This window comes from Cibotium barometz, chromosome 51 (assembly GCF_041138505.1).
Source record: "Cibotium barometz isolate CiBa-2024 chromosome 51, ASM4113850v1, whole genome shotgun sequence".
NCBI lineage: Eukaryota > Viridiplantae > Streptophyta > Polypodiopsida > Cyatheales > Cibotiaceae > Cibotium > Cibotium barometz.
The window spans coordinates 19,702,574-19,990,931 of NC_141096.1; the positions used below are offsets into that span (position 1 = coordinate 19,702,574).

Here is a 288,358-nt window from a genome sequence, read left to right on the forward strand (position 1 = left end):
CCCCGGCCTTAAGGCTCGAACTTCAGATTGAGCCTTCGTTCTCCATGCTAGTAAACCCCGGCCTTAAGGCTCGAACTTGAGTTTGAGCCTTAGCTCTCCATGCTAGTGCACCCCGGCCTTAAGGCTCGAACTTGAGTTTGAGCCTCTGCTCCTTTGCTCTCCATGCTAGTGCACCCCGGACTTAAGGCTCGAACTTCAGATTGAGCTTTCGTTCTCCATGCTAGTGCACCCCGGCCTTAAGGCTCGAACTTGAGTTTGAGCCTTTGCTCTCCATGCTAGTGCACCCCGGCCTTAAGGCTCGAACTTGAGTTTGAGCCTTTGCTCCTTTGCTCTTCATGCTAGTGCACCTCGGCCTTAAGGATCGAACTTCAGATTGAGCCTTCGTGCTCCATGCTAGTGCACCCCGGCCTTAAGGCTCGAACTTGAGTTTGAGTCTTTTGCTCTCCATGCTAGTGCACCCCGGCCTTAAGGCTTGAACTTGAGTTTGAGCCTTTGCTCCTTTGCTCTCCATGCTAGTGCACCCCGGCCTTAAGGATCGAACTTTAGATTGAGCCTTCATTCTCCAGTTTGAGCCTTTTCTCCTTTGCTCTCCATGCTAGTGCACCCCGGCCTTAAGGATCGAACTTCAGATTGAGCCTTCGTGCTCCATGCTAGTGCACCCCGGCCTTAAGGCTCGAACTTGAGTTTGAGTCTTTGCTCTCCATGCTAGTGCACCCCGGCCTTAAGGCTCGAACTTGAGTTTGAGCCTTTGCTCCTTTGCTCTCCATGCTGGTGCACCCCGGCCTTAAGGTTCAAACTTCAGATTGAGCCTTCGTTCTCCATGCTAGTGCACCCCGGCCTTAAGGCTCGAACTTGAGTTTGAGCCTTTGCTCTCCATGCTAGTGCACACCGGCGGCCTTAAGGCTCGAACTTGAGTCTGAGCCTTTGCTCCTTTGCTCTCCATGCTAGTGCACCCCGGCCTTAAGGCTCGAACTTCAGATTGAGCCTTCGTTCTCCATGCTAGTGCACCCCGGCCTTAAGGCTCGAACTTGAGTTTGAGCCTTTGCTCTCCATGCTAGTGCACCCCAGCCTTAAGGCTCCAACTTGAGTTTGAGCCTTTGCTCCTTTGCTTTCCATGCTAGTGCACCCCGGCCTTAAGGTTCGAACTTGAGTTTGAGCCTTTGCTCTCCATGCTAGTGCACCCCGGCCTTAAGGCTGGAACTTCAGATTGAGCCTTCGTTCTCCATGCTAGTGCACCCCGGCCTTATGGCTCAAACTTGAGTTTGAGTCTTTGCTCTCCATGCTAGTGCACCCCGGCCTTAAGGCTCGAACTTGAGATTGAGCCTTTGCTCTCCATGCTAGTGCACCCCGGCGTTAAGGCTCAAAGTTGAGTTTGAGCCTTTGCTCCTTTGCTCTCCATGCTAGTGCACCTTGGCCTTAAGGCTCGATCTTAAGTTTGAGCCTTTGCTCCTTTGCTCTCCATGCTAGTGCACCCCGACCTTAAGGCTCGAACTTGAGTTTGAGCCTTTGCTCCTTTGCTCTCCATGCTAGTGCACCCCAGCCTTAAGGCTCGAACTTCAGATTGAGCCTTTGTTCTCCATGCTAGTGCACCCCGGCCTTAAGGCTCGAACTTGAGTTTGAGCCTTTGCTCTCCATGCTAGTGCACCTCGGCCTTAAGGCTCGAAATTGAGTTTGAGCCTTTGCTCTCCATGCTAGTGCATAAGGCTCGAACTTGAGATTGAGCCTTCGTTCTCCATGCTAGTGTAGCCCGGCCTTAAGGCTCGACCTAGATTGAGTCTTTGTTCTCCATGTAAGTGCACCCCAGCCTTAAGGCTCGAACTTGAGTTTGAGCCTTTGCTCTCCATGCTAGTGCACCACCCCAGCATTAAGGCTCAAACTTGAGTTTGAGCCTTTGCTCCTTTGCTCTCCATGCTAGTGCACCCCGGCATTAAGGCTCAAACTTGAGTTTGAGCCTTTGCTCCTTTGCTCCTTTGCTCCTTTGCTAGTGCACCTCGGTCTTAAGGCTCGAACTTGAGTTTGAGCCTTTGCTCCTTTGCTCTCCATGCTAGTGCACCTCGGTCTTAAGGCTCGAATTTCAGATTGAGCCTTCGTTCTCCATGCTAGTGGACCCCGGCCTTAAGGCTCGAACTTGAGTTTGAGCCTTTGCTCTCCATGCTAGTGCACCCCGGCCTTAAAGTCTTGAACTTGAGTTTGAGCCTTTGCTCTCCATGCTAGTGCACCCCCGTCTTAAGGCTCGAAATTGAGTTTGAGCCTTTGCTCTCCATGCTAGTGCACCCCCGTCTTAAGGCTCGAAATTGAGTTTGAGCCTTTGCTCTCCATGCTAGTGCATAAGGCTCGAACTTGAGATTGAGCCTTCGTTCTCCATGCTAGTGTACCCCGGCCTTAAGGCTCGACCTAGATTGAGTCTTTGTTCTCCATGTTAGTGCACCTCGGCCTTAAGGCTCGAACTTGAGTTTGAGCTTTTGCTCTCCACGCTAGTGCACCTCGGCCTTAAGGCTCGAACTTGAGTTTGAGCCTTTGCTCCTTTGCTCTCCATGCTAGTGCACCCCGGTCTTTACGCTCGAACTTTAGATTGAGCCTTCGTTCTTCATGCTAGTGCACCCCGACCTTAAGGCTCGAACTTGAGTTTGAGCCTTTGCTCTCCATGCTAGTGTACCCCGGCCTTAAGGCTCGAACTTCAGATTGAGCCTTCGTTCTCCATGCTAGTGTACTCCGGCCTTAAGGCTTGACCTAGATTGAGTCTTTGTTCTCCATGTTAGTGCACCCCGGCCTTAAGGCTCGAGCTTGAGTTTGAGCCTTTGCTCTCCATGCTAGTCCACCCCGGTCTTAAGGCTCAAAATTGAGTTTAAGCCTTTGCTCTCCATGCTAGTGCATAAGGCTCGAACTTGAGATTGAGCCTTCGTTCTCCATGCTAGTGTACCCCGGCCTTAAGGCTCGACCTAGATTGAGTCTTTGTTCTCCATGTTAGTGCACCCCGGCCTTAAGGATCGAACTTGAGTTTGAGCCTTTGCTCTCCATGCTAGTGCACCCCGGCCTTAAGGCTCGAACTTGAGTTTGAGCCTTTTCTCCTTTGCTCTCCATGCTAGTGCACCCCGGTCTTAACGCTCGAACTTCAGATTGAGCCTTCGTTCTCCATGCTACTGCACCCCGGCGGCCTTAAGGCTCGAACTTGAGTTTGAGCCTTTGCTCTCCATGCTAGTGCACCCCGGCCTTAAGGCTCAAACTTCAGATTGAGCCTTCGTTCTCCATGCTAGTGTACCCCGGCCTTCAGGCTCGACCTAGATTGAGTCTTTGTTCTCCATGCTAGTGTACCCCGGCCTTAAGGCTCGAGCTTGAGTTTGAGCCTTTGCTCTCCATGCTAGTGCACCCCGACCTTAAGGCTCGAACTTGAGTTTGAGCCTTTGCTCCTTTGTTCTCCATGCTAGTACACCCCGGCCTTAATGCTCGAACTTCAGATTGAGCCTTCGTTCTCCATGCTAGTGCACCCCAGCCTTAAGGCTCGATCTTGAGTTTGAGCCTTAGCTCTTCATGCTAGTGCACCCCGGCCGCCTTAAGGCTCGAACTTGAGTTTGAGCCTTTGCTCACCATGCTAATGCACCCCGGTCTTAAGGCTCGAAATTGAGTTTGAGCCTTTGTTGTCCATGCTAGTGCACCCCGGCCTTAAGGCTCGAACTTCAGATTGAGCCTTCGTTCTCCATGCTAGTGTACCCCGACCTTAAGGCTCGAACTTGAGTTGGATCCTTTGCTCTCGATGCTAGTGTACACAAGCCTTAAGGCTCGAACTTCAGATTGAATCTCCCCTACATGGAACTTATGTGTTAAGGCTCATTCTCCATGCTTAACTTTACATGGAACTTGGCCTTAAGGCTCCAACTTGAGTTGGAGCCTTGCCTATCTATGCTAGCGTATCCCTAGCATATGAGTGCACAACTTGGATCTAGGCTCCAGCTTAAGTTCGAGCCTCTCCTACATAAAACTTGGCCTAAAGGCTCGAACTTGAGCTTGAGCCTTGTCTCTATATGCTGGTGTACCCCTGTCATATGAGTGCACAACTTGGATCTAGGCTCTAGCTTAAGTTCGGATTTCCTCTATATGGAACTTGGCCTTAAGGCTCCAATATACTAGTGTACCCCTGGCATATGAGTGCACAACTTGTATCTAGACTCCAGCTTAAGTTCAAGCCTCCCATACATGGAACTTCGCCTTAAGGCTCAAACTTGAGTTTGAGCTTTGCCTCTCTATGCTAGCGTACCCCTAGCATAGGAGTGCACAACTTAGATCTAGGCTCCAGCTTAAGTCGAGCTTCTATATGGATTAAGTAAATGCAAGTGCGGCCCCCGCTATTCAAGAAAACTAAGTGAAGCATCAATCATTGTAGCATGCATTAAGTTTCTTAAGTTTGATAGGTTTTGATTTGATATGTAGCATTTAAATCCATTTTTTTCTAAGGTTTTAAAACTTTTTTTGTGCTTCACAGGAATGGAAGCTAGCAGAGCGCCCGCTACCTCGCAACCACATGGTGCACCAATCTTTACTCTGGATGCTCTCAAAACAACAACTCAGGGGTGGATCATGTGGAGGACCTGGTGAAAGCGGTGAGGCATACAAAGAAGGCTTTGGATTCACAAAAAAAGTCCATACCTGAAAAGGAGACAACAACCATTCAAGTTAGGAAAATTGTGGAGAAAAAAGGCAGGGCCATAGTGAATAGTGCACTTGAAGCATCTAGAAATGCTGGTGCAACTTCTTCAAAACATAAAAAGGATGGTGACAAAACAAAAGTCCTTGATGCATGCACAATAGCAGCTGAAGACATGGCAGGCTCTCAGGTGCAAGAGGAGGAGCAAGCACTTACAAGAAGAGAAAGGCAAAGCACTCTACCATGCTCATAGCCCATCAAGCTCTCAACCAAAGAAAGGTAGAAAAGTGCATTGATAGTGCTTATGAATGTACAACGAATGGTGATCATTGAAAGGAGCTTATCAACTACTAATATTAACATAGGTCTTGTTCAAAGTGTGGATTTGTTGAAATAATTATTAGTCTTTTGATTAATACATTGGCTTTTTTGGATTCACTTTTAACATTTTTCTATTAAAGTGAATATTGCTATTCTACTTATCCTTTATTTCATGCCAACGTCTGACTGGTACAAATGATGATGCACACTCACTACTATTAAGAAATTACTCCATATCCTAGTGTAGCAGCGAGGCTCAAAATTAAGTTTGAGCCTAATACAAATGATGATGCACACTTACTATTAAGAAATTACACTTACTCCATATCCTAGTGTAGCGGTGAGGCTCAAAATTAAGTTTGAGCCGTACCTCCACTTATGTCCAACCTTGGGGATGTCTTCTAACACAAGGCACAATCTCAAGTTGAGCGATCTTTACTTTGCCCTTGTAAGTGAGGCTCAAACTCAAGTTGGACCCTTATGTGAAAGTCTTGGCATGTAATATGGTTCCTAATTCATTATGGTACATCACTCAATGTTGATTCCAATATTGTTGCATTGACGTATGTATCTATACAACTACAAAAAAATACGCCAAATAGTTGTGTCAAGATATAATCTATTGGCACAAAGAGTGCACCAACAAATAGATGTTAGCTCAAACTACACAAAAATACCGACTTTCCAACCAATCCTATAAGAAATGGGACTCGAATAATTCCCAAAATTCCTAAATTTATCTTCTTAAAGGAAACATGTTTCTTTTTATTGTATTTATTGGCGATGAGAGTATGATCCACAAAACAATAAGATGCATGATGAGAACCTCCACATGTTCTACTAGGTAAAGGAGTAGCTCATTTGCTGTTCCACAATGTCTACACCACTAGCCATTTTGGCAAATTTTTGGATTCCTTTATGGCTACCCTTTTCTCATCCACTACATCATCCACAATTGCCTCATCAATAGGTTAATCTCTCGTCTAAAATTTGAGCTAATTTTCAGTCAGTATGGGATGATTTGGAACACCTTTTTGAGCATTCATTTGCTCTATATATGGCTGCTTGTGGTGCTATGCAAAGATAAGAGTGTATTAAAGATGTCTTATGTAAGCATACATTTTAATGTTTTTAGCATAAACGCATGAGCTTAACTGAGTGCTTAACAAAGACAGCATCTCTACACCAAAATTTGCTCTGTGGCCAGATGGTAGAGTCTATATCCTTTGCTTTTTGAGCATTCTCAAGAATAAGATAACCTTTGTGGCTAGATGGCAGAGTCTATGTCCTTTTCTTTTTAAGATTTCTCAAGCGTAAGATCATAAGCAAGATAACCAAAAATAAGACCTGAGGGATTCTTACCTTCCAATCGATGGTCTCCTCATGGGACCACATACATCACTATGTATAAGCTATAATTTTTGGATACTGATTCATCTTTCGGACTGATGCTCATTACATCTTGCCTTAAACGCACCCCTCCCTCACATACATGTTTAATAGGAGCCTCAATATTTGGCAACTCTAACACCATCTCTTGTCTTTTAAGGTGTAACAAATTGCCAAAATTCAAATGTCTAAAGTGGACATGCCATAGGTCCATGTCACTCATATCACATGTGGTAGAAATTGAACAAGCATTATGTGTCAATCTCTCAGACTTGTCCAACCTATAAAGCCCATGGCTTAGAGTATCTAATACAATAATGATATCTCCAGCCACATCCATGCATGAGTCTTTCTTGTTCTCCTTCTCCAACCTTTTTCTACATTCATTGATATAATAGCATATATTTTCCTTTCTTCTTAGGCTTATCATCCCCCATCTTAGCATGCTTTCCAAAAGACTGGGTTGATTATGACTTTGGCTTATAGCTGCCTTGAGAAAAGGCTTTCCCTTTACCTTTTTGACTCAAAGAAAATGCCTGCTCTCCCACGCACATACTAGTTTGGTTTTTCCAAGATTTCTCTTCTTGCAAGAGTATTGTGACTAAGTCATCAAAAGTAAGAGCATTAGGTTTACCTTCATCATGAGCCAAAGTTTAGATACAAAACATTGGTATGAATTCGATACAGCTATAAGAATAGTAGGATGTTTGTGTCAGAGATAAGTTATTTGCTAGCTAAATGGTAGAGGCATTAGATGTAAAACCTTGGTATGCATTCAATAGCCTGAACTTAATATTATACCTATCAATTAAAACTGCCTTGAGGATAAACCTACTCATGTCCTTGGAACTTACCTTAGCTTTACAGTGTTCACCTTAAAACCACAACAAATAGAACGTTTTTGATGTGTGTGCTTTTGCCTGTCTATGGAATCATCACTCCATTATCACAACAGAATCATCCCATATGGTAATGGGGTATGGAGGTAGAGCTTCAATCACCTTGATAGAGGTGAAAGAGGGTCTCCTACACTATGGATCAATCACACAAGATGTGGATAGAGAGGAAAAGCTCATGTAAAATAGATCCTATAATCAGACCTATCCAAGCAAGCATCCATCATGCAATAAAGATTTAAAAGAAAATAAGAAAGATTCAATAGAACATAAGCAAGAGGGTAGAGAGAAGAGGGAGAGATCAAAAGAATTCTATTTTATAAGGGGATGCATGTCTATTGCTTAATGTTAAAATTGACTTGTATATAAATGACTAGTTTTCAAACTAGGCTAGATAAAACTTAAAAAAGATATATGGCCAATTAAGCAAGTATATACATGAACTTGTTACTTTGTGTATATAGAATTAAGCTCAGGATAAGACCTCTTCCTAGATTCTAGTGCCATCTTACGAGGAATGGACTTTCTAGATTCTAGCACCATCTTACTAGGAATAGAACATGATAGCAAAGTTCCTTCTTACTACAGTAGAATGGGCAGGCATAACCATGTTAATTGGCAAAGTGCTTAACATTGTTGATCCTAATAGCTACCATATGGTCTCTCAAATTATTGATCCTTATAATAAACTACTCTCTATATTAGAGAGTTTCTTCGATGCTATCTATTTCGTAAGGTTAGGTATCCTTGTTTGATTTACGATCTCATACGATGACATGTTGATCCCAATTGCTACCATATGGTATCTCAGATTCTTGATCCTTATAATAAACTACTTCATTGCCTCTCCATTAGAGAACTTATTTGATGCTAGTTGATTCTTAAGGTTATGTATCCTTGCCCAACACTTTATAGGATCGTGTAAACTTACACTTTGTAGGACCATTCAAACTTGCACCCAAAGAAAAGTACATCCTCATGGCAACAAATTATTACACAAAGTGGGTCAAAGCAAAGGTAATAAGAGATTGCAAAGCATCATCACTAGCTAAATTTATGTATGAGGTGATAATGAGAAGCATTAGGTGGCCAATTAAATTAGTGAGTGACCAAGGGACACACTTCCTATATGAATGAAGTAATAAAAAAACTAATAAAGCAGCATATGGTGATACATAAGAAATCAACTGTGTATAATCCACAAGACAATGGTCAAGTAGAATAATCCATAAACTAGGTCTTGAGAAGGGAGTACTAATTAAGATAAGAAATGAAATTGGACAAACTTGGGCACAAAGCTACATTCGGTACTACGACGTTCAAAACAACTTAAAAACACCATAGGTCTTATACCCTTTTTCCATAATCCATAAACTAGATCTTGAGAAGGGAGTACAAATCAAGATCATAAATGAAAATCTGATGAACTTAGACATGAAGCTATAGTCAATATTGTGGCATTCAAAAAAACTTAAGGACACCGTAGGCCTTCCTTCCACAGGTCTTACACCCTTTTTCATGGTGTATGGGTTAGAGGCTATAATGCCCATGGAGTTCCTAGTGCCAAGCCTTAGACTAGCTATAGCAGAAAGGCTACGTTTAGAGGAATTGAAGATGCATAGAATAGAGAACCTCCTAAAACTAGAAGAGAAAAGGATATTTAGTACCTAGACAGCTGAAGTGGTTCAAAAGAAAAGAAATATCTAGGTGGACAAGAACTCAAAATTTATAATCTTCGAGAAAGGTGAGGCAATCTTGTTGTTCAATTCTAGGATAGGACTGGACAATACAAAATCTACAAGAAAATGATGGCACAAGAACGTGGATAGTTGAAGTAGTTAAAAAGAGAAATAAGATCCAGGTGGACAAGAACTCAAAACAGAAGAAAGATCTAGGTGGACTCAGCATTTCAAATCTTTGAGGAAGATAATGTAGTCCTAGTATTTAACTCAAGGATGGGACCAAAACTAAAAATGAGATGGGCTAGACCATGCAAAATCTGCACAAAAATGGACATAGGAACAATTGAATTGAAAAGTTTGGATGGCACAACCTACCAAAGCCAATAAATGGTTATAGGCTGAACCTATATCATGGAGTGGTTATCAAAAAAACACTCAACAATTCAAATTCAAAAAGAGAAGATGAGGACCAAGAAGCATCCCATACCCTAAATCATATGATCATGATTGATATAACCATGTGAGAAAAAGAGCCAGTTATGGGATTGACAATGCTAATAATGCCGAAGGAAATGGCCATAAATAGTGAGCATAGGAAAAAGGATAGAGAGGTGACATCAATAAATTCTCACCCTTATTACCCCCTCATCATTTCTATTTTTTGTGTGCCTTTTTCACATAAATGAAAATGAAATTTAGGATCGTACTCAGTCATGAAGATCTCGATGGTACACACAATAGGGTCATAAAAGTTCACCTAGAGTCAACACATGTTCATTAATAATCATAGCCTCTTCTTGAGTTGGGTGAACCATGTGATGCCCTTCACTGTCACTTTGAGCCTATTGTGTGTGTTTCTATCCTCTCTACAACCATGTTATCTATATACCTTGCTCTCTATCATATGTCAATAAGATGGTGAATTTTGAATACTTAAGCTTTGCTATCCCCAAAGAAGCCGAAAGGCATGAAGAATGGCTATGGAGAGTGGGTCTCAAAGAATTCATAGGACTGCCATGGAAGGAACTTCAATTTAATTTGTATACAGACAACTAGTCAAGTTGCAAAAATAAAACATATTAAAATTTCCATCTAACAAGAAAGTGAAGTTCTCATCGGCATATGTAGTAAAATTGCTAAAGCTCCTCAATCATGGAGGGTGAGATTAAAGTCAAGAAAGCAGAGGATGATCTCATCTAGCACTTCGGGCCATTGGAAGGAAGGGCGAAGGAGGAAACCCAGATGAGAATAGACAAAAGAATATGAACTTCATGGTGGAGGTGATAAACCTTATCGATAAATTATATTGTATGTCTAGGAAAAACAGTGGATTTGTGAAATTAGTAGAGGGAGGATCCAAAATGGCATGGGTAGGAATTTTGTATAACAAACTAAGGGATGAGATGTAGAAGCTAACAAAAACAAATAACAAAACTAATATTGGAGGATATCTCAAGGCTCTATTCTAAGGAGCAGCAATTCCAAAAAAATAGGAAGAGGTAGAGGAACAAGAATTAGCCAAGAAAAGTCCACAAATTATTAGAGCAAGTGCTTCCTGCTTTAGAAGGTGATAACATAAGGGTGCTGTGTTTTTTTTCCACCATCTATTTTTTGCATTGTCATTAAGGTGCATCTATTGGTGTAGGAAAAAGTGACAATACATGAGAAAATTTACCATATACTTCTCCTGAGGTAAGAATTGATCCAATAAGACTACACTCAGCTTATCCTATAGTCACTCACACTTCTTCCTCTTGTTCTTCTACCTACTTAAGTTCCCTTTCCTCTAAAAATAAAAGGTAATAATTATGCCCATTCTAGACTTCCTGTAATGAAGTAGGTTTGGGTGCACATGCACATGGGGAATGGGACATAGGCACTTGGGCTTAGGGACATTTACATGTGTACTTTTGGAGGCCTTGGGCTATATTAGGCATAGGGATCACGGACATTGTACCCTTTTTTATCATATTCACTTTATAGACATTCATGTCTTCTTAGTGCTCTTGCCCAAGCTTTCATGGCCTTTCTTGGCTATTGTCCTAGGCTAGTGACCCACACCCATGTTGTCACTCTATGCTTTGAGTGGCTAACCCTAGTCTCTTGCATTGGTATCAGAGCTCTTGGCTTAGATCCCTAAGATCAGAGTTCTTGGCTTGATCCTTGTTTAAGAAGTGATTAATGATAATCATTTTTAAATTATACTTAATCTAGTTTTTAGAATGCTTTTTCTTGATCTTGATTAATGATAATCATTTTTGAATTACTGTTAATCTAATTTTTTGATATGTATTTTTTTAATATTAATAAATGTTAATCATTTTCAAAATTGATTTTTACATAGATTTTAGATTTATTAAATTTTTATTTACCACGATTAGCAATGAAATCTCTATTAATCATTTTTAAATTTGTATTAAACACTATTTTTAAAACCCTAATCCACTTTACTGTTTGATTTCTTGATCTTCTTAATCTTGATTTTCTTGAAAATTTCCTTGATTTTTGAATTAGAGTTTGTAGAGATTTTAGCACAATCAATATTGAAAAAAAAATTTGCATTATCTTGCTTAGAGAGCTTACAGTTCCAATTATTAATCCATTAAACCTCTATTTCTATCCTATTTTCCAAAACATTGAAGTTCTTGGAGAAGATTTACAAGAAGTTTGGTTGCTAAGCAGTTTTGAAAAAATTTCATTACAATTTTTAAAGACTGGTGCGCAGAGTATTCAAATTACAGAATTTATGCAAAGTACAGTTTGTTATGCAAAAAATCAAGGTTGTTATGTAGAGTTTTTGAGAATATTATGCCGAATATTCATATTGCTACGCAGAGTTTTTCAAATTATTATGCAAAATATTCATATTGTTTGGCAAAGTATTCAGATTATTGTGCAGAGAATTCAGATTGCTATATAGAGTTCTTAGATTTCTGTTGTAGAATTTCAAAATGATGTGCTGAGTGCACATTCATTGCAATTTTGAAGAGATTTCCAAAATCTTGGTGGAAATTTCAAGATTTAAGACACAAGGCTCAACAATGCAGATAAATATACAACAACAAAGTTCAACATCAAAACCAAGAAAGCCATTAAGTTTTAGCTGTATTACTATTTTGCAAGCATTTTCAAGGCTATTGATCAATAAGATTCATCTATCATACTGAAAATGCAACGTGCATGTTGACATGGTGAAAGATTTAATGTTTTCACACATGTTAAAGTTGTAATACATAAAAAAATGCTGTAAAATTGGTACAATCCCTCTACAATAACAAGAAGGGTGGGCAAAAATACTTGCAACCAAGTTGTTGTGTTGATCAGCTGCACAACATTCAGTTTTCAGCCACAAGCAACATCACGACATAGCAGTACAAAAGAAAAGGCTCAACGTAGGCTTACAACACCATTGCTTGTTTAAGGCTCAGCGTGGAGCCATTCACATGCAAGCCTTTCAGACATTGGAGAGCACCATGATCAGTAAGTGGCTGTCTACTACACTCAAGGCTTAAAAGGGTTGTGAGTCCTTGGACCTAGAGGATGCCCCAGGCGGCTATGTTCTAAGTTCGACTTCCCGACGACTTTGTTCTGGCTGGTGGCCATGGCACACGGCTGTAAGACGATGATGTCTACAAGGATGATATAGATGACAATGGCTCAGGCAGTTAATGGCTTAGGCAGTGTATCACAAGCAGCCAGTTAATGGCTCAGGTGCAGTGTATCACAAACAGTAGCAACATCTCAACTGCAGTGATGGTTCGCTCAAATAACGAAGTGAGTGGCTTTTACTCTAGGTGGTGATGATCAGTTACATTGACATACTACTTGCAAAGATGCATTGCTGCCAGCAACCAGAAATCGATCTTAGCGCTAGGCTTTCAAGCTTCATAGTCAGGGAGGAAAGCGCAGTCAAGACTCAGCTTATAGACACTTTATAGACATTCATGTCTTCTTGGTGCTCTTGCCCAAGCTTTCATGACCTTTCTTGGCTATTGCCCTAGGCTGGTGACCCACACCCATGTTGTCACTCCATGCTTTGAGTGGCTAACCCTAGTCTCTTGCATTGGCATCAAAGCTCTTGGCTTAGATCCCTAGGATCAGAGTTCTTGGCTTGATCCTTGTTTAAGAAGTGATTAATGATAATCATTTTTAAATTATACTTAATCTAATAGACACTTTATAGACATTCATGTCTTCTTGGTGCTCTTGCCCAAGCTTTCATGACCTTTCTTGGCTATTGCCCTAGGCTGGTGACCCACACCCATGTTGTCACTCCATGCTTTGAGTGGCTAACCCTAGTCTCTTGCATTGGTATCAAAGCTCTTGGCTTAGATCCCTAGGATCAGAGTTCTTGGCTTGATCCTTGTTTAAGAAGTGATTAATGATAATCATTTTTAAATTATACTTAATCTAATTTTTAGAATGCTTTTTTTATCTTGATTAATGATAATCATTTTTGGATTACTGTTAATCTAATTTTTTGAAATGTATTTTTTTAATATTAATTAATGTTATCATTTTCAAAATTGATTTTTACATAGATTTTAGATTTATTAATTTTTTATTTACCACGATTAGCAATGAAATCTCTATTAATCATTTTCAAATTTGTATTAAACACTATTTTCAAAACTCTAATCCACTTTATTGTTTGATTTCCTGATCTTCTTAATCTTGATTTTCTTGAAAATTTTCTTGATTTTCAAATTAGAGTTTGTAGAGATTTTAGCACAACCAATATTGAGAAATTTTTTTGTATTATCTTGCTTAGAGAGCTTACACTTCTAATTATTAATCCATTAAACCTCTATTTCTATTCTATTTTCCAAAACATTGAAGTTCTTGGAGAAGATTTAGAAGAAGTTTGGTGGCTAAGCAATTTTGAAAAAATTTCATTGCAGTATATTCAAATTACAGAATTTATGCAGATTACAGTTTGTTGTGCAAAAAATCAAGGTTGTTATGTAGAGTTTTTGAGAATATTATGCCGAATACTCATATTGCTATGCAGAGTTTTTCAAATTATTGTGCAAAATATTCATATTGTTTGGCAGAGTATTCAGATTATTGTGCAGAGAATTCAGATTGCTATATAGAGTTCTTAGATTTCTGTTTGCAGAATTTCAAAATGATGTGCTGAGTGCACATTCATTGCAATTTTGAAGAGATTTCCAAAATCTTGGTGCAAATTTCAAGATTTAAGACACAAGGCTCAACAATGCAGATAAACATACAACAACAAAGTTCAACATCAAAACCAAGAAAGCCATTAAGTTTTAGCTGTATTACTATTTTGCAAGCATTTTCAAGGCTATTGATCAATAAGATTCATCTATCATACTGAAAATGCAACGTGCATGTTGACATGGTGAAAGATTTAATGTTTTCACACATGTTAAAGTTATAATACATTGAAAAAAATGCTGTAAAATTGGTACAATCCCTCTACAATAACAAGAAGGGTGAGCAAAAATACTTGCAACCAAGTTGTTGTGTTGATCAGCTGCACAACATTCAATTTTCAGCCACAAGCAACATCACGACATAGCAGTACAAAAGAAAAGGCTCAACGTAGGCTTACAACACCATTGCTTGTTTAAGGCTCAGCGTGGAGCCATTCACATGCAAGCCTTTCAGACATTGGAGAGCACCTCCTTCTTTGGATTTGGAAATTTTTTGAGCTTGTTGATCGTTCTCAAGTGCATTTTGGCTCTTGTTCACATACACACTTTTGGCCATTTGGTTTTTTTTGGTATTCACATGCACATTTTTGGCCATTTAGTGTATTTGGGGCATTCACATGCACATCTTTCTCCACTTGCACCAAATTATCATGGGACCATTGCCTTGGAATTTACATGCCTTGGATTTCCTTTTGATCTAGGAGGTTGCATAGATAGCCTCAGCCCTCTATCCTTTCCATTTGACCCAAGGGGTCATATGATTCATGTATGGGTCTTCCGCTACATCAGCATTCAATCATGGATGTGATTTTAGGCTTTTGTACATAGCCATTTGTATATGTCTTTTCTTTGGGCACGACCACCCTTCGATTTCAAGGATGAAATCATTGTAGAAGGGGATGGTTTGTAATGAAGTAGGTTTGGGTGCACATGCACATGGGAAATGAGGCCTAGGCACTTAGGCTTAGGGACATTTACATGTGTACTTTTGGGGGCTTTGGGCTATATTAGGCATAGGGATCATGGACATTGTACCCTTTTTGATCATATTCACTTTATAGGCATTCATGTCTTCATGGTGCTCTTGCCCAAGCTTTTATGGCCTTTCTTGGCTATTGTCCTAGGATGGTGACCCACACCCATGTTGTCACCCCATGCTTTGAGTAGTCTCTTACACTTCCTATCTCCATTAGCAATGCAAGCCGTTTTAAACTCATGAAGGATAAGCCTACGGATCCTTCCCATGACTTCTATGAAATACGAGTACTTTTTCTATTATGCCTTAGATAGTATAGAAAAATCATACAAAAAAGAGAAACAACAAGATCCCTAATTTTAAAATTAATTATCTCCTATATATGGCAAAATAAGATAACACAATCCTCACTCACAAGTCTATTGGCATAATGTGCATGTATTATGTTGTATATCCCTAAGTCTATTAGAATAATGTGAATGTATTATGCTGCATATCCATGAGGCACACACTGAAAGAAGAATCCTCTCTCCTCTTAAGCAAACGATTGCAGTAAAAATTGGGCATAAGAGGTAATTAATGTCTCATTGATGTATAGACATATCTTTCTCTCTTATGGAATTTTTCATTGCTGCCCTCGCTGATTCAAAGCACCTTCATTGGGGGCTGTAGCACCACATCATCATCTGTTTGTACAACTGTATGGATCCGTATAGCCGTACGGAACTGTACGGTCCTGTACAGACCGAGAATTTAAAAACCCTAAAAATTTCAAAAACCCTAAAATTGCTCTCCAAAAACCCTTAAAACTACTTCTTGGAGGTATTTATCACCCAAAAACCATTAAAACAAGTTTTATATCAATTTTCTTGCCAGAGAAAGAGATTTTCCATGGTTTTCTTCATCAATAAGGCTATATGAGTTGTGGAGATTACTCATGGGATGAGGGAGTGATTCTTGGACTCAGATTTGGATTGGGACTAGAACATGGATTGGAACTTGGGCTCGGATTTGGATTGGGAGTAGAACTTGGATTGGAACTTGGAATTGGATTTGGATTGGAACTTGAATTTGGATCTAGACTTAGATATAGACTTGGATATTGGATTGAACATGGAGCTTGAACATGTAACTTGGACATGGAGCTTGGACGTTTGGACATAGATCTTGGACATGGAACATAGAGATTAGACATGGAGCTTGGATTTTGGACTTGGATCTAGATTTAGATCTAGAACTAGAACTTGGATATGAACTTGGACTTGGATGTGAACTTGGATTTGGATTCATTGGACTTGGATATGAACTTGGATTTGGATTCATTGGACTTGGATATGAACTTGGATTTGGATTCATTGGACTTGGATATGAACTTAGATTTGGATTCATTGGACTTGGATATGAACTTGGATTTGGATTCATTGGACTTGGATATGAACTTGGATTTGGATTCATTGGACTTGGATATGAACTTAGATTTGGATTCATTGGACTTGGATATGAACTTGGATTTGGATTCATTGGACTTCGATTCATTGGATTTGGATATTGGATTTGGTACTAGCTCGATGAGAGATACTTGTGGGTCATCCCCGTGGTGTGCTCATCGGCATTAGAGATATTGTGCCTCGACATCGACATCGACTTGGATATCCTACATTGGCATATCTATTTGTTTTGTATTCATTGATTGTATTGTTCCTGGCTAGGGTGCCCATGGATTGTTCTTGAATAAATTCCTAAACGGGGGCGGGGTCTGTTCCCCTCTCAATGTGGTGTAGTGTGCAAGATTCCTATTACCTTCTCTTTGTCCCCTCTCTCTCTATATCTCTATCTCTTGGACACGTGGTTGAGTCTATCATGACATGCCCCGCTAGGCTTACAGCAGTATCAGAGCAAGATTTCTCTTGAAGAAAATTTCCTGGGGTGACATAGCCATGTTGAGAGAAGAGGGAAACCAAGGGTCTAATGAAGGGAACAACTATCATGGAGTTGTTGCAAGATCAGGGTGTCTAGTTTTATCCAGTTTATGCTGCACTGGGACAATGCTTGGAGAGAAAATTTTGGGGGGCAAGGTACTTAAAATGAGATCAAGCAAATAATAGAAAATACGCTTGCCCTTAAATTAACCCAATATAACTTAAATTAATATAAATTAGTCTAATTAATCAAAATTAATCAAAAATATGATGAAATGATAAACAAATGATCTTTCCATACTTAGAGTGATCCAATTTATTTTTCCATAGATGCACCGTTACAAGTACACTAGTCCCTATACATTTTAGATGATTCACATCAAAAATGTAATTTTACTAATTAGATTATTAATATTTGCAGGCCTTTTGATAGTCTGGAAGAATTTTGAAAAAGAGATCATTAAAAATCCAACCATTGGATTTGCAATTTTTACTAACCACCACATTCTACTAATGTCTCAGTATCTACCCACTCTTTTGATCTACAAGATTGAGGATTTTAAGTGGTAGCTATTGTGGGTACAAAAAGTGGCGCATATTATAACACTTTAAAGACCTTGAAATATTTAAAGAAAATAGACAAATATCTTAAAATTTTCTCAAAAAATCAAGTTAAGCTCCATATTATGTGAAGATCTAAGGTACAAAGTGGGAATATCATATGAGTTTATATGTAAAAGATATTAGCATTTTATGGAATCAGTTCAAATTTGGGACAGGGTGTATACATTGACTTTGTACCTAAGAAAATGAGGACTTTTGACTATCTAATACTTAATCAAATTATGCAACTATATTTTCAACTTTGAATATGATGTTCTAGCAAAAGAACTTGAAACGAAATTCCTTCATTTACTAGGAGAGATTAGCCACTAAAGGTAAACAAATGCCTGTTTTTTTACTGTTTATAGGGTGCCTGAGTGGACAAAACTGGGCACCCTGATCTTGCAACCACCCCATGCTGATCCAAGATACGAAACAAGGTCGTTGATCCATTACTCATCATGAGACTGCAGCCATGTCATCAGAAGAGTACCATGACTTTTAGCAGCTAAGATAATTTCTTAGAGATGAAGAATTCCTTGCTTGGAGAACCAAGAGGGAACGGGGCCAAAGAAGGGCTCGAATGTTTGACGATTTCACCAAGGATCCGGCCATCAAAGCCGAAGGAGTTGAAGCTGCTAAAGCTTATCTTCATGCTAAAGGAGTCACCATCGTAGAAGGATCTACAGCTACTTGGTCTATTTCTTGAGGAAAAAACAGGGAGGATATTCCCGGGCCAAGTTTTTTTTTAGATGCCACTTCTTCAGGACAAGTAAGGGAAAGAAGGGACACTTGGCTGCAAATTGTCCCGATAAGCCAAAGCAAGAAACTAGAGAGATCGGAAGATGATCAGATTGACATCATGCCAAGAAGCTCAACAAGAGGAGACTATGAAGCAAATGATCGATCTATTGGAAAAGGGTTTGATTAGACCTAGCTCATCATCTTTTTGCTCCCCAGTCTTATTGGTTGAGAAATAGGATGGTTCTTGGCATATGTGTATTGATTACAAGGCTCTTAACAAGATCACTCTTGAAGAATAGGTTTGCTATTCCTTGGGTTGATGATATCTTGGATAGATTGGACGGAGCCACTATCTTTAGCAGGATTGACTTGAAGAGTGATTACGATCAAGTCAGGATTATTCTAGAGGGAATTCACAAGACCGTATTCAGGACTACCTTTTGGAATCTATGAGTATTTGGTGATGCCTTTTGGTCTTACTAATGCCCTAGCTACTTTCAACTGAATGATGGAAATAATATTTTGAGAACATGGAAAGTTTGCATACTTTCTTAGATAACATTATTGTGCATTCAAAGAATGAGAAAAGAGCATCGAAAGCATTTGGATATGGTATTTCATGAACTTTGCAAGAACAAATTATATGTGAATGGCAAGATGAGTGAGTTATTTTTTTTGGCAGAAGTTCACTATTTGGATCACATAGTGTGTCCAAGGAAGGGGTCAAGATGGATCTAGACAAGGTCAAGGCTATTATGGAATGGCCAGAGTTAACTAGCATGCATTTTGACATTTCCTTGGCTTATGCTCTTACTACAGGAAGTTTATCAAGTGTTTTTCCGTGGTAACAAGTCCACTGCATGATTTGACAAAGAAAGCTTTGGGATTTTGGTGGGCCAAAGCTTGAAAAAGAATCTTTTCAAGCATTAAAGATTTATACTAGAAAAGGACCAGTGTTGATTATTCTAGATTTACCAAAGCTGAAAAAGAATCTTTTCAAGCATTAAAGATTTATACTAGAAAAGGACCAGTGTTGATTATTCTAGATTTATCAAAGCCTTTTATGGTAGAGTGTGATGTCTCGCGAGATTGCATTGGAGCAGTCTTGAACCAAGCAAGCCATATTGTGGCCTATGAATGTCAAAGAAAACAAGCAAGAAGATGCATTATCTTGGAGACCCTTGAGCCATGCAGTTTCTATGGGTTACCATATGGATTTCACTTTGATGAAGGATCCTTATGCTACCAAAGAGGATTTCAAAGATGTTTTGGAGGACACATAATTCCTTCCATGACAGTTTATTAAAACCATGTACAAGTTGTGCCCAGAGGAGCCTGTTGTGAAGGATCCACCATGAGTGGAAGAGCCATAAGAGATTGAGTTTCATTCTGTGAGAAAAAGAGGAAAGATAGTGCTCAGAAAATTCCTCTTGGAATTCAAAAATTATTCGCTATCGGTTGGATGCTAGAGGAGTACTTCTAGGACTATCGAGAAATACTTCGAGCTTATGAGGAAGTGGTTGGTACATATATATTTGAAGTACAGACATAGATGTCTTGCGATGAAGACAGATTCAAGAGGGAGGGATCATACCTCTAGCCCTCTTCATTGTATATATATTGGATTGGATTTGATCATTATTCTACTTATAATGGTTATTTGGACATGCTCTAGTTTGGGTGGAAATGATGCCTAATAGCCTAAGGAGCAAGATTTTTATATGGGAGACAACAATGCCAGATGACCCGTTGGACGTAAATGATGCCAAATATATTGGACTTTGTAATCGGGCGATCATTGTGACCAGATAGCCCAGATGACTATATTAGACTTTGCAATCGGGCGGTCATTGTTACCAAATGGCCCAGATGACTGTATTGGATTTTGCAAATTGGGCGTTGTGACCAGATGGCCTAGATAACTGTATTGGATTTTGTAGTTGGGCGGTCATTGCGACCAAATGGCCAAGATGATTGTATTGGATTTTGTAGTTGGGCAGTCATTGCGACCAGATGGCCAAGATGACTGTATTGGATTTTGGAGCCAGGCGATCATTGCGGCCCAAATGACACTATTGGATTTTGCAAGTAACCAAATGGCTTAGCTAACTGTATTAAATTTCATAGTCGGGCGGTCAATGTGACTAGATGGCCTAGATGACTATTGATGAAACTCTCGGGTGGTCCTAGTGATCTGATGGCCTTGATGATAGTCTGAGTGGTCCTAGTGGCTAGATGGCTCAGCACGGTTTCGATAAAATAGACATGATAGTCCATGAACAGGAGGATCATTACTTGTGCATTGCATACTGATGTATGTTTGAATTTCTTTGACTTTGTGTGCTATTTTTGATGTGTGGACAATGCTTGGATTTATGGCATGTGATAGTCCACTGGGCTCCAGACTACTTGGCAAGTACCTGGAATACCCACCAGTAGACGCGAATGATGCATACTTGTTTGTTGACTAGATTGTATCTAGTTTTTGTAGAAGGTAAGTATGCATTCATTTTATCTAACATGTGTGATAGCCCATGAAGAAGCACCATCAAGAAAAAAGCTATTGGTTAAAGAAAAGGAATTGAGGTGTTGTCAGATGAGTAGATAACATCACATATATGGGGAAATACCGAATGCACAAGCTCACCACATGGGGCTAGTACCTTGAAACATATGGATGTACTTGATGGACCTTGAAACATATGCATGTACCAGGAACATATGGATATACCAAGGACATATGGAACTTGGAAAACTTGGGTCCGCAGTTGAGGATAACTACGGACCCAAGTTTGCAGTTGAGGACAAACTGCAAATGTAAGAGGGAGGGAATGTAACTATGTGGCCCTCCTAGCTCTATTTCATATGATGATGAAACCCATGCCCGGACGCCAAGCAGGTGGAAGAAGACATGGGGACAGGGCCCATAAGCTTTGATTAAGAAAAAGCACCATTCTTGATCAAAAAAGTAAGAAAAAGTAAAAAGTCAAATAGGGTTGAACGCAAGCCAAGGGAACCATTGGAAAGAGGAGACTAAGCTAGACCAAAAAGCTAAAAGGCGCTTTCTCAAAAAGAAACTCTAAGGCTAAAAAAGAAAGGCCTTAAAGCTAGAAAAGCAAAGCACCAAAAGTTGAGTTATATTTTATTAATAAAAGTAAACAGAGCAAAAGCAAAGGTAAAGAGAATGTGGGGGAGAGGGAGAGCTTCAAACCCTAGCAAGTAAACACACACACACAAGAGAGATCAAGACATAACAGAGAGATGGATAGCTGAATTTTCTTCTATCTTCTTCTTCTCTACTCAACCAACATACCATAAAGATAAGAGTACACAATGTATGGGTTAGTACTCAACTACTACTACATACAAGGGTCGGTCCATAATGTGAACCCGACTAAATGAGCTGGCACTATAACTATGCCAGTCTCTAGTAATCCAAAATGGCTGTCTGTCATCCCACTGGCCACATAATACCCATAATCTCACCAACAATGCCAGTGGTGTAGATACGAAAGCTATCACCCAGGTGGGTCATCAATGTCCACCGTAGCACTAGTTGAGCTCGATATCTCAACACTCCCCCTCGAGCTCAACTCCACACATTGCACTCCAAGTAAGCTCCTAAACTTGTGGAGCTTCTCTGTACCCAATGCCTTCGTGAATATGTCAGCCACATGATCCTTTGTGCTAACTTATACCAGATCTACATCTCCTACTAGAACCTTCTCCCTCACAAAGTGATAATGCCCCTTAATGTGCTTTGTTCTAGCATGATATACTGGGTTACTGGCCAATTGTATGCTGCTCATGTTGTCACAATATATAACAACTGCCCTATCCACGGGCTCTCCCATGTCACCAAGTAGCTTCTAAAACCAAGCTACCTCACAAACTGCCATAGTAGAACCCTATACTTTGCCTCTATACTCGATAAGGCAACTGTTGGCTGTTTCTTACTGCTCCAACTCACAATAGCACTCCCAAATGAGAGCATAAAACCACTCGGTAGATCTCTTGTCTCTGCAATACTACCAGCCCAATCAGCATCTGTGTACCCATGCAACTGTATCTATGTACCAGCCTCATAGAAAAGTCCATAATCAACTATGGACTTTATGTACTTGAGGATCCATCTAGCCGCATCCAAGTGTGGCTTCCTAGGGGCATGCATAAATTGACTCACAAGCCAACAACATAGCTCAAGTCTAGCCTTGTAATGGTCATGGAGATCAAACTACCCACTATGCACTTGTATGTAGTGGGGTCCTCCAAAAGCTCACCTGTATCTGCAGAAAGCTTTGTGTTCTACTCCAATGGCACTGAAATAGGCTTACAGCCTGTCATACCATACTTAGACAACATGTCCAAGCCATATTGCCTCTGCAATAGCAAAATGCCATGAGGTGATCTCACCACCTCTATGCCAAAGAAATACACCAGCTCACCCTTCATCTCAAACTTTTGCTTCAAAAGCATCCTGACATCATGTATGCTGCATCACTATCACCAGTCAATCAAGTCATCCACATATATGACTAATATCTAAAATCCAATGGTAACAAGATACTCCCCGATCTTGTTTGACCATGCTCTGGGTGCCTGCTTTAAGCCATACAAGGCTTTACGTAACCTGCACACAAAATCTGGATGTGCATCACTCTCATAACCTTGTGGCTGCATCATGTACACTTCTTCTTGCAAATAACCATGCAAGAAAGCATTCTTTACATCCATTTGATGTAAAGACCAACCCTTCGCTGCAGCCATAGTAGCAATGACAGCTCTCATGGTTGCCGTTCTTGCAACCGGGCTAAATGTCTCCTCATAGTCTATGCCATAAGTCTGCGCATAGCCCTTGGTAACCAATCTTGCCTTGTACCTACTCACTAAACTGAACCATCAGCATTATGCTTGACTTTATACACCCACTTACATCCAATTGCCTTCTTTTCCTTAGGCAAAGGCATTAACCCCCATGTTGCATTTTCATCCAATGCTGCCATCTCCTCATCCATGGCATCTTTCCATTTCTTATTTTCAGTTGCGGCTCAACCTCTTGTATTGCTTTTACCCATGTAAGCATAATGATGGGCTCTATATCCATAATATCTCATCTTGTCAATAGGGTATCTAACCCTCGTAGACCTACGTACTGCCATGTGTCCTCAAAACAGCCATGGTTCTTCTTACACTAGGAGTAACCACAGACGGAATGCCAAGCTTCTCATTAAGGCTCTGCTCAGAGCGACTAGAGTCACCATGCACATATGAGTGACCTGCTGTGACAGATTAGGCACAAAAGGTTGATCTACCTTTTCCTTCCCTTTCCATGATACATGTGTACCTGCATCATTCCTCAACTTGCTTGACCATGGGCTAACATTGGATCCACTGCTTAAGGACTCCCCAGGTCCACTCAGCACCTGTGTGATTGCTGCTTTACATGTGGTGCAGCATCAACAATTCTTACATTTGCATCTTCTATTGCCTTTACTACTGGTGCATACCAACTACTCATCTCATCGAAGACATATTTGCTTACTCACATCTCATGAGTGGTAGGGTTATAGCATTTATAACCTTTTTGCTCCATAGCATAACCAATGAACATGAATTTCTCTTCCTTTGGATCCAACTTTGTTCTCACTTCATCAAGAACATGCACATATGCAATACACCCAAACACTTTCAAGTGAGACTGTAAGGTTCCTCCTCAACCCTAAAAGATGTACAAGCCCTGTTAATCCAATTCTAGGATTAACAAGAGCTACCACCATTATCTTACATCAAGGAGTCACGGTAGATACACCAAAGGGTCATACATTCAAGATATTAAGCAATAGTGTCCAAAGCTATAACTTGGACGTAAGGTGTGACGGAGTATTTATGGCAATTCTCGCTTTAAGAACGTGTGGTAGCAAGATAGGATGAAGTCTTAAGTGATGTACTTCATGGATATATTATGAGAGTAGTCATTGTAATAGCATTAGGCCTCTTATGAGCCTAAAGTGCCCGGCTGGCCCCACAGTTTAAGTGAGTGTGAACACTTATGGTCATGTATATAAGTGAATTTCTCTCATAATAAAACAGACTTTCCCATTATGCAATTGACTCTTACTCTTACTAATCCTCTTGCTAATCTCTCTCCCTAATGCATGCTAGTGAGTGTGTGTGAGTGAAGTGAGGTGAGAGGAGGGACGAGGACCCATAGTGCAACGTGACGGTGTGACAACACTCGTCAGGAGATGCGGTGGAATTACTTCTCATGGAGTTGTAGAGCTTGGAGACCTCAAGGGTTACGAGCTCGGCCATTGGAAAGATCCTCATGACAATTACGGTTCACCAAGTAATCTCTTTTTGGATGTGTTTCAAGGAGGGTTAGGGTGAGCCTTAACATTTTTGGTGCCGCTTCGTCGAGGAGCCATCCCTTGGCTTTTTCCATCGTTTTATTTCTAATCTACGCATAACCCATTGCCCATTATCTTGATTAGTGGTTTTCCATGAAAAAGATGTGGATTTGTGTGAGATTTGGTGTAGAATAGCTCTCTTTTTTGTTTTTGAAAAGAATGTTTTTTACTTAATTTTTAGATTAATGTGTTGTTTTTGTTGTTATTTTTCTTAGTGAATGTTAGCTCTCTTTAGTATAAACATGGATCTAAGATCATTAATTTTAGTTTAATTGTGTGTTTTTTGTTGAAACTGTTTGGATTAGAGTGTTAGCAAGCATTAGGAGTAGCTTAATCTTTTAAAAATTTCTTAAAACCATAAAAAAACCCTTGAATTTGACTAATTTCTCTTAATGGACTGGTTTTTGTTATTAAGAGATTAATCTTGTTTAAAGAGGCTAAAAATTTAGAAAATGTGTTAATTGGGATCTAAATTGATCATTTGAGTAGTCGAAAGTGTTTTGAGAGCATCTAGATGCATCAAAACACCTAATCACATCAATTGTTTGATCAATATTGGAGAAATTTAACTCTCTTTGTTTAATTTTATCTTAAAAAGGAGACTATAACTTAGATTAATTTATACAATTGTTGATGCACATAGATTAGTTTTTTCTTGCTCTATCCAATGATGTGCACAATTGTATGAATTAATTAGGGATTAGTAGTTAATTAGAGTCCTTGATTAGTGTAAAAGAGAAAAAGATTAGTGAAAGGATTAATCTTGGATTAACTCTTAATTACCTTTTTACATAACTCATTAAGGCTAATGAGCATTCAATGAGAAGATGCTCATGAGTTGTCAATTTGTCCATTTTGGGGATCATTTATGAAGGGTGTAAGGTGTGTTGACTTTTTTGATTCCACTTATCTTTTTTGGGAAAATGCTCATATCCCTTTCATTCTAAATTCAAAAAATATCCCCCCCAAAAAAGGAAAATTTCGTATTTCCCACTAGACTTAAAAAAATCAAATTTAATTCCCATCACGTGAAGTACGGTTCACGCGTGAAGAGTGTTTCACGGCGTGAAACAGAAGTTCACGCGGCCAAAAAAAAAAAAAAGAAATTTAATTTCACATGAAGTCCGGTTCATGCTTGAAGAGTTCTTCACGGCATGAAAAAAAGTTCACATGGTCGCAAAACATAAAAATAAAAATCAAAATTTGATCACGTGAAGTCTGGTGCACTCATGAAGAGTTCTTCACGGCGTGAAATAGAAGTTCACGTAGCGGCAAAAGAAAAAAATCAAAATTTAATTTCACGTGAAGTCTGGTTCACGCGTGTTCACGGCGTGAAACAATTCATGCGGCGACTCTAGAAACCACCCTTGTTTGGAGGCCCATATCTCCTAAACCGTGTATCCGATGAAGGCACTCTAGGACTCATCAAAAAGCTGACATCGAGACCTTCGATTTTGGACTTGTTCATTCGAAGTAAAAATTGATCATTTTGGCCTTTGACCAGTAGCCTCAAAATTCGACTCGAAAATCGAGGCAAAAAACAATCCAAAAACCACAAAAATCGTAAAAAAACAGCGCGAAAATGACGAGCCATATTCGGGCGACTTTTTGAGGGTCTAAACGACAAAATCACGGACGGCTCCTCAGGGGATTGAAGTTGTAGTACTCTAAAAATACTACAACTCCCTCATACAGAGTTTTTCAAAATTCCTTTTGGAACACCCTCAAAAAACGTGCTGCGAAATAGGAAAAAAATTCTTGGAAATTTTTTTTCGTCTTGAGACAGTGATGGAAAATAGGTTTTAGGACCTCCTCTTCCATCTGGGAAGTTCCTAGCATACACCTTTTTTCGAAAAATTTTCTCTAAGGTCGTTTGTGCGCATAGGGCCTAACTTAATTAGGACAAACGGACACCCGTTTGATCCAACGAAGACTACGCCAAGCCTCTTGAGACTGCAATGGGCTATGGGAAAGTATAAAAAGAAAAAAAAACAAACTGTAATTACTCATTAAGGAGCATTTAGGCACTCTTACATGGCCACAATAGAGGGATTGCCTGCAATTACACAAGGATTGAACCCAATGGCTGACATCCTCGAGCCATTGAGATCCATGCTGCCAATTCTCCTCCCCATGCTATTGATCATGCCTATAACAAGCGTGTCATCAGGTTTTACACCCCCTATGACTTTGATCCCACCAGGCTTTGGTCCTTTGCTTCCTGACATTCCCCTAAATCCTATAAGTACCAATTCTTTCCTGGATGCCCACACCTTGGACATACTGACTAGTCTAGGAAGGGGGGTGGCCCAAGGAATCAGTGAGTCTCAACAAGATCACTCAACATATGGCCTTGGTGACTCATACAAAAATACGGCCGTACAAATTTCTCAAATTATGGGCAAATATGATGGAACAAGAGACCTTGTTCAATTCATTCAAAGGTTTGAACAGAGATGTGAAGCCTTTGGAAATCCCAACTACCCCACTGAGGTACATGCATTGAACTTATGCTTAGAAGGAAAAGCTAGTTGATGGTTCATCGCATTGATGCCACCGATCAAGACCAACTTCAAAACTTTGAAATCAGCCTTTATACATGGCTTTTTCAGACAAGGTGATCGGTGGAGTGCAGTAATAGAACTCTATTCAATTGAGCATCAACCACATGAATCCATTAGAGATTTTATCCTTCGGATAAAAACTCTTGGACTCACGTTGTGAGTCATGGGAAAAATTAAACGATGTTCAATTGAAGAGATGTTTCATGATGGGCTTAAAGAATAACAACTTACACAACTTGTTCATTGTATCCAATCCGGAAACATTCGATCAATGTTGTAAAGAAGTAATACGTTTAGATAACAACATCTAGAAGATGGTCATGCTACGAGATGTTACTCATCTAAACCAAATGAAGCAATGGCAAAAGAAAGATCAATCTCGGAATTGACATTTCTAGAATTTTATGCAGCCTTGCTTAAAACCTCATTAAGAATTGTCAGAGGGTCAAGTGTGCCATTGGACGCATTGGGTACTTTTGAAAAAGCTGAAACCCAAAATGAGGATGAAAGTGAATGGAAATATGAAACAGACACAAGATCTGAAGCTGAAATAATAACTGAAACACCCATGGTTCCTTTGGAAGACTCTATCATGGTATGGTTGGATTTCCCTACAGGCAATGATGTTCAGCGCAAACGTGCATTGATTAGCCCTCGAGCAAGTCATAACATCATGACAATAGACACTTGGGTGTGATTGGGACAACCTGAACTCACCTTGACAAGCAATAGTCTCGCCAAAGAAACAATTGAACAAAACATTGAAGTTCCAAGTTACTTTAGATACACTACTCAAACAATCGATTGGCGATATGGAATTTACATTTCATGTCACCCTAGATTCCTTTGAGTATGATGGCATCCTTGGCAGACCTTGGATAAGTGAATCATTGTATTCACTAGATGAATCCATGCAAACAATCACCTTGAACACTCCTGCATGCAATGTACAATTGTTTATAGGAGGAAGAAGCCTTGCAGGAGCCGGAACTTCAAACATATCTTACTGAAATAATCCCTAGGATTTAAGTTGGATTGGAAATTTCAAATGAAATCACCACAGCTCAAGCACAGCTTTATCCAAAACAAGAACACAATCTCATGACTCTCGAGCTATGGGATTTGTTAGGTCAACCAACACTAACGGCACATCGTGAAAGGATTACCTTTACACAAGACTTGAACATGCCATGTTTGGGGTACTTTGAACATACAATGTATATTGAAACTAACCCCCTCACTTGCAAGTTTTTTGTGGTTGAGTATGTGTTGGAAGCAGATTTGATCTTGGGGTATAATTGGACTGTTGTTGTCCAAGTACCACTGTGCTTTGCTAGCGATAGAGTCATCATGATGGTGGTCAACAACAAGAAGTTGACAATACCATACTGCGAGGAAGAGGATCCAAATTTAATGGATATCTATGATGCTGAATGCAAAAGGATACAAGCCTCTTCCACAAAAGCCCCTCTCCAAATTGACCTACCACCTGCGTCAACAACCAACTCCGATAAAGCCTCTACTCCATCAACCCCATCTTCACCTACGACGTTCGATGCCAAAACCTCGCAATCAGCAGTTATTCCTGAAGAATTTCCCAGAGCCCAACCATCTATCTCTAACAGGAATCTCAAAGGAAAGATCTCGAAGCCTATGCATCTTTATCAAGAAACTTCACCAAAGGAGACAACCACATGCTCAAAGGCCTCGTCATCGACAACCACTCTGTAAGATTCCTCCTCAGCCTAAATAATGAATAAGCTTTACTTCAATCCCCTGTAATCATTCCCTGTTTCTGAATATACAAGGAAAATATTATTTTTCCTTGTTTTTGCCTAGTGAGATGAAAAATTCTAGAGAGTGGAGATATTTTTGGATAAACAAATTCTCCTAATATCAAAAATATGTTTTCCTAAAACAGAAAATCAAAATAAAATTTCCAAGGTGCATTAGGAATCAATTAAAAATTATTTAAAAGACCGTAGCCTAAGGGTCAAGATTTTCTAAAATTTCTGGATTATGGTCCAATTAAGGTTCCTATGGGCCAATAAGATTAATCCAAGTGTTGGGATGAGATAAATCTAATGAATAAAAGAAAATACCCAAAAATGAGTAAATGCCCAAAGTGTTATTCTCATTAAAATTGATTTTATGCATAGAAAGATGCATAAAGGATTTAGTTTTATTCCAAAAGTGTTACTCTCATTAAAATTGATTTTATGCATAGAAAGATGCATAAAGGATTTTTTTTTATTTCAAAAGTGTTACTCTCATTAAAATTGATTTTATGCATAGAAAGATGCATAAAGGATTTATTTTTATTTCAAAAGTGTTACTCTCATTAAAATTGATTTTATGCATAAAAAGATGCATAAAGTTTTTAAGAGAAATTTTAGGTAAAATTATCTTATACATGAATAAATTGAAATGATGAAAGAGAAATTCCCATCATATTTGAAATTCAATCATTTAAATAGGAAAAGAGGTATTCTTGATATATTTGGAATATTGAATATTTTTATTTAATTTAAAGAGGAATTCTAGATAGATTTATTTTATGATAAAAGAGGAATTCCCATGACATTTGGATGGCACTCATTAAATGAGAAAAAGAGCAATTTTAAGCTTATTTAAAAAAAAGATAATTGTATTTAGTTAAAAGAAGAATTTTTATGATACTTAAGTAGAGAAAGATTTGAATTAATTTTTAATGACAAAAGAGGAATTTTCACCATAATTCCACCTAGGGAATTAAGGTTGAGAAATTAAGTGGTAGAAAGAATATCTTTAGATATTTTATTTAGTTAAATCACTCAATTGGTATTTACCCAAAAATAGATATTTATATGAAGAAAATACTTGTTTGAACTAAACCGAATGATTTTGGTTAGACTACGAGAGGGACGGACAGTAAATCTACTGTCCATCTCTCGATTTGAGTCAAGCAAAAACTTCGTGACTGATTCCAGTTCCTAAATACAAAGAATAGACTACCGTTGAATTAAACTAGTTTTTCTTTGACCGAAATCACCAAGAATCTAGTTGGACAATTAATCAAATGATGGGTAGATTACCCTGATGAGAGATCAAGGATTCTCATTAAAAAATTGGGAATTAAGGAAAAAGGGGTTTTGTGTGGAACCAATCTCAAACTGAAAATTTTACTTGCATAGAACCTCTGTTTTTCATTGAAAGGATTGTTTTATGCCAGAATGTTGGAGGAAGCATTTGGCATGTGTTTTACTAAGAGGAGGTTCGTTTTGCAATAGCTGTTTTGCAATAGATGGCGGGGAGTCGTCGAGGGACGTCGCTCGCGGCGGCGGCAAAGCCTGCCGAGGTCTTGACCAATCTCGGTACGGTTAAAATGGTGCGCTTTCCATACGATGGGCGAGGATCGACGAAGCGGTCCCTGAGTGAAGGTAAAATATAGAAGACATAAATGTGTCTGGAGTAAGTATATGAAGCGAATCTAATGTCCCATAGCACCAGATTAATTCCATATATCACTCCTTCACAATAGAAGTTTGAGACGGAGTGGCCAGTTCCCTTTAAAACTTAAATTCCGACATAATTTTTTGTTACCTTAAAAATTTTATTTAAGTTTACTGAAATTGAACTAATCTTAATGTTAAATCTATGGTTTACTAATTAGGTTCTTAGGCTGTGAAAATGTTATAAAAAGTTTTACAAAAGGAAGTGAATATGTACATACCTCCATCTTTGTGGTGTTATTGAAATTATCTGTCAATAATTTTAACACTCCAAAGAGATGTCAATCATTATGATTCCCATTGATAGGAAATAAAAAGTTGTTAAACATAATTCATGAGAAACTTAACATCATAGGAATAAAAGATAAATTGATTATGGATATAAAGATAGGAAATGCTAACCTTGAGTTGAAAAGCTATTTGAGAGGGTGTGAGTTTGTAAATAATCAATAGATATAATTGATTGTAAATAAACAAGTCTAAATCTATGTACTTACTTTAATGTCAAACAAGATGATAATGAAAAGATTAATTTTTATTTGTTCTTGAAACAACTTGAATAATAAATATAAAGCTTAGCAATCATAAGGTTGAGTTAAGCATAAGAGGGTCGTACTTTACATATATTTGATTGCAATGATGTTCTACATTGAGAATACCTTGTTAAAAATTAGAGAGAAAAATGAGAAAGCTAAACCTAACTAAGGTTATATTAAATTATGACCGTATAAGAAGTAAAACATAGAGTAATACAGTTTGAAATTCTACGCATAAATATTTAAGCATGATCATTGTTGTAAGGATAGTAAGGAGAAGCTTACTTGGAAAGTGCTCGAATCTCTATCTAAAAGATAAAACTTACATAGAAATATTGAATGAATTATTTACTAAGTTATATAGGGTAGTGTTGGATAGATTTACTATAAAATACATCATTAAAAGGACACAAATATCACAAACATGTGTGACGTTTTAATTTGATGTGATGATTAAAATTATTGAAAATGGAGAAACTTACTTAGGTTGGATAGTAAATCATCGGAGATTTTGCGTATAATAATTTAGCTTTAACCCACCATTTGTAAGAAGTTAGAAGCTCGTGTGTTAAAGAGAAGGAAGAATACTATTTGTTGATGTCAAAAAATCAGCTAATAATCATGGATCAAAAAACCTTCAAAAGCTCAAGAATATTTCTCAAGAAATGCATCCGACATAGAAGATAACTCCTTAACGCCGAAATAAATCCAAGTAATAACTCGTTGAAATGGTCATTAAAAGAGTTAAAAATTTATCAAGAAGAAGATAACCTGGATAATAATTTCTTGATGCTAAAATAATGCTAAATTTGAAGCCAATTGTGATGGAGTTGACAAAATAAAATTGCTCTTCAATAAATTCTTGGCTATTTGAACTTGGCATATGCACAAACTCTTCTTCTGGGATTAATGATGTAAGAAATCTTCAACTTTGTTGAATGTGATTTGTGTCCACTGAGATTTTCAAGACTTATGGCCTATAAAAGCTTTATTTTAAAGTTTTTGTAGGCTTGTAAGGTTGTAAGACTTATGGCCTATAAAAGCTTTATTTTAAAGTTTTTGTAGGCTTGTAAGGTTGTAATATAAAGCTTTTTAGGCTTTAGAGTTGTATTTATATGCATCATCTTTTTTTTAAGCTTTCGTATTAAAAGCTTTAAGGTTTTATATATATATATATATATATATAATCTTCATAAAGTAAAGCTTAAGGCCTTAAAAGAAAAGAAGCAGTAGAGGTTTAATAGAAAGCTTTTGCTAGAAGCTTTTAAAGGTCTAAAGCTTTTAATATAAAAGCTTTATTATAACTTAAATCGTTAAGCTTTTTTACCAAAATCTTGTAATTAATCTTATAAGCAGTAGTAGTGCGCAGATTTGAATGATGCTGTGAAGAAGAGAATATATATATATATATATATATATTAAAGCTTTGAAAAAAAATGTAAAATTTTAAACTAAAGTTACCTGAAAGTTAGAAGCTATACAAAAATAAATCTTATAATATTATTATGAGGCTTTAAAGCTTCAAAGCAATAATAAAAGAAAACGGCTGGGAACCAGCAGCTCGCGCTGCCCTATAGTAAATAATAAGGAAAAAAAATTGAAACTGTCGGCCATTGATTTTCTCTCTCTCTTTATCGTTTGTTTGTTTTTTTTAGCTTTAAGAAAAATCTTTATTACAAAGCTTATTAAAAGAAAGCCTCTGCAGGCTAAATATTTCATGCAGCACGTAAAGGAGAAGATTAGAAAAAAAAGAAACAAAAATCTGCCATCGCCATCGATTACATTCACCGATTGGAGAGAATAGAGAGAGGGGAAATTCTCACTTCCCACTGGCCACCGAATTGGGGGGAAGGGAAGAGGATTTAGCCAATTTAATTCTTCAAATACCAGTTACTGTGAGAGAAGAAAAGCTACTTGATTTTTAAACTAGAAATTGACTTGAGAGGCTCTCAAATCAGTCCATTATCGAAATCGGGGAAATCCGACACTTCCACTGGCTTAGAAATCTTGCTATGGCTCTCTATGCTCATTCCCTTGCTGATTTGATAAGTACAGAACGGATTATGAAGAGGATGAGTGAGATTAAAGATGGTTTTATAGTTTTCACAAACTCACTAATGGTTTTCCACCTTGTTTTACCCTTTGAGCAAAAGATTGATGGAGATTTGTTGTCCAATGGTAAAAAAGAAACCTTCTTTCAACCACACATAACCATAATCATATTCTTCTTCAAATTATATTTAAAAATCACCTTTGCCTTTGTCTCTTTCACCTCTTTGTCCACAAGCTTTTGATCTGCTTAAGAAGATTGAATCAATCCAAAGCTCTGATACCACTATCATAGGATCTTTTTGTACTTCTTGAAGAAATAATTAAAAACTCATAAATACATCAAAAATTAAAACAAAGACTCGAATCAAATTGATATCAAAGAGCATAGCATAGCATAAGACAAGATTTTTCTGCAGTAAATCAATGATTTCTACTTCATCAAATCAAATGGGTCTAATTCCTCTTAGCCCCGGGGGTTCTCAAGCATGCTCTTCAAGTTGGTGAAGACAGAATGCAGTTTCATCAAGTCTACAGTGAGATCCAAGATCTTCATCAAATCTGCAGGTGACTTTGGTAAAACAGAGATTAAGCTTTCAATATTTGGTCAAATCTTGTGTTTCTTGGCTTAATCCTCTACTAGACTCATTGCTATTGATGCCTTTGAAATCATTTGAGCTCATTTGAAGTGGAAGGCACTAGATCTGGACTCCCCGCATACTCTGTTTTCTGCACACATAACAGAGCATTAATTTTCTAATCAATGATTAATCAGTGTTAATCACTGTATTTTGGTGCAATTGAGGGTTCAAATTAACCATTAGGTATCCGATACAGATCCCTATAGCTTCAGATTGCAAATCGAAGTTGGTTTGATACTCCAACCATTCCGTACAAATTGGTTACCCTTGATTTAATGTAATTTCTGAGAAAATTGTGCTGATAAATTTGTGATAATCATCATTTTGCATTTAACCCTTGGTTAATGCCTGTAAATCTCACTCAAATTCAAGATTATTCACAGTCAGAGTTGCATTTGGAATGTGCATGAGAATGAATGCTATACGCATTATGTATTGGGCACATTGCATCAGTGTAAAAATGGGATCAGACACTGCCCTTGTCCAGAATAAGGCAAGAGGTAAGACCTCCCGCATAAATTTGGGTTTGCATTGCATAATGATACAAAATAAACATAAAAATCCCAAAGGAACTGTCAGCAAAACATTGAAACATGTTGCTCACATGGAGCAAAATGACCTGACGGACGAGCTCATGGCCCCAGCCATGAAAGAAGAAGAATATCTCTTCCCAAGAAGAGGATCCACACCGAGAAGAAGATCTGAAGGAAGACATGGACACGAGAAGAGAAGCTGCCACAAGAAGAGAAGTTGCCCCAAGAAGACTGAAAGAAGAGACGGACGCGTGGAGAGATGCTGCCACGACAAGAAGACTGAAGACAAGAGAAGGTGTGAGGCTCCAAAGAGTGAGAAGCCATGTGAAAATCTCTGAGAGAGAGAGAGAGAGAGAGACCCCACAACCCAATGTAACCTGCCCCAATAAAGTAAAACCACCTCTGAGCCACCGATGATGTAGGCCACGTGGTAGAGAGATGTATGTGTGAGCACTTTAGTCAAGGTCGCGGGCACTTATAGTAGCCTTGGACACATAGAGAGAGAGAGTGTCAAGGACTATGGAGTTTAGGGACTTGAGGCACTGGTCGTGGACTGTTAAGTAAGAGAGAAAACTTGATACAGGGTCCACGTGTGCTGAGATAACTTGAGGGGAGGGAGTAGACACTGGTCGCGGACTATCAAGTATGGGGAGGCAAACTTGGTATAGGGTCTAGGTGTACTAGGATTATTCACTTGAGGGGAGGTGTTGAAATATACAAGTGAATAGGGCGTGTGCGGGAACAAGCTCTTGGTTAGAGGCTGTAAAAAAGATGTAATTGTGAAAGAACCTGTGAAAAGGTGAGAAGAATCTACTGGGAGAGAATAAAGGGTAGCATGAGAGAATTTAGGAGTGTGGAGATATTCTGGGAGATATTCAGGGAAAAGAGAAGAGGTGGAGAGAATCGGGCAAGAGGTGGAGATATTCTGGGAGTGAATCATGGAGAAATGAATGGGATTTGATGCTTGATGTAAACTCTATAAATTGAGGCATAGCCCTAATGAGAATTTGCTGGTTTTTGAGTATCCATGCCTACATTAATCTATTTGTTAATTATCCACCAATTATGTCTTAATTATTTGCTAATCACTTTGTTAATGATGTTGATTCTAGTGTTTGATCCACCATAGCTCATCACAATGCTCAAATTTCAACATAAGCTTAGTCACTATCAACGACAACCCAATCAAAATCGTCATCTCTAATTGTTGGTCGACGTGCACGTCGATCGAGGCTGTTGTGCACGTTAAGGAGGCTATGCCGCGGCTGCGAGGGTCATCGAATATCTGCGGGGAGGTCTGCCTCAAAGGCATGATCATGAGCTGGTGGTGGCGGTGTACTCGGGAGCTCACGAGTCCCATAAGTTGCTATAGCCCTCTCCCTCTCTCTACGTCGTGCTACTGCAAGACATCTGTGTTTGTAAACCCAAAATCTATAATCAGCAATGGTACGTGTCTGCCACTCTGCTCGTTGCTCCTCTGCTGCTATAAGGACACACTACATGAGAAGCAGCAGTGCTGCTCTAGCACCATCACCCGAGGTGCCACTAGGACCAGCACCACCCACACGCTCGTATGCTGTGATCTAGCTCTCGTGAAGAAGAACTCTCTGGTATGCATCAAACTCATGTGCACTCCACTCAATCTCTGGAGGCACCTCAGGCTCCTGATCTCTGTCATTGACGGCGGCGTCGAGTCCCAAGTCAGTAGCTGAGGTAAAATCAAGAGGCCCAGTCCTAGCATCTACTCGAGCAAAGCCTGGGTGAAGATCGTCAATGCCCAAAACTCTGTATGTCGCTAGGTCAACACGTGCACGGCAAGAGGGACATGCTCAGAACCGTACTAGCTCCTGGGTGATACAAGATAAATGGAAAAAATGTCCACATCCCAGAGCATATCCACCAGTACTGTCAATGTCCTCAATGTCCTCGATACTACAGAGAGCGTAGCAGGTATCACAGAGGAATGGTGGTGCATCATGAGGGAGATGTCATTGAAAAACCTCTGTATAAGTAATAGGCCGTGGATATAAAGGCAAGTAAGGCACTGTCAGGTCTGAGGATCTACGGAACTCTCGAACATGCAGCATCAACTGCTCTGTCCTATGCTGTGCAATCTCCTCCATAATCATGTGATGCTGCGCCTCAGCTCTAGAACTCTCTACCTCAATCCGAGCCTACGCAAAAAAGTAAAGCATAAAAATAATTGATTAGTCTCTCTCATTAGGTATTACTTAAAGAAATTTATAACTTAGGACCTTAATTATAACTCTTTTACATGCAAGAGAAACCTACCTGGTGCTGGATGTCAAACTCTCTCACATGACGTGCCTGTGCAGTAGCTGCCTCTGTCGTCTCTGTAAAATGCAGCTCTAAGGCAGTCAATCTCCGCTCTCGCCTCTACCAACTCCTGAGTGAATCTCTCAGTGGTAGGTGTGGGACCCTACGTGACACAATCAACCATGTCGCTCATGTAAAAATATAGAAAAGTACATATAAACATGTAAATAAATGACTAAAAAAACTTAAGAAGTAATAAATATGTAAATACCTTGACATCTGTCGTCGTCGGTATCAATTGTGAGAACAAGTGCACCACGTGTTGGATGCTCTCCATGGTACTCCGTACGTCGATGCCAACCTGGGTGCCAAGAGCCTCGACTGTCGACATAGGCACAAATGAAGGACCTGTGTAGGAGCTCCACGAAGGGCTGGTGGAGGCTGCCTACCCTGGTCCTGGAGACGGCCTCGGCCAGCACCACCACCTAGCCGATGGCTAGTGTAATCCACCTCCTCCCCTAAGACAAACTCTGTATATAATTGCTTTGCAAAGTATATGAGAATCTGGCGGTTGTTCGGCATCCTCCCATATGCGGCAACATATCAACTATAGATATGTCTCCTATCATCGCTGTGATTTGCTTGAAATTGCCAATGTGAGGCCGCCATACTTCTTACGTGGGCTGCTAATTTCTCATGTGGAGCTCCTCTGATCCGTGGCCATCTGTGCAACCATCTACAGCTGCCACCTCTCCCTGGTGCTTTCAACACCATCGTGAGCTCTTTGCAAAGTTGCCTTCGACAACCACTTTGTCACCTTTGGGCCTGGTACCCTAGCCTCCTTGCCTTCCACAACCACTTTGTCACCTTTGGGCCTTGTTTCGTAGCCTCCTCTACAAGGTGCTTGATGTGCTGGTCATCTCCTTCCCCAGCACGCTACTGTCTCTCTAGTTTAACAGAGCTCCATAGATTTGAATCTCTGCACTTACATCTATGCACTTTTCATCTCTATGCTTGTTGATGGGCTGCTATAGTCATCAGCCACTTGTCTACTATGACTGTGAGCTTGTTAATGAAGCTTTCTGTACTCCATGTCTTTTTCCTCTACTGGCTCATGTGCTTGAGTACATGCTCTCTTCATATGTAAGCTTTTCAATAAGCTCTTCCCTCTCTTTAACGTAATCTTTCTATGCTCATGTGCTTGAGTATATGCTCTCATCATATGTGAGCTTTTCAGTAAGCTCTTGCCTCTCTTTGACATATTCTTTCTGCTACCTACCACAAGGCATAACATTTAGTAACCATTCTATCCTTTCATTTTGGGCATCTCTTTGTCTTTTGTCAACTTGACTCTTCTTGCATCACCAACCAAACTCTATCATGAGGTTTACATCGCCATTAATATGGTCATTGTGGCTCATCATTGAGCTCATGCTCCCTCTCTTTGCATGTCAAATCTTCACAAGGGTCTTGATCAAAAGTTTATTTTTTATGGAACCATAGGTGTATACTGTAATAAAAGCCATCAATATAGCTTCCACTCTAGTTTGCTCATCTTCCATGAGCAGCACTACCCCTTTCTTTTGGTGTGCTCAAGATGGACACCATTCTCAGTCATAACCACTTATCCCTTGCTTGGACAAAAGCTTGCACCTCTTCATGTTTCTTGCCAAATACAAAGAACCATGGGATTCTCATATCCGATCACATAGCATCCCTTGTTTAAAGTATGCTTAAACTAACACTTTATGATGTAAGTAGTTTAGAAAACCAACTTTTCTTGAGATACAAATGTCTTCTTGGCATCCTTTGAGAATGTAGACTCCAAAAATCTTCATGTTGGTGAAATCTTCACTTGGTTACTGTATGGACAGTTTCAAGAAATCTATAATCCTTCCATTGAACCATTGAATAAGATAATCTCTCTCTAATATAGTGAGTGTGCTGAGTTTCTAAAATCAAATAATAAAATGCATAAAAACCTTAACCAAATAAACCAATGTGCAAATATACTCTAAACTCTCTACCAAATTCTAATAACTTAGTCAATGATCTTTTTATAGGTTTTGTTTTAAAAAAATTTGACGAAGATTAAATAAATGTATCAAAAATTCAAACCTAGCGTGGCTTTAATATCATGGTGAGAGTTTAAGGCATTAGAAATAGGCTTGGTAGAGTGTTCATAATGAGAGATTAGGTTAGGGATTCTCAAAGAATCTAGATAGATTAGGTTAGGGATTCTCAAAGAATCTAGATAGTCCATGATTACCAGATGTAGACACTAATGAACACCCTCAACCAAATGTATTACAATATGCTACTTGCAACCATGCAATGAGAGGCTTCTAATATCGATAGCCTCTAGTTAAGACTCTTGGACACGTGGCATTCTTATCCCTGTATAAGTTGCCATGTGTCGATACAAGTTCTCTTCTCCCTCTCTTCTTCTCCTACATACTCTCACTCAACATGGCATTGAAGTAGAGGTTAAGCTTTCCTCCGTAGCTATCACTCTCTTTGTACCCATTTGCTAAGCTCCCTTGTAGTGACAAGGGAGGCAAGGTTGAGAACCCTAGCTCTCCACAAGAGAGGGTTGCTCTAGTAAGAGTGGCTAGAGATACAAGCCAGTAAAATCCCTACATTCTTCCTCTTCTTCTCTCTATCTTGCAAGGCTCAAGTGTTCTCAAACCAATAAACATCTTTGGCATTGTTGTTCAGGAAGTGCCTTGGCTTAGAACTCCCTTGGTATACTTTGCATTTAGAGTATTGACATAGCCCAGTTGGAGTGTAAATCCATTGGTCACTATGTTTAACCCTTTTTAAGTTGTCTATTTTTTTGTTATTTGACTACCTTGGTGTAATGGAGAATAGAGTAACCCTTCAAGCTCAAGAGTAGAGGCAAAGGCTACAGTTAAAAATGATGCCAGAACCACAGCCAAGTTCTTGTATGAGTACGTGTTTACACGCTATGGCTTAGCTATTAAAATCGTTAGTGATCAAGGTGTGCACTTTGTGAATGAGGTCATAGAGTTTTTGCTTCAAGAATTTATGGTAATTCACAAGCATTCTACATCCTATCATCCCCAGACCAATGGACAAGCTGAGAGTACTAACAAGATTCTCTGCACAGCACTCACAAAGATTGTTGAGGGACATAGGACTAATTGGGAGCAAAAGTTGCACTCAGTTCTTTGGGCATATAGGACAGCCTATAAAACATCTGTGGGCACAACCCCATTTGAGCTTGCTTTTGGGCTAGATGCAATTCTTCCCATTGAATTTCTTGTACCTACTCTACGAGTTGCTAAACAATTGGATTGGACTGGTCATGAGCTTTCACAATGCGTTGATGAATTGGAAAAGCTTGATGAAACCTGCTTATTAGCGGTAATGGGGATGTATGCCGAAAAGAGGAGACAAAAGCAATGGTATGATAGAAATGTAACAACTGGCCGATTAAAAAAAGGAGACCTTGTGCTCTTGTACACACTTAAGAAGCATAAGAGAAAGCTCAAGAAACGTGGCCTAGGACCGTTTGTGATTAATGAGCTTACTCCAAGTGGTGCAGTGCGTTTAGAGACACTAGATGGTGAGCAAATGCCTAATTTCATTAATGGAAGTCGTCTCAAGAAATACAATGAACCATTAACTGAAGCCATGCTTCAACAAATGCATGCTGCACAAACACGGAAAGAAGCACTTGACCTACTTAAACGTCAGGCTCAAGAAGAGGCTAAAGCTAGAGTTGCAAAAGCCAAGGAGCGTCGCAAAGCTTCTATGTTGGCCTTACAGTTGGCTACTGATGAACCATACGTCGATCCTTTCAATATTCAAGTGTGCCTTCATCTTCATGAGACTACCTACTTTGTCTCTGCCTTAATTGACTCTGGTGCAGATTATAATGTTCTCTCGTTTGACACATGGATAGCCTTCACTTCAATGCCTAAATCCTCTTTATATCTTGCTCAAATTCCTCGACAATTGCTAACCTACGCACCTCTTAAGAAGGACATACCCAAAACCAAAGATAAGGCATTAACACTACAATTGAAGCTCTTTGGTAGATCAATGTTTGAATAGTGTGGTTCCTTATGCCTTTAGAGGATTGTGTTCTTTTTGAGATGATCTTATCTAAAATGTTTTTGATTGGGATTGTAATGATGGATATGAGTGTTTCTAAATTTCATTATTCTACGTCCAGATAACTCCTGATGGATACTTGGCAAGATACATGTCCACCATGCATTGACCCCGATAGTACTCGACCTGAACATCGCGGGGGTTATAGTGATCCTCCTTTTCAAACTCATTCTAGGTACTTCTATGCTCCCTTAGGTGAAAATTGCTGTGGGCATCACTTTGTCACGTTATTCTATCAACAGCATCACCCATTTCCACATTGTCAAGAGTGTGCACGACTCGTATTAGGAGAAGCTTCACACATCTGTTGGATATGCTGCTCTTACTTTAGACGATATGGCACGGGCTTAATGAAACAAATTGTGGGAATTACACCCCAACGCCATAATCTTCTTAATGTGAGAATACCAGAGAGAGGACCAAATCAACGTAGATTACCAAGTTCATGCACAACAATGGAGGGATACATGCTTAAATGACTTGCAACCACCTATCTTGCAAGCCCTCCTTCCCCAAGCCTCATCATGTCAATTTTGGATCAATATGAGTACCTATATTGCGCAGTTCCAAAATCAAAATTGTCTGCTTAACCTTCCCATAGAACCAATGCCATATTTTAGCGAGGAAGCACTCCTTCCTCTACCACCTTCTCAAGAGGCCGGCTTTTGTGAAGGGTTGTCCCTGCATCCTGAAGTAATTGATACCATCTTTCCAGCAGAAGTGGACACGGATCCACCACCAGCGCAAGGGTAAGCTCAGCGACTCCACAATAAGATCGACAAGCCAGGGCACTTTTCTCCCACTGGGCTTTTCCCCTCGGCTATATTCGGTGATTGGCACCAATAACAAATTTTATTCCTTTCTTTTCTTTTCTTGTTTGTTAATAAACATTTTGCAGAAATCTCAGCTAAACAAGAGCATCAAACACGCCCCAATAGTCCACCTACCGTGCACACAAATTAGGAAGGGGGGAGACATGCAATGCCTACAAAGAGCAAAGAGAAGCAATCTGTACAACATCAGCAATGCATCAACGCAAACGCACAACATCAACGAGCACTACAACAGGTGTATTCAAATCATAATCTTTTGTTCTTTATGTGCTTTTAACTTTTGGATCTATTGTTTGCATGTTCACACACAGTTGGCTGGTTTAAGTTTTAGATTAGTTGTTAAAATGTGGTGAGTAATTTCTAGATTCTTAGAGGACTTAGTAGAAGATATTTCTATTTAAAGACAGTGTAGGATATATACCAACGGAGTATGCCAAGTTCTTATGCTCTCAAGGTATATTAGTTATCCCTAGTGGTAGCTATCTCTTAGGTATGGGCTAGGTGCTAGGACTAATAAAGAAATTTACGAAAAAATATACCCTAAAAAAATATATACAAGTGAATCGAGACATGACGTGTCTACAGCCATGTGGAATGCTTGGTAGGACCTGGGATTGTCTTAGCACCTCGATGCCTTGGTTTCCATGGGGTGAACACTGACGTCTAAAACATTAAGAAAAATCTTGAAGGACTCTATCACCTTGATAGATGTTGGTAGGACTCTGGGGTACATTATGGGCTCTCGACACCGATGCCCTCATCTTCATGGGGTACTCCTTATGACAAAAAGAAAGAAAAGGGTCTGTCACCCTTGAGATACTTAGCGGCCTTTAGATTCTCTTAGCGGAGGTCTCTTGGCCATTGCTTGGGTCTCATTGGGATGGAACCTTAATCTTTATCATCCTCTACACACACATAAAAAAGAGATCCCATCACCATTGCTCATATTTAGGAGTAGGTTTGCCACTTAGAAATAACTTAAATACTTGTAGGACATTGAGACTGCAGTCATAACCTGTGGTGTGCAAGCACACTTGCCTTTGCATAGCACTATCTACCACTTAGTCTCACTTTGACTAGTCTTTACTCACCTATTTTAGTACTCTTTAAAACTCTAATCAGCCTTTCACTTGTATGCTCACGTGTGAAATTGTCATTGTTGGTTTTTTTCTTTCCTTTTCTTTTCTTTTTTTCAATAAAAGGCTTTACTTGTATTCATTGTTTTTTGCAGCTCTTGCTTCTACCGCGCTCGAGGACGTACGCAAAATAGGAAGGGGGGAGTGTTGCGTGACAAGTGAAGATCAATGCAAGGATGCAACAAAAAGATACTTAGGGCTCTTGTAAAGAGTTCCAAGTTGTAGATGAGTGTGGGAGTGGGCTTGACAATAATCCCACATGGGAACTTTTGGGAGTTTTAGAGTTTTTGTATAAAAAGTGGCTCATTTAAGAGCTTATGGACACATTGGGTAAACTCATGTTTGAGCTCTCTTGAGACTAGCTCTCTCTCTTTTCCCATAGAGGTGCAAGCTCTTCTCTCTCCCCATCTACATTATTGTAAGTTCTTTTTTTTAATTCAATGCAATGCAATGAGTGATGTTTGTCTCTCTTCTCATGTCTATTCTCTAGTGTGCATGTTTCATGGTTGATAGTTTCAAGGTTTTTGTGCATGCTAGGGAAATGAGTATTTGAGAATGAAGAATGCTTTGATCTTGTGTATGCAATAGCTAAGCTTTCTTCTTGTTTGGATGCATGGATGAGTGGGATGTGGAGTTGAGTGAGCTATAGCAAGATTGAGCTTGTGTGTGTGTTAAGTCTATGTCAATAGCAGTAGTATTCTTAGCATTCTCTCCATCAAATGGATAAGCTTTTATGCACCGGTACGGGTTGAATCCCTAGCTCCGAAAGGGATGCAAATCCCATTGGATTGAGCTACATGTGGATCATACTACTCTTGCTACAAGTGAGAGAATTTTCCATCTCTCCAGGTGTTGCCATCGAGTTTGTTTCTGGAAATTCTACAAAGAAATCGGTGGAAGTTGTTTCGTGATCCACTTCTTGGGTTAAGGAGAGTCTACAGAGGAGGGAGCCACTAGGGTGTGTTGCGAAAGATTATTGCTTGGGGTGCCACATCCTGGTAACTATATGATTTGGGGAGCTCTTCCCACCCAGTAGTAGCATAGTAGAGAACCTTGGTGAGAGGACCATGACTACTCTAAAATTATTGGTTGGGTTTATGCAAATGCCATAGTTCATGGTGGAAGTGGTTGGCCCAACTCATTAGTAAACCCTACTTGAGACGGGCAAGGAGGGAGAGGTTGCACCTACCCTATCTATTGGTCCACATGACGTTGGTATCGTGGTGAGGACTATGGCCAGGGTAATTACGTTAGCCCACGAAATATATTTCCACTTCACACATACTTGTCAAATTAGGTCTATGATAATATCTCTCACCATTCCCTATGTGCCACTAAGTTTATGATAAGGTTCGATGGCTCTACATAGGTGTAATGCTTCACAAATAATTTCCATTGCCAAGGTTAATGTCAAGTCAACCTTTGATTGTTCTAGTACTGAGATATATGTCATAAGAAGAAATAAATCTAAAGCATGTGCTAAGGTCTGGCCCCCAAGTTGGAAGAGTGGCTAGCTTGTTGAGTCCAAGTCTATCCATGTGGTCCATGACCTCTGTAGAGCCTTTTGGCAAGACCTAGTAGCATTCTTGTGTGTGATAGGAGAGTTTGTGCTCCATATTTAACTTGGGTTTGATCTTGATGTGTATCATCTGCCCTCCGACTTCTCGAAGGTGGCTGATGATACAGAGTTTGTGGACCTTTCTGACCTTCCTCTTCTTGGTGGTGAGTAGCACCATGACTGATGAGGTCTCTGATGCCCCTACTACAAACTATCGTGATGATAGAGGGGGGTATGGGTAGAGCTCTATAGAGGGCTATGAGGATATGATAGCACCATGACTGATGAGGTCTCTAATGCCCCTGCTACAAACTGACTGTGATGATAGAGGGGGGTATGGGTAGAGCTCTATAGAGGGCTGTGAGGATATGATGATTTTTGGATGAAATTTTCAAGATTCTGGCTAGCTAGAGAGTGAATAGTGGAAAGTGAGAGGAGGGGCCTATTTATATAGCTTTTACCTAGGAACATATGTATGTTGATTGGTATGTATATTCTCAGACCATTGTTAGGAACGTGCATATGATGCAGAGTAAAGTACGTGTGTTCACAACATCACAACACTAGACATACGTGTGGAGCATAGAACATGTTTGCACAAATAAAATGTGGAGACGTGCATGCAAAGATATGAACGTGCATGTGTAGATATGAACATTCATGCACAAATGAAATGTGGAAACATGCATGTGCAAAGATGTGAACATGTGTGCGTAGATATGTGAACATGTGTGTGTCGATATGAATGTGCATACACAAATTGGAACATACATAAGCATCTTCTACATATAAATGTTTTTAAAGTTTTTGCATGAAAATAGGCCCCTCATAGTGTTGGGTTGTACCTATGTGGGTGCCTTCATTAGTGGTATTTTGATCATTAGCTATCTTGAAGATGGCGGGCCATGGACTAGGTTTTTACCCACCATGGCCCCCCATCCAAAGGTGTACCCTAGAAAGCTAGTGATTAGAGAACCATTTACGTAATTAGTATTGTCTTCCTTGGGGACTCTCCTCCATCACCTTTCCTTCCTTCTATCTTTTCTTTCTTATTTTCTCAAGTACTTTCGTCGACTATTTTTACTATTTTTTTAAATTGATTTTTATGATGGATACATTTTCATTTGGTAAGGGATAGTTTTGGCCCATCTAGTTAGGCTTAAGAAAGATGCTGGCTATGGTACGGAAACTGGTGCTCTTGGCTTTCAGCTGCATCATATACTTTTGAGGTAGAAGTGGAAGGAATAACTTGTTCACTGTGTGATTGGAAATGGTCATGGGGATATGTGATTTGTTTAATCTTTTCCTTACTCTTTACTAGGGTTGCACATATGGTTCTAGTAGTGTTGGTAGCTTTGAGTTACACATATGGTTATAGTAATGTTGGTAGCTTTGAGTTGCCATTGCCATCTTAACTTGGTGCTCTTCGTTTGTGATGACTGAAAAGGTTAGGGGTAATGAAGGTGCAACCATAGGTACCCAAATTCTCTTGCTTCCTTCGTAATATTTTTGCATCACTAGAAGAGTGCCATATACCCACTATCTTTGGGTAATGAAGGTGCAACCACTATCTTTGGGTAATGAAGGTGCGACCATAGGTACCCGAATTCTCTTGCTTCCTTCGTAATATTTTTGCATCACTAGAAGAGTGCCATATACCCACAATCTTTGGGTAATTTTCATCCCTCCTCATCCAAGAAGCATTTGTTCATGCATGGTACTTGTAGGCATGACATAGATCTTCCCTTCCAATGGGCTATTTCCAATGTAAAATACAACAATGATGAATGAACTATGCACGTGGTTTTTAATACATTGTGTGGTGGTTGGGTGATGGCCTCTACTACACAACCTACAAGCACACAAGAAGAAGACACAATGGAATCAGAACTGGGGGACATTGAAATCCCATCTCCAAGGGCACCAATCAACTTGGCTCTTGTCCCCAGCCCTCTAGCTGACTCAAGGGGACACCTCAACACCCTCCCAACCTCCCTATCTGGTCCATCTGCCTCCTCCAGCTTTACTCCTAGGTGTCACACTAACTCCAACACCTCTGATCTTCCAACTAAAAGCCTCTCCTGACCTCAGCTGACACCCAGATGACCAAATCCACTCCCAACTCACACAGAACTAGATGATTCTACCTCTCCGAATGATGGTTGATGCTATCTTGAGTCAGAAACTTGTCCTCTATCAATAGAGCAGCAAACAAATGACTTCACATCCACATCCCGAGGGCCTCCCTCGACACTCTATCAACCCTCTTCTGACCAGTCGCTGAGACTGAATTGGCTGAAATAGACCTAGCTAACAAAAAATAGACTAAACTGATGCAGTAGACTCAACTGAAGCTGGGTGATGGCCTCTATACACCACCAGCAGGCACACAAAGGAGAAAATAAATGGGATCACAATTGGGGGATGCTAGAATCCCAGCTCCAAGTTCTTCAACCAGACCTACAAATGTCCCCATCCCTCCAACTGACTCACTTGGACACTTCTACACCCTCGCAACCTCCCTATATGATCTAGTCAGAAACTCCAATGGCCCTCCTAGGTCAGCACAGACATCCAAAAGCTCTGAACATACATATATTAGCCTCTCCTGGACCTCCAACTGACCACAATAACTCTCGACTGATGCAAAAATACGTGTTTCTACCTCCGAATGTCTTCCTCTTCTTTCTAGTAAAAAACTTGTCCTCCTGGATCCTCTACTGTCCTCTAAGGTTAGTTGACTTTATATCCACAACCCCAAGAGCTGTTTGGATCTCCTGCTAACCTTCTTCTGCTCCCTCTTTGACTAAACCTGCTGCTGCTAAAAATTTCTTCCGAATTTTGATTGAATTATCCTAGTTCAAAACAGGTCGTCCTAATGCACATATTGTCCTCCACTATCAGCTCACTTTGAATCCTAGCTTCAGAAGCACTCTGATCCAGCCCGTTACCCTCTGACACTTTTCTGTGTCCCTTCTATCTGCTCTATCCGAGACAAACCCTGCTGTCCGAAATAGAGTATACTGACCTTTACATCAAAATTTCTCTCCTTTCTGTCCGCTGACCCTTCTAGAACCTCATACCACTCTAAGTCGATCAAGATATCACACCATAAGCATCGTGCTATTTGAAATAGATTATACTGACCTCTGCGTCAAAATGTCTCTCCTTTTTGTCTGCTGACCCTTCTGGAGCCTCATACCCCTCTAAGCCATCAAGGTATCACACCATAAGTACCCTGTTGACTGTAGCCAGCTTCCTCACAACGGGCTATCCTCTTAAAGATGACTAACACTAACTCAACTGAGGCAGATTCTCTGTCCTCTGCATCAGCTGAGATCTCTAAACCCTCAGAACAATCTATCCTTGTAATAAGGCCCAACCCTATGGACACTTAGCTGACTCAAATCTAGCTATAACTTTCATAGAAGACTTACAGCTAAGACCCAAAAATAGTTCATCAGTAAGATTCACACACAGAGACTCTTAAACTCCAAAAACTCAATGAAAGCTACTCATACACCACAACTAAATATCAAAACAAAGATCTTCCAAACCATCCACAATTTTCACCAATCAAACTTTGAGTTTTATTTTAGACAAGAACTCCTCAAAGTCTCAATGGCCCTTAGACTTGGGGCTTCAAAAGAAAAGAAGAAAACACAGGAGACTTTGGGGTTCTTCACTGATTGATCTCAGTGACAGCTCTCCACTACATCATCTTTATTTGCAGCTTGAAATTTCACATAAACCAACACCAACAAACTTCCAGCTAGCTAGTACCGTTAAGCACATTTGACCTAGGCCATGTCTCTAACAGAGTTTCTGTACAGAGAGTCTAAGAGACCCTCCTCCTAGCCAATCCTATGATATTATAGCTCCCTCTAGTCTAGACCAGTCAAGTCTTCTCATCCTTGTCCAGATTTTGGCGGCCTTTACCTCCCAATCTTCCTCTTTTAGGTCAACTTGGGCCATGTTAATGGATATGTGGTGGTTGCGTAACTTGTCTTGCCTAGCTTCACACTCGGCCTCTTATTTTATTATAGCCTCTTTTATTTTTTCCTCTTTCTTTTAGTAAATGGCCTCCAAGGAATTTGCACTTAAAGGGACATAGTAACATCTAGGTTTTCTACCATTGAAGAATCCTTTCATCTCCACAGCATCACGTTTGTACTTAAAGGGACATAGTAGTATCTAAGTTTACTACCATTGAAGAATCCTTTCATCTCCACACCATCAAGTATTTTGTGTAGATACTAGAGGTGTGAGTTCACACAGTAAGAATTGTCCCATTGGTTTATGCTTTAGCTTGTGCTTTTGGTTCTTTGTGTTGTACATAATAGGCATGTCCCCAACTCGATCTCTTTATTCTTGAGCTTTTCATCGAATCGTTACTCGCATCTCAAATTTTTGATGATCATTCCGTAGACCCCACAAAGTCTAACTTCTACTAAGAATTCAAGCATTCAAGCTCGAACAATCAGTTAATCATAATAATTCATCTCCTTGATCTCGAATGATTGATCGGTTCATCACATGATATTTCCTGTCAACCTCTTCTTGCCGCCCATTGTTAAGCTTGGTACTAAGAATTACATAGGAAATTCTTAAGATTAGTATTAAGAATTCCATGGGCATGATGGGATTTGTTTTGTATGTCAAGTTGAAAGGTGTACTAGTGTGGATGGCCACCTTGTAGGCAATTTTATAAGCCCAAAGAGAAGCTGATAACTTCTATTCCTAGTCATTATGTAAGGCTTCAATTATCTTGGTCACGATAGCACACATAATCTTGTTGGTGCTTTCAGCCTAGCCATTAGCTTGGGGGTAATAGGATGAGGAATTATAGTGTACTACCATAAATTCACTCAGTATAAAGGACTTGATTATACCTAGTTTGAGTGTACACCCAAATCTAGTATCTCATAAAGGAATTTTGTTGTTTCTCTAGCATCGGCTTTTGTGGTAGCATAGACCTCAACCAATTTGGTATAGTAGTCCATAAGCACAAATAATCTTACTGGTGCTTTCAGCCTAGTCATTAATTATCTTGGGGGGGTAATAGGGTGAGGAATTGTAGTGTACTACCATGAATTCGCTCAACAGTAAGAACCTGATTATATCATTGATAAAATGGGTCCTTCTATCCCTTACTGTTTGAGTGGATACCCAAATCTAGTAATTATATTCTCATAAAGGAATTTGGTCATTGCTCTAGTATCATCTTTTATGGTAGCATGGGCCTCAACCAATTTGATATAGTAGTCTATAGGCGGCAATGATAAATCATGCTTGATTACCTCGAGAAGCTAGACTAATTGGTCTGACAAAGTCAATACCTCAGTTCTCAAACGGTTTGCAGAGACACTACAGGGTGTAGTAGCATTTTATCATAGTTGTGAACCCCAACTTAACATTTATCATAGTCTTTTACAAATTCAACTGCATCTCCAAACCAAGTAGGCCACCACAAGCTTCCTAATATAACTTTCTTTGTAGTGGATCTACCGACAAATGTCCTCCAGCCACACTAGGGTGGGATTGCTCAAAGACATCAACATACTCAAATTCTTAAAGATATTACCTTATGATTCTATCTTGGCCAAGCTTATATAATTTCCCCGCAGAAATCAATTGGTAGGAAGATGCCTTTTTAAGAGGGAATTGTGCTCTATCTCTATTAATGGATCTCTCCTGAAGAATACTGTTAGCCAAATGATGGATGATCTCTTCAGCCCATTCTAGAATAATGTAAAGTTTAAATAGTAGGGCATCCACTAGTTCACCCTCCACCCCAATTGATGGTTCCATTAGGGATGCATGACAAGTGGTCAACATGCACATGTTGTGAACCCTTTAGCACAAACATAACAAAATCAAATTCTAGCAAGATGAAAAGCCATTATGTTATCTTTATCGTAGTGTAAGGCATGTTGGCCAAATAGAGAAGTGCATAATGTTCTATTAAAAATATGAATTTTTTTTTTTGCCAAAAGATGATGGTGGTACTTCTTTAAAGCGTATGGTAGTGTAGTTTTGTTCCACATCATTTGTTGGTGTGGCTAGCAAAGCTAATAGGGAGTGAAATCAAATTCTAACAAGATTAAAAGCCATCGGGTTATTTTTCCCATAGCACAAGGCTTGTTGACCAAATAGAGAAGTGCTTGATAATCTACGAAAAACATGAATTTGTTTGCCAAAAGATAATGGTGGTACTTCTTTAAAGTGTAGACTAGTGAGAGTCCTGCTCTTTCTGTGATAGTGTAGTTTTGTTCTGCATCATTTGGTAGCTAGCAAAGCTAATAGGGAAATGCCATTGTGCCTGAGAAAAATGGAAAGATCCAAGTTCGTGTTAACCTCAAAAAGGTTAATGTAGTTACAACGAAAGATTATTACCGATTGCCACTCACCATTGATGAGCATGTGCTGGACGAGTAGCAGTAGGCAAGGAGGCCTACACCTTCCTTGATGGGTTCTTGGGTTATAATGAAGTGGAGATAGACCCAAACGATCAATATACAAGTGCATTTCCTATAGATTGGGGCACTTATGCACACAGAGTTATGCAATTTGGCCTATCCAATGCCCTAGACACTTTCCAAGGAATACCTTGGGAAATTCCTTGAGGTTTTCATGGATGATCTTCACATCCATTTCAAATAGAAAGCACATATCTAGTGCCTAAGGAAGAAATTTGAAAAATATAAAGTGTATAGGATATGCCTTAACCTACTTAAATGCCAATTTTGTGTGAGACATGGGTTAATACTGGGCCACATAGTTTTTGCGAATGTTATTTCTATGGATGAAAGTAAGGTGAAGCTGATTCTTGAGATTTCACCACTCGCAAACTTCAAGGATGTCCAACTATTCATCGGACACGTCAGATACTATAGAAGATTTATAATATTATATGTCCACATAGCAAGACCCTTATATAAACTACTTGTCATCTTTGAGTGGACATATGAGCATCAAAAATCCTATGACACTCTTAATAAAGCCTTAGCAAGTGTAACAATCCTAAGATCTCCCAACTGGGATATTTGTGCACATTGATGTCTTCCCTTTTATAATTGGCTCTGTAACCAAGAGAGTATATATGCTCTATTTCATAAATGAATATAGCTTTTAATGAGTTTGTCAATTTTATCCTTGACCGTTCTAGAGTCTTTTAGATTCATTTGATAGGCCCTATAACTTGATGGCTTTGCTCCTTTAACCATGGGATTAGTGTGTTTGATCACCTCTGGAGGTACATCCTCTACTTCTGCAGGTATACCCTTCATGTGAGTGTATTTCCACATGAAGTAGCCTTGGAACTCTGTGAGTAGGTAAATCAGGTCTTTTTTTTCTTCTCGCGAGATAGGTCTTTCCCAATGTATACTATTTTTGGATCGTCATCATCAGGTCCCGCTAGGTGGGCCTCCTTAACTTCAGTTGGTCAACCGTAAGACATTCTAAGCTTCAGCTGGTCAACCGTAAGACATTCAAAGCTTCCTGTTAGGGGTTCTCTTTACCTTCTCAAAAAATACAAAAGTGGTCACCAACATTATACATTTTGAAGTGTTAAAGAACCTTCCTAAGTCTTCCATGCCGGTGCTCTCTTGTAGAATTTTCTTAGCCCCCTTTTTTAGCCCTTGTTGTTTCTTCTTGCTCTCTCCTTGTGGAGCTTGAGAGTTTTATAGATCCTCTTCCATGCCGGTGCTCTCTTGTAGAATTTTCTTAGCCCCCTTTTTTAGCCCTTGTTGTTTCTTCTTGCTCTCTCCTTGTGGAGCTTGAGAGTTTTATAGATCCTCTTGAACTTGATGGTTTATTTCTCTCTATGGCCATGAACTTGATCGAAACTTTGGAAATCTTGAGCTTCTTCTTCCATTAATAGTAAAAGTCTAAATGGGAGTCGATGGCCTCGACGTATCAAAGCTAATGATCTTCATTTTCCCCCTTGGAAGATATATAAGTCTTTTCTTTTTTATCATTTTGGGCCCCAAGCTACCACCTCCTATTTGTGGATATTAACTTTAAATTTTGGTGTATGTTACATTGCTATAGAGTGCTCAACATATGGATTTAAGCTATTTCCTTGCTACTTTCCACTTACTCTGGCATATCTCATGTCTATTCTAGTTGGAACGATTTCCATGGTTGCAAGGATGTGCATCCAACTCTCATAGGCGGTAAAACAACAACTCCATGCAATTAAGAAGAAAATTGATGAAGATGAAGCTATTGTTGTATTGCTTAATAGTGTGGATAAAAAGCCATATGACACCATTGTTTCAACACTTCAAAATGTGGATAAAACTCTATCAGAAGTAGAGTCTTCATTGTTAGAGTATGAAGAAAAACACAAGCCACCCACTTCACACTCAGGAGAGACTGCACTCTTCACCAAAGGAGGAAGATTCAAGAACAACAAAACAACTTCCTCAGGCACAAAGTTACCAAGGTGTTTTCATTGTGGAAAAATTGGTCATGTTATCAATGAGTGTCGTAACAGGGAGAAGCTTAACCTTGTATTATGTGATCATTGTGGTAAAATTGGCCACCTAGAAGAAAACTGCTATGGGAAAAAGAATCAAGCCAACTTCACCGAAGCCATAGATGCTTCAGAAACACTCTTTTAAAGAAAAAGGAAAACATGTATGCTTCACCCCTTCTCTCTACAAAAAGTGCTGAAGATTTTGTAAACCATCCTCTGAGACCAATGATGTACTTATGCTGAGAAATGGCCAAAGTAGCCGGTCACCCTTGCTTGTGATTTGCCATGTCGACATCAAGGGGGGGTTAGTGCCAAAGTAGCACATCTATATCTTGGGTCAAAGCAACCCTAGCACATAGAGGGAGTTAGGAAGAGTGAAAGCTTTTTTGTATGACTCACATCCAACCACCTTAAAGTAGCCCAAAGCTTTGGCACACCAAGGGGGGGTGTTGAGAATTGTGGTGCCAAAGTGCACTAGACAAAGTGCACTAGACATGAGGTATGGAGTGGCACACCAAGGGGAGGTGTTGAGAATTGTGGTGCCAAAGTGCACTAGACAAGAGGTATGGAGTGAGAAATGCCATATGGCAAGTGGACATTTATCCCATATGCAAGGGAATTCCCATGAGATTTGTACCTCCACCCTATAAAAGGGGTCATTTTTCAAGCAATGAATCATCTCATGCACTTTGCACATATCAAGTCTCTCTATGAGTCCAAGCTAATCTATCTTGGAACCTAATTGATTTGAGTCTATTGCACATACACATCATCATGTGTATAACTAGACACCATTCACCTTAGGTCGTTTTAATCACATGTAATTAGTAGGTGATTAGTGTGGGATTAGCATCATTGCCATGGAAAGATTGGGTCTCCCAAAATCTCAACATTTGTGCTCTTTGAGTTTGGGAAGCTAACGTTTGGCTAACTGCGTGGGTGATGGCTCTCCTCCTATTTTTCATTATTTGTTACAACATTGAGATGAACTGTTTGTAATAGCCCATCCCTAATGCTTAGCAAGTCAATGCTTATACTCGGCCTATTCTCTTGGGCTGGACTAGGATGGATACTCTTAATGGGTTAAAGCCTTATACATGTGCTCAATACAACAACTAGTGCAGAGTGGTACTGGTGGGGTTGTGGGTTGGTTGGTGTGGTTACTACCATAGCCTTCTTGATGGGACACTCTACCACTTGGTGAGGTCCCTTGTGATAGCACTATAGTAGCATGCTATCCGTTTCCCTGTTGGATTGCACTGTGGCTATATAGATAGGATAGGCACTATCACCATCTTAAACGTAGGATTTGACTTAGGAGACTTTGAGCCTCTAAGGGTTCTAGGTAGTTAGTGTCTTCTCCTGATCCCTCTTCCTTTCCTTCATTAGGTTCAATTGGTTCATGGGAGTTACCCTGGGGAATGGGTGGTTGTTGTGGGGCAACACTAAATGCAATAGAGGTAAAGGTAATTTAGTAACTCTTAGCACTCCACTTTGAGGCATATGTACTACTCCAAGTGAGGTGAGTTTACAAGAATGGGCATTGCTAATGATGCAAGAAATGCTATGTGATGATGGGTGGAGCTATGCAACTAATGGCTAGTGCCTCTAAGGTTGTAGCAATGGGTAGTATCATGATTTCCTACCCTCTCATGTAGTATGAAAACCAAATCCCTCCTTGTATGGGTCTTAGGTGGGGGAATTCCATGCTTGTGTGGTTAGCATAGTGCATCTTGTGATTTACATAGGTTTGATCATATTTTGATGTCTAGAGTTGGCCCTACTGCCATAACTAGCGGTGGAGTTACTACAAGTCACGTTTTCTACCCCCTCCCTATTTGGGCTACTATCCTCAAGATATCTTCAGTGGTTAGAGAAACATGTAGTGGTGTAAGTGAAGGTTGAGGTAGTGGGGCTATGAGGGATAGTACAAATACAGGTAGATTAGTGGCGGCATGGCATATGCTAGATATTTCCCTTTGAGGCAAGTTAGGATACTACGGAGGGTAGTTATGTAAGGTTGGGTCATATTGTGGTGTGTATGTTCCCCCCAATGTTGAGTCTATTCTGAAGCTTCCTTCTTCTTACTGTAAGATTCCCATTATGGTGTACCCAAGAGTCTTGAATTGACTATTTCATCCTAGTTACCTACTGATAGTAGCCATATTAAACCTGAATCACCCTGCACCGTTTATTTTGAGGTCTAATGCTACAAAGCCTCAAGATGCAGTAGACCTCTAAGTTGTTCTGAACATTCCAAGGCTTGTGTTTAGAGAGATCTCTAAGCCAAAAGTTGTTAGCGTAACCACTGCCATCAGTTATGTTTCTAGGGAGGATTACTCCTACATTTGAATCTTGGAAACATCAACACGTATGACATCAGATCATCGATGCTTCTTGTTCATGAACTAGGCTGGTTTGGGTCCATATTAAGAACAGATGCCTCCATGTTTGGTCTTTCTAGTCTCGATGGTCTCATAGTTGCTGGGTGATTTGATGATTCTTTGACTCCCACTCATCAGTTGAACCTCCTATGATAATGTCTCTAATGACATCCACATAACTCCTTTGAGTGGTTGTAGGGGAGTCAGGCATACCAACCTCTTGGTCCATACAAGGCTCTAAAGAGATAGGGTCATAAGCCTCTCTCAAGCTAGCATCTTTGCTATTGCTTGAATACTTTGTGACTAGGGTTGCTTGGCTCCTATGAGATCCTAGGGACTATGAAGCATGTTGTGACTCCCATTGAGAAGGTGATATTGACTCTACATCATTGAGGTACTCTCTTCTACTATCCAAAAATCCTTCATAATCTTATGTACATGAAAGGGTGATCAACTTAGAGAACTATGCTCATCTCACTGACACAAGTCTAGTGGTGGTCTTGGAAATTTTGGATTAAATTCAGGATTCATTTAGATTTTTTTCCCCTATTATTTAGTCTCTATTAGACTTGTAAATGTGCAATCACAAGGTGAGAATCTGTGTGGCTAGGTGAGCCAGGAACGTATGTGTCTAGGTCCCAATTAGACTTATGAATGTGTGTTCACAAGTTTGGGATGATATGCATGGGGAGCAGTGAACTTGTGTGGCTAGTAAAGTTAGGAACATGCATGTGGCGAGTAGCGACCATGCGTGGGGAGTAGCGAACATGTGTGGTGGGCCAGTAAAGTTAGGAGTAGCTTGGGGAGAAACGAACATGCATGGCTAGTAAAGTTAGGAACGTGTGGAGCAGAGAATATGCGTGGCTAGGCTTGATCTGTGTATACGTGCTGCTGGCATAGCAATGTGTGAATGTGCATGGTTAAGTGCCTGTTGGACTTATGAGCATGCATTGAGAAGTGAAAATGTGTGTTCCCACTTTGGCTTGTGCATACGTAATTCTAATGTGTCTGCCACGTGTAGTGGTGAAAGTTTGGGCCACGTGATGTTCAGTTTTCAACTGCTCTTTTATCATTATGGTCATTTATGGGAAGAATATTTTCTAACCCTTTCTTATTGACAATATTCACTAAGAATATTATGTAGATTTTCCCTATTAAACTTAGGAACATACATTCCTACTTGTAAACGTGCATTCGTCTTCTTGAGGGCCCAGTCGAGCACGTATGTAGGCAAACCAGAGAACAATTTTCTCCATTTTGCATAAAAAATCTAAGTTTTTTCCTCTAATTCCTACTCAATCGTGCATATTTTTATTTTTTTTATTTAATAGAATGCTTTAGCTTTTCCTCACCTATCTAATGATATGCTCAATGAAATCTAATGGTACTTTTATAAGGATTAATGGTGAGATTAATACTTAAAATGAACAAAAACTCAAAAGTTTATGAATGCAAGAAGAGAAGAGCAAGAATAAAAGGAAATAGAATAGAACATTTACTTGTAATCAACTTGTGTAGAAGGCCTGTTGCTCTGAATTGTTTTTGTTTTGTGAAGGTTGTTGGTCTTCACCTTAGCTCTTCTCTTTTATAATCAACATAGACACCAAATCTGTGAAATTGGGAATGTTTTCCCGAGTCTGAATAGACGTCTTGAATTGTGGCCCAAGATCACGTAGACAGACTTTCACCTTATCATCATCATCTATTGAAATTCCAATAGATGCAAGGGATTCCACAATACCCTTGATCTTCAATGCATAGTCATTCACAGACATACTCTTTTTCTCCACAGTTTGAAGTTCATTCTTCAACTGTATCTTTCGTGCCTTGGTATTCGTTTCATAGAGTTTTACCAAGGTGTCCCACGCCTCCTTGGGGGACTTGGCATCCTGTATGTGCCCAATCATGGTGTCCTGTATACTAATAGAGAGCCAATACATAACTTTTCTGGCTCCTTGGGTTCCAATCCTTGAAGTCTTTCACATCTGCAGCAGTCGGATTGATCTCCGATATCCCCGGTGCCTCTTCATGCTCACATTCTATGTAGTCCCAGTAACCCTTTTCCATCAAAAAATTTGTCAACTTGAACCTCCAAGCATGGAAGTTGTTCTTATCAAGCTTCTCAGCAACAATCTGGTTATGCCATCATTTGACATCTTGCCAGATACACAAATTTACCAAAAACAACACTCTGGTTTGTCCTGCACAAACTGCTGTATTTTCTGCAACGGTACTGTACTACACTCAAATGTCACAACCAGTGACCTCAATGTGCATACATACACCTAATGGCAAATGTTGACCTCCTTGCAGCACACCCAATGTTTGCACAACCAATCTGTCTTCCTACAGTTCTTAAAACAGAGTTCTGCATGGAAATGATGACTTACTCGCAATGCTCGAAATCGCCTGCTTTCTGAGAAACAGAGGTCCTAACGCGCCCGAAACGCGTTTTCGGTATGAATAATATTGTCCGATATAGGAAAATATTTTTTGATAGGACATTATAGTTGCCCTATAACTTTACTACCGCAAAGAGAGCTCCTCAATCAGAGATCGTTTGTTGCCGGTGCCTCTCATAGACTTACCCGCAGTGCTCAAAATCGCCTGCTTTCTGAGAAATAGAGGTCCTAATGCGCCCGAAACGCATTTTCGGCATGAATAATATTATCCGGTAGGACATTATTTTTCGATAGGACATTTATAGTTGCCCTATAACTTTACTCCCACGAAGAAAGCTCCTCAATCAAAGATCGTTTGTTGCCGGTGCCTCCCATAAAGCTCCCGACAAGGGTGTAGTCGCCAACACAAATAGGAAAGAGTAGATGAAGCTCTTACCCTCGTACCGCTTCCTGTGTTTCTCTTACTTTGCAGCTCAACCCTTAGCATGAACCTGGCTCTGATACCATGAAAAGATGCAGGGGAGAAGAGAGCTTGAGCTCTTGCAAGCACACACACACTCACAAGGTGAAAGGCTGAAAATCTTCTTCTTCTTCACACAACACTCAACACACCATATACAAAGATAAGAGTACACACCATATGAAAAGGTACTCAACCAAATACATACTAGGGTTCTCTATAGTGTGAACCCAACTAAATGAGCTGGCGCTATAACTATGCCAGTCTCTAGAATAATTGTCACATAGCCTGTCATTCCACTGGCCACATATCACCCATGATCTCACCAACCATGCCAGTGGTATAAGTGTGGGGCCTATCCCCCAGGTAGGTCATCCAGTGTCCACCGCCTCACTAGATGAGCTCGATATCTCATCAGGAGGTTCACATGCAACATTAAAAATAGCCTTCTATGTAAGATTTTATATCTAGCTACAAGTCACGATGATTAGATTGGAGGGGTGTTAAGATAGAGGTTACATAATAAGATGAGGTTGTTTCCTAGTGTAGATCTAAAATGAGGTGTAATAATCTCCCTTATCATAGACTCTCTAGATTTTTAAATCTCATTTTGAGTTGAATCCTAACTTGTAATATCACATAAGCTTACTGTGTGTTCATTCCTGAGGATCTTTGCCCAACATCATCCTTCTCTACCTTGAAAAAGTTGTCAATTGCCTCCATCACATGTCATCTTCTTCTCCATTCAACAATAGACCATCACCTTCTACTCGATCAGTGCCAAATCTCTCTCTCCCACCTTTACTCTATTGCCATGGGCTCTCTCCTTCCTATAAGAAACTTGGATACCTCCTACCTACACGAGAGAGAGAGAGAGAGAGAGAGAGAGAGAGAGAGAGAGAGAGAGAGGAAAATATAATAAGGTTGTTTATGATCTTGTCTTGTAAATGTGTAGAGAGAGGGAATTTTGTTATTACTGATCTTGTCTTATCAATGTGAATGAGAGAGAGAGAGCTGTGCAAGCATGATTATGTCAATTTGTAAAAGGGCATGGAAGTTTAATCAACTCCGTAATTCTCCCTTCTTCTTCTGGGAATATGTAAAGACAGAAATGAGAGTAAGTCTTAAGTTAGGTTAAAAATCTATCATGCATTAGATAGGTTCATATTTTAAATAAGATTAAGCTTCATTATTTTTGGAGTACCTTTCTAGTGGCCAAAATTAATAGGTTTTTGATTCTTAGAGCTTTAGGTAATCTTGGTTTTTTCCCTTATTTTTTTGAGGAAAATTATAGATGTATTTTCTTTGTGGGATGCCTTTTCATATAGTCTTTGGATGACTATGCATGAAATTCTTGTGATGCCTAAGTATGTAACTCAAAGCAGGAGATTACTTCATTAGTAGATTTAGGCACACATGGTTAACTAATGGGTTAAGGTTCTAATAATGGCTAAGAAAAGGTTGTTATAACTAAGTTGTTAATTCTAAAGTGTGGATAGATTTTATCCCTTCTTTGAGATCAAAAAATTGATTAAGTTAGTCTTGTATAATTGATGAATTTAATTATACCTTTGTAGATAGATTATTCCTCCCAATATCATGATGTGTGATTTTTCAATAGCATGCTGTGTGATTTTTGATTAATTAAGAAAACAGAATGGCTTTTCTTCATTCTATGAATTCTTGCGGGATATGTCAAGAGACTATATAAGGAAATGAATGATGTGTGTTAGTATTACCCAGTAAAATTTGTTCCTTTTGGGGATTAGTCTAATTGAAGAACAAGACTTAGGTATGTGCAACACTTCTAGATCCCTAGAGCACATTATATATGAAAAATCTAAGTTTCTCATTTAAAGGCATCTTTTTAGTATGCATGCAATGGAAATAAAACTTGGGGACTTTTAAGTTGTTTTTGTGTTTAGGTTTTTGGGTTTTTTCTTTGTATGCTCATGTCATGTCTGGTAAAACTCATATAAATTTGAGAAAACATTATCTCATACAATTTTGTAAGCTCATGTCATGTCTTTGAGGGCTCATGCAAATTTAGAACTCATATCACTCACATCATGTCTATATATAAGCTCACATCAAGCTCATATCATGTCATGTATGGGTAGACCATTTCATGTCTCTATGGGTAGACTCGTGTCTATGTATAGGCTAACGTCATGTATGGGTAGACTCATGTCATGTCTCTATAGGCTTACATCATGCCACATATGGGTTAAGACTCGTGCCACGTATGGGTAGAATCACATCGTGTCTTTATAGGCTCACACCACCACATCTTTTGGCTCACATCATGTATGGGTAGACTCACATCATGTCTCTACTAATAGGCTTATGCTACATCTTGCAAGCTCACAACACATCTGATTTTCATGTTACTTTGGGCTCATATCCCCAACTGAGAGTTATTTGTGCCTTGTTTTTCTAGTTTCTCTTGCTTTCTTGGAATGTATGGGGTGATTAATATTATTGATCCTAATTAAAGAGTTTATGCATGTAATTAGATACTCAATGGTTATTTTTTAATTGGTTTATATGCTCTAATTCTAATCACCAGGTGCCCAGGTACCCGAGCTCACCATAATGATGACTACTCCTCATAAATGGGGACTTACAAAATAGCATATATACATCACCATAATGATGACTACTCATCATAAAGGGCGATTTACAAAATAGCATATATACATCATCATAATGATGACTACTCCTCATAAAGGGGGGACTTACAAAATAGCATATAAACATCACCCTTAGAAAATAACACCCTTAGAAAATAACAAGAGAGTACATCATTGAGAAAATGACTTTCCAAGAGGGAAACCCTAATTTTATTAGCTATTTGAATGAGATTTAAGTCCAAAAGTCTTGGATTATGTTGCATTAAGCCAAGGGGATTGCTTAGGCTTGTGATAGTGACATTCACTCTAAAAACAATCACCACAATCTTTAGTTGTGTGGAATTGTTTTCTTGTTCATACATTGTTTGTGATTGGTAACATTAAAGTATGCATTGTTTATGATTGGTGGCATTAGAGAATACAAATCAATAAAAAAATAAACAATACATATGGACACATTGGCCACCATCCATCATATGGTTAGGAGATGGCTTATGTAGACTTGGCACTCTGCGAAGTAGAATGCATGCTTAGAAGACTATGTGACCAAATGCACTCTGCGAAGTAGAATGCATGCTTAGAAGACTATGTGACCAAATTAGTGTGTGCTCAATGGTAAACCAAGGATACCTTATTCTCGGGTTGCGAGGCCCATTCAAGGGGGTCCAGATGGTCTCAGATGGTTATGTGATCACATTAGTGAGTGCTAGGGACAACAAACCAAGGACACACTATTCTCAAGTGATGGGGCTCATTTGAGGGTCCAAATGGTCTCATGTGTAAAGTAAGCTACAATAACTCAGATTTAGATCCATCTAGGAGAATTCATAAATAATAAATAATGTGGGAATATAAATTCCATGAATTAACTTCTCATAACACTTTAATGGACATGGCTAGTTAATAGATATTAAAAGAATTGTATTAGCAAAAGCACATGCCATAAAGTGCGATATTATCCCAAAATATTTTGCTTAATGGTGTCAACAAGGGAAAATTTTGTGTTGGGATAGATGGGAGGAACAAAAAATCGTGTAAGGCAAGGAATTTTGGAGGTGGTACATCCATGGTTGAGTATTATGGGAATATGGAGGGTGGGATAAAGCTGATGAGATTTAGGGTATGTAAAAAGAAGTAATAAACATAGCTTGGATTTGGGAGCTATCTTATGAACCCTCTAGGAGATGCCCTAGTCTTGAAGGGATAATCAATGGGTATATAGAGAAGGCTTCAGCTATGGGTAGAATAGTTCACTACTAGACAATGATGTACTTAACTTGTTGAAGAAGTGGTTGATAACCCTTAGGGACTGGGTAGAAAAGATTGTAGCATAGTATATTATGCAAACCTAGAGGGTGAGTCGCATTACACGTTTTGGAAAGTTTATGTTTTAAGAGAAGTTTGGATAAGGCTAATTTGTGTTTGGCTTTGTAAAGACTGATACATCAATTTTTTGTTTGGTAGAGGAACTGGATGTTTAATCAGGGAACTATCAGAAAAATGAAGTACTTCTTAACCGATTATCTACTAGAGGGAAACTTAGAATAGATTGGCATATGAGATATATAATTTGTTTTATGTTCATATAATATAAGGTAGAAGCCTTTTAAAGAGGAAAAAATGAGTAGCATGAATTCCCTCAATAATAACACAGTAAAAGATTTACAAGATTCATTTCCTTACAACTAGTAGTATGCCTCTCGTCAATGTAGTACCATATCTTAAACTCAAGAAAAAACCCTATTTTTTCTTTTTCTGCCTCCTTTTGTCCCTCCTCTCATTTCTGGGTACTAACCATTGTAAAACTTTATTACAATCCAAGACTGTCAGCTTCGGCTCATGATATGTTAGTTATCATCCATTTGGTGGTGAGAACTATGAGGCATATTCTTGGGGCATGTTACCTACTAGCATGCCTAGTGGTGGAAAATGCACACACCAATAGTAGTTGAACCTTTCTTCTAGCCATTGAAGACTTTATGAAAATTTTTCTAGAACTATTACAAATGTGGAATCACTCAAGTCATGTCCCATCCCCCCTTGCTTGGGTCAACTAGTGCATTAATGTGCAAGATACAAATCCTATATTTATTCTTGTATCATACTTGGGTTCATATTCTATATTTATTATTGTATCATACCTGGGTTCATATTCTATTTTATGTTTGAGTTTTCCAACACTATTAAAAATTTGAAATCAATCAAGTTTGGTCCCATTCTACCTAACTGATGCCAGATACAAATTTTATCTACGTTCTTCTATCATAGCCATCTTCATTTTTTCCTTTATAGCTTGCTGACTAGGGCGTGTCCAGGACTAGCCTTCTCTTTCAAGGTCTCCTATGCTTTACCGCTATTACCTTTTCTCTTGGAACTTTAATATATGCCCTATACATGTCTACCTATACATGCTTGAGAAAACCATCTTGGTAGTACTAAAAGCATGAGGCTCTAAATATTCTGGAGCAAGGGAATCATTATCATAGATTTGTTGTTCAAGGTCCTTGGTTCTTCTCCTGTGCTAATGCTCTAGCCTCTCTGTGTGGAGGCCTTTTGGATTCTTTTGGTTGGGGGCAGCACTCGCCTGACTAACTCCTTTATGTCCCTTTTTCTGCTATTTTGGACCATAGATGAGTGGTCCACCAATGTAATTCTTCTCATGCAAAGGCCCACATTGTATTCGCGTGCCCTCACAAAGACCCTACACCAAATCCCCTCACTTCTCCAACCACTCCAAAAATCCCATGCAAACCCCCAACATAATTTCTTACGAAGGCACATGCTATAAATATAGATTCAACCATGCTTATAAGGATTTCCCCAATAGAGGATATTCCCCCTCAATGTCATTAAAAGTCTCCAAGCTAAGATAAGGGCAGTATCCAAAGGAACATCCAAGGCTAAAAATAAGCAGAAAGCCTATGCTTCAAATTTAAAGAAAATAGCCAAAGAGCTAGAGGTGCTAGCCCCAAAGGCTATAGTAGCCCCCCTTAAAAATCTAATGAAGCAAAATCAAAGGTCCAAAAGAAAAAGACCTCAAAGAGCACGTGTAAATGCAATGCATGATCAATTGTCAAGGGCAACAACATCATGACCATCAAAAGTGGTTCAAATGAGAGGCCATCTCCCTTTGCAAAGATAGGGCCAATGATCTCTCTTCCCAAGGAAAATAAACCCATAGACTGCAAAAATCCTTCCTAAGAAGATCAAGGAGTATCCTAACCCTATGTTGGAATGCACTATCTCTAGTTTATTCTTTACCTTCCTTACAAGATCTTGAGCTTGTTTCATCCTCTTTCTCCAATCCAAGAGCTTGTATTTTCTCCTTCAAAGGTACTACCTCCTAGGAAGGATCAGTGCTACACATACCTTCTACATTGGTAGGTCCTACCTAACCCACCTCAGAGTGAGAATGAACCCAATGAATGTAAATATCACCCGCGTAGGACTCATAGCCTTCTTGTCCTCAGAAGTCTAAGTTTCAATAAGTTCTCCTTTGTAAGTAAATTTACAACTTTGGAGAGACTTATCTGACTAGATCAATGAGAATTTAAGAGTACACATAATTGAAGCTAAAGTTACAGAGGAGGAGGAGGAGGAGGAGGAGGATGAGCTATGCCCCATTCAGCATCATCCCTCTATAATCAAAACCAAAGGACAACTAAAATTTCCCATGAACAAGCTAGAGCACTACTTTGAGAGGGATGAAATGAACATCCTATTACTAATCATGTACAAGGTCCATGTGTAAAAGGGCTTCCAGTCTCCACGATCTTGGATGGTGGTTTTTGGTGTTAGCATAATCACCAAGAATTGTTGGGATGCTTGGGGTCATAAGAAAAAGCCGCATGGTGAAGCTAGCACCAAGACGGGAACACAACCAAACCCTTAAGAGTTGTCCCCCTCCAAGCTTTAAAAATCAAGACCTTTGGATTATGCTTCCAAACGTCTTGATTCGTGGAGATAGATTTTCTGAGAAGAGGGTCAAATACAATGATCTTTTGAAGACCTTACATGAAGATCTTTTGCTTCCCTCATGTAACGTCTTGATTTTTGAAAAATCAAGACATTTGGATTACGCTTCCACCACACATTAATACAATGATTTTTTAAGATTTTCAGAGAAGATGGTCAAATACAATGATCTTTTGAAGACCTTACATGAGGGAAGCAAGACGTTCATGATTGGGAAACCAATCACATCTATATACGCTCATATGGGGATTTTTGTCATGTGACTTTACACTAAATTGATATTAAGGTCATGAACACTGTAAATTCATGCTACTAAGAAGCTTCCACCACACATTAATACAATGATTATGGTATATTTAGAAGTGTGCACATTAATATAGGGTCATATTTAAAGATCATTGTATTTGACCCTCTTCTCTTAAATTAATATAATGATTTTTTAATACAATGATTTTTTAAGATTTTCAGAGAAGAGGGTCAAATACAATGATCTTTTGAAGACCTTACATGAGGGAAGCAAGACTGGTTCATGATTGGGAAACCAATCATATCTATATACGCTCATATGGGGATTTTTGTCATGTGACTTTACACTAAATTGATATTAAGGTCATGAACACTGTAAATTCATGCTACTAAGAAACTTCGATTGGTTGAATCTTGTCATATAAAATAATTAGATCATCCACTATAAGGTCATTAGCTTAGGATAAGTCTTAATTTAGATTATGGTATATTTAGAAGTGTGCACATTAATATAGGGTCATATTTAAAGAGTTTGCTTTTTGGCTTTTTTAGAGCTAAATTTGTGTATAAATAAGGATTTTATCCCTCATAATTCGAGGAGTCTTTAGGGTTTCCACTTTTTGATCAATTGAGACTCTCTTCTTCCTCTCTTGCTCTATATCTCTTATCACTATTTATGCTTTCAAGCACGAATTCTCCATTGACCGCCCCATCAAGAAGAATAAAGCTAGATGCCTCATTAGGAATTCTCCATTGACTGCCCCATCAAGAAGGATAAAGCTAGATGCCTCATTAGGAAGGTGGCCCCCTATTAATTAATAGTAGAAATAATGTTTACAAGGAGGATCAAGTTAGCACCATGAGGAAGTATATTCATGAAGATGACTTTGTTCTCATTCTTAAGAGAAATCCCATTCTAACATAGGTGGAAGACACTTTTCCACAAGGTTCTTTGGGTCAAAGTTTCATGGCTTACACTATTTGGAGATGCAATAGAGTTTGTTAAACATTGCAATGAATATTAAAGGTTTGCCATAAGCTAAGAGAAGTATTGATGAGCGCCCCTAGATTCACTTTTCAAGCACTGCAAGGTATTTTTGATAGTATTAATAAATTGTGGTAGAGAACTTTCTCTGATCAAAATCTGATTATTTTGCAATGCAAACAGTGTATCTTTGGAGTATAGACAGTATTTACACATGTATTGTTGATATTAGGTGTATGTACATGTACTCTAGTCAGATTTGGTAACATACAGGTTGTGTTGAAGTACCACTGAGCAGTTATAGACAATAATATTGTGTTACTAGTTGCATATGAAAATTATCTATTTATAAGTTTCTGATTGTCAAGCAAACATGTCTAATGGACTCAATCAGATTATTAGTGAGAATCTAGACAAGAAAAACTTCCATGCCTAGAAGTTCAGAATAACCAATTTCCTAATAGATAAAGGATTTTGGGACTATGTCAAAGGAGACAATGAGGAGCCTCGACATTTGTCTAAAGAGAATGCAACTCCATCAGATATAAAGGCATTTAAAGACTAGAATCAGGGTGCAGGGAAAGTCATGTATTGGATTTCAATCAATGTCATAGAAACGATGATATAACATATACAGGATGCCAACACTACAGCAGTTGTGTGGTAGAATCTGGTGTAGATGTTTCAAACCAACACAAAGGCAAGGAAATTACAGCTAAAACAAGAGCTGCATACTGTGGAAAAGAAAAGCATGTCTATCAATGAATATGCTTTAAAGATCAAGGGCATTGTTGAATCCATTGGGTATATCAATGTATTAGTGAAAGATGATTTAGTGAGTGTCTATCTGAATGGGCTTGGCAAAGAGTACAAGCCATTCAAGTCCTCCATTGCAATCAGGAAGACTTTTCAAGACTTAGTGTCTATGATGATCATAGAAGAAAAGTCTCTTGGTGAGGACTCTTCTTCACAAAGTAAGAACACATCAGAATAGACCTTCTACTCTAATTCAAGTAGAGGTAGAGGTCGTGGCCGAGGCCCGAGGCCAAGGTGGTAGCCGACAAGGAAACTAGAATTCTAGACAACAACAATCCAATGATTCGCAGCCCACAGCAATCATGCACAAGTGGAAGAGGCCAATCTAGAGTGGCAAGGGGAGCCAAAGAGGCCAAGGTGGTTATCAGAGTGAATAGCATAGAGTGCTATTATTGTGGCAAACCAAGGTACATGGAAAACGACTGCTTTAAAAAGAAGAATGACATTAAAAGTGGAAAGTTGTAGCAAGACAACTATGCATCATCTGATAATAGAAGTGAGAAGATGCGGCACATCAGTTCCACAATAGGAGATGTGTCAGGATCACAAGATATATGGTATGTAGATTCTAGTGCCTCTAACCACATGACCAGTCATGGGTGAGTGGTTTAGAGACATGAAAAAAATGAAAAAACCAAGATATGTAAAAACAGGTGATGATATTGTGCATCCCATTGTGCATGTTGGTAAAGTGCCATTGTCTATGTAGGAGTGCAAAATGAAGTACTTGGCAGATGTACTTCATGTTCTAAATATTACAAAGAACTTGGTTTATGTTGGAGAGATGGTTGAGCATGGTCTACAGTGAGGTTTAATCCTCAAGGATGTTTTGTGAAAGATTACAAAAATCAGTGTCACTTGGTTACAAAGGATAACAGAGATAGCAAGATGTTTACTTTGGATATGAACATGCCTGAGGTAAAGGCAATCATGTTTACTTTGGATACGAACATGCCTGAGGTAAAGGCAACCATGTTTGCATATGGAACAGGTGTCATTGCAGATATTAACATATGGCACAAGCGCATTGGTTATGTGAATATACAATGGCTAAAGTCTATACGGGCCCAAAATATTATTGTTTGCGGGTTTGCCAAAGTTTACGGTTGATAGTATACATAAAGTATGTGAAGCATGATACCAACTTGGTAAGCAAGCCAAACATGCTTTCCCACATGAAAGCATGCCAGTGTGCAAGGCCATTAGATGTTATACATTCAGATGTATGGGGACCGACCAAGATTGCAACAATTGTAGGTTGCAGGTATTATGTTACATTCATTGATGTGACCACACTAGGAAAGTGTGGATTTACTTGATCAAGGAGAAAAGTGAGGTGTTTGCTCACTTTCTAAGATTTAAAGTATTGGTCAAGAAGGAGAAAGACATGAAAATAAAATTCCTGAGATCAGATGGTGGAGGAGAGTATTTCTCCAATGGATTCGGCGATTTCTTGAGAAAGTAGGGAATCAAGAGACAGTTTACATGAAAGTACAGTTTGCGTGACAAAATGGTGTTGTAAATAGAAAAAATAGACACATTGTAGAATTGGCACATGCCTTGATGGGCTGAAAAGAATATGCCACGCTTTCACCCACATGTACACACCTTGCACCTTGTGCACACACTTACACATGCAGGTGTGTGTGCAAGTGCACCACACCCACATGTGCAGCACACCCTACCCGTGCACCCCACATACATGTGCATATGCATGTGTAGCGTCACGCACACACATGCACATGCATGTGTGCACACGTACTTACACTTGCATGTGCACATACCCACGTGTGCACATCCATCATGCTTGCATGTGCCCTACACCCTCTTGTCTCTCCAAAAAAAAATTACCACCTCCCTTTATTTACCCCCCCCCAATTTTGACCCTAACAATGGATATATAAAGTGTTTGTTATTTTTCTAATTTATAAATGGTTAACTAATTAATTTAAAAAAAACAAAGGTTAAAACCCTACATACAGTCCCTCCCCTCTTCCTGTCCATGCACCCGCCGCCCCAATTTGTTGGCACCACCACCCAAGGTTGCTGTGTCTTCTTCATCTACCCACTGTCCAGGGGTCCTGTCCGTTTGTTTGCTGCCAGGGCCTTTGTCTGCTCCCCCATTGCCGCCCAGGGTTCCTTCCCCTTTGTCTGCCTACCAACGTCGTGCCTAGTGTTATTGTCCCTTGGTCTACCATACGCCGCGCAGTCCATGCCCTGTAGTCTAGCCTCTGTGCTAACCACCGTTCCCCCTCACAGTCTCATTCCTCGCCCCTTCTCTCCTGCATCTGTGCCTGTTATTCGCTAGAGTCCCACCTCTCCTGTCATGATTCGCCACCCTCTAGCCCCGCTCCATCTCTCCCACCTGCATCTGTCGCACCACCACGCATCGCAGCTCCAACCATGTCATCTACACTTTTTGTTGTTTTTTTCTTCTTTTCGCCAATAGCTCTTTGGGACAGTAGAGAAGGGGAACGAGTGTGAGACAAGGGCAGAGAGAGCGTATGGATGAGAGAAGCATCAAAGGGGAGAGAGAGCATCAGATGGAGTGTATGGATGAGAGAAGCATCAAAGGGGAGAGAGAGCATCAGATGGAGTGTATGGACAACCAATAAGTGAAGGTAAACACTTTTCACCCTCCTTTTACTACTTATTTTGTCTCCCCACCCCACTCAGGGGGTAGAGTTTCCCGACAGGGTAGACACAGGGTACAATTGACTCTACCCTGTGGGGGAGCGCTTACTCCCATACAGTCCAAAAAGCACCTCAAAAAATCCAGCTTCCATCTGAGCATTCCAAAACCCTTTCCAATGGTCGAGCAACAAGAGTCCTTTGCCTTTTACCAAAGCGATAAGCCTAAAGATGAGGAGGAAGACCTCAACAAGTTCTCATAAGGACAAGGCAGGCTGTAGCCTTTTGGAGAAAAAGCCCTGCAAGCCAATCAAGCCCCCTCGTCACACAATTTGGATAACAAAGACAATCCCCTGGAACCAACCCCACCCACCTCTCTAACCAACCCAACTCCAACCCCCACCCATAACCTCCCCATTGTCAAGCTATCTACTGGCAACATCTTTCATCGGAGCCCCTACCTCATCCACCACTCAACCCCAAAGCCTCAACCTTCTCAACCAACTAAACCCCCATCCTCGAATCATCCCATGAGGGGCCAGATCTCAATAAGAAACTACCACAAGCTACTCAAGAAGAAGCCAGTGAAGATGACGGGAAGGACTCAGGGGGGTGTCCTTGCCTATCTATGAATAGCAGCATATACCCCTGCCAATTATGTGAGATCTCACATTCCAAGGCAACTTCCATAGCCACTTGGATATACCCTTTGACATGGCTGAAATCTATCTGGTGATAAACCAACACATAAATTCCTTATTTTTCCAGTGGTGGACAATCGACCACCTGGCAACACACCAAAGGAGGCTGGCACTTTATTGAACCTAGGTACTACCTAGCCCGTAGGTCACACCGGAATCCAACCCAACTAGCACACGCCCCTTGTGCCTTGGTTCTCCATGGTTAATATGTAATCGATACCAAAACACTTAATCTCTTATAAAAATTTCCAAGTGTGACGGTGTAATTTTTGAAACACACGTTTGTTTGAAAAGAATAGTAATTTCTCATCAATAGAGTGGTCAAGTCAAAGGCCGTTGTATCTCTTTTTTCCAAGCCATTAGGATTAGAAGCAATGCTTGCCAACTACCATTACAAACTGAAGCGTGGATAGCTGGGCTGCTAGCGATGAGGAGAGAGAAGCCGCTCTGCGGAGACAGACGACTGGCGACTGTGTGAAGAGATGGGCTGACGGCGTGGGTGAAGCCGTCGTGGCGAAGGACGGTGTGGCTGGTGGTCACTGAAGAGAAAAGACAAAGGAGCCGCCTGGCGCTTGTTTGGTCCGCTAGAGGAGCTGTGGCTTTGGTGCAAGAAGTAGCGGTGATTGGCACGTAAAGCAGCCGGAGGCGCAAAGGTTTTTGCTACAGAGGTGGCTGGTAGTGCTGAAGACAGGTGCGAAGGGCTGGTACCATAAGAGCTCAGAGGGCTGGGTGCAGGCGAAGACCAGAGGGGCTGCCTGGGTTTGTTTGGGCAGCCAGAGGATCTTGGACTCGCAAGCAACGCTCATCAAGGCACCATGCCTTGTGGAATACTTTGCTGGATGGGAGTAGACTACTCATCACCTTACATGATCAAAGCTTGGTCCATGGCAACTCTCGTGATGGGCATCCCTTTGCTATTGCTACCCTCTTGTCATCTCAACACTTGTATAGATTTTTATGGACAAAAGAGAGCCTAGAAAGGCCCAATCAACTATGATATGCTTTCTCACAGTTGGGAAGCAAAATGGGCAAGTCCTGCCCCCTTAAGTCTGGCTGTGGTTGTCACCTCAAAAAAGGTGAAGATGTTATCCAAGATGGTGTGGATGAAGCCAGTCTGAGTAGCATGGATCAAATCTAGAAGAGAAGGCTCAAGGTGCAAGGTGATCGCATTGGATATGATCTTATACGTCCCTTTGCTATTGTTAGCCTCTTGTCATCTCAATGTATCAACACTTCCAAAGAAAGCAGGCAAGCTACCAATAATATTAAGAACACTAGTATGGCATAAGACAAATGGTCACAAGGAACAACTCCAATGGGCACATAAACTCACTCTCTATCCCCATTGTTAACATCCACACTTCCAACTTGCAAGTAAAACCACATTTTTGCATGCCACCACATATATTACCATCTTTTGGAGCTCTCATCCTTACGCACTTTGATTTATCTCTCCACTTTTTTGCAAAGCTATATTGATTGACTTTAATCCACTTGAAACTTGCTAATTTGTTAGACCCATTAATTTACACAGCAACACGAGCCTCATCTATTCAATGCATTTGGGGTGTCAAGAGAGGCATGTTTGTATGCCAAAAAAGGATAAAACATTCTTATTGTATCAAGAGACAAGAGTATCCAAATCTCATTATGTCCATAAACGTGTTGAGAATAGATTCAAAAAAATTGGGAGTTACCTAGCTTGACTAATGCCAAAGGAGGAAACCGAGCACCATAGAAAGTTTCACATACATACCTAAAAATTGTCCTAACATTAATTTCAGCCAAAAAAGTTGTTGAGGATCAACTAACTTTGATATCAGAGTAATTTGCTACAATATGCTTCTTCTCCAAGCTTTCTTGTCTTGTTATCCATGTACAAACTAGTAGGATTTCTTTTGCTGCTTTTGCAAACTTTTGCATAACTTAAATAGAAATATAATCATTTAGAATTTCTTGGTCAACAAATCTCATAAGCAAAGGGTCATTTAATCAACCTCTTTTATTAAAACAAGATACAGTAACATCTGAACCAAACATATTGGCTGAAGTACAAGCTTTGGTTTCTACCCTACAATAAAACTTTTTACAACTGCAGGGGTTAAAAATGATAGCACCACATTAAATATTTTGACTACAAGTTTACATATTATATTTACTTGTTTCATGACCATATCAATACGTAGATTACTTTCATGCACAACCATTGTCTGGACATTAAGATTTCAAAAAGGTCCTAGGTTTTGCAAGGATAAGGCTTTATTGGTATTAATTAAGGACTAACAACTAGGGTCCATAGCTGTCAAACATGCAAAGCTGCACCTTTTACACCACATGGATTGCTATGGCCAATCTTTGGTTTCCATTAGTGGCATGGGATATCAAGAGCCCGTTTCAAGCGTTGGACAAGGCATTGAAAAAAGTGACTGCAACATACAGAGATCCCCTATATCTAAATTAGAAATATGTGTTGCATACACAAAAACTGTGGTACATGCATCTACATCAATGAGCCCTTTTCAAGCTTTGTACAGACAAGCACCTACTCTATCACCAGAGGTTCCAAATTTGAAAATTGAAAGACAATACTACATGGATTGTCCATGTTGAGATATCCAGCTCATCTAGTGAGGCGGTGGACACTGATGACCCGCTTGGGGGATAGGCCCCACACTTACACCATTGGCATGGTTGGTGAGATCATCGGTGATATGCGGCCAGTGGGATGACAGGCTGTGTGACAGCCATTCTAGAGACTAGCATAGTTATAGCGCCAGCTCATTTAGTTGGGTTCACACTATAGAGAACCCTAGTATGTATTTGGTTGTGTACCTTTTCATATGGTGTGAACTCTTATCTTTGTATATGGTGTGTTGAGTGTTGTGTGAAGGAGAAGAAAAAAAAGATTTTCAGCCTCTCACCTTGTGTGTTCTCTTTTAGGGTTTTGTGAGTGTATGCGTGCTTGCAAGAGCTCAAGGTCTCTTTTCCCCTGCATCTTTTCATGGTATCAGAGCTTGCTTCATGCTAAGGGCTGAGCTGCAAGCAAGAGAAGCACAGGAAGCGGTACGAGGGTAAGAGCTTCAACTACTCTTCCCTATTTGTGTTAGCGACTACACCCTTGTCGGGAGCTCTACGGGAGGCACCGGCAAACGATCTCTGATTGAGGAGCTTTCTTCACGGGAGTAAAGCTATACAACAGTTTGTGCAGGACAAACCAGAGTGCTGTTTCTGGTAAACTTGTGTGTATGGCAAGATGTCAAATGATGGCATAAACCAGATTGTTGCTGAGAAGCTTGATAAGAACAACTTCCATGCTTGGAGGTTCAGGTTGACAAATTTCCTGATGGGAAAGGGTTACTGGGACTACATAGAAGGTGAGCATGAAGAGGCACCGGAGATACCGAAGATCAATCCGACTGCTGCAGATGTGAAAGAGTTCAAGGATTAGAACCAAGAAGCCAGAAAAGTTACGTATTGGCTCTCTATTAGTCTACAGGACACCATGATTGGGCACATACAGGATGCCAAGTCCCCCAAGAAGGCGTGGGACAGCTTGGTAAAACTCTATGAAACGAATACCAAGGCACGAAAGATATAGTTGAAGAATGAACTTCATACTGTGGAGAAAAAGAGTATGTCTGTGAATGACTATGCATTGAAGATCAAGGGTATTGTGGAATCCCTTGCATCTATTGGTGTTTCAGTAGATGATGATGATAAGGTGAAAGTCTGTCTACGTGGTCTCGGGCCACAATACAAGGCGTTCAAGACGTCTATTCAAACTCAGGAAACATTCCCAATTTCACAGATTTGGTGCCTATGTTGATTATAGAAGAGAAGAGCTTGGGTGAAGACCAACAGTCTTCACAAAATAAAAACACTTCAGAGCAACAGGCCTTCTACACAAGTTCAGGAAGAGGACAAGGTAGAGGAGGTCGTGGACGCGACCAAGGAGGTGGCCGAACAGGTAATCAGAATTATGGCCAACAGCAGCAACAACAACAGTCCTAGAATTCACAATAACAACAACACGCAGGTGGAAGAGGCCAATTCAGAGGCAGGGAGTCAAAGAGGTCGTGAAAATCGGCAAAGGCAGTATAATGATACACGTGGATGCTTTTATTGTGGTAAGCGTGGACATGTGCAAGCAGATTGTTATAAGAAGCAAGCTGACATGCAAAATGGAAAATTGCAGCAAAACAACTATGCATCCTCGAGCAGAAACAAGGAGGATAATGAAAGGTTGTTTGTTATGCAGCATGTCGTTAATGCCATGTCTGAAAATGTTGAAGCAGCACATAAAGATGATATATGGTACGTTGATTCAGGTGCTTCGAACCACATGACAAGTCATGGGGAGTGGTTCAAGGAGATGAAAAACCTTGAAAGACCAGGTTTTTTGGAAACAAGGGATGACACTGCTCATCCAATTGCCCATATTGGAGATGTGCCATTGTCTATGTAGGATGGCAAAGTGAAGTACCTTGCAGATGTACTTCATGTTTCGAATAAAACAAAGAATCTGGTTTCAGTTGGCCAGATGATTGAGCAAGGTTTGCAGGTTCGGTTTAACCCTGATGGTTGTTATGTTGAGGACTTTAAAGACAAGTGCACATTGGTTGCAAAAGGCAACAGAGTGGGTAGAATGTTTACATTATATGTAAACATGCCTGAAGTGAGTGCTGTGATGTTTGCAAATGGTTCAGGAATTGTTGTAGACACAGACATTTGGCATAAAAGAATTGGACATGTGAATGTGCAGAGAATGAGTCTATGCAGACTAAAGGAATTGTGACAGGGCTGCCAAAGTTTAAGGTTGAAGGTATGCAGAAAATATGTTAAGCATGCCAATTTGGAAAGCAAACAAAGCATGTATTTTCACGTGGCAGAAATGTGAGCAGAATTGCACTAGATGTTGTGCATTCAGATGTATGGGGTCCTACTCGAAGACCATGTCTATGGGAGCTTGCAGGTATTATGTGACATTTATTGATGACCACACAAGGAAAGTGTGGATATACTTCATGAAGGAGAAGGGTGAGGTGTTCACTCATTTTCAGAATTTCAGAGTTATGGTTGAAAAGCAAACAGGGAAATATGTAAACTGCCTAAGGTCAGATGGAGGGGGAGAGTACTTCTCCAATGAGTTCTCTGAATTTTTGAAGAACGGTATTCGGAGACAGTTTGCATGCAGATACACTCCACAACAAAATGGAGTTGCTGAGCGAAAAAACAGGCACATTGCTAAGATTGCGCGAGCATTGATGGGAGAGAAGAATATGCCGCATAGCTATTGGCCTGAGGTTGTTTCTAGAGCAGTTTACATCATGAACAAGACTCCAACTGCAGCCATACATGATGTAACTCCAAAGGAGAGGTTTACTGGCAGAAAACTTGATTTGTCTCATCTGAAAGTCTTTGGATGCATTGCATATGTGCATGTGCCAGATGAGCTGAGAACTAAGCTGGATCCAAAAGCTGAAAAATGTGTGTTTATTGGGTATTCCCTTGAGCAAAAGGGATACAGGTGTTATAACCCTGCTACACGTGAGTTGAGGGTAAGCAAGAATGTTGTTTTTGATGAGATGAGCAACTGGTATGCTGCTGAAAAAGAAGCTGTTCGGGCTGATGTGAGTGGAAATGTGGTTGCACATAATGCAAGTCAGCAATCACAGTCTTTGATTGGACCAAGCGAGCCCTCATCTAGTGGTTCAGTTGATAGACCATGGAGTGGCAGGCTACGTCTGCAAATGTGATTAGTACATCACATAAAGGCAAAGAGAAAGTGATTAAGCCCCTTAGTATGCCTGACATTTCTGCAGAGCATTCTCATGTTGATGGAGAGTCTAGTGGCTTAGAGATGAGCCTTGATGAGGATCTTGGGATACCAGCTATGAGAACACCTGGTGTAAAGAAGACTATGGAAGCCATGAATGCAAAGCTGTGAAGATCTGGGAGAGTGAAGAATCCTGTGCAGAGGTTTACCTATGATGGTTATGTGGCACATCACTATGCATACATGGCAAAAGTGGTGCAAGTTATAGAGGCCACATGTATTGATGAGGCTGTTGGAAATGTGTGTTGGGAGAAAGCTATGGATGAGGAGATGGATGCACTATATGGAAATGAGACTTGGGATTTAGTGCAATTCCCTGAAGGCAAGAAAGCCATTGGATGCAAGTAGGTGTACAAAGTAAAACATAACAGTGATGGAAGCATAAGCAGGTACAAGGCTATATTGGTAGCCAAAGGATATGCGCAGACATATGGCATTGATTATGAGGAAACTTTCAGCCCAGTTGCCAAGATGGCAACAGTGAGAGTTGTGATAGCAGTGGCTGCGTCAAAGCAATGGTCTTTACATCAGATGGATGTAAAGAATGCATTCTTGCATGGGGATTTGCAGGAAGAGGTGTATATGTTGCAGCCACCTAGTTATGAGGATGTGAGTCACCCCGAGCATGTTTGCAGGTTGAAGAAAGCCTTGTATGGCTTAAAGCAAGCACCAAGAGCATGGTCTAACAAGATTTCTGAATATCTTGTCACTATTGGCTTTCATGTAGCCAATGCAGATTTCTCGTTGTATGTGAGACATAGTAATAGAGGGGTTGTGCTTGTTGTCATCTATGTAGATGACCTGATCATTACGAGGGACCATGATGCAGAGATCTTTGATGTAAACATCTTGCTTAGACAGAAGTTTGAGATGAAGGATCTGGCGGAGCTCAGATATTTCTCGGGCATTGAGGTGATTAGGTCACCACATGGTATTGGATGACTGCAGAGACAGTATGGCTTGGACATGTTGTCCAAGTATGGTATGACAGGCTATAAGCCTATCTCAGTGCCATTGGATCAAAATGGCAAGTTGAGTGCAGATTTAGGAGAGATCTTGGAGGATCCTCCTATGTATAGGCGCATAGTAGGAAGCTTGATCTACATGACGATCACCAGGCCAGATTTGAGCTATGCTATTGGGTTGGCGAGTCAGTTTATGCAGGTTCCTCGGAAGCCGCATTTGGATGCATTGAGACGCATACTGAGGTATGTGAGGTCTACTTTGCATTGTGGACTTCTTTATGAAACTGAGACAGAGATATGTGTACATGGATACACAGATGCAGATTGGGCTGGTAGTATCTCAGATAGAAGATCTACTAGTGGCTTCATGTTTTCTTTGGGGAGTACTGCTATGACTTGGAGCAGCAAGAAGCAGCCTACGGTTGCTCTATCCAGTACAGAGGCCGAGTAAAGAGGTGCTGCTACGGCAGCATGTGAGGTAGCTTGGTTGTGAAAGCTACTTGTAGATTTGGGTCTATCAGTGGATAGACAAGTTGCCATTTTCTGTGACAACAATAGCAATATACAGTTGGCCAAGAACCCAGTTTTTCATGCTCGCACGAAGCCTATAGAGATCCACTACCATTTTGTCAGAGAGAAGATTTTGGCAAGAGACGTTGATCTTGTTTATGTCAGCACACAGGATCAGGTAGCTGACATCTTCACCAAAGCACTGGGTACAGAGAAGCTCAGGAGATACAGGGCTTCGCTTGGTGTACATGAGATGGAGTGTTGAGATATCGAGCTCATCTAGTGAGGCGACACTGATGACCCGCCTGGGGAAAAGGCCCCACACTTACACCACTGACATGGTTGGTGAGATCATGGGTGATATGCAGCCAGTGGGATGACAGGCTGTGTGACAACCATTCTAAAGACTGGCATAGTTATAGCGCCATCTCATTTAGTTGGGTTCATACTATAGAGAACCCTAGTATGTATTTGGTTGAGTACCTTTTCATATAGTGTGAACTCTTATCTTTGTATCTGGTGTGTTGAGTGTTGTGTGAAGGAGAAGAAAAAGAAGATTTTCAACCTCTCACCTTGTGTGTTCTCTTTTAGGGTTTTGTGAGTGTGTGTGTGCTTGCAAGAGCTCAAGCTCTCTTTTCCCCTACATCTTTTCAGTCCAGTGGTTGTATGACAGGTCCATTTGCTCAAAATTCTCAGGTCCACCTTGCTCAAGAGTTTGCAGAAAGCTCAAGCAACATAACAGAAGCGGAAATTTGATGATGGCAGAGTTCATCAAAACAAGGAAGGTGCAAGACTGTATTTTACCCAGAGAGGAAAACTGGACAGAATTTTTATTGGAGGGAGGGTAATACATAAGACACACACTACATATTTATTGCAAAGCTAAAGATATGCAGAATGAAGAGAATTAATGAGAAAGCTAACATAAATCAACACAAAGAAGCAGCTGTTGGCAGTGAAAATGAAGCAGATGCCATCGCTCAGGTCAAAGCCAGCGTAGAAGCGGTTGCAAGCAGATGAAGCCATTGCAGCTGCTGGGGCATCAACAGCATCGCAGAGATCAACTCAAGAACAACAGGACCGATTTAGGTGCTGCATGTTTGGTTGAGAATCAGAAGGGATGTACAAGTCCTTTGACATACATGTGCTACAAAGACCACATCAATTACAATTTACAAGGGTGGTCAAAGAAGGTTGATTACACTATACAAACAAGGAGAGAAAAACTTAGGCCCCGAGAACACTGGAGGCCCACGGTTGCTCGCTACGAGCTTTCCCTCCTTGCTTGAAGCGAGAGGAAGGCTGCTTTACATCCATCCTGTCCTTAAGTTTGTTCTTTCTATCTGCAATCACCCTCCTCCTGCTTGTACTTGACATTGAAGCCTTGCGAGAAATAAACATTTGATTCCTCACCCTACTCTTCCTTTTGTCTGCCATACCAGCTAATATGAATAACTTTTCTGCAAGTTCAGGATTACCCAAGCCCTCTTCCACAAATGCAGCCTCCTAACAAGTCATTAGTATCCAAGTGAGAGAATTCAGTACAAGGTTCTGATACCTAAGTAGTTCCTCTGTTCAAATCAACCATTACTTTTGTCAAGAGATAACAAAGGGAATGTACCATCAGGACTGCAGCATTTTCAGGCTCAACCCTCAGGGCTTTCCGTAAAAGCCTTTGAGCAGCACCTAAATTTCCCAAACTCTTTTCCATGTTTGCAAAAGCCTGACAATCAAAGCAAAGGGAAAATTAAAACCCTCTATTGAAGTAATTAAACAAGTGCCACACAACCTCGCACATTGTATGTAGGCACATGTGCTCACATATGCTTGCTCGAGTGTGCACACAAAACATGCTTACACCAAAACAAGATTTTTAAGATTAATCCTCTTGCATCAGACCTTTCAGAGACTCACCTGGAGACATGCAACACAGGAAGAGTTCACCCCAAGGCATTTCTCAAAAAGTTCCTGGGCTTTGTCGTAATTCCCCGAGGCGTGCTCCATCACTGCCCATGCCTAAACATTGCAAGGAAGTTCTATTAAAGATCCACACCTTCCTCCCCCACCGCACACCCCCCTCCCTCCTCCTCCTCCTCCTCCTCCTCCTCTCTCTCTCTCTCTCTCTCTCTCTCTCTCTCTCTCTCTCAGCTTTTTTTTTTTAGTTCAGTACTTTTTCATTTTGTTGGGATGACAGAGGATACCCCACACAGGTACACTGATTTGTCTCATAGGCCGAGTTCGGTCTTTTGGAAGACGTTAATAAATCTTTCTTTCTTTCTTTCTTTCTTTCTCTCTCCCCATTACTGCCCATGCCTAAACATTGCAATGAAGTTCTAAAGCATGGAGAGCCGGGAAAGACTCAACACGCAAGCGAGCCCTCATCCTACAATTTGCAGGAGAGATGGAGAGGGTCACCTTCATCAGGAAGAGGGTCATACTACGAGGCTTAGAGGGAGCTCCTATTTTCTTGGATGATGATCTCACGAGGATGCAGCTAGAGCATAGGAGAGCTTGCATGCCACGAGTCTTACACGCGAGGAGAGAAGGCAAGAAGGCCTTCTGTCGGGTCATCATTGATGGCCGGCCCATGGATTAGCGGTTTGGGGCCTATGGGACACAGACCAAGCCACTGACAGAGATACACATGGCAGTATGGAACTGTAATGGTTCACTATGGGTGCAGCCTGGACGACTGGAGCATGTTATGGTGGGGAGAGACATTATACTTCTCCTCCACCCTGTGGATCCAGAGGAGATAGGGGCTAGTCGGGTATCAGAGGACACTGGACCAGACAGAGGACATTATGGGGACCACTTACTAGAGTTGGGAGCCAAGCATCGTCTCGTTATAAAATTTATAACGGGATGCTACAGTGGCCGGGATCAGGAGGGCTGACATGCTTCCCACATGGGGGTCATACACGGACCGGAGGCACGGTGGTGGACTACATTATGGGATCTTTGGAGGCATCACAGCTTGTCACCTCATTCTCCATCCCACCTCGTCCTATTGGGGCAGATCATACATACTTGGCATTTTCACTAGCCGGATCACCAATATCACCAGCCCCCCACATACCGACGCCACACACTACCATCTACTTCACACATGACATGGCAGACATATACACTGGCAGAGTAGAGGATGGGCTCCTACTCATGGATCAACTGGCACCTATGGATACCATTATAGCCCAGCTGGCATGACTCCTACACACATCTGCATTACAGAGCTTCCCACATCGTGTCCACTCAGGAGAGCCTGCGATATTTGGGACTATGCCCTTGAACAGATGGTATGATGACGAGTGCAGAGCCCTATACTCACGGCTCCACATACAGAGAGCCTTGGGAGCCATCACAGAGCAAGAGTCGAGGAGAGAGATGAGGAGACTTACTCGCCGCAAAAGGCGGGCCTTCGCAGAGATACAGGAGCTAGAGATCTTTCATTTCTTCATGAGTAGAGATAGCCCTATCTCATGGCGGCACTTCAGAGAGCCCCGGACACCGACACCCATTGCAGACCCACACACATGGCACACATATGCAGAGGGCCTATACCACGCCCCACAGTAGCCACCTATACCTCAACCACAGGAGCCTCGACCTACCACAGCTAGCTTCTTTTTTTTTTTTTTTTTTTTTTTTTCCGGGAAAAAGATCCTTCTATTAGTTAATGAGAAAACGCCATAAGGCTACAAAGCTCACCTCGCAAGGAGGGATAAAACACAGTGAACTCCTGAGCTCCACCCCCGTGGCTGGCCGCTCTCTGGGGGGGGCTACCTAGTAGTACATGTGGGAGGTGAGAAAAGCCAGACTGGAGGCCTGTAGTGCCAAGTGACATCCTCGCCCCTCGCGGTGAGGAAAGGGCCAGGGTGCCAAGTGCGGAGGAAGGCCTTGCGGCGCCCTCTCATGCGATCCGAGTCGCCCTGGAGTTTCCCCCAGTGTCCTCTCAATGTGTGAATGATGTCCACCCAGAGGGCCTGTATGACCTCCGCCGGTGGAGTCGCCTGGCGGTCAATGGCCTCCCTGCATCGGGCTCTCCATATGTGCCAAGCCGTCATGCTGCTGATCATCTCCCATCTGTGCCCGACCCCCTCCTGAGGGGCTGCCGATGAGAAGTCTGGCGTCGGAACCACCGCCATCGCCCTGTCAGAGACCTGGATGGTCGCGCTGCCAGGGACCACAGCTAGCTTCTTCACCCACTCGATGATGGTAAAGGAGCTATCCGCTGCCTACAGCATGGACAGGCCGCCGACCATATGGGCCTACAGGGTGAGCATCTCATATATGCAGTAGATTCTTTGGCTCCTTTTCTTGCACACCTGTTTAACAGGGCACTAGCAGAGGGTTTGCCTGCGGAGTGGACGATGCACACCATTGTGCCGATCCACAAAACAGGGGATATGCTCGATCCGAGCAACTACAGGACCGTTATGGTTGGCCACGTGTTGGCCAAACTCTATGGTGCAGTGTTGGAGCAAGAGCTTAGCTTATATGCTGAGCAAGCAGGTTTACGCTCATCAGGTAAGGCAGGCTTCAGGAGAGCTTTCTCTACCACTGACCATGTATTCACTTTGAGATGTATGATTGATCAGGCCAGAGTGAGGAAGAGAAAGCTCTATTGGTGCTTTGTGGATTTCCGCAAGGCATTTGACACAATACCACGAGAGAGGCTCTTTCAGCGCCTGCAGTCTCTTGGCATACCAACAGATATGACATGGGACATCTATGCATTATATGAGCAGGTTTTTGGGCGAGTCAGAAGCCCAGGAGGTATGTCCGAGACTATTGCTAGCACCATTGGTGTGAAGCAAGGATGCCCACTTTCCTCCACGCTATTTGGGTTATACATTGATGAGGTGGCTGACTTCATTACACGAGGAGGCGGAGATGGAGTTGATCTAGCAAGTACCTCAGTACATATTATGCTTTATGCTGATGATATTGTATTAGTGTCTGAGTCCCCAGGAGGTCTACAGCAGCATCTACATGCACTCGATGATTTCTGCACACAGAGGGGTCTTACTGTGAACCTTGGGAAAACCAAGGTTATGGTCTTTCATACATCAAGACAAGGCAGGAGTCAGCTGACATTCACTCTCGCACGACGCCAGGTGGAGGTGGTGACATCATACGTGTACCTAGGGGTTACCTTCTCTGCAGCAGCCACGCGCTTCACCATGGGTTCAGCAGCCAGAGCCAGATTGACACGGGGATATGCAGCATTGGCTATGCTAGAGAGACAGTGCCACCAGGCGCATTTTCAGGAGCCCCGGACGAAGGGGTGGCTATTTGACACATTAGTCATACCAGCACTGATGTACGGAGCAGCGGTATGGGCGCCAGGACTTGCTACCCATTGGTGGACACAGATAGAGAGACCACAGGCCCTCATGATGGCACGCATGATACGCAGCAAACCGTCAGTACCTCATGACATTATCCGAGCAGAGTTTGCTGCGCCTCCTATGATGGTAGATGCCATATTCCAAACTATATGCCTGCTAGACAGATTCAGAGAGATGCCTTGTCATACAGAGCTTTTGAGGCATCTAGACAGCTAACAGAGGATCATGGTATGCATAGGTCACACATTGGTTCTCACAGCATGGCCTAGACATGGATAATCTACCACCATTCCAGTACAACAGGGATGCACCACATATCCGTCTCTCTCATAACAGAGTATTGAGACAGGACCTATGGCAACTCTATACACAAGAGACAAGGATATCACCTACACAGCCTCTTCCACTGAAGATGCTATACTACAGAGATCACTTCATGAGTATCACTGATGATGGATTTATAGAGAGGCCTAGATACATGGAGGGCTTTTTACCACACGGCTCCCGAGTAGCTATTGGTCAGCTTAAAAGTCTCATCACATCGATTGGAGATCGAGACTGGCAAAGCAGCACGGATCCCCGGAGAGGAGAGGGTATGCAGATTGTGCAGAGAGGAGGTGGAGAGTGAGGAGCATTATGTATGCAGATGCAGAGCATATACAGCCATCAGAGAGAGGTATCCCATTTTATTCAGAGAGCCACATTCCCTACGCCAGATCTTTGAGGCAGCAGACCAGCGCATACCGGGGAGATTCATTCTAGACATACAGCGTCACAGAGAGACATCGTTACAAGCTCAGATAGCTCCAGAGGGGGGACGACAGACACAGATTACTACATTTTTTCAGACATCCACCCCTCCCAGCCCCTACACAGCAGGGAATTACTCTCCAGAGAGCAGAGACACTCACAGCCCGCAGGAGACAGAGGACACCTGGCTTTCGGACACCACGCCTATACCAGAGAGAGATGACAGAGATCAGAGCTCAGTTTCACAAAGGGTGTGCGGAGCAACTGGCTCGCTTCAGAGCAGACCCAGGCATGTTCTTCAGGGAGCTGTGGACACCCCCTTCATTGATGTATACCATTCTATACCCCCAGTATGGTACAGGATGGAGCTAGCTAGGTTGCATATCATGATTGTATACTCCATGCATATAGCTTTGCATTCTCCTAGTAGTAGAGCTCCATCACCTCCCCCACTCATTGTACTTATTGCACACCCAGATTCAGCTTTTTTAGTTCAGTACTTTTTCATTTTGTTGGGATGACAGAGGATACCCCACACAGGTACACTGATTTGTCTCATAGGCCGAATTCGGTCTTTTGGAAGACGTTAATAAAATCTCTCTCTCTCTCTCTCTTTCTCTCCCTCTCTCATGGACTAATGGAGATATTGTATCACTTTTTGGTCTCATAGACCCTTTGGGTTTTTTGAGGACGTTACAGAGATCAGAGATGCTTGGACTATACCTACTTAGGTTGAGGCACCACAGAGACAGACGATTGAGGCAGCAGCCTGAGATGCAGGATACCATACAGACATCTATCACTGACTTCTTTGGCCCCCAGCAGAGAGCCCCACCTCAATTGAGATGCAGGATACCGCACAGACATCTATCACTGACTTCTTTGGCCCCCACCTGACACTCAGCCTGTACGAGATTCACTGGGACACATGGACCAGGACAGACATCGATGTCCCCATGGAATGACCCTCCAGACGCAGGGCAGGCTGGCATATCACACCAGGGGACTCCTCCAAGAGAGCACGGTCCCTTTAGAGAGCCAGATACTCCTGCTCCTGGTGAGTTTACTTATGGATCAGATGTAACAGCTTTTTGGTCCCATAAATCCTTCAGACTTTCATAGACGTTAATAACATCTCTCTCTCTCTCTCTCTCTCTCTCTCTCACACACACACACACACACACAAGGCAACTGGTCAGGCAGAGTTAACGAGGAACTACTACACACTAGACCACATCTTTACCCTTAAAGCTATCATTGAGGAGGCGCAGGCCCCATAGACAAGCGGGTCTACTATTGTTTTTTAGACTTTCGGAAAGCTTTTGACTCGGTCCCAAGATCACGACTTTTGGGCTGCTTACAGGAACTCCATTTTCTGCCAGAGATGCTGTGTGGGAGTAGAAGCATTGTATGAGTCAGTGACTGGTCGAGTTCGGGCACTAGGAGGCCTATCCAAGGAGATCCATAGCACTATTGGGCTGAAACAGGGCAGCCCATTATCTCCTACAATATTTGGATTGAACATTGATGAGACCTCCAGGTTTATTGACAGATTGGAAGGCACAGGGTCTTAACAAGCTCGAATAGTTGTGCTCATTCTTAAATATACACAACATCTCAGATTCAGCAGAGGGGCTGCGGAAATACCTTGATGCACTTCAGCGTTTTTGCCATGAGAGAAACCTCACGTAAAACCAAGATCACGCTCTCTATAACTTAAGATAAGGTTGAAACAGACAAGTCTTCATGCACAGAGTTGAGGCGGTTGATGTCTCATCCTATGTTTATCTTCGGATCACTTTCACTAGGACGGTCTTCTGTACGAAGGCAGCCACCCACACCCGTTTGGTGAGAGGTTATGCCGTCGTTGGCCAATTAGGGCCAGGACCAATTTCAGAAGCTCAGCAATAAGAGCTGACTGTTAGAAACACATTAGCGAGACACACTATGATGCACGTTGCTCCATTTTGGAGAGCATATTTTGGAGACCAGAATTTGGAGCTCCAGAGTGGAAGAAGATAGAGAGATTGCAGGTTATGATGTACTCCCACATGATTAAGAGTAATCCACCGGTACACATGAGATTGTACCAGCTGAGTTTTGGGGCAGCCCCACTAGTACTTAATGACCATCACATACATTTACCATGTATACACAGTCAACAAAGACCATCTTCGTGCTTCGCTCTTGAGTCTTCCATGCAGCTTGCACATGAGGAACATAATACATGCTAGTACTCTCACATCAACAGGTGGTTTGATTCTCATGGGCTTCAGATGGAGCAGCTCCCCCACTTTGAATACAATCTAGATGGCCCCTTCTGGATCTTTCTTGGCAAGGGATCAACCGCATCATCCCCTCGGACTTGCCCCACCATCACATAAGCAAGACATCATGTATATATATGCAGTGTGCACCAATGCTCCTAGTCCCCCAGTGTGATCGGCCATCTATACCCGACTAGTGTACACTAGGTCACACGGCTGTGATTTGATGTCTTCATTCTCAACCACATCTTGTACTTGAATTTCAGTTGTATTACAATAGCAATACTACTGGCGGACTAGGAGCATTGGTGCATATATATACGTGGGTAGCCAAATCGTCATGTTCATCTGCTTTCCTCTGTTGGACTTCACAGAGCGTTTCTCTTTAGGCGAAGTGCTAGGCAGGAGTGTAAGGTAGGTCACAAGGCTGTGATTTGACATCTTCATTCTTTTGGCCACATCTTGTACTTGAATTTTATGTATATATATATATATATATACATAGTTGCATTACTTCTTTCTTGTACATAATACAGAGTAGTAGTTTAGGACTCGTGTGTGTTGTAAGTGTGATTCTGCCACACTCTTCTTTGTCTCTCTAGAAAACCGTAGCACATAGGCATGTGTTCTATACTTGGTAACAGAGCCTAGGGAAACTGTAAAGTTTTTTTCTTTTCTGGCACCCATGTGTGTTGACTACTTGGATAGGGTAGAGCACTTAGATTCCAAAAGTGCACAAATTCAGGTTTGGGGAAAGTGAATATGTGGCTTCCCTACTTCACCACACCCTTGCCTCATCACGCAGGGCTGAAATCCCTCACCTAATCCTTGATCTTTTCCTCTCTTTTTTTGTGAAACCACTATTTTATCTTATATTCGAGAACCCTCAAAGTGAGAGGCTCTCATCAAAGTACATCTAAAAACAGTGGAAAAACACTTCATAATTTTGTTGATCACTCTGTTGCAGCTCAAAACTGTCATGCAATGAGTGACGTAATGATCGACAGAAGTATATATACTTGTTGATCCGAAGTTGTGCAAACACCTAATAATTAGGATCCAGCAATATTGTCCATATAGCCCAATATCTTGCCCAGGCAAAGAAAAGTGCATATTCCTATATACTAGAAGGTTATCTTCCAAACATCCAAAATATTTTCCCAAGTGTCATCCCAGGGAATCATGTTCGCATATCCGAAAATAGACGATTCATAAAATCCCTTGTGTGAGTGCATGCCCACAGCGAATGATAAGTAGTCTCCATGTGATGATGGCACCGCAAACAATTCAGGGTCGCAATTTTCCGCTCTGCCAAACACTCTCCTACTGGGAGCGTTCCCATGAGGCATCTCCATAAAAGAACTTTCTATTTTAAAGGCAATTTGCTTTAATTTATCTTTCCCAAATTACCTTTCCACCAGCCTAAGGACTTGTTCATATGCCACATCCGACCTTTATCCATGGCTATGGAAGCAGTAATCTATATGCCCTTACTGCTGCCAGTCCATAAAGAGGAAACTATGTAATATAACCCGGTCGGTTGTTCTTTAGCAACAAATCCTCCTGTCGTTGCCCAATCCATATATAGGACATATCCCTATTTCCTGCTAGCTCACCAGCAACAAGTCTCCATACAGAGCGGTAATGGGCTCCCAATCGCCATCGTCGTCGTGCTTGTGAAAATGATAATGGTCTGCCTTCAGTCGATATGACATCTCCCACCGTGCAAATTCCTTTCTGTGCTAAAAAATAAGCTTTTCTTGGCTCAGCCAAAGCCCATGGTATATCAAATGCTCTACCCAATGAACATTTTCAGCTACCAACGTGTTTCCAAGAGGCACTGGCCTATCTGTCGAATGCAAATGTACTAGCACAAACTTCCAGTCTTGCAACAATCTAGAAGAGTAGGGGCAGCCTAAGATTTTTCCTTGTACCTGACCTACCAAGATATCCCAGTAGGAGAGATTCCAATGCCCAAAAGAATCAACCTTATTGCACGCACACATTGCAAACATTGCACCCCACGCACACATTGCAAACATTGCAGCCAGCATCTGTGCCCATAGTTGTCCTTGTTCCAAGAAAGTTATTATAATGGTATTTTGCGAGCCAGTACATGGTAATGCACATTCAAGATATTCAACCCACCACGCATTTTAGGGTTGCAAACATGCTCCATTTTCAATAGCCTTAAAGCCTTCCGATCAGTGCTTGTTTTCCATAATAGTTCCATTGCTGATGATATGAATGAGTCAATCGATTTTTTGTCCCGAATCAACAGCAGCAAAAAGAACTGTAAGTAAGCCATTATGATGGATTGTACTATTTGCAGCCTGACATACAAAAGCCATGTGCACAAGTGCCAGTAATCAACCTTTAATTTAACTTTTGTGAGCACCCAAGTAATTGCTTCTTTGAAGGATATGGTCCAACCCAAAGGGTATCCCAAATGTCTAGTGATTTGGCCTGGGGGTAGTATATCTCCTGGTAGGAATATACTATGCCAAACAACTTGTTTTAGTGGTAGCAATTTCGACTTTCTAAAGTTGATTTTCAGTGCCGCTGTTGTCCCAAACAATTGCAAAACTTCCACAATCATTGTCAAATCCCTTGGAGTATCTACCAGGAAGAAAAAAGAGTCATCAAAATATGCCTGTGCAACCATTGATGACCCATCTGGTTGCACCAGTCCATGTAATTCTCCTTCCGAAGTAGGAATATCCATATGCATTAGCAGAGGATGAGTGGCAATTGCATACAACAATGCGCTTAGTTGGCAACCCTGCCTAACCGATTTTCCCAAAGTCCAAGTGAAGATAATCCTTTTCCAATGATACATCTAGCTGTGCTACCCACATACAACCAGTAGACGACTTCTGTCATTTTAGGACCAAACCCTAGACGTTTCATGGTGGCAGCAATAAAGTCCTAATGCACAGTATCAAATGCTTTGGCAATGTCTACCTACAGTAGCAACACCTCCCGACCAGTATATATTTGGCATACTCCATTCCCACATAGCATTGCACATGTTATTTGTCGTCTAGAAATGAAATCGTATTGGGCAAAATGCAACCCTTTGTGAAGCACATTGGCTATTCTATTGGAGATCACCTTTGTCACCAATTTGTATAGCACTAGCATTAAAGTTATAGGTCTCCAATCAGCCAAATTTATGCATACATTCTTTTTTGGAACCAATTTCACAAGGCCTTCTTGCCAAGAAGCAAGCATCACTCTTTGTAACCATGCAACATTTATCATTGCCAATAGAATGTCTTCCAATTTCACTCGAAAATGTTGAAAAAAATCCAAAGTCAATCCATCCCATCCTGGTGACTTCCACTTACCGAGTTTGTCAAGAGCATTTTGCAATTCCATATTCGTAAAAGGGGATTCCATCTATGCACTTCTTGTTGGTGTCACATTTTTAAGCATTTTGGCTTTCGCTTTCAACTCTTCTCATGAGAAGTGACATGGTGTAGCAAAACTCATTGGAAGTGTGACACGCATTTCCTTTCAATATCATCTACATCATTGGTCCACTAACCATCAAGCTTATGCACACGATATATGCTTTGCATTTCTCTCTTAGCATGCAAGCTTTTGAAAAACTATTTCAACGAGCAACCTTTATCTAGTAAAAGCTTTTGCCTCGCTCGTATTTGCCATTTTTTCAATTTCCTCTAATTGTTGAAATCTATCATATATCGTGCATTTAACAACTTTTCTTCTTCCACTAGATTCAACTACCTTGTTTGTGCAACGTCATGCAATGCTTGAACATCTACTTTGCATCGGTTTATTTACTCTCTTTGCCGCCCCATATACCATCCATATTCTATAATAATAGATTACATCCTTCTTGCAAAGTTTCTCCATGCTAAGTCCAGATCATAGCAAGCATCTTCTCTAAGTAATGCAATGATTTTGAACACCTTTTCTTGATACACATCATGTGATAGATAGGAGCTATTGACTATACATTGTACACAGTCATTTACATGATAGTCTTGCATTGTCCGTAGCTAATTCAAAATGCATCCCTACTCATAATGGATAATGATCCAATAATTGTGATAGATAATCCACCCATACCTTTGCAGGGATCGGATCCCCATTGTGTACATTTAACATATAGCATCTGTCAAGTCTCGCTTGATACTCTAACCTAGCATTATGCTGAAATGTGAATCCTCTTTTGTCTCGACAATTCACATTCCACATATCCAGTGTCTCTAGTAAATGATTGCCATGCCACTTTTTCCGATGCAATCATGTGTGGATTCCCAGATGTGTTATCTTGCAATGATGGAGAGTTATTGAAGTCCCCTAACACAAATGTGTTTGTCATCCACCGATAGATAGCCAGTCTTCTCAAGAGTTCTGCCCTTCTAGCTAATGCTGTCGATGCATATACACTCGCAAATTCATGCATTTGCTCATTTAGCATACATTGCAAGACAATGAATCTACCGAGAGGATCATTATAGGCGATCATTGGCCTCAAAGCCGCACCCATCATTACGCATGTGCCTGAGTAATCCGCAGTTCCCGCATAAAATATAGTAAAACCTCTAAAATAGCCTACTTTTCCAACAAAAGCATGTTGATTATGTTCCTGTAAGCAAATCACGTCTGGATTTGCCAAAGCAACATAATCGCAAAACAACCTCCATTTATTGAATCAGACAAACCAAGTACATTATATGTTACATATTTACATGGTGATGTGTCCATCATGCAACTTGCATATAGTCATTTGCTAATACCAAATCTCTCTGTAGCTCTCCATGCATTTGTTGCAAGTATTCGATTTCTCCTTTCACTACATTCAACCAATTCACGGATGTACATGTGGTTGATTCGCCCAAGATGGAGGCCATAGATGTTTTATCCCAGTGCCTCGTAATCAATGGCTTATTTTTCAAGCTCACTGTTTTTCGAGCATTTGGTGTTATCCAACCATTAGCATCTTTTCTTTGGTTGATTTGTTTGTTTTGCACATTGCTTTTATTTTGTGCTTGTTGCACTGCTTTCCCTGTATTTTGTGCCACTTTGTTTTACATTTGCATTCACCACATTTACCATCAGTGTTTGTTCTGGCAATTTTGGTTGCTCCTGCACCAATGATGGAGGAATTCAGTTCTTTGGGGGTGCAATTTTAATGTTGGGCATTCCGATGCAAAATGCCCAAACTTGTGACATTTAAAGCAAGACCCAGTAAAAGGAGACCACCTTAATTCATATGGCTTTTCTCCCATGGAAACATCAGCAATCTCGATTTCAATGCTTTCAGGAGCTAGCACATCTGTATCCCACAACACAGAATTTGTTTATATTGCCCATGATTCTGGGTGCACACACTACTTTTCACAATGCTTGAGCTATCTACGGTACTACATCCTGTAAATCAGTGGGGAAATCCACCACCTCAACTCATACAGAGCATTGATGTTTTAGCAGCCCTTGATAGTCAGCAGTTACCCATGGTAGCACATGCACCATTTGCCTGGCATAAAAGAGAGGCGCGATCTCAAACAACTTTTGCTTTGCCTGCACTAAGTTGAGCAGGATTTCTGAGAATCCTCTTGTTGCATAGTAAACTCCATCCACACAATCTTCAGCCAAGAATTGTTGACCCACTGAAGAATACCCCTCACTGAGGGCATGTCTCAGAAAAAACAATATTGCAGCTTGCTCTGAAAATTTCCTCACTTTAGGCATTATGGTTTCTCTCTGCACCACCACTTTCACATACGGTTTTGCCTTGCTCCATTTTTTTTGCGCCAATTCATAATCTTTGTGCAATACATCATAGAGAAATTGAATTTTTGGATTCTCTGTAAGCTTGGCTCGTTTCGCTTCTGTTTCCTTTGGATCAGAGTGGCGTCTAGTATATACATTATGAATCTACTTAGAAGAACCCATCTCTGTACACACTACGACTCTCTCTCTCTCTCACACACAAGCCTTGATGCAAAACAAAAATCAGAGGGCAGGCTATGAGCAAGGAGCAGCAGCTAGCAGGTTGGAAGGGAAGAACTGCAGAAAACACGTGAAGGCCACGGCTAGTAGGTTAAAAAAGCAAGCAGCAAGTATAGGGGACGTCAACAGCAACAGTCAGTGAAAACCCTCTCTATAGCAGGTACAAGAGACTTCCCTCTCAGTCGACACATAGCACAGCCAAAAAAGGCAACGACCCTCTCAACAACAAGGGGAACGACTGAAACGCACATGCATATGAACAGACAAACACAACGTGCAAAGCCGTAAATAGTTGAAAGAAGCCCTCACGCAAAAGCTAAACAAGTCACTCGAACGAATCCTCAAGACATGACAAGCAAACGAACTATCCTCTCTCACACACCACTACAAACTTTTTTTAGTGAAACCACAATCTGATTAAGGAAAACAAATAGACATTCACAGCTGTCCCAGAGTGGGGCAGCTACTACTCAATTCAGAAACAGTGGGAAAACACTTCTAGTTGCTGGAAGGAAAGGCCTCCAATTTCATGAGAATCTCGGAGGGATTGTAAGCTCTCCGGAAATAAACAAAGAGCCGGACAGAATCTCCAAAGAAGAGCTACTAATTCCAAGCATGGTAGATAGTCCACAATGCCCAGAATCTAGTTTAGTCAAGGACATCTATATAATCTAGTAGGGAAGGAGAAAGGCAATCAAAAAGCCAGAGCATTCGACCAAAACACCTCCCCGGGAAACAAGCCCAAAGATGTCCGGACAAATCATCAAGAAAAACCCGAGAGTGCGAGCAATACCAAAGAAGGTGAGACACTGTCTCTGTAGGATGCGAACACTACCTACAAGAAGCAGTGGCAATACACCTTCATACCAAAAGATATCCCACTCGAAATACCCAAACCAAACATCTCCATTGAAACAGTTGCTTGCTGAGGGCCAATCCGCTCTTCCAAATTCTTTTCAATGCAGCTTTCCACCAAGCAAGAGATTTTGACATACGCTAGAGGCGATTTGCATGATCCTCAATCCATGGAGGTGGCAAGTTTGACCTATAAGCCTTGGCCGCAGACAAATGGGCAAAAGGTACAGGAGTATGTCTTGAAGGCTGCCTATCAAAATACCAAACTTGAAGTCTCTCTATTTCCTCAAGCACTGGGACTAGCTGAAAGGGCTGCATCATTTTTGAAATGACTCTCCAAATTGGCATGTGATGCATCCCCACGTTACATTGTCTGACTGCACGTGGAAAAGTGAGAACATAACCATTTTCTTCCACAATGTCGTGTATGTGACGAATCCCCAATGTAGACAAATTGTGCGTGTTTCTTGGTTGAGACAAAGCAAGCAGTGGATCAAATACCCTGCTCTAATGAATCCTCTGCAACAACAATGAATTACCCCGATTTGGAGGCCTACCAGACCATTGTAAATGACATAGTATATCTTGCCAATCTCAAATGAGAGCAGTTGAATATGGAGAGCCTGGAATACGACCATGGAAATGCCCAAAGATTATATCATCATAATTGATGATCCAATGTCCATATGCATCTATTCACATGTTAGTGCATAGAGCTCCCAGCATGCGTACCCATGGCTTGACTTGCTCTATAAATGCAGTAGAAGATATATGATAATGAATATTAAGGACATTGAGCCCATCATGCATTTTGGGCGAACATATAAGCTCTTGCCTTAGCAAACGTAATCCTTTATCCGCTTTTGTTTTCCATAGGCATTCCATTGCTTTAAACCTGAAAATTTAAAATTGTCAAATCTGTTTGCTCTCAACCAAGGTAGGAGCAGAAGATAAAATTGGACGTATGCCATTATCATTGATTGTACTATGCACAATCACAGATGTAGAGGCCATGTAGATAATTTCCAATATTCTATTTTAGAGTGCAATTTGGCCATCACCCATTGAGTCTCATCCTTCAAAGACAACTCCCAGCCAATGGGATAACCCAGATGCCTAACTATCTCATTGGGTGGCAAGATCTCACTCGGCCACAAAAGTTGATGCCAATCATAATTTTTCAAAGTAAGGAGCTTTGATTCTTGAAAATTTACATGTAATCCTAGGACCTGCAGCCAAACCATAGAGGGACAATCCTTTCATAACAGTCCTCACGTCAACCTCTGTATTCTTGGGAAAAAAGAAAGAGTAATCAGCATATGCCTAGGCCACAAATTGTCTACCATCCGCCATGGAGAGACCATGTAGCTGCCCATCTCATGTCAATTTGTCCATGTAAAGAAACATTGGGTGAGTCACGATGGCATACAACAATGCACTAAGCGGACAACCCTGCCGCACAAATTTCCCAAGATACCAAGAGGCTGAAAACTCTCTACCCAAAATGCATTTAGTCGATCCCTCTTCGTAAAGCCAAAAGATGACATTTTCATTCTCGGCCCAAAGTCCATTCTGTCCATTACCCACACTATAAAGCCCCAATGCACCGTATCAAAGGCCTTAGCTATGTCCACTTGCATGATGAGAACATCCTGCTCTGTATACTTGACATCTTCAATGCCAATATATGCATTTGCTATATTGTCACTGATTTGTCTTCTAGGGACAAATTCATACTGCTTTGGATACACACACCACTACACACTCCCTCGTCCTTGATCACTTGATATTTATCATGGATTCACAACTCACCAATTTGCTGCTCAACATGAAGGCATCCATGGACATGCAATTGGCTAAAATGGAGTCTATTATCTATATTTTCTCGTGCTCGTCTCAACAAGATGGAGTCGGCACTTCAAGCATCGAGTATTTTGCACTCCTTTGGATGGAGGCAAGGATGTACTAGATTAGCTTCGCTCCCATTCCGGTAGTCATCATTATGCACCTGCGTGTGGCCACCAGGAGAGACGTAGTTTGCATCACTGACGGTCTCCTTCACAAAGTCTCTCTCCACTGGATTCTCTAAACAGTTCATGCTCGCCTTCACTGGCTCAACATCAAGGAACTACTAGTTTGCCGAGTTCTTCCTCCATGCCTCCTGAAGAATGAGCTCAATCATTGAAGCTTTTGAAGCCTCTTAAGTTCAATGGGAAGATGGAAGGAGAAGTCATCACCGATTGGACCTGCAAGATGGCTGCCACATCGGCAATAGCAAGTGGTGCGTACAGCTTTGACAGGTGCCGCTTTTTTTTGGTGGGAAGGCCACCTTAGGCACCACTCCATGACTTGCTAGGATGACTACTGCAAGGTGGTCTTGAAGCAGTTTATTCCCATAGATTACCAACATGAATTGCAAAAACAGTATCTCGCCCTTCTCCTCTCTCACCGCAGTACCGCAACAACCCCACTATCAGCAGACCCCAGCAGGAAGGAGTACCATAGGCCCTTATCAGAGGTGGGAGATCATCAGTTGTATAGCTGCATGACACATATGGTGAGCTTGCTGCAGAGAGGCCATAGAGAGTACTACCACGTGGTGCACCTGCTGAGTCTATCCACCTGTTTGGTTGTTCCCCAAGCGGCCAGCCAACGAGGAAGAGCCCCTCTCTGCTGTCCCAGACAGTTCTTCTTGTCTCCCTTGATTGCTGCATGGCACATTTGGTGAGCTTGCTACCACGTAGTGCACCTGCTGAGTCTATCCACAGTCTATGGACGGAGATCATACACACTCTCCATGGCCAGTGGGAGAAGCTGTGAGGTGAGTGTGAGCGTATGTGGAAGCGCCGAGAGGCTTTTCTGCCGATTTGGAGCAGTGGTGCTTTCATCAGGGTCAGAGACAACGAGGTTACTTGGCATTACAGGCCACCTGTTTGGCTGTTCCCCGAGCGGCCAGCCAACGAGGAAGAGCCCCTCTCTGCTGTCCCAGACAGTTCTTCTTGTCTCCCTTGATTGCTGTATGCCACATTTGGTGAGCTTGCTGCAGCGAGGCCATAGAGGGTACTACCACGTGGTGCACCTGCTGAGTCTATCCACAGTCTATGGACGGAGATCATACACACTCTCCATGGCCAGTGGGAGAAGCTGTGAGGTGAGTGTGAGCGTATGTGGAAGCGCCGAGAGGCTTTTCTGCTGATTTGGAGCAGTCGTCCTGTCATCAGGGCCAGAGACAACGAGGTTACTGGCATTACAGGCCACCTGTTTGGTTGTTCCCCCGAGCGGCCAGCCAACGAGGAAGAGCCCCTCTCTGCTGTCCCAGACAGTTCTTCTTGTCTCCCTTGATTGAGACCGGTTCATGTACTTAGCCATTTCAGCTACATTTTGTGGTAGCTAATGGAAAGATCTTTTATTTGGTGGGGGGGGGGGGGGGGGGGGGGGGGTTTGCGGGGGCCGACAAAAAGAATTCTACTTGGTTCACATTGTAGCAATGGACTCGGCAAAGGTTTAGGCCATTTTGCTTTGGCCCATTCCTACAGATGTACACAATTTTTGGAGTTGAAAATGTATTACTACAGATTTGTAGAGCACTATGCAAGAAAGATGAACCACTAAATATAATGTTTTTCTGGTCATGTTTTTCTTTAGCTTGATATGTGCAAGTACCTAATACAAGATTCAATCTTTTCTAGGCCCTAAAGTGAAATTTCTTATTCAGACCCTGTAAATCAGAAATTCATAAACAACACTCAGTAGATAACTGAAAGAATGGCTCCAAGTATATCCTTTCCTAAAGATATGTATCCATTACCAAAGTAAATAGCCATTCATCTTCATGTTATTTATTTATCTCATAGGGCATCTTGGCCTTTCGTAGAGGCTAATATAACTTTCTTTCTTTCTTTCTATAAATTTCAAGTGAAAAAGCGTAAGAGAAAAAGAGCACACTGGATTTATTATCTTGGAAACGCTCTCTGTCCATAGAATATTAATTTTTCATTGAAAATCAGAAGTGCCACCTAGTAACATCTTTCTTGGGAAAAAGTGGTACCACATGCAGATATGGCAATATAAAAACACAGTTTCATATGCACACCAAGAAAACCAGATAGTACATATAATCTAAACATTTTCAAAGAACACAAGACGAGACTGTTGAAATCATGTACCTGCCAAGAAAACAAATTCTCAGGTTCTATTTGAGTACAGCGGTGATATAAAGAACGAGCCTTTTCTTTGGATTCCGCTGTCCCAACAAGCACCTCCTGATATGCCCAAGCCTAAACACAAAATTTCCATAGTCAGCTGAAGGCAAAAACTTCATAGTTAAATTGAAAATTTCAAGTTGAATCAATCACTTCTTTACATAAAGTAATAGACCTACAAGTGATCAGAGAAGTGGGAAAGGCTAGAGCTAATGAGAAAAGACAGAATCTAGCTTTCCTTCAAAAAGAATGAGACAGCCTGCTAGCTATCAGACAGTCTAGACTCTAGAGGCATGAATACAGGGGAAGAATACACCTTGTGTAAGAAAAAATGGGATGAATTGGAACTTCAAAATGCTGAAGCTGGAAGGGTTCTTTCTAGAAGGTGCTTCTCTAAAAAATATCAGGTCCCTTCAAAATATTTCTTCAGGGCACCACAGCCAGGACTATATTAAAAGAGTCATGGATAAGAATGGTAGGTGCCTATCAGATCCCAAAGAGTTGGCTCATAAGTGGATTAGCTTCTTAGGGGAAACTCAAATCATGAAGAGGATGACTTCCCTCGGAGATTTAATGCAGAAACCTGGTTGTTCAATTTTATCCCCAAGATGATTTCAGATGATCAAGCTATGTGGCTGGAAAGGGACATACAAGAAGATGAGTGCATGATGGTACTTAAACAGCTGGGTCATGATAAAACTCCAGGTTGTGGTGGTCCCACTTCTGAATTCTTTCTGGAGTTCTGGAATGCGCTTGGGGGATGTGTAGCTACGATAGTTAATAGGGCCTTCAAACATCAAGGATTTGAGGACCGCATTAAAAAAGGGTTGATCAAGCTTATACCCAAGCAAACTGCTTGTGAGCTCCTGTCTCACTGGAGACAAATTACCATCCTTATACAAGACCATGGCAAAAAGTTTTGGGCCATCAAAGTCTCCTGTCTTCTCCAAAAGTTTTGTTGCCTTCACTGGTGCATACCAGCTACTCATCTCATCAAAGACAGCATCTCTACTTACTCGCATCTCATGAGTGGCAGGTTATAACGTCTATAACCTTTCTGTTCCAAAGCATAACCAATGAAGATGCATTTCTTTGTCTTTGGATCCAACTTTTTTCTCACTTCGTCGGGAACATGCACATATGCAATACACCCATACACTTTTAAGGGAGACACACCCGGTTTTATGCCTGTAAACTTTTGTTCATGCATCATACCATGAACATCTGCAGTGGAGATCTTGTTCATAATGTACATAGTAGTAGTTACTGCTTTTGCCCAAAAATAATGTGACATATTCTTCCCACTTCTGCAATGTGTCTATTTTTTCTTTCCGCAACACCATTTTGTTGCGGAGTGTACCTGTATATAAATTGTCTCTTGATTTCCTGCTTTCTCAAGAAAACTTTTCTTCTTCATGAAGTAAACCCACACTTTCCTAGAGTGATCATCAACGAATGTAACATAATACCTTCGACCTACAATCGTTGCAGTCTTAGTCAGTCCCCATACATCTGAATGTATAACATCTAATTGCCTTGCACTAACATTCTTTTCATGTGGAAAAGCATGTTTAGCTTGCTAAACAAGCTGGCATGGTTCACATACTTTATGTATACCATCAGTCTTAAACTTTGACAAACCTGCAAGAATATTTTGGACCTGCATAGACTTCAGCCATTGTATATTCACATGACCAATGTACTTGTGCCATATATCAATATCTGCAATGACACATGTTCCATGCACAAACATGATGCCTTTACATCAGGCATGTTCACATCCAAAGTAAACATCCTACCATTTCTGTTACCCTTTCCAACCAAGCAACACTGATTTTTGAACTCTTCCACAAAACATCCTTGAGGATTAAACCTCACTTATAGACCTTGCTCAATCATCTGTCCAACAGAAACTAGATTCTTTGTAATATTTATAACATAAAGTACATCTGCTAAGTACTTCATTTTGCCATCCTGCATACGCAATGACACTTTACCAAGATGCACAGTATCATCAAGTCTACGTAACCTAGTTTTTCCATTTTCTACATGTCTCTAAACCACTCACCATGACTGATCATGTGGTTAGAGGCGCCAGAGTCCACATACCATATATCTTTAGATCCTGACACATCTCCTGTTGTGGAAGTGAGCATGTGCTGCATCACAAACACCTACTCACTTCTACATCACCACCCAATTTCCTTGATGATGCATAGTTGCCTTGCTACAACTTTCCACTTTTAATGTCATTCTGCTTTTTAGAGTCGTCCTTTGCCATGTGCCCTGGTTTGCCACAATAATAGTACTCTATGCTATTTGCACTCTCATTTCTTTGCCAATAACCTTGGCTCCTTTGGCTCCCCTTGTCTAGACTAGCCTCTTTCACCTGTGTATGATTGCTACTACTGCTACTGCGAATCATTGAACTGTTGTTGTCCATAATTCTGGTTTCCATGTCAGCCACCACCTTGGCCTCGACCACGACCTCTACCTCTGCCTCTACTTGAATTTGAGTAGAAGGCATGTTCTGATGTGTTCTTGCTTCGTGAAGAAGAATCCTAACCCAGAGGCTTTTCTTCTATGATCAGCATAGACAGTAAGTCCTAAAAGTTGAAAACATTCTCCTTGACTCCAATGGAGGTCTTAAATGGCTTGAACTCTTTGCTAAGCCCATTCAGGCAGACGCTCACTAAATCATCATCTTCCACTGATACATTTATAGACCCAAGGGCTTCAACAATACCCTCCTTAAAGCATACTCATTGATAGTCATGCTTTTCTTCTCCACATTATGTAGTTCTTGTTTTAGCTACAATGTCCTTGCCTTTGTCTTGGTCTCGAATATCTGCACCAAGTTTTGTCATGCAAAGACAATTCTTAACCAGAACTTCTCGAACTGTCTGAAAACACCTTGCAATGACCGAACGGAGTGGAGTCTCATGAAGACTTTTCAAAACTTACTAAACCGTGGAAGGTAAATATCTCTCAAAAAAGCTGGGCCTGGAAGTCTAGATCTCTGTGGGACACAGGTCTACCTCATGTTTTTGTGGAAAGTACTAGTGGGGAGGGCCAGCCCCTTGGCTATAAACTTCAATTCAGGGGAAATGACATCCAGTAGATGCCCTATATGCAAGACTTGCAAGGGAGATGGTTGGCATGGCTTATGGAGCTGTCCGGATCTCAGACACATGTGGGCCCATGTGAGGGACTCCTCCTGAGGATCACCAAATACACAAGCATAAACAAGATTGGAGAAACCAAATAAAAGGGGTGCAAGCAAGCTCACCACCCAACCGTATGTTCACCTCCGCAAACCTCCCCCGAGCCAAGGACTAAGGTTCCACTCCCACATGCCAAGTGTCTCCTTCAAGCTATCAAAGTCTGAGGGAATCTGGGTTTTAACCCAACTCCTACCAAACATAACTATCATAACATAGCAAATCCTCATACCTAGGGGATATCATACCTCCCTATCGGAGACTCCTAACTATTAGGCACCACAACTGAGTCTCCTTCAAGCTATCAAAGTCTAAGGGAATCTAGGTTTTAACGCAACTCCTACCAAACATATTCTAGTAGCTACTGCCAAAACCATAAGCTCGGTAGTACCATAGATAGTCTCGACCATAGGGATGTCCCTCGGGTTCCGAATATAGTACTGACTACCTTCCACCCTAAAAAGTGGAATGATCCCTAGGTCTTGGTCTAATCAATGGAGCTACTAGCGCACCAAATGAAATGCACATCGGCCCGACATAGCCCTCTCGAGGAATCATATAAGTCAGCACAAAACTGGGTAAAAGATTCACCCACCCCAATCCTAGCAACCCTTCCGATTTCCTTGTCAAGTCTTGTGTAACTCTGTCTACCATAGGGTAACTATCCCCCCCCCACAAGGATAGAAGATAGCAAGGTTAGAAAATATAGACACCCAGAAACTCTACATGTTGCAGATCCTAGCATCCCATCCCACTAGGATACACACCATTTAAAATTTCCTTGAGACTTTTAAAGTCGAGTCAAGGTGATCAATCCTTATATATACCTAGATGAATCCAGGAACATGCCCAAATTCACCTTATAAGAAAGTGCAATTTATAACCTCATTGTAGTCATCCACAAGACAATAAACCATCAACTCCATCATGCATAGTATGGACTAGATACTACCAAATCCCCACTAATGTCATCAATGCCCAATAGTGGGTGTAGAACTTGGTATCAATATATGCTCCCATCACCAAGCAACTCCCCCGCCCCCCCCCAACGCGCGTGCACGCACACACACACACACACACACACACACACACACACATAAGAGCTTATAACATTCATACAAAGGTTTGTGTATTGAGTTTTTGTCAGAGCTCCGAAGATGCAAGGCAGACTCCACTAATGAAACCTAGCACTAAGGATCATAACAAATAGAAAGAATTATTACAACAAAAAGGTAGTTGATAGGGCATATGCACCACTAAAGAGAGAAATAATTAACACAATATCAACTGGCCACAACTTGGACGAAAACTTCACAATGTGAAATTTGCATGTCCGCTAATACAACATAGAGATATACCTAGATGAGTCCAGGAACATGCCCAAATTCACCTTATAAGAAAGTGCAATTTATAACCTCATGATCAATCCTTTCCCAACTAAGTCTTGGTGCACTACACATCCACCCCATGTCACAGTCCACCCTAAAGGTAAACCATTGGAATAACAATGAAATAATTCACACAAGTCGACAACTCTCATCCCTATGGAGCTTGCATTAGGAAATATACCATGAGATCTATCCCAATCCTGAGATATTCCGACTATTGTTAGACAATCTCATCCTCCCCTAGTTGGCTCATCCTCATAGGCCGAGACCCTCAGATCCAAACAAGCCTGTGTCAACAAACCTACTCAGCAAAGAAAACATTTGCGGAATTCCACATTGATGCGTTCTAGTCCAGTGTTTCCCATACATCTAACTTAACCGTAATAAACCACAATTAACATCGAATAAAAGGGTACCAACACATTTAAACACTTCATAACCAATAATTACGAAGTCTTGCTAAGTTTGTCTTAATGTAAGAGGTGATTCTTCCATAACCTTCTATACTAAAAATATCGCAACTCATAAAGAATTTGACAAAGGTGCTTTAGTAACTCTTGATCCTTGTGAAAATCAGGAGGTTTGACGCGAACTGAATTTCCATCAGAGTCTACCAAAAATAGCAACTCTCCTAGATTCTAGGAGTTGCATGCTTAGGTCCAGGAAGGCTTCGTTGTAAAGATTCACTTATTCATGGTTTGTTCAAATGATTTGAGCATCTGGTTTTGCCTTCGAAACTACTCATCACTCATCTGGGCATTCTGGTCAATTCGACCACCCGAGTGCTAAACCAATCATCTAGGTATCTGGTCTATGACCACCCAACTGAAAACTTTGGACGTTCTCCCGTAAATAGAAATGAGCATTATAGCTTAACTAGCCACTCAAAAGATATAGAAATCACAATTCATGCTCCATGAGCTATTTGATAATTACCAACTCACATATGGAACAGTTTTGAGCAAGACAATGATCAATTTGAAGAACAAAGTAGGAGGCTAGTTACATGCCTCCCCCTTAGAATCTGTCTTGGCCTCAAGACAATGAATGAAGTGCTTTATGGCCGGACAGCTTCTATATAAGCTGTGAGTATTTCAAGATAATCCTTGAAATACTCCTTTGGCATCCATTTAGCGTCCATATGAGTATAGTTTTGAAACTTCAAGAGGAATTTTCTGGTGATGTTCCTTCCTTCCTAACCATGTGAAAGATAATCTGTTCTGGTTACAATATCTCTTCCTAACCATGTGAAAGATAATCTGTTCTGGTTACAATATCTCTTCCTATTCATCCACTTCCGATGGTTCCTCCATAACAGGCTCCTCTAGAGGTGGTCCTACAAAGGGTTTTAAAAGGTAAACATGAAAGGCATTATGAATCCTCCAATGATCTGGAAGTTGCAACCTATAACAAACATCACTAATCTTTTTGTTGACTTGAAAAGGTCCATAGTTTCTAGTGGCTAATTTAGGAATTTGGTGCTCTTTTTCTTTGGATTTTCTGAGTCTAGTTTTATCAAACTTTAACCAAACCCAATCTCCTTCCTCAAAAGTAAGAGTTCTTCTATGCTTATCAGCTGCTTTCTTCTGTTTGGCTTGAGACCTTTGTATTGCTTTGGTGATCTCAGCAAAAGCTGTATCTATATCTCGCACGAACTCATTGGCGTGGAAAACTTCTTCTTTGGTTCTAAGTACAAGTAATAAGAGTGGCTTGCCATAAATGATCTCAAATGGAGCTTTACTTGTAGAAGTGTGTACTATGTTATTGCCATAGCAATACTCTCCCAAGGTTGGTTGGGAATTGGCAGTGGCTGCAAAAGTCCAACTGGTTTCCATCGATCAAACTTGACCCTTTGACAGATCAAGCATTCCCTAATATACTGCTCAAGATCTTTTCTCATACTTTGCCAAAAGAAATACATCTGGCTAAAATACCACGATGAGCCATGTAAGGAGGAGCATGACATTCCTCCATCACTTTAGACCTAAAATTCTTTGTCACACATAACCTGTCTTGCATTAACAGAAATCCATCCTTGATGGCATGAGAAGTCACTATTTCACCATGTTAGGAGAAGGAGAGAAGAGTATTCATCAACAATCTAGAGGTTCTCGATGTTCTTTGACGGTGTCTTTTTCAAGCTATGAGAAGATTCAAAGGTACAAAGAGCTCAAAGTAGATCCAGAGATTCAAGCTTTGATGGAGAGAAGAGCTAAAGCTAGAGCTGAAGCTAAAGTCTTTGAAGACTTTCTTACTGAGAAGGCTGCTACGATTGATGGTGTTGCTGCAACGAAAGCCTTTGATGGAGAGAAGAGCTAAAGCTAGAGCTGAAGCTAAAGTCTTTGAAGACTTTCTTACTGAGAAGGTTGCTACGATTGATGGTGTTGGTGCAACGAAAGCCTACCTCAACATGAAAGCAGTCTTCAGAAAAGTCAAAGACCATGAAATTTACTTCACCCACCATCATTAGAGGAGGTAGTCAAGCTATAACCTCGAAGTCCCACCATACCCAAACCGCCTCATCTTGTCCTAAAAATCCTCACAAGGACAAGGAGAAAGCCAAAGAACCACAAATGTCCATGGTGGCTAATTCACCTAAGGCAGTTATGGCGAAAGGAGTAGCGGTTCATGAAGTAACTTCACAAGTTGCTGCCAAGCGGGAGTTCAAGCCCGAGAAAAGAGCGTCAAGTTTGATGCTTTTTATGGTAAGAGAGATTCTCAAAAAGCTATTTCTTTTATTAGGCAATTCGATGCTGCTTTTGGTAGTTATGCAAAAAAGTCCAAGATCACAATGCCGAGAATGCACTTGAAGGATGCTACCTTGAATTGGTGGCTCAAGATTGTTCATGAAGAGAAAGAACCCAAAACATGGAAGGACTTCAATGAGATGTTCAATAAGAAGTTTTTACCTTCATCCTTCGAAGCTGATGTGCAGTAGGAATGGGATGAATTGAAGCAAAAGCAAGGTGAGAATGTTGAAACTTATATCAATAAGTTTGCTGCAATCTCTCTCAAATTCACATCTCTCAATGAAATTCCCTCAAATATGGAGATGAGGAAGTTTATCCATGGATTACATCCAACGCTTCGACAGGCGGCCAAGATGACAAAACCGGACACCTGGGAAGCAGGTCAAGATACAGCCATAGAAGCAGAAGGATTGCATATGCCTTGGACAATTGGGAAATCTTACAAAGAAGGCTCCCAAAAGAACAAGGCCAAGGTGTTTAACCAAAAGAAGTCAGAACAACAAGAGCAGAAACCGAAGGATGGTGGAAAACTACCTCTGCCATCCAGAAGGAAGCCGACGTATCAACAGCTGACAAAGTATACCAAGGAAGGAAAATGCTTCAACTGTGTGGAGAAAAAGGACTTATGGTTGGCTAGTGCCCTAGTAAGCCAAAGAAGGAGAATCAACCGCAAAAATCACCTCAGGTGAATGCTCTCCCTAAAGAACTCATGCAACTGGATGATACTCCTTCAAAAAAGAGGAAGTTGTTTATGGCTTGGAGCAAGGTTGCCAATCAACCTGTTCTTATCCACTTTGATACTGGTGCTACTCACCATTATTTTTTTTATTTTTTTTTTCCGGAAAAAAGATCCTTCTATTAGTTAATGAGAAAACGCCATATGGCTACAAAGCTCACCTCGCAAGGAGGGATAAAACACAATGAACACCTGAGCTCCCCCCCGTGGCTGGCCGCTCTCTGGGGGGGGCTACCTAGTAATACATGAAGGAGGTGAGAAAAGCCAAACTGGCGGCCGATAGTGCCAAATGACATCCTCGTCCCTCGCGGTGAGGAAAGGGCCAGGCTGCCAAGTGCGGAGGAAAGCCTTGCGGCGCCCTCTCATGCGATCCGAGTCTCCCTGGAGTTTCCCCCAGTGTCCTCTCAAGGTGTGGATGATGTCCACCCAGAGGGCCTGTATGACCTCCGCCGGTGGAGTCGTCTGGTGGTCAATGGCCTCCCTGCATCGGGCTCTCCATATGTGCCAGGCCGTCATGCTGCTGATCAACTCCCATCTCTGCCCGACCCCCTCCTGAGAGGCTGCCGAGGAGAAGTCTGGCGTCGGAACCACCGCCATCGCCCTGTCAGAGACCTGGATGGTCACACTGCCAGGAGCGTCCTCATATCCAAGTGCAGGGCCGCTATCCGTGGCCCAAGCTACCGCACCCCATGTCACCAACATCTCCCCTGGAGAACCTGCAAAAACCATCCTGAGAGCGCGCTGCCAGACCTGCTGTGCCTGTGGGCAATCCCATAAGCAGTGCCGCTGTGACTCCTGTGCATGATCGCACCGAGGGCAGGACGCTGGGTGTCTACCAAAAGCAAGCCAAGCCCCCACAGCCAATCCTCTATGCGCTGTGAGCCAGAGAAAAAGTGTCACCTTCCGGGGACGGAAGCTGGCCCAAAGGCGCTGCCAGAAGTCCCTAAGAAAGGCAGGGGAGAGCCCCTGTCGCCGCCAATGCTCGGCCGCTGCCGGGGTGCTCTCTATCCTGTGTCTCTGAATCCGCCGCCCCAGCCTCGCTGTGTACTGAAAAAAGGGAATGGCAGGGCTGGTAGGGGCCGAGTAGGGATCTCGCCAAAACCACTCCCCTGGGTCCCACTGAAGGCGAACAAGAGGCTTGCTGTCCCAAGCCCAGAGTCTCCAAGAACAATCCTCCCCTATCGAGGCCGGTGAGGGGTCTACATACCACTGTCTCTGATGAAAGCCGACCACCCGAACCCTCTGAAGGATACAACCCTGGAACCCATCCAAATCTAGTCGTGACCTCTGAAGCTGGCCACCCTCTCCCACCTCGAAAGTGAGTGGGGCGACTCTCTCCGCTGTGCCGCAGACCGCTAGGAGGATCTCATGCCGAGTAAAGACACCCATCCACTGTGGAGGTGAAGGGTCCTGTACTGGGGTCCTCCACTCCCGGGGGATGGCCGCCTCAATATCCTGTCTCATCAACTCTCTGCCCCTCATCCCACTGAGTCTCCTCTCCTGAGCCTCTGGAGGCAGCTGCTGAAAACATATCCAGTCGTCTAGGGACTGGGCTGGGCCGGAGCTCAACGGGCCCCACGACACGTGAGACCGCGAGCCAACCATATGGCCACTGGGGAGACGAATCAAGGGGTTCCAGATCAATGGCTGCCTCAGGCGCTCCTCATCGGTGCCCGGGGGAGTCTGGAAGAGTGCCGGCCTCAGATGCGCCCAGGCCCTCAGAAGGCTGGCTGCAAAACGCTCCTCGAAGCCAAGGCCCACTCCTCTGGAGCGCTGCTCCGTAAAGATCCACCTGATGCTGGGGTTCCAGAGGCCGCTAAGAGACGGAGTGCGGCTGAGCATCCTGGAAACAAGAAGCTCCTTCCACGGCTCAACACCTGGCAGGAGACCACGAACTACCAGCTTGCCAAGCAAAGCTCGGCTTTGGCAAATAGGATCTACAATGCCCAGGCCGCCTCTCTCCCTCGGCTGAGTGATCACAGCCCATGCCACCTTTGCCCTAGCGGGTCGCCCATCGCCTCCGGACCAAAGAAAGTTCCTGATGAGCCTCTGCACCTGGCCAATGCACGCCCGAGAGAAGGCCCAGCAGGAAGTGATGTACCACATGGTAGCGAGCAGAACCTGGTTGGCCACCACTACGCGGCCAGCCAGAGATAAACGAGCAGTACTCCAATACAGAAGCTTCTTCCGAATGCTCAGAAGAAGGGGGGCTATCTGCTGCTCCGGAGAAATATCAATGCCCACATAGCAGCCCAAATAACGCACTGTAGTGCCGGGGGGCAGCCACTGAAAACCATCAACTGGCCTCCAAGTCGGGGGGGGGCATAGAACTGACCCACAGCCCACACGACTTGTGCCAGTTGATCAAAGCGCCCGAGGCTCTGCAAAACCTGTCCATGGCTGAGGCGAAGCGGCGGAGGTTCTCCTCACCTCCCTGAAGATAGACAGCAGTGTCATCCGCAAACTCCGAGTCTAGGAGCTCCTTCGAGGTGCGGATGGGAAGCTGGAGGCCCCTCAAACCTGTATCCTGTGCCGTCAAGAAGGTGCTCATGGCCTCCGCCACAAAAAGAAAAAGAAAGGGCGCCAAGGGGCACCCCTGCCGCACCGAGCGCGAAAGCTGGAACCTCTCTCCGCACACACCCTGTATCAGCACCTGGCTATGAGCCGAAGTGTAGAGTGCAGATACCCCACGGATCCACTGAGGGGGGAAGCCCATCCTCTCCATAGTGCCTTCCAAGAAGGCCCAGTCCACCCGATCATATGCCTTCTCGAAGTCGAGAAGGAGCACCGCCAAATCCTCCTGCCGAAATCTAGCCAAGGCCGTAGCCTCCCAGAAAGAGAAAATGTTATCCAGAATGCTCCGATCCTGGATGAAGCCTGTCTGCGTGGAGTGGATGATGTCCGGAAGGTGAGGCTGAAGCCGCCTGCTGATCGCCTTAGCTAGGACCTTGTAGGCCCTGCCTAGCAAGGTGATCGGTCTCCACTGTCTAATCTCCAGTCTGTCTCCGCCCTCTTTGGGGATCAAGTGAATCAACCCCTCTGCAATGCTATCCGGCATGACTCCCGTCTCCATAATCTCCTGGAATGCCATGCTACTCACCATTATATCCATCCTTAGATCATTAAAGCTCTCAAACTTCCTAACGAGAGGTTTGGCACTCCGGAAGCGTCAAGTGTTGCCTTTGAAGGGATGCAATCTCAAATAACCCCAATCCTCGGAAAACTTAGGAGTGAGATAAGGGAATACGTAGATCAGGAGAATTTTGTTATGGAAAAACTGAGCCATTGTGATGTTGTACTTGGTATGCCTTGACATAGGAGAGTTGATCTAGCCATTGATTGGGACCGAAGCAAGTTTAGGTTCCCTTTCAAAGGCAAGAACGTATCTTTTGATGTGAGAGTTGAAGGAAACTCTATTCCCATGATATCCCATGTACAAGTTTCCAAAGCAATGAAATCATCTCTTTCCTCATACTTGCTTTTTGTAAAAGAATCTAAAAATAAAGAATCTGAGCCTAAAGAGTCCCGATCTAGTTTGGATACGGAGAGGATTGATTTCTTAAAGAGGTAGGAAGATTGTTTTGCACATTCTTTACCAGATGAACTACAACCAGAAAGGCCAAAACATCATCCGATTGACCTCATCCCTGGGAGTTTGCCTCCAAACCGGCCACCTTACCATATAAGCCTAGCCTAGCAGGAGGAGATTATGAAGCAGGTAAATGAGTTATTGGAAAAGGGTTTGATTAGACCTAGTTCTTCACTCTTTTGCTCTCCAGTATTGTTAGTCCAAAAGAGGGATGGGTCTTGGCAAATGTGTGTGGCAACAAGATTACTATAAAGAACAAGTTCCCCATACCTAGAATTGATGATATCCTAGACAGGTTGGATGGATCCAAAGTGTTCAGCAAGATAGACTTGAAGAGTGGCTATCATCAAATAAGGATTGCTCTAGAGGATGTGCACAAAACAACGTTCAAGACTACCTTTGGGCTACACGAATTTCTTGTGTTACCCTTTGGTCTCACCAATGCCATGCCACATTTAACAAGATGATGGATAAAATCTTCAGAGCCCATTGTAAATTCACAGGTACTTTTTTTTATAATATTTTACTACACTCTAATAATGAGGAAGAACATAAAAAGCATTTGGATATTGTTTTTCAAGAATTGAGAAAGCACAAGCTTTCTGCAAATGGCAAGAAGAGTGAGTTCTTTCTATCATAAATTCACTATTTGGGCCATATAGCGTCCAAAGATGGGATTCAGATGGATCTAGACAAGATCAAGGCTATTATGGAATGGCCAAAGTTGACCAATGTGCATGAAGTTAGAAGCTTTTGAGGCTTTGAAGTTTTATGCTAGTAAAGCACCAGTATTGATTATTCCAGATTTATCCAAGTTGTTTACTATAGAATGTGATGCTTCAAGAGTGTATTAGTGTAGTCATAAACCAAGAAGGGCATGCAGTTGCTTATGAAAGCAAAGATTATAAATTCGGAAAAGAATGCTCCCACGTATGAAAAGGAATTAATGGCTGTCATCCATGCTTTGAAGATTTGGAAGCATTTTCAGGTGAATGTAATCTGTGGACTGGCCGAAAACTCTATCACCCTGGTGTTAGGGGTCTAAAACCTCAAGCCTTATTATTACACTTATATGGTGCTTAGACCTTAGGGGAGATGCACCCATTCATATATACTCATACCTCTTCGTATCCTCACGTGCATGGAAGTTATAACCATCTTCATATTAGTATCGGGCAAGAGAGATTAGCCATCTATCATCTTTTTCATGCAATAGAAGCTATGGTGTTCTGAGCAATGTGCACGCCTAAATGTTCATGTTGGCAATTGACTGCCGACACTTGGCAATCTTGTGGGTGCCCGTCGCATCTCTGGTGACGATGAAAGGGTGCCTTTGAAGATGACAATGGCATTTCACGGTTGCTTGCCGATCAGGATAGTCTTGCGTGTGAATTATGGTGGTGTCAATCGCCTTGCTTTTTATTACCACAGAATTGCCATGCTCACCTCGTGTTGGTCTATGGTTGAACGTGGATGACGATTCCCATTCCCTATCTACCCAAGTCCAATGAGTGGAGAGCCATCCGCTAGGAATTCCAAGAACTAGAGCCTGTTCAATTGAAGGCGTATGCTAGCAAAAGCGCATTTGCCATGTGATAACATCAGCTGGTCCACAAACTATGGTGGCCATAAGGAAGCGGCAAGAAGGAAGTCCAGATAGCCATGTAGTGATGGAAACGACATGAAGTTGATGTGGCTGATCGGTGTTGTGCCTGTAAGGCTTGTGTGGTTGCACCCGAATCTTGAGACAAGGGATACCGCGCGAGGCCAGGAAGGAGTGATGAGTCCCGAGTAGTTGCAAGCACACAGATGACTAGCTAGTGAGTAGCCGACCAGATGTCCTCTATCAATCTTTGTTCCGGAACGAGATCAACTTGCTTTTCGGATTTGGGCATCAACTTGTGAAGGAAATTCACGATCTAGAATCTGCTCGTGTGGTCCGCGACGAGTTCACCACTTCCACATTGGCTTCGACAGCCATAAGCAAATTATGCAAGGAGCGTGCAGAGGACACTTCCTTCTGGGACATAGTAGCCAGGAGTTTCATAAAAAAGGTTTTTTAAACGCGTTTCGAAACGTTTCATAGTGAAGCCCAGAAGTATGAAACGGCTCGGGTACCCGCGGGGGGGGGTGGGGGGGGGGGGCGGCGGACACATGTTACCTTGATCTCATAGGCTCAAATAAATTGCAAATTAGAACTTTGAAGACTGAAGTCTGAGACATGTGAAAACTTAACACTCTTTTCACACTCACGAGTCACATAGCACAACTTAATAATTTACGATTTACAACTTACAAGTAACCAAATGGCAAAAGGAGTCAGGACCAAAGAGTGGCAATCCATAAAATGAGAAATGTCACATGATACATCATAAATGTCACATGCCACATGGGCTATGGCTGAAGCAATTGAGAGTATGTCACATGTGACATGTGACTGCCACTAACACCATACATGAAAGAAACTCAAAAAAATCTAAAAATAACAACACTATCCAAGGCTCTAGCTAGTAGCCTCCAATGTCAAACATGACATAATACATCATACATGTCAATAAATCATAAATGAAAATGAGAATGAGTCATGACTAGGTACTAAGTAGATACTAGACTCTGAGAGCCTACTCATCCTCCTTTGCATCATCCAACCTGTAGGCTGCTCGCACAGAAACGCACAAAAACGGCAGCCAAACGTTTTTTTAACGTGGATATTGCAGTTTTGGGGGGAAAAAATTATCCAAAAAAAACTCGTTTCAAAAACAACGAAACGTTTCGAAACGTTTCGTATGCCTCAGGAACAGCGAAACGCGTTTCATTGCTACTATGTTCTGGGAGGATGTGAAACGCGTTGAGGGTTCAACTCTTGTTTGTAACAAGAGTGGCCACCAATCTTCTAGAAGAAGGAAGGTCAAAAACTAATGAATTATGAATACAATTCACACTGTTTTTGGCACTTGGGAGAGACAGGGTAACAATGCAAAACACTATTAAGTTTCAACAAAGGGGAGGGCTTCTATTTATAGGAAAAAGTGAGCTTCTAACCAAGCCAACTGATTCTAGAATTTTCCAGATCAGTTTGGTCAATTTTTTACCATTTTTAGGTCAATTTTACTCACTTTTTGGATCTAGTTGAAAAAGGAGAGAGGAGAGATAAAAATATCCCATTATTTGGGAGTTTAAAACTCATTCAAGAATGTGAAACAGGCGCCTCCTTCATGAGGGAAATTCCCCCATGCAGAGGTGTCAAAAATGCATCATTACTTCTAAATATCTCCCTTTTTTAACTATTAACCTTGTCCTTAGTCAACTCTTCATTTTTGGGAGATTTTTCTTTTATTTCTTCATTTATCTCCTCCCTACATTTGGATGAATCTTATTGGTCCATAGGAACCTTAATTTAAAATTTCGAAAAAATCTTCACCCCCAGGATAATGCCTTTTGAACAAATTATACTTAATTTCTAATGCACCTTCTAAAAATCTTTTTGAACTTCTGTTTCAGGGGAACTTATTTTAATAAGATGCGATATTTTTCTATCCAAAAATATTTAAAAATTGAATTACCACTTTCTAGAAGATTTTCTCTCTCTAGGCTAAAACTGGTAGAAACAAGATCTTTTATATTTCTGAAGAAGGATTTGATTACAAGGGAAGATGCTGGACATCTTGAGAGGCTGGGGAGGAATCTTACATGGTTGGAGGCGCACCTTGGATCATCTAGCGCCAGATGGAGGCATTAGGCGCAAAATCAGAGACCAGCTTGCTGCATACAGATCCTTTCGTGGTGCTTTTGGTTGTGTGGATGCACAAGAGGATAGGTTGAAGGTTGGGGCTGCTTTGTGGTGGGAGGACCATAGTTTAGATGGACCTGAGCTGCAACAGTTGGCTATCCGCATTCTCAGCCAAGCTATAAGCTCCTCTTGTTTGGGACAGCTTTGGAGTTCTTACAGCCATATTGCATCAAAGAAGAGGAACCGCCTTGGTATAGAAAAGGCCAATGATCTTGTCCTTGTAAGTGCAAACTTGCGAATGCTTTGCAAGGGTGCGACTGCAAAGGCAGATCCCTTTACCCAGTGGGAGATGGAGCAGGTGGAGGGAAATGAGCAAGCGGCGACACAACAGAGCCCAGAGGACGATGCCGCTACCTTTCAGACTGGTCATGTAGGCAGCCATGATCATGAGGCCAGCACTTCTCAAGCTCCAAGCTCCGATTGAGCATTGCAAGCTCTCTGATTTATCATTTAGTAGCCTAGACTCTTAGCTCTACCCTTTGTTTCATTGTTTTGACTTTTGACTCGAGTCTTGACTCCACACTTTATGTGCATTGTAGACACTAGTCTTCTCTTATTTGATAGTGATCATCATTCCATGCTTATATATTGGTTTGTCATTGTAATTATTAGCACCTGTTTGGCGTTTTCGGTGTTTGCATTGTGCAATGCGCATTTACTAAATAACTCAAAAATTTAAACTTTTTAGAGATGCCTTTAAAGTTCAGTGTAAAATTATAAATGTTCTTTTATTTAGTGTGCTTTGTAGTCTATGTAAGGATACTTCACTAAATTGCATATTCCATATGTCATCCCCATTCCCCTGTCCCCATTCCCTGCCTTTTGCCGTTTCCCATCCTCGTCCCCGTCCCATGTGACTGTGATCAACGGGTCATTGGGCATCCCACAAGGCAATGCATTGTGCAGTGATATTTGCTTGGGACAAATTGTTAGTTTTCTTTGAGTCATGGCTAATAATGATGTATTCGGGATGCTCTCTGCAACGCCGGCAAGGACAAGCTTAAGGGGACTAACTACCCGTTGTGGGCCTATATGATGAGGCATCTACTGGTAGCCAAAGGGCTTTGGGGTATTGTCACAGGCAATGATGCTCGTCCAGTGGCTGCTACACGGCAGCCTACTCCTGGAGCATCTACTAGAGAAGTTGCAAGCACAGGCACCTCCTACTGCAGATCAGAGAAGATGGGATTCTAGAGATGCATAGGCACATGCCCTCATTGTTGTCTCCATGAAGAGGAGTATCATACTACACATCCGTTCATGTGGCATTGCTAAGTTAGCGTGGGATGCCCTTGCAACACTATATCATGTGCGCAATGAGGCTCTTGTGGCCTACTTGAAAAAGCAACTTGACCTTTTGCATATGAATGAGGGTGACTCTATGGATGAGTATCTCACGAAGGTTAAAGACCTTCGAGAACAACTTGCAAACATTGATGAGCTTATCCCGGACAATACGCGTCACTACCATCCTTAGTGCATTGCCTACAAGGTGGTTCCAACCGTAGTGTGAACAATACGTTTAGTATGTTTGGAAAACGTGCTGAAAAGATTCCAAACATAGTGAACGCTGCCCCCGATGGAACAAAACGTTTCAACATGAGATAGGTGGACAATGAAACATTGGACCAAAACAATCATATACATAAAATGTGAAGGTACTGCCCAATAGTTAGAAGATGATATTAGCATATTTATCATCAGTAAACAAAGAAGACATACAAAAGAGAAGAGAAAAGAACAAATAGGAGCTGACCAATAGCCACTCGGGAGCCGTGTGGTAAAAAGCCCTCCATGTATCTAGGCCTCTCTATAAATCCATCATCAGTGATACTCATGAAGTGATCTCTGTAGTATAGCATACTTCGGTGGAAGAGGCTGTGTAGGCGATATCCATGTCTCTCGTGTATAGAGCTGCCATAGGTCCTGTCTCAATACTCTGTTCCTCTCACTATGAGAGAGACGGATATGTGGTGCATCCATGTCATACTGGAATGGTGGTAGATGATCCATGTCTAGGCCATGCTGTGAGAACCAATGTGTGACCTGTGCATACCATGATCCTCTGTCTCCTGCCTCAGCCAGCTGTCTCGATGCCTCAAAAGCTCTCTATGACAATCCGTCCTGTGGCGAGCTGTTTTTTTTGGAAGAGAAAAAGCAAGGGTATGCCACTTGTAGGGTTATTGGTTTTTTAAAACTAACAGCTATGCTATATTTAATATAAAGAGCATGGGGCTGTTTTTATTGAAAAAGCAACAGGAATGGGGCGGTTTTACTGCACATAAAAAAGACTTGTTGTTTTGGGGAAAAATTCACTCGGGTGTTGTTTTTATCCATAAAAGGAAAGGCCTTAGGCCCTTTGTACTTAGCACGTTACGAAATTGACTAAAGATAGCCTGTTGCGAGGATTCGCAACCGGATCTGCATCTCTTGTCCATGGAGTACAGGTGGGTCACCTATTTTTTGCGTGCTTTTCTACAGTTCTCGCGTGAAACAGGTGTTTTTCCTTGGCTTTTTGAATTTTCAGAATCAGTCACATAGGTATTTTGCAATAGTAGACCTTTCTTTCTTTCTATTTCTCCCTTTACCATGGCAGCACAACTCCACTTTGTTGATAAGGTTTCCGACCATGAAGGCTCTTGCGGGACTCCTTCGTTCGTACTTGAGGTTTTTGTGGGTGAGAAAAAGGAGAGGACCTAGGAGGTGGTTGACTCTTGGCTCAACCTCTAGAACATACACTTTTTCTCCCTCCCTCCCCCTGACTAGCCTTAAGCCCAGGTTCCTCTTGTAGGCACCAGCCCGTAGGCACTTTTTATCCGCTGTAGGCGATGCTCTTGAGGAAGCACCTTGTGGGGTTTTGAACCTAGGACCTCCTGGTCCTAGACAAACACCTTTACCACTTGGGCTATCACATGGTCACCATGAAACTCGTTTCAGTGGCTTTGAAACTCGTTTCACATTTCAGTGTTGAAACGTTTCATGTGCACATTGAAACCATATCGTTTCATGTGGGGAAAAAGGTTGTGATTTTGTGTGCTTTTTAGCTTTTATAATTCATTCTCTTTCCTTCTTTCAGCCTGCAATGGGCTCTTGGCAAGGTGTATGCGGCGACTCGCAACTGTGTAAGATGGCTGGCTGCTGTGCGCCGGCTATACGACGACTGAAAACAGTCGTGCTACGGCTTGTGCGACAGTCGTTAGATGCTCATGTTCTGATACCAGTGTGAGATCAGTCATAGACTTCTATGAAACTTGCTAGAAGAGAATAGAGCAACTCTCCAACCGCCGACTGCCAGATATAGGAACCCTAGCCGGCTAAAATAGTCTTGGCCATCCACACATGTCCTGACTCCCCTGAACCGCCCGACTCCCCCTAGTCCTATCTGTGTCCTGACAAGACACAATCCCCATTTTTGCTTAACAACTTCTCTAGTTTTCTACTTGTGCTTTACTTCTTTGTGCAGAGAGGAGGTGGAGAGTGAGGAGCATTATGTATGCAGATGCAGAACATATACAGCCATCAGAGAGAGATATCACATTTTATTCAGAGAGCCACATTCCCTACGCCAGATCTTTGAGGCAGCAGACCAGCGCATACTGGGGAGATTCATTCTAGACATACAACGCCACAGAGAGACATCATTACAGGCTCAGACAGCTCCAGAGGGGGGACGACAGACACAGATTACTACATTTTTTCAGAGATCCATCCCGCTCCTAGTCCCTACACGGCAGGGAATTACTCTCCAGAGAGCAGAGACACTCAGAGCCCGCAGGAGACAGAGGACACCTGGCTTTCGGACACCACACCTATACCAGAGAGAGATGACAGAGATCAGAGCTCAGTTTCACAGGGAGGGTGCGGAGCGACTGGCTCACTTCAGAGCACACCCAGGCATGTTCTTCACGGAGCTGTGGACACCCCCTTCATTGATGTATACCATTTTATACCCCCAGTATGGTACAGGATGGAGCTAGCTAGGTTGCATATCATGATTGTATACTCCATGCATTTAGCTTTGCATTCTCCTAGTAGTAGAGCTCCATCCCCTCCCCCACTCATTGTACTTATTGCACACCCAGATTCAGCTTTTTAGTTCAGTACTTTTTCATTTTGTTGGGATGACAAAGGATACCCCATACAGGTACACCGATTTGTCTCATAGGCCGAGTTCGGTCTTTTGGAAGACGTTAATAAAATCTCTCTCTCTCTCTCTCTCTCTCTCTCTCTCTCTCTCTCTCTCTCTCTCTCTCTCTCTCTCTCTCTCTCTCTCTCTCTCTCTACCAGACTCATCCGTCGGGATTTAGTTCAGCTGGACATTAGGAGGACATGGATACAGCCGACTGAGGAGCTGGGCACGAAGATGGCTTTCTACAGAGAGCATTTTCTTCAGCTCACAGCAGATGGTTTTGTGATCAGACCCAGTTACATGGATGTACACTTGTCTCATGCAATACGATGCGCTATTGGTCAGATTCGCACATCCTCACACCAGCTTGAGATTGAGATTGGCCGATATAGAGGTATACCAGCTGAGGCTAGGATATGCCGAGTATGCCATGGGGAGCCAGAGACAGAGCTGCATTATATATGCCATTGTACTGCATACTATGAGATACGTGGTCGTTTCCACTGTTTATTCAGAGAGGGTTTTGGACCACTTTCCAGAGTCATGGGGTACCAGGACCAGAGGTGTTTGGGATTGTTCTTGCTGGAGCTGCGGAGACATAGAGATAGCCTGCTTAGGCGCACAGAGAGCCAGACTCAGAGGCACATTACAGATTTCTTTAGTCCAGCCATCACTACGCCAAATGGACCACAGCAGCAGCAGGACATGGATACCGCCCACACCAGTGATTGATCGTGCGACTGAGCTTGGGTGGTTCAGACACCCACGACTACGGAGGAGGGCATCCCAGCATAGACGAAGGTTGCAGCGGCAGATTCGGATTATTCTTGCGAGGCATGCCGGACACCCAGTCAGGGTGTTGACCACAGAGGATATTGAGGAGATCCGCCAGTGTCCGATGCGGCACATATTATGAGATGGAGGCACCTCCATAGTGTACCCCTCCGTCCCACATGATATTGTATCCCCTCACTATATTCCACTCACCTCCATAGCGTACCCTCCCCTCACTATATTCCAGTTCCAGTTTCATTTTCTAGGTGCCAGTAGTATCATCTTTATTTTTCATTTTCTGGGTTTTTTTATCCAGACATTGTATCAGATCCACCATGATGTAACTTTTGGTCTCATAGGTCATTATGGCCTTTTGAAGACGTTAATATAACATTTCATTTCATTTCATTTCTCTGCCGCCACAGAGATTTGGGGTGAGTACGCAGCATCCCTGTACACAGCAGCAGGACAGCCGCCCCTGCCAGACCCATCGGAGCCATGCCCAGAGACCTGTGCTTTCTTTACTGCTGAGATGGTAAGGAAAGCTATTGACAGGATGAGGACTGGGAGAGCATATGATCATGATGGTTTGGTAGCAGAGCACTTTATTCATGCCAGAGATATGCTTGCAGAGCTTATTGCTATGATGTTTAACCGAGCTATGTGTGAGGGTTTTCCTGAGACTTGGAATATGTCCACAATTGTGCCTATCTTCAAGTCAGGGGATCCCATGCTTCCTGGGAATTATCGTACCATCATGATTGGTCACACATTGGCTAGATTATATGCATCTATTCTTGAGCAGGAGTTGAGTAGATGGGCAGAGAGAGAGGGCATACGTGCATCAGGGCAGGCAAGGTTCAGGAGAGGTTTCTCCACTCTTGACCATATCTTGACACTCAGAGCTATTATTGAGGAGGGCAGATTATATGGCAGGAGGATTTATTGTTGCTTTGTGGATTTCCGCAAAGCTTTTGACACAGTACCGAGAGCCAGACTGATGCGCAAACTACAGGAGATGGGAGTGCCCACAGAGCTGATTTGGGGAATCATGGCTTTATACAGGACACTTGTGGGACAGGTACATACTACTCAGGGTATATCTGAGATGGTTCACTCCACTATTGGGGTGAAACAGGGCTGCCCCCTTTCTCCCACCTTATTTGGGATGTACGTGGATGAGGTTTCAGACTATGTAGAGCGGGAGGGTGACAGAGGAGCACAACTAGCAGGGACATGGATTCCGCTGTTATTGTATGCTGATGATATTGTGCTGATCTCAGATTCTCCAGAGGGGATGCAGCGTCATTTGGATGCACTGCACACATTTGCACAGGACAGTGGATTGTCTGTTAACCTTGGTAAAACCAAGGTGATGGTGTTTAACACAACAGCACAGTGGGTTAGGAGGTCAGTACCCACCTTTACATATGGTCAGGAGACAGTGGAGTATACAGATGCATATACTTACCTTGGTGTGGTTTTCAGTGGCCCACTATTTTCCTTGAGGAGAGCAGCGGAGACCAGATTGACCAGAGCTTATGCAGCATTGGGGAGACTAGAGAGGATGTGTTCGCAGGTTCAGTTTCAGGAACCTCGAACAAAGCTCTAGCTCTTTGACACTTTGGTCACTTCAGCCATGCTGTATGGAGTGGAGATATGGGGACCCTCAGTGGATCACCACAGCCGAGCTGGTAGCACTGATCGATGGAGACATATGGAGAGGCCCTTGGTTTCTATGATTTCCCGGATGATTAGGGCCAAGGCCTCCGTACCACATGATATTATCCGTGCAGAGATGGCTGCCCCCCCATTGGTGGTAGAGGCACTCACTCGATCAGTCTCCTTTATACATAGCACTTGGGCTCTCCCTAGAGACAGATATGCTCGCTTAGCCCTGGAGTCTTCACGACAGTTGGCATCACAGGGAGACGGATCATGTTGGTATGCACAGATGACAGCTTGGTTCCAGTTGCATGGCTTTAGTATGGAAAGGCTACCTCCATTTCAGTACTCCCTGGATGCACCCTCCCTCTCTCTCACACGGGCAGAGATTACCAGACTTATCAGGCAGGACTTGATTCAGCTAGACACTAGGAGGACATGGATACAGCCGACACAGGAGCTTGGTACGAAGATGGCTTTCTATAGAGATCATCTTCTCCAGCTCACGCAGGATGGGTTTGTGATTAGACCCAGCTACATGGATACTCATCTTTCTCATGGGGTACGGTGTGCTATTGGTCAGATGCGCACATCCTCACACCAGCTAGAGATTGAGACTGGCAGATTCAAAGGAGTACCAGCTGAGGCCAGGATTTGTCAGCTGTGCCAGATGGAGCCAGAGACAGAGTTACATTACATATGTCACTGTCCAGTATATTATGAGATACGAGGCCGTTTTCACTGCCTGTTTAGAGAGGGTTTCGGACCACTTTCTAGAGTCATGAGATACCAGGATCAGAGATGCCTCGGATTATACTTGCTGGAGCTTCGTAGACATAGAGAGGGTCTCTTGAGAGGGACGGGATCAGAGAGGGAGAGACACCTACAGAGGCAGATTACAGACTTCTTTCGACCAGAGATTGAGCAGTCAGGCCAGCAGGCATTGTAGCTAGCCCCAGAGTATAGCCGCACTAGAGGTACACTGATTGATCGGGCTATAGAGCTGGGGCGGTCCAGGCGCCCCAAGATGAGAGGCCCATCTCGACACCGGCGGAGACTACATCAGAGGATCAGGACCATACTAGCATGGCATGGGAGACGTCCAGTCAGAGTACTCACCATGGAGGACATTGAGGATATCCGCCATTGACCGATGAGAGACATCTTTGGATAGTGATGTGTATGATGCTTACCTTTGTTGCTCGAGTTTTCCTCCCAGATGTTATCCATTAGGAGCTCCTAGTACCGTACTTTTCCTCACAGTTATTTCACTTTCAGTTAGTTGTTTTTAGCTTTTCTTACACAGACATTGTATCAGATCCACCAATTGTTGTAACCTTTTTGGTCTCATAGGTCATTTTGGCCTTTTGAAGACGTTAATATATCATTTCGTTTCATTTCATTTCTCTCTCCTCGTAGCCCCCTCCCGCCACTCACTCTCTCTCTCTCTCTCTCTCTCTCTCTCTCTCTCTCTCTCTCTCTCTCTCTCTCTCTCTCTCTCTCTCTCTCTCTCACTGCCTGTTCAGAGAGGGCTTTGGACCACTTTCTAGAGTCATGAGATACCAGGATCAGAGATGCCTCGGATTGTACTTGCTGGAGCTGCGTAGACATAGAGAGGGTCTCCTGAGAGGGAGGGGATCAGAGAGGGAGAGACACCTACAGAGGCAGATTACAGACTTCTTTCGACCAGAGATTGAGCAGTCAGGTCAGCAGGCATTGCAGCTAGCCCCAGAGTACAGCCGCACCAGAGGTACACTGATTGATCGGGCTATAGAGCTGGGGCGGTCCAGGCGCCCCAAGATGAGAGGCCCATCTCGACACCGGCGGAGACTACAACAGAGGATCAGGATCATACTAGCACGGCATGGGAGACGTCCAGTCAGAGTACTCACCATGTAGGACATTGAGGATATCCGCCATCGACCGATGAGAGACATCTTTGGATAGTGATGTGTATGATGCTTACCTTTGTTGCTGGAGTTTTCCTCCTAGATGTTATCCATTAGGCGTTCCTGGTACCGTACTTTTCCTCATAGTTGTTTCAGTTTCAGTTAGTTGTTTAGTTGTTTTTAGCTTTCCTTACACAGACATTGTATCAGATCCACCAATTGTTGTAACCTTTTTGGTCTCATAGGTCATTTTGGCCTTTTGAAGACGTTAATATATCATTTCATTTCATTTCTCTCTAGACCCCGGGAACTACAGGACCATCACGATTGGCCATATATTGGCCAAACTATACGGGGCAGTTTTGGAGGCAGAGCTGAGCACTCATGCAGAGGTTGGGGGATTGAGAGCAGCAGGCCAGGCAGGCTTCCGTCGAGCCTTCTCGACCATCGACCACATTTTTACATTGAGGTGCCTGATTGATCAGGCCAAGGCACGGAGGCAACGGCTCTATTGTTGCTTTGTGGATTTCCGCAAGGCATTTGATACTGTGCCCAGAGAGCGCCTCTTTCGGCGACTACAGACACTAGGCATACCTTCAGACATGATGTGGGGCATATACAAGCTATATGAGCAGGTCTTTGGGAGAGTCCGATGCCCAGGAGGCTTGTCCGACACAGTTGCTAGCACCATTGGTGTGAAGCAGGGGTGCCCGCTCTCCCCCACGCTCTTTGGGCTCTATATTGATGAGGTGGTCGACTACATCACACACGGAGGAGGCTCTGGGGTTGAGCTATCAGGTATTACTGTCCATGTTATGCTTTATGCTGATGACATCATCTTGGTATCCGACACGCAGGTTGGGCTTCAAAGACACCTTGTGGCTCTTGATGACTTCTGCGCACAGCAGGGGCTGACAGTGAACCTTGGGAAAACCAAGGTTATGATCTTCCACACTTCACCCGCAGTCAGGAGCCACACTACTCTCACATTAGCAGGAGGGCGGGTCGAGGGGTCGAGGTGGTGAGCTCTTATGTTTACCTTGGCATCACATTTACTAGCTCAGCTGGACGCTTCTCCATGGCTCAGGCAGTCCAAGACAGAGTGACCCGGGGGTATGCAACTCTTGCTGGCCTTGAGCGTCAGTGTTATCAGGCACATTTTTAGGAACCCCGCACGAAGGGGTGGCTCTTTGATACATTAGTGACACCAGCCTTGATGTATGCAGCAGCGGTTTGTGCACCAGGGCTTGCAGCCTCCACATGGGTACAGCTGGAGAGACCACAGATCTTGATGCTCTCGAGGATGATACGCAGCAAACCATCCGTCCCGCACGACATTGTCGAGCTGAGTTTGCTGCACCACCTATGGCAGTGGAGGCATTGTTCCAGACGATCTCCTTTATATACAGGATGAGGGAGATGCCCATGGAGAGATTATCCCGCCGAGCTTTTGAGGCATCCAGACAGCTGGCCGAGGCTGGACACACTGGATCTTGGTATGCACAGATGCTACAGTGGTTCTCACATCATGGTATAGACATTGAGCGGTTGCCACCTTTTCAGTATGATCAGTCTGCTCCACGGGGTTACCTCTCTCTCAATGAGAGGAACAGAGTGATGAGACAGGACATATGGCAGCACTACATACAGGAGACATGGACAGCACCAGAGAGCCCACTACCACCGAAGATGCTGTACTACAGAGACCACTTTATGAGCATCTCAGGGGATGGGTTTATACATCGACCGCGGTACATGGATGTATACATGCCACACAGCTCTCGCGTTGCTATTGGACAGCTACGAGTCTCATCACATCAGCTAGAGATAGAGGCTGGGAGAGCAGCACGAGTTCCTAGAGCTGAGCGGATATGCAGATTGTGCCGCGAGGAGGTGGAGACTGAGGATCACTTTGTATGTAGATGTAGAGCCCACCAGGGGGTCAGAGATAGATATGCAGGATTGTTTGAGAAGCACTCTTCACTACATCAGTTGATGGAGGCCTCGGACCAGCGACAGCTTGGCAGACTACTACTATATCTTTCTTTCTTTCTTTCTTTCTCTCTCTCTCCCGCCTGCTTTCCTCTCCCGCCTGCTGCCTATCTTTCTCTCTCTCAGTTTCAGTTAGTTGTTTTTAGCTTTTCTTACACAGACATTGTATCAGATCCACCAATTGTTGTAACCTTTTTGGTCTCATAGGTCATTTTGGCCTTTTGAAGACGTTAATATATCATTTCATTTCTCTTCACAACAGCCCCCTCTGGCCTCTCTCTCTATGGGAAGCGCTGCAGACACGCACAGAGCTCTTCCTATGGCCAAGGAAGGGTTAATTAATTTTTAACCCGAAACCAGCCTTTTTCAGCCCAAGACAAGATGGAGAGGATCAACATTGAAGACCTGATCAAGGCAGCCATCCAACAACACAAGAAAGAGACGGACAATGCAATTAATATGGTCAACCGGAGCCTTCTTGACAAAGTCAAGAAGCTTGAAGCGCGGATAGCAGCCCAAGATGCAGAGATCGCAAATCTCAAGAAGGAGATAGAAGAAGCATGTGCTCAACATAAGCTCGAGGAAGGTGAAATTCAGCCCGTCATGATGGAGGAGCTAAACACCATCAAGGCCCAAGTGAGAACACTTCAAGAGGGAGAAGAAAAGAAAGCCCGGGAGACCTCCTCGTGGGTGGAGGTGCTCATGAAGACGCAAAAGCAAGTAGATGAAACGGAGAAATGGATAGAAGTGGTCAAGAAAGGTAAGCACAAGGAGGCCGAAAGCACATCTACCTCGAAGATTATCAACCTGACAATTGAGGAGGAACAAAGAAGAAAGACAAGGGAACTTCATGTGCAGATCATGGGTCTTAAGGACGGTGACAATGTAGAGGAGGAAGCCAAAGATTTATACACACGCATGGGCATTTCGAGGCCTACACACACGGGGGCTTGGAGAGGGGGCAAGAAAGAAAGAAAGAAAGAAAGATTTTATTAACGTCTTCCAAAAGACCGAACTCGGCCTATGAGACAAATCGGAGTACCTGTATGGGGTATCCTCTGTCATCCCAACAAAATGAAAAAGAAAGACAAGAATGAAGGAGAGAGCTCTCATTTTACGCTTTCCCACCTTGGAGGCCAAGAAGGATTTCTTGGCCAAGCGCTCCGCCCTTAAGAAAACGGGCATCTTTTTAGGAGATGACCTCACCTTGGCACAGCTAGCACATATGAGGGAGTGCATGCCAGAGATTAGGGCAGCCAGAGAAAAGGGAAGCTAGCATTTTACAGAGGAGGCAGAGTGGTGATACTAGAGAGACGCACCACCTAACGGTGCAAGACCTATGGGACCAGTCTGAGACTTGCAGTATGGAACTGCAATGGAGCATTGAGACTGGATGTGGGGGCCTTTGAGGACAGCTTCAGAGATAGGGACATCATCTTCTACTCGGAGACACATCAGGCCCCAGGCAGGCCCCAGGCAGCACATTACCGAGAGTGGCGGGATGCAGATGGGAGACGACTTGTAGACAGGAGGCCCGTTTGAAGCATGGTGGTCGCGGATCTGGAGGAGTTGCAATTCCTTTTAGAGAGGAGCTTCAGCCACTCATCCATGTTATGCGACGTGATGAGAGCGCGAGGTACATGTGGGTCAGAGTGAGGGCAGATGAGGGTAGACCCCTACACATTGCTATATGTTACTTTCCACCTAGCACATCTCATTATGCAGCGCCCAAGGGGCAATCTCCATATATGATTCTAGACGAGAACATATGGGAGTTCTCCAGGGAGGGAGATGTTATCATACTTGGGGACTTTAATGCTCGAACGGCTCAGTACCAGACCTCCTTCTTTGACACTTCGGAGGAGATATTGAGAGAGATAGATGTGGAGGAGATGTGTTTGACCCGGAGATCACAGGATGAGGTGGAGTGTACTGTGTATGGGAGATACCTCTTGGAGATGGGGACTGCACATGGGCTGGCCATTTTAAATGGCCTAGAGAAATGTCCACTTGCCAGTGGCTTTACTTGCTTTCCACATAGACATGGGGCCAGCACAGTGGATTATGTTTTAGCCTTGCCAACCTTCATCCCGAGTATCCAGGATTTTGCGATTGGCCCCAGGCCCATCGGAGTTACGGTGGATCATGCACTTCTCTTCTTTACGGTGGATTTCCACTACAGTACCCGCCAGGTTGGGCAATCCTCCTATCACACGAGATATACCTTCTGTAGAGAGACTGATGGAGTATACACCGCACAGATCTACAACTTGTTGAGTGCAGAGGATCCACAGAGGCCATTAGCAGAGCTCACACAGATCTTGACAGAGGCTTTACATACAGCTGCAATGACGGCCTTCCCACACACGCAGCCCACAGTACGACCACGTCCTGGGAGCATGCCCCAGAATAGTTGGTATGATGATGACTGTAGGGCGCTCGGAGCCCGGCTACAGAGAGAGGTGGCCACAGGTGTTACTACATATAGACAGTCACGCATCATCTTCCAATCCCTCATTCGGCAGAAGAAGAGAGCATTCTTAGCTCGGCTGGAGAGAGGCATCTATCAGTTGTTTTTGAGTCAGGATTATGGGGAGGCCTGGAGATTGCTTAGAGTGCACCCCCCACCTCCGGCCATTACCTCTCCAGATACATGGGGCGAGTATGTAGCCTCCCTCTACACCTTCACAGCAGAGATGGTGAGGAGGGCCATCAACAGATTGCATACAGGGAGGGCACAGGATCATGAGGGCATTGTAGCCGAGCGTTTCATACATGCTAGAGATATGATTGCAAACTTGCTAGCTCTCATGTTTAATAGAGCCATGTGTGAGGGGTTTCCTGGGACTTGGAGTACTTCCACGATTGTGCCGGTACTCAAGTCTGGAGATCCGAGCTTGCCAACTAACTACCGCACCATTATAGTTGGTCACTCACTGGCCAAGCTATATGCCTCTATTCTTGAGCAGGAGTTGAGCAGATGGGCAGATTGACAAGGGGTCCGAGCTCAGGGATAGGCCGGTTTCAGGAGGACATTCTCTACTACGAGGGATGGAGATCGATGGAGAGACCACTTGTGTCCATGATCTCCAGGATTATTCGGGCTAAGGCCTCGGTACCCCATGAGATTATCCGAGCCGAGATGGGAGCACCACCGATCGTAGTCGAGGCTCTTGCCAGATCAGTGTCCTTCATTCATAGCTCCTCGGAGCTTCCCCGACACCGGTATGCACAACTTGCTTTAGAGTCCTCTCATCAGCTAGCCATGGAGGGAGACACTTCATGTTGGTATGCACAGATAGCATCCTAGTTTGAGCTCCACGGGTTCAATTTAGACAGACTTCCACCCTTCCAGTACTCTCTAGAGGCACCCTCTCTCACCTTGACACATTCTGAGATTAGTAGAGTCATCAAACAGGACCTCATTCAGTTGGACACTAGGAGGACATGGCTAGAGCCCTCACAGGAGTTGGGGACGAAGATGGCTTTCTATAGAGACCATCTTCTCCGCACCACTGAGGATGGCTTTATACTTAGACCGAGCTACATGGATACCCATCTGTCTCATGGATTGAGGTGCGCCATTGGGCAGATCCGCACCTCTTCACATCAGTTAGAGATAGAGACAGGCAGATTTAGAGGCATACCTCCAGGGGACAGGATTTGTCAGATTTGTTGGATAGAGCCAGAGATGGAGGAGCACTACATCTGTCTCGCTGCACAGCATATTATGGGATTCGAGGGCGCTACCATTGCCTTTTCGGAGAGGGATTTGGACCACTGGCTAGAGTCATGGACTTTTGTGATCAACGATGCTTGGGTTTTTATCTCCTGGAGATCCGTAGGTTCAGAGAGTCCATTATCAGGAGCAGACGCCCGACTGGCAGGGAGTCCACACAGAGACAAATTACTGACTTCTTTAGAGGGACTACCCAGGAGGACACAGCCGACAGCCCAGCAGTGGGCACCCCGTGGGACTCTAGTTGAGAGAGCTATCCAGTTGGGCAGATCCAGACGCCCGAGGGTTCGCGGATCCTCACATCGGAGACGGTGCCTACACCGGAGGATTCAGAGCATCATTGCGAGGCACCGGGCTCGTCCGACCAGGCATCTCACTATGGCAGATATCCAGGCCATCCGGCAGAGACCCATGTTAGGGCTCCTAGGATGATTACGACTCTAGCCATATACTGTTGTACTCACTGTCACTTTTGTACTCCCCCATATTCATGTATTCATGTATCCATGTACTCATGTACCCCATTTTGACTAGTAGCATTAGCTTCCCACTCTCCCCAGTTGCTGCTTCCGGATGCTCCCTACTGATGTATTGTAGGGCTAGATACTTACCTTCAGTTCTTTCTTTTCTTTTCCAGACAATGTCACATGGTTTCATTTCATTTCTCTCTCTCTCTCTCTCTCTCTCAGCTCAGAGATTTCTTCCAGAGAGCTATGCCAGTGCCAGCTGATGTACCACGTGGGGTGACCGCACAGAGAACAGAGAAATTGAGAGCCAAGAGGAGACCTAGACAGACTGGACACAGAGCACCCCAACTCCGTCACCGAGAGATAGCAGCTATCCGGATGAGACACCAGATGGAGACACAGGAGAGGCTAGCTCGCTTTCATTCAGACTCACGGTACATGTTCACGCCACTCACAGCCTCAGCATCGGCGATGTATGATATCTTATATCCCTCTTATGGCACTGGATGGAGTTAGACATAGATCTGCATAGCATGCTTGTACTACCCCTTCAACATATAGAGATGCATCTTGCCTTAGCACTCCATCCACATCCCCACCCCCCCTTTATATTGTTTGTCTTTTATTTTCCATTCCATGATGAGATATGCCATGGACATTATTGTATCACTTTGGTCTCATGGCCCATTAGGTCTTTGGTAGACGCTTAATATATCTTTCTTTCTTTCTATGTGCTGCCCTACTATGCGCCTGCTCTGTCCCCATGCACCAGTCTACCACATGCCTGGCCTGTACAGCCAACTCAGCCTCTATTGGCTGCTGTTGGTGCCTAGTTCAGAGCATACCCAGTCATAGCAGACAGCCACCTGCTGCTCATGGAACCTACACACGATGCTTTTTTTCTTACATTTCCAGCTGCAAGTTGACAGCCCATGCACACCATGTACACCATGATATAGACAATCTGCAGCACTTCCAAGAGGGAGGAAACCTAGGGTTACAGCCCAAGAGACACAGGTTTCCCGGGACAATTCCAACCCACATGCATGCATACAAATCTCCCCGTTCTCCACCTTCTCTCAAAATCCACATGAACCTTACCTTGAGCAAAACCTGAAAAAGCACCCACTTCGAGCAGATTCAAAATGCAAATATGGTGACCAAGAGATACCTGGCTTAGGGAACCTTGATAAAAGCACAACGACACGCAAAACCTTGCTTTTTCCTGCCTCCGCGATTACGCTGACTCTAAAACCAACTGTGAGGGACGACTCAGTTGACAAACTGAAGAGCCAAGTACAGGAGATCCCACCTCCCGCCTCCTAGCCGCCCTTCCGAGTTCCACCCTCTCCCTTCTGCCCAGGGCAAAGGAGCGTGCACGGGCATGAGGGGGAGCATGCACCTCTTTGGGCCTTTATACTTTCCCTTCACACAGCTCCCATTTACATATGGGACTCACTTGCCACGTGTCACACACAAGGCTTCATCAAGTACACGATTAACCTTTCAACACCCCCCCTTAATCGTGAGGAGGGGGTCAACCGTAATCAAGCCACCAAGCCACGTCAGCAATCGATCAGCACCCAACACCACACAGAGACCGGGATGCGACGCCTAACCCGCCACCAGGCTGGCGCACATGCCATCAATGCCAAGGCCAGCGCCAATGCACAACCACACAGACGCATCACCAAGAAGAAGACGTATAACCCAACATCAGCACCAGCTCATAGCAGACCTACCCACAGCAGTCGGAAACGCCAGAGCTCTGGCCCATGTCTCAAGGATTATGTTTTTTTATCTGTTTGAACCAAACAGAGGGTTTGGGTTTTATCTGTTATCAATCGATGCAAAGTCTTTTTGATTTTATGTTTTGGTGGTGGTGAATGAGTTGATTTGATAGAGTTCATGAAGATGGAACACATGTGTGTTTCAGTCTGATGCCTAAGGTACAGATGTTGAGTCAGAGTTGACTCAATCAACATCAACAAATGAGGTAAACTGAGTATTAGATATAATCAGCTGAAAGTGCAGAGGGCTAGGATTGGTTTGTCTGGGTGTTGGAGGGAAGTGGTTTTGAGTCAGGTTTGATAGTCAGAGGACTGTCGGTAGCCATCAGTTAGACTGGTTGGTGGGCTGGACTATATAACTATCAACTCCATTATGCATAGTATGGACTAGATACTACGATATCCCCACTAACGTCATCAGTGCCCAATAGTGGGTGTAGAACTATGTATCAAGATATGCTCTCACACATGCACTCCACACACACACACACACACACACACACACATAAGAGCATATATTCACACAAAGCCCTTCATACTGAGTTTCTGTCAAACCTCCGGAGATGCAGGGCAGACTCACCCATAATGAAGCCTAGCACTATGGAAGTAGCAAATAGAAAGAATTAGTACAGCAAATAAGTAGTTGATAGGGCAAATGCACCGCTAAAGATAGAAAGAATAAGCACAATAACATGATCTGTATATATGGTGGTCCATGGGTTACTATTTATAGCTTCAGTTTACTCTTAGAGTTGATTTACTTAGGTTTATATCAGTGGGGCCTTGTTTGAAGGCTTGAGGTTGTCTATTTTCTGTTTTGTGCTGCCCTGATAAAGAGATTATGTGAATATACAAAAAAAAAAATACTTCTCAAAAAAAAAAAAGTAACAGACGAAAAAAAAGTAACAGACGTTCAAATTTAATTTTCTTTGCAAGTGGAATAGAAGGGATTAAAAACAGAAACCAGCATGAAATAAGATGAATGTTCTTTCCAAATGTCAAACAGACATTGTTTTTGCCAACAAAAAGCTTCACCATTACTGATAGAAAAATGATTCTTATGTATTGATGTACCTGTAAAGAATGGACACTGGTAGGATCGACCTGAAGAGCTCGCTGAAAGAGCTGGCGCATTTTTTGTCGTTTCCCTTGGTTACCCTCAAATATAGCCCATGCCTAGTTATAAATATAGCGTGCTTCATCATATAATGGAATAAAGTGGACTAAAAACATTCCACGTGTACAAAGAGCACATTCATTGCAAATGTTTGAAACCAAAACAAAATCTTACATGCCAGCATTTTACATCATTTGGAGCTGCCTTAACAGCAAGCCTAAACTGATGGCGAGCAGCCCCCCAATTATGTGCCCTTGCTTCAAGAAGAGCTCGTGATTGGTGAACTACAGCGTTTCCAGGCTGTATTTCTGCAGCTCTGGCTAGTAGCTCTTGAGCTTTGCTCCAATTGCCAAGTTGCTCTTCTAATCTTGCCCAAGCATGTAATCCATATACAGCAGCTCCATTAATCATGTCAGGAAAGAGTCGCTCTGCCTGCATATCTCATAGATAAACAATGTCAGCCATGTGAACAGGAAAAAACTCTTTTTATAGGCAGGACAAGGAAGATAGCACCTCTCTCTCATTACACTCCGTCCCCTCCAAAAAAAGAAAACAAAACAAAACAAAATGGAACCCTTTACCCCTTCTTTCTCCACCTCTTTTTTCCGTATTCTTTACGATGGCAATTAGTATAACACCTGGCGAGCAGCACGTATCGATTCCATAAACAAAACGCGAGCCCTCTTTGCATTCCGTGCACGTGCCTCTATGGACCCCAAGGCCTGCAAAGCCCTTACATAGTCATAACCCAGATTTTTCTGATCTTCAAAGGCAGTGATTGCCTGTGAATACAAAGCTCCAGCGGCTACAAAGTCCCCTGCAAACCATACAACCGCACATATATAGACAATAAATGCATCGTTAAACTTTGATATGCATAATACAAGAACAGACACAAAAAATGTTAGATATCTTGAGTAGAAAAAAAATACCATGATAAATTACACTCACAGACCACACACGTACACACCCAACTAGAAAAAACCACACACATACACACCCAACTAAACCACACATGTACACGCCCAACTAGAAGAAAACCTACACTAAAAAAAGATACACTTTTTGAAGAGAATTAAAAAATCCCTTAACATGAGGGTTACAAGGGATCATCACCTACGGAGGATGTAAGAATCGAAGAAAAAGATGGAGATAATTATCCCTTTGTTATAAGTAAAACAGAGGGATCATCACCCATGGAGGATGTCAGAATGATGGAGATAATAATCCCCAAAATAGAGAGTAAATGGAGAGTGGAGAAGGGAGTAACCTGTCACCATCAAGTTTCAAGCAGCAAGCACAAATTGAAGTCGTTTTAAAAAGCGGCTCACTTTGAAAGCAGCAGACATTTACTTTAGAAGGAACTTACCAAAGCTAACACCACCAGAGCTTCCTACCAAGCCATCTTTCTACCAAGAGCACTTCTTGTGTGTCACAAAGGATGGATTCATCGAGAAGCCTGGATACCTTCATAGGAACATGTCACTTGCCATAAGAATTGCTATTGGTGGACGTATCAGGGTATCCTCACACTGACTCGGGATAAAGAGAGGAACAGCTGAGGGTATCCCATGGGAGGCTCGGATATGCAGACTATGCTCAACTAGAGAGATCGAGTCAGAGGAGCATTATTTGTTTACATGCCCAATGTACCTCCCTAACATAAGTGGAGCTCTTAATTGCCACAGACGAGATATAGACAAAAGCAACTCATGTGTCCATGAGCTCATAGCTCCAGTGTTTTGTTTTCTTTTGTACCATGACGAGATTACATGGACACTATTGTATCTCTTTTGGTCTCATAGACCCACTGGGTCTTTTGAAGAAGTTTAATATAACTCTCTCTCTCTCTCTCTCTCTCTCTCTCTCTCTCTCTCTCTAGAGAAACCACTCATGACTACGATCGCACGCATGATTCGGAGCAAAGCATCGGTACCTCATGAGATTATCAGAGTAGAGATAGGAGCCGCACCAATGGTTACCGAAGCCCTGTTCCAATCAGTGACATTTTTGTAGAGGATATGGGAGCTCCCCAGACAAAGATACCCACACCTAGCACTTATCTCTTCCAGGCAGTTAGCAGCAAACGGCGATACACGATGTTGGTACACCCAGATGTGTACCTGGCTGAGACTACATGGCATGACGATTGATGCACTCCCTCCATTTGATTACAGCCTGGACTGCCCCTTCTTGGACCTTAGTCGCTCGAAGCAGAATAGGGTGATCAGGATGGACATCGTGAGGCTACATGCAGAAAGGACATGGTCCACCCCCCCCCCTACCACTAGGCACGAAGATGGCCCACTACCGGGACCATTTTCTACATCTCTCCCCAAATGGCTTTGTGACACAGTCTACATACATGGACACCCATCTCTCACATGGCATTCGCAGTGCCATTGGACAGATCCGCACTTCATCACATCAGCTAAGGGTAGAGACCGGCAGATACGAGGGGATGAAGCCAAAAGACCACATTTGTCAGCTATGTCACCAGGAAGTGGAGTCAGAGGAGCACTACATATGCCGATGTACTGTGTACTATGAGATACGAGGGAGATACTCGTGTCTCTTCCAAGAGAGTTTTGGACCATTACGACATGTGATGGAGTTTGAGGATCAGAGGTGTTTGGGGCTTTTCTTATTGGAGCTCAGATGCCATCGAGAGGCTCTTCTACGAGCGAGGACAGCACACCAAGATCCACCCCGCCAACGAGAAATGACAGATTTTTTCAGGGCCAGGACCACCCCGGCAAATACGACCAGCACCTCCACTACCCCCTCGGAGAGCCAGACGTCCTTCAAGAGGAGTCACCCTTGACAGAGCCATAGCACTTTGTCGAGCGAGATGCCCACGCTTACCAGGACCTCGTCCACGGCCGCTTCATCACCGGTGGATTAGAGCCATCATAACCCACCACAGGAGACGACTACCCCGCCACTTTAGTCTATCTTACAGCACCCCATTAGAGAGATACTGAGATGAGCAGATTACACCAGTCTTATGCTAGTTGTAGATATTATACATGTTGGGGTAAAGGCATTATGCCCACCCTTATAGTGTGTACTAGCCCATAAGTTTTTATAGTACATAGTACACTTAGTACTTTTAATAAATTTAATGTACTAAGTGCACTATGTGTACTAGTGCAAATATACATGTGTGATAGGGGAGTCACACACTCATACCATGAGTTGACTTATCCCCACATCTCTCTCTCTCTCTCTCTCTTCCTTCTTCTCTGTGTATGTCTCTCACATGAAACCCTAACTGTGCAGACAGCTGAGCTTCCATAGCTCCCTTCGACTGGTATCAGAGCCATGGCGATTGCAACTGCAGCATTTGCTTGAAGAAGCAGGGGTGCGTGTCCACAGGCATTTTTGACGCCAACTGCAAAGGCCACCCGTTTCACCTCTGTAGCTGACTGTGGAGGTAGTAGCTTTCGCTTCACACACCATATCCTCCAGTGCAGGGCAGCGCGCAGCATTGAAGAGCCATGGGCAGGGCTGCAGCGTTCTTCCCCTTCCTTCATTGGTCGCTGGTCGCCTGTGCGCAGAGCTATTGAACCAGTCGCCAAGCAGGTGGTCAATAAGCGCACGCAGGCGTTGGGCGGATACGCGCATGCAGGCAGGCGGGCGTCCATACTCAGGCGAACACGCCTACGAGCGAGCCGTCGAAGCCAGGCAGTGACTTTGTCGGGAGTGGAAGCATAGTCAAGGTGTTAGACGTGGACACCGTGCTGGCCAAACATCTCTAAAGTAGCTAGCGTGCTACTCGAAGAAGCGTGGCGTTTCTAGTGCTGGTTAGCGTATTGCTGGCAGCGGCGTACCCATTCGCAGCCTCTTCTACAGTCGCTGCCCTTCAACCATACTTCCGCCTGAGGAGCCCTCCATTGGCTCAGTCTTCTGCAGCACGCTTGAGGATACTCACACCTGAGGAGCCCTTCATCTGCACAATCTTTCTACAGCAGCAACAACACGAGTCAGCAAATTTGACGCCCCCCCTTTTCTGCAACAGAAATCAGTTGATTTCAGAGGTATTTGCCTTCAATTTTGGGATTTGCTTGTTCATTTTCATCAATTGAGCAGGTACAGGTCCAAATTGCTCAGATTTTGAGCAAAATTGGCAACAATTAGGTGACATTGGTCACATTCCGCGTCAATTTGCAGGAAATTGGATGTCAAAATTTGGGGCTTTTGATGTAATTGTGCCATTGGGCATTCATACATGCTGTATGATGTGAGCAATCTCACATTTGGGGCAAAATTGCAAGAAATTGGAGTGCAAATCAAAGGGCTTTTGTGCCAATTGGGTTGATTTGCATGCAGGCACTGGCATTTGATGCTTTGGGCAATGTGTTGATGCCTGTCAAGCACTCAATGTGCCAGTAAATCAAGGGGCTTTTATGTATTGGATGTATATGTGGCCAGGGGGAAGCATTGTGAAGACTCTGGATGCCTTCATGTGCGTTAATGTACCGTGTATGATCAGAAATTGATCTTGAATCAAGGGGCTTTTCAAGATTTTATGCTTGTTGAGCTTGGCAAAGCAGCAGGGAAGACTTTTATGCCTTGAACCCTCAGAAATCCACTTGCAGTCAAGGGGCTTTTGCTCAATTTCTGTCCGGGACTGTTGTCTGCAGTGGTGGGGACTGTCAAGGTCTGATTTTCACTCATTTGGACAGCCAGGAGAGCATTTATTGCTACTGTACCTGCTGGTACAGATATGGTACAACTTTGTACAAGTTTTGGCATGGCTGCACATTGATTTGAGTGAGGAAAAGGCTCAATTTCAGCTGCTGTACTTGCCGGTACAGATTTGGTACATCATTGGTGAGCACTTAGTACTGTTGTACAGTGTTTTGGAAGGGGAACAGAGCACATTTAAGGTGCTGTCATAAATCTGCAGCAACCAGATTTTGGTGATTTTATCACATACAGTGGGAGGAGAGTTGCATTCGTGCTTCCGCAGTGGGAGATAAACTTTGGGAGAACAACTGTGAGCACTTTGTGTGCTTTGGTGCAGTGTTTGCACATCTTGCAGGGAGTCGGGCATTGACAAAGGTTGCATATTGCTATGGCAACCACAGGTGAGAGCTCTTCATTGCTTCACATCAAGAAGCTTGAAGGCTCGCATAATTATGACATTTGGCAAACCCAGTGCTATAATGTGTTGCTCCAGAAGCAGCAGCACAAGCCCATCAAGGAAAGGGGTGTAATGCCCGCTTCTCTTACTGCTGAAGAATGGGAAGATATGGATGAGCTGGCAAGATCTACCATCATGTTGACTGTGTCAGACTCTTTACTTTTCAGCATACGTGAAGAGAAGACAGCTTGGGGAATGTGGCAAAGATTGCAGGACTTGTATACCCAGCAAAGTGCCTCAAGCAAAGTGTATTGGTTGAAGAAACTCATAGGTCTTCAAATGAAGGAAGGGGCGTCTATGGCAGCCCATCTAAATGAGTTTAATGGTGTTGTCAGCCAGGTCATCAATCAAAAGTTGGCAATGGACGATGAGTTCAAAGCCACCTTTCTCTTATGCACTTTGCCAGAGAGTTGGAACACATTCAGGACAGCCACTAGCAATTCAAATGCTATGCTGTCATATGCAGATGTGGAGGGTGCTCTCCTTCAAGAGGAGATGAACAGGAAGAACAACTCTGTTGGAAAGTCCAATGCAATGAATGCACGTGGGAGATCCCAGCAAAGGAGTAAAAGCCAAGAACGGGGAAGGAGCAAGTCCCGCTCCAAAAAGGACTTGGAATGCCATTATTGTGGCAAAAAGGGACATATCAAAAAGCAATGCTACAAATGGAAGAATGATCAAAAGGAAAAGGGCAAAGGAAAAGACAGAGACAAAGATGAAGCCAAAGATGCAAAGCCAAAGGGCAAAAGTGGAGTCAAGATTGAAGAAGTCAATGTCTCACATGCAGGTGACAGTGAGGATGAAGTCCTATTCACGTCTTCACTTGATGCCCATTCACTCCTTGCAGGAGATGGTCATGGTATGCACTCATGGATTATTGATTCGGGTGCCTCCTTTCATGTCACAGGTTGCAGAGACTTGTTTGTCAGGTATACTGCTGGCAATGAAGGAGTAGTTTATTTGGGTGACAACCATGCATGCCAGATTCTTGGCAGAGGTTATGTGAGGCTTGTGTTTTCAGATGGCTCACAGCTTATGCTCCATGATGTCAGGCATGTGCCTGAGATCAAGAAGAACCTGCTTTCTACTGGACAGCTTGATGATGCTGATTATGTTACCACATTTGGTTGTGGAAAGTGGAAGATTAGTAAGGGCTCACTGGTTGTTGCCAGAGGCTCTAATGTCATGTGCATCACAGATGCCATGGACATTTCTAGGGCTAGATCCAGAAGAGGCAAGCAGATAAAGACTATGAACCAGTAGAAGATGGACATGGAGCAGGACTTGGAGCAAAGCATGGATCAGAAGGGATGTCGGCTGGATAGAGGATGACATCAGCAACACCAGTGGGCTGTCGGCTGCAGGACAGAGGGGTGCTGGCTGAAGGCGCATCAAGAGATTCAGTCGGCAGCATTTAAATGGAATTAATGACTTATGAACTGGCCGACCAGCAGTCGGCCAGTTTCTCATGCGGGCTATAAATAGCCCCCTTGCTCTTTGTATTAGGCATTCCACCCACTAGGGGTGTGAGTCAATAGGAGGTCCCATAGGGGACAGAATTTAGGGTTAGGAACCTTTTTATGAAGGCAGCCCATGTCTGCAAAGATCTGTACCTTTTTTGTACATAGTATATACTGAAATTCCAGCACTTCTCACTCTCTCTCTCTACTCTCTCTCTACCTGCGTTTTTGCATCATGGTGCGTTTTCGCATCAGAAGGTCTTCAAGAGTGTTTAGGGCTGAAAGAAGACTACCCAGAGCTTCCGCGCGTTACATCTAAGGTGGACACTCTTTACTTCATGCATGCTGGTGTTTGTCACCATGCTAATGTAAATGCAACCGAGCTGCCGGAAATCTCTCTGTGGCATAGCCGGTTGGGACACATGAGTGTCAAAGAAATGGAGCAATTGTCTCGTTTTGGTTACTTGCCTTCTCTAAAGTTCTCAAGTTTTCAGTTTTGTGAGCATTGCATATATGGCAAGCAACTGCAGTGCCCCCACAAGAAAGCTCTTGGACAGAAAGATGCTCAGTTAGAGCTTGTGCATACAGATGTATGTGAGATGCCTCAGCTTTCTTTGGGAGGGGCAAAATATTTTGTGTCTTTTATTGATGATGCCACACGCAAGGTGTGGGTTTATCCTCTTCGTTTGAAGAGTGATACATTCTCAATGTTTGAGAAGTTTGTTGCTCATGTTGAGAATCAAACTGGCAAAACACTGAAGGCTTTGCGTTCCGACAATGGTGGAGAGTATATGTCCAAACAGTTTCAGGACTTTTGTGATGCTAAAGGCATCAAGAGAGAGCTCTCTTCTCCTTATGATCCTCCACAAAACGGGACAGCAGAGAGGATGAACAGGACCATTCAGGAGAAGGTCCGTTCTATGTTGTCACATGCTGCGTTACCTCATGGTTTTTGGGCTGAAGCTGTTATGACAGCCGTTCATCTTATAAACAGGTCACCTAACACGAGGCTTGGTGGGAAAGTGCCAGAGGAAGTACGGACAGGGAAGCCTCCGTCCTACAAGCACTTGAGAGTGTTTGGTTGCGTTGCGTACGTGCACATACGCAAGGAAATACGCACCAAACTTGATCCTAAGTCTCACAAATGCATATTCCTAGGATATGGTGACAGAGGTGAAATGGAGTATAGACTTTGGGATCCAGTGAATAGAAAGATTATACGCAGCAATGATGTCATTTTTGATGAAACATGCATGTATAAGGAGCCTGCAAGGCAACAGGAGCCTGGCAGAGTCATCTTTGATGATGATGGACATCATGGACAACATCCAAGGGCTGTAAATCAGCCATTACAGCAACAAAACCAGCCCTTAAATGGTGCTGAAAATGGTCCAAATGGACAGCCAGAGTTGGCAGAAGATATCCCTATGGATATCCCACAGTTAGAGGAGATACCGGGCATGATCTTTCAACCTTATGGCATGGAACAGGAGCCACCAATAGGTGATATGCAGGCTGGACAGCAACCTGCAAATGATGGTCATTGGGTACGGAGGTCCACAAGACCCTCCAGAGCCCCTGACAAGTTTGTTCCAAGGGTTGACTACTTGATGCTCACTGACTGTGTGGAGCCCTCATGTTATAAGGAGGCTTTACAGAGGGCAGACAAGGCTCTTTGGGAGCGTGCTATGAAGTCAGAGATGGATTCTCTACACAAAAATGGAACATGGAAGTTGGTGCATTTGCCTGCAGGCAAGAAGGTTTTGCCATGCAAGTGGGTTTACAGGCTCAAAGTTGCACCTGATGCAAAGCCAAGATACAAAGCCAGGTTAGTGGCTAAGGGCTTCAAGCAGAAATATGGTGTGGACTTTGATGAGATCTTCTCTCCAGTGGTCAAAATGACCACACTTAGAGCTGTATTACCTTTGGTTGCTCATGATGATCTGGATTTGATTCAGATGGATGTGAAGACTGCTTTTCTTCACGGTGATCTCCATGAGGAGATATATATGCAACAGCCAGAGGGTTATGCAGTGAATGGAAAGGAGAAGCTTGTATGCAAGCTGAAAAAGAGTCTTTATGGGCTCAAACAGGCACCAAGGGAATGGTATCATAAATTTGATACATTCATGAAATCCCAGGATTTCAGGAGGAGTGACATAGATCACTGCTTATACACCAAGAAAGCTTTGGATGGCAGTCTATTGATCCTCATCTTGTATGTTGATGATATGTTGATTGCCGGAAAATCTCGTAAAGAGATGGATGCCTTGAAGAAGAGACTGCATCAGACCTTTGATATGAAGGATTTGGGTGATGCAAATCACATTTTGGGTATGCGGATACTTCGGGACAGAAATCAGCATGTGTTGTATTTGTCTCGGAAGGAATACATTGGCAAAGTTTTACAGAGGTTCAATATGGATGGGGGGAAGAAGACTAGTACTCCTTTGCCTCCATATGTGAAACTCAGTGCTATGGACAGCCCACAGTCGGATAGTGACAGGGCTGATATGGCCAAGATTCCGTATGCTTTAGCTTGTGGCAGTCTCATGTATGCCATGGTTGCTACCAGGCCGGACATTGCATTTGCAGTGGGAGTGGTTTCTAGATACATGGCCAAACGTGGCAAGAAGCATTGGGAAGCAGTGAAAGGTGTCATGAGATACCTAAAGGACACACAGGATATGTGCATTTGCTTTGGCAAACAGGATGCATTAGTGCATGGTTACACGGATTCGGATTATGCCAGTCATCCAGATAACCGGAAGTCTACTACCGATTATGTGTTTACATTCACAGGAGGTGCTGTGTCATGGATATCCAGGATGCAGAAGTGCACTGCCTTATCTACTACAGAGGCCGAGTATATTGCAGCCACAGAGGCTTGCAAGGAGGCATTATGGCTATCTCGGTTAGTGGTTGATTTGGGTTATACAGGGGATATTCCATTGTTGCATTGTGACAGTCAGAGTGCCATCCAGTTGGCAAAGAACCCTGTCTTTCATGCAAAGACGAAGCATGTGGATGTGAAGTATCACTTCATCAGAGAGGTGATAGAGAACAAGCAAATTCAGCTTGTCAAGATTCATATGGATGACAACCCGGCTGATCTGTTGACAAAGAGTTTGCCTCCAGAGTGATTTGCTCATTGCAGACACTTGATGGGCATTGGATGAGGCCAGTTTCAGCCTTGATATGGCCTTGTATATTATCATCTACATGCTGATTTTTTCTTTTCCTTCATTTAAGGGCACTCTGCCTTTAAGTGGGAGGTTGTTGGGGTAAAGGCATTATGCCCACCCTTATAGTGTGTACTAGCCCATAAGTTTTTATAGTACATAGTACACTTAGTACTTTTAATGTACTAAGTGTACTATGTGTACTAGTGCAAATATACATGTGTGATAGGGGAGTCACACACTCATACCATGAGTTGACTTATCCCCACATCTCTCTCTCTCTCTCTCTCTCTCTCTCTCTCTCTCTCTCTTCCTTCTTCTCTCTGTATGTCTCCCACATGAAACCCTAACTGTGCAGACAGCTGAGCTTCCATAGCTCCCTTCAATACACTTTTGTTGTACCTCAGTAGGAGTATTTTCCTTTCATAGCTGTTTAGGACTGTTTTAGGACTTTTTTAGTCCTTTTTATCTTACTTTTGATGAGACACCATCAGCTGTGTACTATGTTTTGGTCTCATAAGCCACTTTGGCCTTTCGCAGACATTAATATATCTTTCTTTCTTTCTTTCTTTCTTTCCTTCTTGAGCTACACTGACATAGAGAGAGGCTTCTACAGGTGCAGAGCTAGAGATCCCAGCCACAGATCATCAGCGTGGTCAGGAAACAACACGGAGTGCAAGTGGTAAAGTGGACATGACGCCTGGTTGGCACGGGACTAATGTCTATGCCAAGGGTCATGTGGACCGATGCCTTGTTGACAGGAGACTTATTTTGTCTCGCCCATTTACTTGGGACATGGATTATGATATCTGGACTTATGGGACTGATTTGTCTCGCCCATTTACTTGGGACATGGATTATGATATCTGGACTTATGGGACTGTTTTGTCTCGCCCATTTATTTGGGACATGGATTTATTTATCTTTATGCCATATTAGAATCACTATCTCCCCTTACAGGGGCCAAGAGGTTCATTGTTCATCTCACCATGCATGTGGATTCATTATTGTGAGAGGGCAATTCAATGAACACTCCACCATACACGTGGATTCGTGTTGCGATTGTGGAGTGAGTGTTTCATTGTTTCCACACCATGCTTATTGACCAGAGCTCATGGGAGGCCCAAATCTATAAATTGGAGCCCTCTCTCTTCATTAATGGAGGCTCTCTTGCTGCATACTAGCCTCCCCGGGCTTTGCTAACGACGCTGCCCGGCTACACAAGCACGGAAGGGAGTTAGCGTCGAAGCCAGGAAAAACTTGCACTCTTTAAAGATAACAATTTCAATGCAATCATTGAATACAGCATCACTCAATTCGTAACTTCATACAATTTTTATGTCATTATTTTAAAAGGAAAAGATACACATTTATTAACACTAATATTTTAAAAAAACTCTTCTTTAAAAGATAACCAAGCTGACCTGGCCATCATTTCCTTGAGGAGCTTGTAAAGGGAGGAGGCAATATTTTGGTGTTTCCGGGAAGGGGCCATCTTGGACATCGTCTTGTAGGGCTCGCTGTCGCGGTCGAAACGCTCCAGTAGTCAGATCTCAATTCTGAGATCGTTTGCTCACCGTATTAGCAAAAGACCACAGCGCATGAACCCTCTCTTAAGGCTAAAACCTCTTACTAAAGTCCACGCAAATGGGAGGGGGGGGGGAGAAGAGTTAAGGACACTGCCTCCTAGCAAGAGGTTTGATTTTTATACCATAAAAACTCATAAATTTATCGATTACATGGACATTTCTTTATTAGTGAAGATGGTATGTTACACCCACAACAAAGGCCCTGGTGTCTGATAAAGACAGGAGATGACTTCTAACACCCCCTCTCAGCTCCTGGCTGTGAAATCAACCCTAGGGAGCTGGAGTGCCGCCTGAGCGTAGCCTGAGGTAGAGACTTCGTGAAGAGGTCTGCCGCATTGTCCTCCGTCGCGCAATAAAGTAGCAAGATATCACCAGCCAAGATCTTCTCACGTACAAAGTGATACTGTATCTCTATGTGCTTGGTCCGGGCATGGAAGACCGGGTTCCGAGCAATAGCTATACAACTCTGGTTATCACACTGGATGACTATGGGCTCCTTCTGTGGAAACCCAATCTCGCCTAGCAGCCTCCGCAACCACACAACCTCGCAAGCAGCACTACAAGCAACCCGGTACTCTGCCTCTGTCGAAGATACAGCAATAGTTGGCTGCCTCTTACTGCTCCAAGAAACTGCTCCTGAGCCGAGGGTAAAACTGTAACCTGAAGTAGATCTCCTCGTGTCTGGATCTCCTCCCCAATCTGAGTCACTCCAACCTTGGAGTATGACTCCATCCCCTCCTGTGTAAAAGAGTCCTAGATCCTTCGTACTCTGCAGATACCCCAAGATCCGCAATCCTGCGTCCCAATGAGACTTCAATGGCGTCTGCATAAAAGAGCTCAACAGCCCCACGAAGAAGCTCAAGTCCAATCTGGTGTTCAGCAACCAGATCAATGAACCAACCAACTTCCGATACTGCGAGGCATCAAATGGCTCACAAGGATCATTAACAGTTAACTTTGTATTTGGGTCCATCGGCGAAGTAATAGGCTTGCAGTTTTCCATCCCAAAGGCCTCAAACAACTCATGAACATACCGCTGCTGAGAGACAAAAAACCCCCTCTGGGTCTCCCAGATCTCCAATCCCAAAAAGAAGTGGAGTAAGCCTAGGTCGGTCATCTCAAACTCCTTTGACAAAGCAGCCTTCGTCACACCAATGTGCTCCACATGACCGCCGGTGAGAATGAGATCATCCACATAAAGGATGATAATCGTAACCATGCCGCATTCCCAAAAGAGATTCAGGTTGGGATCTGCAACCGATCTCTGAAAACCAGTCGGAACAAAGAAGGAATCAATCTTCTGATTCCAAGCCCTGGGAGCTTGCTTAAGACCATACAAGGCCTTACGTAACCTCTAAACCATCCCTTCTGATCCTGGAACAACAAAGCCTGGAGGCTGCTCAACATACACCTCCTCCTGCAGGGCACCATTAAGGAACGCAGATTTTACATCCACTTGATACACGGGCCACCTCTGAGAAGAAGCAAGGGCTAGAACGGTCCGAATCGTGGTCATCCGTGCTGTCGGTGCAAAGGTATCCTCGTAGTCGATGCTTGGCCGCTGAGCATAACCTTTAGCCATGAGTCTGGCTTTGTGTTTGTCCACCGACCCATTTGACGCATATTTGGTCTTAAAGACCCATTTGACACCAATGACTGACCGTTTCGACGGCCTCGGTACCAACTCCCATGTGTTGTTCTTCTCGATGGCATCAAGTTCCACGTGCATGGCTTTCCTCGAAGTATCCTGTGAAAGGGCTTCCTTAACGGAAGTGGGCTCCTTGTCCCGCATAATACGAGACATCAAAGCATAGTTTACCTGAAGAAGCTCCACTGTATTGCTTTTGTTGCGGACTCTGTGCGATCTTCGAGGGCTGTCCTCTGTGGTCCACTCGGAGGGTAACTCCGTGACACCTAACTCCCGAAGGGTGTCCATCAACCACCTGGGTACTCGAACAGATCATGGAGCCTCCTGCCGTTGCGGGGGCTCTACTCTAGCTACGGGCTCAACCTCCTGTACTGACTGAGGTTGATCAACTGGAACAATGGTCTGGGAATCATCATCAGACTCTTCTGGATCTCCAAGAAGTGGCGGCTCCTCGACAGTGGATACTGGAACATGCTCATCAAAGACCACATCCAGCTGACAACAATCTCATTCCTCTTTGGATCATACAATCTGTATCCCTTGGAAAGAGAATTATACCCCACAAATATAAACTTGCGGGATTTGGAGTCAAGCTTCCCCCTTTGCTTCTTCGGAATATGTACATGCGCATCACTCCCAAAAACACGGAAGTGTGAGACATCAGGTTTCCTGCCAAAGTATGCCTCAAACGGAGTCATATTAGGTACTGAAGTCGTTTTAGACCAATTAAGGGTATGGACAGCCGTTGCCACAGCCTCTCCCCAAAGTGGACGAGGAAGATCACGATGCTTCAGCATGGTCCTTGCCATCTCCACCACAGTCCTGTTTTTGCGTTCTACAACTCCATTCTCTGAAGGCGATCCTGTATTGGCCAGTTCCCTCTTGATGCCATGATCTGCACAAAATCTGAGAAATACATTCGAGGAGAATTCACCCCCTTTGTCAGCCCTGAGAGTCTTTACCTGCAATCCAGACTCTTTTTCCACCATCACGTGCCAATCCTTGAACCGTGCAAAAGCTTGGTCCTTCTGTGAAAGAAAGTAGACCCACGTGAATCTAGTACAGTCATCAACAAGCAGCATGAAATAGAGAGATCCTCCCAATGATGGTGTCTGCTGAGGTCCATACAAGTCAGTGTGAATCAACTCCAATGGTTTTGAAGCCCGCCTGGAAGCCTGCTTCGGAAAGGATTCCCTGTGCTACTTACCACGTATGCAAGAACTGCAACGTCCTTGCCTGCTGCCAAGATCTGGCAAGCCAACCACCATCTGGTCCCGGAAAGCTTGCCGCAGTGCATCCACATTTAAGTGGCCAAAACGAAAGTGCCACAGATCTCCGACCTGAGAACCTGTCTATGAGGAGAGTGCAGAGAGCTTGTAGATACCATTCTCCACACCGCCTTTCCAAACAACCTGGCCAGTCTCACGGTCCCGTAGAGCAACTAAATGCTCCTCAAATTCCACCCGAAAGCCAATCTTGCATACTTCATGCACTGACAGAAGATGGAAACCAAGAGCAGGGACGTAAAGAACACGGGAGGCATGCTTGCCCCCCTTGCCGTCGGGAATAATCTCCATCCGGCCCTCACTGTCTATCGGAATGGTGGAGTTGTCGCCAATGAAAATGCGACGTGACTGCCGTTTCATATCCAAAAAGAAGTCACGCGATGGAGTCATGTGCCTGGAAGCACCACTGTCAAGAATCCATTCCCGGCTATCCTTTGCGGTGGTGAAGCCAACTGCCTCCTCGCTCAAAGACGATGAAGCATCGGAGTCCATCATCTCTAAGTGCACAAATGCAAGAGTCTTTGCAGCTGAGGCTGAAGAATCAGCACTCTTCCCAGTCCGCTTAGGACACTTCCTCCAATAGTGGCCTTTCTTGCCATAATCATTGCAGGACCGCTCGGCCTTCAGTTTCTCTCGTTCTGTGTCAGGCTTCTTCTCAGAAGACTTCTCCGGCGAAGCCTTCCCTTTGCCCTTGTTGTTATTCCGGCCTTTCGGCCATTGGCCAGTTAAGGCCTCCGAACCTCCGTGAGGAGGGTTCGTGAATCGTTCCTCCTGGTCCAAGACCATGGGCACAAGCTCCTCCCAGATAATGGTGCTGAGCCTGCCACTAGTAATCAAAGAGGAGTAGAAAGCGGAATACTGAGCAGGCAAGTGGGACATTAAAGTTATCGCCATATCTTCTGATGATATCTCCTTCCCAACCTGGAGGACTTCCTGCACCTTGTTAATGTGCTCACGCATCGTTGACGACTTTGCAGGATTCATAACCCGCATCTGTACTTCCAAGGAAATCCTCTTCATGGGCGATACCCTGTTATAAAGAGAAGCCAAGTGTTGCCATATGCCTCTGGCCAACGTCATATGCTTTACGTGAATGATTACTTGCGGTGTGCAGTTGAGGAAGATAAATGACCGGACCCTGGCGTTGACACGATCCCACATCTTTGCCTGTGCCTCGCGGTCCTTCCTCCTTGACAGTAACTCCCCTTCCTCTGCTTCCGGCCGTGGAACCCCGATAACGATGAAATCACCAAGGTCATATGACTCCAGCACAGACTCACCTTCCAGATGCCGTAATTGTTACCGTCCAACTGACGGTCCACTGGGAACGTGGGGAGAGTTGGGATCTTCACATGCTTCTCAGCCAACTCTAACAAATCTGCCATCGCGGGGATGTAACTGGAAAGGGTGGGTGGGTGGGAAAAAAAACTTTAAACCTGCAAGTGGCTGTCCAGCAACTCAACCCACCTTCCTCTTGCTTCTTCTCTTCCCGAACAGTCCCTAACAGTCCACCAATCAGCAATGCAACAATCCTCCTCTTGCTCAGAAAACTCCCAAGATCTTTCAAGAGCCTAGGGCTCTGATACCATGTCAAAATATGCAGCGGAGATGATAACCAAATCTGAGACCACAAGAGCAAGTAGAGTGTAGAAAATAGATAACCAAATCTGAGACCACAAGAGCAAGTAGAGTGCAGAAAATAGACAGCACAAGAGAAGGAGAGAGATAGGCGTGTAACTCTTCTCTATACACAAGATCCCGAATATGAAAACAAGATACAATGATGTGGGGGCAATGGGGCCATTTTATATGGCCCCATATATCCAGTCAGCCAGTGAAAAATAGCCGCCAGCCTCACGACTGGGTCTCCTCCAGTCGGCCAGCCAAGAAAAAGGTCCACGACCTCAACAGAATAGTCGGCCTGCTCCACATGCACACGAGTGCAGTCGGCCAGCTTCTGGGTCATCCTGCCAGCATAGGGCAGCCACCCACACCATGGGAAAATAGAATTCTACATTAGCATCAAACTCCCACAAAATACATCCAAGTCCATGGTTTTTTAAGAAAAGTAGCATCTCCGTAGTGTCTACACATACATACACGCATCCCAGCAAGGGCACCCACCTGGCTATAGCCAGAATGCCCTCACTCCCAACACTATTTGGCCTTTACATAGATGAGATCTCTGACTTCATTGGAAAACTTGGCGGGCCAGGCCCCACACTACGTGATATGTTGGTACCCATTTTGCTTTATGCAGACGTCATAAAACTGATCTCAGATTTAGCAGAGGGGCTACAGAGACACGTGGTGGCATTGCATGATTTTTGTGAGCATCGGGACCTCACAGTTAACCTTGGCAAAACCAAGGTTATGATCTTCAACATCTCATGCCCGGTGGCAATAGACATTGTCACATCTTACGTATACTTGTGAGTCACCTTTCTCGACCCTACTTCACTATGCGTCCAACGGCCCAGGCTGGCTGCAAGAGGGTATGAGGCTTTGGCTCGATTGGATAGACAATGTTTCCAAGCTCCCTTTCACGCGACGAGCCTAACACCAAGGGGTGGCTTTTTAACACACTTGTGACACCTCCTATGATGTATGGAGCATCCTTTTGGGGACCAGATCTTGGGGGGGCTGACTGGAGAAGGATAAAGAGATTGCACGTCATGATGTTTTCATGGATTATTCAGAGTAAGCCCTGTGCCCCACTCCATTACTCTTGCACAGTTTGAAGCAGCCCCCTTGGTAGATGATTCCCTCTTCTAGACAATGACCTTCATATACAGCATCTACATCTTGGACAAAGACAGACTCCCTTGGCTAGCACTAGAGTCATCTAGGCGTCTAGCCAAGACAGGACATGTTAGGGTTTGGTATGCCAGGGTTACACAGTGGCTCCTCTCACAAGGGCTTCATACACCACTATTACCTCTCACCTGCCAGGACATTAACCGAACTTAACCGAGCCAATCTCTTCAGACTGGAGATCCATGTCACATGGCTGGATCCACTGCAGCTTCCTACTAAAATGCGACTTTACCGGGACCACTTTATGAGGCTCACAGAGGATGGCTTCATTCAGAAGCCTCGCGATCTTCATAGACTCATGTCACATGGCATGAGGATTGAGATCAGCCAGGTCAGAGTCTCATCACATCGCCTAACAGTGTAGACTGGGCGAGCAGAGGGCATTGCCAAAGAGTACAGGATTCTGCTCACTAGAGGTCGAGACAGAGGAGCACTATCTTTTCAGATGCACAGTGTCTAATGCTCAGCATGGTTTCAAGCCCACAATCACGTGAACAAAGATGACCATTACTGAGCCTATAACTGTTAAACTCTTCTCACTAAGAAACCTAGTTTTCTTTTCATCTCTCAATAACTCATGAAGTACAATATTTATTAATTATTGTCTTTGAATTTCATACTCAACTACTAGTCATGAGAACAGCAGGCCTTACCACGCTGTTTTTCAACATAAGCATACTCCATAAGGACATCTGTATCACCAGGATACTGCTCATATAGCTGCACAAAAAAAGGTTCATTTCATTTCACCACATTCATGAAGACTTAAGGAAACTTGAGCATTGAACACTCTGGAACTTTAACATAAGGAAACAAGAAAGATCACTTTAAAACCCTTTACAGGAATAAACATCTTTCAAAAAATATACCTGCTTTGCGAGGTCCTTTGCATCTTCAGTTTTCTTTCCAGAAATCAAGCGGCGCAAGGTCTTCAGCCCTGTTGTCAAGTCAAGGTGCCTTAAATCTTTCCTCTGCATGTGAAATACAACCTCATTGCTTGCTAGCCCTTCCTCATCACTGTCACTAATAGCGCTGAATGAATCTACATTTCCAGCAGTTTCCCCTTCAGATTTATTGTCCGGTGCATTACTTGGCCTTGATACAATCACAGGCTTTTTTATGACAACAGGCGACGGGTTTCTTCTTACATAAAGCTCACTTTTGCTAGTGCTGCTTTTGCTATGATTCTCTATGCTGCCCATTCTCAGTGCTTCTACTTCATTCCATGGGGATGATGACTCAAAGCCGAGGGTGTTTTCTGATTCTTCATTAATAGATGGGTTTCTGTTCAAAGATGAGCTCTTTGTGGAGATATCACAAGGTTCAGTGCCAATCTGCAAATTATCCACACCTGATACAGAAGACTTTTCTGCCGAATGTGTGGCAAGAATCTTATAGGCATCCTTTTGAGAAGCTGTAGCTGCTGATGCCTCGTCTGAATTTTGAACTTTCAGTGAAAGAGAACCAAAACTGCCATTTTTTGCAGCAGCATCGCCGTATCTGAATTGGTCAGATTCATGTGCACCTCCAGCATTTGCATCCCTTAATGTCCGGCCAAACTTATTGCTGAATCGCTTATCAAAGCCTTGTAAGAAGCTTACCTGCCATACACAAGGCATTAAGTGTCAAATCAACCTGTCGTTGGCAAAATTGAACCTTATGTACAAAACCATTTCCAAAAAGCTTTATGCTACACGATAAAAGAACGTCCATTTGCACTTCTACTCGAAACTTCAAATCATCGCCTCCTCACGCTAACATGACTCAGACATCCTTAATCATGTTAGCTTGCCCAAAGTGTACAGACAGGTTACATTAAAAAATGGCACTCCACAACAAGCTTTAGATCTCTATAGATCAAGGAACTCATCAAATTTCTACCAAAAGTAGCAGATACCTGCTTTTTGAACTCTACAACTTTGTCCGCACTGATAATACCATCCCTGTTTGTATCAACTAGCTGCATCAGGTCATGTGCCTTATTCTAATTAGCTCCTAGCTCATCCATAACTCCTGGAAATTCAGCAAAAGCAAGGCCTCACCACTCAATTCTTTGAGAAAGAAAGCTTGAAGTGTAGGAGTTATGCACATGGGTAGTGATAAATGTGTTAATAAGTTGTTAGGGGGTTAGAAATAAGTGCTAGGGGCGCATTTAGTGTTGGTATTTTCATACAGTGTGGTGACCTTCGGAGTAAGTGTGACACATGGCACTATGAGGTTGGATCCCTTATTCTCTTTGTACAAAAGATGTGTACTTGCTTTCTTATCAACTGATACAACTTGTGGAAGTCTGTGTGCTTCACCCTCTCTGCACTTGAGCTTTCTATGCTTCATTGCTTGCCCGAAATTTAACCTAAACATAGCAGCCGTATCAGAGCCTAGGGTTTAGCCTGTCACCAGCCCAAATTTTCGGTACACACGTGCAAGCCTATACCCGTGGAGTTTTCACACAGGAAGATAAGCTTGATGTAAGCAATTACTCCCAGTAGAGCTTAAAATCTCTTTGTTGCCAAGGGCTTATGGGGCTTGGTGTGTGATGACAATGCTCGTCCACCCACAATACAGCCAGTCGCTCCTCCCAGCAATGTTGCTCAAGGTAGCTAGCATAGAACAAGAGCCAGTATTAGCAGCAGCACACCATCTCCTACTCAAGGACAAAGGGGATGGGATGCAAGAGACGCACACGCTATGTCTCTCATTGCCCTCTCAGTGAAGAGGTCCACTCTACCTCAAATCAAATCATGCAAAACTGCAAAACAAGCTTGGAAAAGTTTGGAAGCCATGTACAAATGACGCTAGAGTTGCATACTTGAAAAGGCACCTAGACATTCTTCCATGAATGAGGGGGATGCTATGACAGAGCACTTGACTAAGGTCAAGGACCTTAGAGAGCACTTGCTCAACATTGATGAGGTGATCCCTGACAACCAGCTGATCACTACTACTTTGAATTCATTGCCTTAATCATGCCTTGGTTTTCAAGGCTCCCTTGCGGAGTTGGTGGGTCTACTTTTGCAGCAAAAACAAACCAAAATAAACCTCACTAGTATGCATGATAGTGATCACGCATTTGCCTTGAAAGACAAGAGCAAGGGTAAGGCATCAAAACAAGGTGGAAAGCAGCCCAAAGCTGATTATGAACAGCCATCTACAAAGTCTAAGTCTTCAGACAAAGGGACGTCAACAAGCCCAAGAAGAAAGGAAAATGTCACTATTGCAATAAGCCAGGACATTACATAAATGCATGCAAAAAAAGGTTTGCTAAGAAGAAAAAGAAAAACGTTGGCAATGTGGTCGCAAATGCCTCAAATGCAAAAGAAGAGCAGTCTACTAACTTGGTTCAGGATGACTGGACATTTTTTATCACATGTATTGGTGACACTTCATGTCAGGATATGTCTCTCTGCATCAGACAAACATGATGTTGTGTGGTAATTGATAGTGGTGCTGTTACGACCCTGTGTTTTTCTCTGGAAATAAAGCAGGTGGGCACGGGCACGGGATGGACAGTGTGAATGGCATCCGTTTGCATTTGAAAAGAAAACCCATATGTGGCCAGCCCAAGTGTGAAAGGGACAAAAGGATTTAAATTTATAAGGTTTTAAAACCTTGGATGATAAAGAAAATATTGTATTTGGAAGCATGCGTTTTGCTATTTGCTTTTAGTTTTTTTTGGAGAAAAGCAAATCGCATCCTTGTTATAAGGCGAAGGGTGGCAGAATTCGTGGGTGTGGTGTCGTGTGGTGTGGCGCATCACCTTGGCGATCACTATTGCAGATACGTGGGCTGAGGGAAGGCGGTACAGAGGATGGATATACAGCAGCAGCCAGTCGCCAAAAAGCAGCTCAACACAGGCAAACCAGGTTTGGAAGGTCGCCAGAGAGCACATGCGACACCAGATCAGCAGCGCAGGGTATTGAAACCGGCGGGATGGGCTGCCGCAGGGAGCATCGGGCTGGACCGCAGGGTGGCACAAGGCTGCGGATGTTTGGACTGCTGCTCCTCCCCCTTACTCGCGCTGTTGCTTCTGTGTGGGCATTCGCGCTGCTGTGTGGCGCTTCTGTTGGGCTACTGTTGGAGAGCGCCTCCGTGCTGTTTTCGGAAAGCCAAGAAGCTGAGAAAAGAAAGAGAGCAGAAGAGCCTACAAGCCCAAGCAAGCGACAACGACTAGAAGATGAAGGCCCAGTAGATGCCCATTCTTTCTTGCATAACTTAGAGGTCGATCGCTTCTTATAGGAAACAATGGAGGGCCTCAACAACTTGATGTAATTACCATTCAACGAAATAGAAGGTGCGGCCTTCACAAGTGCTTCTATCTGGGAACAAGAGCAAAGGGTATGGCGTTGTCACTTGCTTACTACTCACATGCTCTAGGACATGAATATCACCCTATGGAAGCAAGTACAAGAAGCTAGATCTCAAAGGACATGGAGGGAAAACTCGAAGCCAAGCAGTCAGGATGGGCTGAGGTGGTGAATAAGAACATCCATAAAGAGTGAAGGGTGGCAAAATTCGTGGGTGTGGTGTCGTGTTGTGTGGCACATCACCTTGGCGATCACTGTTGTAGATACATGGGCTGAGGGAAGGCGGTACAGGAGATGGGTATACAGCAGCAGCCAGTCGCCAAAAAGCAGCTCGACACAGGCAAACCAGGTTTGGCCGGTTGCCAGAGAGCACATGCGACACCAGATCAGCAACGCAGGGTATTGAAACCGACGGGATGGGCTACTGCAGGGAGCATCGGGCTGGACCGCAGGGTGGCGCAAGGCTGCGGATGTTTGGACTGCTCCTCCTCCCCCTTACTCGCGCTGTCGCTTCTGTGTGGGCATTCGCGCTGCTGTGTGGCGCTTCTGTTGGGCTAATGTTGTGAGCGCCTCCGTGCTGTTTTCGGAAAGCCAAGAAGCTGAGAAAAGAAAGAGAGCAGAAGAGCCTACAAGCCCAAGCAAGTGACAACGACTAGAAGATGAAGGCCCAGTAGATGCCCATTCTTTCTTGCATAACTTAGAGGTCGATCGCTTCTTATAGGAAACAATGGAGGGCCTCAACAACTTGATGCAATTACCATTCAACGAAATAGAAGGTGCGGCCTTCACAAGTGCTTCTATCTGGGAACAAGAGCAAAGGGTATGGCGTTGTCACTTGCTTACTACTCACATGCTCTAGGACATGAATATCACCCTATGGAAGCAAGTACAAGAAGCTAGATCACAAAGGACATGGAGGGAAAACTCGAAGCCAAGCAGTCGTGATGGGCTGAGGTGGTGAATAAGAACATCCATAAAGAGTGAAGGGTGGCAGAATTCGTGGGTGTGGTGTCGTGTGGTGTGGCACATCACCTTGGCGATCACTGTTGTAGATACATGGGCTGAGGGAAAGCGGTACAGGAGATGGGTATACAGCAGCAGCCAGTCGCCAAAAAGCAGCTCGACACAGGCAAACCAAGTTTGGCCGGTTGCCAGAGAGCACATGCGACACCAGATCAGCAGCGCAGGGTATTGAAACCGACGGGATGGGCTACTGCAGGGAGCATCGGGCTGGACCGCAGGGTGGCGCAAGGCTGCGGATGTTTGGACTGCTCCTCCTCCCCCTTACTCTGCAGTCGTGGGCTGTCTGAGTGCTGGCCGACTTGTTCTGTGCAGACGTGGGGCACCAGATGCTGGCCGACTGCTATTTTTCAGCAGTCGTGGGTTTTGTCCAGTCGTGGGCCTCTTTTAGAGCTGGCCGACTGCCCTCATGGGCTTGTATATATTGCCCCCCATCCTCCTCCACTTTCTCATTCAGTTATCTCCGGGATCTTGTGTATAGAGAAGAGTTTACACACATCTCTCAGTGTTTCTTGTGCTGATTATTTTCTGCAGTCTACTTGCTCTTGTCTACCCAAGTTTGGATATCATTTCCGCTGCATATTCTGACATGGTATCAGAGCCCTAGGCTCTAGCAGATCTTGGGCGTTTTTCTGAGCAAGAGGGGGAGCAACAGGTTGCTGATCGGTGGACTGTTTCGGGCTGAACGGGAAGTGAAGGTGCAAGAGGAAGGCGGGAAGAGGGGCTGGACAGCCACTTGCATATTCTCTGATTTTCAGATTTTTCCCACCCACCCACCCTTTCAGGTTACTCTCCGAGATGGCGGATTTACTCGAGATGGCAGAGAAGCACGTGAAGATTCCGACTCTTCCCACGTTCCCAGTGGATCGGTAGTTGGACGGGTCCAATTATGGCATCTGGAAGGTCATGATGGAGTCAGTTCTGGAGTCATATGATCTTTGCTGATTTTATTATCAAAGGGGTGCCAAGGTCGGAAGCTGAGGAAGGGGAGGTTTTATCAGCGAGGAAGGACCGAGAGGCACAGGCACAAATGTGGGACCGTGTCAACGCCAGGGTCCGGTCATTTATATTCCTCAATTGCACACCACAGGTGATCAACCATGTGAAGCACATGACGCTGGCGAGAGGCATATGGGAGCACTTGGCTTCTTTGTACAACAGGGTGTCACCCATGAAGCGGATATCCTTGGAAGTGCAGATGCGGGTTATGAACCCTGCAAAGTCTTCGACGATGCGGGAACACATTAACAAGCTGCAGGCCCTTCAGCAGGAAGTCCTTCAAGCTGGGAAAGAGATATCGTCCGAAGATATGGCCATCACTTTACTTTCCCACTTGCCTGGTCAGTATTCCGCTTTCTATTCCTCGTTGATCACTAGTGGCAGGCTCAGCACCATTACTTGGGAGGAGCTTGTGCCAATGGTCTTGGACCAGGAGGAACGTTTCACGAACCCTCCTCACGGCGGAGGTTCGGAGGCCTTAACTGGCCAACGGTCGAAAGGCCGTAATACCAACAAGGGCAAAGGGAAGGCTTCACCAGATAAGTCTTCCGAGAAGAAGCCTGATCCAGAACGAGAGAAGCTGAAGGCCGAAAGATCTTGTAATGATTGTGGCGAGAAAGGCCACTACTGGAGGAAGTGCCCTAAGCGGACAGGGAAGAGTGCTGAGTCCTCAGCCTCAGCTGCGAAGACTCCGGCATTTGTGCACTTGGAGATGGTGGACTCCGATGATTCATCGTCTTCGAGCGAGGAGGCAGTTGGCTTCACCGCAAAGGATACTCGGGAATGGATTCTCGACAGTGGTGCTTCCAGGCACATGACTCCATCCCGTGACTTCTTCCTGGATCTGAAGCGGCAGTCAGGTCGTATCTTTATTGGTGATAACTCCACTATTCCGATTCATAGTGAGGGCCGGATGGAGATCATTCCCGACGGCAAGGGGGGCAAGCATGCTTCCTGTGTTCTTTATGTCCCTACTCTGGGCTTTCATCTTTTGTCAGTGCATGAGGTATGCAAGACTCGCTTTCGGGTGGAATTTGAGGAGCACTCAGTTGCTCTAAGGGACCGTGAGACAGGCAAAGTTGTTTGGGAAGGCGGTGTGGAGAACGGTATCTACAAACTCTCTGCACTCTCCTCACTGACAGGCTCTCAGGTCGGAGACTTGTGGCACTTTCGTTTTGGCCACTTAAATGTGGATGCTTTGCGGCGCGCCTTCCGGGACCAGATGGTGGTTGGCTTGCCAGATGTTGGTAGTAGGCAAGGACGCTGCAGTTCTTGCATACATGGTAAGCAGCACAGGGAATCCTTTCCGAAGCAGGCTTCCAGGCGGGCTTCGAAACCCTTGGAGTTGATTCACAATGACTTGTGTGGACCACAGCAGATACCATCCTTGGGAGGATCTCTCTACTTCATGCTGCTTGTTGATGATTGTACCAGATTCACGTGGGTCTACTTTCTTTCACAGAAGGACCAGGCTTTTGCTCGGTTCAAGGATTGGCACGTGATGGTGGAGAAAGAGTCTGGATTTCAGGTCAAGACTCTCAGGGCTGACAAAGGAGGGGAATTCTCCTCGACTGTATTCTTTCGGTTTTGTGCAGATCATGGCATCAAGAGGGAATTGGCCAATACCGGATCGCCTTCGGAGAATGGAGTTGTTGAACGTAAGAACAGGACTGTGGTGGAGATGGCGAGGACCATGCTGGAGCATCGAGATCTTCCTCGTCCACTTTGGGGTGAGGCTGTGGCGACAGCTGTCCATACCATTAACCGCTCTCCGACGACTTCTGTACCCCATATGACTCCATTTGAGGCACATTTTGGCAGGAAACCCGATGTCTCGCACTTCCGTGTCTTTGGGAGTGACGCGTATGTACATATTCCGAAGAAGCAGAGGGGGAAGCTTGACTCCAAGTCCCGCAAGCTGGTATTTGTGGGGTATAACTCTCTTTCCAAGGGATACAGGTTGTATGATCCAGAGAGGAACGAGATTATTGTTAGCCGGGATGTGGTCTTTGACGAGCATGTTCCAGCATCCACTGTCGAGGAGCCGCCACTTCTTGGAGATCCAGAGTCTGATGATGATTCCCAGTCTACCACTCCAGTTGATCCACCTCAGTCATCACAGGAGGTTGAACCCGCAGCTGGAGTTGAGCCCCCGCGATCACAGGAGGCTCCACGATCTGTTCGAGTACCTAGGTGGTTGATGGACACCCTTCGGGAGTCAGGTGTCACGGAGCTACCCTCCGAGTGGACCACAGAGGACGGCCCTCGAAGATCACATCGAGTTCGAGATAAAAGCAACACGGCGGAGCTTCTTCAGATGAACTATGCTCTTATGTCTCGTATCATGCGGGATAAAGAGCCCACTTCCGTAAAGGAAGCCCTTTCACAGGATACTTGGAGGGAAGCCATGCAGGTGGAACTTGACGCCATCGAGAAGAACAAGACTTGGGAGTTGGTACCGAGGCCGTCGAAGCGGTCAGTCATTGGTGTCAAATGGGTCTTTAAGACCAAGTACGCGGCTGATGGGTCGGTGGACAAACACAAAGCCAGGCTCGTGGCTAAGGGTTATGCTCAGCGTCCAGGCATCGACTACGAGGATACCTTTGCACCGACAGCGCGGATGACCACGACTCGGACCGTTCTTGCCCTTGCTTCTTCTCAGAGGTGGCCCGTGTACCAGATGGATGTAAAATCGGCGTTCCTTAATGGTGACCTGCAGGAGGAGGTGTACGTAGAGCAGCCTCCAGGCTTCATTGTTCCAGGATCGGAAGGGATGGTTTACAGGTTACGTAAGGCCTTGTATGGTCTTAAGCAGGCTCCGCGGGCTTGGAATCAGAAGATTGATTCCTTCTTTATTCGGACTGGATTCCAGAGATCGGTTGCAGATCCGAACCTGTATCTCTTTCGGGAACGCGGCATGGTCACACTCATCATCCTTTATGTGGATGATCTCATTCTCACCGGCGGTCATGTGGAGCACATTGGAGTGACGAAGGCTGCCTTGTCAAAGGAGTTTGAGATGACCGACTTAGGCTTACTCCACTTCTTCTTGGGATTGGAGATCTGGCAGACCCAGAGGGGGTTTTTCGTCTCTCGGCAACGGTATGTTCATGAGTTGCTTGAGGCCTTTGGGATGGAGAACTGCAAGCCTATTACTTCGCCGATGGACCCGAACACAAAGTTAACCGTTACAGATCCTTGTGAGCCAGTTGATGCCTCGCAGTACCGGAAGTTGGTTGGTTCATTGATCTGGTTGCTGAACACCCGGATTGGACTTGAGCTTCTCAGTGGGGCTGTTGAGCTCTTTTATGCAGACGCCATTGAAGACTCATTGGGACGCAGGATTGCGGATCTTGCGGTATCTGCAGAGTACGAAGGATCTGGGACTCTTTTACACAGGAGGGAATGGAGTCAAGCTCCAAGGTTGGAGTGACTCAGATTGGGGAGGAGATCCAGACACGAGGAGATCTACTTCAGGATACACTTTTACCCTCGGCTCAGGAGCGGTTTCTTGGAGCAGCAAGAAGCAGCCGACTATTGCCCTTTCTTCGACAGAGGCAGAGTATCGGGCGGCTTGTGGTGCTGCTTGTGAGGTTGTATGGCTGCGGAGGCTGCTTGGCGAGATGGGGTTTCCACAGAGGGAGCCCACAGTCATCCAGTGTGATAACCAGAGTTGTATAGCTATTGCTCGGAACCCGGTTTTCCATGCCCGGACCAAGCATATAGAGATACAGTATCACTTTGTTCGTGAGAAGATCTTGGCGGGTGACATCTTGCTACTTTATTGTTCGACGGAGGACAATGCGGCGGACCTCTTCACGAAGTCTCTACCTCAGGCTACGCTCAGGCGGCACTCCAGCTCCCTGGGGTTGGTTACACAGCCAGGAGCTGAGAGGGGGTGTTAGAAGTCATCTCCTGTCTATTTGTATACACCAGGGCCTCTGTTGTGGGTGTGCCCGCCCGTATATCATTTTTCCACACTCCCCGTATTTTTTCCCTATTTTTCCCATTTTTTTCTAGTGGCTGGAGGGCTGCCAGGTGATGCCAGGAGCACTCTGAAGCTGGCCGACTGCATCTGTAGCAGTCGTGGGCTGTCTGAGTGCTGGCCAACTTGTTCTGTGCAGACGTGGGGCACCAGATGCTGGCCGACTGCTATTTTTCAGCAGTCGTGGGTTTTGTCCAGTCGTCGTGGGCCTCTTTTAGAGCTGGCCGACTGCCCTCATGGGCTTGTATATATTGCCCCCCATCCTCCTCCACTTTCTCATTCAGTTATCTCCGGGATCTTGTGTATAGAGAAGAGTTTACACACATCTCTCAGTGTTTCTTGTGCTGATTATTTTCTGCAGTCTACTTGCTCTTGTCTACCCAAGTTTGGATATCATTTCCGCTGCATATTCTGACATACTCGCGCTGTCACTTCTGTGTGGGCATTCGCACTGCTGTGTGGCGCTTCTGTTGGGCTAATGTTGTGAGCGCCTCCGTGCTGTTTTCGGCTGCATGTTCTCTGCCATGTGTGTGGGCGCACGCTCGCATGTGTGTGAGTACCGTTGGGCCCTCATGCGCGCACGTGGGTTGTTGGAGGAGGCACTGTTGATCTCGGCTACTGTTGTGGCAGCTTTGTGTGGCTTGTATGGCCGCGCAAGATTGCTGTTGATGTTCCTGTTGATGTTGTACGACAGTGCTGCTATTTCAAACCATGGGAGAGGTAGCGGCGGCCTTATTCCCCAAACTTTTTTGGTGCAGGAGACTAGAGATAGGCTTTTCTCATTCTCTCTCTCATCATGGATTACAAGTCCTGTTGAAGAGGTTTGGATACCCCGCGCAATGGGGGTGCTAGCCAACGAAAGTAGCACTTCTTGCGCAGGACAGAGGCTCTCACTCGGGGCCTAGCCCACAGATATCCGGACAAGAGACTAATCCCTCGGTTCTTCCAAAATCGAACCCGAAAAAACCTCCCTCGCCCAGAAAGCACGGGTGATTCCTCCAGAATATTTTTATTCTAACGTAGTCAAGAGCCTTAACTAACCAAACTAATCCGACCGAACCCGTAAGTCACATGGTTAGATCAAGGAAGAGACTGGCACTTGGATCATAGAGACCAACGCTTTTTTTCTCATCAAGAGGCACAGCCGTTGATTCTTTTTCATAGAACAAAGACTATCCGGGATTTACTTCATTCTAACTTAACATAGTAGAATTGAGTCTCATTTTAGGGATCCATCAATCCCATCGGTTAGCCAACCACTGTAGTGATAGGATCCATTTAGGAAATTGGTTATGTTTTGCCCCGAGTACCAGGGAAAAGAGTTCCCAGGCCCCCTAGCCGCCGCTTCAAGCAAACTTCAAGATAGTCACACCACTTACACACCCAATATGAAATTGCCTGTTTCACAGATTCAGCTGTCTTTAAAACAATCTTTTAATGAAACCATAGTATCACTGATCATAATCCTCCAAAATATCCAGGTTGAATTCTAATTTCCAATCATTCCTTCATCGGTGTACCTATGGCATCATTGGCAACGAGAACGCTCACCACATGTCCACTCAGGGACCTTTTCAATAGTTCCTAGCTCATAGTACCCGGAAATATATTCACTTATGAGAATCCAGATGGACTCTCCGTTGAAGATCAGCAAGATCAACCAAAAGATCCATATAAAAGAGCCATAGACTCATCCGTTGAGGACGAGCAAAAGATCAAGGACAATCAACCAGATCCATGCACAAGTCAGAAAACAACTCTAACTCCTTGTTCTATTTTCTTCCAATGCAAAAGATCTTGCGAAAGATAAATATTTATTTATATTTATAATAAATATGTTAAAAATGGGATGGTGTATATGTGGGTTTCTCATGGAAACAGGACATTGGTTTTCGAGAGGAAACACGAATTTGGTATCGAGGAAACAAGTCTATGGTTTATGGGATACAGGTCTTTGGTTTATCGGATACAGGTCTTTGGTTTCATGTGGAAAACATGTCTTTGGATTCGTGTAAACAGATTGTAGTCTTCTCGAGGTTACATGCAAGCTGTGACTATAGGGAAGGACATATGGTTTGGTACAGCCCTACTGCTGCTTGGGAAAAGGTTGGAGGGATCCATGGTAGAGATGGAGAAGACCTTTTCAAGCAGGGAAGTGTTGTACACGTGTGCCTTCTCCATGGTATGCTGTGCTGTGATAACGAGAGTTCCCTTTTGGAAGTCCTGGGTGAAACTATAAGGGATCCTATTGGTAGAGGATTCTACAAGTTGTACTTTGTACTCAAATTTGATCAAGTAAAGAAATACCGCAAGGGGCGCCACTGCGATTTGGGGCCAATCGATGTCCTTGTACTATTTGCAGGAGCACTCTAGCTCCCCCTGTTTATTTTCCTTTTCCAAGTCCCCATGGGTGTTGAAGTGTTTGGTGTGCGAGTGTTTGTTTCACCGCCCGTCAAATTTTTGAAGGCCAGTTGCACGGCACATAAGCTCAAGAAGAGACGTATTCAATAGTTACATGCCCCAGTTGGACATAGTGTTTCATGTGCAGATCACTCCTATTATCCCATGAAAGGAATTGGAAAAGTACTCTCATTGCTGCAAATGGGAGAATGTATGCATACAAGCTGTACTTTATCCCCAGAAAAAAAAGAATTTGCTTTACTTTCCGCAATCACTAAACAAGGTTCAATTGTGGAATTTGCAGATGAGATGTGTTTGGTAAAAAACCTTACAAGGGGTTATCAAATTGTCACTTCTGGGATAATATGTAATGAGCTAGACAGCTATGAGAAGCAAGTACATAATCCATACGGAGTTACTGCCAATAATACTCCTGCCATGGATGCTGTAGAGTTATGGCATGCTCCCCTTGGACATGTAAATATTGGCAATTTGGTGCTTTTGCAAAAGCTTCAGATGGTAGAAAACATGTCTCACTTGGAGCCTCATGTTAGACGTGTATGTGAGGGATGTATTTTGGACAAAATGCATAACAAACCATTCCCAAAGAATGGATCAGTAAGGGAAATTACAGCTTATACATAGTGATATATGTGGTCCAATGAGGACACCATCCATGGTGGGCATCTTTACTTTGTCACATTTATAGGTGACTACTCCAAATTTGCTTGGGTGTATCCGTTGAAGGTAAAATCAGATGTTTTAGTATGCTTTCGGCATTATGTAGCTATGGCTGAAAATGAATCTAGTTGCAAAGTGCAAACTCTCTGTACAGACACGTGTGAAATGCATTTAAGGTCTTTATGTGCACCAATTTACAATGCCATATTCCACAACAGAATGGCGTTGCTAAGAGGAAGAACAAGTCTCTCATGGAGATGGCAAGATGCTTTGTTAAAGACAGAAGTTGCCACACAAATTGTGGACGGAAGCTATCATGTGTGCAACATATGTTTTTAACAGGTGCCCTACCAAATCATTAAAGACCATTACAGTGTATGAGGCTTGGCACAAAAGAAGCCCAATGTCAACTACATGAAAGTTTTTGGATGTAGCTTATGCTCATGTGTCACAGAGCTCATAACTAAGCTGGATGACAAAAGCAGTGAAGTCCATTTTTGTGGGTTACAATGGCGAAAGTAAAGGCTACCATCTCTACAACCCAATCACGCAAGATATTTTTGTGAGTAGAGATGTGGTATTTGCTGAAATACGATTCAGCCCATGTTAGATGCAAGCAAACGCTTGAATGTTATTACCCTTCTCTATCGATGGGAGATTAGATTAGCCACCTGTTGAGCATCATTTTGCCTCAAAAAAGACGGGATACAGGATCAGCCTGCAACATCTGAAGATGTAGAAGAGGCTGTAAGGGATGAGCAGACAGCCATACAAGAAGCAAGAAATGTGCCTAGATGGCTGCTCTGTAGAGCAAAATGTTGGCTCCACTCACACAGGTAGAACATGGGCTGAATCAAGGAGTGCATCGAGTTCTCAGCATGCAGATTATGCATGCATGAGTAATCTGTGTGACATGGGTGAGCCTACTTCATTTGAGGAAGCAGAAGAGCATGAGTAGTGGATGACAGCCATGCAAGAAGAGTATAACTCCATTTTGAAAAATCGCACATGGGATCTAGTAGTCTTGCCTAACGGTAAGAATATAATTGGTGCAAAGTGTCATTTTACAAAGTGAAGAAACAGTCGTACAGATCTGTTGACAGATATAAAGCTCGGCATGTTGCAAAGGGTTACTCCCAGCAAACTTTGCACCCACTTCCAGGATGACCACCATTAGTTCTGTGATTGCATTGGCGGCTCATATGGGATAGAAGGTGCATCAGATGGACATAAAGACAGCCTTTCTTAATGGGGATTTGCATGAGGAAGTGTTTTGGACAACCACAGCTTTCAAAATAGTCCAACAGAGAGCACACTTTATTTCAAAAAAGAAAATTCAGATTTGGTGGTCATCATTTTGTATCTAGATGACATGCTTCTATAAGGATTGTGTCAACAAATATCTGAGAGACTGGTGATCCATACGGATATATAACTCTGAACCAATCAAATAGTGGCGCAACTTCCGAAAAGCCTACACCTGCTGGTAATAACAGTAGCTCAAATAGTGGTGCAACTTCCACCTGTTGAGCAGCTCCTGGTCAAATGTGGAATACCGCAACTCAGCACCACGGAGCTTTCGGCTCTCATAGGCGATGGGTGCCCATGTTGCTGCAACACACTCCAAGGCCTCCTCCAATAGTGTCATAGAACACCGTGAAGGGCTCATCCAAATCCAGTAAAACTGGAGAACAAGAGCAGATGACATAATTACTTTGAGCTTCTCAAAACAGGCCTGCTCAATCAGAGTTCAACAAAATACCCGATCCTCCTTTGTAGCATCTGTCAAAGGATTAGTCTCCCTGGCATAATGCTCCACAAAACGCCCATAAAAGATTAAGGCCAAGAAATCCACATAGCTCGTGCACATTTTCTAGTATGGGCCACAAAACAATGGCATCCATCGAGATTCCATCCTTAGAGATTACATGACCTGACCCAAAAAAGAAATTTTGATCATGAAAAACTCTATCTTTGGAGGGTGAAACCGCAAGTTATGGGCATCAATCAACCGCAAGGCCGTCTCCACATGCTTCCCAAGCTCATCTTTAGTTTTGCTAAAGACCAAGATATCATCAAAGAAGACAATGATGAATATCCCAAGGAAAGGCTGGAAGATCCGGGACACGTATATGTGCCGAATGCCGTAGCAGGCAAAGCCACTTTCTGGAGTACAATTCGCCACTCCCTCCCACAAGCGGATTTCTGGTGTATGGGTGGGGATTTCAACATGTAGACTCGGATCCGAGATCTGACAAGAGGAATACAAGCCCTAACATGTCCAGATTAGACCGGTTCCATGTAGATGAGTGGACTTGTGGACGTGGTGGCATGATTGGTATTTTGGCAAGCACTACTTTCTCCGATCATGCACCAGTTATTCTATCCCTAGAGGACCCCTGGAGACAAGACACACATTTAAGCACCCAGATCCCTCACAGCCTCATTCAAGACTTCGAGATATGCGGCAGGATAGGAAAGATTTAGGGAAGGTTGGATTTTCACTCAGGATCAGCTACTGCAGGTGCCTTGGATGCAGACCTTGGAGAGATCAGCACTCTATTTATAGAAGGCAGCACAGAGCAGATTGGTTGGCTTCCAAGAGCAGGAGAGGAGCATCTATCGGAGTCTAGCGTCCTTGCAGCGCCTTCAAGCGAGAGCACCAGTTAGTGGGGGCTCGCCCGCACGTATCGTGGGGAGCTTTGAGCATGGCATCTGCCCTCGGAGGCCTGGGAGAGGAGCCTCATTGGGATCCAGGGTAGGGATAGACTTAGCCTTGACATCGACTCTTTCATCCCTCTGGACCCTCCTCCCCAACAATGGTTGGGAGTGTTCACCAGGCATGATATACCTTTGGTAGTCCATGGTGCGGATGAGAGTTCCACCGTACTCACCTTCTCTATAGGACCTCATGGCAGACTGGAGAGAGCAGAACTCCCCATGGAGGATTTCAAGGGATGCACCTTATAGAGGGTGAGGGTGATTGGTTTCCATGCGCATGAGTGGCACATAGACCCTCCACTGGCCAAGGTGGCCAAGGTGGCCACAGAGAGATTCTGGTGTTCGCGGATTTGGGAGGGACCTCCAAAGTGACCCAGGGGAGTGGACATGGCATGATCTAGATGACAGGGAGGAGACTCCTAGTACCCCCTTTTTTGCCTACACAGTACGGTAGGATATAGATGCCAAAGGTTGAGGACACTCAAGCAGCAGCAGGACACTGGCAGTCACAGGGCCTCCCTCCGCAATTTCTCTCAGATTTCTAGAAGAGGCTATGGGATAGTTTTTGGCTGCAAAAGATCACCCTCTTTCTGTGGTAGCTCGCACATGCAGTTGACACTTGGCTGGCCATTGGAGGTAGGCCAACAGTCTATTCGAGGTGTGGCTATCCCAAAAAGTCCCAAGGTCATTGTCTTTGTGATTGCCCGAAGGTTCAACAGGTTTGGCATCAAATTCTCTGTGTCTTCACTATGGACCGGGCCCCCTCCGACCACTATTACATGGGGCACAGTTGCTTGGGCCACTAAGGCCGAGGCCGAGGCCGTCATATGAGGAGGAGGGTAGGGGGACTAGCTTTTCAGGTCTCTCACCTTTGTATTTCTACAATGCCAATCCCAACTCCATCTACTCGTCCTCACTGGACTCCAAGTTCTAGCCATAGATGGGAGATTTGCAGTAGTATTGCTGCATGACATACTTGGAGAGCTCAATGCAACGAAGCCATCGAAAGCACCCTCATTCCACCAACGGAGTCCATCCGTAGAACCTAGCAACAGATGCTCAGTTCTTCAGCAAGACTTGGAAGTGGAGATCTAGAGTGAAGGTGTTCAGACAAAAATATCAATCAAAGTTAAAGTCAGTTAAAGTAGCAAGTCAAAGTGAAAGTCAGTAGTCCACGGAAGGATGGCACGGTGTCCACCCCATCATCAAGTTTAGCAGAAGGGAACGTCACGTGCACGCCCGTGCCATGGCTAATCTTCAGCATGAATAGCATTAACCCCTAATTAAGTCAACATCCAGCATCAGAAGCATCATCATTATCATCAGTAGCATCAGCAATAGCAGCGCATCATCAGCATCATAAGAGGGAGCATTGAAGACCTGTCGACAGCCCTCCAGATTCAGTCGGATGGTAGCAAGTGTGTGGGAGAAGAAGAATTAGCGTTAGGTCATGTGGGAGACATACACAGAGAAGAACAAGAGAGAGAGAGAGAGAAAGAGTTGTGGGGATAAGTCAACTCATGAGGCATGAGTGTGTGACTCCCCTATCACACATGTATATTGCACTAATACACATAGTGCACTTAGTACATTAAAAGTACTAAGTGTACTATGTACTATAACTTATGGGCTTGTACACACTATAAGGGTGGGCATAGTGCCTTTACCCCAACAACCTCCCACTTAAAGGCAAAGTGCCCTTAAGTGAAGGAAAAGAAAAATCAGCATGTACATGATAATATACAAGGCCATATCAAGGCTGAAACTGGCCTCATCCAATGCCCATCAAGTGTCTGCAATGAGCAAACCGCTCCGGAGGCAAACTCTTTGTCAACAGATCAGCCGCGTTGTCATCCGTATGAATCTTAACAAGCTGAATTTGCTTGTTCTCTATCACCTCTCTGATGAAGTGATACTTCACATCCACATGCTTCGTCTTTGCATGAAAGACAGGGTTCTTTGCCAACTGGATGGCACTCTGACTATCACAATGCAACAATGGAACATCCCCTATATATCCCAAATCAACCACTAACCGAGATAGCCATAATGCCTCCTTGCAAGCCTCTGTGGCTGCAATATACTCGGCCTCTGTAGTAGATAAGGCAGTGCACTTCTGCATCCTGGATATCCATGACACAGCACCTCCTGTGAATGTAAATACATAACCGGTAGTAGACTTCCGGTTATCTGGATGACCGGCATAATCCGAATCCGTGTAACCATGCACTAATTCATCCTGTTTGCCAAAGCAAATGCACATATCCTGTGTGCCCTTCAGGTATCTCATGACACCTTTCACTGCTTCCCAATGCTTCTTGCCAGGGTTGGCCATGTATCTAGAAACCACTCCCACTGCAAATGCAATGTCCGGCCTAGTAGCAACCATGGCATACATGAGACTGCCACAAGCTGAAGCAAACGGAATCTTGGCCATATCAGCCCTGTCTCTATCTGACTGTGGGCTGTCCATAGCACTGAGTTTCACATATGGAGGCAAAGGAGTACTAGTCTTCTTCCCCCCGTCCATATTGAACCTCTGCAAGACTTTGCCAATGTATTCCTTCTGAGACAAATACAACACATGCTGATTTCTGTCCCGAAGTATCCGCATACCCAAAATGTGATTTGCATCACCCAAATCCTTCATATCAAAGGTTTGATGCAGCCTCTGCTTCAAGGCATCCATCTCCTTACGAGATTTCCCGGCAATCAACATATCATCAACATACAAGATGAGGATCAATAGACTGCCATCCAAAGCTTTCTTGGTGTACAAGCAGTGATCTATGTCACTTCTCCTGAATTTCTGTGATTTCATGAATGTATCAAATTTATGATACCATTCCCTTGGTGCCTGTTTGAGCCCATAAAGACTCTTTTTCAGCTTGCATACAAGCTTCTCCTTTCCACTTACTGCATAACCCTCTGGCTGCTGCATATATATCTCCTCATGGAGATCACCGTGAAGAAAAGCAGTCTTCACATCCATCTGAATCAAGTCCAGATCATCATGCGCAACCAAAGCTAACACAGCTCTAAGTGTGGTCATTTTGACCACTGGAGAGAAGATCTCATCAAAGTCCACACCATATTCCTGCTTGAAGCCCTTAGCCACTAACCTGGCTTTGTATCTTGGCTTTGCATCTGGTGCAACTTTGAGCCTGTAAACCCACTTGCATGGCAAAACCTTCTTGCCTGCAGGCAAATGCACCAACTTCCAAGTTCCATTTTTATGCAGAGAATCCATCTCTGACTTCATGGCACGCTCCCATAGAGCTTTGTCTGCCCTCTGTAAAGCCTCCTTATAACATGAGGGCTCCCCACAGTCAGTGAGCATCAAGTAGTCAACCCCTGGAACAAACCTGTCAGGGGCTCTGGAGGGTCTTGTGGACCTCCGTACCCAATGACCATCATTTGCAGGTTGCTGTCCAGCATGCATATCACCCATTGGTGGCTCCTGTTCCATGCCATAGGGCTGAAAAATCATGCCCGGTATTTCCTCTAACTGTGGTATATCCATAGGGATATCTTCTACCATCTCTGGCTGTCCATTTGGACCATTTTCAGCACCATTTAAGGGCTGGTTTTCCTGCTGTAATGGCTGATTTACAGCCCTTTGTTGTTGTCCATGATGTCCATCATCATCAAAGATGACTCTGCCAGGCTCCTGTTGCTTTGCAGGCTTCTTATACATGCATGTTTCATCAAAAATGACATCATTGCTGCGTATGATCTTTTTATTCACGGGATCCCAAAGTCTATACCCCATTTCACCTTTGTCACCATATCCTAGGAATATGCATTTGTGAGACTTTGGATCAAGTTTGGTGCGCATTTCCCTGCGTATGTGCACGTACGCAACGCAACCAAACACTCTCAAGTGCTTGTATGACGGAGGCTTCCCTGTCCATACTTCTTCTGGCACTTTCCCACCAAGCCTCGTGTTAGGTGACCTATTTATAAGGTGAACGGCTGTCATAACAGCTTCAGCCCAAAAACCATGAGGTAATGCAGCATGTGACAACATAGAACGGACCTTCTCCTGAATGGTCCTGTTCATCCTCTCTGCTGTCCCGTTTTGTGGAGGATCATAAGGAGTAGAGAGCTCCCTCTTGATGCCTTTAGCATCACAAAAGTCCTGAAACTGTTTGGACATGTACTCTCCACCATTGTCGGAACGCAAAGCTTTCAGTGTTTTGCCAGTTTGATTCTCAACAAGAGCAACAAACTTCTGAAACACTGAGAATGTATCACTCTTCAAACGAAGAGGATAAACCCACACCTTGCGTGTGGCATCATCTATAAAAGACACAAAATATTTTGCCCCTCCCAAAGAAAGCTGAGGCATCTCACATACATCTGTATGCACAAGCTCTAACTGAGCATCTTTCTGTCCAAGAGCTTTCTTGTGGGGGCACTGCAGTTGCCTGCCATATATACAATGCTCACAAAACTGAAAACTTGAAAACTTTAGAGAAGGCAAGTAACCCAAACGAGACAATTGCTCCATTCCCTTGACACTCATGTGTCCCAACCGGCTATGCCACATAGAGATTTCCGGCAGCTCGGTTGCATTTACATTAGCATGGTGACAAACACCTGCATGCATAAAGTAAAGAGTGTCCACCTTAGAGCCTCTGGCAACAACCAGTGAGCCCTTACTAATTTTCCACTTTCCACTACCAAATGTGGTAACATAATCAGCATCATCAAGCTGTCCAGTAGAAAGCAGATTCTTCTTGATCTCAGGCACATGCCTGACATCATGGAGCATAAGCTGTGAGCCATCTGAAAACACAAGCCTCACATCACCTCTGCCAAGAATCTTGCATGCATGGTTATCACCCAAATAAACCACTCCTTCATTGCCAGCAGTATACCTGACAAACAAGTCTCTACAACCTCTGACATGAAAGGAGGCACCTGAATCAATGATCCATGAGTGCATACCATGACCACCTGTAAGAAGTGAATGGGCATCAAGTGAAGACGTAAATAGGACCTCATCCTCACTGCCACCTGCATGTGACACATTGATTTCTTCAATCTTGACTCCACTTTTGCCCTTTGGCTTTACATCTTTGGCTTCATCCTTCTCTTTGTCTTTGCCTTTTCCCTTTTCTTTTTGATCATTTTTCCATTTGTAGCATTGCTTTTTAATGTGTCCCTTCTTGCCACAATAATGGCATTCCAAATCCTTTTTGGAGCGAGACTTGCTCCTTCCCCTTTCTTGGCTTTTTCCCCTTTGCTGGGATCTCCCACGTGCATTCATTGCATTGGACTTTCCAACAGAGTTGTTTTTCCTGTTCATCTCTTCTTGAAGAAGAGCACCCTCAACATCTGCATATGACAGCATAGCATTCGAATTGCTAGTGGCTGTCCTGAATGTGTCCCAACTCTCTGGCAAAGTGCATAACAGAAAAGTGGCTTTGAACTCATCGTCCATTGCCAACTTTTGATTAATGACCTGGCTGACAATACCATTAAACTCATTTAGATGGGCTGTCATAGACACCCCTTCCTTCATCTGAAGACCTATGAGTTTCTTCAACCAATACACTTTGCTTGAGGCACTTTGTTGGGCATACAAGTCCTGCAATCTCTGCCACATTCCCCAAGCTGTCTTCTCTTCACGAATGCTGAAAAGTAATGAGTCTGACACAGACAACATGATAGTAGATCTTGCCAGCTCATCCATATCTTCCCACTCTTCAGCAGTAAGAGAAGCGGGCATTACACCCCTTTCTTTGATAGGCTTGTGCTGCTTCTTCTGGAGCAACACATTATAGCACTGGGTTTGCCAAATATCATAATTATGCGAGCCTTCAAGCTTCTTGATGTGAAGCAATGAAGAGCTCTCACCTGTGGTTGCCATAGCAATATGCAACCTGTCAATGCCTGACTCCCTGCAAAATGTGCAAACACTGCACCAAAAGCACACAAAGTGCTCACAGTTTTTTCTCCCAAGCTTTATCTCCCACTGCGGAAGCACAAATGCAACTTTTCTCCCACTTTATGTGATGAAATCACCAAAATCTGGTTGCTGCAGATTTTGGACAGCACCTTAAATGTGCTCTGTTGCCCTTCCAAAGTACTGTACAACAGTACCAAGTGCTTACAAATGATGTACCAAACCTGTACCGGCTAGTACAGCAACTGAAATTGAACCTTTTGGTCACTCAAAACAGTGTACAGCCATGCCAAAACATGCACAAAGCTGTGCCAAATCTGTACCAGCAGGTACAATAGCAATAAATGCTCTCCTGGCTGTCCAAATGAGTGAAAATCAGACTTTTACAGTCCTGTACACTGCATACAACAGTCCCGAACAGAAATTGGGCAAAAGCCCCTTGACTGCAAGCTGATTTTTGAGGATTCAAGGCATAAATGTCTTGCCTGCTGCTTTGCCAAGCTTAACAAGCATACGAACTTGAAAAGCCCCTTGATTTAAGATCAATTTCTGATCATACATGGTACATTGACGCACATGAAGGCATCCAAAGTGTTCACGATGCTTCCCCCTGGCCACATATACATCCAATACATGAAAGCCCCTTGATTTACAGGCACATTGAGTGCTTGTAAGGCATCAACACATTATCCACAGCATCAAATGCGATCGCCTGCATGCAAATCAACCCAATTGGCACAAAAGCCCCTTGATTTGCACTGCGATTTGCTGCAATTTTGCCCAAATGTGCGATTTTTCACATCATACAGCATGTATGAGTGCTTAATTGCACACTTACATCAAAAGCCCCAAATTTTGACATCCAATTTCCTGCAAATTGATCCTGATTGTGACCAATTTCCTACAAATTGATCCTGATTGTGACCAATGTCACCCAATTTTGCCAATTTTGCTCAAAAATTGAGCAATTGGGCACCTGTACCTGCTCAATTGTTGATTGTACTTGCTCAATTGCAAATCCCAAAAAAAAAATTGAAGCAGAATACCTTGTAATTTTCTGATTTTTCTCTGATTTGCAGGCGGGTTGATGAATTTGGTGCTGATGCTTATGCAGTTGCTGCTGCAATTGTACGATGCTCTTGCAGAAGGGGTGATGAAGCTGCTGTAGCTGTAGTTCATGTACGGATTTTGGTGATGAATTAGGTGCTCCTCTACGCCCAGCCTCTCGGCTGCATCCAGTACTGCAGGGCAGTGTGTAGGCGGCAAGGTAAATCTCTGCAGGGCAGCGTGGAAGTCCTCATCATGGTAATCGATGCACAACCTGTAGCGAATCTGCCCAACTGCGTTGCTGCGCTGACTGGTTGGGCAGCTTGGCTGCGCCTGCTGGGCAGCGTGGCTGCTGCTGCTGGGCAGCGTGGCTGCGCATGCCCTCTCTTCAGAGTTGTGCGCTGTATACAGGTTCCGCCCAACGTGTGCTTCGCCAATGATTAACACGCCTTCGCCTACTTTATGGCTGTGGTAGCCTTCGCTTCACGCTTTCGCTTCAGTGGCTCGCTGCTTTCGCTCAACGCTCACTCACGCGCTACACGTGTTCTTGGGTGTCCCGCTTGCTGTGCGCTTGTGTTCGCTACTTTGCTGCGATGCCTGTAAGCTGAAACCTGCTGGCTACCTTCCTAAGCCGATTGCTACTGCACAGAGACACCGGCTCTGATACCAGTTGTGTGGGAGAAGAAGAATTAGGGTTAGGTCATGTGGGAGACATACACAGAGAAGAACAAGAGAGAGAGAGAGAGAAAGAGTTGTGGGGATAAGTCAACTCATGAGGCATGAGTGTGTGACTCCCCTATCACACATGTATATTGCACTAGTACACATAGTGCACTTAGTACATTAAAAGTACTAAGTGTACTATGTACTATAACTTATGGGCTTGTATACACTGTAAGGGTGGGCATAGTGCCTTTACCCCAACAGCAAGGGCTTCAAGGCAGCAGGTGGCTAAGCTTAGGCAATGGCCAAGGAAAAATACATGTCCAGCAACAGGCCGCAGCTATCCTACTGGCCGACCTCAACCTTTCTCACATATATAAGCACAAGGCATAGTCAAGTCATTCCATCATGTCAAGTCCTTCATTCATCAATCTAGCCATCAGTAGATATCATGTAAAGGGGGCAAAGGTCACCCCTATGGGGCTGACCAAGGCTCAACCATGTACAAAGATGAAGTCACCTTTTTGTACCATGTAAAAATACAAGAAAAACCCTGACACCAATCTCTCTCTTCTTCTCTCTCCTATGTCTTAATCATGTTTATTCTGCATCTTGTTTTAATAGGCTTAGGGTTGTGGATCAGTACAGCTAGGCTTCCACGCGTGCAACAGACATCATCCTGTTAAAGGTAGCCAAGGCATTCGTTAACCCAAATGGCATCACAAGAAACTGGAACAAACCGAACAAAGTTTGGTATGTTGCCCTTCAAATATCATCCGGATGTATGTGAACCTGGGTCCTGATATATCCAACTTTCTAAACTACTTCGCCCTTGCGAGCTGATCCAACAAGTCATCAATGCAGGGTAGTGGGAACTTGTTTTTGACAGTGAGCTTGTTGAGCGCTCGGCAATCCACATACATTCGTCCTCCTTGACACTCGAGCTCCAAATGGCAAGGAGCTCGAACGGACCAATCCTTTGGCCAACATTTCCTCCAACTGCTGCTTGAGCTCCGTCATCTCGGGAGGACGACTCATCTAGTATGGGGCACAAGACGGGGGCTCTGCACCACGAATGAGAGCAATGTGATGCGGCCTTGTCGGAGGTAACTCCTGGGGCAAATCGGCACTAACCAAGTGTCCATGCTCATCCAAAATGTGATGTCTATCTGCCGCCAAATCCTCCAAGTCGTCTAGCTGAATAGCTCGGACATATACCATACATGTATGACCACCCTTGCATACCACTTGTTTCATCTGAAGGGCTGATATAACTGCAATAGGGCCCATGTGAGACGGTAAGGACTCCCCAGCCACCGCTAAGGAGCGGTCGGAAGTACCCTGAAAAGTCAACCTATGCTCCTTGTGGTAGACCACGCCCGCATGATCATACAACCATGGGTGGCCTAGAATAATATCCACGTCATCCAAAGGTGCCACCTTGAACGTGTGACATTCAAAAAACTCCCCAAAAGCCAAAGGGGCATCCTCCAATGTCTCCGCAACCCAAAACTAGTTTTATTTCTTCTGCTTGCCTCTCATGGCGGTATCTAGGACTACGCCACAGGTGTCCGCCGTCGTAGGCAACTTCAACTGCTCAACCACACGGTCTCTAATGATGTCCTCCAAGACTCCTCCATCAAAGAGTATGGACATTGGATGTCCATGAAGCATCCCTCGACACATCACCGTATCATGCCGGTCGAGGACCACTGAGATCCTCCCAGACCGGGTCAAGCGAAGAGCAACTGTGGTACTGAGTACTGGTGGGAGCGGGAATGGAGGTAGATGGTGCGGATGTCATAGATACGGTTGCAGCAGACGAACTAGCCTTCTCCTTGGACTTCTCTTTGCCCTTACCATTCTGCTTTCTCATGTTCTTCGAACAATCCTTTCCAATATGCTTGGTGGGCCACAATAAAAGCACTGTTCGGTAGACATCTTGGCGCCATGCTCTTTAAGGGTGAGGTGAGTCACCGAGGCTCCCCCACTTGCCTTGTCCTTATCATCCTTGGCCTTGGACTCGCTACCCTTGTCTTTGCCTTTCTACTTGCCCTGTTCTTGAGTGCCAGACTTGGAACTCTCCTGCGTCTCAAGGGTTGTATAGCAAGACGAATTGCATCTGAAAGATCACGGGGCCAATGTGCACGAACGTCAGCGTTGAAAGATGATTTCAAACCATCCACAAATCACTCAGCCTACTCCGACCATTGGGCGGTCCTTGGGAGCATGAGCAAAAGCTTCAAGAAACGAGCGAGATAGTCGGTTATCGATTCGCCATGTTTTGTATAAAACGCTCCCACTGTTTCTTCAATTCACACTCGTAATCGACGGGAATAAACTACTTCAAGAACGCCTCACAGCACTCATCCCAGTAAGTCACAGAGTGGTGCCTAAGATGGTCTTCCCACCACAAGAGAGCAGCACCCATCAAAGCCATATGCACCAAATGGAGCTAAAAATATCAAAACCACCTGTTGTTGCCAACATGGCAACCATCTCGCGGGTCCAGTTGATTACAACTTCTCCATCCATCTTCCCATTGAACTTGGGAGGTTTCAGAAGCTTCATTAATTGCGTTCATTCCACACGAGGCATGGAGGAAGAACTCCGCAAACTGGTAGTCCCCCAACATCACGCCGGTGAAGGTGAGCGGGAACTATCTAGAGAATCCGGTGGAGAGGCACTCCACAAAGGAGACCATCGGTGACGCGAACGGCGTCTCTCCTTCCAACTACTCGCAGGTGTAGAATGATGAATTCCAGACTAGGAGTGAAGTTCATCTTGCGCATCCTTGGCTTGCATCCAAAGGAATCCTCCTCCAGAAAGTTTATCCACTTCGTCCTTGGAATCGTCCAACATTTGGTCCAAAGCACGAGCCCTTGTAGATTCCAGATCCAAAATACTAGGTACTCGAGGTGCCGACTCCATCCTATCCAGACGAGTAGATATTGCCTCCCTTTCATTCGCTTGCGTGTCCATGGATGCCTTCATGCTGAGAAGCAAATCAGTGAGTTGGGAATCCATGACAAATATCTAGTGATCAAGGACCAGGTGAAGGATTTCAGCCCTGCGCAATGAGGTAAGGGTTTGGTGGGGCAAGGAGTTACAATATACCCCAAATAACCCAGGTGCAATGAAGAGAACCCAAATATTCGCTTTTCCCCAACCCGAATGCACACACGTGCCAGAAAAGAAAAGAAATTTGCAGGTTCCCTAGGCTCTAACACCAACTGTAGAACACTTGCACTTATGTGGTAGGGCTTTCCAAAGATAGAAAGAAGAGTGCGGCAAAATCACACATACAACACACAAGAGTCCTAAACTATTGCTTTGTATTATGAACAAGAAGAAGAAATACAACTCAAATTCAAGGCTGAGAATGAAGGCGTCAAATCACAGCCCTGTGACCTACTGTTCACTCTCAACTAGCACTTCGCCTCAAAGAAACGCTCTGTGAAGTACAACGCTCAGGAAAGCAGATGAATATTATATGCACCAATGCTCCTAGTCAACCAGTAGTACTGTTGTACACCACTCGTACCCGACTACCACATCATCATGGCCACATCATCGCCACCACGTAATCATTGCCACGTGTCCTCCGTGCTATCCAACTCATCATTGCCACTCGTACCCGACTACCACATCATCACCGCCACATCATCGCCACCACGTCATCATTGCCATGTGTCCTCTGTGCTATCCAACTCTGCCTATCGGTTGCTATCTTATGTCCAGTTGTGCCTTGCATACTTGTAGGTGTGCCACACGTTACGTGCGTGACTTATGTGCTTAATAAGTGTCCCATCAAATCCTTGCAAACAATTGACGCCTTATGGAGCTTGGAATGGCAGCAAGCCCTCATCAGTGGCTCACGTGCGTGTCTTTGGGTGTTTTCCTTATGCTCTTGTGCCTGAGCAACACCACAGTAAGCTTGATGATAAGGTAGTCAAATGCACTTTTGTGGGATACAGTTTGGAAAGCAAGGGGTATAGACTCTTACCATGCAGCTACAATGCAGATTTTGGTCAGTAGAGATGTGGTTTTTGTAGAGAACTCCATTCAACCCATGCTTTCATGCAAAAAAACAGCAGAGGGTATGTCCACAAGATCTCTTTGATACACTACTTCCGTTGTACAATTTGGGTCAGCCATATGCGGAGCATTCCAGTTCTTGCTCGGGCGGTCGGGATTCCATCCCTTCGCATCTGCATATCCTCTCTATATCCTCACAACTGTTTCGAGCATTTATTGCAGCGATGCCGCCCCCACCCCCCCCCCCCGCGCCGCGTATGAAGGCCGTTACCCCACCAAGATTCCTCTCCACGTTCCCAGATTCCATTGAGGCTAGCTGGCCCTAGAGAGCCTTTGGCAGACCCCTCCTCACACCCTTCCTCTCTGGAAGATTCCTCCCATCCGATTCCCTCTCCCTCCACAGCTTTCCCGGCCCCCTCCACCTCTTCTCCCCCCCGGCACCCCTTCACCCCTCCTCCTCCTCCCCAACCATAATCTCTGACTCTCCCCACAACAGCCCCCCCCGCACCATCTCCTTTGGAGCCCACTCTCCCCCCTCCCTCCGCCTCTCCAAAGCATTCCCACCACCCTTCGGCCGCGACAGGCCCAGAGTGGAAGCCACTTGATTCATCGCTTCTCAGAGCAGGTAGAGATGACCATCGTCGCCTCCCCAATGAGGGCTCTCCCGCCTGAATCACCAAGTGCCCCTCCCCCCCCCCCCCGGGTCCTGGGACAACCAATGGATTACACTTTCTTCTGATGTCTCCTTGTCAAAGGAACTGGCATTTTCAAGGAGACAGTGGCTCCAATTCGGATTTGTGTGGTTTTTCATCACTCTAGGCCCTCCACGCCAAAGAGGGGCGTGATGATCTTCTCCTTCCTCTTAAGTGCAGGCCCGGGGACAGATTGGGACACGGAGTCAATGTCTGCCGCCACCCAAAGGCACTCAGTTGAGCTCTCTCATCTACGCATCACTGACGTGCTTACCCATCTTTGGCCCTGGGCTCTGATGGAGCTGGGAGGCTAAGGCCACAAAGATCAGGACGGGGAGGTGGTGTCCTCCAGCTTGGAGGTGTTGCTCTTTATGTTCCATTCCGTTCATATCTCAGTAGCATTACCCCTTCCCCCCTCCTACAGATACCTGCATTGTGACAAGTGAAGCTCCGATTATGCTTATTCCCGAGCTCGGATAGAGTGGTATCACATGGAGGATAGGATCTACACCCACCTAGCGCGCCTTCGTCCTAGGACTGACTGTGATTACTCCCCATCGAAACCCACACCCAAGTCTCTTCGAGTGGAGGGCAGTTCCGATAGTTCCTCTTCCCACAGAGATTAGATATGCATATTGCCACATGGAACATCTAGGGTTTTGGGGGGGCCTCAGTGTTTTCAGAGGCGTGGCGTCCTTAGAGGAGAGCTCCATGGAGCAACAAGGGGACCCATTGACATTCTCTTCCTCCAAGAGCACCATCTTTCCAAGGGGTGTACCCGTTGCTACGGGAATATTTTACCAGGCAAGAGTCGCACTTTCTAGTCTCCCTCTTTTGGCCCCTCTAGGATGCAGGGGGGAGTTTGTATTTCTATCAACGAGCAACTCTTGCCAATAGTAGTTGGCTCAGGCATCATTGACCCTAGTCAGGCTCAGTGGGTTACCAACAAGATTGGAGAGGATTATGTGGGCTTTCTAAATGAATATGCTCTAAACGCTATTGTATGCATAGCCACCTTCTGGAGTACAATTCACCAGTCTCTTCCTCAAGCTGACTTTTTGTGCATGGGTGGGGCTTTAACATGATAGAGTCAGCAAAGGATAAACGTGGAGGAGGCATGGCTACAGTTTCTAGCCTTGCTTCTCTTCAGCGACTTCAAGAGAGCTCCCCAGATAGCCCGTGGATTGAGGGTTAGTTGGCTGCCGCCTGTACAAGCTCAGGTCCATACAGGAGTAGAGGGTGGGGTACAGATACCATGCCATAGCTTCCTTATGGACCCACGCCCCACGTCGGAGATAAGAGTCATTGGGGATTTCTTTGAGATTGCAAGCCCCCACAGGCGGAGAGATGGTATTCGCGGGTTGCAAGGCCAAGATGGATCTATCGTTTCTGACCCACCCCCCCCATGTGAGAGCCATAGCCATAGATTTTTGAGATCCCTTCTCACGGCTACCCCATTATCCTCACAGGTGATGGATGCACGAGAGCAGGTCTAGCAGCACACGAGAGAGGTGATTCCCCCACTCCGAATTGTCCTATTGACTCCCTTCACAGCTGAGGAGCTGGAAGAGGCCTTGAAGGCTCTTTCTAGGGGCAAATGCCGATGGGCTTCCAGTTTCCTTTTTTCTTCGTCACTGGGATCTCATGGAAGGTGGCCCTCAAGCAACCTTCGATGAGATTATGGCCATGGGTGCTATGCCAAAGAGGCTTTCAGAGGTTTGATTCACTTGATTCCTAAGGAGGGTGGTGACAGATTGGAGATTCAATAGTGGAGACCCATCACCCTGCTCAGGACCGCCTACAAGATTTTGGTGGCATCAGCTGGAGACTTCACCGACTTGATTCATGATACTCAGACAGGTTTTGTTCAGGATCGGAGCATTATGGACAACATCTTCACTTTTTGGAAGGCAACAACTTCAACCAAGATGTGGCAACAAGATCTCATTGTGCTCCTCCTCGATTTCGAGAAAGCCTATGATAGAGTTGAGTGGGGCTTTCTAGAGGGCACGATGTACCGGATGTGTTTCCCAGAGGAGTGGATCCATGGTATTTCCGAATTTTACTCGGCCTCTCACAGCCAGATTCTCATTCAGGGAGCCAGAGGAGACCAATTTCCCCTTTCTCGCTCAGCCCAGCAGGGCCGCCCTCTAGCACCCTATCTCTTTCTATTTGTCGCGGAGGCCATGAGCAGTTATCTCTCAACTCACGAGACTGGGCTCCAAGGATTCCGTCTCCTCATCTATACTCAGGAGGGGCTTAGAGTTCGCAAATGATACAACGGCATACTTATCCAGAGATATGGGGAATCTTCAGAGATTTGCAGAGGTGACAGAGATCTTTTGTTGTGCATCAACAGCGCAAATCAACTGGATCAAATCGTGTGGATTTTGGGTTGGCTCTCCACCCACCCCGACTTGGTGTCCAATTGAGGCTTTCCAATGGATCCTGAGGGGCACTCCAGTCTGTTATCTTGGATGCCAGGCCCGAAGAGTGATCATATAGCCGCGCCATAGAGGGGACTTGGGCATCATCGACCCCGCCATTCAGAGTCGTGCCTTGTTGGGCAAGTTGATTGTTAAAGGACTTCTTCCAGGTGGCGAGCCATGGAAGGATTTCCACTTGGCCAAGATTACAGCTCGTACACCGAGCCTGGGGGCCCCTTAGCCGCAGAGCACCAGATGGATTTTCACGGAGATGCAGGCTCGTGGCTTTAGCCCAGCTTTTGAGGATAGATTTTCAGCCAGCCTATTACGAGCTTGGCATCACCTCAAACCGGCCCTCCAACAGTCAATTCCAGTGGCCTCCGAGGAGCGTCTCCAACAGCCCTTGATTTGGAACCCCCTGATCCAGTTACCTAGTGGTCACATGCTAGGGGCTCGGCCTCATGTATCTTGGGGAGCTTTGAGCACGGGTTCTGCTAGGTCTCTTGGAGATTGGTTTGCATTCAAATGGTGTGGCTCAGGAGAGAGGCATAACTGGGATCTGGGGCAGAGACAAACTCAACCTTGACATCGACTCTGCCATTCCTCTAGAGTGGCTGACCCTCACCCCAGAAGCTCTTCCCCCGCAGTGGCTGGGAGTGTTTACCAGGCCTGATATTCTCCTGGCAATTCATGGCACGGATGAGAGCTCTGCATTGCTCACTTTTTCGATTGGACCCCATGGCAGATTAGTGAGATCAGAGTCCCTCCTAGAGGACTTCACAGGATGCACACTACAGAGGGTGAGGGTGATTGGATTGCACGCACATGAATGTCACATAGACCCACCTCCGGCCAAGGTGGCCAGGGAGAGACTTGGCGTTTATGGATTTGGGAGAGCCGGCCCAAGTGGGACCCAAGGGAGTGGACTTGGTGTGATCTTGCAGACAGGGAGGAGACTCCAAGTACCCCGTTCTTCACGGCTAGGCCATCGGATCTAGATGCCTGAGGTCAAGGGCACCCTGGCAGCAGCAGCAGGACACTGGCAGTCTCAGAGCCTCTCACCCCGCTTTCTCTCAGATTTTTGGAAGAGGCTCTCGGACAATTTTTGACCTCGAAAGATCACCCTCTTTTTGTGGTTGATCGTCCATCGGAGTTTGGCGGCTGGCACATGGTTGGCCATAGGCGGTCGACCAGCAGCATGTCCAAGATGTGGCCATCCCCAAGAGTCTAAACGACATTGTCTTTGGGATTGCCCGAAGGCTCAGCAAGTTTGGCAACAGATTCTCCGCATCTTCACTATGGATAGGGCCTCTCCCCGTACTATTTCATGGGATACTATCGCTTGGGCCACAAAGGCCGAGGTGGTCATGGCTTATGAGGTGGTAGGTGGGGAAGATAGCCCTTCAGGTCTCTCACCTTCGCATCTCCATAGTGCCAGTCCCAACCCCATCTACTAGTCACCAGACTCCTGGTTCATCCAAAGATGGAAGATTTGCAACAAAATTGCCACATGGCACATCTAGAGAGCTCTATGCAGCGAACCAATCGAAAGCACCCACACTCCGCCTACAGAGTCCATCAGGATCATCTAGCTGGATATCATTCACACCCTCCGCGGACAGTAGGGGAGGCTTCAGGGTGGTTATGACCGTATGTGAAAGCACCGGGAAGCCTCCCGAGGCTCTAGTGACATGGTCCTTTTCTCACAGAATGTGGTGGTGAGTCCACTTGGCATTACAGACCACCTGTGTGGTTATTCTCTCTTATATGAGATAGCCTTCTCCTCATAGAGCGGCCAGCCGGAGGAGACGTGCATCCTTCCCCCTTATTTTGTTCTTTGATCCTTGCCCTGTACATGGAGACAAGTTTGTATCTAGCCTTTGAGGCTGTTTTTTGCTAGCTAATAGAAGGATCTTGTTTCGGGGGGGGAGGAAATGTCAACTCCTTGCACAAAGATTCAGCCCGATTTACAACCCACCCACAAATCAGCCCATAGATGAAGCTGTTGTGGAAGATGCAATGGATGAGGAACGGACAGCCGTTCAGGAGTCCAGACGGGTTCCTAGATGGCTGTTGGATACATTATGTGATAGCAGATTGGCAACTCCTTTGCCTAGCAGGACCCGTGCATGTTCTCATTATGCATCTAGTTATTATGTAGATCATGCTCTCATTGCCAGCACATGCAATGCCAAGGAACATGTTTCCTTTAAGGATGCATAAGAAAATGATCAATGGATGCGTGCCATGCAAGATGAGTATGACTTAATCCTAAAGAATGACACTTGGTGTTTGGCTTATTTGCCTCATGGCAAGAAAGCCATTGGTACAAAGTGGATCTACAAACTCAAGCATAAGACAAATGGTGCCATTGATCGCTACAAAGGGTTATGCTCAGCTGAAGGGCATAGACTATGATGAGATGTGTTCATTCAATAAGTGGGAGCAAAGGGTTATGCTCAACAGATGGGGCATAGACTATGATGAGACCTTTGCTCCCACTTATCGTATGAACACCATTAGGTGAATTATTGTTATGGCAGCACATCATGGTTGGAACGTGCACATCAGTTGTACATCAAAACCACCTTCTTGAATGGTGATTTGCATGAGGTCTACGTATCTCAACCTCGTAGTTTTGTTCAGAAGGGTTGGGAAGCCAAAGCGTGCACGTTAAAGAAGGCTTTGTATGGCCTTATGCAGGCTCCTAGAGCATGGTACAAGAAGATACATGCATACTTGGTTGCACATGGGTTTTATAACATTCCAATAGAGAGTACCCTCTACGTCAGGAAGACTAGAGAGGATTTCCTGGTCATCATTTTATACGTTGATGACATGCTACTCACAGGTCCCAATATTGAGAAGATTTCAGCCTTTAAGGCTGAATTACATGCTTCTTTTGAGATGTCAGATTTGGACCCGTTGCATTACCATTTGGGCATTCAGTTTTTATAGTGATGGGATTGTCATGATGCAGTCAAAGTATATACAAAGACTGCTCGAAAGGTTTGATCTTGAGGATTATAAGCCTATGGCTACACCAATTGAGACAAGTGCCAGGCTTAGCATTCACAATTCTGGAGAGCCTTTTGATGAGACATTATATCAGCAAGGCTATTGGATGCTTGATCTATCCATGCAATACAAGGCCAGATATTCAGTATGGGGTGTCTCAATTGAGTAGATTTATGCATAGCCCACATACCAGGTATTGGCAGGTTGTCAAGCTATTTGCAAGGCACTCAATTCCTGGGATTGTTCAATCCCAAGGGAAGTGAGTCACAATTGCATGCCTTCAGTGAACGTAGCTCGTACCTGACTTATCCTGGACTAAGGATGTACAATGGGGTCACGGCGTACGACAAATATCATCCTGCTGGGTTCTAATAATGTACAAATGTTGCACTGCTGATGATGAGCCATGCACTGAGTGCAGAGTGCATGTGACATTCCCTCCTGCTTAGCTTGGCGGCAGGTTCATGGCTTCCAAGTAGTCCGCCACCAACAACTGGGGTACTCTGGGAAGAACTCCTCGTTTAGCCATACGGCTTCGTGGTGGGTACCTCGATCTCGGAATTTCGTATAGAACTGACGTATCCGTTGACCGGAACCATGCTTCCAACGATGAAGAAGGATCTGCTCAGGCTCAATAACTTCTGCTTCATCTACCACGTCTGGCTGCTGTTCATCTGAAACATCAAACACTTCTGGACCAACATATGGTTTTGGCCAAGAAACATGGAAAACATCATGCATTGTCCAACTGGTAGGCAATTTTAACTTCATGGAGACATCACTTAACTTTTTGACTATTGGAAAAGGGCCAAAACTATGGAATGAAAGCTTGGGACAATGTTTGCCCACTTGTTTCAATCTTTGTTTCATGATGCACTGAGAGACTCAATCCCCTTCCTTGAAGTGGATATCTCGTCTAAACTTACATGCTTGTCTGTGAACTGAATAATGGCCAGACTCAAAATTGAGGGCCAAACTGGGTTGAGTACCAAACTCAGCGGAATCGACATACTGATCTTCTAAGCCTTTTCCAGAGATGTTGAGAATGGTAGACTCCTGACTCGTCTGGATGCTGGTCTTTCTACTGAGAACATCTGCTACTGGGTTATACTGACCAGGGATGTACTTGATCATTCCTCCAACTTGGTGGAAGAGATGATCCTGTCTAGTGTGTTGAGCACTCCACTGGGCACTTGGCATCATCGGGAGCCACTTAAGTGCTTGGTGGTCTGTGGTGTGACTGTTTGCAAACACAAAAGCTTCAATGGTGTTGGATTAGTCTAGGGCTGAAGGCAAGGGTACTCCTAGGGCTGAGGAGGAAAGCTCTTAGCACACTAAAGGCTGAATGAAGAACTAAGCTCTATGCAAGCCTATTTATACTGACTAGGGACTGGTCAAGTTGGCTGGTCATTTATTTAATAAAGTTTATGTTTATAAATGACATTAAATGCTAAATAAATACCATAAATTATGGAAAAAATACCAAATAAATCCTAGTAAATTCCCTAAGGCTTTTGGGATGTTTTAAATGATGCACAGGCATATGAATGCATATTATGCAGGATGCAGAGTGCTTTCTGATGCAAACCCTAAGGCTTCTACTGACTCTACATGCATGCATGATTCTCTCCAAGTGGATTAAAGGACTTGACTGACTGACTGACCCGCTAAGGCTGAGGAATGACCTACGTAGCTCGTGCCTGACTTATCCTAGACTAAGGATGTTCAATGGGGTCACGGCGTACGACAAATATCATCCTACTGGGTTCTAATAATGTACAAATGTTGCACTGCTGATGATAAGCCAGTTTGTCACCATGCACTGAGTGCAGAGTGCATGTGACAAAGAGAAGCGCCTGTTGATCCACCACTGTGTCCTTGCTGCCTTGCAGACTCTAACAAATGGATCCTCTTGATCTTTGAATGATGATTCTAATGAATGCCTAATGATCCTATTTATAGGAAAAAGGAATGAATTCGTAATCAAGTCGGTTTTGCCTATTTTTCCCACAAAACATTGTCTAAAAAGTTATATTTTGTATCCAAACTATGCCCAAAAGGTGTCCCAACCATTGGGCTATGTCTTGGGCACTTCCGGGAGCCTGTAAGGCTGCAAAATCTGCTCTAAATCTGCCCATATATTTGCTAATGAGAATATACATGTCTATGAGCATTGGGATGAACGGATGCACATGACATCCCCTCTTGCTAAGCTTGGAGCACTAGGGTAATCCATACACCTTTGCTCCGATTTCGTTCCGGTCCAATTGAAGATTGCACTTCATATCCATCGGCTCAATCGACAATCTCTCTGACTTGGTCTTCAAGTTCTCTGGCTTGGTCTCTGGATCTTCTGAAAACTCCTCTGAAACTGTCGAGATGACCTCATCCTCCTCCAAATAGGATTTGGAGAGATCCACCTCCTTGGGAACTATTGGGTTGACCTCATCCTCCTCCAAATAGGATTTGGAAAGATCTCGTTGCTCGATCTGTGGTTCTGGTTCTGGTTTGGCTTCTGGCTCTAGCTTTGGCTTTGGTTCTGGTTCTGGCATGTGCATCCCGAGTAATGGCACCTCCTCAGAAACACCTCTTTCTGTAATCACGCCTTTTTAGAAGCTCTCTTTTCGTTGGGTAAACGCTCTTGGTCATGGGCTACTTCACAACCCTAGGTGATTCCTTCTTGGCCTTTGTTGATGCTACCATGAATTGTGCCCATGTCTCCTTGAGCTGTGTCCATCTTTGCTCGTATAGAAGCTGGCCTTGACGCGCCTCTTCTTGAAGCTCTTCTATGAGTTGTTGCCTAAACCTCGGCCCAATGATGATTTGTTCATACCGAGCATAGCGTTCTTGTTCCCTTTTGTATCGTTCTTCATCTTCCCGTCCCCGACGACTCTGCAAAGTCTTGAGAAAGTCATCGTCCATTGCCTCTAAACTCATGATATTATTTTGCTGTTTTTTCTGTTGTAATCGGCCCAAAAACCCTAACTCTAGAGTTCTACATGCTTTCTAAACTCCCTAGGATCATGCTAGGCTGAAAACTAGACTTTCTAGCACTATACTATGCTGAAAATGAGCAAAAAGCTAATTTAACGCAAAAATGCAAACCCTAATTTTGCTTGTAAACCCTAAAACACAAACCCTAATTTTAAAAACCCTAATTTAGCATGCACCAAACATAAGTTAAGGGCTGTCCTAGGATGACCTAACCTCTGATACCAATGTAACATGCGTTGCGGAAGCATGTTCATGATTAACGCTAAGCAAAGAAGATTAACGCTAATCCTATGTTTAGCAAAGACACAGAAGAGAAGGAGAGAGAGAAACCTAATCTACTGCCAAAACATGCTATATATACAATGATCTTGCTGATTCACAGCTTCATGATGCATACCAAAGATCATGCAACCATCTACTTGCAATCGAACAAGAGAAGCTCCTGCTGATTGTTACATGCGGAAGCTCTGAGATGCTTCTTTCAGCCCTAAACACCATCTAGAACATGCTGATGCAAAAACACAAACAAAAGAGAGAGTAGAGAGAGAGAGAGATAGCTAGAAATTCAATATATCATATGGTAAAAAAAGGTACATAATACCATGGCTGCCTTCTGGAAAAGATAGAATTCCCTAAATCTAGTCCTATGTCTAGACCCACACCCAGAGGGAGTGAATGAATGAAACAATGAGCACATAAGCCTTATATAGGCTTCAGAACAACTCATGGACTGGCCGACTGCTGGTCGGCCAGCTCTTGGACAAATAAATCCCCATAAATGCTTCCTTGTGTCCTTCCACAAGATGTGTGAGAAAGAAGAGATGAGAGAAGAGACAATGTACTCAAGAACTCATCAATGAACCACTAGCCAACTTGATTAGAAATGAACTACAATGCCTCATATATATAGGCACAAGATGAATGGATCTCTAGAAAAGTTCCTCCACCCTTTCCTCCACCCAAAAATGTGTAAATAGGAAAAAATGAAAATGAATGCTATAAATCCCAAAAATACCTAGAGGCTAAAGAGTGTGCCACTAGCGTGACATCATCTGGAGATGACACCTATCCAACACCTCCTCTTCAGGTTCAGATGGGAGGACCAACGCCAATGCGCTGAAGAAGATAATCCAAGGTAGGTCGAGGAAGAGGCTTAGTAAACAAATCAGCAACATTATCTTTGGTAGGACAATACTCAAGCTGAATGCGACCTTCAGAAATCCAATCACGAACAAAATGAAAATGAACATCAATGTGTTTGGATCGTCCTTGAATAACTGGATTTTTGGCTAAAGCAATAGCACTCTGTGAATCTGAGTAGATGAGTGTCGGAGTAGATGAACATCCAAGGTGATTCAAAATTTGCTGAAGCCAAAGTGCTTCAGAAGTGGCATCAAGATATGACTTGTACTCTGCTTTTGTCGATGAAGAAGAAGTAATTCGCTGCTTTTGACATTTCCAAGAAACAAGTCCTTTACCAAGCATAAAACAATAGCCTGACATGGAACGCCTAGTATCAATACACCCTGCCCAATCAAAATCTGAGTAACCAATAAGTGTATCTCCACCTGCATAAGAAATGCCATACTCAAGAGTTCTATGAAGATATCGAAGAACCCTCAAAGCTGCCTGCAATGAGATCGACGAGGCTGTGAAAAGAATTGGTTGAGAATACTCATAGCATAGGAGAGATCTGGCCGAGTGTTAACCAAATAAAGTAGAGAACCAATAAGTTGGTGATACTCTGTAGAATCAACCTCAGGGGAATCATCATCTTTGGATAATTTTGAATTAGGATCCATGGGACAAGTGAGTGATGCACAATCATGCATGCCATATTTCTCAAGCAACCTTAAAGTATACTTCTTTTGACAAAGAAAGATGCCAGAAGCAAATTGCCACACTTCTAAACCAAGAAAATAGTGGAGTAGTCCAAGATAAGTCGTGGCAAATGATATTGTGAGTTGAGTTTGAACCCATTTGAGTAGGTCCAAATTAGAGCCAGTGAGTGTCAAATCATCCACATAAAGCAGAAGAATGCATATATCATCATCCACAATAAGCACATAAAGATTAGGATCTGCATGAGTCCTCTCAAAATGTAAAGAAAGAAGAAAATTGTCAATCTTCTAATGCCAAGCTCGAGGAACTTGCTTAAGACCATAAAGAGCTTTCTGTAATAAATACACATCATGTTCATGACCCTGTGCAATAAAACCTTCAGGTTGTGCCACATAAACTTCCTCCTCTAAATATCCATTCAAGAAGGCAGATTTAACATCCATTTGATATATAGGCTAGGCATAGTGAGAAGCAAGAGCAAAAACAACACGAATAGTAGAATATCTGGCAGTAGGAGCAAAAGTTTCATCAAAGTCTTCACCTTCTTTTTGAGCATAACCTTTAGCAACAAGTCGTGCCTTGTACTTATCAAGAGTACCATCAGAATGAAACTTGACTTTGAAAATCCACTTAACACCAATGACCTTTTTATGTGAAGGTCGTGGAACTAACTGCCATGTGTTATTAGATTCAATAGAAGAAATCTCTGCTTGCATTGCTTCACATCAATGTGGTAAGGAAAGAGCTTCCTTAACCGTTTCAAGCTCAAACACATCACCAATATGAGACATCAAGGCAATATTTACTGAAGGGCGTCTACGTAAGACACGTGTAGTAGAATGTTGAGCATCTGAAAGTGATATACCTGAATCCTGAAGTAGAGAGCGAACCCATTTTGGAGGACCAAAGTCCGTGTAGAATCCAATGAAGTAGTAGGTGTCGCAATCGAAATGGATGAAGAGGATGAAGTAGGAACTGATGGTGTAGATAAGGATGAGACTGTAGGGAATAAGAGGCTCAAGCTCAAGAGATGGAAATGGATCTGAGAGAGATGTGGAAGGTGGTAACTCATCAAGACCAAAAACATGCTCATCAAAGATGGCATAACGTGAAAGAACAATATCCTCACGAGAAGGATCCCAAAAACGGAACCCTTTGGAGCGAGAAGCATATCTTGTGAATATCATAGGTTTGGACTTAGCATCAAGAGTCCTCCTCTTAGAAGAAGGCACATGCACATGAGCAACACAACCAAAGACATGAAAATGAGAAACAGTAGGCTTGTGGCCTATGAAAGCCTCCTCTGGAGTCATGCCGTCCACTGCTTTCGTAAGAGAGCGATTGAGAAGATAAACTGAAGTAGCTATAGCCTCACCCCAAAAGGAGAAAGGTAGTGTCGCATGATGTAAGAGGGAGCGGGCCATTTCCTTCACCGTTCTATTCTTTCTTTCAACCACACCATTCTGCTAAGGAGTGTAGGGTATGGTGGTTTATCGTTGTATGCCTTTTGAAGCTAGAAAATCCTCAAATGCTGTAAACTCACCTCGATTGTCAGTCCTGAGAAAAGATACCTTTTGACTTGCTTGATTCTCCATTTGGGCAAGCCAAACCTTGAAATGAGAAAGAGCATCAGACTTCTTAGGTAAGAAATAAACCCATGATTTGCGAGAGAAGTCATCCACAAGAAGCATATAATACTTGGATCCACCAAGCGATTGTACTTCCATAGGTCCTGCAAGATCAGCATGAATAAGCTCAAGTATGCGTGTGGCCCTATGAGTAGCCTCCTCTGGAAAAGAAGCCCGATGTTGCTTTCCTTGAGCACAAGAAGAACAAATGTGATGGCGAGGTTTCTGAAGCTTTGGTAGACCTGTAACCATGTCATGTGAGACAAGATGTTGCAAAGTAGCAAGAGGAACATGGCCAAAGCGGAAATGCCATAGATCACTATCTTCATTAGAAACAAGTGCTTTAGGAGAAGCAAATAATTGAGAAGATGAGACTCATGTGGTGGCAACTGTGCTGTAAAAGAGCTTATATGATAAAGCCCAGCATTTTGATAACCATGTGCCACACAAGAAAGTGACTGTCTATCAATGATTTCAATCACTTCATCATCAAAATAAACCCCAAGACCTTTAGAAGTAGCCTTAGAGATAGAAAATAAGTTGACAGACATCTTAGGCACATGCAAAACATCATGTAAGATAGCATCTCCAAAAGAAACATCACCAATAACAACTTCAGCATTAGAACTAACACTGTCAACACTACATAGAGCTTTGGAAGATGGCAGACTTATGCAAGCGCGCTCCTTGTCCATTGCATATACACTAGCTGACCTGCAAGTAACCTAATGGAACTATTTTAGCTACTACATAGATGAATCTGCCTTTTTTCTTATGGATTTTGCAAGATATATATACCTAGATGAATCCAGGACGATGCCCAAATTCACCTTATAAGAAAGTGCAATTTATAACCTCATGGTAGTCATCCACAAGACAATAAACCATCAACTCCCTCATGCATAGTATGGACTAGATACTACGACATCCCTACTAACGTTATCAATGCCCAAAATAGGAAAGATGTTTTTGACTATCCAAATTTGAGATGGGAATGAAAAGTCTTTTAGTCAATGCTCAAGATACTCACAAGTTCTCAAGATTGATAGAAGTGCGGTGAAATGCTATTATCAAACGAATATGCTTTTCCAGAACAAAGCTTCTGTGTAAAGAGTTCCAAGAAAATGAACTACCTAACACAGCTCATGGAAATCCATATGGATGGCAAAGTGATGGCACCGGGTCTCCTCCTCTCTGTTATGGGGACAAAAGTGGTGGTAAGCTCCAAATCCATCCTTGATGCTTTTGAGTTACTGGGCCTGCTACAGAGTGCTTGAGATTGTGAGGTCGATCTAGAGGAACGTCCCTGGAAGGCCAAAGAATTTTATTGTAAAGCCTAAATCCAATGGGTATGGGAATGTGGCCATGTATCTTGCCAATTCGGACTTGAAGCATAAGCATGGCTGAATTTTTAGAAGTCATGGATGAGCTAGGAGCTGATCAAAATGAGGCACATGAACTGATGCAGCTATTTGATACAAACAGAGACGGCTCTCTCTGTGTGGACGAATTTGCAAACTTCAAAAAGCAGGTATGCTGGTCGGCCTGTCCAATCTGTTGCTGCTCGCCCTGCTCAAACAACTGCCTGGCCTGCTTGGCATGTCCAGACTGGTCCAGCCTTCTACCCGGCCTATCCAAACCTGTCCAACCACTGCTTGATCTACGTGCAGCTTGGTCACACATGTCCGACTGCCGCTAAATAGCTGCCGAGGACAATTGTGCACACTTCAACTCCGGGTGGGTTACAAACTGTGCAGGACTTCATTCTTACATCTGACTAACCTGACAGAGACTTGTTCCTGGACTAGGGATCGACAAAAAAAGCTCAGTGCACATCTCTAACCCAAAAGAATATCCCAAAACTTGCAGACGCATCCATGTGCCACCCAACTGCAATGGGTGCTTATGTCATGATTGTTGCACCAGGATGCACTGGAATGGTTGTCCGTCTACCTTCACGATGTGCTTCCCAGGATGCACTGGAATGGCTGTCCGTCTACCTTCACGATGTGCTCCCAGCTATCATGAGTCGCCCATCGTGTTGAACAGGGGTCCCCACGATCACTCCCTACTCCATCACAGAGGGGATTCACATTTGCCAACCATCACAGAATCACGTGGACAAGCACATGTGCATGCATACCATGGCATAATCATATGTTAGTTTCCAAGCTGGACTGCGGCAGAAGTACCTTAATTTTTGCAATGGGTAAGTGAATATCCTTAGCTTGGCCTGCCATTGAAGCAGGGATTGCTAGAGTGAAAAAGCAGCTGGACAAGACCTCTAGCCTTTTCAACTTGAAATCAAGCTCGGAGCCTACAGCCAGACAGGTAAAGATTTTGATTTAGACAAAGGAAAGCGCATTTCTTCACTCAAAATTGTAGCATGGTGGCCCTCACTTACATGCTCGTTGGCATCTCGAAACAGGCAGTAGTGCCTGTACCTTCTGTTGTTTTTGCATGTACAATCCTGTCACTGCAACCGATATGTGAAAACAACACAGTTGTGACGCCATAGCCAGACACGTTATGCTTTGCACGCTTACTTCTCAGTTTTTTTGGTCCTCAACTTACTTGTAAACTTGAAGGTTTAAGATTTTGAGTGGTTTAGTTATAGATAGCTTCAAATTATCATAAATTTGTCAAAAATACCTCCAATTAGAGTTGGACCATTTAGTGGAAAACCTTTCTTTGCACATCCCACATTAAAATCCATAGAAATGGTATTGAGACTATGTTTAAATGTGTTTTCTTTAGCAATTACATCCTTAAAGTTAATTAGCTTCAATGAAACCAACGGCATAATGACATGAAAAAAATAAAGATTTTTCGAGGTGAAAACAATGAATCACAAATAACAGTGTGAAGTTTTCTTTTTTCTAGAATGAATGGCCCATTTCACCCTAGAATTTGAGCCATTGGTTAGTTTTTATAATCTATCAAGATCAATGGCTTACAACAAACCAAAGATTAGGGCATGTGTCAAACCCTAACGCTCCAACAAGGTTTGCCTTCCCACAGGTCTTTAGACCATTTCTTGTGCATTTATTTAAACTTCTTTGTCTCAATCAGTGCTCTTTTTTACGTCCTTAGAACACCGACACTGTCATGCTGGTCCTTAATTTTGTGGTTCTCGAATAATGCTCATAGAGAGTTGGGAGTCTACAAGGTAATTTTATTATTATTAAAATTTGAAAAGTACTTACAAATTTGAAGGGTAGGAAATTCTAATATTCTAGGTGGTCTTAGTTATAAATACCTTTAAATCATTTTAAATTTTTCAAAAAGACCTCCAATATTTCGAGATGGGTCACTCTAGGAAACGTTGTATATTGACCCTTCCCTAGTGATGGTTACTCATGCTTTGTGGTGTTTATTAAATGTACCTGCAACCTTGTAATTATCTTGGTTGATCCCTATACACTCGAATGTATGGCCTTGCATTGATGTGCTATGTAAGAAAGCATGTTTAGCCTACTTACCAAGCTGCTTACTAAGCTAACATGCTTCATATACTTTATGCAAACCATCAACCTTAATCTTTGGCAAACCTATAACAAAAATTTAGGCCTGCATAGACTTCAGTCCCACTATATATTCACATGGCCAATACACTTATATCATATGTCAATATCTACAATGACACATGTTCCATGCACAAACATGGCTGCTTTACCTTATGCATGTTATTAACATCCAAAGTAAACATCTTGCCATTTCTATTACCCTTTGTAGGTCCACAAAACATCCTTAAGGATTAAACCTTAAGGATGTTTTGTGGGTCCACAAAACATCCTTAAGGATTAAACCTCACTTACAAACCCTGCTTAACCATCTGTCCAACAGAAACCAGGTTCTTCATAATGTCTAGAATAAGAAGTACATATACCGAGTACTTCATTTTTCCATCCTGTATAGACAATGACACTTTACTAACATATATAATGGGATGTGTAGTATCATCACCTTTTTCTATATAACATGGTTTTTTTATTTTCTACATATGTCTAGACCACTCACCCATGACTGGTCATGTGGTTAGAGGTGCTAGAATCCACATACCAAACATCTTCGGATACTAATATATCTCTTGTCATTATGGAACTGAGCATATGTTGCATCACAAATGGCTCCTCGCGCTTTTGTCATCATCGCCGTGTTTGCTTAATGGTGCATCGTTGCCTTGTGTTGCAACTTTTCACTTTTGATATTATTTTTCTTTTTATAGTAGTGTTTTACCATGTGTCTTAGTTAGCATTCTATGTTATTTACATTTAGATTTCTTTGTAAACCACCTTAGTCTCTGTGGATCCCCCTGCCTCTAGAGTGGCCTCTTATATCTATTTGTACATTTGATTCATGATGTTATTGTTGTCTATGATTTCTATTTCCAAAATGGCCTCCACCTCGGCCTCTAGTAGATGATGATCTACCTCTACCTCTACAGATATCTGAGTAGAAGGCCTATCCATTTGAATTTCCAAAGGATGAACCTCTCTTAATATTTATCTCCTCACAAATGAGAAGAACAATTAGTTCTTGAAAATTGAGAAAGTTCTCCGAACTCTAATGTAGGTCTGAAACTTGTTATATTTCTTACTAAGGCCATTCAAGGTCACTAAAACCATATCATCATCATCATCTACTAGCGGATCTAATAAAAGCAATGACATCTACTAGCCCTTTATTTCTTGCTAAGGCCATTCAAGGTCACTGAAACCATATCATCATCATCTAGTTATCGGATCTAATAGAAGCAAGGGCATCTACTAGCCCTTTAATCTTCATTGAGTAATCATTTATACTCAACTTTCCTTCTCTAGTCACATTATGCAACTCCTGCTTTAGCTGCATCTTTCGAGCTTAGGTATTTATGCCATGTATATCTTCACCTTAAGCATTTGTGTATCCTATATATACATAATCATAGAGTCTGTCACACTAATAGACAACAAGTATAGTACCTTTTTGGCTCTTTCATGCCATGCTTTATATGTGTATACTTGATAAAGTGTGGGCGTTTCTTCATCTCCTGTGAACTTCCACAAATACCCTTTTCCCATAAGGAAATTAGTCATCCTAAACTTGCATGCCTGGAAGTTATTCTTGTCTAGATTCTCACTCATAATCTGGGATAGATTGTTAGACATCTTTGCTTACAGCAACTTACCAAACAGTGCTTACAAAAAACCTCATATACTTGCAGCAAATCAGTAAACTTTAATAGTGGACTGTAAACTAGTATGTAAAGAACCAATCACATAAACATACACCCACCAACATTTGTGACACTTTGATTCTCTGCACAACAAACCAAATTTCTATTGTAACTTCGCACCGAACTAGAAATTGGGCATACACAATCAAAATCGAGACTTTACAGAGTGCTTGTAAAAAACTTGTAAAGCCAAAATGGGGGGGGGGGGGGGCGAAACACAGAAAAAAGTCCAAAATTTACAGTGTGCCTGCAAAAAACTTGCAAAGGAAAAACAAGGCCCGAAACACGCTCGATCCTACAAAAACATGCAAAATTTCAATTGATAAAGTATTAGTTAACAATATGGTCTTCTTCCTTCACCCAGGAGGTCTCACCCATTCCAAAATCAAAGAGGGAAAGAGATGAAAATACCCTTGCCCATGTTGTACTGATTCTTTACTTGCCTTGTTCTTGCCTCTTGCTTACCCCCTAGATATCACATGAACCAGAGCTCTGATACCATAGAGAGAATGCAAGGGAGAGGGAGAGCTTGAGTTCTTACAAGCAAACATACACATAAGAGAAAGAGCAAGACATGAGAGAGATGGATGGCTTAATTTTTTTCTATCTTCTTCTCTTCTCTACAACCATAAATTAAAGATAAGTATATATAATAAAGGAAAGTACTCTCCTACTATAACATATAAAAATGGTTAGTCCATAGTGTGAACCCAATTATATGAGTTGGTGGTATAATTCTACCATACTCTAATAATCCAAGTATGGCTATCACACAGCTGTCGTCCACACTGGTGGTGATGTATCAACCCCAGTGGGTTACCAATGCCTGCAACACTAGTCAAGCTCGATATCTCAATAGGAAGGTGGTAGTTCAATAGAATGGCTGGTCATGTTGACCAACCATCTTGAGGACTACATTGAGAAAGGGCTTATCCCATCGAGTCACAACCTAAGCTTCAAGTTATGTGGCTCATCGTTAAAGATCAGCCACTCCCTCTCAATATGTTATAATGATTAACAATCAATAGGAATTCGTAATGTCCCATCTGTGCTTCTATTACATGTATGCCAATCCATGTTTTGTGCTTCTATTACATGTATGTCAATCCATGTTTTATGTAAGCGATGGACAACTAAATAATAACCTAAGTCATGGTTCTAGAGAAAAATGCCAAAGGATCTTTTAGAAAAGCTTGTTGTTTATTCATTCCAAAGGATCTTTTAGAAAAGCTTTTAGAAAAATGCCAAAGGATCTTTTAGAAAAGCTTGTTGTTTATTCATTCCTCATTACATTGTGGTTCATTACATTTTAGACAACATATATTGTTCTCATACTCTCCTCTATGTAGTAGTATACAATCGAGATACAATCATTAACATATTCATGGATTTCATTATAACTTGTTAACCCTCATTGGACACCTCTCCAGCATCATTGTATATTTTACGTGTGAGATTGCCGCTTGTCTATGAAAGGCACGCCAAGGGACTAATTATGGAGATTTTATTCTTAGATTATTAGTTTGCACAAGCCTAGGCGGCTGTGGATATCCATGGACCTATTTTTAAGTATGATTGCCGAAGGTGTGAAGGCTAGGAGCCAAGATAAGGGTCATTTTGTAGTCTCACCATTCATTCTTTTATGCTAATTCAATAGAGTGTTCTTCTTCTCTACTCTCCTATACTATTGATTTCTTGCTTGCCTCTTACTTGTTTGAGCTCTTGTGTGCTTGCTTGCATGTATGTGAGAGAGAATGAGTGTGTGTGATTCAGTGAGAGAGGAGGGTCGAGCTTTGATTGGACTAGGGCGGCGGTGTTGGAGTGGAGCTTGGAGTGTGGCTGCGCGGCAACACCGTCTCCTATGAGAATTTGAGCCCAAGCATTCAACAAGGTGAGTGACACATCTTGTTTATGCTATTATGGGCTAGGTTATGGTAGATTAACATCTCGATTTGAGCTGTTTTATGCTCTCGAGTGTGGTGAGGCAAAGCCCCACGGCATTGGTTAGTTCGTGCACTCTTTCTATAGTGCAAGGGCTTCCCATAAATGGCATCGCTGCTGGGGAATAGCACTACCACATAGCCACAATGCATTTTGAATGTGTGTGTGTGTGTATGAAAGAATTTTGTTATAATTCTATTTTCTATTTTTGCAAGAAGGGTAGTAATGAATAGCTGAAAATGTGTCCATTTTGTGGCATTGTTGGAACTCTTGTTGATTTCTGTAATTTTTGCATAGTGTTCAATTTTTGTAATTCTTGCATGTTTCTCAATTTTTTGCTTTTTTTCATTTCTTGTGAGTGCTCCAATTAGTGCATTTTGATTAATTCTTTTCCCACATATATCAATTGCAAGTCCAATTTATGATTTCTACATTTTTTGGTTTTTATTTTTTTTTCAATTTTGAAAATAAAAACAGTCAATTAAGTATCAAATTGAAAGAATTGGGTAAAACAGACCATAGAATCGGTTTCCTAGCATAGTGTTTATCCCAATTTCGACTCCTTATGTGGAGAAATTGGGATAATAATAGAAATTAGGGGAGGATTTGGCACACAGAAATTTTTGTGTTTTTTGCATTTTTGCATTAGTGTAATTAATGTGAGTTAATTACACTTAATCCTCTCCCTAATTTGGGGCATATAGATTGGCAGCATTTAATGCGTGTAGGCCGCCAAGTCAAAGATTTGGGGCATATAGATTAGCTGGGAGCATTTAATGCGTGTAGGCCGCCAAGTCAAAGATTCTAGGAAAACCGTAAACAATAAACATAAAAAATGAAAAGTAAAAAGTAAAAAGATAAAAAAAATAGAAAATAGAAAATAAAAGGTAGAAAGTGAAAAGTGAAAAGGTAAAAGGTCTGAGGGGGAAAAAAAAGAGTATAGAAATTTTTTAGAAAGTGCTCGCACAAATTTGCCTAACATATGTTTTAGGCTATTTGCAATCACGTTGATGCAACTTGTGTTAACACCCAAAAAATTTACACTTTTACATAGTTAAGGAGCTTCCTTAAGTATGGGAGCCAATGCCTGTACATAGGTAAGGAGCTTCCTTAAGTATGGGAGCCAACACCTATACTGCTTGACTGACCCAAAGAAAATACACTATTTCTGGTGTTAAACAGGTTAAGAAACACAAAAGATGTGTTTGGAAAAAACTTTGGCCAATCCAAAAATTTCTCGAAAAAGAAGCGAAAAACTTTCAAACTTGTCCGGGGCATCTGATGGACCTTCTTGCACCCTATAATCACATGCACCTACAATCTGGGCATGTATTAGAGGCCGATATAGATGGTAGTGCATCTATCGAGCTAGGTACAATGGAAGGATCCCCGGTCCCAAGAACTGAGAACCCTAACCAAGTCTCACCAGCCAAGCCAACTAACAGTCTTTTTGGCCTCATAGCTAGCTACCTCAGAGGTCCGGCCTCAACTGCTACCTCTGAGCCAAACCTTACGGACTGATAGACCATATGAAGGAGTTGAGGTTAACTCTAGAGAGACACATGATGAAGGAGAAGGAGTTGAGGTTAACTCCACAGAGACACATGGTGTACTCTCATCGTTTACAAGCAGGGAGCATTCATGTTGATACCCCTGTCCATATACCTCCTGTTGCACCTGCTGCAACTATGACCATCGAACCAGTCCTTGCACAAGTTCTTATGCTTGATGGAAGGACATTAGAAGAAGTACAAGCAGTAGAGGCACTGATCCAAGCTACTAGAGCAAAGGAAGAAGAGACTTTGCAATTGGCATAACAACGATTAACAGCCCAATACACCCAAAACGAGTCCCAAACTAGGACTCCACAGGTAGTATTCGCCGATAGTCTCAATACAAGCAATAACATTGCGTCTTCCCCAGGGAAAGAGCTAGGCACAAATCATGGATCAATTTTTGCTCATAAATGATTGGGATTATGACGCATGCATAAGAGTCTCTGTGGATGTGTCAAAATCCATATGGTGTTAGTTGAAGGGATTGTCCAATCCATATTTGGGGCCATAATAGAGGAGGAATCATTGCAAGGTATTTGCGATTGTATATATAGGGTCATTGAACATGAAAGGATCCAAAGACCCGTGGTGCAAGTTGGGACATCCAAAGCGAGAATGCCCACAATGAGCAAAATGGTAACACCTCCTGTGAGCCCAACAGATCCTACTTTTGTAGTATCACCCTGGCTATACCATGGATCAACCCATATCTTCAAACCCACAAGGCCATGCTGAAGGGAATCAAAGGGCAGCCTAGCATGAGTTTCACCTTCTTAGATCCTAGAGTTGCCCCCACCCAAGATAATACTAGTACACTGCCTCATCCAGATTGTATCACATCAACTATGGCACCTATGACTGATGTAGAAGTGCCTCTGAGCCACATGCCCATGGTTACCACGATAGCCAACACCCCTTCACACATGGATCCCCCTGCGCCGCTTGGCATATCTAGTATGACCATTCCTAGAGGGGTCACATCTCATTCTAGTGCACTCATGAACCATCCCTTCCCTCTAGTGTGAGTGTGCTACCAACTCCTGCTCAAGACCAGCTGCACCTAATGCCCACATGACTAGAGCACCTATTGGGGTGTTGGTATAGGGCACATGCCTTATGTCGCACAACTACCCCCACCAGGGTTTAGACCAATGCGTCCTCATGTAGTGCCACATGTTACACCTCCACCTGCTCCTATCATATTGCTCTGGTTATGCTAGCACCAGCTCTACCCACCACAGACCCAATTGCTTTTGCACAAGCCCTGGGAAGAGTAGTAGCGGAAAGCATAGCACCTAGTGTAAGAGATGGTGGTCGATAAAACCATGGAAAGGTTGCCCAAATAGCTAAGCTAACCCACAATTCACTGGCGAGATTGTGATCCTAGGAGACACCTGAAAGTATTTGATCGAGTGTGTGAGGCCCTAGGAGAATAAAATAAGGTTTCCAAGACCAATGCCTTGTCTAACATTATATACAGTAATGCTGGCGATTGGTATAGAACTCTCAGTGTCAAGGAACGCTTGAACTTCACCTCTCTTAGGAGATTGTTCTTGAAGCAATTTGTGCGTGAAGGAGTCTTATGGGGTGTAGCTTCATAGCTACACAAAGCTAAGAGGGAAGAAGAGGAATCGATTAGAGATTTCACTAGCCATCTCAAGCATTTGAACTCTCGTTACCTTCTGCATGAACGCTATTCAAATAATAAATTGAGATAGATTCATCCACACAAGCTTAACCATGAAGCGATCTATAATGACTTAGTCTTAGAGGGATCACTACATGGGATGAATTCAGAACAAATGCCATCCAACTAGAGGATAATCTCATGGGCTAAAGTAGCTAAAGCATCAGATTCTAAATCTATTACCTCCGGAGTCACGGGACAGAGCACTTCTACAATTAAACCCCTTGCTAAAGGCGACACTTTAGTGGAGATGAATTTCACAGATTGCATGAAAGCACTCTAAGAGGGAATGAAGGCCGATCGGCCCCCCGAAAACGTACATTTGTACCCAAGGAGAGAGGCTCAATGGTGCTCAATCTTCCGACAAGGACATTCGACCAGGGAGTGTGTCCAGTCCTAAGGGCACACTATAATAGTAATTATGCTTTTTATGGACGTTATGGGTCATGAGGGTTTGCAAACCCTTGCTAATGCTTCTAGGCCTCAACAATTGGCTTTATCGGCCCCATCACAACCACCACAAGCCATAATGCCTGCAACAACATCTCGACCCAATGCAGATCAAACGACACAACAACCCATTGCAAGGGGGATTTATAATGCACAAAATGTGTTGTTACCTCCACCAATTTCGGGACCTCAACCTCTACCCCGAGGTTCACACCTCTTAATCAAGTAACCTTTGAGGAGCCTATTGATTACTAAGAATATGAGGTTGATGTTGAACCCACCCCCACCTCTTTGAGGACCCCACAGAGCATTATCCTAACTATTATGTAGTGGATGGTAGAGGGAGAGTTAAGCCAGTTTACCAACTTGCTGCGATGGGCAGGGGATGAGACATTAATGCCTCTTCAATGTTACCATTGTCAAGGTCCCCATCAAGTTTCGGAATGCCCTCTGAATTTTCTTCAAGCAGTGCCTTCAAACATACCACAGGCTACTTGTAGCCGTTGTGGCATAGATCATCGGATTAAGGACTACCCCAACAAGATTGTGGTGACAAGCCCACAAAATGGGCCCATCATCACACCCCTGAACATAATTGGGGTAAGTAATCAAACTCAAAGGCAGATCCTAAAAAATCTAGATCATACACCATTGAATGTGCTATCACCCAGATACAAACCCAAAACCAACATGTTCTCAAGCAACGATTTGTGGCCTCGGTAGAGGAATCTCAGAAGAAGAAAAATAGGAGAAAAAAGTTGGTAAAGAATGGAAAAATAAAGGAAACCAAAAAGACAAAACTTGGGACGCCTCAAGAGCTAATCTTCATTAGGGACCTAGATGAAGACTCGGACTCCTTGGACACAAGGGATGATTTTGAACAAGGTAGGGAAATACCCTCTAAAACCAAGATTATGGGGAAGGAGACCCCATGGGAACATGCGATTCCTGAAACTAGATCACACATGACAAAACTTGGCTGTTATTTTGACCCTCAAAAGGAAATTGAGCAACTCCCAGAATTTGGTGATTTAGAGCTTGAACTAAAACACAAGTAAGAGTCTCAGATACTATACACCCTAATACCTTAACACCTACTACTGAGATTCGCAAACCCTAATACCTTAACACCTTAACACCTACTCTACTGAGATTCGCAAACCTCTAAAGGTGTCGAGTGTCATCATCATAGAAGAGACTGAGGCCTCCACCTCTCATAGTTTGATCCCTGGTTGGTTCAAGGGACAACTATACCATACGAAAAACCCGAGTCCATCTTAGAAATGGATTTTCCAGTCTCACCGACACTTACTTATGGAAAGGAGGCCATGAATGCACCACTAAATATCCCCAAATTGTTAGACTTTATGGCCTCACAAACCAGTACAACTATAACCGCCCGACTGAGTGGAGATCTTGAATTGTTTGAAGCAATGAGAGCTCTCCTTAATGGGGAACTCAATGTCGGATTACCACCATTTGTTGACATTAATAAGGCACATCCCCAATATACAATGGAGACATCTTGAGTTGTACCCAAATCAATAGTCCTAGTGGAAGAAGAAAATACCAAATCTATGGTTAAAATTTCACTTAACAAACTGGGACAATATTTTGAAGGTGAGATGAGTTTACCAATTATGGCCAAGGACATCACAATAATGGAATTCCTAGTAGATGGTGGTGCGGGAGTGAGTATAATCGCTAAGAAATGCTGAGACAAAATGGCCAAGCCACATCTAGAAGTCTCGGACATCATTGTCAAGATGGCTGATGGGATTGTCACCAAACCTATTGGGATGCTACGAGGTTTAAAGATCAAGGTTCTCAAACATCGGGTTAAACATACCTTCATTGTTATGGAATTTTCCAAACAATAAGAATCATATAAAATGATCTTAGGACGCATGTTCCTGAGAGAGGCAAAGATGGTACATGACTGGGTCTAAGAACCATGTCTACCTCCAATTCAATGATTCCATCATTTGGGTTAATCTTGTGACTGGCCACATACATCCTATGGATAGTGGAGGACTTTTTGAAAACCTTTCAGACACCACCACTCATTCAACCCCATATCAATATTGCTATCCTTGTAGAGAAAAGGATCCAGCCCACAAGGATCCAGCCCAAAAGGATCCAGCCCACAAGGATGCTGGACAAACAAGCTATTGAGCCATAAGATGATCGAAACTGGGATACATATGATGGCTACAATTGATAGCTGGGGAGTTAGAGAATCTACATGGGTTACACTTGATGGTGAGGAGCTCCCTAAGGTCGTCCCCCTATAAATGATTTGTGCTCTACCTTCCGATATCGAGGGGAGAGGTTATAGTGAACTTGAGTCCACATGGGATGACTCAAGCTTAAGCACCAATAGTGATGAGGGGTCTGAAACAAAGACTGAAAGCGACACCAACTCCTTAGACACCACAAGAAAACGAGAGCCCACAACATGAAACTGCAGGGAGTAGCTCATGTAAACACTATGCAGTGAATCATCATAAAAGGCTACAAGAATGAATCACTATCACCACCCAATGGCTCTAGTACATGGGTGAAGTTGACGTACATTGAAATTTTATAGACAATTGGGGAGAAGATTTACAAAAGGTCCAGTATTGTAGATCACCCCCAATCAATATAACTAAGGTGGAAGTCTTTGATAAACCAAAACCAAGTTGCTTCACACCAGAAGGAAACAAAATCGTCAACTTGCATAGAAGGAATGAGAGGCTAAGGCTGTAGCTAAAGTAAACAGAATGTGAAGGAGAGAGAGAGAGTTTGAGTTCCTGTTGCAACAAGCAAACACACACACACACAAACAAGAGAGTGCAAGACACAAGAGAGAGATGGATGGCTGAATTCTCTTCTATCTTCTTCTCTTCTCTACTGGATATCTGAAATCCAATGGTAACAAGATACTGCTCGATCTTGTTTGACCAGGCTCTGGGTGCCTGCTTCAAGCATACAAGGCTTTGCGTAACCTGCATACAAAATCTCTCATGCATCACTCTCATAACCTGGTGGTTGCATCATGTAAATTTCTTCTTGCAAATCACCATGCAAGAAGGCATTCTTGACATCCATCTTTGATGCAACCATAGCAATGATAGCTCTCACGGTTGCCATTCTTGTAACCAGGCTGAAAGTCTCTTCATAGTCAATGCCATAAGTCTGTGCATAGTCTTTGGCCACCAATCTTGCCTTATACATGCTCATTGAACCATCAGCGTTATGCTTGACTTTATACATCCACTTACGCCTAATTGCCTTCTTTTCCTTAGGCAAAGATACTAACTTCCATGTTGCATTTAAATCCAATGCTGCCATCTCGTCATTCATATAATCTTCTCATTTCTTATTTCCAAGTGCCTAATGAAAACAAGTGGGCTCCAATTCCTGTATTGCTTTAACCATGTAAGCATAATGATAGGATGTATATCCATCATATCTCAACTTGTCAACAAGGTACCTAACTCTCGTAGACCTGCATACACTTAGATACACTGCCAAGTGTCCTCAAAATAGCCCTCGTTCTCCTTACACCAAGAGTAACAACAGATGGGATACCAAGCTCTTCATCATCAAGGCTCTGCTCAGAGTCGCTAGAGTCACCATCCACATATGAGTGACCTGTTGACAAATTAGGCACAAAAGGTTGATCTACCTTTTACTTCCCTTTGCGTGATACATGTGTACCTACATCTATCCTCAACCTACATGACCATATGACCATGGGCTAACATTGGATCCACTGCTAGAGGAATCTCCAAGTCCACTAAGCACATGTGATTGCTGCTCTACATGTGGTACAACATCATCACTTCTTACATCTGCATCTTCTGTTGCCTTCACTGCTGGTGCATACCAGCTATTCATCTCATCAATGACAACATCTCTGCTTACTTGCATCTCATGAGTGGTAGGGTTATAACATCTATAACCTTTCTACTCCATAGCATAACCAATACAGATGCATTTCTCTGCCTTTGGATCCAACTTTGTTCTCACTTCATCAGGACCATGCACATATGCAAGACACCCAAACACTTTCAAGTGAGACACATCCGATCTTATGCCTATAAACTTCTGTTCAGGTGTTATACCATGAACTATAGTGGGTGTCCTATTCATAATGTACACAATAGTTTCTACTTCTTTTGCCCAAAAATAATGTGATGTATTCTTTTCAACCATTAAGGCATGTGCCACTTCTACAATGTGCTTGTTTTTTCTTTTTGCAACACCATTCTGTTGTTGCAGAGTGTACTTATATGTAAACTATCTCTTGATTCCCTGCTTCCTTAGGAAATCACTGAACTCATTGGAGAAATATTCTCTCCCACCTTTTTCCTTCTTGACCAAGGCTTTAAATCTCTAAAAGTGAGAAAACACCTCACTTTTCGCCTTCATGAAGTAAACCCACACTTTCCTAGTGTATTCATCGATGAATGTAACATAATACCTACAACCTGCAGTTATTACAGTCTTGGTTAGTCCCCATACATCTAAATGCATGACATCTAATGGCCTTACACTGACATGCTTTTCATGTGGGCAAGCATGTTTGGCCCGCTTACCAAGCTGGCATGCTTCACATACTTTGTGCATACCATCAACCTTAAACTTTGGTAAACCTGCAACAATATTTTAGGTGTGCATAGACTTTAGTGCTTTACATTCACATGACCAATGTGCTTGTGCCATATGTCAATATTTGCAAACAATGACACCTGTTCCATGCGTAAATATATCTGTCTTTACTTTAGGAATGTCACATCCAAAGTAAACATCCTACCATTTCTGTTACCCTTTGCAACCAAGTGACACTGATTTTTTAAGTTTCCACAAAACATCCTTGAGGATTAAACCTCACTTGTAGACCCTGCTTGACCATCTGCCAACAGAAACTAGGTTTTTTGTAATATTTGAAACATGAAGTACATCTGCCAAGTACTTCATTTTTCTATCCTGTATAGACAATGGCACTTTACCAACATGCACAATGGGATGCATAGTATTATCACCTATTTCTACATAACCTAGTTTTTCTATTTTTTGCATGTCTTTAAACTACTCAACATGGCTGATCATGTAGTTAGAGGTGCCATAATCCATATACCATGTATCTTGAGATCTTGACACATCTCCTGCTATGGAATTGAGCATGTGCTGTATCACAAACAGTTGCTCACTTCTGTCATCACCTTGTTTACTAGATGATGCATAGTTGTCTTGCTGTACAACTTTCCACTTTTAATGTTATTCTGCTTTTTATAACAATCCTTTTACCATGTGCCCTAGTTTGCCACAATAATAGCACTCTATGCTATTTGCATTTTGTTTTCTTTGCAAACCACCTTGGCCTCTTTGTCTCCCCTTACCTCTAGACTGGGGCCTCTTCCACCTGTGTATGATTGCTGCTGCTATGAATCATTAGATTGTTGTTGTCCATAATTTTGATTTCCTTGTCGGCCACCACCTTGGCCTCGACCATGACCTCTACCTTTGCCTCTATCTAAAGTAGAGTAAAAGGCCTGTTCCTATGTCTTCTTACTTTGTGAAGAAGAGTCCTCACCTAGTGAATATTCTTCTATTATCAGCATAGACACCAAGTCTCAAAAGTTGGGAATATTCTTCCTGATTGCAATGGAGGTCTTGAATGGCTTGTACTCTTTGCCAAGCCTCTTCAAATAGCATTCATCTTCCACCGATACATTGATGGACTCAAGGGATTCAACACTTTAAAGCATACTCATTGATAGACATGCTTTTCTTTTTCAGAGTATGGAGCTCTTGCTTTAGCTGTAATTTCCTTGCCTTCATATAGGTCTGGAACATCTGCACCAGATTCTGCCACGCAACTGTTGGAGTGGTTGCATCTTGTATGTGTCTTATCATTTTGTCTGTGGCACTAATTGAAAACCAATACATGAATTTCCTTGCACCCTAGTTCCAATCCTTAAATGCCTTTTTGTCTGCTGGAGTGGCATTCTCTTCAGACAACTCAGGAGGATCCTTATTGTCTCCTTTGACATAGTCCCAAAATCCTTTACCCACCCATAAGGAAATTGGTCATTCTGAACTTCTAGGAACGGAAGTTATTCTTGTCCACCTTCTCATTGACAAACTGATTGATTCCGTCAGACATGTTTTCTTGCAACAATAAAAAAACTACAATAGACAATTTCTGTGTGTAACCTGTAACATAGGAGTATCTTCTGTGACTACTGCAACGGTACTTCAGCATAATCTATAGGTCACCAGATTTGACCAGAGTACATGTACATACATCCAACGTCAACAATACATGTGCAACTACTGAGGTAGAACTTGGCATGTATTGGGAGCTCCGAGTGCATGTTGGTAGCTACTGGCATGCTTAGGTAGTACCCAGTGCATAATAGGAGCTCTCGTCGGTGTATTTTGGTAGCTACCAGCATGCCTAGGTAGCACTCGGCTAATGCATAGGCCTTACGTATAAGGCTCATACATAGGCCTTATGCATACTATGCATAAGCTTATGCATAGCATTCATGGCCTGCATGAGACTATGCATAAGGCTATGCATTCCTAACCTACATAAACTATGCAGCATAAGCGTCATGCATAAACCTTATACATAAGCCACCGCATACATGAGCCTTATGTATTATCCATATGAATAAGCCTAATATATAAGCACTCGACTAATGCATAAGGCTCATACATAGGACTTATGCATACTATATGCATAAGGATTATGCATATAGTATGAATAAGCCTAATATATAAGCACTCAACTAATACATAAGGCTCATACATAGGACTTATGCATACTATATGCATAAGGATTATGCATAGCATTCATAGCCTACATGAAGCTATGCATTCCTAGCCTACATAAAACTATGCATAGACCTTATACATAAGTTGCTGCATACATGAGCCTTATGTGTTAGCCATATGCATAAAGCTTATATACCTAGCTTATGCATTAGCCATATAAGCTTTATACATAAGGCTTATGCATATGGCTAATGCATAAGCCTCATGTATAAACCTTATGCATAAGCCGCATACATGAGGCTTATACATATGGCTAATGTATAGGCCTCATGCATGGGGATTATGCAGTAGTCTCATGCATCAGGCTTATTCATATGGCTAATCCATAAGCTTTATGCATTCATAAGCTTTAGGCATTAACCTCATGTAAATTTAAATGCATGAGGCATATGGCCACCTCTTGAGAGATGGAGATCTCTCTAAAGGCTATGCATACAGGCCTATCGCTAATGCATCAACTTTATGCATGAGAATTTATGCACAAGTCTCATGCATGTGGCTTATTCATAAGCCTCATGCATAAACCTTATGTATAAGCCTCATGTATGAGGCTTATGCATAAGTCTCATGCATAAACCTTATGTATAAGCCTCATGCATGTGCGAGCATGAAAAACTCGGTTCCTGGCCAACTGTATACTGCTAATGTTGTCACAGAAAATGACAACTTATCTATCCACTGATAGACCCAAATCTACAAGTAGCTTTCTCAACCAAGCTACCTCAAATGCTACCATAGCAGCACCTCTGTACTCAGCCTCTGTAGTACTGGATAGAGCAACCGTAGGCTGCTTCTTGCTACTCCAAGTCACAGCAGCAGCACTCCCCCCAAAGAAAACATGAAGCTACTAGTAGATCTTCTATCTGAGATACTACGAGCCCAATCAGCATCTGTGTACCCATATACACATATCTCTGTCCCAGTTTCATAAAATAGTCCACAATGCAAAGTAGACCTCACATACCTCAGTATGTGTCTCAATGCATCCAAATGTGGCTTTCGAGGAACCTGTATAAACTAACTCACATAAAAATTTACTAGAAACAGCACTCTGGTTTGTCTTGCACAAACTACTATATTTTTTGCAGCGATACTGTACTACACTCAAATGTCACAACCAGTGACCTCAATGTGCATACATACACCCAATGGCAACTGTTTGACCTCCTTGCAGCACACACAATTGCACAACCAATCTGTCTTCCTGAAGTTCTTAAAACAGAGTTCTACATAGAATCGATGACTTACCCGTAGTGCTTGAAATCGCCTGCTTTTCAAAAACGGAGGTCGTAACGCGCCCGAAACGCGTTTTCGACCTGAAAAATGTTATCCAACAGGCCGGTATAGTTGCCCGACAGCTTTACTCCCGCAAAGAAAGCTCCTTAACCAAAGATCATTTGTCGGTGCCTCCCGTAGAGCTCCCGATAAGGGTGTAGTCTCGCCAACACAAAAAGGGAAGAGTAGATAAAGCTCTTACCCTCGTACCGCTTCCTGTGATTCTCTTGCTTGCAGCTCAGCCCCCCTTAGCATGAACCAGGCTCTGATACCATGAAAAGATGCAGGGGAGAAGAGAGCTTGAGCTCTTGCAAGCACACACACACTCACAAAACCCTAAAAGAGCACACAAGGTGAGAGGCTGAAAATCTTCTTCTTCTTCACACAACATTCAACACACCATATACGAAGATAAGAGTACACACTATGAAAAAGGTACTCAACCAAATACATACTAGGGTTCTCTATATTGTGAACCCAACTAAATGAGCTAGCGCTATAACTATGCCAGTCTCTAGAATGGCTGTCACATAGCCTGTCATCCCACTGGCCGCATATCACCCATGATCTCACCAACCATGCCAGTGGTGTAAGTGTGGGGCCTATCCCCCAGGCGGGTCATCAGTGTCCACCGCCTCACTAGATGAGCTAGATATCTCAACAATATAGTTTAGAGAGATGTTCAATGAACAACCAGCTAACTCAGGTGTTTTCACTATGTGGACGGCGAGTGAGCCGGGGTTTAGGGGATAGGATGCCCAAGCGTAGTCTCATAGGCAGCTGGGCATGTGTGGGCAAGCAGGCCACTATATATGTTCGGTGAGGATACCTATCCTCATTCCATCTATGGTTGGGTGGTGATATAGAGCTCTCCTCCTCCATCACATCGGCACGTTTACACTACTATAATGTGACACATGTATTATGCTTGAGAATCCCAATTGGGATCTCATACTTCCTATAAAGCTAGAGAGAGTTCACATTTCTACTTTACATGCATAAATTAGAATACTGGATAAGCTATTAAAGCTTCATCTTGACTATAGTCATTCCATTTTGCCAGCAAAGCCATCCAATGTATGCTTAGAACAATGTGAGATATTACTCTCTAACATGGGCTTTCATGTTGGACATGTGCAACGTAAAAAGGATGACAAGCAATTAAGTACCACTGGTGATGTTCTGGCATATGTTTCAATGGGAGGAGCCAAAGTTAGGAGGTTCTTGTTAAACTATGAGAACAAAAGTTACATCAATATAGAAATGTTTGAAAGTTGTATGCGAGCACACAACTAACCAAGCTAGTGATCCAATGATGACAATGCTCTGCATGAGAGTCTGGATAAAGAATGATAATTTTATAAAATTCTTATATATGCAAATGACTGAACGTGATTATGTAAGTTAGTTTGAAATAACAATCAAGATGCTTATGAAAACAATTGTAGCTTCCTAGGGAAACAAGGACATAACCTTGTACTTAGTACGATATTTTGATTCATATAACTCGTACATTGACTTATAATTAATATTATATAAATTGATTATTAATATGTTCTTTTTTCAATGTGAAGCATATTTTGTTTGTACATGGCCCATACTTTGTAAATAACCAAGGGCCTCTTACTACATGTAATGCTCAAGGTAAGGAAAAATCACACTATGCTGCTTGTATCAACTATTTTTGTACAACTTGACATGGTGGTGGAAGAACAAAAAAAATGTATTACAGGATCTCTTCAACAAATTCTACCCAAAGGTAAGTGCAAGGATACAATGTAATTCTTAAAACCCAAGTTAGTTTACACCACACAAAAATATAGTCACTATTATTAACATCAATATATTATAAACATTCATCATGCTCAATAAAGTGTCTTTCTACAGGATAGAGATTGAGATGGAGAAAAAGTCGTGGTGATGCAAATCTTATAAAATTGTGAAGAAAGTCTTCACTTTTAAATGAGTAGTCCACATTATGTACCGAATATTACTTTACATTAAGATAAACACAATGCAACTGATTTTTTTAAAAAAATACAAGTAGGGAGAGTCTTGTTTAAAAAAGTCTTCTTGTTTTCCCCTTCTTCCTTTGTTTCTCTTCCTGAGAGTTTGTCCTCCTTTTCGGGGTTTTCTTTGGGCTGTTGTTCACCCTCCTTTTCAGGGTAGTCCTCTTCGAATAATTGTTTACCCTCCTCCTTTTTAGGTAGCTTACCTGTATTTCATTAACTTTTGGCATTGATAGCCTCTAAGAGAATGGGTATTCAAATTAGGAACTGCCTTAGCATAAGCTGCAAAACATTAAAAAATACCCTTCCCTCGATGCTGCCCACAACCCTAGACCATATACAAATATACATATAGCTTCTTTCTTCTCCATCAACATAATCTTTTCTACATTATGCTATACCTTAGAATAACCTATTCATGTTGACAAAACCTTTAAGACCATTAATGGAATGTGTGGTTCATCTGAATACTTTGAATGGTAAACCATCAACACATTTGGAGGTATCTTTGAAATATAGTGTTCGAGAGTTGAATCTCTAGTATGTTTACCTCCTTCTTGACCAAGGAATCCATCTTCTTCTGCTATCTCAAGCTGCAAATAGGGGAAACATAATTTACTCCAAAAAAATAAAATCTTTTAAAAAATAGAGTCTCAATTTATTAATTTATTCTTATTTTCATCTTCAGCAAGCCGCCTATCCTCCCACAAGTCAATTGAACCTTGTGGATGGATCTCTCCTTCTAAGCATGGTGTCTTTTGGCAGATGTCTTCCCATATTAGAAATTCCCATGCTTTCTTGAATAGCTTTAAATTCTTCTTTTGTAGGGAGGGTTTTTTCTTGTTCTTCAATCGTTTTTAAGACACATTTCTAAAGCCCTTGGTACATTAATCCAAGGTAATAGTCTTCTCTTAAATTCAAGAGCTTTTTGATATATATCAGGAGAATAAAATTTTTATTGTCCTTGAGTGGGAAGGATGGTAGGCATGGGAGAGTGATTTCCTTCTCTGAAACCTCTATAGTAACATCCTTTTCCTCTGGCACACTTAAGCTTACCTTGAAATCAGCAACATCCTTTTCCTCTGGCACAATTAAGCTTATCTTGAAATCAGCAACATCAAAATCCTTTCTCAATATTTCTTCCTATTCCTTATCCAAAACCATTTCTACATCATTTATTTCTTCTTGATTTTCAATATCCCCTAAACATGCTATAGATGACACACCAAAAGTGTCGGGATTACTCTTCAAGCATCCTCAATGCCTGCTTGTGCATGCAGATAGAAAAGCAAGGCTACATTATGCTACAGGAGCCTGCATTTTCTATTATGTAACTTGCAGTGGTCAATAGTGATTTTGACATAATCAAGAAGTGCATCATACTTCCTTTGCAACTTGGCCTTTTCTAAAGAAGTCTTTACCAAACTAGTAAGATGATCAAACCTTATATCTTCAAAATTTAAAGCATTTTTTGAGGAGCAAAAGCAAGAAGATTTTTGAGCAACCATGACACCAAACAAGTCAATGCAATGTGGAACTGCTGTGGAAACATCTATGTGTCATCACCACAAATGTCAAAAGTAGACCAGATGTAGCCAACACACGTATGGAAGTTTGAAAAAAACTCGACAATTTTTTCAAAGTCCTAAGACAACAAGTTGGTTCAAATACTTACCCAGATGATTTCAAAAAAGCAATAAAGTTTTTAATAAAATCTATCATAGATGCCTGGGGAGAAAAAGACATAACTTATTACTTGGTGAGTATTCAGACTTATCAAAACAGTTAAAATTAAAGTGTAATTTCTTAAATTTACTAACAAAGAATTGTCTTTGTAGCATATTCTTTACTTGCATGGACCATATTTTGCTGCAGAAGGACCCCTTGCAACATGGAACACACAAGGAATGGAAAAGTCTCACTATCAAGCGAGAACTTCCTTTTTCAGATGTACCAGAAGGAGGAGGTGGTCAAAGAAGAAGCAATGCACTTAAAGAATTATTCAATTGGTTCTACAGGAGGCAATTACAAAGGATGAGATCAAAGAACCAGCAATCTGAAACTACACAAACACCTCAAGATAGAGACTAATGATTTACTAACACATTTGTACCTCTTACAAAATATTTGCTGAATTATAATCAGTCCTTGCAAAATATTGTGTGTACATTAGTTTTTGATTCTCTTGGGACTATTTGGCATGTCACCTCTGTATCTCAAAAATTTTCTCCTTCTATAACCTCCAAGAAGATTGATATCTGACTCCTCAGCTGCAGCTGCATAGCTAGAGTAGCAAAGAAAGTATCATGCTCTTGAGGCATTGAAACCTGCAGCATATCCAAAGATTCTAAGAGCAGCAGCTCTCTCTAGAAGCAAGACCTTGTTAGCATTTATTTGAAGGGGAGTGTATCCCATGAACCTTGACAACACCTTCAATGCAAATATTGGCAACTCAGCATCTTCAGAGAAGTTCATGTGGAATGCACAGAACACAGCCTTATCCAATGTAGGTAAGTAGTGCATGAGAGCAGATGAAGGCCTTCTTGACCTAGTCTCTGTAGCTTTCACTCTGCTGCCTTTAGCTCTTCCTAGAAAATCATCCTTATCAAGCAATTTAATCTGCAAGACAAAAACCTCACTTTAAAAAAATTACAATCACAATAACATTTTGCAAAAGATTAAAAGGAAACTACCTTCTCCAACTCATCCTCACTTACTACTTTGTCTTTCATCAAGTTGCATGAGCCAACCCTTTCCACTTTATCAGAATCTGCCTGAAGCTTGAAATCTCTGCCAAAAGACTCTACACCTAACTCAATAAGCCTGTTCTCAAAATCCTCATCTCTAAGGGAAGGTTTCTCCTCATCCACTCTTTTAAGGCACAAGGCAAGTGCATCAGGAGCAGGGATAAATGAGTGGTCAGATGTTTGCAAATCAAGTGCCAAAAACTCTTCCTTTGACTCTACTTCTGTATCAATAAAGTCTTTGGTCACCTCACAAGCTTCTGAAATTGCTGCAATACAGTAGTCTTCCCTGATATTGAAGAGACATTGAAGATAGGACAAAGGAATAAAATCTTTCTCATTGATATAGAAGAAAGGAAGCCTTGGAATAGTAACAGAGGATTCAGATATGCTTGCTTCCTCTGAGGGCTCTTCAGTAACAGTGAAAGCCCTAAATTCAGCAACATCAAGATTTGCACTTTCTTTCTCCTCAGCTTGTACATCAATTTCTTCCTCTTCTAAAATCTCACTTTTCTCTAGCTTTGAGACTGTGGTGACATTTAAGTTTCTTCCTCCTTCTCTGCATCAATTTCTGATTCTTACTCTTTATCTTGTATTTCTGCTCTCAAAAATAGAAAGAAAAGAAAGGAGACATCCTTGGGGACAAGGTTACAAAGCTTTTTATGAATTGGACAAGAAATGGATGAAGGGCATGTGAAAGAGATTCTATTTGAAAATCTACTGAACCTCTTTGTAACTTTGGCTTTCTCCACTGACAGCTGAGTAAAATCGGTAAGGTGACAAAAATCATTGTCTCCGATATGAAAACAATGAGCTTCAATTGACATTTCAAATTGTTTGTACTCCTCTTCAAGAATGTCCTTAAGCTTCATCAAAACATCTGAAAGAACAAACCTTGGATTGAATATCTCCACTGCATCTACATATACCTTCATGTCATGACCATCTTGCAAAATAGCATTCAAGAGTCTTTCACTTGGGCTTTCTTCAACAAGTTCATGTCGTCCCTCAACACTTTTACTCATTGTGATATTTGAGAAAAACGCTGGAATAATTCTGAAGAAGGCTTAGAAGTCTTTATATGAAAGAGCCCGAACTAAGCGAAAATAAGTGGTCCAAAAGTTTTGGAATGCTTCTATCGCTTGGTGCGGGCTTTGGCAATTTGAAGGTTCGAAAAAAAAAGAGAGAGTTTTGCAAAATAGAGCTTGGAAGTCACTATATGGCAGAGCCCGACTAAGCAAAAATTAGAAAAAAATTGAGAGAGAGTTTTTGAGAATATCCGATGGAGCACGAGGAGCGTGGCAAAAATACCTTAAATAGTGACCGTTCGTGCGTGGAAAAAATGATTGCATGACACGTGTATCCAACGGTCCTATGTACGATGGATTCGAGGTATAAAAATTTAATTTTCTTGAAAACATTTCTATTTTTCACCGACACGGTATCAAGTGAGATCGCTCCTCCAAAATTCTCCGAATCTCCTTTTACCCTTCTCACCCATATCAAGCGATAGATCTCATCCATATCAATCGAACCTTCTTCATCGCTTCGTTCTGGATTTTCCCCTATCACTTGGGCATACCGAATCAAGCAATAGAGCCGATCTCTATTTTCACCTTGTTTCGGACATATCCAGAACCAAGCGATTGAGCAGTTCCAATCCTTTTGGAAGCTTTTAATCGCTTAGTTCCATCTCCTAAAGTCATAGCCCGAATCAAGCGATAGAGCTAATCCAACCACTTTGGATCCGCCCCATCGCTTAGTTCGGGCCACTGTAAGTTTTTTTATCTCAACACACAAATCACCTCGATCGGGTCTCTTTTTTTTCTTTAACTTCAATGGCGAGGAGAAAACAGACTGCAAGGAAAGTCTACGCCCCTTTGGAGACTGAAAAAGCTAAAGACAAACTAGGATCTTCCAAAAAGCCAGTTGTCGATGAAAAACAAGAAAAGCCTCCTCCAAAGCCTCGTGCTAGGGCAACAGCAAGAAAGAGATTAAACTATCAGGTGAAGTCACTAAGAGAGATCAGAGCGGCACAGAAATCTACTAGTCTTCTCATCCCTCGACTGCCATTTATTCGGGTTGTCAGGGACATATCAGAAAGGTTAATTGGCAAAATAAGAAACACAAATCTTGATAAAGTCCGATGGGAGTCACAGGCCCTTATGTGTCTTCAAGAGGCTGCTGAGGATTTTTTAATCAACTTTATGAAAGATGGATACATTGCTGCTGCATTTGCTCATAGGATCACTCTCATGAGCAAAGATTTTGTGCTTGTGTCCAGACTTAGATACCAGTTTGACAAAGCTTTGGAACCCATTCCAAGTCAAGATATGAGGGCTTTTGAAATTCTAAATATTCCTCCAGCAAGACAACCCAAACAATCAGTTGTTATTGAAGATATTTCGCATACTTATAGTACAAGAAAAGCTCAGGATATTAAAGAAGAAGTGGAGAAAGAGAGAGAGCAGGAGAAGATTACAGAGGATGCCATTCTTTCTCAGCAAGCTGAAATTCTTTATCAGAACTTTATCAGAATGTAACAGGTCAAATGGTAGTAGATGTCTCCATGCATGGAGAGGATGAGATTTATTGTGACATTGCCCCTGAAGACACAAGTATGCTTGTGAATCACAATATTAAGACATGTGACACAGTCCTCTTTATCTGTCTCAGGTTTGTGTGGATTTCCTTTTGCTTTCTTGATGAATTTCTCAGATTCCATATTTTGTTGATATGTTTTGTTTATGTCTCCAGATGTCTTATAAGGGATCTTCCTGACTCAATGGCTATGCAAGTGACCATTCTTGATCCCCTTGTTACACAGTGCCTTTTCACAATAGGCAAGGAAATCTTGCAAGTTTTCTAAAAAACTTTGATATGCTGACATGCAATTACATTGTATATCCTTATGTTGAAGTGTCAGACTCACACTCAATTATCTTTTGTCCATCATTACAATATTCACAACTAATTGCAATATTCATCTTATCACAGAGGCCATTGGAGTCTTATTATCTTCAATCTATTGGGATAGAGATGTAATCTTTATGAATTCTTTAGCATCCATTCATGGGAGAAGTAAAATGTAAGAATCAACTTTACCATGGTTTATGTTCTAGAGCAATATTTTGTAAGTTTTCAATTGTTTGGTTGACCGTCAATATTTTATGCTTGCAGTGCTGCCAAACTTGCTGAAGACTTTAAAGACAAGTGCAGGTTGGTTGCAAAAGGCAACAGAGTGGGCAGAATGTTTACGTTGAGTTTTCTAGGTTCCACCTATGAAGACTACAAACTTGAAGATTTTAAGTACTACAATCAGGAAGTTCCTTTGCAGAAAGACTCAACATCTTGTGGATGGATGGTGCTTGCTAATGCTTGGAGATATCTTGAGTCAAGATTTAGAATGACAACACTTACTGTAAGTTCATGTAATAATAGCATTGATTGATTGGGTCAATACATTTAGTGACTTTCTCATATTAAGAAATTTTATCATTTTCTTTTGCCTTAGTTGCATGAATATCCAGATTCTTGGGTAAGTTGGGTAAGGGAGAAGGCAGTGTCTATGGTTTTGGAAAGATCTATCAATCCAGTTGATCCTGATTCTCCCTTTCCACCTAATAAAGGAGCCAAGGGTACAACTTCAAAGAAAAGAAAAAAGGAGGAGAAGAAAAGCCATATCAAGGATGGCTCATCCAAAAAGAAAAAGACCTCTGCCAAAGAGAAGAAGGAAAGAAAGAAGAACCCTACTAAGAGCAGATCTTCCAAGGGGAAAAAGAGCACTACTAAAGAGAAGACCCATTCTAAAGGGAAGAGCCCTCAGGCTACAGAGAAGAGCCCTAGCCCTCCTGCTAAAGAGAAGAGCCCTAGCCCTCCTGCTAAAGAGAAGACCCCTAGCCCTCCTGCTAAATAGAAGAGCCCTAGCCCTCCTGCCAAAGAGAAGAGCTCTTCACCAGCTCAAGAGAAGACTCCTATCAAAGAGAAGACCCCTGTCAAAGAGGAAACCCCAATCAAAGAGAAGACCCCTGTCAAAGAGAAGAGTGCTACTAAAGGTCTTCCGTTTCACTCACCAGTGAAATTTAAAATTCAGAAGCTTCGTTCATCCAACAAAAAAAGTAAGAGGGCAAATGTTGGCTCTCCATTCAATTTCTTTTTCATGTTCCCCAAGAAGACTGCCAAGTCTCCAAAGCCAACTTCCAAAGAACCTTCTCCAAAACCAGACCCCACTGCCAAATCTCCCTCGCCAACACCTAAAGATCTCAGAGAAGAGCCCAACTTACCACCAGCTGAGGAATCCACTGCAAAGTCTTCCTTTCCAACACCTCAAGAGCTCAAAACACCGGAACTTGAACCTCAATCAGCCAAATTTGATCGAAGCAAACAGAAGAGAGAAAGATTCTCTAAAGATCCAAGGTCATCCCATGCCAAAAGAAAAGTTGATTTTGTTGAGTGATTCCACAAATTAGCTTTTGTTTTGTTCATTTTGTCCATATGAACACACCCTTTTTGGGACTATATTCTGTACTTAAATTCAGTATCAACAATTTGATATTCAACTGTTAAACCTTGTTTTGTGTGTGAACAATATGTTGACCATTTTTGTGAAGAAGTCAAGATGAAATTTAGCAGAATATATTGATTACATTATTGGAGAAATCCTTTTCAGCTTTACAAACTTGCCCTTGCAAGTGGCTCAAATACAACTTTTTTTGGGGGAAGACATGTGATGCATGAGGTTACACTCTCCATCCTTGTACTGACAACAATATCATCTACTTTGAATCTATATTCAGGTGATGTTTCATCCAGAAACTCAAGCGACTCTCTTACATGTTGTAGTCTCCAGTTTGATGTTACTATAAGGTTCCTAGGATCTATGAATGGATGGACTATGATGTTAAATTCAAACTCTGGACAATTCTCTTCAGAATCCAAAGGGACCCAACTACCAAGCTTGCTTTTCCGTCTCCTATAGTCATAGCCCAAAACTAGGGATTGACGACATAGTTGGTATGAGATAGACATAGAATTTGGGCTTACTCTACAACTGATATTGTCGCCAATATGAAAAGTTTCCTTGGTACTCCATCCTTCTCCAAGTACAGTGTCCAGATCAGTAGATAGTCTTCTATTAAGCCACATCGTTCTTGTCCTCTCCAATTCCATTGTATTGAAACATGCCACAAAGACATGTATAGGCAAGAACCATTGAATTTTTATCCTTCTTGAAATCCTTCCAGGAGACATAGCTTTAAGAATATCATCTTTGATTTTGGATTTGAAGCTTGTTATGGTATTTGGATCAGGAACTTCCCATTCGAGTGACATTAATGTGGGAATAGGTATGTCATATAATTCTCCATGAACACCTTCTCTTGATGGAACCCTGTATTCTGTAAAATACACAAATATATCCACTGATTTGTAAAATGAAGGTGGTTTGTCTGCATACATTACATCTGCAATCCCCTTGTGAATTGCTTTGAATGTGCCACTTAAGCTCTCAACAGGCTGCCACTCCACAGCTGTTGATGGAAAGATAACTGAAATTAAACAAACAACAAATATATCAGAAGGAGAAATATTGTGTTGTATCAAATAGATAAAGTTTTGTTAAATTAAAGTAAGAATGGAGAATTGGATGTTCATCCAAGTTCAACACCATGTCTTTGGCCATGTAGACATGTTGAACTTTTGCAAGCCAGCCATTGTCAGTCACTTTGAAGGCAAGAACACAACCTTTCCAATGGGATTTCACTTCATTTCGCTTGGTTCTTTTCACCCTGTGGGCACCTTTGCAAGAGGGAAGCATTGTTACCCAATCATTCACACGAAAAGACATGGGTTTCCAAACACCATCCTCTCTGGTGTTATGAAAATCACAAGAAGTTATATTATGAGAAGGACGACGTGAGGACGCCATAGAAGCTCACAGATGAGAGAAAAATAGTGAGTCTTTTGAAAATGCAAAGAAAGGAGAATAAGCCATATGCCAAAATGGAGGGAAGGTGGAAAAGGGAATGAGCCATACCAAAATGAAGGGAAGGTGGAAAGTAGACGTTTGAAAAAATTTGGTGATTTGTCATTAATAGCGTTGTTTTCAGAGCGTGAAAAGAGAAGATTTCGTATCTTCCTGCTTGATTTTTTGAAATATAAAATGGAACAAGATGTCACTATTTTGGACCCAAACTTTAATGTTAGCCATCGTAAACGTCTAAATTAAGCCGTTTTAGCCGTTCGCCACTAAAATAGAACCGTTAAGAAGACATTTAGAGGAGACAAGAATGCCATACTTTTGTATACGTGTCAATTCACAATTGGACAATTTCTTAATCCTTAGATTAACAAACAGCCCTTTTCTAGTCGTTTTTGGCCCTAATGTCTAAGATGCACTTGTCTAACTTACAATTGAAGTTCTTTGATGTATGTCCGATGTATGAAACAATTTGTATGCACACATTTTGATGTACAAGTTGAAAAATGTTTGTCCTTTTCTCATCCTTTTGGTTCACATTCTCAACTTACACATTTTGATGTACAAGTTGAAAAATGTTTGTTCTTTTCTCATCCTTTTGGTTCACATTCTCAACTTACAAATTGGTTTGCATACATGTTGAACTTATCTGACGTACGAATGAAATTATCCCTGGGATATAACTCATCCACGTATAAGATAAACATGTTTCTCTTCTTGCTTTCCTTTTGCAATTTCCAAGTTCCACCAGCTTTTTTTTTTAAATATCCCTTCCTTTTCATTCTTCATTTTTTGTCAAATTTTTTTCTTTCTTTTTCCTCCTTCTCTCTCCTTCTCTCTTTTTTAGTTTTTATATCTTCCTTTTTCCTAAACTTTTTCCCTTCCTTTATTCTTTTCTTTTCTTTATTTATTTTAAAATTACCTTTTTCTTTTTATTGTTGCTCTCTCTCTCTCTCTCTCTCTCTCTCTCTCTCTCTCACACACACACACACACACACACACACACACACACCTTTCTATCTCTATCTTGTATTTCTCTTTCTTATCAACTTGGCAATCTTTTATTCTTCAACTCTTTTTTTCTTTTTTTGGTTTTTCTTTTTCCTTCTATATTTATTATTTTTTACCACTGCTAGACCAAGTTCTGATACTATGGTTTGATTATTTCATTAAAAACCAGTTCCTTTGAGCACTTTGTTGAACCATGTTGCCCACTTCCACTCGACAAAGACTTCTACATTCTACCCTTTTATGTGGGCATGAGTGTAACTTGTGCTCTTTTCTTTCTCTTAATAGATAAAATTTTATGTCACTATTTAGGCACATACACTACCACATTTAGGCACATTTAATGTAATTTTTCATACATGAAAGACCCATCCTATAAGCAAAGGCCCTTTTACTAAGACTCGATCACATGTAGGCAAAACATGTGCCTTACATGTCACAAGACATTGGATAAAGAATGCAAAATCTTGGAGTTTGGTTCACTTCTAAATCTAGAAGACTCTAAGAATTATATACATATTGTTGCATAAATGTAATCCCAACTCCTTAGTCCAATTTAATATGTGGTGGTTAGGCTAGTGGTTAGTGGTTGGTGTGTAAAGCCTACAAATGGTTGGTGCATATGGTTCATGCAACTCATGCAACTAAAAATAGGATAGAGGAGTCTCTAAATAAGGTACAAGTCGTGATCAAGTGATTATGTAAGTTTGGTTCATGTCTAATCATAATTAGTGTCTTCTTGTGTTAATCTCAAAGCAACTTTCTGCATATACCAGTTTTTGTCCCTCATATTCATGATGTTTTGTACAATCTTTAATTCACCTTGAGTATGTTTTGATCAATCTTCATAGTTGAATTATCATATCTAACATTTGGTATTAGAGCATGACCCAATTAGGTTTAGTTGATTAGCAAAAATCTTAATCAATCTCTTAATCACCATAGCCAGTTTTTCTCTGTTTGGACAGCATGCTGTAGATTGCTTCCATGCTTGCATATGAGGAGATGATACTCCAATATTTTGATATAGGCTTTTAGCTTTGCTCCCACGCATGCCCTAAAACGGTAATCATAGGCCAATTTCATCGTCGCATCTGCACGAATTCGCCATCGCCATCCAGACAGTCCGTTTTCTGCTCATCGCGTCAATTCGTCGTCGTCTCTACAAATTGGCCTAATTCCTCTGAGGTGATTCAAGGTCATCATGTGAGGATTTAGCATACAAAATCTTGAAGCATATGGTCCATCGGAGCTGTTGTACGAAGATGTTTTTCAGTCCGGTTTTTTGCTTCTTTTGCTCCCGCAACATGGTGATTCTTATTTTGATTTATATTGATGATATTTGTATTATTTGGGCTTAAATCATCTATATGAGCAAGTTATCAACATCAAGCATCATATTTCATCTATATGAGCAAGTTATCAACATCAAGCATCATATTTCATCATCATGAGCTCCAAATTCCCTGACAAATTCAACGGAACTGGGTTTCATACCTAGCAAATCAAGGTGAAGGGCTACCTCATGAAGAAAAATCTGTGGAGCACGGTCAAGCCACTTTCTGAAGATGAAGCAGGTATTTCTGCTGCAGTTACAAGAGCTACAACGGCTGCACTTCAAGCAAAAGATGAGCAAGCACTTGTTATTATCATTACTGCTTTAGAAGATGATTTTATTCATTATATTGATAATGTTGAGTTAGCTATGGAAGCTTGGGAATTACTAGAACGTACTTTTGGTGCAAAGGCAAAGCATTCCAAGATCAGTTTGAAGATGCAACTCTTTGATCTAACCATGGAGAGTAATGAAAATTTAACAGCTGTGATTAATAGGTTGAAGAGCTTAATGACACAATTGGTTTATGTTAAGTCTCCTGTTCCTGAAGAAGATGCTATTGTTATATTGCTTAAAAGCTTACCTTTAAGCTTTAGGCAAATTGTGACGGTACTTAAAGAGAAGGAGCCTGTCCCTTCTTTGGAAAGTATCATAAATTCTTTGCAGGAAGAAGAAGATTACAAAGGATGTGATAGATCCTTATGCATATGCTATTACTACGACATCGACAAAGAAGAAGAAAAACATAAGGATGTGATAGATCCTTATGCATATGCTATTACTACGACATCGGCAAAGATCATTGGATTCAATACATTGAAGAAATTGACTCCCATGTAGACTTATGCCATCAATGATAGAAAGAGCTTAGCATTACCCAAATTTTGGACATACTAGGTGGCCATTGAAAGGGAAAAGCCCCCAAACTTTGTGAAAGATAAAAGGATATCTTTCCCTATGAGAAGATCTAGGAACAAGGCCTCGACCAAAAGAGAGGGGGAAGCCAAGTGCATTTTAGAAGAAAGAACTAAGGTAGTCCCTGACCACTTCAAAAAGCATACGATGTAGGTGATTGCTCGTACATTTTGAGAAAACAAAATAAACTATCTTTGATTGAAAGCTGGGAACATCTGAATAATGGGATAGCTAAAGGCAAGGAGGTTAATCTTGCTAGACCTAGCAAGGACCCAAAGCTAGTGTATATTTGAAACAATCTAGTTCTCATAGGGTTATGAGATTTCTTTAAACACAAGGCTTATTAAATGAATTGCAAGTACTCTAAGGGTCTAATATCAAAGGTTGATTTGTATGGTCACTTGTAAAAGGTGATAAAGGAATAGACTAAGGGTCTAATATCAAAGGTCACTTGTAAAAGGTGAAGTCAATGGTCAAAAGGTGACACATGATGGAAAGCACAAGGTTGCACATGTAGTGTGAGCATTAATGAACACATGGTTGGTACTAGCGTGCACAAAAAGCATGGATTGGAGCCCTTCCCAAGGCTATAAATATGGGTGTATGGATCTTGATTATTGCAATGAGATTATGGAGTTTGTGCCTTAATTGTTGTGTCATTGATTAGCCTCTATCTTAATCTTGTATTATCTTTTTCTTAATCTTTCATTATGGCCTTGATCACTTGCTATGAGCCACCCTAGTCATGCTGAAATTCAACAGCCCTCCCATGGGTTTCATCCTGTTGGGGTATAGAGGCATCCGATCCTTATCATGTGTGATGGCACAAACCATTGACATTTGTCATAGCCTTTTACCAATCCTGTTGTGTATCACCAAACAATGTAGGCTACCACAAGCCTACCCCTTTCATCCTTGTTGGAGGAGGACTTTCTTGTGCATGGTTTCTACAAGCAAGTTTCTACAAGAAGGTTTCTACAAGCATCATATAAAATATCCTAAAACTTTCCTTCCAAGGGATTTTTTTTGGGACCAATAATATTTATTTATATTAACTGTTCTAAATCTGTCATACACTAGAGCCAGAAAACCACTATCTACTCTTTTTTCACCTCATTCAAGATTTTACATAAAAACTCCCATCTTTCATCCTCACACAAGAAGCAAGATTGTTCCCAAGAGATCTGATACCCTAGCAGTAAGCAAGCCTCCATCATGGCATCTGTAGTGCAACCACACGGGGGACCATTTTTCCAGCATTCCTCCCTCTCTTCGACCAAACTTTGACTGTGGGTCTACTACTGCCAACCGGGTTCTCAATAAAGGCAACAAATGTGTGTGTTCCAAGGGATTATTTTTAATGTGGACTGTAGTAAACACTTCAAGGCATGTAGCCCCAAAGGATTCAATCGTTCTTATTCATGCTTGTTTATGTTAGTATTGGCGGTTGACCTAATTTGACTTGGTGAAAAAATATGTTTTTTTTTCTTTTTGTTTTCTCTTTTTTTTTTAAAACGCGAACTGTATTAAAAAGAGAGGATAAACAGAAGAAGTGGAATTAAACTCTGAGAACCTAACAGCAGTGAGAAATGAGCTAGCATAAAAGAGCAAGTTATGCTTCTTGAATTGAAAAAACCATTTTATGTACGCCTGGGTTATGTGCTTTTTGTCGAGCAGTGGTCGGTCGGTCTCACAACAAGAGCCATGGTCGACCACCCGTGGCCGTGACCCGTCCCTCAAATTCAAACGTGTTAATTATTATATTCGACTTTATGACAAGGCTGAAGCGACCCGTGAACGGTGACCTGTCACGTGCGAATTACTATATACAATTTTACAAATACGGACAAACAGTCGACTGTCCTTGATCATGTGATTTAAACGGGGATTCCTTACGTGCTAATACTTACTATATGTGCCATACTTTCTAATTGGGCCTTGTTAACCAAAAGTTAATCGTGTCTCGTGTCATTAAATCTGTTTTGTGAGAAGAAAGCTTAGCGAGACCTAAGTCTCAATGCTATCTATGAGCGTATAGGGGACCACTGCTCAATGTCTTTTTCAACCCTTATGCTTAGGTTTAATCAGATTTAGACTTAAAAATCACTAAAAATTATGCAACTGTCGGGATTTATAATTAAACTTTATAAATTTCATCTCTTAAAATTAAAGGCAATGTGAGATTCCAATCGGGATTTTTGAATTTCATCTGGGAAAATTACTCCTATGCACATTGTAGCCTGTGAGCCTTGGCATCAATCCAGGCAAGTCAATAAATGAACACCCCCAATAAAAGTATATAGCACTCGAACACTCCTCTAAATGTAGTATTAGGGTGGCGTGATATAGCACTTAAACAATCAGGCAAGTCAATAAATGAACACTCCCAATAAAAGTATATAGCACTTGAACACTCCTCTAAATGTAGTATTAGGGTGGCGTGATATAGCACTTAAACAATCCTCTAAATGTAGAGTTAGGGGGGCAACCCCGCTTAAAAAACTCAAGGCATTGGAGTTTATGGGGCACACATATGTGCCATGTAGACCTTGGCTCATAAAACAAAACAAAACAAAACTTGTGTTACCTTTTTTTTTTTTTTTTGCAAACACCCTAGAGGCAAAAAGAGCCCTGAGTCCAATTTGAGGTTATCGGGCTTAGTGTTGTTTCATGTCCTCAGAACTCTCCACCCCCAGTCCCCCTAGCCCCCTCGCATACTCCTCCGTTTGCTGGCACCCACGTCTCCTCCATGCATGCAAGTTGTCACCCGACTGGAGTATGGGGACATGCGCCCCACATGTGTGAGGTAGTGCCCACGTCCACCCACACATGCGTAGTTTACCTTAAAATGATCGCTCTCTTAACTCTTTCTCCCTTAGTGTATATATAACACTATGGTCTTCTCTATAATGAAGGCTTCGGGATACGTGGTACTAGAACGATCTTCTCTATGATGAAGGCTTCGGGACACGTGGTGCCATTCTGATAGATAGCCACTACACCAATGAGTACACACCAATGATTTTTACATCAAGTCCATCACCTTGGATATAATCACCCAACCATCTACTTCCCTTGCCACATTGCCGACCTCACATGCTCTTCACCAAGCACTTCTTCCAGTCTTTATCCCCCACATTTAACTAAAATTTTGGTAAAAACTACCATTATACAGTATTTAACCTCACTTTAGTAATGATCCTTGTTTTTTTAATTGCGTAATTGGTGGTCATAAATGAGAAGGGTCTACAAAAAGGGGTATTCCCAACATTATAAACAAGAGTCATCTCTCATAGCTTGTATGGGCTTTTTAGCTTTTTGGAAAACAAGATAGTTGAATTGTAATTTGAATGAACTCACTTTGCCACCACAAACTACATTGTAAAATTTCTTTGTTAATAAACTTAGTTCATTATATTTATATATAAATCATCGTCATATACTTTCTAATAATTATATGTATTGGTGTACACATTCTAGTAGATCAATGTGGAGTATGTTATAGTGACTAAATATACTAACTATTAGATATTCACACTAGTTGCATCCAATAAGTCTGCTCTTTGTTGTCAACATTCACTTGTAAGTGAACTGCCATCATGGTTACATTGTAATCCACAAAAAAGGCCACAAAAGTAGGGTCCAATTTGTAGACCCTCTTTTGTGATGTCCAAAAAACCAAAGCTAGTATGATGATTACTTGATTTTTTTTCAATCAATATGAGCCACATGCCTTATGGAATAGCCTTTGAGGAGTACCAAGAGTGATGTAACACACAAAATGATAGTTGATGTCAACATCTAGGAGCCACATGCCTTATGGAATAGTCTTTGAGGAGTACCAAGAGTTAATATGGAACATACAAAAATGTAGTTCAAGTAGAGAGGGCATGTTTAGCAAAGGAAGACACTATAAACACTAGATTTCACAACCACCTTTAACCAGGACAAAGCACACAAATCTCATTATAAACTTTCTTACCATTTTGAGAATCAAAAGAGCTATAAATGGATGCTTCTTGCTAACTTTAAGCTAAGTTTCACTTTAAATAAATATTACTTTCTATAAGATTGAAACTAAGTGCAAAATGAGGAATAATACAAGCCCCGTTTACAATAAATTAAATCATCTCTTAGTCAGCCTTAGAATGGCATTTGCTATTACCAGTGTTCATGAAAAACTAAGGATTAGTATCAGGTGAATAGTAAAATTTTAAAAACAACCTTTAAAATTTAAAGTAAAAGGTCATCAAAATTTACAAATTTTAAGATATTTCACTTAGATTAGAAGACATGTTTGATGTCATATCATGACAATCACAGGAGGTATTAGGACACCTAAGGAGGGAAAATAGATAATTGATTTGTGACGAGCTATATTTCACCAAACCTATCAATGTTGACTTGTGACTAACGAGTGTTAGAAAAAAACCATCCTTTAGTGTATTTTGCACCGATGAAACGATAAAAAATCCCCTTCTACTTGGGCCTTGTATTAATCTAGTTGGAAGGCTTCATTGTGAAAGGTTATTTTTGAGGTTTTTTAAAAAAAAAGCCAATCCAACAAAGTGAGACAGGCATGGAGTACGCTAATTATGTGATTAAAGATACTGTGAGGATGCTTAGTGAGAGCTAAGCCACGATGCGTTCAGTGCGCTGATGGGAAATAGGGTGACATTGCAGCTTCTGAGCCTTCATATCGATCTAGGTGAACAAATCATGTAGAAGGGTAACCTTTATCATCTTAAAATTTATAGAATGTGCATCAACATTTGCAAATTTACAAGTAGTGCAATGTTATACCCCCCGAATGCCTAAGATATATGTGGCCTTTAATGATATGAGCTTGTGTAAAATGCATAATGTACATGTGATTGCCAAGATAATGATACATGAATGTCATTGTTTCTAAATTGACAACGCATAGGCACCATGGATAACTTGATAAAGGTGAAATTAAGCTTTTTTAAGGCACTAATTTTAATGCTTTAGTTTACAATTCTAGGGTCTTAACACACTTGAATGCAATGAGCAATGAGCAATGGCAATCACTTATGGATGATGAAGCACTTTATCTTCTTTAAAAGGCATGAATAATGAGAAATGGAAATGATGTATGAACATTGAAGCTCTTTCTCTTCTTAAAAGGCCTAACATCATACATGATGTGTATTCATATGGATTTTCCACTCGTGCAAAATCTCAAAAAATGAGACTAGGGTTCACCTACCACTTCTAGATTGGCAACGAGCAGTAGAACTTGGGAAGAGCAAGTAGCCATGCTAAAAAAGACTTGTTTGTAGTGTATTTTTTTGGGTTGAAGTTTGGCAATGCCTTTAATGTGAAGGAACATGATTATACAATTTAGCTCTAATCCTAGTATATTTCTCCCCATTTTTCAATGCTAAATCCTAGTTACTTTAAGACTTTATGCTTCTGGCCATTTTATTTATACCTTTTATTTGTGGATAGAATGCTAAGTTCTCTACCTCCTCACAAAAAGAAGGGTGAAATACATCACTTGATGAGTAGGTTCCAACGTCAAAAACAATTGTCCTTTAGTGTAATTTGCAATGTCAAAAATAATTGGTGAAATACATCACTTGATGAGGAGGTTCCAACGTCAAAAACAATCGTCCTTTAGTGTAATTTTCAGTGTTAAAAACAATTGTCCTTTAGTGTGATTCTCTAGATAAATTAAATTCATCAATAATTTGGCCAATCATAGGTTTTTAGTTATAAAAACAAGTTAGCAGTGAGATTTTTTATTAGGGGAAACTCCAACTTGTCTTTTTTCTCACACTGGCTGGGCAAAAAGTTTTGTTTTCTCTACCCGTCGGGGACCACCCATCCATCCTAGATAGCTGTGCTCCAGGCTTTGTTGAATATAAAATTATCACCAGATAAATGTGCTCCAGGCTTTGTTGAATATAAAATTATCATCAGACTCGGGCGCTACTGCATGCATGCCAGTGCCTAATACGATCGAAAAATCTGATATTTCTAGAGCTAGGCCTTTTATTAAGCTAGTTGGAAGGCTTCGTTATTTCTGAGCTTTTTTTTTCCCCTTTTTTTCTGTGTAGCCAATTCAGCAAAGTGAGACAGGCATGGAGTATGTTAATTATGCGATTAAAGCTACTGTAAGGACGCTTAGCGAGAGCTATCTGGACCTAAGCCACGATGCGTTCAGTGAGCTGATGGGAAACAGAGTGACATTGCGGCTTGTGAGCCTTGATATCGATCCAGGTGAACAAAAAAAGAAGAAAAAAGGCACAGTATGGGGGGATAATCGCACCTCAGACAGTTGTTAATAAAACAGAATTCAAAGCATTAACTTGCTTATACTGCTGTTTTTGCAGACACCCAAGAGGCCAAAATGAGCCCGGAGAGCAATTTGAGGCTGTGGGGTGCAGTGAAGAAAGGCACAGACTCTTACAACACTATGTTCTTCTCTGTGGAGGGAGACTTTGGGAAGCCTGGTGCCATCCTGCTCGATAGCTACTACACCAACGAGTTTTACCTCAAATCCATCACCTTAGAACTGCCCGATGACACCCAAATCTACTTCGCTTGCCACACTTGGATCTGCCACTCCAGGCTCTACTCCGGCCGCCCTCGCGTGCTCTTCACCAACGAGGTTTGTCGACGCTGCTCATCGTGGCACAGTTCTTCACTTTTTACCTATTTCTCAGTTGATGAAATAGATAAGCTAGCTCAAACGACTGGACGAGAAAGAAGCCCAGGCATTTTTATGAATTTGAACTTCTTTCTTTCCCCCTCTCTCTCTCTCTCGGACCTCCCTCCCCATCTCTCTCTCCCTCTCTCACACATATCTCCATGTGTGAGAGGAGAGAGAGAAAGAGCGGTCGAGGAGGAAGAGGACTCTCTTCTCTTCTCTCTCTCTCTCTCTCTCCCTCGCCCCCTTCTTTCTCTTAGACATGCTTACATAGACCATATGAGAAACAGAGGGGAAGCCCACACTTCCCCCTCTCTGTCTTAGGCATGTACATAGAGACTATCTCCATGTCTATGAGAGAGATAGGGTGAGAGGGAAGTGGGGAGCGTAGAAGACTCCCTCCCCTCTTCTTAATTTCTTTCTTAGACATAATTAATTCCAAATTTGTATGTTTGTGATATCTCTGTCCCTCTCTCACACATAATAAGTTGGGAACATAGTATTAAATTTGAGATTTTCATAAAATTATCATTGGTAACATATTCCAAATTTTGAGTTATAATTTGGTAATTTTCTAGATCTTAAAGTTTACAAAGATCTCTTCATTTCTTTCATACATGCTAGATGTTGTATGAGTTTCAGAAAATTAAAGCTATTTCTATCAGTTATTGAGAGAACTTGGAAAAAATAGCAAGATATTATAGTGATTTCTACTTGGTGAGCCTCAAGTTATCAATTTGAGCCTTGTTAAGCATGCTTCATATAGGCTTATATTGTTAAGCATGCATCATATAGGCTTATAGAAAAACCTTAATGGTAATTTTTCTTAAAAGGTGAATTATCATTTGGTAATTTTTTACTAGTGTAAAGTTACCAAATGGTAATCATCAATCTAAATTAGATTACAATTTGTAACTTTTTAGTCGTTTGGCTTCAAGGTGGTTACCAAATTTATACTGTGGTTGGGAACGATGTGTACACGTGTGTAATCTCTCTCTCTCACACGTTGGGAATAAAGTGTGCACACAGGGGGCTTATTAGTCCTAGAGAATCTCTCTCTTTCTTATAAGTCCTGTCACTGTGTACACAGGGTTTTTAGGTCCTAGATAATCTCTCTTTTCTCTTATATATACATAATAAGTTGGGAAACATATGTGTTCTCTTTAAGGTGTGGATAATATTTTCAATTAGGTAATTCCAAGACATGTTTCCTCGAATGCGCTCTGACACACTCTCTCATAATGGACTAGTAATTGACATGGTAATTTAAGAGAATTGACATAGTAATATTTACTACAATTGACATAGTGATTTAAGAGAATTGAAGAAGGAAGATGAGGTACGTCAGTCGATTTGTGGAAGACACTCTGTAACGCATATACTAACTATTTGTTTAATGATACGAACTATAATTGCAGGTCTATCTCCCGAACGAGACACCTCCGGCATTATTGAAGTTGCGGGAAGATGATCTCGTGGCCATTAGGGGTGACGGCAAGGGGCAACGGATATTTGGACAAAGAATTTATGACTACGACGTGTACAATGATCTAAGCAATCCTGATGCTGATGAGAAGCTTAGAAGACCCGTTTTAGGGGGTTGTTCAGAGTATCCATATCCGCGCAGGTGCAGAACAGGCCGGCCACACACAAAAGCTGGTACGAGGACCTTCATACTGAGGTTAAATGAGTATTTTGGCTTTAACTAATTACCACTAATGGGGTTTTTACCACTAGCTAATGGGCTTTTTTTTTAATGCTCGTGACTTAGACCCTGATTCCGAGCAACCTGAGCTAGCTTTTGATAAAGGATATGTCCCCCGAGACGAGAGGTTTTCTGCTCTGAAGAAGGATCTCTTTATGAGTGCGGGAATGAAGAGCTTTGGCCGCCACATTCTTTCTGCAGTGGAATGTGTCATATTTGAAGATCGGCCTTTTTATAGTATAGAGAAAATCCACAGCTTGTTTGTTAAAACCGATGCCCCTGGATCCCCCTTGGAATTCCCATCAGCTGGTGTTATAGAAGGTAAATCTCACTATACATGGCTACTACTATAAATATTTTCCCAAAAAAAAAGAAGAAAAGGTAAATCTCACTACACATGGCTACTACTAAGGTGGTTCTAGACATGGACTCTTAAGGGCCATCACACGTGGCTTTTACTTAGCTCAAGGGCCATCACACACATTTTTACCTCTCTTTTCATGGTGCAAAAGAACTCATCTTTTGTCGAGGGATCTTCCCCACATGTAAAGCAATGTGTAAAAGGCCTAAGGGGGTTTACACATTGCCTTACTCTTCATTTATGTCAAATCATGAAGTGTGGGGGCTTGATGGGCAGGAATGGGCACTCATAGAAAATGGATGGGCATTACGATCCATAAAGTAATGTGCATCCATCTCTATCCTAGCAATTGTGTAAAATAGATTCATGTCATTTATCTTATGTTTGAGAAGGCAACTCACAATGGCTATAAATTTAATGTGTTAATAGCAAATAAGGATGCTTGGAAATCCGACTTGGAGTTTGGTCGCCAACGTCTTGCCGGAATAAATCCTGTTGTTATTCAATGTCTTAAGGTAACTTTACATGACGACATTATTTTTCATTTAGTATCTTAAAGTCAATGGGTCACTCACATTATGATTCATATGAGAAGAGGCTTAAGGTAATTTTACATGATGACATAATTTTCCATTCAAACTCTTAGAGCTAATGGATCACTCACATTTTGTGAAGAGTCTTCACAAAATTAACTCTCAAATTTATCAATGAATCCATAATTATCTTTGCCAGGTTTTTCCTCCCATGAGCAATTTGGACCCAGAGGTATATGGAGAACCCTTGTCATCCATCACTGCTTATGACCTTGAACCATTGCTTGAAGGCATGTCGGTTGCAGAGGTAATTGACTTGCAATTAAGAATGAATGAGTCATAAAGCCATGGTTATGTATCTCCCTTGCTTCAACTTCCTATCTTTGATTTGTTATGAATATTTTAGAAAACATAAACGTTATTGGAAACTACAATTAATTTGATCTTTGAATTTAACTTTCAACTTTCTAACATTTCTTTGATAAAGCCTAATCATTCTTTCTATATATACGTGTGTATGTTTGTGCAAGTACATAGATGCATGCATGTAGGTATGATGTGTCTTCTTGTGTATGTGTGCACGTGTGCCACTCCAAAAAACATTGTTGGAGAAAGAGAGAGAAATGTTGCCAACACCCCTGCCTGTGCAACCACCACACACAAGCCCCACCTCCTCTCCCACATGCATTTATATACTTTTCTCAATGTCCTCACCTAACTTGACAAGCTTCACTTCCCAAATGTTGCCAACACCCCTGCCTGTGCAACCACCACACACAAGCCCCACCTCCTCTCCCACATGCATTTATATACTTTTCTCAATGTCCTCACCTAACTTGACAAGCTTCACTTCCCAAATGTCCCGTGTGTCCTCTCTCAATCCATGTGAGTGTGTGTGCGCGTGTGCGCGCGTTTACTAAGAAGAAGAAGTTTTCCCTTGTAGAGACCATCAAATTTTGCTCTCACTGTGCATGGTTCACCCTGTGAATTGGATGTCGACCTTTTGAGACTGGTCCATATCTTTCCTTTTATATGATCTTTGCAGGCGATGAAAGAGAAGCGGCTCTACATTCTGGACTACCACGATGTACTCATGCCACTCATCAACAGAATCAATGAATCGGAAGGCAAAATGTATGCCTCTCGAACGATCTTTTTCTTGGGCAGGGATGGTGTGCTCCTACCCATCGCAATTGAGCTCACTCTTCCTCCCAAGGAGAAGGGTGACAGAGCTTTAAGCAGAGTGTTCACCTCCAACACTACAGCATACCCTGAGTGGCTGTGGCGACTTGCCAGAACGCACGTCGCTATAGCAGATTGTGGATACCACCAACTTGTGAGCCATTGGTAATATGTGACCTCCCAGATAATTGCATCTTTGCTGGTGATATTTTGGTAGTTTGTGAAGAAAGCTATAGACGTTTCTGAAGTTTTCGTGCCCTTGAGTTTGCAGGTTAAGAACACATGCATGTGTAGAGCCAATCATGATTGCAACACGGAGGCAGCTGAGCATGATGCATCCACTGCATGTGCTTCTATCACCCCACTTCAAAGATACCATGCACATCAACGCGCTGGCAAAGACATCTTTGATCAATGCTGGGGGCAAAATCGAGAGCCACTACACTGCTGGACAGTACTGCATGGAGTTATCATCGGCGGCCTACAAGAGTTGGCGGCTTGATGAGGAGGCTCTACCCAAAGACCTAGTCAGAAGGTAGATTAATCTAGACTTCTGCATGCACATGGTTTTAGATTTGGCCACCGAGGTGGCTATTGGGGCAGTGAAGGCTCTATCTAGCTCTGGCCAAACGGCCGTTGACACTTTGGGCCAGTGAAGGCTATGGCTGCTCAAATGGCTAATATTGTGCCTAAAATACCACATTAACCTTGGTAGCACGTGAACACAACGATACAAAAAACCACCTTTTTATATGTTGTGGTCAGTGTCTGGTGGTTGAAGTAACAAGATGGCTGCTCTTTTGCAGGGGTATGGCTGTAGAGGACCCGAGTGCAAAGCATGGGCTGAGGTTGGCTATCGAGGATTATCCATATGCAGTAGATGGACTTGACCTGTGGGCAGCAATCCGTCAATGGGTGCAGGACTACCTGGCCCTCTACTACAAGGACGACAAGGCATTGCAAGAAGATGTGGAGGTGCAGAGCTGGTGGGCGGAGATACGAGATGTTGGGCACGCAGACCATGCAGGGGCTGATTGGTGGGTGGACATGAAGAAGATGGAGGAATTGGTGGAGGTGGTGACGACTTGCATCTGGTTGACGTCTGCCTTTCATGCAGCTGTGAACTTTGGGCAGTATGCATACGGTGCGTACATGCCGAATAGCCCCTGTATGGGCAGGAGACTCATTCCAGAGAGAGGGACAGCCGAGTACGTAGAGATGCTGTTCGACCCGGAGAAGTTCTTTCTGAGTATGGTGCCCTTGCAAGGGGCAACAACACGGGCTATGGCGGTGCTAGAACTTCTGTCACAGCATTTGAGCGAGGAAGAATACTTGGGACAACGTGTAGATTCCCAATGGACTTCAGACAGGCGTGCATTGGCGGCATTGGACACTTTCCGTCAAAACCTTGCCAATGTGGAGGCTGCCATTGAAGCCCGCAATGACGAGTCCTGCCTCCACCACCGCCGTGGCCCAGCACGCCTGCCCTACACTTTGCTTGTCCCATCCTCCCCCGATCCGGGCCTCACCTTCCGCGGTGTCCCAAACAGCATTTCCATGTGACACACAAGAAGCATTAATCTTTTCCTTGTATACTTCTAGGGTACACATCTAAGTGTAGGGTCTCTACACATCTAGTTTTAGGAGTCTCTACACATCTAGGTCTTGCGTGTGTGTACACATCAGGTCTTGTGTGTGTGTGTGTACATCTAGGTCGTGTGTGCGTATAGATGTGAAAAGAACACCAAGTATCGTTACATATGAATGAGGTGCTTAAATTAATTCCAAGGCATATTTGTAGTTTAGGATATGGATGCAAATGACCTAGAAAAGGATGTGAAGCCGTGCTTGAAAAAAACGGCATCCTAGTGTATTTTTACTAGCCATAAAAACTGGATAAGATTTCAAGTAGCCCTTATTTTAAGGAATGGTTGTTCATATATTTTAGTTATAAAACTTGCATATTGTAGATATTTTGGAAATAAAAAGGGATAGATGGGTAGTTGCAAGATAAGGGGCACTACTTTTGACAGTTGGGTGTCTTAAAGTTAGCTTGAAAACATGCATCTTCACATCTTAAAGGTCCAATCTCTCGTAGTTATGTTTGGAATTTAGTGGCATATTGTATGGGGCACATTATACATATTGTGGGTGTTGAAATGACACCCCCTGATCGGAACTCCAATTTATTTTAGCAATTGTTTCATTGTACGAAAAATTTGGCATTTGCATTTTTCAACTTTCTTTATTGCAGTATATGTCACATACAATGCGTAGTACTTCTGCATCCCAAGTCCAATGATCGTCCCAATTCACACATGAATGTAACACATTGCATAGAGCGTAACATCACATGCATACATGGCTTTGTGTAACATCACATACATACATGGCTTTTCCATGTAATTAAGAATGTCCATGTCATCTTGCCACCTCAACACAGTCAACTTGGTTGACTTTCTATGCCTACATGGCATAGCATATCGTATACGTGCATGACATTGCCACCTCACACTTGAGCATGAGGAATGTCCACATGGAGGTTCCATGTCAGCATAATTTTGCCACGTGGCAAAATGCTTGCCACCTCACCATTATATTTCATGATTTTATTAATACGAAGAGAAAATAAAAAAATTATTATTTAAATAATTTATTTTTTATAATTTTTTAAAATAAAATTATGTAATATAATTTTAAGGATCTCTTTAAAAAAAAATTTATAATCAAATAAATATTATTTATTGAATAAAATATAATATTAAATAATAACTATTTTTTATTTTTTAATTAAGTATATTATGGTATAATTTAATAAATTCTTATTATTTAAAAATACATGTTTTAAAGAAATATTATTTTGGGAGAAGACTTAAAATATGTTTAAAGAAATTTAATATTTTTTATTAATTAAATAAATTTTATGTATTATAAAAAATATTTATTAAATAAATAATAATAATATTTGTTACTTAAAATAATTATTTCATTCATCATTTTAAAAAATTATAATTATCTTTTAATATTTTTAATATTTTACAAAATATCATTATCTGTAAAGAGATTAGATGAATTGGTAAAAATCTAGATTTTTAATTTAACCAATGAAATGCTAACTAGCTTGGTATATATAGATCAATTTTTTGAGTCTCCCTCATTCTTAGAGCTTCAACAACTTTGGAGATAGCTCCATTCCAAGCATATGTTAATTTTGTTCTAGTATTACTTTAATTTTAATTATTATACTTAATCTCTTTTTTTCTATATCTCAGCATGAGTTCACAAAATCGTAGATGTAGAAAAAGTAATAGGCAACCGGATCCCCCAATTTACCTTGGATTCATGAGGTGCAAGCAAGGGTTCACATAGAAGATAGGAGAAGAAGAGATCGTGAGTGCAAAAAGCAAGGGCTCGAGCATTGCAACGCACTTCAGGTTTGATTGATGAGGCATCCTCTCCTTTCCTAACCAGTTCTCCATCTCTTCTCCATGACTCCACTCCACTCCACCTCCTCCTCTTGATTCTTTCTCTTTGCTACTCCTTCCTTACACCTTGCCCATGCAGTTGTCACTCCATCCTTAGGCGCCACCCATGAGGTGGACACTCCTATCTTCGGTGCCTCTTCACCTTTTGGCATGCCCTTCCAGTTTGGCACTTCTCTCTTGGGCCTTGCCCCCACCATGAGCTAGCCATTCCTCCATTAGGTGACGCCTCTCCATCTTTGGGTGCACCATCCGAGCTTGCCACTTCTTTACCCAGTGCCTCTCCATGCTCAGGCGTGGCCCACGAGTTTTCCTCAACTCTCTTGGGTGACATCTACAAGCTCGGCACTTCTCCATCTAGTGTGCCCCATGACCTTAATGCCACTTCTCGATGTGGTGCACATGCCCTTCCTGCCACCACTGACACTCCTTACTTCGGTGATGCTGATGACACTATTGACTATGTGCTTGTCACTCTACCCTCCTGTGTTGCTCATGAGGCATCTTCTCATAGGAAATCCCTTTCTAGGTTTGGTGCACGAAACTGTGCCAATGCTATCTTCAACGAGTACTTTGTTGACCTCGATGTGGCATCACAGTCTAGTGTGCTAGATGTACTGCTATGACACTCGCACATGGCACAATGTACCATCGCTTCAACTATTTGAAGCCCACTATCGAGGAGGGCTGGTGTTGGTGTGCTACACTGAGCTTGAGGCAATCCTATAGCATAGTAAAGCATGCAAGATGCATCTAGATGGATTGGTTGTGGAAACGTGCCCTTGCAACGTTGCAAGCCTTGGTTTGTGCGTTACTCGAGGCAAGGCAACATGTATTTGTAGGTACCACATTGGATTTAAACTTTTTTATGATGTCTTTCGTGGCTTGTCTGGACGTCGGGGGGTGGTGTCTTGTAGCCCGAGGGATTTTATTCACTCGCTATTATGCTCATGGGCAGAGAATGTCGTCTACCATCGGATGGCTTGTGTCATGGAGACTTGTACCTTGTGTGGCAGCTTGGCCATGTTTCAATTGTGTGAGGAGGATTTCTCGGTGACTGAGGTGGTAACATGGCGATAGTATGAGTATGTGACACATGGAAAGCCAAGGAGATTACAGCTAGTGGAGCACCATTTGGCACATGGCGAGTACATGAGCACATTTATAGGTTCTGTCTATGCCTACATACATCCTGCTTAGGTGCCAAGTGGCAGGACCATCAGTTTCGTACCAGCTTGCAACAATTTCATATTGGTGTAGTTGTCTATGTGGTGACTTCGTAGAGAATTACACATTCACACCACAACATGATATTCAGGCATAATACTACTTTTTTTGAGTAGTATTGCATGAGACATTGCCTCATTTTAAATTTAAGGTCTTCAAGATATTATATATTATTGTTGTCTATGAATTTAATAGTTTCCATTCTTGTGTGCTTGACTAGGTGGCCATTATGGTGCATATTAGTTATTGGCATCATGCAGAGGTGGCAGTGCAAGCACCCAGAGGAGCAAGTCATCATTAGAGAGTATCACTTTTACATTATTGGTGATTGCTCTCACAACGCCCACTTTGTGTAGCATTGCTTCCATTATCATGATGACTTTTTGAGAGAGCATGGAGTCACATGTGGACAGGGTGGTGTATATGGTCTGATGGATGTGGGGCATAATTCAAGAGTTCTCGTTAGTTTTATTGGCTATATTCTTGGCATTGTATGACAAGATTGTATGACAAGCTACCAGGTGATTTGGAGCTTCTTCGAGACAGGGCATGGAAAGGGAGAGCAAGATGGTGTGGCTTGTAGACATCACCAGCTCCACTATGATAGTGAGAGCTTTTGAGATGCACATCATGTAGTGGATTGGTGCAATGCACATTTGACCACCAGTGGTGCCTCTTCTCCTTCCCTTAACAAGATGCCAGGATTGTCAGGAGGTTCTTTTGGTGTGTTTATAGTAGTGTCCTTGATGTGTGCTTCTCTAGATTGTGTGGGAGTGGGATGGCACACTTAGGCTACACTCCATTAGGAGCACATCCTATGATGACCCCACTGTTGGAATTAGGGTTGCAGGAATGCACACACAACTTCAAGAAGATGAGGAAGCTTGAGCACAACACAGTAGTGTATTATGAGTGCCAAAAATGAAAGATAACAAGCCCTAGAAGATAATGGGCGTATATACAATGCACGGGGGAAAAAACCTCCTAGTGAGGGAAAAAGTGCCCCGGCGGTCCTAAGTGTGTTCACACACATCACTACTATAATATGGTAACAAATCCCCCCTGGAGTGATGCGGTGAACAAGAGCTAGCACTCATGTATAGGGAAGTGTCTAGCTATGTGGACGAATCCACAAAAGGGAGTAAGCCCAAAGCTTTGCGAAAAGCTTCGAACTTCTCACGAGGCAGAGCCTTTGTGAAAAGGTCTGCAAGGTTATCCTGTGTTGGCACATAAGCCAAACTGATCTCTCCTGCAGAGAGTCTCTCCCTGACATAATGGTAGTGCACCTCAATGTGCTTCGTACGAGCATGGAACACTGGGTTCCGCGCAACTGCCAATGCGCTCTGACTGTCAGTGAAGATGGTGGTGGCAGATGGCTGCCCAACACCCAAATCAGCCATAAGGCGTCTGAGCCACACACACTCAACCGTAGCTGTGAAAGCTGCCCTGTACTCAGCTTCACAACTAGAAGTGGCCACAGTAGGCTGCTTCTTGCTCAACCATGATATGCATGAGCTTCCAAGCATGAAGCAAAAACCACTCGTGGACACGCGTGTGTCATAACAACCAGCCCAGTCAGAATCTGAAAAAACATGTAAATCTGGCGGCAATGATCCCCCCTTGGGATAAAACAACCCAAGATGCCGAGTACCACTCAAATAGCGAAAGATACGCTTCACTGCCTGCCAATGCTTAATGCCTGGGCTATGCATAAATCTGCTCACCTGTGAGACTGCAAACTGAATGTCTGGCCTCGTAATGCATACATAAATGAGGCAACCAACAGCTGTCTGATAGAGTGTGACATCAAAGTGATCTCCATTGGAGTAGCAATAGGCTTGCAGTCTTCAAGGCCAAATCTCAACTTCAAACCTGTCTCCATTGGAGTAGCAATAGGCTTGCAGTCTTCAAGGCCAAATCTCCGCAACAATGTTTCAATATACTTTGTCTGACACAAAGCAATACCTCCATCACACTGCTTAAATTGTATCCCCAAATAATGATGCAAATGCCCCAAATCTGACATCTCAAAAGAGGCATTCAAATCAGCCTTAAAATTAGCAATATGACTCTCATTTGGTCCTGTGAGCAGCATGTCATCGACATAGAGAGCAATGATTAGATGTACACCATCCACACGTTTAACATACAAAGTGCTTTCTGTTGGACTATTCTGAAACCCATGTGCAGTCAAATATGCATGTATTTTTTCATACCAAGCTCGTGGAGCTTGCTTTAAACCATATAAAGCCTTTTTTAACCTGCACACTTTGTTTTCCTGCCCTCTTTGAACAAAACCACGAGGCTGCGATACATACACCTCCTCATGCAAATCTCCATTTAAGAACGCAGTCTTTATGTCCAGCTGATGTACATTCCAACCATTATGAGCTGCTAATGCACAGATGCTACGAACAGTGGTCATACGACATGTGGGAGCAAAAGTCTCATCAAAATCAATGCCCTTCTCTTGAGCATAACCTTTTGCAACAAGCCTAGCCTTATGGCGATCCACTGTGCCATCAGGCTTACGCTTCAATTTGTATACCCACTTAGTGCCAATGGCCTTCTTGCCAGGGGGCAAGTCACATAAAGACCATGTACCATTCTTCATAATAGCATCGTATTCTGCTTGCATAGCAGCCATCCAATTTTCTGAACTTTGTGCCTCATCAAATGAAACAGGCTCACTTTCATCGCACATACTAGAAACAGCCAATGCATAACAATCTGACGCATAAGAGGCACCATGAGAGCCAGAACGAGTGCGACTAGACAAAGGGGCATCCAACTTGCTGTCACGCAAAGTCTGCACCAGCCATCTAGGCATGTTCCTAGAGCCCTCAATCTCTTGTCTCTCATCCTCAAGTGCATCATGCACATCTGCATCAGATATAGGCTGATCTGTGCCATCATTTAAAACCTGCATAGGCTGAAAAACTGCCTCATGAGGTATTGCACTTGACTGTGCACCACTGAAAAGAGGCAACAATGTATCATAGACATCACGTGAGCTGATATCTGTCTCCTTAGTACATGAAACCAAGGGCTGAACTGCATCTTCCACAAATACAACATCACGGCTAACCAAAATGCGCTTTGTCTGTGGATGATACAAACGATAGCCTTTGCTCTCAGCACTATATCCAACAAAAATACATTTGACAGCTTTGTCATCCAATTTTCTGCGATGTTGCACAGGCACTAATGCATATGCCAGGCAACCAAAAACACGTAAATGGCCAACAGATGGCTTGCGGCTATGCCAAGCCTCATATGGAGTGACAACCTGTAATGCTTTGGTGGGACACCTGTTTAGTACATAAGTGGCACACATGACAGCCTCAAGCCAAAAACCATGTGGTAGACTTTGACTCTTAACCATACATCTTGCCATTTCCATGAGAGACCTGTTTTTTCTCTCAGCCACACCATTTTGCTGTGGTGTATACGGCACTGTACATTGGTGTTTTATCCCACGCTCAGCCAGAAATGCATTAAATTCTGAAGACATATACTCCCCCCCTCGATCTGAACGGAGGGTGCCCATCTTACTTTCTGACACATTTTCAGCCATAACCAAAAACTGTTTGAAGCACAAAAACACTTCGGACTTTGCCTTCAAAGGATATACCCATGCATGCCTGGTAAAATCATCAATGAAAGTCACGAAGTAAAGGTAGTTTCCAAATGATGGAGTTTGCATGGGACCACAAACATCACTGTGAACAAGCTGCAATCTGCGTTCAGCTCTCACTGATCCATCTTTGGGAAAGGAAGCACGCTGCATTTTACCCAATATGCAGCCCTCACAAACATGCTTGACAGGTGCCTCAAGCTTAGGCAAAGAAGACACCATTTCAGATTTCTGCAGGCGCAGCAAACTTGCAAAATTCAGATGACCAAAACGTGCATGCCACAGTTTTGCATCTGAAATAGCCTGCGTATCCATAATAGCACATGCTGAATCCTCTACACATTTCCCATCCATATTGAGCTTATACAGCCCTCGACATAGTGAACCAGATGCTACAATGATGTCACCACAAGAGAGATCATGAACAGTACATCTGTCATCCACAAATTTTACAACCAAACCTGTTTTGGCAAATGCGGAGACTGACAGCAGATTCTTTTTGATCCCTGGCACATACAATGCATCAAAAAGTGTAAAGGTGTTTCCATTTGCAACATTCAGCACAATCTGTCCAACTCCTTTAACGGGATAAGAGGAGTTATTGGCACAAGTGACAGTATTCCCTGTGGGAGCAGACTCAAGGAAAGTGAATAAACTGCGCTGCGAGGTGATATGCTTAGTGGCACCACTGTCAAAGTACCATACATTTGAATCTACTGCAGACATACATGTGTCATGCAAAGATGGGTCATAACTGCACTGCGCATTGAATGCCCATTCTGTATCTAGCACAACATTAGCAGATTCATTGTTAGAAGGAGAGGCATCTGCAACAGCCATACCAGCCTCTTTCTTCTTAGCCTCTTTCGCAGCCAGCTTAGGACACGCTTTGATGACATGATCATTTCCCTTACAGTACTTGCAAAATGTCTTCTGTTTGTCACCCTTCTTCTCATCTTTGTCTTCCTTCTTTGGTTGCGCAGCATTTGCAGATTTCTGCTTACTAGAAGAAAAGCCAGCTTTACCTTTCCCGCTTCTCTGACTAGCAACGAAAGCTTGATCTGCGACACGCATAATATTCCTGTTTTGCCTTGACTGGTCTTCTTGCAGCAAAACAGAAACTAACTCCTCAAATGATAAGGCATTGGGATTGCCTTTCATCATCAAGCGAAGAGTGGAAGCAAAACCCTGATAAGAATCTGGTAGACCATTCAAAACAGTCTGCACAAGTGAACTGTCTGACAGGATTTCATCTGCAGAAATGAGCTGCTCTTTGAAATCCTTGATCTTTGTCAAAAAGCTATCCATAGAATCACCTTCGTTCATATGCTCACTCTCCAACTGTTTTCGGAGATAAGCAACACGAGCCTCATTTCTTGCCTGATACAATGTGGCAAGTACATCCCAAGCATCCTTAGAAGTCCTGCAGGAGCGAATATGTGGGATAATGGTACGTTTGACAGACAGCGCAATCAAGGCATGAGCCTGCGCATCTCTACCATCCCAACGAATCTGCTCTGCTGAAAGTGGTGGTTCTCGAACAGCTGCTACAGCACTTGTGCCTGCACCATCATCAACAGTACCTGTTTCTGATGTATTTGCAGCATTCCCAGCCACAATAGGACGTGCATCAATACCCTGCACAATGTTCCATAACCCCTTTGCTACCAATACATGTCGCATCATATATGCCCACAATGGATAGTTGGTGCCATCCAACTTATCCTCAGCAGCCAACATGCGGAATACATCATTGTTGTCAGCCATGGCCAATGACTGTACTACTAGATGTAAATGCTGTCTGTAAGAGGTAAACCTGTATAAAATCGACCTGTGCTATGTAGCACAGCCCAAAACAGACGAATGGGCACCTGTCCTGCAGATTTTAATCTTGACAGAAAATCTGCACAGTAGGACGATTTTGCCTGCGCAGTACTTGGAATGCAAAAACGGAGGGCGAAATGACTTCAGATCAAAAATCTGAAATAACCGAGCCCTAAGGGCTATCCCACGGCATATACTAACCTGCAGACGCTCGTGAAACCTCGTCGCAATCGGAGGAGATGTAGCAGCAGGTGCCGGTGATGCTGCCCGGGAGGAGGAAGCCTGCTCTGATACCAATTGTTGGAATTAGGGTTGCAGGAATGCACACACAACTTCAAGAAGATGAGGAAGCTTGAGCACAACACAGTAGTGTATTATGAGTGCCAAAAATGAAAGATAACAAGCCCTAGAAGATAATGGGCGTATATACAATGCACGGGGGAAAAAACCTCCTAGTGAGGGAAAAAGTGCCCCGGCGGTCCTAAGTGTGTTCACACACATCACTACTATAATATGGTAACACCCACCATCTTCACACGGCGCCGTTCATGCTTTTGCGGGCCATGCATCGATGGTGATTACTCACTATTTGAGATGGGAGAGTGGGCTGATCCTTGCTTGCAGAGCATGTGTTGAGGCTAGAGCGAGGAGCATTACTCCCCCCCACTTTTGATCCTCTCACACTACTTGAGGGGGCAGATCATGATTCTTTGACAGATATTTTGACTACAGTCATTGCTAAGAAGGGCAATGAGAAGGAGGTGGATTGCTACATTCTGAGGTGTACTAGGCCCAACTTCACCCTTGACTATGTGATGTGAATGATGATTATGGATTCTCATTTGATTCCCACTGCATGATAGTTGTAGGTCACTACTATGCACAGGGTTAGATGCGCAAGGGTTACACTAAGTTTGTGCAGTATGATTGGAGCAAGGAGGCGATTATACTCTCATATAGTTCTTCCTGTGTGAAACTCACGCTTCGGTGAGTTAACAACAAGAAGGGAGGCCCCCACGGTGGTCCTTAGCCTAGCACGAGCTTGTGAGCATCTTGGAGACCCTAAGAGCTAGAGAGTCTGTAGATTGATATTGGAGCATCCTCCCTCTTATTTGAGGTCACCAGCATGATCGATGTCTACGCAACTGGTTCTACACCTGCGTCATCGATCTATGCAAATCGTGTTCTTTTCATACCAGGAGGAGTAAGTTGCTTAATTTCTTTCATTCCTACTATTCATGGTTTGGGTTCGTTTTTCTTATACATAATTCTCAGTCCATCCTTTTGCTACTTGTAGTTCCCATTGGAGTTTGCTGATGTAGCACCTACCGACCAAGAAATGTTGCTTGGTCAACTCCACTGATGGCACTCATGCTAACGTTATGTTGTGAGTACATGCAATAAAGACAATTCAAATTTTTGGTTATCATATGGACATTGTATTTATATTATTATTTTGTTTGGGATGCATATCCTTGAGGAAATTCATTGCAGCCCTTGAGGCTATCACCCAGGAAGATTTTGTAAGTTGTATAAGATATATTAGATGTAGGGTTCCATTTCAACCAGATGGTAGCTTGGCGTGTCACATTCCATGCCTTCTTGTTGATGCACTCTCTACTTGAAATAGCATTAGAGGAACAGTTTTGTACATCACATTCTAAATACCTTTCTCAAAGTCTTTTGTTTAATGTCTGTTGTTCATTCTTGACCTTTCTTTTTATTTTTTTGCAAAACCCCCTTAGGGGGTTCACTATATGTAAACTCTCTATATCACGTGCGTTCAAGGCCTATTTTAAAAATGCCTTATCTGTAAATTTTCCATGAATAAAACACACCCTTTTTCTATTCAATCTGTAAATATCCCCTTTAAATGGTACCCTTCTGTATGTAAAAATGGTGTACAAAAGGGACTTAGAAACCCCTTCTATTGAACCCACGTGCTACGCTTACAAATTTATGAGTGAATCCCCTCCCCCCCCGAGAGAATCCCCCACTGAATTCTTATGAGGAGGAGGTCTACGAGATTTTCTAAAGTGAGCTTATTGAATAGATAATCAACCAAGTTAGTATTAGGCCCTGCCCTATCATTTCGTGTCACCGGTCGCACGACGGTGCACTCCCGCCCCCCTATCTACCTCAATAGTCCCGATCATCCTCCTCCCGGTCGTGTGGAGTCCCCCCCCCCAACCTTTGAAATATTGTACATGCACTTGAGTGTTTTCAAGTTTCCTGAAATATAAAAGGAAAAGAGTTGTTATTTATTAAATGCTTCTTGTTCATAAGAACTATTTAGGAATGCTTTTTGTGTCATTCTCTTAGTACAAGCCATACCTGCCATATGCCATTCCACAATGAAAATTTCTATATCTTTTACATGAAGTGTTTCTCCTTTGTTTTTCCTCCTAATTATGTTAGGTATGTCTGTATTATGGAACACCCAATGGAGGGTATCATCGTCCTCCAAATCACAACCTACATGATAAAATTGAAAGTGATATTTCTTTAATGTTCAAAAAATAAAAAAGAATAAATTCATACCTTAAATGACCCAAGCCACTAAATATTGTTCTCTGATTGCACACTGAAACATCTGGGATCTTTTTTTATATTGTGTTATCCAATGCCCTGTGTTCATTAATGTGATTGTTATTCTCTCTATTTTTCTTTGCTTCACAACTTCACATTCATCAAGTTTGATAACAAACTTAAGGACTCCTCTAGTCTCTACCAAGGTCATTTCAAAAAATTGGACCATTTCCTTTTGTAATATTTTAAAATCAAAGAAAATATTCTTGGTCTTATCATATCTTATTTCTTCACCCATTATTAAGATAGGTGTCTTTGATGTAAAAAGGCTGACCGAGCCAAGTTATGATTCTCTCATTGAGCGGCATATGTTCTCTCCTAACATGATATGGTTTCGGAAGAAGTGTAGCCCAAATTCCATTTTCTTTGTATTTTGAGTGTATTAGCTTGAAACTCTCAGAATACCCCTTTCTCCTTATGGCAACATCATCAAGAAATTTTTGTATATCAAGAGATGACACCTGGCTTTTCTTTGTAAATTGTTCTATGAATGTTCGTTGTACTTTCTTATACTTCTTCTCCTTGAGCATTTGGCCTACCATCTTTGAAGATAAAAGCATGATATTAAGACAAATACAAGAAAGCACTCTTGAGAAATGGGAAAATGATTTAAACAATGTTATCACATGGCTAAGGGGTGCTGGTAAAGGTGATGCTGTCCCAATTCTCTCCTCGGCTTGGCCTGAAATAGAAGTGTGGGTGTGAAAATGTGTGGGGCCTCTTCACAAACAAGATAAAATATAGGTGGATAACTCCCCCACATAGAAATACACATCATAATTGAATTACTCTAGAAGGGTTTGGGAGAATACTGTGCTAGTGGTCAGCTCCCCGAAGAGAGGCACGGTGTGTCGAATAGAGTCTATAGCACATTGATACAATTGGTGATTGATTTACACACCTAGCTCATGCACTGTGTGGCAAACGGTAGCATCTCCAATCCACGAGGTGTCCGAAGTGCAGGTGGGAGATGCCTAGCCTACTCCTAGGCCTCTTATCATGCATGGTCTTGAAGTCGGAGCATGGCCAGTGCTGGGGTGGACGATCATGATAATCTACTCGAGCCAACATAAACTTTGCATATAACTACTGTGCAAAGTAGATTAGAATCTCATGATGATTGGGTAAGGCACCATAATATGGAACATATCACGGCAGAACGTGGGCTGCCATAGCTGCGTGGGTGCACCAAGATGCCTTAAGCGGCCCTGTAGTCACGACTCGCCCATCCTCACGAAGGAACAGTTGTAATGTGCTCTCTCTGATATAGAGGAAAATTGGGATCCCCCTCGATGAGACAAGCCGCAATGTACTCATCCACCCTACTATGTCTCTAGCCATGCTATCAAAGACTCAATGTCATCAAGGGAACATAGAGTCTCCAACATGCTCTCCAACGATGTAACAAGATGCATGGTGGAGGGATGTGGATCTCTCTATCCATGAAGCTGACTTCATGAAGCCTCTAAGAGTGTGCCCATCTCAGGGATGGTCATTGGACGTGCCTCATGAGCCATGACAAAACATGCACGATGCCAGGTTATCTCTCTCTCTCTCTCTCTCTCTCTCTCTCTCTCTCTCACACACACACACACACACACACACACACACACACACACACATACACACACACCTTCTCAATAGTTTTGTATCACCCAAGTGAGATGACATATTGCTTCCTAGGCATTGTTTTAGGCTCCCACACTCTTCTACTGCTCTTTTACTCAAGTTTAAAGTTGTGACAGCCTATTATAATGCAAATCACTAGGGAAAGTTGTGAGAGCCTATTTGTAATGCAAATCACTAAGGAAAGTTGTGACAGCTTGTTGCAAAGAAAATAGGATGGGAAAGTCTAGGTCTTTGTTACTAATGTTTACATAACCACTTTGGGCATTTTTAAGTGGTCTTTGTTCCCTTACTACTTTGGGCTTATGAGGTGTTTTGTGTTATCAAGGAAGTGATCTAGCAAGCAGGCTCAATAAATATAGAATGTACCATGGAAGGAGCATCACAAAATTGTGAAGACATGGGGCTTGATGGAATCGTCTAAGAAAGTTTCTACAAGACATGGACATAGAGAGGCACAAGGGCCAATCTGATAGAAAGCAAGGAACTAGGTAAAAGTTTTAATGGTATGTGAATTCAAATCTAGGAAATTAGCACAAGAAAATCAAGAGTAGGAAAATGATCTACATGTGGTGGAGAGGAGAAGGATTGATGAGGTCGTGGTTCTTCAAGAACGGCCACAATGATATACTTGATGAAAATAAGTTTGCAAAAATTGTATTGTATTCATAATAATAAGAAATGACACATCATCTTTACAAAAGCTTTCTTACAATATTGAGCTTCCTTCTCTTGTTCTTGGGCAGAGTGTGCTCAAGAAGTGATTGGGCTATTTCTTGAGGATCCTTTATGCCTATACTTTTGGCTATACCTATACGAGCAAGAAGCTTACCCCTAAATCCAGAACCAAAAACATCGAAGGCAAGGGATTTTTTAATTAGAACTATACATTTGGTGCTCTGTGTCATAGAGGCTACACAGAGCACCTTAGAGAGGGCTTTCAAAAAGAAGAGAGTGAAGGCAAATTGAGGGGTGTAGTCCCTATGGATAATGGCGATGCCATCCACAGGAAGTCGACCAAGATAATGTGCCAATGCAGCATCATGTCCATGGACCTTGGCCTGTTCTCTTTGTTGCCGCCGCCTCTCCCAGCAAATGCGTCAATTTCAACCACCCTCTGCAATCAAAGGAAAAATCAAAATATTTTCCTATACATAATTACAAATGTTTCTAGGTTGTAAAAGGTCAATTATTACCTCTTGCTCAATGTCTTCTTTTGCCAAAGTGCTGGTGGGGGCGGAGAGGTCAATCGAGGACTTAGCCTCATCCTTTTTTGGTGCTTTGGTCTCCTCCATTGCTCCAACAGCAAGGGTATTCTTTTTAGCCTCTAGCTTGTCTTGTAAGGTTATGAATTCCTCCTCTGGAACTAGGGCTTGCTCCGCGGTCTCAACCACAGTTTCCTTGACCAAAGTAATTATCTCTGCCGATAGATTCTCCAAGGGGTAATACAGCACTATCTAGGTGAGGACCGAGGTTGGACGTATCAAGGTCCACCTCACATCGCGTGCATATAATGCCCAGGCATTCATCCATTCTCAAGCCAGCTGTCTTTTCAAGGTCATGAAGAAATAAGTATTCTTCACCTTTCACCACAATGGTGCTCAAGAGATTGATCTCAAGCTCTGGCAGCACCTTGCCCTCCTGGTGTGGGGAAGATGGCCCCGCATCTTCTACTACAGTGGGCTGTTCAGCTGTAGATTGTGCATTTAAAGTTTGGCCTTTTCTTACTAGACCGCTAGACAAAAAAATTATAGTTTGCAAAAATATTAAGATTTCAATTAAATAAAGATTGGTTAAAAAAGAGCCTGCTACAAAATTACAAGCATGACAAGGAATTGCCAAGCTTAATTGGAGGATGAGCCTCCAAAGGCATACCTTGAACCATGTCCCTCGATCTCTGATATAAGACCGACTGAGGAAGCTCAAGAACATAACACATTTTTCCATGACCAAGCGCCCTTTGAGAGACCTCCATGAGTGATAGCACCAACAACTGTAAATATTCCCCCCACCAGGGAAACCCGATTTGTGGAGTATCTCAAAAACTTAGGAGAGCACAAAAATAATAGACATGCAGAAGTCCTGGTTCCGATACCCTACACCCGCAAAAGACCCTAAACATGAACAAGGGTGATCTAGTTCAGAAAATGGCATCCGTTCCTAGAGACAATGTAGGTCTCATGCAGGTCTCTTCTCCTTCCTATATTCTCAAATCCAAATCCCCGTTTGGCACCTTACTCTAAGGTAGCCCGAGATTATGGAAAGATTTGTGTTAATAATCCTAAAATGGGATTGATCATGGTGATAGACATAAGATTAAGCATAAAACTTAAGGTGGGTTATACCACACTAAAAACTCCATGACTAGAGAGAGAGAGAGAGATATTGCACACTCAACACAACAATCTCTATTCTTTTGCATTCACGGGATGAGCCATACAATGATATAGGCTTTCTAGCCTTATCTCGCTTTACACATCATCATCCATGTGGCACTCCCTTTTTCACTCTTTGGAACACTTGCACACCATACAATATTACATATGGCATTCTTATCTTACCACAATATCTTGCACCTCTAGGATACTTTCCCACATACACACAACACTGTGATTACAACACTCAACAGTCCCTCTCTTAATCAAGGTGTTCCACAACTCACCCACCACCCACATCACGTACATCTTGCATGATGTCCAAAACATGTCTTTTTTAAGTTTCAAAACACATGCATGGGAGCACCCCTTGTATAAGTTTTTTTTATTTTTAACTTAAAGCTTTTTTTCTTTTGACAAATCTGCAAACTCCAACGCAACTACTCTTTGCACCACTGTTGAGGCCACGCCTATCTCAGAATCACTGGGGCCTATGAGCTACTTGTCTTTTTGCATTGATGGTCAGTCTTTAGACACCATTTACCAAAAGAACATTATCACTTCATTTTTGCTTGCGCCTCTGTGCAGTTACCTTTTGCAGGTTTGGGACCTGAGCCTCTTCCACTGGGAGCTTTCTCTAAGCTTCAATGGTGACCTTAGACTCAGCTTTACATTGCTAAGTGTTGTGAGTGCTATGTTTCTGATTGGTCAAGACTAGACGGAGTGTTTGTGACCTCCACTTTTAGTTGTGAAGGCAACTGCAGTAGCCTGGCAGGCATTGTGTCCTCAACCACTCTTGTGTCTTCTAAGGTCTGTTCATTCAAGCCCGCGGTGCTTCCCATCCATGCCAACTTCATGGCTTGCAACCATTGCCATGGCCATTCTTGCTTATAAAGCTTCAACACTCTGCTACCTTATAGTAGCACCTTTGTTGCCTTCTAGAACTTCTTCCATTAGTTTGCTTGTGGAAGACTTACATTCATTTCTTCACGCTTCTTTGTAACCTTCCATCTGAGATTTTGACAGCGCCATCAGTATAGCCATTGTGAGCTCCCATGATTAATCTCATTGCAACTCCTCGCTGTAATTTTTACTTCTTCTTGCACGCATATCACACTGTCACTTAGATGGCATCACTGAGCTTCACCTTGAGCTTTGTATTATGCAGCTACTTTAGTTGCAAACCACGTCCTTCACAAATATTCTTTCCATGTTCTTGTAACCATTTACTTGGCTACTGCGTGAGCTTTTTTTGAGCTCTCTTGTAGGTTGGTTTTCTTTATATTTGCACCTCCCTTTTGAGGTCTCCTTGACCAGCAACATGGATGCCTCTATGAGTTCTGAAATCATCTTGTTCTATCCTTAACAAGCATTTTTCAAGGGTGCTCTCTCTGAAAGGCTTTCAAGCCTTCCGTGCAAAATCATTTATGAAAGCCTTTAATGGCCTCCACCAAACTTCTTGCACATTATCCCAACAACCTATATCATGAGGTTTACATAGCCATGAATATGTCCACCATGGCTCACCATTGAGCTTCAATAATATGCATTCCCTTCTTTACATGCAACCAAGGGTGCTTTCCATTTGCTTCTCTATTCCAAGAAGCCTCCAAGGTGCAAAACACGTATGTGAAAGCCCTAGTCGCTTCCACCATCGTTGCCCATATTCCATGAACAACTCCGTGAGCCATGCCCTTTCAACATGCTCCAAGTTGAGTTGCAAATCAGCTTGCGTGATCATGGACTAACATTGGATCCACTACTAAAGAACTCTCCAAGTTCACTAAGCACCCGTGATTGCTACTCTACATCATGTGGTGTATCATCAACACTTCTTACATTTTCATCTTTTGTTTCCTTCACACCAATGGTGCATACCAGCTACTCATCTTGTCAAAGACAACATCGCATCTCATGAGTGGTAGGGTTATAACATCTATAACCTTTCTTCTCCATAGCATAACCAATAAAGATGCATTTCTCTACCTTTGGATCCAAGTTTGTTCTTACTTCAGAACATGCACATATGGAATATACCCAAACACTTTCAAGTGAGACACATCCGGTCTTATGCCTGCAAACTTCTGTTCATGCATCATAGCATGAACAACTGTAGTGGGTGTCCTATTCATAATGTACACAGTAGTTGCTACTACTTCTACCAAAAAATAATGTAGCATATTCTTTTCAACCAATCAAGGCACGCGCCACTTCTGCAATATGCCTATTTTTTCTTTCTGCAATATTATTCTACAGTGTGTACCTGCATGTAAACTCTCTTGATTCCCTTCTTTCTTAAGAAATTGCTGAACTCATTAGAGAAATATTCTCCCCCACCATCTGATCTTAGGAATTTTATTTGCATGCCTTTTTCCTTCTCGACCAAGGCTTTAACTCTTTGAAAGTGATCAAACACCTCACTTTTCTCCTTCATGAAGTAAACCCATACTTTCCTAGTAGTGTGGTCATCAATGAATGTAACATAATACCTACAACCTGCAAATTGTTATAGTCTTGGTTGGTCCCCATACATCTGAATGTATAACATTTAATGGCCTTGCAATGACATGCTTTTCATGTGGGAAAGCATGTTTAGCTTGCTTACTAAACTGGCATGCTTCACATACTTTATGCATATCATCAACCTTAAACTTTGGCAAACTTGCAAAACAACAATATTTTGGGCATGCATAGACTTCATCCGATGTATATTCACATAACCAATGCGCTTGTGCCATATGTCAATATCTGTAATGACACCTGTTCCATGTGCAAATATGGCTGCCTTTACCTCAGGCATGTTCACATCCAAAGTAAATATCCTACCATTTCTGTTACCCTTTGTAGCCAAGAGACACTAATTTTTGAAGTCTTCCACAAAACATCCTTGAGGATTAAGCCTCACTTATGGACCCTGCTCAACCATTTGTCCAATAGAAACCAGGTTCTTTTGTAATATTTGGAAAATGAAGTATATCTGCCAACAAGTACTTTATTTTAGCATTGTGCATAGACAATGACACTTTACCAACATGTACAATAGGATGCAAAGTATCATCACCTGTTTCTACATAACTTAGTTTTTTCATTTTTTACATGTCTCTAAACCACTACCACAAATAATAACACTCTATGCTATTTGCACTTTGATTTCTTTGCCAACCACCTGGGACTCTTTGGCTTCCCTTTCCTCTAGGTTGGGCTCTTCCACTTGTGTATGATTGCTGCTTCTACAAATCATTGTTGTTGTCCAGAATTCTAGTTTCCTTGTCGGCCACCACCTTGGCCTCGACCATGACCTCTACCTCTGTCTCTACCTAAATTAGAGTAGAAGGCATGTTCTAATGTGTTCTTGCTTTGTGATGAAGAGTCCTCACCTAGAAACTTTTCTTCTATGATCAGCAACACCAAGTCTCGAAAGTTAGGAACATTCCGTGAGACTGCAGTGTAGGTCTAGAATGGCTTATACTCTTTGCCAAGTTCATTCAAACATACACTCACCAAATCATCATCTTCCACCAATACATTGATAGACCTAAGGGATTCAATGACACCCTTGATCTTTAAAGCATACTCATTGATAGACATGATTTTCTTTTCCACACTGTATGCAGCTCTTGTTTTAATTGTAGTTTCCTTGCCTTTGTACTAGTTTGGAACATCTACACACCAGGTTCTACCATGCAACTACTGGACTGTTGGCATCCTGTATGTGTCCTATCATTGTGTCTGTGATACAGATTGAGAGCCAATACATGACTTTCCTTGCACCATGATTCTAGTCCTTGAAGTCCTTTATATCTGTTGAAGTGGCATTCTCTTTAGAAAACTTTGAAGGCTCCTCAGTATCTTCTTTGACATAGTCCAAAAATCCTTTACCCATTAGGAAATTGCTCATTGTGAACTTCTAAGCATGGAAGTTGTTCTTGTCTAGCTTCTCACTGACGATTTGATTGAGTCTGTCACACATTCTACAACCTATAACATAGTAGTATCTTCTGTACTGCTCTGTAGGCAGTACTTCAGCATAACCTATATGTCACCAGATGTGACTAGAGTACATGTACATACACTAGATGGAGAAGTACCGGCTGCTCTATAGGTGGTACTTCAGCATAACCCGTATGTCACCAGAGTATATGTACATACACCCAACCTCAACAATACACCCAACCTCAACAATACATGCACAAACACTGTCTACACTCCCAAAATGCACTGCTGCACTACAATAACTAGATTTTGACTAAAGATAGTTCTCTACCAAAACTTCTCGAAGTTGCCAAAAATGCCTTGTAGTGACCAAACGGAGACCGAAATGTACCCGAAATGTGAATCTGGCCACAACACAGTAGTACAAAGTACTACATATCACACAAGCATCTCCAAGCCCGTGAAGATAGATCCTCAATCGGAGATTTGTAGCTCCCAGAGCTACAGAGGGGGTGTTATACCCAAACAAGAAGGGGGAGAGATGATGATGCTCTTACCGCTTCCTTCCTTGCTTGTTCTTGTCTCTTGCTTGCCTCCTTAGCTCTCACACAAACCGGAGCTCTGATACCATAAAGAGAATGCAAGGAAGAGGGAGAGCTTGTGTCCCTTGCAAGAGCAAACACACACACATAAGAGAGTGCAAGACACAAGAGAGAGATGGATGGTTGAATTTTCTTCTATCTTCTTCTCTTCTCTACAAACATATAACTAAAAGATAAGAGTACATACATAAAGGCGAAGTACTCTCCTTCAACAACATACAATGGTCGGTTTATAGTGTGAATCTGGCTATGGTGCTATAACTATACCATAACTCTAGTACTCTAAAGTGGCTATTACATAGTATGTCATCCACTAGCAGCATATCAACCATAACCTCATCAACCATGCTAGTGGCATAAGTGCAGAAGCTATCACCCAGGCGGGTCATCAATGTCCATCGTAGCACTAGTTGAGCTCGATATCTCAACTATGGTTGTAGAGAATAGAATAGAATAGAAGAAAATTTGGTCATCCATCTCTCTTGTGTGCTTGTCTACTCTTATACGTGTGTCCATTTGCTTATCATGGTCTCAAAGTACAAGTTCCTGTGAAGAGCTCACGAGGTAAGTAAAGAACACGGTATACGAGTAAGGGTAGCCTCATCCCTTTTTCTTTAATTTGGAACAAAATCTCTATAGGTAGAGAAGAGCAGCAAGCATGCACAACAATAAAGTGCATTGTCGCATCTTGAGCCACCCTTTGCGGTGAAGCAAAGGGGTATTATATTGTGCAAATATAGTTTGTGGAATCTCTGAGATTTCAAGATTTAGATTCAAGGCCATTTGGGGCCTCATTTTGTCTCTGTAATTTTTTTGCCAAGCACTATGTGTGAAAGTGTCAATTTTGACTGTGTATGCCCAATTTTTGGTTCGGTGTAAAGTTGTAGAAAATTTTGGTTACAAAATAGTCTTTGTAGTGAATTTGAGATTTACAAGTTGTTGGTGGATGTATGTTTGTGTGACTATTCCATATATAGCTACAATATGATAGATTTATAATACCGTTGGTGGACGTATGTTTGTGTGACTATTCTATATACAATTACAATATAATAGGTTTACAATACCGTTGTGTTGAAGATTACTAGTGTGCTAAGTTTAGAAGCTTTTGCAAGCTCTATTTGGAAAATTGCTGCATATAAAGATATTTGACACCTTGTCACAAATTGTGAGCGAGAAGCTGGATAAGAATAGTTTCCAAGCTTGGAAACTCAAGATGACTAATTTCCTTATGGGAGTCCATTACAAGTGATGAAAAGGAGCTAGAGATTGCTGAAGGAAATCCCACCCCCCCAGAGCAAGTGCAAGAATATAAAGCATGGCATGAAAGAGCCAGAAAGGTGATGTATTGGTTGTTTATCAATGTGATAGACTTTATGATTGCTCATTTTCACTATGCATAAACACCTAAGGAGGCTTGGGACTCCTTGTTGTGAAGATTTAAAGTACAAATACTCAATCTTAGAAGATGGAGCTAAAGTAGGAACTACATAACATGATTAGAGGGAAGTTGAGTATTGCAGATTCCCTTGCTTCTATTAGATCACCAATAGATGATAATGATGTGCTATCTTGATTACCTTGAATGATCTTGGCAAGGAATACAATTCGAGAGAACTTTCCTAACTTTTAAGAACTGATAGCTCTTCTCATTTATGAGAAGATGCATATTGGGGGAGGTTCATTCTCTAGAAATTCACATGTGCAGGCCTTCTACTTAGATATAGGTAGAGGTAGATTGTCATATAGAGGACACAATGGTGGTTAATTATTTAGAAATCAAAACCAAAAACAACATCAACAATAAAATGAGTCTCATATAGGTGGAAAAGGTAGCTCTAGAGTTAGAGAGGTCAAGGTGGTTGGGCAAAGAAATCAAAATACAAATAGTATGGACTACTATTACTTTGGCAAACTAGGGAACTTTATAAAGGATTGCTATAAAAAGCCAACTGATATCAAATATGAAAAGTTATAGTAAGGCAACTATGCATCATCAAAAGTAAAAGTGTAATGATAGAAGTGAGTAGCATATGCTCAATTCCACAACATGAGATGTGTTAGGATCAAGAGATATTTGGTATGTGGATTATGGTGCCTCTAACCACATGACTAGTCATGGAGTGAATGGTTTAGAGATATGTAGAAAATAGGATAACTAGGGTACATGGAAATAGGTAATGATACTATGCACTCCATTGTACATGTTGATAAAGTGCAATTGTCTATACATGATAGTAAAATGAAGTACTCGGCAGATGTACGTCATGTTCCTAATATTATGAAAAACTTGGTTTTTGTTGGATAGATGGTTGAGCAGTAGGATCTGTAAACGAGGTTCAATCCTCAAAAGTGCTTTGCGAAAGGCTTCAAAAATCAGTGTCCCTTACTTACAAAAGGTAATAGAAATGGCATGATGTTTACTTTAGATGTTAATATATCTGAGGTGAAGGAAGCTATGTTTGCACATCACTCCCACTTCATTTGGGGAATATCCAAGGGTTGAAGTTTCCCAGGCATCTTGACCCTTTCAGCTTTGATCCTTTCGCATGAGAGACATTGCTTCAAGTACCGAAGGACATCATTTTTCAAGCCTACCCAACGAAAGCTCCTTCTTACGGCATTTAATGTTTTTTCATAGCTTGGGTGTCCTGCAGCAGGACTATCATGAGCTTCATGGAGGATTAGTTTCTTTAAAGCAGGATCCTTAGGGATACATAGCCTGTGATTGAAGTAGAGGCTTCCTTCATGAGCGAAGTATCCCTTGATTAGATTCTTCTCTTTCTCTGAATGTCCCCCTTCTTCTACTAAGTTCATCATCCTCTGATAATCTGGATCATGAGATGAGACTTCTTCCACCTTGACCACTATGGGATTATTTGGCATTGAAATTGCTCTCAAGAAAGATTTGCGACTAAGTGCATCTGCTACCACATTATCTTTCCCAGGGTGGAATTCAATGTCCAAGTCATATTCTTGTAGAATTTCAATCCATCTTCTTTGCCGCATGTTGAGGTTAGGCTGGGTGAAGATCCACTTCAAACTTTTGTGGTGAGTTACAAGCTGGAATTTGCTCCTCAAGAGATATTGTCTCCATAATTTGAGGCAATGAACAACTACTAAGAGCTCCAAATCATGGGTGGCATAATTTGCTTCATATTGCTTCAGCTTGCGGGAAGTATAAGCGACTGGTCTTCCTTCTTGGCCTAAGATACCACCAAGTGCTAGACTACTGACATCAGTAAACCACTTCAAATTCCTTGGTGACATCAGGAAGTTTCAGGACTGGGGAAGAAGTAATAATGACCTTGAGCTAATCAAAACTGTTTTGATGAATTGACAGCCACACTATTTTGCAATCCTTCTTAAGAAGATTCGTCAAAGGTGCAGCTACCAAGGCATAATCTTTGACAAAATCCTATACCATCGCGTGACTCCCAAAAACCCACGAACTTTACGAACTAATTTAGGGGGTGGCCACTCCAGAATATCTTTGACCTTGGCCGGGTCTACTGAAATGCCATCTTTGGAGACGATGAACCCAAGATACTCAATTTGATGAGTAAAGAAGGTACATTTGCTCCTCTTGGCATAGAGTTTGTGTCTGCGCAACAATTGCAGAACTCTACGCACATGCTCCTCATGCTCTTCCATTGATTTGGAGTAGATTAAGATGTCATAAAAAAAACAAGCACAAATTCATCCAAGTAAGGATGGAATATATCTTGCATTAGGCGGTTGAAGGTTGCAGGAGCATTGGTTAACCCGAATGACATTACAAGAAAGTCATAGTGGCCATAACGGGTATTGAAGGCTATCTTGGGTATATATGCTTCCTTGACTTTGATCTGATAGTTAACGAGACCTCAAATCTATTTTTGAGAAGACTTTGGCCCCATGAAGTCTGTCAAGAAGTTCGTCGATGCAAGGGATAGGATACTTATTCTTGACAGTGACTTGATTTAGCCCTCAATAATCTATGCAAAGGTAGAGAGTTCCGTCCTCCCTTTTTTGGAAAAGAATAGGTGCCCCCAATGTGAGCTACTGGGGCGTACGAATCCTTGCTCAATGAGTTGGGAAAGCTTTTCTTTAAGCTCAATGGCTTCAGGAAGGGACATTTTATAGGGCGTTTTCGAGATAGGTTGAGCTCCAGGGATCACCTCGATTTCATGATCGACTTCTAGAGGAGGCGGTAGCCCTGTAAGCTCGTCAATCAGGGAAGATGTCAGAGAATTCTTGGAGCCAAGAGAGTTGTGTCTCCTTACTAGGTTCAATGGATTTGTTGAGCTTGACTAAGAATACTTGATGACCCTTACGTGTTCCCTTGAGAAGATGTTTTGCCTTGACTACCCTAGATTTAGGTTTTCCTCTTATCCCCCCTGAACGGATAATACTTGGCCATGCTCGTTTTCAAAAGTGATACTCCCCTGGTCACAATGAATGCCAGCTTTGAATGCCAGCTTTGTTTGCAATTAACCAATCCATCCCAAGGATTCCATCATAAATTCCTAATGGCAAGACTCTAAAGTGGCCATGAGTTTGCTCATTACCCAGCTCAAAATCAAGGTTTCCCATAGAATGGCGAGATACTCCTTCTTTCCCACTGGCTAACTCTACAGTCATTCTTCTAGCAGTTTTTTGACCCAAGTTTAATTTTTGCAAACACCTAGGAGAAAGAAATAAATGGGTACTCCCACAATTAATCAAAAGCTGAAATGGCTTACCCGTGAGATGAGTGGCTGGGGTTTGGATTACACCAAATTGTTTATTCGGACCTTGGTGTTCTACTGCTGCATGGACGGTGGCGCGCTCTTCTTCAGCCATTTCCAAGGTTGGTTCTTCACTTATAATACAAGCGGTCCTAGCAACTGCTCCTTCGTGACCTCTATCACGCCCACCGCCTCTTGCACCTTGGTGGATATGGGTTCCACAGCCTTGATTTCCTCTGCCACCTTGGGGAAATGATGTTGCCATCTTGGGACAGTTGGCCCTAAAGTGTCCCGGCTCATTGCACTCAAAACACAGAGGGCCTTCTTTGGAAGAAGTAGCATACGAGCGGGGGACAAAAGAGCTGCTTTGTCGCCCTCTATTGTAGTAGGGAAAATTCTGTTGGGGTCTCTTGTAGGGTTGATCTTTAGGATTTTCCTCAGGGTAAGATCTCTTTTGAGGCTTAGGCTTGTAAGTCCTTATTTCTTTCACAAGGGGCTTTGCTCATATGAGAGCATTCTGTAATGTGCTTGGCCTCATTGCTTCAAGGTGGGAATCTAAGGGTTCATTTAATCCTTGGCAGAAATGAGCCACTTGTTGGGAAGTAGTCATAGCTGGGGCGTACTTTCGAAGAGTGATAAATTCGGAATAGTAGTCCTCAAGAGTTAAGCTACACTGCCTAAGACTAAAAAACTCATTCATCTTTATGGATTCATGGGATGGGGGAAGATATCTTTCCTTCACGGCCTGCTTGATGTCTTCCCACGTTTGAGAATACTCGGTGACTCCCTTGTCATGGCAGCACTGTTTCCACCAGAGTTTAGCATCTCCGATGAGGCAAAATCGTGCAAGCATAGACTGATTTGCTACTCCAGTACCGGTGGGAGAGAAATAATCGTCCATCGCTTCAATCCAGACTTCAGCATCCTTCTCAATCTTTGAATCTTCTCCTTTAAAGGAGGGAGGTTGCATTTGCTTGAGCGGGAGCTTCTTCTCCTGGATATCAGTGTAAAGCGCATTGGGAAGTGGAGGGTGATTGTCCTGGACATCATTGTAAAAACAATTTTAAGATTACAAAATTCATACTTGCACAATGCTTATTTTGGAGAGTAAAACATTGAAATCATTTTATTTCCAAAGATTTACAAGGACGAGTTTTATTACAAAGATCTGAGACTAATATAATTAGTCTTATTTGCCATCAAGGAAAATTCCTAAGCTTGACTATGACATAAGGGTAGAGCGGTCCACATAGATGAAATATGGGGGTTCCGCTGTAGTTTCTAAGACTCTAAAAACTGATGGTAAGGGTGGTAGACTCTGGATTGGGGTAGGTCCCAACACAGCTACTCTATCAGCAGGTAAGACTTGCATCACTTGGTCATACACCCAATGATCCTGAGGTATGCGAATCCCATCTATAGTCACAGAGGTGTTGGCCCCTTGGGGGTACGGACGAACCAAAATGAACGGATCAACTTCAACTTTTCAATCCAACGAATCCGCTTTAGGTCAGTGGTAAGGTTCCCAATTTGATTTGCTCGAATGAAGAAATATCTCGGCCCACGACTCAAAAAAGGGAGGGACATCTTCTCTAGTATCTGCACCATGGTGTCACGGAACTCAAAATTTGAGGAGTGACTAGCAGTCTTGAAGATGCATTGGAAAACTAGAAACTTCGAGTAGGCATCTTCCTCTTCCTATAATCATTCAAACATCAATTCAACTTGTTTTTTTAGTAGGATGTTTTTATTAATTAGCATTATGTTAGGTAAAACATTCATTGCAAAACAGTCCTTAAATGGTAATTCCTAGGAGCTAAGATCAGCTCTGATACCAATTGTAAGGTTCCCCCCTTCTAAAATAGGGAAAACACTTAAGATAGTCCACTAAGTCTTAACTTGGAGAAAATTTTCTATTTATCGACACCTTGACCATGTAGAGATTCAAGGATACGATTCATAGGTAAGACCTAGTCCTATCCCACAGGGGGGAGCATGATCTTCTAAAAATCAAATCACCCATAGGGTCATTGACATAAATTGGGCAACTACTAGACTTGATTTCTAGAGGCAACGCTTTTTTTCGCATCCATGCAAGGCACAGCCACCCACTGGCCTAGTCTTCTAGAATAGAGTTGCCCAAGAAGCTATTTATCTAGCGTAGGGCTTTCACTTAATCTATTGGAAAGCTGCGCGACTAATTGGGTCCACCCGTCCGTAGGATGGTGCCGTCGGGGCATTCCATCCTCCCACTTTCCACCCTACTCATGTGTCAATTTATTTTCTAATTAATCCTACCACACTGTTTGACATAAATAAACATGTTCCTTAATTAAGGCCCTTTTCACAAGGTTTGTTAAAACAGTCTTTTTCCACAATACAATAATGCCAAAGACAAGATTTATAAAAAAAGTTTATACATGAATCAATTCCATACAAGCCAAACCGGCTCTCTTATTCTTTTTCTTTATACTACTGATGATCTAGAATTCGGCCTTCCAGCCTTTATATGTTGGGCAAAACCCTACGGGACCATACACCTCATCGTCAGCCGTTGCAAGGACTCAAGCCGGTCTGTCGCCCTCTCAGGCTCCATCGCTCGATCCTCCCGCCCCTCAGAGGGATGTCTGCACACTAGAGTGGGCTTGTTCACCGCACTAGCTTGGGCCCTCAGAACTAGGCAGCATCATAATCTCTCGCCTCAATCGGCAAACCTTATTCTCCCAATGGTATGAAGGGATACCTTGGGCCATTCCTGGGCTTTGCTAATGACGCCGCCCGGCTACACAAGCACGGAATGGAGTTAGCGTACTAGATGTTCTATAAGAGTTCTATTTTGGAGTTTCCTTTCCCTAGAATCTATGATGCTACTAGGCTGTAATTCAAGGACTCCTTGAGTAAGGATTAAAACTTGTACATCATTCAAGAATATGATCGAGATTGGGTACGTAAGGTTTTAACAAACTTACATGAAATACATTGCAGACTTTGATATGGGCTGGGAGTTGGAGTTTATAGGCACTTTTACCTAGACACTTGATAACTGTATAGGGACCACAATACCTAGGGCTGAGCTTCTTATATTTCCCAAGTGATAGAGAGCTTTGTTTGGGTCGTACTCGTAGAAGAACTTTGTCTCTTTCCTTGAAGATCCTTTCAGACCTCTTGGTGTCAGCATAATGCTTTTGTCGATCTTGGGCCAGCTTTAATATCTTTTTGGATTGCCTTGGTTTGTTCCTCCATCTCTTCAAGCATTTTCCTGGATGCCTCAACTCTTATGGTCGAATCAGAGAAATTTAGAGGAGACAAGCATTCTTTCCCATAGAGTGCTTTGAATGGTGACATTTCTATGCTCTGATGATAAGATGCATAGTAGGCAAATTCTACTAGAGGAAGGTATTGAATCCACCTTCTTGGTTCCCGTCCATAATATGCTCTGAGAATGTCTTCAATTACTTGATTGACTCTCTCAGTCTGGCCATCGGTCTCTAGATGATAAGCTATGCTAAAGCAAAGTTGAGTTCCCAGGGCTTGAAATAAGGACTGCTAGAACTTTGAAGCGAAGTCAGAATCCCGGTCACTTACTATCCTTTTTGGGGAGACCATGAAGTTTGAGGACTTCCTTGATGAATATTCGAGCAACATCAGAAGCTTTGAAGGTCTTCTTTGCTGGTATAAGGTGAGCTACTTTGGTAAGTAAGTCCACTACTACCGGAATGGAGTCATATCCTCCTTGAACAGTGGGGAGACTTGTGACAAAATCCATACTAATGCACTCCCACGGAATATCCAAGGGTTGAAGTTTCCCAGGAATCTTGACCCTTTCAGCTTTGATCCTTTGGCATGAGAGACATTGCTTCAAGTACCGAAGGACATCATTTTTCAAGCCTACCCAACGAAAGCTCCTTCTTACGGCATTTAATGTTTTTTCATAGCTTGGGTGTCCTGCAGCAGGACTATCATGAGCTTCATGGAGGATTAGTTTCTTTAAAGCAGGATCCTTAGGGATACATAGCCTGTGATTGAAGTAGAGGCTTCCTTCATGAGTGAAGTATCCCTTGATTAGATTCTTCTCTTTCTCTGAATGTCTCCCTTCTTCTACTAAGTTCATCATCCTCTGATAATCTGGATCATGAGATGAGACTTCTTCCACCTTGACCACTATGGGATTATTTGGCATTGAAATTGCACTCAAGAAAGATTTGCGCAGCTAAGTGCATCTGCTACCACATTATCTTTCCCATGGCAGAATTTGATGTCGAAGTCATATTCTTAGTAAAGAAGGTACATTTGCTCCTCTTGGCATAGAGTTTGTGTCTGCGCAACAATTGCAGAACTCTACGCACATGCTCCTCATGCTCTTCCATTGATTTGGAGTAGATTAAGATGTCATAAAAAAAAGGAAGCACAAATTCATCCAAGTAAGGATGAAATATATCTGACATTAGGCGGTTGAAGGTTGCAGGAGCTTTGGTTAACCCGAGTGACATTACAGTAAACTCATAGTGGGTGGCCATAACGGGTATTGAAGGCTGTCTTGGGTATATTTGCTTCCTTGACTTTGATCTGATAGTAACCAGACCTCAAATCTATTTTTGAGAAGACTTTGGCCCCATGAATCTTGTCAAGAAGTTCGTCGATGCGAGGGATAGGATACTTATTCTTGACAGTGACTTGATTTAGCCCTCGATAATCTATGCAGAGGCGGAGAGTTCCGCCCTCCTTTTTTTGGAAAAGAATAGGTTCCCGTATGAATCCTTGCTCAATGAGTTGGGAAAGTTTCTCTTTAAGTTCAATGGCTTCAGGAAGGGACATTTTATAGGGCTTTTTCGTGAGACGGGTTGAGCTCCAGGGATCACCTTGATTTCATGATCGACTTCTTGAGGAGGCGGTAGCCCTGTAAGCTCGTCAGGGAAGATGTCAGAGAATTCTTGGAGCCAAGAGGAATTTGTCTCCTTACTAGGTTCAATGGCTTTGTTGAGCTTGACTAAGAATACTTGCTGACCCTTACGTGTTCCCTTGAGAAGATGTTTTGCCTTGACTACCCTAGATTTAGGTTTTCGTGTTATCCCCTAAACGGATATTACTTGGCCATGCTCGTTTTCAAAAGTGATACTCCCTTGGTTATTTACAATGAATGCTAGCTTTGTTTACAATTAACCAATCCATCCCAAGGATTCCATCATAAATTCCTAATGGCAAGACTCTAAAGTGGCCGTGAGTTCTCTCATTACCCAGCTCAAAATCAAGGTTTCCTATAGAGTGGTGAGATACTACTTCTTTTCCACTGGCTAACTCTACAGTCATTCTTCTAGCTATTTTTTGACCCAAGTTTAATTTTTGCAAAAACCTAGGAGAAAGAAATGAATGGGTACTCCCACAATCAATCAAAAGCTGAAATGGCTTACTGTGAGATGAATGGCTGGGGTTTGGATTACACCAAATTGTTTATTCTGACGTTGGTGTTCTACTGCCGCATGGACGGTGGCGCACTCTTCTTCAGCCATTTCCAAGGACGGTTCTTCACTTATAATACAGGCGGTCCTAGCAACTGCTCCTCCGCGGCCTCTGCCATGCCCACCACCTCTTGTACCTTGGTGGATAGGGGTTCCACGGCCTTGATTTCCTCTGCCACCTTGGGGAAATGATGTTGCCATCTTGGGACAGTTGGCCCTAAAGTGTCCCGGCTCATTGCACTCAAAACACAGAGGGCCTTCTTTGGAAGAAGCAGCATACGAGCGCGGGACAAAAGAGTTGCTTTGTCGCCCTCTGTTGTAGTAGGGAAAATTCTGTTGGGGTTTCTTGTAGGGTTGATCTTTAGGATTTACCTTAGGGTAAGATCTCTTTTGAGACTTAGGTTTGTCAGTCCTCATTTCTTTCACAAAGGGCTTTGCTCGTATGAGAGCATCCTGTAATGTGCTTGGCCTCATTGCTTCAAGGCGGGAATCTTAGGGCTCATTTAACCCTTGGCAGAAACAAGCCACTTGTTGGGAAGTAGTCATAGCTAGGGCATACTTTCGAAGAGTGATCAATTTGGAATAGTAGTCCTCAAGAGTTAAGCTGCACTGCCTAAGACTAAAAAACTCATTCATCTTTATGGATTCATGGGATGGGGAAAGATATCTTTCCTTCACGGCCTGCTTGATGTCTTCCCACGTTTGAGAATGCTCGGTGACTCCCTTGTCATCACGACATCACTGTTTCCACCAGAGTTTAGCATCTCCGATGAGGCGAAACCGTGCAAGCATAGACTGATTTGCTACTCCAGTACCGGCGGGGCAGAGAAATAATCTCCCATCGCTTCAATCCAGACTTCAGCATCCTTCTCAATCTTTGAACCTTCTCCTTTAAAGGAGGGAGGTTGCATTTGCTTGAGCAGGAGCTTCTTCTCCTGGATATCAGTGTAAAGCGCATTGGGAAGTGGAGGGTGATCGTCCTGGCCGTCTTGTAAAAACAATTTTAAGATTACAAGATTCATACTTGCACAACGCTTATTTTGGAGAGTAAAACTTTGAAATCGTTTTATTTTCAAATATTTACAAGGACGAGTTTTATTACAAAGATCTGAGACTAATATAATTAGTCTTATTTGCCATCAAGGGAAATTCCTAAGCTTGACTATGACATAAGGGTAGAGCGGTCCACATAGGTGAAATATGGGTGTTCCGCTGTAGTTTCTAAGACTCTAAAAATTGATGGTAAGGGTGGTAGATTCTGGGTTGGGGTGGGTCCCAACACAGCTACTCTATCAGCAGCAGGTAAGACCTGCATCACTTGGTCATACACCCAGGATCCTGAGGAATGCGAATCCCATCTATAGTCACAGAGGTGTCGGCCCTGGGAGTATTGAACGAACCAAAATAAACGGATCATCTTCAACTTTTCAATCCAACGAATCCGCTTTAGGTCGGTGGTAAGGTTCCCAATTTGATCTGCTTGGATGAAGAAATATCTCAGCCCACGACTCAAAAAATCTCTACCCCGTCCTCTTTCAATACGAGAGAAATGAGGGACGGACATCTTCTCTAGTATCTGCACCATGGTGTCACGGAACTCGAAATTTGAGAAGTGACTAGCAGTCTTGAAGATGCATTAGAAAACTAGAAACTTCGAGTAGGCATCTTCCTCTTCCTACAATCATTCAAACATCAATTTAACTTGTTTTTTTAGTAGGATATTTTTATTAATTAGCATTATGGTAGGTAAAACATTCATTGCAAAACAGTCCTTAAATGGCAATTCCTAGGAGCTAAGATCGGCTCTGATACCAATTGTCATTATTTTAAAAGGAAAAGATACACATTTATTAACACTAATATTAAAAAAAACTCTTCTTTAAAAGATAACCAAGCTAACCTGGCCACCATTTCCTGGAGGATCTTGTAAAGGGAGGGTTGGAGCCGCATCGGGAGCATCTTCTCTAATCTCGTTTTGTTGCGCGCTCCTCCCTCCCGAGGCAATATTCTGACGTTTCCAGGAAGGGGCCATCTTGGATGTCGTCTTGTAGGGCTCGCTGGCTATCACGGTGGAAATGCTCTAGTCAGATCGCAATTCTGAGATCGTTTGCTCACCGTATGAGCAAAAGACCACAGCGCATAAACCCTCTCTAAGGCTAAAAGCTCTTGCTAAAGTCCACGCAAATGGGGGGGGAATTGTGAGATGTCCTTAACACAAAAACGTTTTGGTGAAGGGGAGAAGGGCTGCTGTAAGTCTCTCCACACGGGGGGAGAAGAGTTAAGGACACTGCCTCCTAGCAAGAGGGGGATAGAGGAAAATTGCCTTATCTGAAAAGTGGCAAATGAGGGGGTGTGGAGAGGGGTGGCTATACCATAGCAAGTACATTGCACAGGGACAGATGGCGGTACGAACGGTGGCACAACAGAGTATAAGCTACGCAAAAATGCGTGTTGCCCGTGGAGCACCCCGGGGGTTTATATAACTGTGGGGTATGGGTATGGGTGTTGTGCAAAGCAAGGACGAAAGGACGGTGTACTAGCAAAGGCTGTAGATCAGTGGCCTGCATGGCTCAGGGGGAAATGTACAGTATTGGTTAACAGGGAAAGGAGTGGTACGCATGTACCTTGTGTGGATAGGGGCAGCATGGGTGTCCACGTAACGGTACGTGTGGACCACAGAGTGGGTGGCCATCCTTTGGTTCTTGTGCGGCCATTGTATGGGCACCCTGGTAAGTTTGTACGGTCCAAATTTTGGGGCGGGGTCCCCAAATTTGGGACGCCGGCCTCGATTTACGTGCGCGAATTTTTTTTTTGTCCGGGATGTTCTCCTGGTCGTTGGGGGTGCAGACCGTGTCAATCGGACGCCCGGTCGTGCATTTATTAAGGTTTAATGGTCGTCGCTTTTTAACTAAAAATGATTGAAATTTACGTATAAGCTTGATCCGGTGTCCGTTTTGGATGCTGTAAAATCCTATATTAGGGTAAAATTATGTGTAGATTCTAAATTTGGGCTCAGAATTTGAAGATTCTAAGTAGAAATGACTCATTTAATAAAATCATTAATTTTTATACCATAAAAACTCATAAATTTATGTATTACATGGACATTTCTTTATTAGTGAAGATGGGTATGTTACAGGTAGCCTTAACGCAACCCACAGGATTGTCCTCTGGGTAGTGAAGTGTATGTATATTGAAACCACCAAGTATTAACGTAAGGGAGAGAAGACCAATTGTTGTTCCACATGTTCCCTACAATAAAACACAATAATTAATGCTCACTTGGTGAAAAACATAACTCATATGTGGCCATCAGGTAAAACATAGGTCTAACCAGCCTATAGAAGCATAAACACATATCACAAAGCTGCCTATCAGATGCTACATCACCATTCAATCTAAGACACCAACTTTATCGCCATCCAGACACTGTATGAAGTTTCCCAAAAACACTAGCCCATCAAATTAAACCTGGTAATTTAGGGCTTTTGTAGAAATTTAGAGCTTTTTTGAAATATGGAAAAAATCATCAAATTGGAGCTCCAACATTTTAAGGCTTCTTTAAAATGAAGCCTCTTACACCAAATCAAAGCCTCTACATCCGTTGAAATTTAGGGCTTTTCCAAAATCAAGCCTCCTACAACAACAAATTGGATCTTGTGCAATGCCATGGAAGGTCCAATCATTTACATTAGGGCATCATTACCTTCCAATTGCATTGGCATTGGCATATAAACGACATTCAAAGAGACTACTCTTCACTACTGACATGCATTTGAGGGAAAGTTTCTAAACTTCTAAAGTTTTCTTTTTCCTATTACATTTAAGTCATGGATTCTTCGCTCAAGAAGTCCCCAAAATCTGAATATTTTATAGTCCTGGGCCGAGAAGTCTCCCAAAATATGAATATTTTGTGTTTCTATTTCTAATGCTACATCATTTCCTTTTTACCCTGCTTAGAGCAAGGGGGTGTTTTGGTATGGTGATGTAGTCTACCTTTGTCTGTGGAGGCATCTTACCCTCTGAGCCCTTTGCACATTGAGCCATCCTATATGAGCCTTTGAGCCATCCTATATGAGCCTTTGAGCCATCATTGCAAAGGAACAACCCCATATTGACATCATCTTAGACTTAGGATCTTTTTGACTTCGATACATGATTGTTGTTGATGTAAGCATCGAGAAATACACGAGAATTGGTAACAAGGCATACCTATACTTATATCAATTATGGTAAATTATCAATGCCTATACCGAATCTGGTTATTTACCAACACCCATACTAATGCTCATATCAACTCTGGTTATTTATCGACGTCTAAACTGAATCTGTTAAACTTTTTTAGCAGAATGGGATAGATTGGGGTGGCAAAGTTTATCTATCCCATTCACACTTTGCAAGCCCCAGTCTATCCCATTCTACAAAAATGTTCGTTAACAAAGTTGGTATAAGAAACGGTATGGGTGTTAGTAAATAATTAAAGTCACGATAGGCATCGGTACGGGCATCAATAAATAACCACAGTTGATATTGGCATCGGTAAAAGATGTACTCAAATTTGAGAGATTTTGAAAGAAGCATGCATGTTCAAAAGCAATGTTACAAGATATACCGGTACACAAAAATATGATTAGATATTAACATTTGCATAACATTGATATAAATTAGTGCTGCATAGTTTATACTTCGCTGTACTATAAAAAAATGGAGTAAGACTTTTATAAAAAATTTAAGCCAAGCTTTGACAAAAATAATGAGCAAAGAACAACCTATATATTACATAGTGGCCTATCTACTCATTATCATTTCCATTGCCTCCTTCCCCTTTCTTGTCACTAGCCTCTTTTAAAATTTCTTGCATATATGTAAATTACATGCTGCCAAACCATAAGTTACATGCTTGTTAAATTAATTAGCAAATCATTGTACTTATGTAGTTGAGAACATTGGCCGAATTAATTTGATGTCCTTCTCACTCAACTTCTCAAGCAATATTGTTATTTTGTCTGCATAGTTGTACTTATCTTAAGTATAGTCATGTTCAATTGCTTCCTTCTACACACATTCGTGAAAGACAATTGAGCACATATGGTATAAGGCTATGCATAAACACATGGAGTAAATGCAAGGGATTTGTATAGCCATAAGGCCTCCTTCAAGAGGGCACCAACTTCTAGAGAGGGAAGAAGAGAGATGCTGAGATGTCCCACCTTAGGTGTCAAGCAGAGAGGAAAAGTGAGTTGACATCTGCGCTCAGAATGACACATGGCTAGTTGCTCTCTTTGAACAAAGGGGATAAGGTCTAGGTGGTGGACATTGAGCTTTGTCCACCTCGAGACATCAGTGTGTGTAAACACACGGCTGGTCATAATTTATAAGTGTGTTTTCATTAACCAAAACTTAATAAACTATGTGCACACTCACTTATAAATTAATACTAGATCCTAAGGCTCAATTTTGACCAATATTTACATTCACTGCAAACCATCCGCACCCAAGAGGTTTTATCCTTGAAACCATTTATATGTACAACCACAATCCACATGGATGGAGTATGTGATAATGGACTCATGCCGAACTTCAAGCTCATGCTCACACCATGTATGGGAAGCCACAACTGCATACATATGGCCATTAACTACCCAAAAAGTCCTCAAAACAACTCATAATATCTACCCCATAATGGCATACGAGCCTTATATAGCTTCCAAACATTATGCATCCAATTCCCAAGGGTAGAGGGCTGTCTACAATGAATTTATAGGAATTTCTAGTAAGCTAATTCAATACTCTTGACCCTTGTTGGACTTTCAAAATGCATCCAACAACCGCTCAAACCCTTCCAATATAGAGGTAGGTTGCCAAGAAGATTCTTCTTTAGGTTGCCCTCGCCATTTGACCAAGTACTCCACTAGTGTATGGCTACAAATAACTCTTTCTGTTGTACCCAAAATTGCTTCCGGCACATACTTAATCATGCCCTCATTGACTCCCATATAAATAATGATGCCACTTCTTTATTGCATGAAGTATTGCCAACATCTCTTGATCATAGACATGCATAACCATTTCTTTCTCATCAAGCTTTCGGCTCTTAAAAGCAATTATTCCATGCTCTTGAAACAAAATAGCCCCAATGCCTCTTCCACATGCATCGGCGTGAACCATAAATGGCTTCGTAAAGTTTGGGAACACAAGTATGAGGGCTGGTGTGAGTATTCCCTTGAGTTCTTGGAAGCTCTTATCGGCTATGGCATCCCAAAAGAATGACTCTTTCTTAAGCTTGTTGTTAAGAGGAGTGGTAATATGAGCATATCACTTAATGAACCTCCTATAGAATGATGAAATGCTTAAGAATCCCCTCAATTGAGTGGTATTTGTAGGCATGGGCCAATTCTTAACATAATCCACCTTCTTGGGATCCACCATAATGCCTTCCTTGCTCACTATGTGTCCAAGATACTCAACCTTTTGTGCCATAAATGTACACTTACTCTCCTTTGCATATAAATTGTTGGCCCTTAAGGCATCCAAATCAACCCTTATTACATGCATCAAGTGCTCCTTCTCCCCCTTGGTATATATCAAAATATCATCAAAGTATATAAGCACCCATTTGTAGAGAAAGGTCAAAGCACTTTACTCATTAGGGCTTGAAATGTTGTCGGTGCATTGCAAAACCCAAATGGCATAACCAAATAATGGTAGAGACTCCTCTTGGTCCAAAATGCCGTCTTGTACTCATCACCTTCTTTGATTCTCAATTGGTGATACCCCGATCTCAAGTCAATCTTAGAGAAGAAGCGTGCACCCTTCAACTCATCAGGCAAGTCATCAATCCTTGGGAGTGACACCACTTGAAGATTTGCCCACATTTGAAGTACCAAATTCAGCCCTATTTTCTTGCTTTGCATACTTTGCTTCATAGTTCTTTGCTAAGAGCATAGCCTCCTTGATGGTGTCGGGTCTTTGAGCTTGCACATAAACTCTTATGCTATTTTTTAACCCTTTGATGAACTTCTTCAATTTGTAACCCTCACTCAAACCTTCTACATGAAGAGAAAGCTTCATGAACTTGTGCATATAGTCTTTGACATTGCTTGTTTGAGTAAGGTCATCCCATTTTTCCACCATCTTTGATTGATTGAGGGCTGAAATAAATGTCCTTCTCATCTCACCTTTTAAAGCCTCCCAAGTGGTGATTTCATAACCATGTGCATCCAAGTGTCTCCATCATGTTTGAGCATAGCCTTCCAAATGTAAGGTGGCAAACAAACCTTGGCCCTGTCACTACTATGAGGGCTAAGCTCAAAGTAAAGTTCCATCTTGTTGGTCCATTCCTCAAATTCATCATTCGATGAACCTTCCCCTTTGAACTTAGTGAAAGTAATCTTATTCTTAACACCCTTGAACTCCTCACATCATCCCTCTATGACGATCATGTGGCCTTGGATGAAAAGCACCCATGTCATTGAATTGATGTGGCCTAATATGATGAGGTCCCAAACCATTGAAATGATGACCCGAACCCAAATCATTGATGAAGCAGCCACCCAAGTCGTTGGAATGACGATCTTGCAATCTTGGAGAAACATTCCAATTGCCATATGGAGGTGGTTCACCTAATGGAATACCTTTTCCTTTTTCCAAACTTCTCCCTTGCATTGGAGACAAACCATGCACTGATGTACTTGTTGGCATATTAGCATTCACTTGGTGCATAGGTATGTTTGGAACATTTTTTCACTTGATTGCATAGGCATCCCATAACCACCTTGTTGCATTGGCATTCCAAATGTGCTTGTTCCACCTTGGTGCATCCTAGGAGGCCGTGACTGGTTCAAGTTGATGAGGACTAACTTGAGGTAGATTTATAGAATTTACATTTGAAGTACCCATGGTAGAGGTTGGGTCCCCAATGCTTGAGATACCATTGGCTCATTGGGAACTTCCTTTTCCTTGCCCAATTCTAGCCTTAAGCTAGTGAACCCTTCCTTAATCTCAACAAACCCATCATGCAAAGTGTCACTAAACTCTTTGGAAATGTTGATCCATGGCTATAAATCTTTGATCCAAGCGGTTAAAGAATTTATCATCACTTGCATCATCTTGGGATTTTTGGCCTAAGCTCTCCATAATATTTAGCAATTGGCTCATAGTACTTTGTTGATCAAGATACATCTTCTTGATCAATTTCACATCCCCTTGAGTCTCAATGGAACCTTGTGGTATATGTGACCCTTGATGAAAGTCAACATTAGTTTTCACACACTCTTGAGTATCTTGTCTTGCATCTTGCCTTTCTTCTGGAACACCACTCTCATGCTCAACCACTTCCTTGAAAGTGGCCTTGGTCTTTGACTTGGACGCCATCATGGGAAACAACCAATTTCGAGTTAGATATGATCCCAAACTCCAATTTACAAGATCTTTTGCTCTATAGAGAGGCAATGATGTATAGAATCCCTATGTATGATCAGTTTTACTATGGTCAATGCACAAGTACTTTGTTTTGACTTTTTTAAAAAGTCAATTGGTGAGTAAATTGCCACTTTGACCAAGAAAACAGAGTTTGATTCTTGATGTCTTTAGCTTGCCGGTATGGGAAAAGATCATACTATCCAACTACGATGTCAAATTTGATTTAGTCCAAAAACCCCAATTTCTACAGCAGAAACAAGGTATTTAGTAGAAAAAATGATTTAGTCCAGAAACCCTAATTTCTACAGCAAAAATAGGATATTTAGTAGGCAAATGGGTGTAGCGGATAGCTCAGGTGTTCAATTGGTGAGTTTAAGCTTTACAGGAAGCTTAGGGTATGGGGAACATAACCCTATGCTCACTTTGCCAATATATGGTGTTGTTTTGGAATGGCCCCCACTTTGACCTTTTTGCAAGATCTTCTGGTTGGACAAGCAATTGTTGTCAGAATTGAGTGCTTGATAGCTTGAATTATAGCCCTTAGTACAAGATTTTAATCTATGTATAACAATTCAAATCAGCTCTGTCAATTGTGGATTGAAATAGGGTTTCAAGTGGTAGCTTTGGATTTTGACCAAATTTCGGCAACATCTGCTATCTAATTTGGCACAAATCTCAAATATCCTATGCAATACCACACAAATGCAACTCAATGGTAATACAATGCCAACCACTTTGCAAATCAATTGACCACCAAGGCAATCCAAATCTCAAACAAAACACTACATATTACCCTTGCTAATTGTCTTGCCAAATTGCCACTTCTTTCAATTACCACTTCTTTCACATGGAATTGCATTCCACTGATGGAGAATGTGACAATGTCGATGAAGCACGTCGAAGCTTGCTAATCTCCTAGCCAAGTTCTTCCAACCCTTGAACCCAAGTTTGAATTCTGAGGGCAGAAGTTTGGGCCATTTCTTCAGCACACCAAAACCTAATCCCACGGCACTCACGTCACTCACGGAAAGTTCAAGACACACTCTCCTTGGCCCCTTCTCCTTATTGCCAAGGTACTCTCACCACATATCTAGCTTTCTACTTATGCAAGAATCAAATGCAAGCTTATAAATGGATGAGAGTATAGATCACTTACAAATGGCACTTATAGATGCATACCAAATCATTATAACTCATAAGCATAAGCTTTACAATGTATCTGGTTCCAAATCTTCACTCAAGGCTCAAGGAAACACATGAAAGCCATCCATATGAGTCATAGCATATCTCCCATGCAACATTATGCATACAAATGTGCCATAATCAACTCTAAATTCACCACAATGCAATCAATATTGACTATGTAAAGCCATTGTTGCCAAAAGAGTCACCAATTTGATGATATAGACTCAAAAGAAAGGCATCATAAGCATGTAAGGCTATGGAAAAAAGCCCTTAATGTATCAAGAAACACCATGGAAGCTCCATAATGATGATTCTTTGATCAAAGGGATCAAGAATGTGTCCAATGATGCTTATATGGTGAAAGATCAAGCTTATTGCCAACAAGAATACCAATTTCTTGATCAAAACCGTATGAGAAAACATGGAAACTCAGCCCATAGGTAATCAAGAAAGGCATCATAAGCATGTAAGGCTATGGAAAAAAGCCCTTAATGTATCAAGAAACACCATGGAAGCTCCATAATGATGATTCTTTGATCAAAAGGGATCAAGAATGTGTCCAATGATGCTTATATGGTGAAAGATCAAGCTTATTGCCAACAAGAATACCAATTTCTTGATCAAAACCGTATGAGAAAACATGGAAACTCAGCCCATAGGTAATCAAGCACTCGCCATTGGATTCATTGCTTGCTGCAAACAAGAAGAGTATTGAGTATTTGAAGTCTTTGGAGAGCCATTTGCACCATCGCTAAGAATCAAAAGCTCCCATTTGCCTCCAATTTGCAAAGGAATGACTATATTTAGCCCTGTGCCTAAGAGAAATCACCCGCCAGCTTCATGTAATGTTGGAGAGAGTAGATCAACACTTTGACGAGCTTGGAGATGCTAAAAGGGGTCACAAATAGGCCAAGAAAGTGTAGGTAAAGGCTCATAGCAAATGGGTCTCTCCCATAGAAGCTAGGGTTTGCAGAAAATAGGCTCAAAAGATGCACGAAAATTACAAAAATTGAAAAAATTCAAGAAACTGCAAAAAGTGAGTTCAACTTATCAAGTATGGCTAGTACTGCCTCCAAGATGGCCAAGAAACACCCAAAAATGGATTCCTCAAGAATTTCTTACCATGATTAAGAAATTTATAGAAATTAATTTTTAGATTAGTGACTAATCAAAAAATTATTGAGAAATGGATCAAAAGAAAACAAGGATATGATACAATGAAAGGAAATGACTAGCCATTAACCTAGATTAATCTAAGAAACATGGATTTACAAGGATTGACAAAGGTCAGCAAAGAATTAACAAAGATTTACGGTAAGAAAGAGAGATTTATCATGATCAACAAATGATTATCAGAGTTGTTCCCCAATTATGGCCTATTTGGTATATATACATGACCACCCCTTTCACACTATCATAAGTGTTTTCCATGGGCATGGTCCAGTGGCCTTGGGCCCATTATTCATATGAGACCATTCACTTTGTTACACACATGACACACCATTCACTTTGTTACACACGACACACCATAACACACACCTAGTATTAGTTATACTACACTTTTGCATGCAAATTATTGTTTATGATCTGATGATTTTAGATTAAGGTTCTATGTTATTATCTTATTCTCATAAATTAATATTAATTTAAATAGTGTGTACATATTCTTAAACTTATATATATATGTGTGTGTGTGTGTGTGTGTGTGTGTGTATACATATGTATATATATATATATATGTATATATACATATATATATATATATATATATGTATATATGTATGTATGTATGTATGTATACCTATATATTTATATACATATATATATATATATATATATATATATGTATATATACATACATACATACATACATACATACATACATATATATATATATATATATATATATATATATATATATATATATATATGTATGTATGTATATATGTATATATGTATATATATATGTATGTATGTATGTATGTATAATATATGTATATATATATATATATATATATATGAACTATATATATATATATATATGTACACACACACACACACACACACAAGCTCGTGAAAATGTACATACATAAATTAACATTAATTTATTCCACATAACGACCATGCATGATGTCATAGATCATGACCTTTGATGGTCCATATGTGTGTGGAATGGGTTGTATGGGATCTCCACATGCTTGGCTTTCTCCTGGTGTACTCCATTGTTCGGTCCATGTTATTCACATACAATCGGAATGGGCTCTATTTGATTTCTATATGGCTTGTCTTCTCAAGGTGTGCCTTGCCTTGTCCTTTGAGATATATACATTGTCAGAATGGGTTGCTCGAGACATTTACATGCTTAGTGTAATTTTGGTATGGTTTGCATGGCTTTGGATTACTGCATGGTCCATGTGGTCTATATATGGATTCTCCATATGCTTGTTCATCTCCTAGTGTGCTCTTATGGTCCATATGATCCGTATATGGTTGGAATGGGCTCTATGTGATTTCTATTTTCATGGTCTTCTCAAACTATGCTTTGTGATCTATACGTGGTTAAAATGGGCTGCCCGAGACCTTTACATGCTTGGTGTTGTCCTCAAGTGAATAATTCTAGCACTCTTGGACCCTATACCAAGTTTCCCTCTTACTTGGTAGCCCGCGACCAGTGCCTCAAGTCCCTAACTCATAGTCCTTGACACTCTCTCTCTATTTGCCCAAGGCTACTACAAGTGCCCGTAACTTTGACTAAAGTGCTCACACATACATCTACCACATGGCCTACATCATCGGTGGCTCAGAGGTGGTTTTACTCTATTGGGGCAAGTTACATTGGGTTGTGGTATTTCTCTCTTTCTCCCTCAGAGAAGATATTCTGACTCCTCTACCTCAGGAGTCTCCATGAAGTTTGCTGATGCTGATCCTTCTTCATTTGGTTTGCTGTATAGCAGTCTCTAGCCATGTGTCCTAGCTTCCCACAGTTGTGGCAAGTGAAGGTCCTTCATCCTCCCCTACCTCTTCCTCGTCCTCGTCCTCGTGTGAGGCCTCCTAAGTTGGGTGTAGAGTGCTTTCTCCTCTCTAGTTGTTGTTTCTCTAGTTGTTGGGTCCAATCCTTTCTTCTCTTTGACCTTGTTCTCTTGCTCTAGTAGAGCTCCTTCTATCTCATGCAACTTCAAATCTGGTACATTCTTTAAGGTTGCCACAATGTTCTCATACTCTCCCTTGTCCACACTCTTTAGAAGCACTGTTAGTGCCTCATTGTCTTCTACTTTCTTTCCAATGGGTGCAAGTTGTTGCTTGATTCTTTTGTATTTGTTTAAGTGTGTGGTTAGAGGTTCACTTTCCTTCATGTTAAGTTTGTAGAATTGCATTAGCAGATTTATCTTTGAATTCTTTGCTTGAGTGCCAAATAATTTGTTAAGTTCATCCCATGCATCTTTAGCTTGTTGTATTCCTGCAATGTGGTGAATGATTTCATCATTTAAGCTAAGTGCAATGAGTCCTAATGCTTTCTCATTTCTGATCTTCTACTCATTCTCCCCATTCTCCTCTGGACATTCATCTCTTCCCTCAACTAGCCCCCATAGATTCTTCCTCATGAGCAAATACATGGTTTTTGTTTGCCATATATGGAATTGCTCCCCGTTGAATTTAGCTACTTCTTATGCAATTCTCATGATGATGTGAAGGGGGTCTTACCTCTTGATCCAATTCAAGATTCAAGGGCGATGTCTACCCTTTTACAACTCCAATTTGGTGTTTAATGATGATTACAACAAGTTTACAAGTATGAATACACCAAAAATTGCATAAAGCCAAGGATAGTTGATTTTGTACTGGATGGTTGGGACATCAAACCAACTTCAAATTGCAATCTAAAGTGATAGAGATCCATTATCAGATACCCAATGGTAAGTTTAAACCATCAATTATACCAAAAATTAGCGATTAGTGCTAATTAATCACTAATTAGTGAGATTAATCTCCTATTTTGTGTGTAGAAAATAGAGTGTATGAGGAGGCTAGATCTGGTGCCTTAGAGTTCAAATGAGCTCAAATACTTTTAAGGGCATCAATAGCAATTAGTGTAGAGGATCAAGTCCAAAAACATAAGATTTGATTAAATAATGAATGCTTAATCTCTACTTTACCAAAGTCACTTGTTTGCGGATTTGATTGAGAGCTTGATGTAGCTTCTCCTTGATGAATTTCAAGATTCTGAGGCCTCCAGCATGTTCAGCACACCCAAAAACCTCTTGGGCTAGCTCTAATGCTTCTAATTCCAAGGTGTGATGATGATTTGGCAGTTTTTCTCAAGAAAAAAGGCACTAGTGAATCAGCATTCCCGGCTGCATCCGACGGCGGTTTGACCTTCTAAAGTGCCACGCCTAGGTGCTAGTGTGTTGGCAAGAAGGTGTGTGAGTTTTGTAGGAAATGGAGCTGTGTGGAGGGAGAGATCTAAGCTCCATTAAGTGTGGGTACTACAGAAGGTGGAAAAAATGGCTTATAAAGCTATTAGCACCTAAATAGTAATTAAGAATGTGATTAGGCTTAAAACAACAGTTGAATGCTAACCTGGCTATGATACCAAGTTGAATTTGCAACAATGTGATAGGCTATGTGGTGGATCAAATGCAAGAATCAACATGATTAGCAAGCAATTGAAGCTATTAAAGCAAGATTAGTGTACAATTAATCTAATAGAATGATGTAGGCATGGATACTCAAAAACCAGCAAATTCTCATTAGGCCAATGCCTTAATTTATAGCTTTTACATCCATAAGGTGCCAAGCACCCACTCCACTGATTTCTCCTTGATTTGTGTCACCTCCCCTACATTTGGGGGCACCTTTTCCTAGAATCTTTCCACACCCCTATATTCACTCATGCTACCCTTGATTCTTTCATTTAGTAGATTCTTCTCGTGTTTTGACTACTACCCACTCAATTACGGACTCCCTTTTACAATCTCTATCTAAGGGCTTGTTCCCGCACACACCCATTCACTTGCGTATTTCAACATGATGCTGCATGTGTATGGGATAGGCTATATATGTGTGAGATGCCCAAAAGACATATTGGATTGTTTGTATGTGTGCACGGGATGGGCTGTATGGGCACCAAATAGGTTGCATATGAGCACTATAAGTTGTATGTATGCAAGCTGGGTGCATGTAAGCATGATGGAATATATGTGTATGTGGGATTGGCTGTATATGTGTGAGATGGGATGTATGCCAATGGGACGGGCTGTTGTTGAGTTGAAGAGAGAGAGAGAGAGAGAGAGAGAGAGAGAGAGAGAGAGAGAGAGAGAGAGAGAGAGGCAATAAACCTTTACTTGGACAACGATAATCATGGTAGATGCTTTTATGTGACTTTATGAAAATTTGATGTTTAGAAGACTTAGATTTCTCTCATTTATCATACACACACAATGACATGATTTAATAACACATAGAAGATGAGAAAGATATGAATGATTCCTTGAAAATGAGTAGTTGAAACAATAACATTACTTAATATACAAAGTTATAAAAAACTCTTCGCCGATAACATGTGGATGGCTAAAGAAACTCTTCGATAACATGTGGATGGCTAAAAAATAGACAAAAATTGAGTAGAAATTGTAATTTTTTAAGGTGGTTTCTTTCAAGAATGTTTGAGAGAACGAGTTAAGAAGAAGAAATAAAACTTTTGCATTAGGGAGAGACAATAGACATGGAAAGACTTGTCATGTACTAGGGTGATCATTCAATTTTTATGAAAGAAATCCAAGAACTACATTACCTTTCCTAGAAGCTTATGTAAGGCTCTACCAACATCTCTTAAATGTGTCCACCATATGCTCCCCAAAACTTTTTTGCAGTTTGTATTTATTAATTAATTGCTACCTCCTATGCATGTGTTATTTTTTAAAATTTTATCTAAAGTTTGCATGTAATATGCTTTGCAGTTTGTATTTATTAATTAATTGCTACCTCATATGCATGTGTTATTTTTTAAAATTTTATCTAAAGTTTGCATGTAATATGCTTTGCACATGTCTTTCTTACAAATATATGTAAGGTTTGCATGCATTATCATTCGATTCGTCTCCCCTTGCATCTGGATCACAATGTTCCTCGTCTCGCGAAGGTCTGTGTGTGGCTACCTGTGTTCCTCGCTGCTTCGGTTTTCTTCTCAAATTTGACATTTTATAGTTTTATTTGAGGTTTGCATGTAAGCTTTGCATGTGTTATCATTCGATTTGTCTTCCCTTGAATCTGGATTGCAACAAAGGACAAGGTGTGCTCTGCCTTATCCTTTGAGATATGTACATGGTCTGAATGGGTTGCCCGAGACATTTACATGCTCGGTGTCATCTTGGTACGGTTTGCATGGCCTTGGATTATCCATATAGTATGTAAATGTATGAGATAGGCTGTATGGGATCTCCACATGCTTGGTCTTCTCCTCATGGGCTTTGTATGGTCCATGTGATCCGCATATGGTTGGTATGTGCTCTATGTGATTTCTACAGGCTTGATCTTCTCAAGGTGTACTTTACCTCATCCTTTGTGATCTATCCATGGTCCAAATGGGCTTTTCGAAACCTCTACATGCTTGGTGTTGTCTCAATGTGGTCCCTATGGCCTTGATGTTCCATATGGCCTTGATGGTATGGTCTGTACACATGCGGAATGGACTCCATGGAATCTCCATATGCTTGTTCTTCTCTGAGTGTGCTCTTTATGGTCCATGTGATCCATAGATGGTCAGAATGGGCTCTATGTGATTTCTATTTGCATGGTCTTCTCAAAATATGCTTCTATACATGGTCCAAACGGGCTACTCGAGAGACTTTTACATGCTTGGTGTTGTGATATGTACATGATCAGAATGGACTGCACAAGATCTTTATATACTCAGTGTCATCTCGGTATGGTATGTGCAATCCATGTGATCTGCATATGATCAAAACAAGCTTCCTGAGATCTTTGCACGTCCGGCCTTGGAGTGGTGTGGCTTGTATTGTCCATATGGTGCCACCCCAAGCACATACATGGTCAGAATCGGCTACCCGAAGTCTTTACGTGCTTAGTATCATCATGACATGGCATGTATGGTTAGAATGGGATGCATGTGATATTTATGTGGTCGGTATATCCCCTATGTGGTGTCTATGGTTCGTGTGTGTAGCCATATATGGGTTTTGCATCAAGTATATGTACATGTTGAGAATGGGAATTTTGAGTGGTTTTTTTATGATCCACATGGTTTTTGTATGGTTAGAATGGACTACATGTGGTAGTATTGTTCCAATCCCTACTTTGTACTGTTCATTTGATCCGTATATTATGAGAATAGACTCTATGTGATCTTTGCATGCTTAATATGGTCTTTGTGTGGTCCATATGGTTTGTATGGTCTGCAACAGTTCAAAATTCATTGGATGTGATCTTTGTGTGGTCAATATTGTCCCCTTGTGGTCTTTAAGGTCCAAACCATATGTGTATCCTTTGAAAGGCGACATGTGATCTTATATAGCCCTTGTATAGTATGTATGGTCTATTTATATGGGTGAAAATGGACTACATATGATCTTAATGGGTTCAGTATTGTCCATACAAGGTCTGCATGAACTATATGGTCTGTGCAATGTGACAATCAACTGAATGCACAACCTATATGGTCCATATAGCATGTGTTTGATCGAGATAGCCTCCAAGTGATCTATATATGTTCAATATAGCCCATGTCTAGTCCGTATGGTCTTTGTGGCTCATATACTATGGCAATGGACTTTATTCAGCACTGACATGGTTTGCACATGGTTAGAATGGGTTGACCGAGATCTTTACATGCTCCGTGTCATATAGGTGTGTCTTGTATGGTCCATATTTTCTATACATGGTCGGAATAAGTCTCTTGAGAGAGAGAGAGAGAGAGAGAGAGAGAGAGAGAGAGAGAAGGCATTTAACCTAAGAAAAAAAAAGGGGGGGAGAGCTGTAGCATCGGCAGGTGCTACACCCCCCCTTTTTTTTGCTTAGGTGGAAAGAGAAAGAGAGAGGCACTATAGCCCTCTCCCCCCCCCCTTTTTTTGCTTAGGTTTAATGCCCTCTCTCTCTCTCTCTCTCTCTCTCTCTCTCTCTCTCTCTCTCTCGGGTGTAGCGCCCCAAGAGAGAGAGAGGGGGGGGCATTAAACCTAAGAAAAAAAGGGGGGATGGCTACACTCTCTCTCAAATGCGCTCTCTCTCTCTCTCTCTCTCTCTCTCTCTCTCTCGCTCGCTCATGCCTTCTCTATCTCTCTTTTTCTACCTAAGGGGAAAAAGAAGGCATTGGGGAGGGCTGTAGCTATAGGCCTCCCCCCTTTTTTTTTTGATTTAATGCCCTTCTCTCTCTCTCTCTCTCTCTCTCTCTCTCTCTGCTCAACCCCAACACCAAGCCTTCAATCTGATGATGGAAATTTTTAACTCCTTTACCCATTCATCGGAGATTGTCAGAGATCCTCTACTGGAAGCCAAGTTCAAATAATTCCTTGTACTGCCTCACGGAGATGCCGTATGGTGTGGTAATGTTTGATGCTAAGGTTGGCCTTTGAAGAGAGATTCATGTATCCATCTCTCTGTTCCGTCCCTCTCAATGGCTATAAACCGGCTCCTCATGGTGGGTAGGTGAGTTACACATGGTGAAGCCCCCCAAAATCAATCTAAAAGCACTTGAATTTGCATTTGAGAGCAACAACCAAGAGGGACATCAAGGTCAGATCATGACTACACAGGCTGTACTTATAATTATCATTAGGTGAAGCTGATCAAAATGTCATCCTTAAGCTGATTATCATTAAGCTGATCAGGTGCACGCAGGGAAAGCAAGGTTGTAATCGGTGAGAGAGACGTGCTCATGAATGCTGAGGACGCCTACTGTATTCTCGGGGTGTGACTGAAAATACACGGGTGAGAAAGGGAAGGGAAAAGGGCAAAGCCACCACTTAGGGCCAGGGCCTTCAGATTCACCTGTGTCTTGTCAAAAGTTAAGAGAGTGGCTTGTTAAAAGTTAGGGAGAGAAGCAGAGCTATGGCTCCTTACCTCGAGCACCATTGTGAAGGAGAATCTAAATGAACGTATTTACTTATGAATGGAAGGCGAATACAAAGGGTCAAATTAAGGGATTTTTTCTTCTTATTTTTTAAAAATCCAGGATTTCTCTTTTCTCTCTTCTCCTTGTGCCTTGGTTGTCAATGGTTAATATATAGTATAGATGTTCCTTGTGACTGTATCTCAACTTTACTATTGGTCGACTTCAATCAACGGAGCACATAGAAGAATGGGGACACATTTGAGATGTTGGTACAACTTGGAAAACAACTTTTGAAAAGACTAAGGTGGTTCATCATTCTTATTATTATGGAGAGTTTGATACACCTTTGGGAAGAAGCGAATGGAGGATCATTATTTTTGAGTTTTTTAACACTATGGTAGACACATTTAAGAGATGTTGGTAGAGCCTTAAATAAGATTCTAGGAAAGGTAATGTAGTTCTTGGATTTCTTTCATAAAAAATGAATGATCACGCTAGTACATGACAAGTCTTTCCATGTCTATTGTCTCTCCCTAATAAAACATTTTCATGAAAAAGTTGTATTTATTTTGCTTAACTCGTCCTCTCAAAAGTTATTAAAAGAAACCGCTTTAAAAAGTTACAATTTTTATCTATTTTTTTTAGCCATCCACATGTTATCAAAGAGTTTTTAATAACATTGTATATTAAGTCATGTTATTGTTTTCAACTACTCATTTTCAAGGAATCGTTCATATCTTTCTCATCTTCTATGTGTTGTTAAAGCACCTCATTGTGTGTGTATGATAAATGAGAGAAATCCAGGTCTTCTAAACATCAAAATTTCATAAAATCACATAAAAGCAGCTACCATCGTTATCGGTGTCCAAGTAAAGGTTTAATGCCTTCTCTCTCTCTCTCTCTCTCTCTCTCTCTCTCTCTCTCTCTCTCCAACTCAAAAATAGCTCGTCCCATTGGGCCATACATCTCGTCTCACATATATACATGCGGGGGATTTTTTCTGGTGAACATTTTCTAGCAAGCGCTTTTGAAAATCAGGCGAGCGGATTCCAAAAAGGTTCCCTCCCCCCTCCATCAAGACAAAGAGGGGTGAAGAGAATTGGAGAGAGATTCATGACATAATTATTTGAAAGGGAGAGGGCGAGAGAGAGCCAGAGAGAGTGAAAAAGAGACACTACAACACATCGGGAGCGTAGCAACGTTTGTAGCGTTTTAGGAAGGAAAATATCTGGGGTTTTCAAGATGCTTAGCAGCAATCTATCGCTGCTCCACAGCGCTTTTAGCAGTGTAATATCACTGCCCAGTAGTGCTTTTTCGCTATCCAACAGTGATCTTTTGCTGCCCAACAGCGAAAAAGCACCGCTCAACAGCGTCTATGGCAGCAAAAAAATGCTGCTATACTGCAAAAATATCCCGCTTTTTGTCGCTTCTTTTGCCGCCGTGTAGTTTTATCTTTTGAATACAATAAACTTGTACTCTTAGTTTCTTTTTGCAGGTTTTTGCCTTGTTTATCACTTCTACCTCTCCTACCCTATCTTCCTCAAGCTCAAGCAAGGCATGTCTACCGTTTTCATTTATCTCCTATGCAAACAAGCTTTCCATGAAAGCTATCTTTTGAGTATTTTCTTTCTCTTTTCTCTCTTTTAAGTTTTTCTTTTCTTCTTTTTTCCTTCTTCTTTTTTTCAAATTAAGAGCTCTCCATTAAAGCTTGGTATGGTAAGAGATCTTGATTTTTCTTAATACTTTTTTTTTCTTGACTTAGTTTAATTTTGTAGGTTTTCAACATATACAAGCCTCACAAAGTGATCTCTTTCGTGTATGTTTCTTCTTTCATGCTTTTACATATTTATAGGGTTTGTAAGTTTTAGGGCTTTTAAGGTTAGGGTTTGTTATTAATACATTTTTTCCTTATTTTGGTTTGATTTTGTAGGTTTTCAACACATACCAGCCTCACAAAGTAAGAGATCTCTTTCTTATATATTTCTTCTCTTATGCTTTTACATGTTATAGAGTTTGTAAGTTTAGGGTTTTAAGATTAAGGTTTGTTTATTTTTCCATGCTCCATGCTCCATGCTCTATGCATGCGGGTAGCTTCCTATGCATGTCGGTACCTTCCTATGCATGCCGGTACCTACCTATGCATGTCGGTAGCAATCTATGGAAGCCAGTAGCAACCAATGCATGCTGGTAGCATCCAATGCATGCCGGTAACAACCTACATATGCCGATAGCAACCAATGCATGTGTCGATAGCTTCCTACGTATGCCGGTAGCTTCCAACACATGCCGGTAGCTTCCAACGCATCCGGTAGCTTCCTACGTATGCTAGTAGCAACCTATGGAAGCCGGTAGCTTCCTACGCATGCCGGTAGCTCCCTACGCATGCCAGTAGATTCCTACGCATGTCGGTAGCAACCAATGCATACCAGTAGCTTCCAACGCATGCCGTAGTAGCAACCTATGGAAACCAGTAGCAACCAATGCATGTCGGTAGCTTCCTACGCATGCCAGTATGGAAGTCCGTAGCAAACCAATGCATGCCGGTAGCTTCCTACACATGCCAGTAGCTTCCTATGCATGTCGATAGATTCCTATGCATGCCGGTAGCAACCTATGGAAGCCGGTAGCAACCTATGCATACCGGTAGCTTCCTATGCATGTTGGTAGCTTCCTACGCATGACGGTAGCATCCAACGCATGCCGGTAGCTTCCTATGCATAAGAGTTTTAAGTATTTATGTTTTTTCTTGGATAGATGGCAAATAACTTGAAGCGTGAAGTTACACGTGAAGGAGGAGTTAATATCCCAATAATATTTGTAAGTATATATTAGCCTCAAATTGTATCTTATCTTTTAATTAAAGAAGCTTATCTTAAATAACAACTTTCTAAAATGTTCATTTGTTTGTATGTCTATAGCTTGAAGTAGTAGACCACTCCCCTATGCAAGATGAATATGATTTTGCATTACAATGGGGTTTGCAAGCTCTATTTGATAGGGTGCAAGATGAAGGATATATTGTTATTACTGGAGGAGATGCAAGCATGGCAAGTAAGTACATTCCTAAACCCTAAACTCTTTGTTTTTACAAAACTGATTCTCACTTGTGTTAGTTTTATTGTGTTTTAGGATCATGTAACTAGAAACGATGGTACAAATGTCCATGCCGGTAGCAATGGAAATGTGAGAAGCGAAAGGACTGGAGCTACAAGGAACAATACCAATCACACAGCATGAGATCTAGATAGCCACTAGCTCCATAGGTTTTTATTACGCTTTATCTTGCATATGAGTTTTTTGATGTAATTCCGCTAAGTATTATAATTGAATTTTAACATTCCTAAAACCATGGTTTGCAAATGTCTTTTCTTTTTGGTTTGCAAATGTCTTTTCTTTTTGGTATTTGTCAAGTTTTACATTACACTTATCCATGATGATCTGAAGTTATGTTAGTTTTACTGTGTCTACATTAGAAAAAGAGCTGGGGCGGACTGGGGAGTCCTGTGCAGACTCCCCAGTTTGCCCCAGCTTTTTTTAATTGTGTAGTACTTTCGCTGATCTCAGCAGCGAAACTAGCAGCGCTGCTAGTTTTGCTGCTAAGCAGTGAACCCATTGCAGCGAAAATAGCAGCGATATAGGCTCGACATCTCCATACCCTTCTAGTTATAAAAGCGCTACTATTTTTGCTGCTAAACCCTCATTCTGTTGTAGTGAGAAAAACATGACAACATCACATCCTCTATATCGAGGTTATTGCTTCAAAGTGAAAATAAAACCAAGTTCATTCATGTACAATGTCCAAATACAAAAATGTGAAAACCATCACCTTTCCTACTATGGGTCTTGCTTGTGCTCTAGGGTTAAGGCACAAAGTAAGCAAACGGCCTATAGTAGCAAGACACGATCAGACAATTCATCAATAAGACCATAGACTCGCCATATTGCACAAGTAAGCCCACAACTTTGGTCTTTACTTGAGAAATAACATCATCATTACCAGGAAGTGGAAAGGATGTGAGACCTTTCCATGCTTGTGCACCATCTATGGTCTTCTTCTTGACCTCCACATTGGTGGCCTTCCTTGTGATACGTGCAGCAACAACTTCAATGCTAATATTTGATAAGGCCATCACACAAACAATACGAAGGAGGGTTTAGGGTGGTGTACTCTTCTTGACCTCCACATTGGTAGGGAGGGTGGGGAGAAAGATATTGCACAATCAAACCCTCTACAATGAGGTTGCTTCCACTGAGGTTACAAAAGTCCCAAAATACTATAGGATAAGTGATATTCCATGCATTCAATTATCTAAATTAGGGTAGGTTCTCTTATAAGGCAAGGCATTGTAAAGCTCCAAGTTCAATAGTGTAGACATATTCTCGTTCTGGCTCAAGTCTGGAACATGCAAATAATGAAACGCAAGTGCTTGCCTACAAGATACGGATTCTTCTTGGATTCTCTATTTACGAAATCTGGACACGTACAACACGGTTCATCTTTCACATGCACATCATATTTTCCCACGTGTGCATCATCCCCATACGATTTGATCTTGAAAACTTCATACTTGTGCTCTAGTCTCTGCACTTCTTCTACCACCACCAAAGCTTTCATTTTCAAAGTGGCCTTTACTTTTTTATCGCTTCCTCTGATATCAATGTGCAATACTTGACTCTTATGCCATTTTGCATGCCTGAGCCACCTACCTCTGTGTTAGCAGTGAATCCATATGGTGGTTCTTTGGAAGTTTCAATTGTAAAGAACCTTGCAGCCCCACTGCTACTAGGTTGGGTGGGCATAACACCTTCTGTATTCTTACTCTCTACCTGGTATCCACCTTCCCATAATAAATGGGTGTGATTTTTTTGGGAGCATTTCCTAGCGAGCTTTTTGCCATTTTTAGGATTTTACGAGCTTTTTTAAGTAATTGCAAAACATTTTGGGAAAAGATTATATGTTTTCAATGGAATGCTGTGTAATATGGTAGGAATAATACAAATATATTGGAAACACCTTGCCGTCTTCACCTCTTGCACATTCGCCATGTTAATCAAGTGGTAGAGGAGTAATTATTTGATTTTTTCACGTTAAAAAATATTATATTTCACCCTAAACTGTTGGATCTCATCATGATCAGCACAAAATCATGATAGGTTACATTTGGCATTGCTATACCCATAATTATTTTCCTTTAAGTATAATATTAATTATTATTATTATTAAAGAGTATCAAGAACCTAATTAACTCCTATTATATATTATGATACTTCTTGATTACTGAGATGTGTGTGCTGTGTTTGAAGTGCCAAAGCTTATCATAGTTTCAATTTGTGTTATTTAAAGTTTACTTTTAGGAAGTTATTTGATCACTAATTTAAATGAAGATCGTTGTTTTACATTTTGTTTAATTTGAAGATAAATTCAATGTGGAAGGAAGTCTCTTTATTAGTCCTTCCCTAAGCAGGGTATAGTGAGGATGGGGAAAAATTTTAGATTTTGAGTGTTTGTTCAACTTGACCAAATCCCATCCATTGAATTTATTTGAGTTTATTGGAATCCAATGGTTTTGATAAATTAGTTGTTTGATTTTTATTTTTATTAAGATCTTCTTGTCTTGTTATATAACTTCTCTTATCTAGATAGTGACGTGTGCATGTATCCTGGGTGCTTTTGGGAGAGGGATATCTCTAGAGTGGAGATAAATGGTTGTCCATGGTGGCTGGACTACCCTCTCAGGAAGAGGCATCCAACAGAGGAGGCTCTCTATGTTGGTGAGTTGTATAAACATGTCTTTTCTACATCTATCTATTTTTGCTTCATTGAAGGCTTTGTGGTTCTCATAGATTTCTTGGTGTATAGCATTTATAGAAAACACGAGAGGAGAATATTGGATGGAGGATGATACCCATGCATCAGGGGATCAACATGAGGAGCAAGGGTTTGCAGCAGTGAAGACGTGAGGTAGTGAGTTATCCTAATGTGAATTTTTGGGGAAATTAGGTGTGGTGTATGGTGATGCTCAATAGCATCTATGGATCTTGTGAATAGAACCTTCATAGCCAAAACCATCGTCAAAGAGAGAACAGAGGAGCAAGGCTACTGTTGATTTTAGTCAAGATTATTCTAAGAATCAAACACGAGGAGCTGGTAAGATCTTCATTACATCCATTACGCAAATCCATAAAAGCATGGATGTCTTTGTACACATATCAAGTGCCTACGATATCTTGATGCAGGAGTTGAGTACCACACATATGTGGATGTCATTATGACTTGCTTGTTTTGGTTGATGAGCCTGGGCAATTGTAAGTTGCTCATTCCTAAAATCCCTTGTGTACTCATTCATTATGTTGAAAATCATAAAATAACTTGATGTATGATTCAATGCATTCATTGATAAATTTTAGGATTCCAGATTGGCTTGGCAAAGTTAATGCAAAAGATCTTTCTCATAATGGAGTTCCATGCATTGAGGTGGTCAACCTACTCTGGGCTGACTTTCCCACAAGATTGGCTATAGAGCTATTGGATTCCACTGAGTGCCCTGAGTGGAATGTGTTCACTTGAGAGCTATCTTGGAACACAATAAGGTTTGCATCATCCTTTGTAGCCAATGAAGGATCGTTTGTGACATGTGGGCTGGTGGAGCATTGGCCTTTGGTGTAGCTCCATGCCAAAAAGCATGGTTTTACTCTTTCTCGGACCTTCATTCTCTTGTGTGACGCTGGGTATATTCGGGATGATAGAGAGAAAGTAAGCAAATTTATTTTGCATTCTTAGCATTTGATTTTTGCTAGTAAGTATTTTATGGTACTTCACAATCACTTACCATGCATTGCTATCTGTGGTTTGCATGTGACCATAGGGGTGTTGAATAGGAAAGATTGTTCCCCTCCAAAGATTGATAGTTAAATAGGACAAGCTATAAATATGAAGTTGTTTCCACATAACTTGATCTTGTTGAGGGAAGGCAATAAAAGACTCCCAGTTGGTAGAACACTCATCTCACGATCATATGTGCGGGTAGGAGCTGAGCGATCTGAGTTGTTCCACAAGTAAGTATTCATGATTTTCAAATGTAACTTGACGGGTCGCTTGAGGACAACACTGCAACTTTGATCTTGATGTTTTTGTTGATGTTGACTTACCAAGTGGTTGCTCGCCACATATACAGATGTAGGGAATAGTGTGATCGACCTATTTGCAAGGTGTGGTGGACTGGGCAAGATGAGTGCGGAGATGCAACGGCATTGCCGTTGCATTGAAAAGGACCACAACCTCTATCACACTGTTCTCGCAGATGTTACGCATGCGCCTAATGCAGA

The 288,358-nt window shown here is 42.4% G+C and overlaps 2 protein-coding genes and 1 pseudogene across 3 annotated transcripts; 2 read left to right on the top strand and 1 right to left on the bottom strand.

Annotated features, from left to right (window-relative positions):
- Positions 1-78,352: 78,352 nt before the first annotated feature.
- LOC147609402 (uncharacterized) lies at positions 78,353-190,074 on the bottom strand. The gene is made up of 11 exons (XM_086787637.1): positions 189,900-190,074; positions 189,688-189,812; positions 147,993-148,724; positions 147,777-147,843; positions 130,631-130,809; positions 130,167-130,424; positions 129,950-130,051; positions 96,921-97,031; positions 79,458-79,559; positions 79,165-79,266; positions 78,353-79,049 (listed from the first exon to the last, which is right to left on the bottom strand). Exons 1-11 carry the CDS (start codon positions 190,009-190,011, stop codon positions 78,771-78,773), a joined length of 2,169 nt encoding a protein of 722 aa, XP_086643763.1. The 5' UTR covers positions 190,012-190,074; the 3' UTR covers positions 78,353-78,770.
- LOC147609403 (uncharacterized) lies at positions 123,247-124,321 on the top strand (annotated as a pseudogene).
- A 36,137-nt stretch (positions 190,075-226,211) lies between the features above and the next one.
- LOC147609404 (seed linoleate 9S-lipoxygenase-3-like) lies at positions 226,212-232,813 on the top strand. Of its 2 annotated transcripts, XM_086787774.1 has the most exons (9): positions 226,212-226,691; positions 226,805-227,082; positions 228,540-228,780; positions 228,893-229,147; positions 229,617-229,702; positions 229,920-230,027; positions 230,766-231,067; positions 231,174-231,437; positions 231,709-232,813. In XM_086787774.1, exons 1-9 carry the CDS (start codon positions 226,553-226,555, stop codon positions 232,463-232,465), a joined length of 2,430 nt encoding a protein of 809 aa, XP_086643900.1. In that variant the 5' UTR covers positions 226,212-226,552; the 3' UTR covers positions 232,466-232,813. The 2 variants fall into 2 exon arrangements, with proteins under 2 accessions (XP_086643900.1, XP_086643901.1); XM_086787775.1 differs by lacking the exons at positions 226,212-226,691; positions 226,805-227,082 and adding an exon at positions 228,143-228,382.
- Positions 232,814-288,358: the final 55,545 nt, after the last annotated feature.

Excerpts from the sequence above, each read along its gene's own strand:
- LOC147609402 (XM_086787637.1), bottom strand. The coding sequence starts at position 190,011 with ATGGCGTCACAACTGTGTTGTTTTCACATATCGGTTGCAGTGACAGGA. Across the intron at positions 189,813-189,899 it reads TTCGAGATGCCAACGAGCAT|GCTCCGAGCTTGATTTCAAG; the intron begins GTAAGTGAGGGC and ends GTCTGGCTGTAG. Across the intron at positions 148,725-189,687 it reads TACCCATTGCAAAAATTAAG|GTAAGCTTCTTACAAGGCTT; the intron begins GTACTTCTGCCG and ends TGTGTATGGCAG.
- LOC147609404 (XM_086787774.1), top strand. The coding sequence starts at position 226,553 with ATGGAGTATGTTAATTATGCGATTAAAGCTACTGTAAGGACGCTTAGC. Across the intron at positions 229,148-229,616 it reads ATCAGCTGGTGTTATAGAAG|CAAATAAGGATGCTTGGAAA; the intron begins GTAAATCTCACT and ends ATGTGTTAATAG. Across the intron at positions 230,028-230,765 it reads AAGGCATGTCGGTTGCAGAG|GCGATGAAAGAGAAGCGGCT; the intron begins GTAATTGACTTG and ends TGATCTTTGCAG.